General features: G+C 39.4%; 4 protein-coding genes across 12 annotated transcripts; 1 reads left to right on the top strand and 3 right to left on the bottom strand.

Annotated features, from left to right (window-relative positions):
* The first annotated feature begins 84,301 nt into the window (after positions 1 to 84,301).
* Positions 84,302 to 87,039, top strand: FZD8 (frizzled class receptor 8). Its single transcript, XM_065731499.1, has one exon. It carries the CDS (start codon positions 84,392 to 84,394, stop codon positions 86,405 to 86,407), a length of 2,016 nt encoding a protein of 671 aa, XP_065587571.1. The 5' UTR covers positions 84,302 to 84,391; the 3' UTR covers positions 86,408 to 87,039.
* Positions 87,040 to 100,125: 13,086 nt separating this feature from the next.
* GJD4 (gap junction protein delta 4) lies at positions 100,126 to 106,316 on the bottom strand. 2 transcript variants are annotated; one of them, XM_065731581.1, is made up of 3 exons: positions 106,187 to 106,316; positions 102,492 to 103,471; positions 100,126 to 100,773 (listed from the first exon to the last, which is right to left on the bottom strand). In XM_065731581.1, the coding sequence occupies exons 1-3, from the start codon at positions 106,248 to 106,250 to the stop codon at positions 100,771 to 100,773; spliced, it is 1,047 nt and encodes a 348-aa protein (XP_065587653.1). In that variant the 5' UTR covers positions 106,251 to 106,316; the 3' UTR covers positions 100,126 to 100,770. The 2 variants fall into 2 exon arrangements, with proteins under 2 accessions (XP_065587653.1, XP_065587654.1); XM_065731582.1 differs by lacking the exon at positions 100,126 to 100,773 and having other exon boundaries at positions 102,265 to 103,471.
* Positions 106,317 to 108,143: 1,827 nt separating this feature from the next.
* CCNY (cyclin Y) lies at positions 108,144 to 230,818 on the bottom strand. 5 transcript variants are annotated; one of them, XM_065731491.1, is made up of 11 exons: positions 230,412 to 230,818; positions 164,438 to 164,512; positions 158,469 to 158,503; positions 147,621 to 147,721; positions 144,359 to 144,394; positions 140,105 to 140,162; positions 139,889 to 140,008; positions 129,142 to 129,308; positions 125,941 to 126,103; positions 119,908 to 119,966; positions 108,144 to 108,253 (listed from the first exon to the last, which is right to left on the bottom strand). In XM_065731491.1, the coding sequence occupies exons 1-11, from the start codon at positions 230,563 to 230,565 to the stop codon at positions 108,187 to 108,189; spliced, it is 1,035 nt and encodes a 344-aa protein (XP_065587563.1). In that variant the 5' UTR covers positions 230,566 to 230,818; the 3' UTR covers positions 108,144 to 108,186. The 5 variants fall into 5 exon arrangements, with proteins under 5 accessions (XP_065587563.1, XP_065587560.1, XP_065587562.1 ...); XM_065731488.1 differs by lacking the exon at positions 108,144 to 108,253 and adding an exon at positions 117,317 to 119,722; XM_065731490.1 differs by lacking the exons at positions 108,144 to 108,253; positions 230,412 to 230,818 and adding exons at positions 117,317 to 119,722; positions 181,729 to 181,748.
* Positions 230,819 to 251,022: 20,204 nt separating this feature from the next.
* CREM (cAMP responsive element modulator) lies at positions 251,023 to 283,241 on the bottom strand. Of its 4 annotated transcripts, none has more exons than XM_065731494.1 (8): positions 283,133 to 283,241; positions 277,922 to 278,030; positions 277,230 to 277,353; positions 268,171 to 268,262; positions 267,892 to 268,028; positions 262,091 to 262,279; positions 254,929 to 255,085; positions 251,023 to 252,157 (listed from the first exon to the last, which is right to left on the bottom strand). In XM_065731494.1, the coding sequence occupies exons 2-8, from the start codon at positions 277,960 to 277,962 to the stop codon at positions 252,013 to 252,015; spliced, it is 885 nt and encodes a 294-aa protein (XP_065587566.1). In that variant the 5' UTR covers positions 277,963 to 278,030; positions 283,133 to 283,241; the 3' UTR covers positions 251,023 to 252,012. The 4 variants fall into 4 exon arrangements, with proteins under 4 accessions (XP_065587566.1, XP_065587569.1, XP_065587570.1 ...); XM_065731498.1 differs by having other exon boundaries at positions 252,071 to 252,559; positions 283,133 to 283,192; XM_065731497.1 differs by lacking the exons at positions 262,091 to 262,279; positions 267,892 to 268,028; positions 268,171 to 268,262; ... (1 more) ...; positions 277,922 to 278,030; positions 283,133 to 283,241 and adding an exon at positions 258,733 to 259,037.
* Positions 283,242 to 288,358: the final 5,117 nt, after the last annotated feature.

The following is a 288,358-nucleotide window of genomic DNA, read 5'->3' as shown; positions in this document are numbered from 1 at the left end:
TTGTATTTTTAGGCTATATATAATAGGCAGCAATCTTTGGAAGCCAACACACACTTCCCCAGTGAACTGCAGGATACACATAAATAATCAGGGCTGGAGAGAGGTCATCACATGGCTTATACTGGGGTTACAACAGCACTGTGTAAACCGATTGTTCACAAAGCCCTAAGCAATGCAAACCAGGCTAAACACAACATGACTGACTGTGCTGAAAGCTAAGAAGAATTAATCATAGGGATGCACCAACCTTGAACTTTATTGTCCAACAAATTGTATTAAGAATCAATGTGTAGTGAAAGAAGTTAAACAGTTGAGCTCAAAGGAATAAGAGTATGAATATGAACTAAGGAGTATTTAATAAAGTCCAAGGATCACCTTGGATATCAGGAATCAAAAATTAAAAGCTTGGTCCCAAGTTCTCCTTATTACTACAGTAGAGACACTATTAATGGTATATGCTTACTTACTAATCAGGATTCCTGAAATTATTTCCAAAAAAAAAGAAAAAGGAATATATTGATAGGATTTAATCAAAAGCTACTTTTAGAAAGCTCGATTTTTGTATCTGAAAATAGAATTGTTTTAATTTCTACGTGCTTGGTTTCTGTTTCATGATCATGCCGCAGTCTCATTTGCTTTGCTGAGCCAGGATCTCTATGTAGATTTACCTGCACTATCTCCTGTGCCTAGGGACTCCCATGCTGCAAGCCAGATTGTCTTTGCCCAAAAATAGAAGATATCTTCTGGAAGACACAGGTACTTCCACAAAGAACAAACCCCTCACAGCAGCCCATAGATCATCACAGAGCACAAGCCATGCCAAGAGTCATTGCTCATCAAGAAAGGTAGCAGAGGGAAAAGCAGGAAAATCATGAGATTTTACACAACTTTCGATGGAATTATTGTATACTTTAAGCATAGATTTCCAATGTTAATGAGGATGTTTCGCTCCATGATTTCCAGATAGCTGCCTAAATATGTTAGAAAATCCCTCAGGGACAATTGAAAAATGCAGTAACTCCACAACAGGACTGTAACTAAACAGGCTGAGTTTTCAGTCTCACTCCAATCTGTCCACAAATTCTGTTTCCTATCTGAAATTTCTTCTGTATGTTCCATATCAAGGAAATATATCTGTTTGTTTTTCTTTTCTCTCAAAAGTTTCTCATAAACCAAATAAGACATCTTGCTTTGAATTCTGAAGGCTTTTTAAATTAATACTACACACTTAATCTTGTTTTAGCTTGATTTTTTGTTTGGATTTTTTAATTCTGGTCTAGGAATTATATTTGATCGGATGCAGAAGTTGTACAATGAAACTGATTAACAGAAGCTTGCTGTCATAGGAATGTCACAAAACTTAGTTAACCAAAGTTTGTAAAAAGCATTTCAAAATCTTAAATAAAAGCTGTTTCATTTTAAGTAAAAAATAGTTATTATGAAGAACTCCTGATTAAACATTGCATAGATTAAACTATAAAACAGAGGATCTAGGAAAATCTTAGCTAGATGAAGCTCCTTTAACAGAATTAGAGGGGTTGAATACCATGTGCTGGAGTGTGATTTCATCTACCTGAACTGCACTTACGAGAGCTGTTACTCCTGATTTACACCAACATAAACAAGACCAGAATCAAAGCCATGCAGGAGCCCTAAGGGTATGCTTAGAATGGGAAGAAAAGGAAAGAACTCCATGCTAGACAAACTCACCAGCCCAGGGGAATTCCTGGTTTGAACTGCTTGCTGTATGACAATCACCAGTCCTCTGGCAAAACTGTAGCATGGTAAGTATGAATGCTTACATTCATGAATAAGAACATTTCCACAGTGGATATATGAATTCAGTCTTTGGAAAGGGATTGGTATCCAGTCATGTTCAGAAAAATGATCTGGTAAAAATAAATGTTCCTTTCTCATAGATCAGATTCATTTCCTGTATGCCTGAAACAATATTTTATCAACAAAAGAGGGATTTTTATTAGTTAGCTGCAAGCTGATTGTTCTTTTGAGACCAATCTGAAGCACAAGGTGAACCTCTTCTTACATCACCAGCAATGGTGTTGGTGAAACTCCATTTGCAAGCTACCCAGGAGCTGCAGAACTTGCAATGGAATCACAGCACACCCAAGTGTGAGGAACATGACGGGACTTTGAGATGCGCTTGCAGCTCTTGAATAAAAATTCAGTCTGCATGTGTCAAATGGAAAGGTCAGTCAGGAACAGACATGTATACCTGTCTTCTTCTAGGATGACTTCAAAGGATACTCAATGCCATGCAGGAGAGAAGTTGTTGAGGAGCTTTATAGAACAGTAAATCCAAATGGGGAATGACTGCCAGGTGGCTTAAAGCCCACAGAAACCTAGCTGCTTCCTGAAAATACTCTTGTTTTATGACACAGTTGCTGTCTTGAATTTAATTCTCTCATTCCATGTGAGTGTTCATCACCTGTATTAACTGCTTGCTTCATATCACAACATTGCCTAGAGAGAAATGGAGTCCCTGTGCAGTTAATCTGCCACATGATCCAGAACTCCATTTTGGGGCTGAGATTTCAGTGCATGCTTCGAACATACCCAAAATCACTCATCCAAAATGCACATCAGAAATCTGTGGTGAAGCCAAATATTACAGCCAGATCAGCAAAGATCTGTTAAAGTATACTTATTACAGGGTTATCATTCTTCTCCAAAGACTCCCCAAAAAGTCAGGCTGTATTTCAGATGCCTGACAAAATACTGTATCCTAAAGAGGACACAATACCGCCTTCTACAGTACAGTAGTTCCCTCAATATCTGTATATAGCATAGAAAAGTATTTCCTAGCCTATTGACTGCAGCATTGGATTGGATCCCTGAAATTAACATACAAATGCCTGATAAAGGGTCTCTTCTCTTACTTGAAGATCATGTTAGTCCTTTTTGCCAAGAACTCATCCCACGAGTTGATTGTCAGCTTAGCATCAGTCAGAATCTCCCTTAGAATGATGTCTCCAGAATGATGTTCCTGGGACAATCTCTCCTCCAGTACACTAGATTTCTATTCTTTCTTCCCAAATAACGTTTGAGATCTGTCAGTATAATTTCTTTTCCTTAGTTGGTGTTTTCCCAGTCCTAGAGCAAAAATTGTTATGTAAATTACTAAGTAAATGGTGAGTAGATTCAGTTACCACTTGACATAAATTCATTAGCCCGCTTTTTTGCCAATATTGACAAATACAGTTTTTTCTCTTGTGCCACTTCCCTATCATTTATAATTGTACCTTCTCCTATATTAATAGACCAGTAGCATTCTTTAGGATTCTTCTTTTTTAAAAAATGCCAAACTTTCTTATAGTCTGTGACAGTACTAGTCGTGGATTTTTCATTTTCTGATTTTTGCATCCCTCATTAATTTCCTATGTCTTTAAACATCTGTTTTGTACTCAATGATAACAGCTTCTTCATTAGTAAATACTTTTCTATTTATGAATTTATATGACAACTTTTGTTCTCATTTCTACATCATGGAGATTTTTGCTTTTCTTTTTTAACACACAGACTTCTTTCTAAATAGTAGAAATGAGTTTTGGAGGATGTAATAGAGTTTTCTTAAATCCTGCCGTTCTCTTCTACATTGGCTCGCTAGTAGCCCTTTTTACAAATGAAGAACATTTGTAAGTACATATCACAGTGCACACAATTCCACTCAGTTAACACGTATATATCTAACTGCAGTAGTAAAATGTTCTTTTATGATATCTCATTTTATTTTCCTATATTAAAAAACAAACAAAAAAATTTATAAAAAAGTAGTCAGTATGGACAGTACTATGGTTTTGGTTTTTTTTTTAGGACAGTAAATGTCAACTAAATTCTTTATTGTGTTTTTCCTGATAAGACCTCACCCAATAAATACCTAAAATCTCTCGATTTTACTTGTCAATCATTTGAAAATATTTCCATCTTCTTTTACTTTTACATACAATCCTTGTTTGTTTGTTTGTTTGTTTTTTCCTTAACTGGCTCTTCCTTAGCTTTAACACTAAATTTTAACTCTCTCCATTATCACATAACACAGATATAGAAAACCTCTGAATCCTATTGCTGTTCTGCATCAGAGAATATGAGACAACATCACACAAAGATTCCTACCTGCTTGTTCAGTGCATTTCTGTTCATCATTCTCTCCTGCTTTGTATGCTGGTACCCTCTTCTCCTGCCTGTGGTGATTAGAGCTGAGTAATTTCATCCTAGTTTTCACAGTCTTTGATTTCTTAACAGCCAGATCCCTTCTTCATGGATCTGGAGTAGCACTGTCATAGTAAGCTCTCCAAGAGCTATAAATCTTCTCTGAAATGCCATACTTAATTTCTTTGTTCTTTATTTGCTAGATCTATTCACTTCTACATTTCAACCAAGGCAGTAGAAAGAAAGGGACAGTTTTGTATCATATTCCCTTCCAATTTGCCACTATCTTCATACTTTCCACCTTCAGCTCTTTGTTTCTAAAGTTCTGTTTTGCTCAAGCCAATCTGATGAACGAAAATAATCAGGGAAAGCCAGACATCTTCTTTACACATCTTGTGCACTGTTCACAATAATCTCTTTGTATCTAAGGTGTGATTGTGACTCTGATTACACTACCACAATTTGTTTAAATGGAGTTATTTCTGACATCATATAATTGACACTGCAGTCAGCTCCACAATTGCACAGCATAGTAGTCCACTTTAGCTAAAGTATATTTTTATTATTATTATTTTGTAAAAATAAGATGTTTACATTCTGACCTAGATAAGCATTTCTTTCCCCTCCCTCCTTACGACAACTATGAAAATGAGATTGTAAATCTCCTATGGAGAAGAGACTTGGACAAATCAATAATTTATGTTATGATTTTGAGAGATTTTCACCTTGAGGAAGTGCCAGCGCTATCGTAATTCTGTAGATCTTTGAAAATGTTTTCCATTACTAATCGAGAGAACCTTTCTTTTTTTCTTATTATTTATACAAGGCTCCTTTGATTTCCAGCGTGTGTCACTTCAGAATGAAAATGGTGTCTGCATTAATTAAAAACAAAGATGAGGACTCTTACTTTCCTCCCCCCTCATGTGAAATCCCACTAAAACACTGGCAGGCAACACTCAGCATGTAGCGCTCTACTTCCAACCATGAGCCCCTTTTATAGATTTCTGTCACTCCAACTGCTCCTGGCTAAAATCAGCGGTACTAACAGAAAACCAGTTTTCTGTTCTTCCCAGTGGTTGGGAAGAAAAATGAGCAGACAGTTAGCAGCAAAACAGGGGCTAGGTGCACATGGCAATTAAATAAGCCTTCTAGAGATCTCTGGCAGAGAGCACATCAGACATACAGCTCCTGCACAAGACCCTGGCAGTGTAAGGTTCATGCTGAGGCCTTTGGAGGAGAAAAACTTGTGAATTTATGCCCAATAACCTTCCTTTCGACCTTCAGAGCTCTCTCAAGCATAAACTGCCATGTCAATAGCTTAGTTCCCCAAATCTTTCATTGTTTCAAGAAATCTTCATTATGACTAGTAGCAGCATGTTCAAACCATTTGCTTGTTTCCCTCCACAGAGTCTTGTGAATGTGAAATAAGATTATCAGTAGTCACTCATTCTCACCTATTGCACTATAAGTAAGAATCACTTGAAGTATTAAACTGATTGCTGACTATTAGCATGTCTAGGTATGCCTAAATAATATACACAGATGACAGTACAACATATAAAATGGCATAATGGCTGGTAGAAGCTCCACATTTCTGTTTTGACCACCAAAACTGTAACATCACTGAGATCTGCCTGCAAGCAGCAGATGAATTTCATACCTCCTGGAAGATCCTGTATCTGACTGCAGTATGCCAACTGAGAATTATTCCCTCACATTTTCTTAGCAAAACAAATCTAAGATGTGCCAGATAGCTAAAGAATCTGGTATAACTGGTCAGTACGGAACATTAAAAAAAAAAAAAAAGGAAATGATATTCTTTGTCCTGAGATTTCCAGAGATACTACTGGCTTTCAAACCCTATGGACTCAGCCTTCATTTAAACCATGTATAATTGCTACAGACTTGGATGAAGTTACATGCTTTGTGCAGATAATTGCCTATTACTCCAAACACTTCTTCTAGTTCACTATTACCAACATGTGATAGAATCTACTTGATACTAGAAATATTCACCTACTTTTATCACACTCTGAAGAAACAAGCCAATGGTTTATTCAAAGTGGGAAAAAAAGTCATTTGATTTTCTTAAAACTTTCCAAATCTTGATATAGCTTTATGTTAGAATCTTACATCCCTAACAAATGCAGGCATCATATCAGGCAGGACACAAATCTAAAACAAAATCCAGAAATAAAAAATGTTATTAGAAGACAAAGCATTTTTATTTTTCATTTCACAGTTAGAAACAATGTAAGGAGTGGATGAACAGATAGAATCAGAAATAGCTTCATGGCTCCTGAAGAATTTAAGATCATTTAACCCCTATCTCGAGGTAAGAAAGAGTTAAAGATTAGCTTTATAATAGCATCAAAAAATTATCAAAACTCCCAGTATATACCAAGAGTTATACTAGGAAGGAAACTCTGTAAGCTCTAATTACTCATGAGCAGAAACTGGGAACTACAATGTTAATTTCTATTCTCATTTGATCCATCTCCTTTCTCATACTTGATTTTCCTTTCCTTTCTCCTCACCTCCCCTTGTGCCCACAAAGCAGTTGAGATATTCACATATTTTACACAGCACTCATGGCGGCAACTCCGTGGCTTGTACAAACAGGTAAATATGCAATATGATCTTAAAAAATGCATGTGAATAATACAAAAGCATTGACTTAATGAGAATTTTCATTTTGTCGCTTTATTTTATTAAGGGTCAGTTTATCTAACAAAAGGCATTTGAATGGATCACTTGTATGTTGAAACCTAAATAATTCATCTGGCTATATAAGGAGAATTATTGGAAATGAGTCAATGCACTGGAATTCTTCTACCACTGAATGGGACAGGGACTTCCATCTTAACAGTTGGTTTCCACCTCAACAGTCAGCAACCAGAAAATTTATAAGAATCTTTTCTGCATCCAGAAGATTGTCATAACTATTACTCATTTTGGTTTCTGGAACTGAAAGGGTGATACTTATACTTACAGACTGTAAAAACAGAAAAGTTTTCAAAATTTATCATGCTATTGTCATTCCTCATTATCGTAAAAGTGAATTTTTCTACACATACTTAAAACATGACAGAGATGGGCTTTCATTTGTGCAGTGGTGCACGACAAGTATTCATAGAGGAACATACATACATATTAGAAATGCTTATTCTTAAACCTCACATATTGCTACCTTCAGGTATTGCCTACAGTATCAATCACCAGTCTGTCTAGCAAGATGGACTAGCTGGGCAGTTATCTTAAAACTTCAGCACCCGCAGATGTCCATTTTCAGAAGCAGTACTCAATGAAAAATCTGATAGAAATTATACTTGCATGAAACTCTCCAAATAATTTTGTGTGGACACATTCTTAATAATTCCCAGCAATGCTGTTTGGTTTTTTTTTTTTTGGAAGCCATAAAACAAATCTTTCTTTAAGAAATAAAAAATCAGTTCATTTTTTCTAACACTTCTAACTCATAATTCAACTCTAGAAGTTTCACTGCTGTTTTTACAATGAATGCTTTACTTTTTTTTCACCTGGGTCACTTCCCAACCATGTGAATGTTCTATCTCACTTTTTGTCTTCAGCAGTTTGAAAACTTTAGAGAAATCATTAATATTAAGAAGAATGCAAAGGATGATAGTTTTCTCATCTTGCCTTTGTTTCATTTTTCCTCTGGGCCACTTAGGGATATTCAAGTTAGCAGAGACAGTGTTGCTCTTTAAAAAAACCTGCCGATTTAATATTTAGTTGGTTATGGATTCCGACTCAACAATCAGACTCAGGAATAAAAATAGTCTGAATCCCACTCAGTGCGATGCACAGATCCATAGACAGAAATCCAAAGTACTGCATAGCACAACATTTCCTGCTTGCTGAGATAGAGACAAGCAACTGTGATTCCCTATATATACACATACATTCTGAGCTGATGCCTGTCAAACGGGGCCCTGGTTAAGTGGCAAGCATAATATTGCTTCCATTCCCCAGAGGTAACTGTCCTCATTACAGAAGCGAATGAACCCCTAGGTGTATAATAGAATCTTCTTTAAAATATTCATCATATGACAGTTGATATTTCAGCCATGTTTGGCTGGAATGCTCAGTTTTGGGGAATTTAGGCCTCCATCATCAATTAACCCAGTACTTTGTTCACCATCTGATTTTTTTTAATAATAAATTTTTAAAACAATTATGACGTTACATTAGCACGTAACACTCCACTCCCACTCTTTGCTGAGAAGGATGTACAGATCAGGGTTTCCCTGCTGCAGCAATGTCCACTAAAACAACTTTCCACTTCCACTCAGCCAGAAAGCACCGATATCTCCAAGGTGAGTCACACTGCCCAGTGTGGTTCAGCTTCCATCACGCTTCTCAGAATTAGCACTGTGGGCTGTGAAAACCTGCCTCTGCCAGCAGACCTCAGGAAGACAATGAGCAGGGAAATAAAACAGGGACAGAATACTTCATTAGGAATCAGAACAAAGCGTCTATGAACAGGGAGAAAGGGATTGTCAGCCCAAACTTTTCCACTGTAAAATACTAAATTTTCCTTTTCTTTTTGCTTCTCTATTCTTATTTCTTTCTTAAAATGCTGCAGATTTTCCTTTCACTTACTCTCAGTATTTTGTCTCCATGTTTCTAATAATAGCCACAACTTTTGGGAGCTCCTATTCCACCTGCCTCTTTAGTCCCAGCTTTTGCAGTCCTTCCCAGATCTGGTTTCACAGAATCATAGTATCATTTGAGTTGGAGGGGACTCGTAAAGGCCACCTGGTCCAACTCCCCTGCAATGAAGAGAGGTACCTATGCTAGATCAGATGCTCAGATCGACCCTCATCCAGTCTGACCTGGGGTGTTCCTGGGGATGGGGCACCCACCACCTCTATGGGCATCCTGTGCCAGTGCATCACTACCCATACTATAAAAAACTTCCTCATATTCAATCCAAATTTCACTCTTTTAGTTTGAAACTATTTCCCCTTGTCTTGTCACAACAGATCCTGCTGCAGTCTGTCCCCTTCTTTCTTACAGCCCTCCTGTAGATGCTGACAGGCCACTCTCAGGTCTCCCCAGTGCCTTTTCCTCTTCAGGCTGCACAGCCCATCTCCCTCAGCCTGCTCTTGCAGGGAAGGTGTTCCATCCTTTGGATCACTTTTGTGGCCCTCCTCTGTTCCAACAGTTCCATGCCTCTCCGGTACCAAAGACTCCACATGTATAGCACATCAGGAAAGCACACAACCAACCTCCACCAGTGCCAAGGGAGTGGTGCAACCATCCTGAAGGGCAACACAGGAAGGTCATAAAGCACTTGCTCAACTTTGGCAAAACCTACTTGACATCAGGTAGGTCAACACAGCGCATCAGTGTAAAGCTGTTATTTCTAAGTGATTTCTCACAAGATTAGGACCACCTCTCCTTTCCCACATGCTATTCAAACACCAGTGGCAAAAATTTCATCCTTACTCTCATCAGGACTTGTTTGTCATCAGAATCACTCTTTAGTTTTAGTCATTAGCTTAAGTCTTAATCCACTGATCTCATTATGCTGCTCTAATTAAAATCATTTGCTGACGAATGTTGTCAGTAAAGTTACAGCTAGCTAAATTAACACTGACTTAGCCTTAGCTCGAATATCAGCTTACTACACAGTACTGATTGATGAGCATTTAAAAGCAGGAATTCCTTTCTTCAGGTCAAAGGCATAAAAGGAGAAGCTTGAGATGTGAATGCAATGCATCAACAAGTATTACCAAAGAAAGTTGAATACAGTCGTGTAGCAAGCAAGCAAAGTGCACCACTCCACAGCTTCCCTGCAAGATGGATAATCACAGCACAAATGTATTTGGCCCAAACAGCAGGAGTAGTTTTATGTCATGCTCTGAAACTGCACTTATAAGCAGCATATCTTGTTGTCTGGCTCTTATTTATTTATATAAATTCACTATTTCTAGACCATAAGTATTCCTACAGAGAAAAATTAATTGCAATATGCATCACCATATATGTCTAAATGATAGGGATGTTGGAATGTTTTACAGTGAAAACCCATCCAATTTTAATGAAGTTCAAAAGAAGAAATGTTTATTTATGGATTAAAGTACACAAAGATCTGCAGCTCATAGCTTCTGAAATACTGACAGCTTCTTCTTCTTTTTTTTTTTTTTTTTTTAAGAGAGAGAGAGAACATGCATGCAAGGGAAGAAAAGGCGTCGTATGTTGCGCTTAGCTGTGGTGAGTGGATCGATGCTCCCCAAAGACAGGCATAGCTCTGGGCCTTCTGACACTAGCTGAGAGCAATGATATACGACTGAAGTCTGAAAGCAAAGTTACCTCTCTGAAATGGCTGTCTCTGGTGAAAGGGTGGAGATGTGCTGATAGCCCATACAGCTGCAGGGGGATGTCTCGGCATGTCCTGAGACAGACTGCATATTTCTGTCTTTGGGTCTCAACTTTGCTGCTGTTCAAACTTGATGACATAATTTTAGCACTCCTAAAGTTATTCTGGAGAAAAAGAGATGGAATCCAAATTAAAAGAATACCCCAGAGGTATTTATTTTCTGATAAGTATTTTCTTTAGAGAAAAAAGTGTGATTGCATATCTAAAATAGACCCTTTACCAAAGGCCTACGTAAAAATAACTTTAGAGAAGATCTCAGAGTGGCATGTAAATGTAATAAAAAAAAAAGAAAAAAAAAAAAACCTGAAAGTAAAAGAAAAGCCCAGCTCTGGGACAGAAGTCCCAGAACCTTCTTTCCCACTTCAGGGATTTACAGCCACCACCACTGAATGACAGCTGCTGCAGGTGGTCCTCATATCACCTCACACCAACTTTCTGTGCACAGAAGTACTACTGGGGGGACACTGGCCTCACAAAAACATAGTATCAGCCTGCTTGGGTTCAGATACCGGAAAAGAAAATGTTGACAATGCCAGAAGACTGCAGCTGTCCATAACTTGAACTACTCCACATTATATGGCCCAGGTTTGCACAGGCTCCAGCAAGTTACCTAACACAAGAAATCTTGACTGGTTTAAAACAGAAAGAAGTTGTTCTGGGAGCTCTCTGTTCAGGCTGTCTGTCTGGTTAGTTCGTTTTGGGGAGGGGGAAAAAAAAAAAAAAAAAACGAAAAGAAAACATGACAGTCAGGTAGTGCTTACTGTTCCTGGAACACTGCTAACACCAACCTGCTGTCAGACCAACATCCAGAGACAATGAAAGGTGCACTCTGTTGGCTATAATATAGCCTGTCTGAACCCTCTCTGAGTTTAACCCATGCAGAATAGTAAGTCCAGAATTAGAGCCTAGCCAATACTGAATGGCCAGGAAAATAAATATAAAAAAGAAAATGAGGAAAAAATGCTTTTTGCTAGGCCAGCTAACAGCATGCTGCTGCAGTGCTCTGCCTGAGGCCATGCAGCCTCAGCTGCACCATCTGCCCTGGAAAGGTGCCAGAGAGGAAGGAGCAGCTGAGACAGTAACACCTCCAGGATCCGGTCCAGCCATGGCTGTTCTGGGCTGTGAATTCACCTAAACCCCCCTTCCCAGTCCCTATTTCTTGTTCACAGGCACCTACTTTAAATTGTTTTTATCATGTGTCCTCCTCTAGTCTGCTGTCTTAATGATTTATTTGCCCATGGGTTCTGAAATCATATGCCTTTCCAGTGCACTACCTACTCCCTGAATTCCCAAGGGATGGCACCCTGGGCAGCAGCACTACAAAATGCCACTCACTAGGCACCAAGAATAAAAAATAAAATGGGATTTCTGTAAGAAAAGAGCAGAATTACTCCAAAATATTTGACATCGATTACAAGAGATAGAAGTGCAATGTTTTTTTCCTGTGTTCAGCAGCAAAATTCCCATTGACATCAACACTGTAGGATATGTCCCTGTGAACTGAAACAAATCATCTGTATATGGATGCAGACAGGGAGAACTGTCCTCCAGCAAAACAATGTTTAATCTTTCAGTTCTGAGAAGCAGTAGTAAGGGAGTCTCTCCCTTCAATCTGTATCTTAGTGAAGTCACCCCCAAAGAGATGCAATATTCTGGATGTCACTCCTTTGTTTTCCTTTCCCTGACATCTTACCATGCTTCCCATTTTGTTTATACATTTCCTTTTGATACTTGACATTCAAAAGTGACTGATTTCATAAAAGGCCAAAATGCAAAGGTATTTATACTTTATGAGGGTAGACAAGGTAATATGAATGAGGAACAAAATCTGGCAGTCTTCCACAGGTAGGAATCTCCTGCTCAGGTTGTGGCAGCCATGGGCCCCTCAGAGTGAGCACTGAGTAGATACCACAGCCAAAATATATTGCTCCTCTCTCTGAGGTGTCAATGTCAGGAGGAGAGATGCTGACGTGGTAGGAGGTGACTAGCTGCATGGAAAACACACATTATCTGGAAACTGTCTTCATTTTAAAGAGATACTTTGGTAGAATCTACCAGTTTTCACCTGTACAAATGGAAATAAAAAATATATATATCAATGCAAATCATTGAGAAAGTCACCTTTTTTTTTTTTAAACCCACTTGCATACAAATAATTTTCTGTATTAGCCTTTTGGTACTTGACAACTGCTGATTTCCATTGGCCTCAGTGCTACATAGAGGCACACTGCCCTGCTCCTAGTTCCTCACATCACCAAGGTCAGGGGAGGACCTGCTCCTACTTGCTGAAAATGATACTGTTGTTTCAGAGCACAGAGCCGAATTTAATGATCAGAAAAGTATATATTAGGCAGGCAGGCAATTGCAAACTCTTCAGTGCTTGAGATTTTGAAAGAGATTTTTCCTATGGCAAATTTATGTGGAATATTTTTTGAAACATTCATGTATATATTTGAATCCATCTTTGGGCCTGGATGTGCAGCAGATAGATTACAAAATCTGACCTGCAACTGTTTTACTATCATTGCTGACTGCTGCCAAAGCCATCTCCTTTGATATCTCTGGCATAATCCCATCATCACTTCAGGGAATACAAAGCGATACCTGGCAGGCAAGGAAAGGGCGGAGGTGTTTGAAAATTACAGAAGTCATCAAATTTCATAGGCCAGAGAAGAATGTAAAGAGAGGTGAAGGAGGATGATAGAGCAGATCTGTCCTTCCCACCCACTGCAGTAAGTGGGTGTGTACACATCTCCCTGCATTTGCTTCAGCTCTCAGACCCAACTCATCAGCAGCTCCCTTCAGTTCATGGGGTGGCACATGCAACCGCATGTGGCCTCTGTCTACGAACACCAGATATACTCAAGGAGTTAGTTGTACAAAAGTAAGGAAAAGTCATCTCAAAAGTATCTGTATGGACAGAGTGCGTCAGAGGAGTGGTCACAGGATGCAGATCCAGCTATCAGTTTTTCCAGCTATCTGTTTTAAGCTCTTACCCAGCACTATCAGCAGCACTTACCACTACATGAGGTAAGCCATCTGATGCAGCCCATGTCCAGGGGGCATCCACCAATGTCATATCACCATCAGCTGGCACTGCTTTGCCTGTCCCCTCAAACAGAACAGTGAACCCAGCAGAGAGCACTGATTTCTGTCTCTTTAAGGATGAGGGCTAAGACACATTAGAAAGACCAAAAGGAGAGGTGATCTACATTGACTGTTTGGCATACATGGAGGGGCTTTCACCTTCTATAAATATATCCAGAGAGAGAAGGTTACCTGTTTCTCGGCACTTCTTGCTGTGTGCCATATTTATAGCCAACTTTATTTCCCACAAGTGTAAATGAGAATTTCCTGCCCATCCAAACAAGGACAGAAACACAGAGCTGTGCTGCATATTCACTGGAAAAACCTGTAGTGAGCAGTTCAAAGGCAGTAAGAATGAGGCCACCCAGCCCACAGCATGCATGCTTCCTTCTCCAATGGTCATACCAGATGTCCTTCTATGCATGGAAAAAACAGTGCCAAGGAACCTTTTAAGGCAGCAGTCTCTCTTACTGTTGCACTCATGAGCTTAATAAAGGTAGCAATCACAAATCAAGTGGAGGAGCTCTGGAAACAATCAAAAAAAGAAAGTTGGGAAGCAAATTACTGCATGGATAATAAACTGGGTTCCTATCTCCAAATTTTTAAGTATATAAGTATTTTGTATTTTGTAGCTATTTATAACAGCCAAGAAAGAAGAAGGAACTTTGGATAGAAGTTTATAACATTTGCTTTACATAAATTCATTAAAGAATCTGACTGTATTTGAAACTCCCAGTTTCACAGACTTGCATCCTTACTGTTGAGATTCATAGTCCCAGATCCTTTCAGAAAATTACCAACTAAAACAATGCTACTGCAGTTAGTGCAAGCAGTGTGATAGTCTATACACATTTAGATACAAGACAAAAAATATTTATTAATAAGTACCTGATTCTTTTTAACTTATCTAGTCATCTTAAATACATATCATCAGTGAACTACCCGTATTAAAGAATGAATAATACTACCCATGGCTCAAACAATAGTTTGTGGATTATAACAGGCACAGAAATTTGTAATCTAGGTTTCTGTGCGAGGAGATCATTGGGGTCAGCCAGACAGCATGAGCTTGCAAAGAATGCAACCATAGGGTCAGTAACAGTTCCCTTTCTTAAGAGGCCATATATATCCATGTATTACTTTAGGATTCACTGATTTTTAGGACCAACATTATCCTGCTTTTCGGACAAACTATTCTTTTCCCTAAAGGGAATAATCTGTAGGAATCAATTGGCACCTCTATAAGAGCTTCCTATTCACAGTCATGCTCCAAAGACTCATGCTAATTGGAAGAAAAAAATACGTCCTATAGTAACCTGTGATATATTCCAAATGCAATGAATACTTGATGTTTTTATGATTATGCTAATATCGTGACATTTGATGTGTTTATTTATGAAAAAAAAAAGTGCAATTAAATTCCCTGAAAGAAAAAAAAAAACAACAACAAAAATAGAAAAAAGAAAGGAAAAACAAAACGGGAAGAAACAAGTCAATCACTGAGACAGGAAGAGTGAAAACTGCTTCCACCGGCCTTGGAAACAAACGCTTGTTAGCTGCTGGCAAACAACTCGTTTGAACTAGATATTTCAGGAAACTTGTCAGTTTTATTCTGAAAGTAAAGAGCATTGATAGGCTGGCTTTCAATTTTTAGCAGAAGCACTGGTTTGACTTTCACCTGTTCCCTCTACCTTTGAAGTATATTAGCACATACCATAAAATGAATACTTCCATCACTGAAGGATTTTTTAAAAATCCGGTTCTACTTAGAAAGCTCCAAACCATGGGTAACCTTTTAATTTCATCCCTGCTCAAAATGCTTTTCCTGCTTGAGTTAGACTCCAAATTAAAACAGGAGAGGAGTAAGATTTATAAGTATCAGTATAAACAACTGTAATACTTGTCCCTTCCTGCAGACTGGGAAAAAAAAATAGATTAATAGGAAGAGCCAGAGAACTGAATGAGGCACTACTGGAACAGCTCAATGCTTGACAGGAAAGCAAAATGGATCCAATTGTGGAGTCAATAAGAAACACAGAAGAGCATCTCTGGGATGGATTCAGAGAATAAGATGATTAGAACCATACCTTGGGGAGTTAAAGGGAGAAAAGCTGTTCCTGTCATGAAGTACCTTAACATCAAAGTGTGGATGGGGAACTCCACAGAGCTTTCGCAGAATCTTAGAGACAGAAGCAGTGCTTTCTGATAAACAAATCACAAAACCAAACATATCTACATCAGAAGTTTCTAAAGTCCAACCAATATGTGACAGCATACTCTTGAGGAGAACCAGAAGGGGAACCAACTACATATTTTTGGTACAAATCTACAGGAAAGGTAAGAAATAGCAACAACTTGATTACAGCAGTGCTAAGAAAAAAGATCCATCCACTGTGCAAGATTCTCTGAGGGAGCAGCTCACGAAAAATGCTGCAGTAATTTAATAGCAATGCTGGAATAAAATTAAAAGAACATTCATAGCCTCAGGGACTGTTTAAATGGTGATGGATGGAAATCTCTTGTTAAATACTAGCCGCACTCTGAGTTTAATAAGTCTAAATCAATGTAGATATCAATGATGATATCAAGAAACAGCTTAATTCCTTACACAATAAATTGCCAAGGCAACAACAATAAACTGTGGAATGTTTCTAATACGTTTTTTGGTCCAGAAATCAAACTTATAGTCAATTATTAAAGAGTTAAATTCTAAAAATAAAGTTATATAGAGGAAGAAGATAGAAAAAAAAAAAAGATAGGACAACTTTGGCTTATTTTCTCTGAGATAATGTAAGATAACAGATTTATGTTAAAAAAAAAAACTGGGCTAGAATTCAAGGGAAGAAGTAAAAAGATTATTCAAAGTCAAAAGGAATGAATCAGCATAACAGAAAGACTGTGAAAATACAAGTCAGAATAATCCTTTTGGCATATTCGGAGACTCATACAAACTTTCTTCTGTTCCTTATGAAATGTGTACTCTATAAGTTTGTTAATTTTCTTAGCATTTGGCTTTATTTTCAAATACACTCACTTTGGGAATAATAACACGGAGCCACTTGTCCTACAGAAATAACTCCTTATAATTGGCATGGTAATTGATGGAACAGTTCTTTACCAGAAGCAACAATTAGGGGATACCCCTCCCACCTCTCATCCAAAGCAACACCCTTCCAAAGTCACTTTCCTTCCTACACTCTAACACTACAACCAAGGCTTTTTGGGTTAAACATCCTTCTCAGGAAATATTTGAACTTAGGACAGCCCATGCCCCATGTATTTCTTTTCTTGAGCTTAGACTCTAATAAATACTTTTTGCTTTTGCTGGCTGCAAAGCCTTTGAGAAAGTTTGCCCTTTGGCTAGTGATGGTCAAGGGAAAAAAGACCAGAGGGAGGTAATATTTCTCCCCAGAGCACTATGCTCTTGGAAAGGTATATTCCATCATTTAAGTCCAGGTACAAGCAACTGCTTACCTTCAAGCATGCACTTAGAAATTTACCCCAAAGTCCCAGCTTCTATTAAACATAGAAAAGTGGAAAATTCTAAACCTTGGATTAAGTTCACTTTCCCAACCAAGCTCTACTGGTGGAAAAAATATGGAACATAATGCAGCAAACTGCCAGTCCTTAGGCCCACCATGAACTGATGTGGGAATTAAAAACCCAAACTAGACTACAGAGGTTTTTTAGAAACCCAAACTCATTATAATTAAATGTAATTACAACCCCCATAGCTTTAGATCAAGGTTTGCTCAGAATGAAAGCAGCTTCTGCTAAATTAAATTATTTTTCTCTGTAGGTGGTGTGGTAAAAGTTGAACTAAATAAGGGAAATATATCAAAACACAAATCATGCTAACAGACTGATAGATACACATTTTTCTTAATACAATAGCATTGCAAGCAGCAATTAATGAGTTAGCTATAATTAATACAGCAAAGTCAAAGAACTAAAATTAAAAATAATCCCAATACTTCTCAAATTGTCTTTGAGCTTGGCTACCTTTGCTTTTCCACCACCAAAAGCCAGTCCTCTCATTTCAAAGAGCAGAATTCCATGAAAACTAATGACAGCTTGTGCTACCCAAAATTTCTAAACCTGATTCAGAATGCCACACCCTATTTCAAATTTAGAAATTACTTTTGACTATACTTATCAGAGTAGTTTGAATAAAATCACACATTAATTTTGTAAAGAACCAAGTAAGAATAACCCTGAAAAAAAAAAATGTCAATCTCACCTGATTCTAACCTACTGTCTTAACAGTAAGCACATATTTTGCCTCTGGTAACTTCCTGCTATGCCATACAAGTTCTCAACTAATAAGTTAGTGCTTCGACCAAAAAAGATCAAACCTTGGTTTCACAAAACACAGGGGGAGTTCTGACATTAATCTCAATCAGGTAAAAATTAGCCTCTGATGCAGAAATAAATGGGATGTGGTGACGTGAAATTATTTGTTGGACTTCTTATCAGCCATCTCTTTGAGTCATTTTATAAAAAATATATATAATTGTCCAATTTTATTGATATAATGATTAGTAGTTCTGCAAATGTTTTGTTTGGGGTTTGCATTTTTTCATCAAAGCATACTGCTCTGCCTTCATATGCTGTCAGCCTCTTCTGGATGTGATGGCTCAACACAGAGATGCCTCTGCTATATCAGGAAGAGAAGGAAATGCACTAAACCACAGAAACAAAAACAAAAAAAAACCTTAGATGCTAGTAACAGACATTTTGAGTTAAGTCAAGGAAGCTTTTTAATGGAGGGTATTGTAGCGAAATAGTTCAGTTTGACTAAATAGCATGCTCCAAAATTGAAGCTATCAAACATTCTTAAAAAAAAAAAGAAAGAAAAATTACTAAGAGTGATGCAGAGTGAAAATCACTAAGGACTTTCAGCTTCCATTCTCATTTTAAAGTGTATTGATTTTGAAGTTCTTTTAAAAGATCTGCCAAAGATGTGCTGCAGACCTTCAGCCGTGAGAGGGCAGTTGATAAAATGGAAGGTTCACTAACATGTAGACACCATTCATTAAAGAGTTCCTGAAATAATCCTGGATTTCAGTAGATCTCTCCCACCATGCAAGAATATTTAAGGAGCTCCAAATTGATTCAGGTTGTAAGATCATCTTGAACAGAATTTGCCATTGCTCTTCTTTTCTTAGACAGATATTACAGGTGGGGTTTAGTTGGTTGGTTTCCCCTTCCCTCACCAGTTGTTTTGTTGTTGTTGTTTTTCTGCATAGATGTTGTCTTCCATCTTTTTGTCAAGATTTAAATAATATCTGAGCAGTTTGGAATTCATTAGAGTACCACCAAAGCCAATAGACATTTCTTCGAGTTGCGCTGGTTTTGCTAAAAAGGCTTTCACACAGATTTACTGCTGGCTTTCACCTTAGTATTGTGATAGGAAGATCCCTTTATTAAGCTTGTTAGCCTTATAAAAAGCAACACAGCATACTGCTGCTGTTCTTTCAGCATGTGTAAATCTGCAATTACCATTCACATCCTTTGTATAAGAATATACTCAAATGACTTAAAAATATGTATTGCATAACCTGCATGGTCATTATAACAGTTTGAAATTAATGAACCTTACCTGCCATGAACTCTGAATAAATATAATTGTGAGGGTTGTGAATGAGAAACAACCTTTATACATGAGGAAGCAGGTGGGCATGCAGTTTAGTAAGAAGACAGAGCACCAGTTCTAGATATTGGACATTCATGGTATGAAAAAGCTCATTTAGAACCCCTTGCTTATTTAGCTGTTCAATTTAACAACAAAAAAAAAGAAAAATGCTGGTTTGCCTTTGTAGAGGGCAAGACTTCAGTTTTATTATTTATGATGTAAAAAAATCATTTAAAGAATTGAACAAGATTATGGATTGCTTTTGTTCATGAAAGTATTGGTCCAGACTGATGACTCTAGATGGCAACATCTCATATACAAAATAAAACATGAGAGATGGGCCTTTTTCTTCCAACAGTGTTTGAAAACAGAGGACAGGTAAACATGATTCTAGATTTTCTAATACTAGACCTTAGTCTCAGACCACCAGAAAGGATATCATCTGGGGTTAAATGAAATGTTAATTTACAGTACAAGAATACTTGTCCATTAAGGAAGAGGTAAGTCCACAAATCATCCCACCTCACAGATAAGAAGTAATAACATACTTCCTTACTAAAAGTAAAGCCAAACTAGAAATCAACCAGCCACACAGTGGATATTCTTCTGCTTGATGCTTCCATTTCCATTCAAATTTTGTGCCACTATTTTATTTCATATGATCATTAAGTGGCTGCTAGAATGACATTCCCTACTCATGTAGCCAATATTTGAATAGTCTGGATCCACTACATGTGAAAGGCTAAAAAACAGCCACATTCAGAAGCATAGAATGATTCAGGTTGGAAGGGACCTCTGGAGATCATCTGGTCCAACCCTCATCATCAGGCAGAGCCATCTACACCCAGTTGCCAGGACTGTGTCCCAGTGTCCTCTGAATAGCTCCAAGGAAGGAGACTTCACAACATCTATGGGCAGCCTGTATAAGTGCTCTGTCACAGCTGAAAAGTATTTTGTCACTTTCAGAAGAAGCCTCCTGTGTTTCACTTTGTGACTCTTGTCCTGTCTCTGGGCAACACGGAAAAAAAAACCTGACACCATCTTCTTCATACCCTTCCTTTAGGTATTTATATACATTAATAAGACCCTCCCTAAACTTCCTATTCTCTAGGCTAAAACAATCTCAGCTCTTTAAGCCTGTCCTCATTAGTGAGGCTAGATCACCTCTCCATCGTCTTCATGGCTCATTGTTGGACTCTTTTCAGTGTGTGCCAGTGTCTCCTGGCTGGAGATCCCAGAACTGGTCTCCAGACCTGGCCTCAGCAGCACTGAAGAGAAAGGTAACATCCCTTGACTTGCTGGCAGTAGGTCACCTAATGCAGCCTGGGCTACTTCTGTCCTTCTTTGCCACAAGAACACGCGGCTGGCTCATGTACAGCTTGGTTACACCAGCATCCAGAGGTACCTCTTTGTAAAGCTGCTTTCCAGCTGATTGGCTCCCAGTTTATACTGGTGCATAGGGTTGCTTCTTCCCAGATGCAAGACTTTGAAACTTCCTTCTGCTGAATTGTATGAGGTTTTTTTCATTCCACATCTCCAGCCTGTTCAGGCCTCACTGGATAGCAGCTCCATCCTCTATGTACCGGAAGATAAATGTGAGCCTGAATTATAAAACCTGGGATAGTTTCCTAATGATTTGTTCCAGAACCTACAGCTACAAGGCCTCAGGTCTGGTCTTCATAGTAAATGAACAGGCTGCCCAGGGGAGTTTTGGAATCTCCTTCTCTGGAGATATTCAAGACCCATCTGGATGCCTGCCTGTGCAACCTGGTGTAGGGAACCTGCTTTGGCAGGGGGGTTGGACTCAATCTCTTGAGGTCCCTTCCAACCCCTATGATTCTATGAATTATCAGACCTCACTTTCCTGGGAGAAGCATGCAATATCCACTCTCACTATGTACATCCACTCAGTTCTGTGTTCACTTCAAGACAAGTGGTAGCTCCATTTCAGAGATAACTTTTTAACTGCGTAAATAACAATCCTCATTAGAATGCCAGCCTTAAGGCACTGAAGGTAGGAAGAATTGTGTTTTGCACTACCTGGTTAACAGTGATTGCTATTCCATCAAAATAAGTCTCAAAAGAACAGACTTCTTTCCCAAATGCTCCACCAGTTTTTAAAAGAAAACAAGAAATAATATTTGAAGAAGAAAAAAAAGTAGACTCATAGAAAAAGTGAGGAGTTTTTCCTGTGGAAAAAGATTAGCGTCACAAGGTTCAAGTATTCAAAAATATTAAGTTTAGTGCATGATTGAAATTCACCATAAAAGGAGTGGTGTTCAAGGGAATCAATGAAGATCCTTGCCAAAAAGTAACATTAAAAAGAAAAAGAAAGTCTTCATTTTAGCTAGAGAGAAAAAAAAAGCAGCTTAATACTATTCTGAGACTCATTAAATTCCATTAACTTTATTTTTTTTCCTCATTAAATGCTGTTAACTTAAAATGAAGTACTGAAGTATTTTTAAATTTACTGACTTCAGGAATGACTCCAAGATAGCAATGAGGGCAATGAAAGAACCAGACCCTAACATTTGCCTGTATAAATACTCACACCTTTCCATAGTAACTTTTTTAATGCATGACTACATTTTAGTGGAAGAGATCCTGCAGACTGCATATTCCTCAGTCATCACCACTGCCTCTTTGTAAAGCATGCGTTTAATGTGAGTGTGATATAAACCAATTTCTCATGTTTGCCTGAGTACTGAAGGCAGAGTTTTTGGACGACAGTAGTGTGAATGACTACAACACTGAAGTCTGCAAATAGGGTTCTGAAAATAGAAAGACTGAATACTCAAAGGGGAGTGGAAATTTACTATGCCTTAAGGAGAAGGTTTTATGAGGTCTATAGAAGACGCAGTATCAAGGTAAACAAAATTCATCCCAAATTTATTTAACAAGGCTGGACTGATATGATACTCATACAATTTATTTCACAGTTCTTAATCATTAAATACATTTTAGATAATCATCTGATACTCACTTCACATCCAATAACATTTTTATTGAAGCTAACATAATTTGCACATCTTAAGAACTTTGTTGACAATGTTCCCTTAGGAACAAAATTATCTGCAAAGAAATGCCGTGAGTTGTGTGTTTTGTGGGTTAGACAGTGTTGTAAATACACATGAAGAGAACACATCATTATGAAATAATTCTGAAGCCTTACATGCTCCTTGCTTTAATATGCATAGTAAATACTTTGCCCATTTCTTTGGTGAAGAGCACTGATTTATTTATTCTGGAGAGGTTAAGGGAGGAACTACACTAACTATAAGATAGTGTTTTACATTTATCTTGTTCTTTTCTGTTTTGAGAAACAATCATTTCAGACCAGACTGTTGTTCTGCTCCCCTAGGATTTTTCTCCTGACTTCAAGGAAGCTCTTCCCATTAAAATTACATTGGCCCTAATCCTGGAAGCTGATCTGTGTCAATGGACATACACAATATCCCATTGAACTCAGTGGAGCTCAATAGTAACATGAAGTTTTTGTGGATTTAATATGAAAACCAAAGTAAAATTCAAAGGTTTGCCAAGCTGATGTCTGAACTTATACCTATAGTGATTAGCTGATTAATGTGTAGCTTCAGGTCACACTAGCCTACCTTCCTGCTGAGATGTGAAAAGGACCCAATGAGAACAATAAAAAACTTTTAAATTCTCATGGATAATTTTCTGAACTGGAACTGTATTAATTTGAAATGAGCAACTTCTTTCTAAAGAGGCTTCAAAACAGTCTTACAAAAGTAGGCATTTCTATTCCCTTTCCCAAAATTATCCAATTTTGAGTCATGCAAAAATAAAGCACTCTTTCTTTAACGCTGAGCCTGAACATTCTCATTTTGAGCCTTAGGAAATAGACATTTCTTGTGAATAACTTCATTAGTTAGAACTGTACTGAAGATGAATTGACCATAGGAAACCATAACATTGATTCTTGACAAAATTCTACCCCAGATTTAAAGGTTTCTTAAGAAGAAATCTAATAAATATGTAGCCACAAAAAAAAAAAAAAAGTCAAAGTCTTTCAAAGACTTAAGCTCCTGTAATTTTTCTGACTTGCTCAAGGAAAGTGAGTCAAGAGGAAAATTCCAATAAAACTGTATGTAAGCCAAAGGTTTGTTTATGTTTGTATGGATTAACATTTACACATTTCCTGTTACTAGACTTCCTATTAGTGATGTTTAACTTTAACCACATATCCCACGTTAAGGAATAACTCTTAAAGTCAATTTCCTGATTAGGCTAAGAAGGGTTAAAGGTTAATTTTGCAGCCACATGGTTAAGCTACCAACAGCCTTGTTTTAACATATAAAGTTACTACAAATATTAGCTAAAGGAGGCGGCACGCTCTGGTGATTACACAAAAGTGCTGGGACAAAATAAGCCCAGAGGCTTATTCACTCAAAGTGAAATTTACTCTCTTCACGTACACACACAAAGTATACATTGTTGTAGACATCTCTCAAACACAGTAAAAACCAGCCTGGCAACTACAAACACGAACATCCTTTTATATGTGGCTTTGTGATCACTGCCAGATTCCAACTCTCACCTAAGAAACTTCTGTAAGTCCTATTAGACTTCCTTGTTCCAGATCTTCAAGAAGAAATGAGGTTTGACATTTGATTTACCGAGGACAGTCTTGATATTTGGTTACTTCATTCTAACTATTGTGCAAACTAAAATAGAAGGCTTACAAGTAACTAACTTAGGCTGTATGTCACAATCCTAACAGTGGAACTTAAGAGCTAACATTGCTACTATAGCCACAACACTGCTAGGATACATTCTCTGTTCCTGTCTCTCTCAAATTATCATTTACAGATGTATCAATGAGGTAGCATTTTACACTCACATAATGAAGACACCTTTATAAGACATAAGTCAATGAAGGCAGTCAATCATCACATTCACTCAGGATTTCCTGGCTGCTTATGAACAATAGCAAAGTATATTTTAAAAAATATGCATTTAAATATAGATAGAAAAGGAGACATCTGTTCCTTACATTTAGATTTAGTCCAAGTCCAGTCAGAAGGAACTGTCTCTATTTGCACACTTAGGCTATTTGCAAGACAATTTCTGTGAATCATTCAAGGTCATTTAGTATTCAGTCCCTACAAGCAAAGCACTGTCCAATTGTGAACTTAGTATTTGGAAGTCATTTTTCCAGCCACATGACTGGAAAATCTAGTCAGACAGTAAAAGTTCTGTTCTCTGACTAAATTCCCTAAACTTTGTAAACAGGCATAACATTTGTAAAACATCTTGAACTGTCACAACAAAATAATGAAATTAACTTAGAAATGGCAACTTCAGATAGAAAGGACAGTCCAATTACATTTAGCATGTTATAAGAAATCTTCATTCCTTTCTGCTGAGGGATATCTATGTGGCTAAAGGTGCAATTTCAAATTAAAAAAAATACTTTCTTTTCTAACACACAGTGGAACAGCAGAGAAGGAGGAAAGATATCAATCAAATGTATTGGCTGGATTTCTCTTGTCACATTCACACCACCTCATCACTTACAAATGCAGCTCGCCTGTCTGAATAGGAGCTGCCACGTTACTGACCTCCTTCTCACTTCTCCCCTGATTTAGTTTAGTTTGATGGTTCTTTTTTGTTTGGAGCTTTGACATTTTATCAGCTTATTTTGATTAGTTATCCCAAAACCTGAAATTCTAGGATCCTTACATTTTACACTATAAATGCTTTTGTAGGACATGTGATGTTTCAGCAGCACAAGCTCCTCTGATATAAATCTTCAGGTCTTAGTATTTGACCACCCTGCAGATTGGAAAAAAAGATTCTCTTTATTATAGAGCTGGAATACAGTGATGTTTATTTTCAACATCTCACTTTTCACAGTGCTTTTGCCCCCTTCTACTTGGTGGAGGGGATGCCTGTACAATTGCACCTTGAAAAATCACTGCATTTTTTTTCTTTGCTTTGCTTCCCTGCTACCTACAATATTTGCATACACATATGCGGCGCAAACGGAATTACTGGATAAATGATTCTCATAAAAAATATAATCTTTGACAACCAAATTCACTGATGCTCTGTCCCATGTTTCTAATATGTACCCCACAGAAAAGTTAGCCTCCACCATCCTAGAACCTATAGAAGGGATAAACATTTTCATCAAAAAATTGCCAGTTTGTGCTACTGCTCTTTTTAGCAAGGGAGAGTTTAGGGACAAAGTCAACTTCAATCATGTATAAATATTTCATAAGTCCCACTCTGTTGTACCAAAATTCCAGACAAACAGCCACTGTTCACTAGTGATGGGCGCTCTGATTAAATGGGCAGTGAGGTAGGCTATCTAAGTATCTCCTGTAAGCAGGCATATTGCATGCTTTTTACACTGATGGAAAAAGTTTGTCTTGTCCTTGCTTCAAATAACAGTGGAGCAACTAAACCATATAATCAGATCATGGGAGACTTGGCTAATATGTTCTCTTGAGACAAAATATGTTCATTTCCTGTTTTCAAAGAAAGTACCATAACCACAAAATTAAGGCTTACTCAAAATGCTCTAGTACAGCTTTGTGTTACATCACAGAGCAGTATATAAGCATCTACAGAATGCTCCTAGAGTAGATGTTAGTTTTGTATTTGGGGGTAAAGGGAGAAATCTGCCCTGTGGTTAGATATCAGTACTGACAATTTCCTAGAATACTGACTGTATTCCTCATTAATCACTGACTACAGGTGACAAGATAATACCACAGAAACTCCAAGGAAGTTACAACACATTTACAGTAGTAGAGCAGATAGCAAAACTTGGCTCCATATATCCAAACATAAATGGAAATTTTATCTGTTTAGTGCATGCTGTCTTTTATTGAAACTGAAACAGTGAAACAAAAGTCATCCTGAAGAAACCAAAAGAAACTTAAATGTGTATTTTTTTCTAAACATATGAATATTTTATGATCTATGGTTTCCATAGTGCTTATTTACTTTGTTCAATATTTCTGAGTTGTCAGAACAGGCATTAAACAGAGCAACAACGGAAAAATAGAAAACAGTAACAAGTGGAGTTCTTGCATTTTTCCTTCAGACACAGGCCTGTGACACACCCACTATCAATGCATTCCAGATAACATAGTAATTTTTTTGTTTGGACCAAACAAGCTGCAACTTCAACCCAGAAAGTATCTAATATTTAATTTGAAATTAATTCCAAGCATATTAAAATGTAGAAAAGCCTCAAGAAATAAAAGTCACAGAGAGTGAAGCCAAATTAGGTAAAGTTAGAAAAGAAAATGTGCCTTCAGTACATGAAGAGAGCATATAAACAGAAGGGGGAACAACTGTTTACACAAGTGGACACTGCTAGTACAATGGGGAACTGATATAAACTATGGACAGGAGATTTAGGTTAGATGTTACAAAGAAGTTTTTCACATGGGGGGTGATGATGCGCCGGAACAGGTCGCACAGAGATGCCCCATCCCTGGAGGCATTCAAGGCAATGCTGGAAGTGGCTCTGGGCCAGCCTAGTCTAGTGGTTGGCGAACTTGTCTATAGCAGAGGGGTTGAAACTCAGTATTCATGGTACTTTTCAACTCAGGTCATTCCATGATTATATGAAAATCAGTTGAACAGATTAGCAAGTATCTTACTAACATGTAGAGTGAGATATCAAGTCATTCATTTGTAAAAATAGTTTCAGAAAAGGCTAAAGTTGTCAGGGATTCTTAAAAACCCCATATTATTTCATCTAATTACTATATTTGCTTAATCATAATTAAATTTGCACTTGACATTTTGGTATTGGTTTTAAATGTAACATAATTTGCTGCTTCTTTTCAGGTCATGATGGAGTAGAAAACAGTGGAAACCCATTTGCTTGGGAGATACACAGTATTTTTGCCCATGTCTTTTCCAGATTCTGTTGTTTTCCAGTGAAAAAGAAACAAAGCTATAAATTATTTAATTGTCTCCCAAGACTCTACCTAACCTTCTACTTAAGTCCCACTCTCTGCTCTCAGAGAACCTCAAAAGTTAGGCAAACTAAAAGCTTTCTTTGTTATTCTGGCCTATGGTGCCAGAACTATGCCAAACAAAACTCAGAGCTCTTAGGGAATAGATTTCTTTCCATCCCCTCCTTTACAGCCAATAAAGACAAGCAAGTCAGTTTTCTCTCTCACTATCACTGACAGCAAAAAAAAAGAAATAATAAAAGCATCTACCTCATGCCATGATTTACATACAGTTTAGCTTCCCTAAAAACAAAATTAAAATACATTCTTCTGAGTCTCCCCCTTTGATTCCTCATCATTATTATTCATCTACATAAAGGCATTTACATTCCTATGGTATGAAGTGGTTTTACATGGAATTTTTGTAGTGCAACAATTCATAAGCTAAGCTAAAATACGTTATCTAAACTGCTGTGGTTTCAAAATTTACAAAAACGTGTTTCCCAGAACACTTCAACTTCCCTTTTTACTACAACTAAAATGTAAACTCATTAGGAAGACTAAGAATTTAATCAAATAATTAAACACTTAATATTTTATAGTTTTCTAAAGTCTTTAAAGTTCCTTCCAAACATTGTGATTCAGATTCTTCCACCATTCTTCACATAGACTGGGAAAATATAAGAAATAGTTCCAAGAGCAAATCATATTTAAGTCCTGAGAAAAATTAGGTCCTGATTCAACAATTTTTCAACAATTCTGTGAAACAATTTCCGCTGTACACATTCTGCAGAATGGGAAATAAAGAAATAGACTTTGAGGCACATCAACAAAAGAGCAGAAAGCCAGTTTGTCATTTAAGAAATATCTTTGACTTTAAGTACCTATCAGAGTTGAATAGCTCCAAAAACAAACAAACAAAAAAGAGGTCACGTTTATTATGGAAAGCATAGGAGCAAAATTCCACCTTGCATTTTATTTCCACAAATCCTCCTCTTGCTGTGTTACACATCAAGAAGATACACAATTAAGAGCTATTGCTTAGAATGGAATATTCCATGCTTATTACATATCAAATACTATAAGAAGGTAGATAATTGAATATCATTATAATACCCCCAAAATCTTAAACATTCCAAGTGTGCCATTGACATGACAAAAACTTCAGCAGGTATTCAAATTATGTACTTTTCAAAGGCACCATTTGTTAAACAAGGTAATCAGAAATTGTGGTTCAACATTAGAAGAAAAAACAACTACTGGATTTGATAAACCTGAGTCAATTTTTTTTAAAAATAGGCAAATAGCAGTGACTTTAAAGAAATTCAGAATATTTGGTATTTAATTAATGCTTAATAAAGTAAGGTGAAAATTAAAATATTCAGTTTCTTAATTCTGCACTGAAAGCATCAGTTCAGCTGTTGGAACCACGTCAAATCAAATTTTTGCTTGGTCTGAAAAAACCTGCATATATTCATGGCTTCCAGAGGCTAGTCATGAGTTTGAAATATTGGTCTTGACTACTTAGTCAAGACCAATTCTTTCCACAGGAAAGTAATTCTCAGAGGAAATTATTTGTCACGTTACTTCCAATCTGAAGATCTAAACACAATCTTTCCTCTAGCCTTTGGCACAACCCATAATAATTGGGCCATAGGAGAGAGCAACAAAAAAATGGATCCACAAGACGCATGCGAAACTGGCTCAGTCATTTGCTTTATCACCCTCCCTCCCATCAGGAATAATCAGTAGCTGATGTATTAAATGACATGTCACACTCATTCACTGATGGAAGAGCAAGACAGAATGACATATTCTGCTGATCATTTACAGCTATCCATTGCTATAGGGCATTAACGTGTAATACACAACCCTGTTTGAATTTCAGATGAGCAGATGGCCAGATGGATTAGCCTGTAAAATTAATATTCCAGACCATACACTATGGACTTTGTGCGGGTACTGACTACTTCAAAATCTATAAGTCAGTTAATGCATTTTATTCTTCAGGCCTTGCCTGTTATTTTCCACTCCAGTGCTGAAGCTTGCAACTGCAAGAAGCAATTCTGGAATTTCTCTGTATTTTGGTGCCACAGTTTCCCTGACTATTTATTTCACAATGCCAGAAGCAATTGCTTCTAGCACCCACTTGGAAAAGACAAAATTTATTTCTCACTTCCATGTAAATATTTGCACATCTGTTGTGCAACAATATGCAAAGTGCATGGCAGCTAAGGATATAAGATGTCTACTTTTGGCAATGGGTTTCAAAAGTACATTTGAAATTATTCCCTACACTTCAGCTCAGCTTCTACTTCAGTTCCTTTCAGAATTCTTCTCACAGCTTCCCCTAAATAACTTGTATGTGGATATACAACTGGCAGAAGTCATTTGTGCTTCCTGAACTGACAAGAACAGGAATGCAGATGCAGTGAAACAGGAAGGAGCGACCCACCTACTTGCATTTGTTGTGACTGCAGAGTGCAGTAAGCAACCACAGCCTTACTGACAAGTTCCAGATATTAATAAATTGCAAAGTTGTCACATTCCTGCACCTTTCTGATAAGCTTACCTCAGCTGCAATCAGTCTGCCTTGGCCTCTGACCCACTGCAGATGAATACAACACAGGTCTTGAGGGAAACTGCTATATTTTAGTCACCAGCTTAATTACTATTGATTATCTACTTGCCTCTATGGTAATTTCCCTTTGACAGGAGCATTTCTGCCTGACTGCTCCTTCTGGGACTTGGGCTTTCTGTTCTTTTTTTTTTTTCCAGATTGGTTCCAAATCTATTTTGATTTTTGTTTTGGGCAAAGCAAGGGAGGTAACAGAAGGGAAAATCTGAACTCTAAGTGTAATGAAACTTTGTAAAAATAACAATAAGTCCCAGGGTGATGACAAAAATGATGAGAAAAAATAATTGAAAATGAATAATATAGGTGACAGTAGAATACTCTTACACATTTATAACCTTGCTAGATAACGTGAGGAGTGAATGGATTTCTACAGTTAAATTACAATGTAGTGGAGAGCTGAGTTCAGCTCTGCAGCTGATTCATAGATAGATGACCCAGTTGAGCAGCTCAATAACAATGAAGTCGGGCCTCCAAGCAGCAGATGAAGCTTTTGTTTTATTTGTTTGACAGTAAATATCTGGCCTGTTGCTAAGCAGCCATGTTCAGAAACAAAGGCGTTTCCACTGTACAGCAGGTAAATCTTTCACTGCAATTACCAAATGGAAATGAGAACAGAAATGATAATTTCAAAACAACTGAACACATTTGCTTCCCATAGATGTTCTTCTAAGCACAAAAAAAAATCAATTTCAGATCTCTTGATAGCAGTGTGAGAAGATTTCATATATATTAAAAAATGCTGATTTTGATAATAACATGCAGACAGTCTTAGAAACGGAGACCAAAGTTTTCAAACTTCTTTCAGCTGTAAAATCCATACTTAAGGGCATTAGATAATCAAAGCCTCTCTCAGAGACAATGATCATTTACAAACATTCCCAAATTTGATGGAATTGGCTCAAGCCCTAGCAGCATTCCACTCCTCTGGAACTGAAATACAAATAACAGAGCATCAGAGACTGAAAGGCTTTTGCAAGTGTTTTCATAATTTTATATATATTCTGTCAAGCCTCATTTTACACCATTGCTGGCACAAAGACAACTACATACTGCCCAGTCCTCAGGTCACAACCTGTGCATGACACTTACCTTCACACAATTCATTTTCATGCAGAAATCTTTAGCTTTAACAACTCTTATTCCAGGAAAAAAAAAAAAAAAAGGAAATACCAAAGTTACTCTTGCATATCACAACTGTTCAGCTTTACACAGGTACTTCACTGAGAAAGTTAGCACTCAGCTCCACTGTGCAAACAGAAAGGGCCAAACTCCACTCCTGGTTACCCTGGGGTATTCCACCAGGAACAGGGAATCTGCATATGAATAACCTCCAGAAGAAATTTGTTTTCAGATACCTGAGCCTGAAAACTAAAAAATGCTGGTGTGAATACTGTCATCGTATATTTTCTTTCAGCAAAGGGCTTGGGCTATGTTGTTGCTGTTGGTTTTTTACCCTCAGAGTTGATCCACAGGGCATTGTCATTATGTCACTGTCTCACCTTTCAGTTGACAGACAGACTTCCTGCTGCAGAGACATTATTATTTAACCGGATCCAGTCATCCTGCCACTGATTTGTTTTACTTTTGTTCCTGGCAAAGAGCAGCAGCTCTAGGTAAGGCTACTTTTCTCATCTGACTAAATCCTTCTAAACACTTTAGTAAATTAACCCCATGTAGTTCACTTAGCAAACAGGATCTCCTGAAAGGATTTATAAAATGAAATTACCTAGAATTTTCAGGCAGCCCTTGTTTTCCTTTCATTTTGTCCATGACAAGCTTAAGAAAAGACTGAGGAAGACAAATGTGATTGTTTAATTCCTCATCAAATAGGAGCTGTAAGCACAACATAGAAGAATGAGAGCAAAAAAGAGAGGTTTTCAGCAAGCAGTATAGAGGACAACATGCCAATTCTGATTCAGAGGTTTGTAATAGAGGTATCATCAATTTCTGATGCAATAATCTGATTTTAAGTACATCGATCTTTCTAGTTACAGTTACCCTTTAGCAATTGAAATCCCTCTCAAAATTCACACCTTCTATTTGACCACAACTAAATTCTCATCATAAATTAAGTTTAAGCTGTTTGTATATATACACATCTTTACAATATATCCTGTTCTGTAAACTACTGCAGAATGAAAAGTAATAGGTTTCCTGAAAAGATCAGTCTGAAATTTTGTCATCTCAATAAGGCCAGACCAGAATATTATAATAGTTCTTTGAATTAATCTATGAATCTATCAAGAAAACACATTCAGCATGACTGTTCAATAGAATATTCTCCCTCCCACTTTGCCACAGTTTGGAAACTTCATCAGATGGTAAAAGAGCTTTAAAATATTAGGTTGTAGATGGCATTGATAAAACCCTTCCTTGAGGATCCAATCCCACCTTATGTAGCAGACAATGAAAAGATTCTGGTTAACTCAGACAAGCCTTGAATTCAATTTAGAGTGCCCAGCTACTCACCACCTAAATACCTATTGTCTGCTTTCTAACTACAATTAGCAGCACAGTTTGCTTAGTGGTGTGTGCACCCCAAATTAAAGATTCTCTTAACAGTACAGTGAGGCAGATGTACCCCAGAGATATGAAGCAATCTCAGTACAATGAAATCACAGAATGATTAAGTTGGCTCCACAGGATATCACTACATTCAAGCACCTCATCCTTTAGTGTGGTACATGACAATACCACAGCACTACCATGGCTGTTCACCAACAAAATGAGTCCATTCTAGCTGAACTGCAGTTTTTTTGTTTTTTATCATCATTCACATGTTTTCAGTTGCAAGCAAGTTAACATGACTGATTCTTATGAATACTTACCAAAAACACTTCCACAGATGCTGAATATTCCTGCATAGATGTTTTAAATGGTGCTTGATTTAATTCCTCTAATCAATGGAGGAGTAAATTATTTCATCAAGGAGATAGAATAATAGTGTTTGTACTCAAGCAATTAAGAGCAAGCAACCAGATAAAATAACTTGTGAACAAGCCATAGGTTAAAATGCACGGTTTTGTTTTGTTGTTTTGTTGTTTTGTTGTTTTGTTTTTTTTTTTTAAGAAAACATGGCATAATTGAGATAATTATTCACATAATCAAGACCTACTAGAAGACAGTAGGTGAACATCACAAAGTGCTGATAAACTGAAAATAATAGCTCTACATTTTTGCACTGACCATATTCAGGTTAGGGGACTGGAGACCTGAAAACTGATTTTTGCACAGGAAACAGAAACCTGGAAAAATAATTGCACTAGGATTCTCTGTGTGGAGAATATGAGTATGTGGAATATATATATTTTCTTCTTGCCTCTTTGCTCCCCATGTGCTCCAAGAATCACCAAGACAACAGTACACCTTCCTAAGTCTTCATTAGTGCAGGATTAAAAAAGGACTTGTGACCTAAACAGCAGCACTGTGGTGTAGAGCTATTAGGTATCTGAGCACAAGGGAGGAATCCACGGATCAGTACAGTCAGGGATATGCTTCATATGGGGAAAATGAGATGCCTTCTGATTGTTAAGAAGTTAAGCAAGAAGTGAGAGAACATCTTTAGGCTCCTCAAATAAGATTCAAATACACAGAAGTAACAGGCATGGATGACAAACGTATGTCTATCCTACATACAGCCTGAAAATATACAAAGCAGTACTAAGGCCAGTGTGAGTACCAAGAACAATCTTGTTCCAGAGCACAGAATTTTTTGCAAGTTAATCTGGGCAGTGTAATCAACAACCTCCACAAAGCACCAACTACCATAGATACTTTAACACTCACTCTTCTATAGTCCACTCCCACGGAGAAAACTAAAAATATTACCCGGTATACTAATGGCAGCAAGAACTCTGTCCTGAGTAATTAACATTTTTCAAGCTGAATTAGAACATTAATGTCAAAGGAGAATTAGCAGAAACCACCTATTTGCACAGAAAGCAAAAAGGAAGTACAAGCAGATAGGAGCAAGTAGGTCTATAATACAACTCTGCTGTGAGGGAGCCAAACAGTGTGGGGCAGATGGCTAGGTATGATTGGGAAAAAAAGTGTTTCATAGAAAATTTTGAGATTTATTGGCCTATGTTGCCCCTCCACCAGTTTCTTCCAAATAAAATTCTTCAACAGAATGACCAATAGTGCAAACAAAGCCATTAAGAATAATCTCTCTAATGTTCCATGTTGTGTTAGTTACTTAGGCTCCCCAGCCATACTCTGCACGCTGTCCCAGATCTCCCATAATCCATTTGGTGTGGACAAAGAATTTGCTGCCTGTCCTTTCATACCACTGTAAATAATTCTTTCAGCCCCTGCTCTGACCAACTCAGAGCTCAACATAGCACTTTGGCACACATAGGATATGGCAAATCCAGGCCAGTAATGCATAGTACTAAAATGAGTACGAGCTCCCAGCCAAAACTAGTGAGTGGGTAAAACTGTGCTTAGGAATCCAACCAGCAGCTGACACTCCCTTAACCACACAATTAAATACTGGGTAGAGATATCCAAAGAAATTCAGATAGCTCCCTCCAGTAACTCTGCTCCAGACACACCAACAAATCCATATAGCTGTTCTTTTTCACTTAAAATATTCTGCGTCAGTGCATTTAATGCTCTAAATACTTGAGGTTAATAGCCCTAATTTCAAACCATAGACAGTACAGGATCAATTTCCTAATTACATCTATTAAACTCAGCTTCCACTTTGCAAAAGAAAAAAAATAATGAGCTGAGGACAGCTGTAGTAACACAGCTACCACACAGTCATTTATCTATAATGAAGTCAGGACACTCAAATAAGAGGTTTTCAGCAAGATTTTTTTTAATTATAAACACCAGTTCCCTTCACTTATAGCCTACCAACCATGGTAAAAAAAAAATATATATATTCTTTAAGCCAAGAATGTTCTGAAGGAAGACAAAACCACAAACTGCCAACACAGAGGCTTAGACGTCTTTCTAATAATAATTTCATAACAGCAACCTATCAGGATACACCAGTTCACATTCCTCCTTCTCCCCCAAAAATGTCTTCCCCATGATGGGATTTCTTTGGGAGATCACTGTTAGAGAAAAGAAACTGCTCTCTGCAAGGAGATGCTTATTCCAGGCACCAAGAACTAATCTGGAAAGCTTGCAAAGACATTTTTAAATGAATGGTAGTTTAGGATTTTTTAATCTCATCTTTTATACAGAACTTTCCTGTCATATCACAATATTTTATCTGTTATGAAAATAATCCAGCTCTTTCCTCCATTCTGCGGACCCACCAGGGGACCCATGTAAGACAGGTAAATGAAAAGGAAAAATTCTAATTAAGCTCATTGAAATCCAGATTTTGAGCTTAGACAGAACAAGATTGAGAATGACTGAAGTACACCCCAAACTTAAAGTAAAACTTTGGACTGTTGAAAAAAGAAAAAAAATCCTGTCTTCCTTTAAAAAGAATCTATAGTCACATATATTATTATTCAATGAATATCCCTTCTTCATTTCAGGTCTCTACAGCTGTTAGTACGGATAAGTAGTATTATTTTATGGTCAGAAGTTGAACAGTGGTTGAAAGGAATAAAAGTAGCACAAATGAAAATCAACTTAAAAAAAACTTAATTTCCACGCTTTGACTCACCCACTTAGCCCCACAAGGTAAGATGCTTAGCAGGGTTAGTTTTAGTGATCCACTCTCAAAACTAAAAATACAACTTTCCATTGAATTTAAATGTTCCTATATTCTTCTGTATATTTCTTTTACTATGTTTAGGAGGGCAAATTGAAAAAGTTATATCTCACTTAGACACAGATTCACCTCACTGACTTCAGGAACTTCTCTGGGGTGCCTAATTAAGAGATCGAATCAACAAAGGGTCCCTACATAAGTCAGTGCCAAAAGAGAGGCAACTTGAAAGGATAATTCAGCGTTGCTGCTGTCTAAAATTGCCTCTTCTTGTGGGCTATAGAACAGGGCTTCTAATCTCAGCTGGGTAAAACAATTAGTTGAATTGAAGCTCCCTAAGGTTCTTTCAGTAAAAGAATTTTCCTTCTCTTTCTTCATCCTCAAAAACCATTTCTACTCACAAATCCAAGACATGCATGGGATGGCAGCTCCTACGTTCCACTTCGCCCTTCAGTCTTCTGGCAATCTATTAAAAAAACCATCCTTATTGGCTTCACAGCTATAACCATTACTGCCACCTTACTCTGTGTTCAATATTCCCGGTAGACTTTTCTAGCTTGAACTTCAAATTCACCCCTTTTCTTAGTCACTGCAACCCTCCAGTAGGAGCTTCAATAATCTAAAATGGAAAAAAATGAACTGACCACAATGACATGGCTCTGCACCCCAAACCTACAATGCTTTGAACACAGATGGGTAAAATAAATTAGCCCCGAATGATTCTCCGCATTCATGACCCAAAATCAGTATACTCTGAAGCCCTGAGGTCATTCAGGAAGCACAACTCTCACAAATGCATTCTACTCCCAAAGTAAGCTAGTGAATTCAAAAAGAATACTAAGAAACAGAAATAAGTATCATGTGCAAGTATGGATATACCTTCCTCTCAAGATGTATTTAAAACACAAGCAAGGGACCCAACCTTGCAGAATCTTCTTGAACTCAGACAAGTCCAGTAGTTTTTCAATAAACTAAGTAAAACAATATTTGTGTTAATGATATGCCAACAATGTAAGGGTCATTTAAGGATAGTAAATGAGAATTTTAAGCTTCCTAAGGTTTGGATAGGGGTAATGAAAGATGAATATTTCCCCACACTTTGTTCATTGACAGAATAATCTTTTTTTTCCCCTAGAGCTGTTTTTTTAAGGAAATGATTTCTCATCCTTTCATACTGTGCTCTACAACGTATGAAAAACAAAACAAAAAAAAACTCAAGATGCTTCAGTTTGGTTTTACAGCCAAAATTCAGGTCTATATAGTCTGCAAAGCCGCAGTGACTGAAAAATGTATGAAATTATGATGCAAGGACAAAGGAAGAGGAAACTGAAAACCCTACAGAAATAGAGATTGTGTTGCCCAGTGTCCTTCAGCCAAGATTTTCAAGAATAACTAACAAGTTTGGCTGTTAAGATACCTAAGTACCTTTTTGGGAATTCACTTTCAAAAAGTGTGAGTGTCCTTCCTCTGAAAATCAGACACCTTAAAACTGTACATAGTTGGGAAGTCAATAATGGAAGCATGGAAACTTTCTCTAAAGTTAACATTGCTTTTTTAAACACTTAACTACAATGTTCAAAAACACACTAGGAAATAATAATGAAATTGTTAAGGCATCAGATTACCTGCTATACAGTTACAGTACAGCAATATTCCCCTTGAGATATTCAGGTAGCTCATGAAGAAAACTAGGAAAGAGAATACATTATCTGACACATGTAGAGTTTAAAAATAGGCAAAAATAATGCCTCCAGACATTTTTACTTTGCTATGCAAAGACTGATACTTCTGAACTATGCTTTTATGTTTACTAGACAGTGAATTTACCATATTAGTGATTTTCAATAACAAAAAAATTAGGAGTGTTTTTATAGCAATTAGTAGGGTTTCCTTCAAATGCAGATGCTCTCATGCAGTTATAGAAATCATATACATGAAGCCCATGGAAATTAATAGATCTCATCTGCATTTGTTATAAGAATTATTGTACTGATCGGGACAAATGAGACTAGAGAGGTGACTTCAATGAAGTAGGTGCTCAATTGTCTTTGTAACATTAGGACCTTACCTATGATGTGTAATCTTTACTTGCAGTCAAAGATTCAGTTAGCCTAATACAAACAATTACTACAATCCATGTGAAAATACACCTCAACACATAAGGTTATGATCTGCTACAGGATACCATTACTTAGCTTCCAGTTTCACAGGGAATTCATAAATCCCCAGCAAATTGCAAGACACAAGCAGCTGCATGCAAGATGAAGTCTTCTCCCTCCAGCAGTTTTACAAAAGTTTTCCATGATATATGTTCACTACATGAAGCTAAGTGCCCACCAATCAAACTGCTATGAATGCCTCCAAACTAGTTATCTCCTTAGAAGATGAAGTGTGTTGTTTATATAACTTATTAAAGATGGCATCCTTGCATTCCTTTTTCAGATAAAAAGTGTGAGGGCACTGCTTTATCACTTTAACTATGTGTTTCTTTGAACATATTTGTGCTTTAAAGTAAACACCAATGCTATTTTTTATGACTACTAAAATCAAAACACATCTTTCCAAGCTAATCTGTACAATGGTTGGGAAAAGCCTTTGATTCAGTAACGTAATTATAAACAGGCACTTAAGTCAGACATACTAAAAGAGCATCAGTCATTTAAAATCAAATTAACAGTTTGATTAATCAAACACCAGACTGTCAAGTCAGATAACATACCTGGTGGCTTTGTTCAGTAACCAAAGAGGGTTCACTATAAGCACCACAGACTTCATCAGCAAAATAAAATTTACTCAAGCAGAAAATTTTGGTTTACTTTAAACAAAATAAACTCTGTACCATTACAAAAAAAAATTCTCAATAAGCCAACTTCACTTTCATTTATGTACTCACATGGGAGGAAAAAAAGACTTCACAGATGTATTTCCTGTCTCTTTGAGGCCCACTTAGGCAGGAAAGCGCACTGGGATTTAGGAAGACATATATTAGGAGAATCAGGTCATGCCTAAGATTCATACCAAAGTGGCAGAAAATTAGTTTATTGACTTACTTAAAACATAATCGCCAGCTTCAAAAACAAGTGTAAGAGTCCAGCACACAGTAGGTCATGCACTACATGCATTTTCACTCTTAAATCCTCCTCCCTTCTATTACTTTCTGTTCTAAGCTTATGGCACAGATCCTGAAGATCAGCCAACTTCACAAAAATTTTTAAAGACCCTTAGCATTAAGCAATATCTTTAACACAAAAACTTTGCAAGTAACTCATTCAGCCTCATCACCCTGTACTTCTCTGAGCAACAATTAATATACCTGAATTACCTTGAGATAAAACTAGGAACAGCGAGATTATAGTACTTGTTCAGTCTGAGAATGTCTACATAGAAGCAAGGGATCATGCCTAACACTATTCTAACCATTAAACCATCCTTGAGAAAATATCATTGTTGTCAGAATATTAAAATCACAAAATGGAAAAGTCCACGTTATGTAGCTACAACCCCAGAGTAGAAAAATGCACCAGCTATAATCTATCTTACAATCTATCTATTCTATCTAAAACAGCCACATATCTTCAGAACCATCATGGAAGACCTCAGCCCTATATCACAAAATGTGGTATTTCTCTGTGCCAGTGGCATCAACCAAACTCAAAGTGTGATTAAAGAACTGAAGTATCCTCATCTCTGTTCCAATGCAACAGCAGCTCACAGCAGCACACCTGTCACTAGGTGTCTCCAGGTATGTTACATGTTATTTGTGAAGAAAAAACAATGCTAGCCAAGAAGCAAAGAAAGCAGATATTAACAGTTCAATTGACCACAAAGGTCAAAAATAAGAACTTCAGGAGACAAAATCCTTGTCCTTCTGCGGTACCTAAATGCTTCTGCTGATGGTTAGAGGCAGTCAGGCAAAGAATCTGCTTCCTCCAGATTAAAAGTTTTCAACTTGTGTCCTTCATAAAATAGCCTGAAAATATCAGTGAAAGAGAAGCAAGAGAGAGATTCTCACTGTATTGGTCTACCCACTATTATTAGACACTGGAAGATTGCACCTGTGACAAGCATTTGCAGTTGTGAAGCAGCATCAAGGAGCAGATGTATGCTTCTGGGGATAGGCCTATTTTCAAACGAATAATTCTAAATGCATATCCTTTGCAGTGTCTGATCTGGAGCCCATTTCCAACATGGCAAGGAAGGATAAAATGGAAGTATGCCAAGAATACCAACATAAAACCTCTAAATTCATAGCAGACAAAATGAATGGGAATAGGGACCAATTCAAGATTAAACAGAAGCAAAGGAAAAAACTTGAAGAAACAAAACCCACCATCTCGTACACTAAAGATCCTTCTGTCATGATTCAATATGCAGTCTGCATAATATCTCTGGATGCATAACTAAAGAAAAATCAAAAATGCTTTTTGTAAATGGTGTTTTGAAAAACTGATAATTTTTTGGCTTCATTCCACCACTGTTTTTGATACTCACTCGTTTATGATTACAACTCAAACTTTTAATGTCTCTATATTTTCAGCCTAAAACATTCATTATTTGCTAGTTGCTTTCCAAATGGCACTTCGTCCAGGGAGGAGCCTGCCTATGGAACTATTTATGAGGCAGAAGAGTCTAATTTAACTTTGTCTGCTTTAATTTTCAATGCTGTCCATTGATATTATATGACAATTGACTTTGAGAAACAAAGAGGTACAGAAAAATAATAGGGCAGTGGAATATTCCACAACACATTACAAAAAAAACCCTCTAAAATTTCAAAAAATACCAAAAAAAAATCAATGTGAGAAAAAAGAAACAAGCCACTGCTTAAATGCATTAAGAGTGAAACAAAGATCATGGGTTATAGGAAAGCTAAAGTCTTATGGTAAAAGCATTTGTCTTGCTTACACTGGCAGAAATACAGAAGATTTTGAAGAAAACGTATATGCTTTTTGCCAATTTATTACAGTAGTCCTGCGAGAAAGAATTTCCAACACAGGTCAAAATCCAGTGATATATGAACCATAATGTCTTCTGAGGTTTGGAGCAAGTATGTACTGAAAATTATGGCTGCTTATCTAATCTCTGAAGCTTCCTTTCTTTTCCCTTCATAGTCTTTTTCTTTCCCTCCTCAGCCTCAACACAATTTACTACTAGTCATCATACAAGCCCTCCTAAATGTTTTTACAATATCATGAGTAAATTCTACCAAAGCCTTTTTTCTCCTTCTAACCACAAATATTAGTTGGGTGCCTGTTTCAGATATCAAACATCAAGAAAAAATAAGGGTGTATCTTGAGTGAGGCTTTTGACACTGTCTCCCACAACATTCCTGTAATGAAGCTTAGAAAGCATGCAATAGACAAGCAGACAGCTATCCCATGAGGTGACTGAGAACTGGATGACTGGCAGAGATTAGAGGCACAGAATCTTGTTGGTTGCCTGTAGTTAGCATTCCCCAAGACCCAGAGCTGGGTCCAGTCCTGTTCAACATCTTCATCAATGACCTGGATGAAAGGATAGAGTCCACTCTCAGCAAGTTTTGTGATGATACAAAGCTGGGAAGAGAGGCTGACAAATTTTTTTCAACAGTGCCCAGCAACAGAACAAGGAGAAATAGGCACAAACTGGAACACAGGAACTTCCATATGATCATGAGGAAACTTTATTTTGGGAGTGACAGAGCACTGGAACAGGCTGCCCAGAGAGGCTGTGGAATCTCCTCTGGAGATATTCAAAACCCTCTTGGATGCTTTGTTGTGTAATCAATCAACTGCTGGGAACCTACTTTCGCAGAGGGTTAGACTCTATGATCTCCAGAGATCCCTTCCAAGCTTTACAATTCTGTTAAGACAGTGAACTTTTGCAGAAGGATATCCCAGCTGAAATATACACTAAAATTTCATTTGCTCTAATCTGGCACACTAAAATGTATATTCCTCACTGTTCACAAGAATTTGTTAGAGTCTGGACCATTTCCTTCATAAATCTTAGGGGTGCAATAAAGAGAAATCTTTCACAGAATGTCACTGTGAATCTAATTCCATTAACAACTTTATTTCAACGGAAACTGTGGCCCCTCCAGATATGCGCTGCTGAGATTGCAGGATTTTCTTTTCCCCTTTGCATTACTTTTAAATACAGGCTCATACAACTGTGCAGAATAACAACACTCAAAGGAAAAAAAAACTGTTATAGAAGGAGTTGTAATCAGCAAAATTGCAGAAAAATGGGAGTAACTGGATTATTTTAATAGCTTTTTCATATTGGTATTTCCAGTATGTTTAGAACAAACATTTATGGAAATTAGATCAAGACTTTCTCAGACTTCCTGCTTCCTCTGCAACATTTTCTCTTTTTTGGCCTGAGTACTGCAGAGCAGATTTAGCTCCATATTCATTTTCCACCTTTAGATCGTGCTATCCAAAGGGCATTTGAAGGAGAACTGCAACAAATCAGTTCAAGCTAGTAGTATCTAACTGCATGGAGAGAGAATCTCTACCCACAGCAAATAAACTGGGCTGGGCCACCCTTCACGTTTTTTAATCATAGTAGGTACTTCTCATGCAATAATCACAGAACAGTTTGGCCATCTGCATGAGAAGCTACTCTGTTTTAGCATTGTTTTAGACATCTTAAATATAAATATCAATAAATACTGATAGCAAAAAGTTCCCTTATTTGACATATCTTGCTTCTGTCCAAGCACTAGCCAGTACAAAACCAGAGACTGAAAACACTTTAGCTATTGGTTCAAGTTCAGTGTATTAGCCCTCTTTTTTCTCACCACAGCATGAACAGCTACAGTTAAAGTAGCACTTCACCATGCATCCTTGAAGTCAAGTCTTAATTCACTTGCCCACTCCCGTCATGGCTTTCCCTGACTGTGGTCTTGAGGAAGGTGACCTGACAGCATCACATTCAGACTTCTTATCATCTATAGTCACAAAAGGACAATAATCCAGGGCCACATCTACTTTCCTAACAGCAGATAATCGGGAAAGAGGGTGTATCCTTTAAACAAATAAATTAATTATTACATTACCGGCAGAACTCTAAATTTAACTTACACTACTAAAAGTAACATCACCAGTCATTTAAATGCAGTTTCCAGTAAACACCTGCAATTTGAAAAGTGAAAATGCATTTCATGAAGACTACAGAACATCTCATTAAAAAGAAAAAAATAAGTTGCTTTCATATCAGTTTAAAATATTGTGATATTGCAACATCTGAAGACTCTGAACAAACAGGGCTTCTTCTGCTAGGTACTTCAGTGAAGTATGCTACAGAAAATTGCTACAAAGAGTACTCAACTTAAAAAAGATAAGGAGAGCAAGAACTATATACTTGTTTCCAGACTATCAATGCAAAACTGATACCAGGCTGCACTAGAAAGGTGTAAGTAAAACACCCATTGTAATACTACAATGCAATGAAAAGCACAGTAATAATCACAGGGTAGCAAAGGGAAGATGAGCACAAATACAGCAGCTATGATACAGAAACAAAGGAAAAATCTGCTTACATTTGGAAACCCACCGTTAGGCAGAGATCTCCAGCAAAAGACCCTTGCCTCTACTACCAACTCTTAAATGAGATCTGGAAAAGGGTGGATCCTGGCTCCACCCCTTCCAGTCACTCAGGTGCATTGCATGCAACTGAGCTCCCCTGGGCTGGCCCTGCCTTATGAGGTGTTCAATCATTGGTTCAAGGCATGACTTAGCATTTCCTATCTACATATCTTCCATTGCTAAATCACAGTCACAATTTCTCTTTGTTACTCCAAATCCTTTTTGAATGTTTGAACATACGTAATACTTCTGAGAAGTACTGTATATAAACTGGATCTTCATATTTTTGGACAGCACAACATTCCTTGAAATTATTCCAAACCTGAGTAACATTTTTAAAATTAACTCCAGTCACAGCTTCATTCATCCTCATTCATGACCCAGCCCTGGAAGGGGCTAGAGATCAAAAACACCCAGGCTCACATGAGTTCTTACATAAGAGTGCCCATACTGGGTCAGTCCAAAAGTCCATCTAGCTGGATATCCTGCCTCTGACAGTGGCCAGTAGCAAATGCCTGAGGAAAAGTATCAACAAGGCAAGCATGCACCAATCCTTCCCTCAGTAATGCTTCCAACATTCTGTGGTTTCAGGGCTTCCTCTGAGCCAGAGGCTCTGAGTTTTGTAATGCTAGATTCAAATTCCCAGCCCTTTACTTTGTGTAAAAACAGGAGAAAGAAATGTTTTGCAGTTAATTAATTCATGTGATAAGCAAGATATGCTTTTTTAGCCTCAACACAATTTAAGTGCTCCTGCTGAAAACTTACATTTGTTTAGGCAGATTTCCATGTCACACATCTAGACACGAATACCATCGATCTTCTCATTTCATTTGCTGTTTGAAGTTGCAAAGAATCCACAGTTTGTCCATAACAGATGCCAAAAGCCTAGAAACTTATTACACACTGCTCACAGTGTGGGTTCAGATACATTATCAGCATAAAAAGAAAAAGGCAAATTAGGCCACAGTAGGAGAACACATTTTTAATATTGCAGTCTGCAGCTTGAATTTCTAATTTAATGCTGCCGTTTCCCAGAGTTGTGCTGTATCATTCTCTGTTGCTGAATCGAAGAGATGACAGTGAGCTAAATTTTTACAAGTGACTGGGCAATGCGTGTAGTCAGTCAACATGATGAATTCCAGAGGAACCTTCAGGACCAAAGGGAATGAAACATTTTCAAAGAGTTCTTTAGGTATTCGTACTGAAGGAAATTAGGTATGAATCTGTTCCATGTATCAAACCCAGGGAAAAGGGAGATTTTAGTGCATTGTTCCAAAAGAACAGAAAGTAGAAACACTCAGTATCTGTAAGCAAAAACCATGTAATTTCTACTGTGTGCGGTCCTGTTGGTTACATACACGCACCACACACAGTCCTTACCAAGAGGATTATCTGTGCCATTATGGCTTCTCTCTGGGGCTGATGGAGGATTACTTTATGTACCATATCCACTGTTTATTCCAGATATAACAGAATTCTTGAAAGTATATATCAAAGAATTGCAAAGAAATACAGTCAGCAAGGAAAAATATATTGTAAAACTTGTAGTTTCATGATACCTCTTTCCAAGTCATCTGGGGCAACTATGTTTTGCTTTCTTTAAGGAGAATCTCCTTAAAGGATTAGTAACTGATATTAAAGGAAACCTCAGAGACAAAGAAATTTTAAGCCATATTTTTCTTATGAAATCATACATTTTTCCATTTAGGAAGCAAAAGCACAAGACAGCTGATATGTATGATCAGTTTTGGCCTGGACAGATGGAAGCAGAAAGGAAAAAGCCCAGCACTTGCTGACATGGGAGCTACACAGATGTTCGATTCCAATAGTTCCAGTACTCAGATTTTGCAATACTATTCAGAGGAGACACACTTACCAGAATTTGCCTGGTAAAATTACTGAAAAGTTCCCACACTGAGTGTTTACTTTGCTAATATTCAGAGGATGTACATGTGTGTGCCACAAGACCAATCACCAATGGGGTATCATGTCTGCTCTGGCTGCTAGTGAAGAAGTGGTAGGCACATTAGAAAATAATTCAGAATTATAATTGAGCTTGTGATTATTCAGCCAGCATTTCATTTAAGATGCTTACAGCAGGTCATTTTAAGTTGTCCAAAATAAGCAGTCTGCTATCATTAGATATTTCCCTCATGCAAACAAAAGAATTCACATTACATGAAGCTTTCAAAAAGCACTACATAATAGTCAATGTTAATGTCAGCAAATTGTTATCAAAAATGGCAAAAAAGTAGCTGCTCTTTATGATGGATATTCAGTATGTTTGGGCTTCTGCATTTCTCGGCTTGTTCTGTGAATGAAGGTTTGAGACCTTTCAGTCTCCATTATAATCCAAACTATTGTGTTACTTGAGCAAACAAATGAAACACAGCAATTAACTGGGAAGATAGTATCTGTGATTCTTGCTATCCTGAAGTGGAATTAAGTTAGCAGTGGCACTCATTTATTGAACATACTGTTACTGTTAGATATTTATTCAGCAACACTGCAGGAATTTTAAACTTAATTTACATGGCCAGTTTTTAAAAGGAGAATGAATAGTGCATGTGTCTTTAGTGTCTGAGATACGTTGAGTTTGCTGGACTGAATCACCAAGCAACCTTTAATTGTCATTTTGATAGTTATTTGTTTGGGAAAATATATAAGTATAAATGATTTTAAATGATAGGAATTGTTTAAAAATTAAAAAAAAAAACATTTGTCCCTTACACACAGGAAGAAAACAGAAACTGTTCTTGGAAATACAAGCTGCATGAAGAAAACATTCAGTTGTTTCAGTTTCACTTTTCGTTTTGACTGTTCTGAAGCAGGATGCCTCCAGACTCATGTTATGTTCCTTATTCCTGCACTTGAAAAAGCAATGAATGCTTTTCTGTTTCATCCACAACTTCAATGTTTATACACCATTTTCATATCAGTTGTTATCTTGCAGACATTCAGGCTATTTTTTCATCAGGCTAAAATATCCTATTCTGATCAGTAGCTAACGTGTTTTCACTTTTTGAAATTAAATATTACCAGTTATTTCTTTTTGCCTTCCAGTGGATGCAAACTTTGAATTTGTTTTGATTCCTCCAGCCTGACAAGTAGTAACATCTTGAAATACACTATGTGCCATGTTAAGGATTTATTCAAACATCACTTCCCCTTTCCTGATTTTTGACTCATCACTAACAGGAAAGCTTTCTAAAAAATACTAAATATGCTATTTCTTACTGGAAAAATTGCAAGCTTTATCTTCTTCTGATACAGAGACATTCCAAAGCCACAGAGACAACCTCTACATGTATAATATATCACAAACCATGAATTAAAGATTGCTGATGAATAAAGTTCATAAGTATCTTTCATATGATAAGCAATATTGTTCCTTCTATAAATTGAACTGATTGCTTTTAATTGGGATTTTGCTACATAATACTAGGATTTCTTCATTTTTATATGAATTATTACTAATTATTACTTCGTTGTGTTTATATTTTGAGTATGTTTGCAAGGAAGATCAAGCTAAATTCAGTTTCAATTGAGTTATTTTACAAGGTAGCAACTAGAATCTCAAGAAAACTAAAAGAAACAGAAGATTTGCCTATAACTAAAGCATTAATTGCTTTGCAGCACTTAAGCACATGTTTACTTTAAGCATGTAAGTAGTCGCACTGAAGTCATGGGGCCTACTGTGCATTCAAAATCCCTCATCTATCATGCTGCAGGCTTGGGGCCAGAATTTTTAACAACTCGCAGGAGACACCCCAAAAGTAGTGGGAAAGCCTGGGCACATGTCACAAACCTGTCTTAGGAACTGAGGCTTGATTAAATTAAGGAAAGCTTGTTTCCAGCTTGACCAAGTATTCCAGTAGTTGAGGCCACGATTACTTGTGCTTGTTTGAGAAAAAAAAAAAAAAAGTATGTACATCAGATCCAGCTTTACTGAACAGAAAAGAGAAAAAGAAGTACCAACTATGAATATAATTATTTTGAAATCTACATCTGCCCTTCCAGTAAGTACTGTACATTTAAGCTCTGCAAACATCTTTACAATCCTTGCTGTCATCTCTGCTCCTCTATTTCTTTCTCTTTTCTGTTGTCCCTCATGTACACAGCTGCACATCAGCTGAGCCAGCAACCATTCCCTCTGAAACTTCTTATCCCACAGGTCCAAGTTCCTGTCTGGCTTCTCCACAACCTTGGACACTTGTCTCATGTTATTTCTGCCATTACTGCATAAAAAGAGTTCACTGTTCTCTCCCTTTAGCCTAAATGAAAAGTGATTATTGCTGGTGAAGAACAGCTGAGCAGATGCTACCTTTAATAAACAGAAAATAAAATGCTGCACAGAAACTGCCCTAAGGGCTGTCATAGCATCAGTGTAAACCAACCATCATAAATGGGTCTGTGATCACTTCACAAATAGAGGTGGCAGCCATTACTGCCAACAGGAGTTGTCTGCTCCTGTGTTGCATGATCACACCTCTTTCAAGTCATCATGGCCACCATTTTCTGTGACAATGGACCTGTTCCTGCATCACTCTCTTGTATGAGTCAGGAGTTTGCCATCTGGTTTTACAGCTCCCATTAGTAGCACCGTAACAGTGCATCCGGGGAACTTTGCTTTCATTTTATGAAGTCTGACATCTGCCCAGATGCAGCTCCCCTGTAAGGTGCAGTAAGCACTGGTCAGTGGGGCCAAAATCATCGTGTGAGTTGCAGCACTACATCTGGTGGCATCTTTTTGCTACCATGTGCAGAACTTTACAAAGCCTATCCCCAGTCTGCACTCTTGCATACACACACGGAGCTGTGCCAGCATTCTCCACCAAAAGAATGTTAACTTCTAGGAATTTATCACTTCTGCAGAAAGCTCGTTGGATAAAGGGAATTAAAGCTGTTCTTTAAAATGACGCACATTCATATTATATGTAGCAAACATCACACTGAAAACGCAATAAAAAAAAAGAAAATAACAAAAGCATTCCAAGCAGCCAGCAGCTGTCAAGCATCAAAGATTTCATTTCAGCATTATGTCAAAAAATCACGATGCTTTAAGGCTCGTCAAAGCAGGAGTACATCTCCAAAACAGATGTCTTGATTCTCAAGGCTGCTGGATGGCTGGATTATAAAAAACTTACAAAAAAAAAATCTTTTTTTTTTTTTTCAAAAAGCACTAAACTCACACACCTAACATTCTTAGGAAAGAAAAAGGATTTATATAAGCAGAACAGCACAGTTACCCTCACTTTTAGATTTGCTTCTAATTTGTCATCTGTATCCACTAGACTTAGCACTCCCTTTCTCAGCTCCTTAGGCTCTTACAGAGTGTCTTGGTGTGTTCTCTTGGTTCACATTCCAATGGCTCTCCAGTTTTAAACAGTCACTGCTTTCAGTGATATTTTTTCCCATTTGTCTTTGTGTAGATCATGCTTTTATTAAAATATCTATTAATAGACTGCAACAATTTACCAAGTTAAGAATTAAAAAATCACATATAGTTAACAAGGAAGGAAAAAGGAAAGAAAATCAAAGGAAAAAGGAAGGAAAAAAAGAAAAGGGAAGGAATTGTGATCTAAGTTACATTAGCAAGCATGATACTGCATGGATTCTACTAAACAACTTTACTTAAATTTTGGAAAAAATGTTCTTCAAAGGTCATTGAGATTTCAGTTTCACTGGCTTTACTTTCATCTCAGCATCACTTGAAATGACACAAAATTAAATAATAAAGTAGTTAAATATATGAAAGATGTATTAATTGCATAAAGATGTATAAAACTAGATTTATGAACCAAATTATATCAAGCTAGTCCCATTAACTTCGAGGTTGTAGGGGAAATAGCCATTTACATGAGCTATAGCAGCAACAGATATCTAGAGTCTTGGGAAGACTTGGACAACTTTTTATTTGATAGATTTGCACATAAAATATTAAATCTGAGATGTCCTATGGAAAATTTTGAGACCAGATAAGGAATAAATAATTAGCTTATAGACAGAAAAGATATCGGAATATATCAATCTGAATAAAAGTCTGAACACCTTCTGCTGTGCAGATTCAACCCACAGAACACTAACAGTTAACTGAGGTTCTTAAGTATTCTTAAACAAGAATCTCAACGTTCATTTATCCTTCACAGGATTTTCTCACTTCAATAGAAAGAACAGATGCTCCACACATAATTCAACCTGTGCTTGATAGCCCACCTCAAAACTAGCATTGACAAGCCACTCAGATGGCTCACTCAGAGAGAAAGAACTTGGGAAGAGATTTCTCAACTCTTCCAAACTGTACAGCAACCTCTGAAAAAAGGGATAGGAATGGAGATACTGTCACAGATTATGAATGAGGAAAATCATATTAAAACAGCTTAAAATAAATTGGAAGAGTAAGAATAAAACAGCAGTGTGGACAGGCAAATAACAAGTTTCTAGGAAGTGGTAAAATTGTCACTATTGTATGTAAGAACAAAAGTAGGTTAAGTGGTGTTCGGTATATTTGAAGAGTATCCATCAGTTCTGTACCCATAAAGGTCTGTTCACCTTTCTGGGACTCATGGGAAATTTTGGACTAGTCAAATTGTTTCTCTCCAACTCTATGAACTACAGCTTACTGAGAAATTCACAATGCTTGAACAGGTGTTTGGACTAGGTGACTGCCAAAGAAAAATTTTAATAGTTCCTTTTAATAGTGTAGACTTTGCTAATGATGGTGCTAATAATAGTGTAGACTTTGGTAATGATGGTCCTGAAGGGGGGTTGTGGTGAGGAGGGGGTAGGCCTCTTCTCCCTGATAAGTAATGACAGGACGAGAGGGAATGGCCACAAGTTGCGCCAGGGAAGATTTAGATTAGACCTCAGGAAGCATTTCTTTTCTGAAAGAGTGGTCAGGCACTGGAATGGCCTGCCTAGGGAGGTGGTTGAGGCACCATCCCTAGCGCTGTTCAAGAAGCGTTTAGATGAGGTGCTTAAGGACTTAATTTAGTAGTTGGGTAGAGATAGTGATAGGAGGATGGTTGGACTAGATGATCTTTTAGGTCCTTTCCAACCTTATGAACTTATGAACTTATGAACTTATGACTATGCTGAAAAATAGTATTTTGTAGCTGAGAACACTCTCTATCAAATAGTGTTATTGTGCTCTTTGTATCTGCTGTAATTTCCATGGAAATAAACAGACATTACTTTTGGAGCAATCCACGTACATTTTCCTTTTAATGCTGATCCCATTATGTAACAGCTCTTAGAATGAGTCCCTAGAATCATGTAGGTTAGGAAAAATTTCAGTCTGTAGGATTTCAAAGGCTATCTGAGTCCAAGCTTCCTGCAGCATAATTTCACTAATCCTACATCACCGCTGACAGATAAGTATCTTGTTGAGTCTTGCATATTCCAGTGATACTGGTTACAAAACAGCCCTTGGCAGACTATGCTATTGCATAATTGCTCCTAAAAAGGACCTGAGTTGACTTTGTAGAGTTTGAAACTTGGCAAATACCTCAAACTCTTTTATAAAGTCAAAGAAATTTATTGAAATTTCGGATCCATCTTTCTTAAAACTGAAATTCACCAGATATGAAAAGGTTAGGCTTCCTTACCTTGATACTTAGTATTATGAATACACTGAAGATTTTTACTGTGCTCTATGAACATCTCCAAATACCTTTCTTTCTGAAAGCAGACCATTTTTTTGCTTATTTCTACTTCAGTCCTCCCTTCATATCCCATCCACACAAAGAGCAGTTTCAGTGATTGAATCCATAACCTGACAATGAATTCAAAACTAGGAAGGAGAAATTTGTCTATTGATATTTCTCACCAGCAAATTGCAAGGTTTTCTGATTCATTCTTCAAATATGAGTTTTCTCCTTCCTGCTGAAATTTATGGCTGTTCGTTCTTGTTGTTTTCTTATTAAGCAGCTGAAGTAATTAGTGACAGTAATCCACAGATATCCTTTGAATGCTCACAGACATAATCAGGTCTATTTCATTACATATATTTAGATTTCAGCATGCAGTGACAGCATCTATAGCATTTCATTAGCCTGGTGCATATGATTTAATTTTCTACTATCACAGCAATAAACACTCCTCAGACTAGAAAAGGACAGTGCTATCAACAGCAACTTTCATACTACATGCACTCACTCAGATTAAATGACAGTGATGACTGGTTGACATTACTCATATTCTCAGGGTCTGAAGAAGCTACTGCCCCCTAAAACCTGTCTTGCCAATATGAAACATATTGCAGTTTTACCCAAAGCTTCAGTAAGAGTTGTTTACATGACTGCTGGAAGCTGTTAATTAAAAATAGGAATGTTAAATTCCAGTGTTTGCTGATTTATTTATTTTTTTTACCCTCTGGAAGAATGAAAAGGCCCAATGAAGTCTCAGCTGCTATTTGTAATTTATAGACAGTGACAGTGAATAAATGTTTCAGAGTGTTTTGTTGATGCTTCCGTCAGCATCAGTGCGAATGAGCAATGGGTAGAGATACAAACAAAAAAATACTCACCCCAAGCCAACATTTTTTCTGCCCTTGAATACAGGGGAAAAGCTACCTACACAATATGCAAGGAAGCTTTTACATTTACAGGAGGCGATAGCCTTTGCTGTGTTTCATAATAATCTGAGCTGTCAGTCTTTAATGTTGAGATCAGGTCTGAAACATACAGTAGATTAGCAAAAAAATTTAAAGGCATTTATCATAATAAACATCATACATACCTCCAAAATCCTGCAAAGTATTTCAATGCCAGAACATTTGGAAATACAATTATTCAATGAAAAATAAAAGAGTTGAAATTATGCCATACTCCATTCCAAAGAGAAAGTTCAAAGCATTGTTTCATTGACTGGGGGGGACAGGGGAAATTATCCCTCATACAATCAAATCCTTGGTCAAGGGTCTTACTGTCTAAGTTAAAAAGCAGCACAGAGATTGCATGCAGAAAGCTACATTAGTACATAACCTGAGCTGGAGGAATTACCTATGTGTTGGTAAAATGGATAGAGCCTAGAAGACTTGCCACTGATAATACATGTAGCTGTTGTAGTGAACAGTCAGCACAACACAACTGAAGTCTCCAGTTTTTCAGTTTAAACTATTATTCCTGGCAGTTGACAAAAATAAATCTTTGCTCATAAGTGCTTTTTGCATACTATTTTTTACTCATGAGCAATTAAGAAGTTATTTTTTATTTGATAGTGTTGAATTTCTCTTTGCTGTTTGTCTATTTAATGTAGAGTGGTATTGTACTAATGGTGCAGGTCTTGCATAACAAGATGCAGATAACAGTGTCAATAGCTTTTAAGGGAAAGAGAAGCAGAAATTAAAAAAAAAAATTGAGTTCTTATGAAGATTTTACAAGATATTTAACAATTTCCCAAAAATGTAGTGGGACCAACATATTTTTGCAAAATATATTTTTAAGGCCTTCTCAATCTTTCTCTGAGTAACAAAATGAAAAGATATGAGATAAGCGTTACCTGAAATCTGACCCAGTTCTCTATTACACTGTTAGTAGAACTACTGACTAGTAGTTCCAGTGTCTAATGACTAGTTCCCAAGTCATGATGTGTTTTCACACACATCAAGCATGTTCTTGCTCTAGTAAAATCAATAAACCTTCACGGCAAGTAACAGAACTACATCCTATACCACCATGCTTCAACATACCTATCTGCAAACACACATCTATCTAAACAATTCAAGTGAGACTTCATTTCCCTCTGTCAACTGCAGATCACAGAGGAAGCTACAAAGACAGCAAAGACAGATGATGAAAACCTGATCAATTGCTATCACTTCAATTTAGATAAAAAATCACTCACTTTTCTGCTCTGCTTGGTGCCCAGAAGAGATTAGATTAAAACTAAATCAGGGGGGAAAAAATCTAAACAACACCTAAAGAAAACCTTTTCTAGCTTTTCTAAGTGTCTTCTGTTAATTCTACCACCTAAAGTTTGGCTACCAGCAATGGATAAAACAAATTCCATGAGGATTATGAAGGTTAACAGTACTGCTGAGCACTCAGAGAAAATCAGCATGAAATCTACCTGTTTGCTAAGGTTGTCCTTCTCTATAGTAGATTTTAGACCATATTAGAGATATTTGCAGAACGTGATTGTGTCAAGCACTACAGATTCTTGTATCTTCATTACTCATTATTATATACAGCAGTATTGTGTGTGATTCCAAGAGGCTCTGGTGTTAATAACTTTTTGTAGAATCACTACAGAAAGTTGCTAACATATGTCTTTCACATTCTGATGTTTTTCAGTTTAGTGAGTTATCTACTTTATCTCAGTGGAGATTAAGCACTGAGATTAGGCAGGAACAGAAACTGATGCTTTAATTTGTACTGGAATAACTGATTTGTGAAATACTTCATTAAGAACATGAATCTAGCTTGTTACAAAAAGAATGCTCAGATGCAAATAGCATGTCTTAGCTGCACCACACATCAAGGCACCCACCACAGACTGGAACCACCCATACTGCCTACGAGTGACCAACAATTTTGAAGTGTAAATCTCATCACAGGACTGAGTATATTCCTCTTACACAGCTGGGCATAAGTTCATAAGTTCATAAGTTCATAAGTTCATAAGGTTGGAAAGGACCTATAAGATCATCTAGTCCAACCATCCTCCTATCACTATCTCTACCCAACTACTAAATTAAGTCCTTTAGCACCTCATCTAAACGCTTCTTGAACAGCGCTAGGGATGGTGCCTCAACCACCTCCCTAGGCAGGCCATTCCAGTGCCTGACCACTCTTTCAGAAAAGAAATGCTTCCTGAGGTCTAATCTAAATCTTCCCTGGCGCAACTTGTGGCCATTCCCTCTTGTCCTGTCATTACTTATCAGGGAGAAGAGGCCTACCCCCTCCTCACCACAACCCCCCTTCAGGAAGTGGTAGAGTGCAATAAGGTCTCCTCTGAGCCTCCTCTTCTCCAGACTAAACAATCCCAGCTCCCTCAGCCGCTCCTCATAAGACTTGTGCTCCAGGCCCCTCACCAGTTTTGTTGCCCTTCTCTGAACACGCTCCAGGGCCTCAATGTCCTTCTTGTAGTGAGGGGCCCAAAACTGAACACTGTACTCGAGGTGCGGCCGTACCAGAGCTGAGTACAGGGGGATGATCACCTCCCTGCTCCTGCTGGCTACACTATTTCTAATACAGGCCAGGATGCTGTTGGCCTTCTTAGCCACCTGGGCACACTGCCGGCTCATGTTGAGCGGAGCATCAACCAACAAAAGCCATCCAGCATACCAAAGCCATCTTGGTATTTAAGGCTCATGCCCTGCACTAACAAAGCAGCACTAAGGAGTGCAGCAAGGATGGGGTTCAGACACTCAGAACAGGTGACACATCATCACCTTGTACTGCCGAGGAGCCCACAGGAGAGTAAATGGAGTAAAGGCCAGTCAGTATCAGGACCACCATTGCCACCTCTGGATAATATCAGTCATCCTTTGTGTTAAATTCTCTTCCCTAGCTACCAACAATCAGCACAGCCCAACATAAACAGAATTTTGCAGGGATCAGAAAAAACAATAATGTTTTAATCCTCATAAAATGTTTCTACTTTGAGATGTCTTGTCTTAGCCAAATTACCTCACCATACCTCATGTTGGCTCAAAGCTGATGGCAGTAATGAACCTGTGAGCCAGAAAAATAATTCTAGTGTTCTTCTGCCTCTACAGCTACCATAATACTGGTTTTCCTTCAGGGTCCTAACTCCTGGGTCAGTTGAATGTCCTGAAAACATGCAAAGAGAGACAGAGCATAGAGGTAGAGACACCCCACACAACAAGTGTATGTGCTGATCATGCACTAGCATATTTAGGAGAAAGAAAAATGAGGTAGAAAATTTGCACCAGACTATGCAAGAAAAACAGAGGCAGTCAACCTAAAAACCTGGAAGGCAGAAACAGCACACAAAGCTGAATTACAGAAGCCTTCACATCTCCCAGAAGCCACACATCTTCCAAGCAATTCAGAGGTACTAAAGCTGACCTGAGTGTTTAGGCAGGCCGTTTGTAGGCCTCTTACCTACTCTAAAGTTAGCTGGCTGACATGCATTACACTAGTATGAAGGGATTGAAGTCAACCAGCTACAAGTGTAGACAAGCCTCAGATTTCACAATTGCATAGACACTTGCAAAAGCACTGTTTGGTCATGTTTTGTTTAATATTCCCATACATAAATTAGTCAACTAGAACAAAAATACAGATAGAGTACAAGAAGTAACATTTCTCCAGTAAGGCAAGAAAAGAGGATGTGTGTGTTCAATGGTTACATCTTCACTTCATGTAGAAAACATGAGTTTAGGAAATTAATTTTTTTTTCCAATACATTATGTATATTAAACAAGATTTGACTTTTAAAAATGCATGGCAAGCATAGAAATGCATTCCATAAACTGCAGATACTAAGGGCTTTATTTTAGTTTTTGTACTGTTATTACTCCAACACTGATTCACAAAAGCATTGCAGAGGGCCACAGTGACTATGGACAAGTTAGGAAACAATGAAAAAAAAAAAAAAGAATGAAAGCACACATCAATATAAATACTCATTTGAAAATTAAATTACAAATTGTTATTTTGGAAAAATATGGTAACTCTACTGTCAAATATACATATTGATATACAATTACATCCTCGTTTCCATTCCAGAGAAATGCAGGAGAATTATCACTGGAAGAGTGAAAAAACACAAGAGCCAGTATTTTCCACAAAACAAATGCATGATTTCATGCAATCCAATAGGATACATGCAGTAGCCTATCTTCAAACTACATTTCCCCCCTTTTCTCTCCTTTCCATAGATACATTAGATGGGACTAAACTTAGCCAGACTTCAACACAACAAATAGCTCCCAAATTGATAAAGACCCAGAAGTTAATTACTGCTGAGATAACAACTGTCTGAGAAGAGGGAACTCAAGAAAAAGGGAGGAAAGAGGAAAGTCAGCTCAACAGCAGCCTTTCAGCTCTTCACAAAAGATCACATGCATGCAGTACAGGCTGCCTGACCGGACGCTGCAGGGCCTTGGCTTTTCAGCACTGTGAACATAACACCACAGCGTGACTTTGCACTACGAGGAACAACTACTACAAAACAACAGTCCCGCTTTGCTATGTGATTATATGTAACGTTCTGGGATTCATTTGGCTCCCATATAACTTTGCTATGATTTTACTGCTGTATTATTTTTCAGAGATTCTTGTTCCTAGATGCCCAGACTCAGGATTTGATTGATTACTGTGGTTTTGCTGGCTTGCCCACTAAGTTAATTTGAACAATTCATTTGTTAATATACTGAAACACATGTTCAAGATTACAAATTGTTTAACAAGCCTTGACAAACAAGTCCCTTGGTGGTCTTGAAGATTCTCAGAAGCAGATGGATGAGGCACAATTTTATAGATTCTCTTTCCTATTTGCGTAAAGCTGCTAAGGACTGGAATAAGCTTTAGTGCAAACAAGGGGCATTGTCAGACAATAAAGAGACAATTGCCTGTGTTAGCACAACAATTAATTTATTTGCAGAGAACCACTCCGTCTATTTGTTACCAGAAACGTGCTAATTATTCCTGCTAATTACATGCAAAACCTTCATTATCACCTATATGAGGAAGAGGACCCCTCAGGTTTCAGTGACAAATTAATTACTGTGTTTTCCTTCTGAATGTACTTCTAGACAGTCCTTGTTATCTAAAAAATAAATTGGCTAGCAGGAATCTTGTTTCTCAGATGCATTCTGCAAACTAAAAGCAAAGACAAATCTCCTATCACCATTGCTGTTTTTTCAGGCAGGTATATCCTGAAGCTCTTGAAACTACTCTATTAATTTACAAAGTCTTAAACCTAATAAAATATACTATGCACTGCTAATTTGCCCTACATAACTTCTTTCAGAGGTCTTTATGCATTTATAAAACAATTGATAAGATAGCAGGCAGTGAGCATTAAAAATGCAGTGAATAAACCCTATGGTAAACTACACAGTCAGTACAACAGACATAATTTCAGTGAATAAATGTAAACTAAAATTCATATTAAAACTCATAATTATTAAAGTTAAAAATAAATTAAAAAAAAAAAAAAAGTGGTTGCATTACCAGTCCTTCATTACCACTATTCTAAATCAAAACATACAACAGCTATTTCCAAGCCTTTCTAATGCATGTCATGGGCAGTAAAGTTCCTTGCAGGAAGAGCAAAGAGGAGTACAGGACCAAAGATGTGGTTTGGCAAGCAGACAATGTGGTCAGCAAAGGTGCCCACTGAAGCTAGTAGAGCTAGTAGAGCACTGAAGCTAGTAGATATGGTGAACTCTCAGCACACCAACAGATAAATAAACTAATAAAACTGTGAAAATGTTTCTAGCTCTCTTAAATCTTGCTTAGGTAAGTTAGGCACATTTCAGCCATTCCTACATGAGGCTTTGCCAGCAGCTTGCCTCTGTATCCACTGTCCATCCTGCCTGTAGGTACTCCAGGCCTACTCAATTTCTGACTGGCAGAATACCAATATGCTGATTATCCCGAGTATCAGCAGCATCCATTAATGGGCTCGTAAACATCATAGTAGAACTCCAGGATGTGAACTTAACATTGCAACTCTAGCAGCAACAACAACACTACATTGTACAATAGCTAAATCTATAGATGTGCAGTCTTGATGACAGTGCTGGGTTGGACCAGACTAGCTCAGATAGGGCTACTGAAAGGCCAGAAATAGTTTCATAGTGAATTGGGTGATGATTAGCTTCCACACAAAGTCGATTCCAACAGCCACCCCACCAGATGAAATAAAGCAGCAGTGGAGGAGTCAGTTCGGAATGTGGATGTCCACAAGGCACAACCTCAGGCCATTAGCACTTCGGAGATTAATCATCTCACTGAACATTCCTTTACTATTATCAGGGTATCATTTGTCACACATTTAAACAGAAGATACTTATTTTCATCTTTACTTGTATTTATAGTCCATTCCTCAGAGATTCATATTTACTTTGCATATTTAGAGACTAATACAAGTCCCTAACTCACCCATGATATCTCCCATGCATACTTGTCTCTCTTTTTGAGTAACTGCTAGTGCTCTCTGCAATGTTCTCCACAGGAAGTAAGAAATCTTCAATAACAACACCAAAGCAACTTCATTATTCTCATTTCAGTCTACCTTCATCCTCTCCTTTCACTTCAGTCCTTCAAAAACCTCAGCAATAGTAAAGATAATTGCACATTCAGCTTTCATATGCTGTGCTGAATACAGTTTCACTGCATTTTCCATCTGTGCATCTTGTCTTACCTCTTGTGTCAGAGGGTAAGTTTGCCAAAAGCAAGAACCACCTTTTTGGTGTATTTATGTAGTAGTTAGCAGTGGAGGTTATAGTTCATGTCTTAAACACTACTACACTATAATTAATAATAATAACAATAGTAGTTGTAATAGGAGGAAGAGGAAGCACAGTGCAAGTTTTCCAAACCAGAAATGTAGGGAAAGATTCAATATTAGGAGGCCAACATTACTTTTATCATTAAAAAAATAAAATATTTACAGATGTATATGTCAGACCAGCAAAGAAAACATGCCAACTGGCAATAGCCACAGCTTCATGCAGTTATTTATTTCCATTTTCAGTCTGTAGTCGTAACTGAGGTTTTGGCATATTGTCTGCTCTAGATCAACACCCACCACCATTCCAATTAAAAAAAAGAAAGAAAGAAAGAAACATATGGATGACAAGGAACAGCGCTGAATTTGAGTGCTTGAGTGCAGTAGCATTGTGTTTATTTTTAAATCAGAGATATGCACACAGAATGTAGAAGGTGAATGGCTTTATTTCCCCAAAACAGTAACACTGATAAAGGTATGACTAAAGCTCTAACCCTGATTACAAGCACAGCAGCTACTTTACTTTGTTGGTGTGATGTTAGTCCAATTCAGGAGGATAATAAAAATACAAGTTTTACATCTGAAAACTTCTCACCTCCAAATCCTTTCCAGTCCACTACCAGTTTTACTGTAACAAAGCACTGAAATGTTTGCTTTGCATTAGCAAAAAATCCTAACCATGAAATTTAGAATAACACTCTTCTTTTGGCAAGTATATAATCCTGTACAACTGAAAACTTGAATAAGCATTGCTGCTAGGTCTCTAACAAGTGGCCTCCAACCCATTCCACACAAAAGTAGTTCAGGTCCAGAAAATGTAAAATTAACCTATTGTCAATCTCTTGAAAACTGATCTCAACAAATATGTTTTTACTAACAGAATGCAAAAGTGGGTCATTACTTGTTTATGACAGAGATCCTTTCTCCCCCATTTATTGCAGCCAAGTTTTTCATTTGATTCTTCTGTCTGTTTCTCACCAGCAAGTACAGCAATATTTGACCGACTTGAAAGATGGCTAGCAGCAGAGAAAATGTGGCAACAAGAACAGGAGGATTCTATATTTGAAACTGATGTAGGAGGACCAGTCTGAAAAACTGAGATGCATAAAGACAGCTGTATGCCATCAAAACTGCTGAGAGCTAGAAGCGAAAGGGAAGATGGAAAAGCAAGTGATTTCAGTCTATTTTTCCTATGACACTGAAAGGAGAAATAAGACATTGTTTTCACAGTAAAACATTTGAGTAATACAATTATGAGTTTGCCTAGAAGGAAAACCATTTCAACATCTTCTAATTTGCCTGGAGTGAATAATGAGGATATATTTTTGACCTGTCTAATACCACAAAATATGAATGTTTAGGATCATCCAAATTAGCTGAGAAGATGCTAAAGCAGAAGGGAACTTTCCCACAGAGACAAGAAAGTGTGGGTCAGCGCTGGATTAGCTGACACTCAGACTTCATCTTGTGTTCCAGTGTCTTAATCATTTAAGTTGAAACTATCAGCATGTAAAAATAGCAAGAGAAAAAATGATATACGCTGTCACAGCTGGAGATGTCCACCATGTGACAAAGAATGACTCAGTAATATCTCTTGCTTCCTTCCTATGTATGAGTTTTTTAGAGATTACCTCCTCCTTCCTTATTTCTTCCAGTCTATTAAGATAAGAATTTGAGTAGTCAGAATTATAACAGTTCAGTGATAAGGGCAATAGTTCAAATGTAGGAGCCTAGGGACTTTTACACATTACAATTGCAGAGACTGCAGGTCCACTCTTCCTACAATACTGGCATCAGCTCAACAAGTTCTCTAAGCAAAGATGCCAGTACTGAAGTTGGAAATAACTGGCCTAATTCACAATCGCAGTACTACTAGAATGTATTTTCTGAAAATCTGTGTGCACTAAAGTAGCGAGTAATTTTAATTTCCTTTATACTTGGCAGGAAGAGGGAAATGGTTATTGGGTATGGGTTTTTCTCAACATTTCCCTTCAGGTTTTCACATGCTCCTGAATACACATTTCCTGGCTCAATATTGTGTTTGTTCACACCACAGTACTTTCACAGAGGCATTTACTTCCTGCTGCAAAGAAAAGGGAGGGGAGCTGTGTGTAGTTTAACACCATTTATCTTTTACAGAGAAGGTTTGATTTAGAAGAGAACCAGCCACAACTTGTAGGATACCTAGAGCCAAATAACTGATCTTACTATTTGATTATCACCATCATTAAGAAACAGCATCAGTGGCAATTGCATTCTTTCTTGTCATACTGGGACCTGGAAAGCATGTTTGTCTTGCACAGAAACATTGGGTTTCTGGAGCTGAAGGGCTCCCAGAGCTGTTAGTTTTCAAGTATTTTGTCTTGGACTGAGTGCCTTAACTCCTCCCTATTCTCTAGTACAGAGCTCAAATGGAGCCATCCTTCTGGAGCCTGTGCAGCCCACAACTTCCCTAGAGACCCCCACGCCCTTCCCCTCACACAAATGAGCGGCAAACTAACAGGGTGTGTAATTGAAATAAATTAGCTAGCAACTTATCCAGGTGGATGTCAAGGAAGAAGTGAGTCCAAAGAGGAATTTAAACCGAGAAAAAAATGTAGGAGTTTATGGTTCAATTCAAGAAAAAGTGCTTGCATAAGATGCTGTATGTAGGAAAACAAGAAAATGGTTTTGAATAAAATAGAAAGTAAGTTTCCAAGGCTTGCATTACTAATGGAATTGAGAGGAAGGATGAAAAATGTTAGTATTATCTCTGTCTCAGGAAGTCCCAAAGCCATGATTCAGAAGAAGGTAGGAGAGTACACCAAGAAAGGATCGGTACATGCTTGACATTTTCTTATACTCTCCCCCAGGCTGCTGTCAGAAACAGGATACCCGGCTAGACAGATGTTTAGTCTGATCCTGTATGACTGTTCTTACTTTGTGATAGTAAGACATAAATGTGGATAGAAAGAAAGTTATGTGCAACTCAGGGGATCATGTGAAACTTGAAGGTGATGCAGGCATAGCAGACAGTGAGGGGATTCAAAAGGAGGCGTGTCAGCTCTGGGCAAATTCCTGTCACTATGGACTATATCCTGAGAGAAGTTCATGCTGTCCAAAATACTTCTCATACATTTTTGAACTTGGCTTTAGGATATGAGGCACCTTTTCTAACCTCCTCTGGTCCCTCACCTAAATATTTCATTATTAAAAACAAAACAAAACAAAACAAAAACTATCTTTATGTGAACTAATAACTGTCATCATGCCATTGCCAATGTGGGCATTTTCTACTCTTCGTTTTCCAGGTCTTTGGAGGAAAACAAATCTTCCCACTGCCACTACTCCTTTTTATACACAAGTCAAAACATACTAAGTACAGCATCCATTATCCCTCCAGCAGGGGTTTGGATAGCAAAAGCAGATATGCAGAAGCATTTTGTAATGTAATAAGAATGTCATGAATTCAACCACAACTTCTAGGTTGTACGTAGATGCACCAAATCATCACAGACCAAACACAGCTGGAATAATGGGTTAGGAAAGGTTTTACTTCCTGTTTCCTGTATAGACTACAGTGAACTGGAGAGCAATAGTCACAAGAAATGTCATCTCAGCAGTGCCATCAGAAAGACTATTTTTCTTGCTCCTAGCAATTTTAATTCATTCTTTTATTACAGTCAGCCAGGCTTGCTAAAGAAACTGTATACTCAGAATGTTATACAACAGTTACAGCAAGTATCTGTACAGCAGTTTGTCTCCTATGACAAATTGCACATAGCATGCTGCATGCCAATACTCCATGTTCTCTTCTGGGTCATTGAATTGATTCTGGTTCATATTCCAGACAAACACATTTCATATGCAAAACCAGTAAAGGACTAGCACTATTTTCTTTTGCTAGTTCAGGCTACCTTCTGCTCTAGGAGATAGGTATTCTACCAGGCAACATGGATACAAACCCACTGAGATTTTTCTTGATGGCTATCTTGCCACTAAACATTATATAAAAGGGACCTGCACCATCCTCCTCCCAGCACTAGCAGCTGTCACTGCATTTTATGAGTAGATAAAGCTGTCCATGGATATTGTATGCCTGAGAACATTTCCCAGACCAGCTCTCTCAGGTAACTGATCCCAGTAATCTGATTTCTGTGGCCCAGCCAAGCCTAAGGAGCAGGGCAACAAGATCTGCCAAAACAGGGCTGTTTGGAGCCTCACTTGCAATAGCATACTAGGCACCGTGGAACAGTAAAGTTGCTGGTGGGGCTTAGGTTCCTCCAGAAACAAACTGCAGCAGAGGCTCTGACATACAGTCATTGTTTTATACTTAAACAGCCTAAAGTCTCATTTTAGGTTTATATTCAGGAGTGACTGGGCAGGAGGGGAGGAGGAGGTGACAAAAGATGACTTCAGTGATCCAGATCTCTCAGCAGTACAGTACTCTCTGGAAATTAACTCAACTCATTGACAAATTTCTTAAAAGGTGATATTTCAGTCATCTTTTAAATCTTAAAATCTGGTATTTTCTTATTTAGTCATCAAGGCAATAGGATATCTGCAGCAGTATTTCCTTAAAACTTTAAAATGCAGTTTAACTTTAATTGGCACCTACAAATTTTCTGCTCTGGGATTCTTACAGAAATGAGACTTGTGCATCTACACCGTGAAAAAGAGAAGTCCTTAAAGCAGCAAGAGTTGTTAGATTAGTGTAATCTGCTGTCTGACAGCAACACTTGTTACTCCTTGGTAAAAACATATGTGCGTATAAAGAGAGATGCAGTGATGGATATTCTGTTAATTTGAAAGAATATTAAGCATCTTCAATCTGCCTTTATATATTAGGGAGAGTTTACCATTTCTATCATAACATGCTTTCCAGCTGTAACAATTTGCTTTTATGGAAGACCACAGTTAATGCCTTACCTCCCCAAATAATATTTCAGTGACTAGAATTATTCAGGACACCTTCCACATCAATAGCCTACAGCACTTACCAGTGATACTGAGAGGCATATTTTCTGATGCTGTCAGACACCAGATGAGAAATCACTTCCTATGGAAATACATAATGTATATGAGGGAAGAGCCAGTTTCTGAGTGCAGAAGTACCATTTTCTCATTTTGTAGGGTAAGTCTGTCCTGCTTCCTTAAAAGAAGATGCAGTACAGGAAAATGCAACTTCAGGGAGATTTGGCATTTGTGGCATACAAAAACTCTTGCTCCCAAGACTCCACAGACCCTAATGGTTTCATTAGGAAAGAAAAAAGACACAGAAGAATGAAAAACAAGAAGGGTGACAATGATATTATCAGCAAAATGCCTTATGCTTCACTCAATTATTTTATATTCAAGGCACAAGTTCCCATTCATATATTTTGTTAAATCTGCTTAATTTATACCAGACTCCATTGCTTCTTTGTACTTCAAGGGAATAGAAATACATGAGACATTGTGGACAAAAACTGATATTTCTTGTGGGAATAAAATCCAAACAGAAGAAAGAGAGACAGTCTTAATCTTCCTTATTATTTGATAAGTAGCATCTTCTGAGTAAAGGTACAAGTCATTTGCAGTTCTGATCACTCCACCATGCTATTCCATACCAAAGTGTAGAAAATGTTTCAAATATTTAACAAATCAGGGGTAATTATATAGAATAATTGATTCCTTAATATAAAGCCTGAGGTACTTTATTCTTCAAACGTTACTTACTGCTGATGTGAATACCGCCAGAAGAGATAAATCTACAGACCCACTAATACAAAGAAAACAGTAAAAATTACTTCTAGTTTTGAGAAAAACACTAGGCTCTGGATACAGTTAATAATTAAAGTTCAATTACTTTCCCCCCCACTCCTCACCCCCCACCCCCCCAAAAAATAATAATAATAATAATGTTTTTTATGCCAAGTGTCTGTTTTTCTTAAGACAAGAAATGACTATCTATTTGAAGCAGTGCATACTAGAAATAAGAGTTACTCAAGGACAGTGTTTTATTGATAAAGCTTTTTCCTTTATAATTATATGTCATAACATCTCACAGGATTCACAAAATTCATACTTTTTCAAATGAATAAACAATTGGAATTTCTAAGAACTAAGAAAAAAAAAAAGTCAAGAGTTCAAGTAATTTTTGCATTTTAACCTGTAGGTGTGGGGCTTCTTAAAAACAGGAAAGGTCATTTGTTACCATAAGAGCTACCATTTTAAAACTATTATGACTATTTGCATACATTTACATGCACTGAAAGCACAGCCCTTCAGAACAAACAAGGTTCATTATGAAGACAAATATGCAGAGTATGACTGAGTGACAATGAACACAATGGCTGATCTGAACTTTATTGGTTTCTTCCATTCACTGGACATTTTTCTGACGGCGGAGAATCAGCTAAGGATGTCTTACATCTCTTTGGCCACTTTTATTTTCGATAAACCCTACGGCTGCCACTGTTAAGGTAAGACACTATATTAAGCAGTCTGTTCAGTCTACTGAAACATCAAATGTGGTCGCCTACTTGCAAAAAGCAACCTTAAATGAATCACTCGCAAGCAGTGGAATTGGTAGGAAAACTGGTTTAGCAAAAAGACATACTCGGTTCCCTTAAACAGTTTAACTTTACAGCATGTCTGCATGCATTCCTGCTGCCAGTGACAATAGTAACACTTCCTTTCAGCCTAATAGGTCCTGAGCCCCATCCTTTGTCTGCTGATTAACTGCTCTATTCATTGACCAGACCACTAATTGCATGCTCCTTATAGTTACCCTACATTACTGTAAGAATTAATGAGACACAATTACAGCTCCCAGAAATCTCAGGACCAGCCAACTGCAAAGCACTCCAACTGAATAAGAACTCCCCAAGAATAAAGAGAAAAATTCAGCCCATTGTTCACAGGAAGCAGAATGTTTTTTGTTAAAAAATTGTATTTATTTGAAGCTGTTTCATAATTAGGCCCTGGAGAAAAAAAAAAAAAAAAAGAGAGAGAGAGAGAGAGAGAACAGAGAAAGAACTTGGGAACCAGTATTCACTGAGAAATCACAGTGGTGGATGCAAAGAGATGCACAGATAGTTCAGATATGAGGAGAAAAACCGTAAGGAATGAAATGCATGAAAAATTAGTGCATGAATAAATATAAACATCTCTACCCAATCAGCTGTTTAAAAACTGCAAGCCCCACTGTATGGCCGTTACCATTACTGCTTATGACTAATATAGCTTAGATTTGGAACAAATTAAAATAAGCATGTGGCATGCATTCTACACACATATCTCTATTATGGGATGAAGAAAAAGAGATTTAATTTCCCATTGCTGGAGTTTAATATGTATTAGAAGTCAGTGTCATTAGCCATGAAAGTCAAAAGACAGAAAACACTGAGGTTTTGGAAAATCAGCTATACTGAAAACTTCACTCACATTTAATCTGTGCAATCAACGGCCACAGCTATTCAAAGCCTTAGTGACTACAATCACTACCTATTAGCCTGTAAGTAGTTCAAAAGCTATTATTCTCACTTGAACAATTTTCCAATACACAAGAGACAGGATTAAGTTAATGAAGTTAATATACAAAGTCAATATTCTTTGTCATGAAGTTGTCTTCTTCCACCGGTTCATCTTCAATATATTCTCAGCACATAAATTTAACTTAATTTATGTGTATAGTTTGACAAATCCACCAGTACTTAAAATAGAGCCTGAAATGCAGCACTACACCTTATAATCCCAGCAACCATTTTCCAGGGTACAATTTATAGCAGTCACTGAGACCCCAGACTAAGAATGTCATAGACTGGCACTGCTACATTCCAGAATCAACATCTTTGGACAGTGACAACATTTTTTGTGCGACTCTACAGGGATTCTCAATAATTGCACCTAACTGCAGTAATAGTTTAAATTCCTGGAAAATGGATGTTCTTCTGATGCTATCGCTCACTGATATCACAGCAGAACACTTTCCTGTATGAAGCAGACTGTTCCCACCACATGGTGCTAAATCCCAAGTAGGAAACAAGACACGAATATGGATCAGAGACCTTTGTGTTCATTGTATAATATGTCCAATATCCCTGCCATAGAACAGCAATCATTAACTGGGGGATCTTTTGTTAAATGGCCCCTGTGGCTGGACTGGTAACAGCAGGGATTATTTTGCAATTGCTGTATCTCAAAATATCTCTCTTTTATTATTATGATTACATCCAATACCATGGTTATGTCTCCACTTGCCACCCTCCAGACCAGATTCACCTAAGACAGAGACAGAAAGCCTACAAATTTATGCATTTCCAAGGACCTGAGGTGAAAATAACAATTTCTATTACCCTTAGATAATTCAACTCCATTGCAGAACTGCAGAGCTTATATATGCAGCTTTAGTTCTGGCAATGTTATTTGAAATGGGTTTTCAGCATCTCTTAAAGAACTCTTTGAGGAAAAAAGGGAAGCTTTGTCTCAAACAAAATATTACCAAGCTCATTCAAGCTATTTCTAACCCAAACTCAAAAATAGAACAAGTCCGTATTCCCACAGAGTATGATGCAAAATTACTTCTGCTAGTGCAAATAATGTCTTCTGGTGTCTAGTCCAGCTTTCATTTCTGATGTTACGAAATAACTTGAAGTAACAGCAAATATGCATGCAGTTGAGGCTAGATGTAGGTTCCAGTTAGGGTCTCTCTCTACATAGCAGAAAAGGGAGTTAGGCAGGCACTAAAACTCACTCTTGATCATCACTTCCAACTAAGGTAGAACACACTGATGAAAACTAAAGAGGCATGCAGGTACTGGAAAGGTTTCAAGACATAAACCAAGTTCGCTTACATGATTTCTACTGTCTTATTCCATTACCAGCTTCCTTAGAACTACCTGTGATTTATGGTGCTCCATATAGGATCAGCAAACAACCTTCATCTTTTTTCTTTTTCTGGAATGGATTCACCCAAGGAAGCTTCTCAATGTTGTACTTCTCATTCTTCAGTGTGTGTGCTGCAAATCACAAGTGTCACTAGTGTAGTTTCCTTCCTGCCCCTCCTTCCTGCATTGAGTCTACTTTCTTCCTGCACGTAGTTCAGTTAAACCATTAGCTATGCCCATCCTGTCTCCTAAGTGTTGTCACAAAACTATCTTCAAGACTAGAATCACCAACAGTACAGGATCTAATCCTGAATATTTTATTGCATTGCCAAGCATTACTCATGCAACTCGCAGCTGTAAGACAAACCTGCAGGTAGAAAATGAACAGGAGATAGAGATCAAGTACTTATAACTGCTCTAGAGGTCATTCTTCAGAGTGACACAGGCACAGGCCAGGACATATATAAACTATGTGTGTAGTGATAAACTTGCATATGAGTCCCTGCTGGTTGAGGCCTACAGCTGATTTACACTAGAAAGGTTAATATTGAAATTATACTAAGAAGAGAAGTCTTTCCAAGCAACTTATCCCTCAAGAGAAGTATAACGTACAGGTAAAATAACTTCTTACACAGCTTCTGTGCTGGGAGTTTTGCTGGCAGAGCAATGTCAGCAAAAAATTCATATCCATCCCTGACAGACCTTGATAATATTTTTAAAGTGCAAACCAAGTGTTAGTACTTCAGTTGTGACAGAAATAGTCATGAGCTGAACGGGTCACCTTCCATGACCTGAAAAGCCCTTTTTTCTAAGGATGTCAAACCTCATGATCATGTTTTCTACCAGCACTGATTAGCATCATACTAATACATTAAGGTACAAACACATATAAAGTTGGAAAACATATCACATCAGCTGACAAGCCAGTTTTATTAATCATTTCAATCTAAAAACTTTATTTATACCAGTTATTGCAGTGTGGCTACACTGAAGCACAAAAAGCAGCAAATGGAAAACATTAATGCTTCTATGTAAAAAAAAATCCTTTAATCCTAAGATTAGGCAAAAAAAAATTAAATCTATTCATCTTTAGACGTTGCAGTTGGTTGCATTTGGCATTCAGAAAAATTCAGATAATTCGAAGAAGAGGTTCTGTAGACTGAGTTCACGGGTACAACTGATCATGAAACAAGATCATTAAGTGCAAACACCTGGCTTTTCAATAGTACCATTAGGTAGAGAGTTAACAGTAGTGGTTTAGGAGAATCTAGATAGTTTTTAAATACAAGGTTCATAACTACATTTCTAGAACTAGCATATGGCATCCAGCAACAATCCCACAGCTAAACAGATTAGAAGAAACCATAACAATGCAGGCAGAATTGCAGAACATCCCTCAAGGCTCACCAGGATTGTACCTGTTCCTAATCTAGTTTACCATATTACTTTTCTTATCACCTCCCATTCTGTCGCTCCCTGAGCCTATAAGATATTTATGGAATATGTCTGAGTCTTGTACTGATAGAGCAAGAGATAAGGCCCTTTGAAAACACCCCTCATGGAAGTGTAGTGCAAGGGTCTACCTGGGGTGCCTCTCAGAACAAGAGATAATGCCCTGTGATGAGAATCAGCAGGAACTAAATAAATTATTACTAACTACCTGCAAATGCAAAACTCAGGGCCATTGATTAATGTGTATGTAATTAGTACTGGAATAGCAACCAGTACAAATCCATGAGCTACGAGAAACAATCAGTCATTAATTTCTTTAATAAATGTTCCTTTTGAGAATATAGAGAGGAGACAAGCTTCACCAGCAGCCTATGACAATTACTAACCTAAATCACTACTGCAAACTATATCCTGCTCCTAAAACTTTTTTTTTTTAACCATTTCGGGATCCTTGATAATCCACAAAAACAATTCATAGACAAAGCTGTGGCACTGAGAAAAACACTGCAATCACTCCCGAAACCAATTTATCTTCATAAATCAGCTTTATTCTTGCAAACAATTGTAGAAGGGAAACATTTTTGCAGAGAGGCAACCATGGCAAAAAGCACATGACCCCTTCTGTTCTTTCTACATCCTTTGCCCTTCTGGCACTTATTCTTCCATTCATGCATGATCCAAAAATCCTATAATCTTGGACACCAGTTCTTGCCCAGGCAATTTCCTCTTTTCTGTGTGGATCATTGCCATTGCCTGTGTACACTCAGCACTATATGCTCAGGCTTTCTGTGTTGAAGTCCATAAGCTACACAAACAAGACTACTGTCATCCCATGCTGGGGCTAGAAAGCACTCCCTACATTCTCACTTCCCTGGTACAACTTTACATACCTTTAAAAAAGGAGTATGTTAAGAAAAAGCAATTGTGTTGACAGAATCAGAATCCTCCCACCTCACTCATTCCCTCTTTTGTCACCCCTCTGAGGCCTGGAAGCTTCTCCTCACCATTCCAACTACAGCACACACTGACACTTGTCTAGCTCATCTCTTGGGCAGCAGCAGAAGTCAGGATAGGTAAGGTATTATTTTTTTTCCCAATCACATCCAACTAACAAGACAGGCAGGGAATTCTTGCCCAAGACCGCCATGCTCCCACACAATCAGTGCACAAGGATAGGCAGTCAGAGTGTCAGAGGAGGAAAATTTGGGTCATGATCACATAAAAAAAAGATACATTGCAGTTGGAAGCTGGTAGATTTTAAATAAGCTTTCTGTTACCTGTTTACATTCCTTTTCACTTTTGCTACACTTTTAGAAAAAAAAATGCATTACAGGAATTGTAAATCTAGAATGAGAAGAAAGCCTGAGGTCCTTCAGTTTCAGATGGTATATGCAATGAACTAGAGACTGGAGTAGTCAATTCATGCACAAAGGAGGATCGATTTATGGCGTGAATTACTATTACTATCTTCAGAAGAGCAACTGGTTGTCATTTCAGTGACAGAAGTATTAATGTTTCTCAGAATTAATTACTTGTGGCAAGTACTCCAACTCCACCCTTATTTTGACACCCAAATTGTCAAGTACAATTTGGCTGGTAAACAACTTCCATGTTGGGAATACGTTGATGAAAAAATAGACTTGATTGAGTGGACAAAATAGTCAAAACCTCTGTCAATTTGGAGCCTAAATAATTATTTTTATGGCATCTTTACAAGTTACATAGCTCTATCAATATGTAATCTTATACTTCATGCTTTCCAATGTGAAAGACAAGTGAGGTAGTAAAAGTTAAGTGTGCTAATGCCTTTATTAGGTACAAAAGTATATGACTGGAAAGAGCTGAAAAGGAAAAGACAGTCTAAAGAAATACAGAATAAGACTAGAAAGAAGTATACCCCATAAGCCTAATTCATGGAGAAGTTCAAGAGCGGGAAAGATATTTTGGCTCCTAAATGCTACTTAGGAACTTAAACTCCCATTCAGATCTGCAGGAAATTAGTCACCTTAACATCTCATTGGATCCAGGCTCAAGGATCACTGTAATGAATTATCAGAGTATATCCCTCTGTGGTGCCGATCTTGCTCTATTAAGCAACTAGAAAAATATAACGAAAACCTCCTGAGGCATCGGTGACTTCAAATAAAAATTGTCATTCTGCCATACATGCATTTAATGTCCTACACATAGGGCCATTTATTAAGTATTAGCATTAGAAGTTGTACTGAAGAAACACAGAGTATGGAGGAAGGGAAGTTGCAGGTAATAGTTTATCCTGAACCTACCTACACATTCAGAAATAAGAATCCTTTCTTATTTCCTCTGTAAAGCTGCCAGCCTTTCTTCACACACAGTTATCATACTTTATTTGTACTACCATAGAACCCACAAGCTCAGGTCATGCATGGATCAGCCCTACACAGATGTAAAGAAAAAAATATGCCTTCACACAGATGAAAGTCATCCCATGCAAATACCAGTCATAAGACAAATTTTTACAATTTTATTGGCTCAGAATAAATCTCATAATTATTCCCATTGTAGAAGTATAAAAATATTATTTGTATTAGCCAAATGAGTTTACAAAGGAGAAATAAGAAATGAAGCCTGAGGAAATTGTTACAGCATTACAGACAATACAGATAGGCAAAGCAGATACCTTCTTTGCATAGTTTTTGTTTTGTTTTGTTCTAATATACATAACTAAATAAAATATATTCCTTGTAAACAACACATGAAAAGCAAGGGAATTAGAACTATTCTAGCAATTATAATGTTGAAGAATTTTCTGTCCTAACACGTGAATATATCCATATATAGTTTATTTCCTACCAGTAGTTTACTCAGAAGCGTAAAGATAGTTTAATTCCATGACATACACAAAAATCATTATGAAGAAGCAACAGTGCAAATTTGTGTCCGCTGTGCAGCCTGATACTAGCATATAATGTTTATTATATTTTCGTGAAGATATTCTCAGCAATATATGTATTTACATCATTTTTCCTTCAAACTTGGATTTTATTTCAGTTACCTCACAACTTACCTTGCAAGTTTAAGAAATGTACCAAACCCTACTGTCTCTCAGCCTCCTTCAATTACATAGATGAATGGATTAAAGAAAAATTAAATGGTTTGTCTTATTGAAGTTAATGTCAAGATAAGCTATCTATATTGTATTTCTGTTAATTGAAATTATAATAACAAAAAATAAACAATAACAAAAATCAGAGCTTGTTTCACTTTTTTTTTTCTTCAGAACACACTCTCATAATTAAACTTCCCACTTCTCCAAGTAGCTGACTGTGTATTCTTGCACAGTGGGAGGTTTTCTCCACAGACATATTGACTTGGACAATAAAGAAAGCAGAAATCCCTAGAATCTATTGCTAAATTTAACCATGCTTACTGTTTATAAAATTTGCATATCTGTCTTTCAACATTTAAAAAAAAAATAGAAGTTGCAAATCAATGAACTTGAACAATGAAAAAATAAATAAAACAGAGAGAAATTATATTAAATTTGTAACTTCCATAGTTATGGATGTTGTATGAGAAAGAAAATCTGTGTAAAAAGTTGCAGTGCTGCCTTAATGAGATTTGAAAGAAAGGACCTTCTTCTTAACAAAGATGGCCTAAATGGTACTTTATTATACTGATGAAATGCCACTGAATTATAGAAAACATTTCCATCAACTTTTATCTCCTCGTTCAACCACAAAACAGGTAAAAACGGTCAATATGGTTTGAAGACAACACCCATCTTTTCCCCACAGCACTGAATTTCCCCATGAAACTTAAACAGACCAGTCATCACAAGTTTCTTATCATTAAAGACGGCAAAAAACAGTGATACTTTTTCACTGATTCTTTGTCACAATGCATCATCATCGCTAACCTATTAGCCATCAGCAACAAGTATTCATCTCTTCTTTTTTGATTTTTGACTCTCTTTTTAACAGCAACCAGAATGTCTGGGAGTCTTAGGAAATGAATTCAAAGGAATTAGTCTTTCTAATTCCTTTAAAACTAAGTCACTTAACCCAGATCGACCTTTCCACAAAAATTAGAAATTGGTACACAACTGTGCCAGGCTTTGCTTCATAAGATACTGTTTGCAAACATTCAGATATTTTTATTCTGCAAACTGCAAAGAAATCTAGGAAAATAATTTCAGTTATATAAAACATTTACCTAGAAGCAACCAACATACCATTTGCATTCTGGTCCAGTCTTACAACAAAATTACAAGAAAAAAAATGACTTCCAGTGAGGTGACCACAAGAAACTGAAGGCAATGGGAGTCAAAACATACAATTGTCCGAATATGAACTGCTGGGTAGGAAACCAAGCCATTAAACATTTCAGAATCAGGCATTAAAATTAATAAATTAAAGATGACTTTCCTCAGACTGTGTGTACATGGTCACCTCACGGGGCCATCACCGGGAAGACAAGCAGTCTTCTTAGAAGAACTGGCTCTACCTGAAGCTAATTAACAGATAGACTGACTGTAAATAAAAGCAGGAGGTGGTAAACTGAAAAGAATGGGAAGCTTGATGGGGCTCCCAACTGATGCTGTGTGTCAATAAATGTCAGTTAAAGCATAGATACTGCTTTTGTATTCTCTTAAGGAAATAATTATTCTGTAACACAGTCTAAGCTAATCTCCATGCTACATAATTGGGAAGATAGTTTTTGATGAGTTTTTTATGAACTCTACTTTAGTTAATTATGCATTCAAGAACGTTGCATTTATTTTGTTTTACATAGAGAATGAAACTGCTTATTATTTTCAACTTTATTACCCATAAAAGTACAAGATATTTCTTACTTCCCAGTCCAACCAGTGGCCCTTGGAAAAATACCAAGCATTTCAAAACCACTAGTGAGACAGCACAAACAGCTATATTTAACAAAGACATTGTTAAAACATTTTCAAAAGATTGACACACACGCATTGGCAGTGTTCTTTTAAGCACAGACAGGCCTTTTCAACTTACCTTCATCATTTCCTAAGTCTGTAGAAGTTGCATTACTTAACTCTTAGTTTTGGCATGAGATTCCACATGAGTTTTACCATCCCATTTTAATTCATTGTCTCTTTCACAATTGTTCCGCCAACAGTTACCTGTAAGACAGTTCTGGTAGTACTGAATATTGCAGAAATATTGATGTTTACTCTCCATTTTTTGCTCCATATCTCTAAAGTTAAGTCCCGCTATAAAATATTTCCTAATTCACTTTCATTTTAAAGACCAAGTTTTACAAACCTCTCCTCAAGCAAGCAGATACTTTAAAATGGCCATGATTGCTGACATCAGTATAGACTATTTTCATGAGAAATTTATGAGGGATGTAATCTTTTCCTTGAAGTTTCAATAGTTATTATCTACTACTTAAATGAAAGAAATTTAATGTTCTCCATCCAACTACTTGTTAACAAGTTTATCTCACACCCAATTACTTCCCACAGTAATTCCAGTTTCAAAAGATCAGACACATTTGGCAACTCTACCTGTCTCTCACTTCTTGACACTACAGTTAAGATTCAGATTAAGACATACTACTGATGTAGGAGAGTTTGCACTATTCTCAGTATTCTTGACATACATTTAGAGATTGGATTACAATCTTTTCTTTCACTTCACAGATTTCTAAATCACTTTTAAATAAACATATGTATATTTGTTGCATTTTTAGGAAAATGTGGAATTTCTTTTTTGTTGTCGTTATTTTTGTAATACATGAATTCTAATGTACTCACATTCCTCCCTTAAAAAACAATTACTTCAGGTGAAGATAATCAACCACATAACACTATGGTTCAAAAAGTATTTTGATTCCACACATAAACAAATGCAAAGAAGTACCAGTGCAGCTTACTCATTCACTAATGTGCTATCTCTTCTCCATCTTCTCTCTCAACACAGTTTTGGTAGCAGAAAGACAAATTTCTTTCTAAACATTACTCAAACCATTTCTTTCTTTCAAACTTGGTCTGGTCATTATCTCTTCTTAAGATTACTTGCTTACAATACTTCCAAAGGAAAATTACTAAACATCTACTGAAAATGTACTGTAATCAAATTCTGCTGACAGAAATTTGAAGGAAAATTTCTACACCTTGTAAGGAAAAGATATAAAATCTATTTTGGTCAATATAACTGTCAAGTAAACTGAAGTACACAGGAGTAACACTGGATTTAGCTATTACAGGTACTGCAGAAGCCTTACACTAACATTCTATCCACTGGCTTTGGAAGAACACACAAAAAGGTTTACAGTTGTATTTAGGGCACAGTCGTAGCAAATTCTTACTGCTACAAGAGGAAATGAAAGAAATGGAAGTTGAGAAAGCAAAAAATTCAGCACAAAGCTTGAGACGCCCCAAATCACAGCCTATTCATATGAAATTAGATTAGCTGATGTTTGTGTTACTTGTAACTGGCTTACACCTTTCCTGGATGATTAAGTTTTATTTCTGATAAATTTTACTACATTTCAGGTTACTGAAGAACAGAGTTAACCATTCATTCAAGTACTTCTCCTTACACAAGGGTGGCTATGCCAGTTCAAATCAAAGGTCTGTTTAGCTCAGTACTCTACTTCCAAACGTGGCCACCAATCAGAGCCAAGGATATAAAATGCAATCAAACAAATAAAACGCAGTATTTTCCCCAAATAACCCCCAGCCTTCAATTACCTTTTGCAGCATTCCTCAGGCTGATTTGATTTATTCATTCAGCTTCTCCTATCGGGTCTTATCTTTCAAGCACTTAGCCCATTCTCCCTCAAATCCACATGTTCTATTTGCATCCACAACACCCCAGAGTAAATCCACTTTGGGCACAGAACTGAGAATTGTATTGCAGTGATGCTGAGTTTTGTGGCTACTTACTATTCAGTGGACATAGCTATTCACATTTGCTTATTAAAAGCCCACCAAAATAAAACTAGCAAAATTAACACATCCCTTGAAAGAAACTTTGGGTGTGCACATATCACCAGTCAGCTGATTTCAGTGGGAATTAGCATTCTACACACTGAAAAATGCCACAATAGCAAGAATTATAGCAAGGTTGAACATAGCTGGAAAATCAGGCAGATGTCATGAGTGAAAAAACAGACACCTTAACAAAAGCAGGAAAAAACATCCATCTGCCTCCCTCGGTCCAACAAGTGAATTTTGATCCAAGAAAGTTAAATATAGAGCTGTTAGAAATTTTTCCACTGCATCTATTTTTGATGGGAAATAGGGCTTTCAGCTAAGCACTTTTTGGTCGGATTATTTATTTATTTATTTACTTTTAATGCCTCAAGTATGTGCTTCTGCAAATATACTTTTCCAAAAAGCCATACTTATAAACCAAAATATTTTGATTGAAAACCATATTAATTTGTGGATTACTTGCTCTAGTAGCAGATCTTCTCTATTACCTGGACTCACCATTTAAAATTCAACTCCAATAATGGGTCACTTTGAGAGATTTCCTACTTACTACACTCCCTTCAAAGAGCAAGGACCATGGTGCAGTGTCACAAATGGTAGGCACACTCAGCCTTACAGAACATGACCAGCAGGCTACCAGATTATAATATTAAAGGAGAACTATGGTAACATTTTTCAAATTGAGAAGTTCAGGTTTTCAGAGAAAGTTTTCCAGTCCTCTGAATTCTGTCAGAGCAGGTCATATTTTCCATGGAATATAAAGACAAACATTTAAAAAGCTTTTTTATTTTTTTATCAGAAGTTCATGCAGGAGTTTCGTAGATCAAAGAAGGTCTTATTCGTTAACCTGCAGACTCCAGCCTAACATCTGGATTTGTCAATACAAGAATCAGAAGCAATTTAAACAGAAGTGCAATGTTTCAAGTATTCCATAACAGGTTAGTGGAACTGTTCAAAGGCTAAGTAAAACTAAATAAAAGCAGTAAGGCTTCCTTAGATGGGATAACTTAGCGTGCAAGACACAGAATCATAGATTCATAGGTTCATATAATGGTTTACCTTGGAAAGGACCTTAAAGATCAACTAGTTTCAACCCTCCTGCTGTGGGCAGGGTTGTCCCTCACTAAGTCAGCTAGAGCAGACTGCCCAAGGCCCATCCAACCTGGCCTTGAATGCTTCCAGGGATGGGGCATCCACAACTTCTCTGAGCAGCCTATGTCAGTGCCTCACCGCCCTCTCAGGTGGGATAAATTAGTGGATGAGTCCAGAGTTACAAAGGGCTAACCAGCCTAGCAGCTTAGGTCAGCAAACAACAAAGAAAACTTCCACGAGTGCCCATGCTTAGTAGATAAGAAATCTTTAATTAAAAATAATAATACACCAGGATCATCAAAGTAGCAAGAAAACAAGATATTCCACTTATCAGTCCCTTTCAAAGGTCTCCAGTGATCTCCAGAAGGAATTAATTTTACAAGGTCTTGAGTACAATAAAGAATAAATTATCCCATTCTGGACGTTATCACTCCTTTTCTTGGGACTGCAACATCCACTGGAACAACCGACAACATCTCATCTAGAAAGCATCCCAGACAGACAAGCACACAACAAATACCACGAGGGACAAAGTTTATACTTGAATGTTAGGCTTAAAGGTCTGTTATCCATCTCCTTCCTTGTGGTTGTTTCCAGTCACACAACTCCCCCACTGTGACCCTGCCCCAAATGCACAACAAATGAACATATAAAAGAAATAAAATAAATCAATCAAGACCGCACCTTTTGTAACACAGTTGTGAGTCCACAAAAGACAACTGTGAAAAATCTACTACCAATACAGTACTATTTTCTTTTCCCCCATCACACACACAGGACTATTACTGCCATCATTAGCACCAACTAAGAATTAAGACAAGTCAAAGGAAGGAACTGGCAAAGAAACATCCATATTAAAAACTCAATGGGTAAAATGAAAGGAAGGACATTTTGCTATTACAGTGAAATTCCTCTCAACGCTTTGCTTTTCAATCACACCATTCTTTCACTAAAATAAAAACAGAAAAAGGTTTTTAAGAGTGAGTTTCTACTGAGACAGCACCTGAGTGTTCCATACAAGCAGTTCCAAGCACTGCTTATTGCTAATTCAATGCACAGAGTTAACATCTTTGGCTGCGTAATGTTATAAAGTGAAAAGTGCTAACACAACTTGTCATTCTTGAGGCCAATTTATTCATCAAAATTAACACAAGCCCAAGCCTGCTGTCTTTATTCATATTTGGAACAACCAGCCACTTTTGTATTGTCCCAGCAAAATTAGTACAGCGAAGGATTATTCAGGATGTAACCCTAGAGATAAAAATTTTGTTTAGAGTAAGTGAAACACAAAGAGCAGATATTCAAAATGGGTGATGAAAGATATGTTTGTTATTTTCATTTTAACTCCAGGGCAATGAGTAATTTCTGTAAGAATTTCTATGTATGATTTTTATCATTCAACGTTTTAAAGATGACTGTTGTGCATCCTCCATCAGAAGCTGGACTGGAAACAGTGAAACTTAAAAAAACTCCAATTCAAATATGGATGAGAAATGTTACCCCTTTCAGTTATGCTATTATGCACTTACAAGATGCAAAAGGTAGCACCAGAATATCTGAACAACTTTGTAGTGTTCAAGGATTTTAATAAACAAGTTCCTCTTCAAATCAGTTATATAAAGTTTGGGTTTTCCTTACAACTGGATTTTTCACCCATGCATTTTAACACTAAGAGCCTTTTGTCCAGTTCTTCCTTGTAAGCGCATGTCCTCATTCATTTTTCATTTAATTTACAGAATGAGGGAGGGCATACACATAAGCTACTGTCCCCATACAATTATACAGCATGAAAACTGGTGAGTCAGACTAGACTGCACTGCCTAACCTTGTCTCTGCAGCAACTCAGATTGCCCAGGCTAACTTGCTGGCAGATGGGGCATCCTTAGCTCCAAGCCTGATTTTCAAGTCTACTTCCACCAGGCTGGATCAGCTAGTACAGAGTAGTCCACAGGCTGGGCTAAATTTCCTGGCAGGAGTCACATGCTTGCTCACAATGTAGCAACTGAGCCATTCCAAAACTGATTTATGGAATAGGAGAAAGAACTTAGTACTCCCCAGCTTCTCCACTGTGATTGTTTCATATAACCTGTCAAATTCAATACTCAGAAATACTCAGAGTAACTTGCGTTATCAGCATCTGTTACTATGTAACCCAAACACAGATACCTTGAAGTTAGTAAGATAAAAAATAGAGGCCCCCTTCATTCCTCCAGTAGATTCTGACATTAAAAAACAGATATAGGCATGCCATACCATCTTAAGATGGTCATTCTTATTTGCAAGCCATTCACCTTGCATGGCTACAGCTCAGTCAGGTAAGCCAGATGGCAATGAATATTTATGAGAAAATTTGCAGGGGCTTATGCCCAAATTGGTAAAACTGAGGTTTCCAAAAATGAAGATTCATCAGAAGGGCTTCACACTGAAATGGGGCATGCGCCATTTCAGCATGTATGAGCATTAACTACATTCTGATGAAGCATAAGGAGAGAATCACATCACCACACAGATGTCACTGGCATGCTGGAAAACTTCAGTGCTCACACTGGGACAAGCTTTGACTTGTAAGAATGAACACTGCATATGTATATTCTCGTATTATCACCAGAGACCAAACTTCTTGCCAGCCTGGATCCACAGAACCTTACCTCAATTCAAGAGCACACTTACACACTAATGATCCAACAGTTGCTTGAAAGTAAGTGACTGGTCACCTGAGCAATCAGAGGAAGACAACACTACTCACTACATCCATACATACCTCGTGAGCAGACACTGAATTGCATGATACTTGTATTATTTATTCTCCACATATGGTTAAAATGAAAAAAAAATACTACTGCAGGAAAACTAAAAGTTGGCCATGTAATTTATAACATGCAAAACATCACACCATGAGGTATTGCAACCTGTAGCACAGGTAGAATATAAGTAAAATAATTGCAAACATTAATTGCTAAATAATAGGAAAAATGAAAATTAACACCATGGAGGGAAAAAAAAAATTGTCCTCAGAACATCTATTTTCATTAGTAATCCTCACAAATCATGTTTACTTGTATTCCTTCCTCCTCTATTGTTTCACCAAAGGGAAATGAGACATTATATGATTACAGACATTGCAGCCCAATCTGTGACATCATGGTGTGAGGGTATACAAGCAAACCTTTTGATACACCTTGACCTTATGTTGTCCTCATTCTAAACCACTGCTGCCACTAACTTCCTATGCTGATTCTGCTGCTCATGCTGCTTCTTGCTAAGCCAGTGCATCCAAAGCAGCCTCAGGAAGGAGTCTAATCAAGATCTACTCTTCTGTTCTGCAGAAAATCCTCTAGCTACAACCTGCAGCTTCACTGCTACGCTGTTGGAGCAATCCTCAGAACACAGCACTGATCAATCACTTTGTCATCCTCCTTTATGGTAAAGGGACAGCAAAGCAATCTTCCAGCAGCTTCTACTCCTCTGTTGCCTGCTCACTGCACCCTAGAAGGAGGAAACACAGCAGATTGTGCACAGTATTTTTTCTTTTTCCCTGAAGTCTCTCTCCTGTATGACCATCACGTTAGCAGGCTCATTCGCAAACAGATTTGACAACCCTGAAAAGATATAAACAAAACATTCTTCTTCTTGTCTACAAGGAGTTCTCAAGAATCACAGTAAAATACAGGCTGCCTCAGAAGCTGTGTCAATGCTATTTAATTCCTCTGCAAAAGGAAAAATACCTATCAAAATATGGGATATGTGTGTATACTTGTACTCTACAATCTCTACTTCTTTGTTTATTTGTTTTGTTTTGCAACTTTATATAGAACTGGATTTTTACCCATAATTTCTGCTTTGCTGACTTTCAGAAGTGCAAATCAATGCATTCTTTCCCATACTTGGACTGCTCACAACTCTACTCAGTTTGAGACCACACGTGACACATGGAAAAAAAGTTTGAACTGAAAAAAAAAAGTTTTAACTCTCATTTAGGTGGTACTTTTTAGGGGAAAAATGAACATAGCATGATGCCATGACTCCATCTTAAGCTACAGCACCTACCTGCAATGGTATTCTTTCCCCTGCTTGCCCTTTACTCTGTTCTCACAATATTCCACTTCCTCATTTCAAAGTGTTGTTCAACATGCTGCCCATGCAAAATCCTGAGTCTCACAGGTAACCACTGTTTGCAGAAAGTCTCTGGATGAAGCTTTGTGGCCTGTAATAGGAAGGAGATCAACCTAGACAGTCCTTTCGGAATGTAATCCATGAATTTGCTTAGGATCATAGAATAGCTGGGATTGGGAGGGACCTTAAATATCGTCCAGATCCAACCCCTGCATGGGCAGCTCTGCCTTCAGTCAAGGCTTCATTCTACCAAGATTACTTGAACAATTTCCACTGAGTAAGATTTCCCTTTCAAACAATTTTTTTATAAAAGCATCATTCACTGATTTATCCAATAGACAGTGGCCCACCACAACTTACTGGGGAAATTAAATAGCATTCTTTTCATTATGAACTAAAGGTCTGTATTTTTTTAATAAGCAAAGTGCCACTTAAAACATTTTACATGGTATTTTACATTCAAGTAAAAAATAAAAAATAAAATGAAGGGCCAATTTACCAACCCTTCAAACTAAAAAGCTCTGTAGTTTCCATTATCTGGTTTGATGTGATCCATACAATCAAATGAGCAAAGCCTTCGAAGCAGTCAAAAATTAGGCTTAGGGAAGCCAATGACAGGCAATAGCCAAAACACTTGAACTAAAGTGGCACTAACATTTGTGGCAACAAAGACTTGCCTAAACAGTAACTACTTGTCAAATCTACAGGTTTGCAGAGTTGAAGCATCTGTAACATTTTTGCCTTCATCTGCTGGCTTTCTATTTCTGCTTGACTTGATGACTGGACATTTGTTTGGAAACCACTACAAAGTGTTCTAAAGTAATCTGTATGGCTATAGCAAAGCACAGTTCTTCAGAAAAAGCAGCTGCTGTATTTTCTGGAAAAACACACAACCCATTTTTAAGAGTTGAGCTTTGGTTCCTTCATCTCAGTGCTTCCACTGACTTCAGTGAGGCCTCAGCACTGGAGGAACACACAACGGCTGTGATTCCACAGCTGTAAGCTATCCAGGCTGCTTTTCAGTCAACTAAAGCAGAACGCCCTCCCCACGGCTGCGCTGTTTTATATATCTGAAAGACAATTTGAGAAATCATCACGGTCTTGGCAAGGAAATTTGGATATGCCATCGTTATGAAGTTCCATAGTTCCACATGTTAATGAACAGCCTCAAGAAACTCAGCATCTTCATGCCGCATCTCTTCTCCCACTGTAAGAAAACAAGAGCATATATGAACGACAGCAAAAGTGAAGCCAAGCGCACTATTGAGAAACTTGGTATTCTCTTATTTCTGGGAGAGTTACAGTGTAATTCTAAACTGCAGCATTCGGCATGTCTCCTGAGCTTCCTTGCTGAAATATTGCGATGGAAATCGCACAGCATCTGTGTTGCTTTTGGAAAGCATCACTTCACATCTGCTGTCTCTAGTGCAGAGCTTAAGTTCAGCGTACAAAGGTACTTTGTAACAGGCAATAAGGAGCCTGACAGAGGCGATTTACAGGCTCGCCCGGCTCTCCTGAGCAGAACGGCTCACTGTTCCGTCTCTTTATGAGAAGCACGGCTCTCCGTGTCCCAAGCGGAGGACGGGTTTTCCATGGGCCGGGCGCTGCTCGGTGTCCTCGCACCTTACAACGGGGAACTGACCGTTCTGCGGGAGCGCTCTTTGGGAAACGGGCGCTGCTTTGGGAGAAGTTCTGACCAAATGTATGTATGCCATTGGTTTCGTAGCCCGCAACTGCGAAACACAGCGGCGCGCTGCCACGTCCTCAGCATTTCTGCATCACGTCCGAGCAAAACCGCTCCCTACAGGTGGGCTGGGGGCGGAGAGTTCTGCAAATGACCGCAACGATTACACACGGAACGCGTTTATCGCGTCGTTATTGCCCATTTCCTCCTCGCCGGGAGACCTGCGCGTCCATTTACATGGGGAGGAGAAAGGGGTCGCGGAGGTTCCCGTCTGCAGAGGCAGCGAACTTCGGGCTGCGCTTTCCCACCCGCCCCGCGCCTCCGGCCCCGGCGCGTTCCCGCGCTCGCAGTCATTACGGCCGCAGCTGGAGCTCCACGCGAAGCGCAACAGCGCCGCAATTAACAAACAAACGCCCCGGCCCGGGCGGACGGCAACCCCGCGGGACGGCCCCGCCGCGCACCGGCCCTTAAGGTGGTCCGGCGGGGAGCGACGCGACGGGAAGGGGGGCGGGAGGGGGTGGGGGAAGGGAGGAGACCGGCGACGTCTCACCCCCCCTCCTCCCCCCCGAGTCCCAGCGGTGGGGGCCGGCTGCCCCGGGACCGTTCGCGCCGTGCGGGGACAATGCGGCGGCCGCAGGGCGGGATCCCGGCGGCCGTTCACCTGCCAGGACGCGACGGTGCCGCAGGAGCGGAGCCAGAGCACGCACCTCCGCGGCGTGGCAGCGAAGGGGAGGCAGCGCGCGTGTGTTCGAAACTCCGCGTTTCAGCCCAAGCCGTCCCACTGCTGCGTGCGTTTCTCCCTATCACCCCTCTCCCCCCCCCCCTCCCGTCCAGAGCAGCAACGCTGCCCTTCCGCCGAGCCGCGCACAGAGAACTCGCGGGCGCTGAGCCCGGCCCGGGGCACGTGCGGAGAGCGGAGGTCTGAGGGCGGCCACAGCCGCACAGCCCCGTGCCGCAGAACCTTGGCTCCACCGGGAACTCCCGTGAAGCGAAGCGCTTCTCAGGGGGACAGCCTGCAAAAAAAGCACAACGTCCCCACGGCGGAAGGGCCGAGCAGGGCACGCCGCGCTGGGGCCCACCGGCCGCTCCACCTTAAGGCGTGCCGGGGTCGGCTCCGAGCTCACCGCCCAGAGCGGCGCGATTGGCGGCCGGGGCGCTGGGGGCGGGGCCCGGCGGCGCTCGCTATAAATATTCATGAGAGCGCGGCGGCCGGACTGGCGCTGCCGGGGCCGAGGAGTGAGAAGTTGCGCCGAGGCGCTGCCGCGCTCTCCCCGGGGCTCAGGTGGCGAACGCGGCCAGAACGGGAGCGGAGCGAGCGGCGGCCCCGCCCTGCCCGGCCCCGGCTGGCGGCAATCAGCGGAACGCAGCGCTCGTGCGGGCGGCGGGACGAGCCGCTCCGGCCGCGGCTGCCGCGGCCGATCGAGGCGGTGGGAGCGCGGGGCGCAGCGCCTCGTCCCGGAGCCGCCTCGGCCATATTGACCGCGCCGCGCGGGGACCGGGAGCGAAACTTCTCTTGGCAGCCGTGAGAGCCCTCCCGCAGCCCGGAGACATGCGAGGCCGGCTGAGCGGCCTCCCCTGAGCGGAGCACCCTTCTCCCCCACCCCCCTCCTCTCCGCCGGGCGCGGGGCCGCCCCTCACCTGCCGGGGCCGCGGCGCGGGACGGGAGGAGGGGAGGCGGCCGTGCCCGCCGGCGCCCAGCATGGAGTGGAGCTACCTGTTGGCCGTCACCCCGCTGCTCGCCGCCCTGGCCCTGCTGCAGCGTGCAGGCTGTGCCGCCGCCTCGGCCGCCGCCGCCGCGTCGTCGTCCTCGTCGTCTTCGTCGGCCAAGGAGCTGTCGTGCCAGGAGATCACCGTGCCGCTCTGCAAGGGCATCGGCTACAACTACACCTACATGCCCAACCAGTTCAACCACGACACGCAGGACGAGGCCGGGCTGGAGGTGCACCAGTTCTGGCCGCTGGTGGAGATCCAGTGCTCCAGCGACCTGCGCTTCTTCCTGTGCAGCATGTACACCCCCATCTGCCTGGAGGACTACAAGAAGCCGCTGCCGCCCTGCCGCAGCGTCTGCGAGCGGGCCAAGGCGGGCTGCGCGCCGCTCATGCGCCAGTACGGCTTCGCCTGGCCCGACAGGATGCGCTGCGACCGGCTGCCGGAGCAGGGCAGCCCCGACACGCTGTGCATGGACTACAACCGCACCGACCTCACCACGGCCGCGCCGCCGCCCGCCAAGCCCCCCCCGCGCGGCTCCCGGCCCGGCGGCCCCGCCAGGGTGCCCCCCCCTCCCGCCGCCGCCGTCCCACCCCCCGCGGCCGAAGCCCCGCGCCCGCCGCCGCCGCCCTGCGAGCCGGGCTGCCAGTGCCGCGCTCCCATGGTGTCGGTGTCCAGCGAGCGGCACCCGCTGTACAACCGCGTGAAGACGGGGCAGATCGCCAACTGCGCGCTGCCCTGCCACAACCCCTACTTCAGCCCCGACGAGCGCGCCTTCACCGCCTTCTGGATCGGCCTGTGGTCCGTGCTCTGCTTCCTCTCCACCTTCGCCACCGTGTCCACCTTCCTCATCGACATGGAGCGCTTCAAGTACCCCGAGCGGCCCATCATCTTCCTGGCCGCCTGCTACCTCTTCGTCTCGCTGGGCTACCTGGTGCGCCTGGTGGCCGGCCACGAGAAGGTGGCGTGCAGCGGCGGCGCGGGCGCGGGCGGCGCGGGGCCCGGCGCGGCGGGGGCGGGCGGCGGCGCGGGAGCGGCGGGGGGGCGCGGGGCGGCGGGCGGCGCGGCGGAGCTACAGCCCGAGCTGGCGGTGGCCGAGCACGTGCGCTACGAGAGCACGGGGCCGGCGCTGTGCACCGTGGTCTTCCTGCTCGTCTACTTCTTCGGCATGGCCAGCTCCATCTGGTGGGTCATCCTGTCCCTCACGTGGTTCCTGGCGGCCGGCATGAAGTGGGGCAACGAGGCCATCGCCGGCTACGCGCAGTACTTCCACCTGGCCGCCTGGCTGCTCCCCAGCGTCAAGTCCATCGCCGTGCTGGCGCTCAGCTCCGTGGACGGGGACCCGGTGGCCGGCATCTGCTACGTGGGCAACCAGAGCCTGGAGAACCTGCGGGGCTTCGTGCTGGCTCCGCTGCTCATCTACCTGGCCATCGGCTCCATGTTCCTGCTCGCCGGCTTCGTCTCGCTCTTCCGCATCCGCAGCGTCATCAAGCAGCAGGGCGGCCCCACCAAGACCCACAAGCTGGAGAAGCTGATGATACGTCTGGGCCTCTTCACCGTGCTCTACACCGTGCCGGCCGCCAGCGTGGTCGCCTGCCTCTTTTACGAGCAGCACAACCGGCCCCGCTGGGAGGCCACGCACAACTGCCCTTGCCTGCGCGACCAGCAGCCCGACCAAGCCCGCCGCCCTGACTACGCCGTCTTCATGCTTAAGTACTTCATGTGCCTGGTGGTGGGCATCACCTCCGGCGTCTGGGTCTGGTCGGGCAAGACCCTCGAGTCCTGGAGGGCCCTGTGCACCCGCTGCTGCTGGGCCAGCAAAGGTGCTGCCGTGGCAGGGGGCACGGGAGCAGGAGTGGGCGGGCAGGCCGCCATCGCTGCTGCTGGAGGACTCGGGGCTGGTGGAGGCGGCTCCTTGTACAGCGATGTCAGCACTGGCCTGACGTGGAGGTCTGGCACTGCCAGCTCCGTCTCCTACCCCAAGCAGATGCCTCTGTCTCAAGTGTGAGGAGGGGGGAAAGAGGCCATAGGTTAGGGAATGAGGGACACTGGCCTGCCTGAAATGCCCCCTCGCTGTTTGGTGCCATTAATGAACCACTAATGGTCCTTATTAGCCACAGCTTGTATAGAACAATGCAGCTGGCAGAGGCCCCAGGCTCCGGCCCCCTCCTCCTTCCCCTCCATTCATATGCAGGGAGCATGTACTTCAAGGAGCCAGCATATTATTTTGCTGGCAGAGGAGGGCAGGGGCTCACCCGTGTCTTGCAGAGGGCGAGGCGGGAGCGGCTCCCGATTCACTCTGGACTAACAGCAGCTTCTGGGAAGGAGGGCCTTCCTCCCCCATCCAAAATGGGAGTCTGCTGGAACTACAGGTTTTTAGGATATCGGTGACCAGGCAAATGCCTTATAACAGACTGAATCAAAACATGTCTTAATTACACACCCCAGATAAATACGGGTTTCCTACATTAAAGGATGTATTTATATAATTATTTGTTACCTTGTACAGATGTGTAAAATATGTATATATCCAAAGCTATACAGTCTGTAAATTTTTTTTGTAAAAAAGTTTAGAGGCTACCCCTGTAAGAGCAAATATGAGTATTCTATTTTGTCAATAAAATGACTTTTGATAAATGACTTCTTCAGGCTTTTCCCCTACTCCTGCCCTGGTTATTGCAGCAGCTGTGTCTGTGGGTGGTTCTCACCAGTGAGGGTCTGAAGGAGGAGCTCCACTTCTGTCTGAGTAATAGGTGGCCAGCTAGGATAAGGTAGAGGAATATCTCAGCATAAGAAAAACAAGCGATTCTAAAAAGTATTTGCCAGAACTGGGGGGTATCTCACCACCGTTCCCTGGTATTGAACAGCGACAGTATCTTCAAGCCAAGCCTGTTTTAAAGTCCACTTCCATGGCTTGAGAAGCCTTTCAGAATGGGTGCTATTTTAAGAATGTGGATGCACCTCTCATATCTGTTGTCCGTGCTTCTGTCAACACTTTGCACACTTGTTTGTACAAAGTTTATGTTTTAAACTCATCCATCGCATGCTGCAGCGACCCGAGATTTGTTAGATCTATCTCTCCTTAACAGATCAAACTAGCATCTTAACCTTTCATACTTAACTTTTGTATATCAAATATGTCCCTTTCTCAAGAGAAAAGGCATTGTTCTTCTGTCAGGACTAAGCTAATTTATTTGAGCAGAAGGCTGTTGAATTAACAGAAGAATGCTTTGGCAATTGTTGAACTTTTTACCTGTCTGCCCAGTGGCTCAGAACATCATTCCTTTAAGAGGAGCTAAATGAATAGGGTTAATCTGTAGGGAACTTGGTTTCTTTTGAGTTTGGGAAAACTTTGATCTTTTCTCTTCACCAAACGTGATGTATAGTCTGAAGTTTCTTTCCCCGCTGCCTGGTTCCTCTTGTTGCAGACCAATTGGCCACCATGGAGCCTTAAAGTTCTTCAATTAAAGGGACATGGGACTTTTTTTTTTTTTTTTTTTACTTTATTTTAAGAGGAAGACTTGTAACAGTTAGTGAACACCAGAGGGAAAAGGGAGAACAGCCTTTTAAACAGCTTTTCCCTGCATTGTTAGCCAGACTGCAGGCAGCAAGGCATGGCTTGGAGCATTATAGAAAAGAGCTATGAATGCCCTACAGGTGGTCTGCTCACATAATCTCCCCAATTTAAAACATTTTCCTTTACAGGACAATTGCATTACAAAACTCCCTTCTCTTTTGCTCCTAATTGAACCAAAGAACAACTGCAAGATTTTCTTTAAAAATGGAGCGTCTTTAAAAAGGAAAAAAAAAAACACCTCTTAAATTCTAATTTCTTTTCTAAAATCGCTGAGAATGCAAAGACTAAAAACCACGTTATACATTTTTGTGTTCCAGATATTTTTTTTTACGCCTTCTGCTTATATTCTGTCAAATTAGCAATAATTTAAAAGCAATTGGTTAGGTTGTGTGTTAGCAGTGAAAAGATAGCCCCAGGTCCCTTATTAACCTGTCAGTCATGGTAAGAGATGGGCAGCTACCCTGCTAATGACACAGATATCAATCATTATTTGTGGGAAAAACCTTGTTCCATTGAGCACTGACTTGATTATTTGGTGTCCCTTTCAAAGTTCCCATGGCTTAATAGAGACTTCCACTTCTACAAAGTTACCAGGATCATGAAAAGGAAGAATTGAAAATGTCCATCTTTGACTCTAGGAGAGAAAACAACATTTTTAATTCCTTGTTTGTGAAGGATACTCCACTGGGATTTGTGCTTGCTGCACAATGTATGTGCTAATCAATCAGAATTCCACCTGTATTACTGACTTGCTTTACCCTAGTGTTTTCCTTTACGTGAGTTACACTGTATTGCTGGAACAACTCTTTTTAACAGTTGTTAAAACATTTGAATTGGTGTAGTCCCCTGCTGTCAGTGAAGCTATGGTTAAGGTTTTCTTCATGCTAGGGAATCCCACACATGTAGCTGGGAAGGGGAGCAGGAGCTATTTGGTGGGAGTTTGTTAGAAAAGTCTCTTGCAGACTGCTGGTACGTGCTGCTGGTGCTGAGATTAAAGCATTTCACAGAAACCAATAAGAAGTAGCCCCGTGGCTCAGCCTGCTCTGGAATCAGCAACGAAGTGGTGCAGGTAAACACAGCCAGGGAAGCAGTCCCAGAACTAGATTACCAAGATGCCTGAGTAACGCCAAGACTGACTGAACAATAACACAAAGGTTAAACGAAGATGAGAGAGAGAATTTAACTTGCCAAAAGCCCAAACACGGGGAAACAGTGCTAGAGAAATCGTTTACCAGTGCAGATTTCTGTGAATCGACATAAAATTTTGTCTGGGAGAGGAGTAAAGACAAAAATAAAAATAGCACTCAGATATACAAGATACACAAATCCACAGCTACACTGGACTTCACATTATCATGATAACTTTTATCAGACTTCAAAGATAATTTCACTATGAAGGTCCCCCAAAAATATGACGTGGTAGGAGTTACATGCTAATTTTCAAGGTCTGATGCTAAACCTGCCTTCTCCCTAGAGCTGCTGGAGAATTACTAACAATAGTCCCAACAGATGAGTGAGCCAAGTACTTGCTCACAGAGCAGGAGGGCTGCAGGCATCCCTGGTACTGGCTCACCCGTGGGCAGCAGCAGCACCCACACCAGCTCATGAGAGCCTCACAATCACTGGTGTGACTCCACGGCACAACCTGAACAGCAGCGTCTGAAAGGCTGGGTAGAAGGCAACTGAGAGCCTCCCACTGCTCATAGAAAGGTTTAACTGCTTCATTCAGCAGAATGACTAAGCCAGTAGAGAAACACGGTTTGGGATTTTTTTTTTCTTTATTAAGCAGCATACCTTTTGAGTGTTCCTTTTCTTTCCAGGACCCTTCCCCTGCTTTACATGTTCCTGCTTCAAAAGGAAATCCTATGGATTAGCCTCCTCCTGCTGTAATGACTGAATAATCCCGTGGCCTCCAAAGGAGCTAGCCCAGCTGCCTGTGGGCTTTTTAAAGAGGCAGAGCAGCCCAGGTGTGCTGCAGAGCACTTGGGAGGGACAACTCCCTTGGAGCTAACGTAAGTGGCCTGCATCCTGCTCCTAAACTTCCCTTGTTCTGGGAAGACTTTTCTGAAGCTTTGATAAGCAATTTTCATGAAAGGGAAAAGACTTTGGACAGGGAAATTCTTTTATATTGAACTAATGTGAAAGTGGCCAGGCATTCTGGGAAACATTTTATAGTTCCTGCAATAAAAGGAATACGAAGGCTGAGACTGGTGCACAAAGAGTCTTTTTTTTCCCCTTCTTTCCTACACCATATTTAAAAATTGAAATAGTGTGGTGCTCGCCCATTAGCAAGTTCTTCCAAGGTGCTGAACCAGTCCTAATAGGACTCACGGATGAGGGTAAGAAATGCGGGCCTAAAATTTAGGCAAGACACACTGGCCACTTGACGGGAAAAACTGAAACAGTGATGATGAACAGTCAAAAAACAAGAACATTGACAAAAAACCCACAAAAGTGATATGGTCTTGGGGTGAAGGCTCACCTAGAGCCAAGGAAAAGCTGTAAGAAAGCTCAGTGTGGTATAGACAAAGCAGCTTTTAGAATCACAACCAGCTTCCGAAGTGCTGGGCGCAGCACTAATGCAGCATGTCTTGCTCCTGCCCACATGTCCAGTGCCCTGCATATGCTGTTTCTCCAGGCACACACTTCTTCCACCATGGAATTACCCACCCCTGGCCCTGCAGGCAGCAAATGAGGAACAATCTCCCTCTGTTTCCCATTCTGGCCATGTTCTCTCTTTTTTTCACCCTGGATGGTACTGAAAAGACAGCACACCTCTTCCCAGACTTCAAGAGGCTGGGCAGCAAAGGTCACCATGAAAAAAAAAACAGAGTGAGCCTTAGGAAAGTAGGGAAAGTGCTGTAAAAATAATGGTCTGTGGGAGAAATATCAAACAGGGCAGAATCCGTGAATGTGGTTATGATTTCGTAGGCAGTGCTTAAGAGAACTGGATTGGCAGTGCTCAAATAGCTCGATTTATTTAACCGTCTGCAAATGGCCATTACTGGAATCAGGTATATGAATTTCACTAGTTCAGGAGGAGGGTTCACCCATCGTAAATGCTTGGTGGAGTGGAAATAACCGGTGTCTGGTATTAAAATGTGGAGCCATCATCAGAGGTAATTAAGGACAGTCAAATCACTTCAGAAACTGGTACCTGAGGTCAGGTGCCGAGCTGAGCTTTCTGAAGGCGGAGGTAATACCTTCTCACTCCCACAAGCCCTTTATCTGTGATCTCAAAGCACTCCACACTCATCAGTGAATTAACAGTCAAATTCCTTCTTGCGAGACAAAAATTGCAGCAATACTCAGGCTAATTAAGTGTACGTGTCAAGTCTAGAAGAAGAACCTGGATTTCCCGGCTCTTTCAGCCCTCTTTACAATCGCACCCTGACACGTTCGCCCTCCACGCCAGCGCCGTGCGGCAGCGCCCTCTGCCGGGCGGAGGCGGGAACGACAGCCGCTCTTCCTCACCCCCATCGCCCCATCCCTGCACAGCGATACCGTCCCTTTCTCTGCCCCAACAGGAGCCTGTGGCTGTTTTCACTATGTTTTATGGGATGCTTCACACACGCTTTTACGTGTTAGCTGTGTGTTCTTCCCTCTAAATTTTAGTCATTGCTAAAATACGCCTCCGATTGATTTTTTTTTTAACAGAAATTTCTTCATCTCAATTCTTATTTCTGCTTGATGTTATACACGAGAGAAATTTACAAGATGTCCTCAGTGTCCCATTGTCACGTCTTCTGGAATTGGAAATGGCTGTTTTGGTGCCGTGAGCTGGTGTGATCCAGGAGGTGCGTCAGACGTGGCATGCTCACCGCTGCCCCGGGGCTGAAATGGAAATGGCCTCATTTGATGCAAATCAGAAAACGCAGCAATTTGGCTTATGAAGCAAAATGCTTTCCTTGGCCGTCTGACCAAACGTAGGGTGGGAATAAAATGAAGTCTGGCTCTTTGGAAGGAGAGGGGTGCTTTGCCATCCAGCTCCAGGCCCTGCAGCTCTGCGCCGTGCTCCTGTACACTGCTGCCATCTGGAGCTGTGCTGCAGAGCCGGGCAGCAGCAGTGTGTTCCTGGGCACAACACACATTTACCACTGTGATTTTTAAGCTGAAATTGCATTCCCCCTCAGAAAAAAAAACCTCTAGGGGAGCAATATTTTGCCTGTAGTAATTAGGAAAACCACAGTTTTCCAGGATATAGAGTGGGGCGTAGGAATAGTCAGCCCAGGAAACCACAGAGGCCCACGAGGAGCTTCGCTGCTGCCATCCTCCAGCTCATTAGTGTACCAGAATTGTGTGTGTTGTTTTTAGCGGCTGAAGAGTTATTTATGGCTTCTATGTTCTCAAGCCAAAGTGAGTGAGGGGTGCAGCCAGGGCAAACGCATCAGAGCAATGCAAATCACTGACAAGGCATCATGAATGCAAGCTGAGCAGAATTTAAATACAATCCATGAATGAGAGGAAAGATTTGCATGAAGGAAAGAATCATTAGAATCTGATTTAACAAGCAGTGTATAAAATGGGCCTTTGCAGCTTAACATGAAGCAAAGCACATTCACGTTATACATTCTTAATGAAAAAAAAAAAAAAGCAAAATCACAAAACCCCTAATTTATTGGTAGGGGTTGGAATAGAAACGGTTTTCACAGAATACCTTTAGATCCCGATTCAGAAACTCGTGCTTGATTGCTTTCTTGAATAGAAGTGGATCATAAGCATGTAGGGTGGCAAGGACTATTTAAGTGCATGCCAAACTCCTACTGATTTCAGTGAGATTTTATTAGATGCTTAAAGTAAGAGCATGCTTAAATGTTGTTCTGAACAGGAGTGCTTTTCTGAATTAGGATTTAACTCATAAATTTACACTGCTTTCAAACACAGTTCCTTCTGGGAAAAATAGGAGATATAAGAATTGGGTATTAAAAATATAAGCATAAATATAATATATGTGTATAGAATTCTATACAAATACATATTTATGCATATCATAAAATAATTCAGTGGAGAATTACAAAGGACAGAGTTTTCTGTAAGATTCAAAAGCCAATAGAGAAATAATCCGTGGAAGCTGAAAGTGAGTAACATTCACAGAGCAATGTGCATAGATTCTGTACTGATTTAATCCTAGATGAATAATGGAAGATTTTTAATATAAGGTTTGATACAGATAATGTCAGACTCTTGGAAAAGGGATATATTATTCTACATTAAATGATATTATATTCTGCCTTTGAGAAAAAAAAAAAATTGCCTTTAAGAAAATCCTGATGGTTATCATTTCCAGACAGTGGCCACAAACACTAGGCAACAAACTTTAGATTAATGTCTCCTATAATGCAGTGTGTCTAAAAATACTTTTTAAAGCAATGAGTGAAGTGTCAGACTCTGATACGCTATATTTCCTCATAATAGCTGAGTATGTATTTCTGTCAATTCTGGTCAGTCTTTTAGTTTTTATTTAAGCATTAATTGAGTTATGGAATTATATCTCTTAGTATATTCCTGTAGAGCCACAGTGCTTTTTGTGCAATTGTGATTTCTCTCAAGAGAGGTATTAACATCAATACACACAAAAGTTACATAAACTCAGTCTGCCAATGTGTGTCAATATTGGCTGTACTTGTGACTGTTGGATTTTGTGTCAATTCTTCCTTTGGAATTGTATAAGTTTTCAGAATGCTGCAGTGGAGATGTGCAATATGCACTTTGGAAATCTATGATCAGTGGGGTTTTGTTTTGTTTTGTTTTGTTTTTTTGTTTTTATCTTCTCCTAAGTCTAACATGAAAATGTTTGACAAAGAATATTTCAGCTTAATAGCAATGCTATTCTCCTGACTTTGCTTTCTCTTTGGTTGAGCAAAAGCAGTATCCCACGTGGTGAATGGAAGCATTCCTCACAGTAGCACTCCTCTGGCTCTGCTCATTGCTTACACATTTCTTGATATTTTCATACTTCGAGTTTTTACTCCTTTATTCTTCCCCCCTGCTAGTTCCATGTTAGTGAAGGATGGAGTTCAGCTGAAGACTAATATAGCAATAGTGGGGGAGTATGGGCGCCTCGCTTACAGATAGGAATTGAAATGTAGGTGACTTATCTTGAGCTGAGCCTTGGTGTGAGACTCTGGCAATTTTTTTTCATCTGTCACAGCTCTGTTGTAACATTTCAGTATTTTCAGTGGTATATTTGCTAATTGCTGTTTCCCCAATTTTTTTGGCTGTGTCATGTCTTTGCATGAGCTAGTACAACTGCTAGTTTTGATTGCTCAATAGAGAGGTAGCTTCTCAGCCAGTGGCCTCTCTGACCCGCTCAGGAGCAGTCTTCACATTGTTTCTAGGGCCTTGGTATCCTTGATAGGATCTTTGATTGATAATCGTAATTTGTTTAACATTTGTTATTTTAGTGTCATCTTTTTTGGCTGTTTCTATATCTGTAATGATATCCATGATCTGTTGTTTTTGTTAGTTTATTTTTTTATTATTCTTTGAGGTATATTCGGTTATTTATTCTTTATTTTATACTTTAAAATTTATTTTGATGCAGCTTCATTTCCTGACAACCATTTAGGGAGGCTATTTTATTACTATTTGCTCCTTCGGTTTTCTTCACTTACCCAAACTGTAGGCTGGCTTAAAGTGCTTAAGCATATTTTTAAACCATGCAAGTTCCATCAGTTCCTCTAGAGAGCAGCAAATATGTTCAAATAAAATATTAACACGATTCAGCATAATGTTTCCTGAGACGCTATTAATTGAGCTAGCTAAGCACTGATAAAGAGCAAAGAGCAGTGAGGAATGGAGGTCCTGCACTCAAGTCTGGCCTTTTCAAGCACCTCCTGAGAGCTGTATTAGCACTTACTGTGGATGCAGTCCCTTATCCTAAATGTCCTGCTTGACCCTAACCCCTACACACCAGCACAGCGTGGCACAAGGCAAGAGGAAAGCAATGGGGGTGCAGCCTGGGTTGGGCATCAGATCTGTGGGCTATAAACTTTCCTGTCCTTACTCACACGGGACTGTGAGCCAGGAGGAAGCACTCCATTTCCAAAAACACCCACAAGCTGTCTGTTCCTCATGGCCGTCAGTAGGTGTCTGACAGATGGAGCTCTGTCTCCTGGTGTGCACAAGGGTTTAATGGAACTTGGCACCTCACAGCAAGCCACTGATACTTGTTTTTTATGAAAAATAGTCAAAGTAGTGAAAAGTCTTCCCAGCTGTAGACCTCTTCAGACTAATACCACCATGTGTTTGGCCCTAAATAATACATAAATCTTTAAAAGAAGGACAAAGCCCCCTTTGTTCCTTAAGATCAGTCTCCAAAGCAAGATTGACAGCTGCCTGCCTAAGCACTTGGACAGCTGACACAGATGTAACAGCAAAGTGAATTCAGTCTAATGGGAAAATCCATGAAAAAGTGTTTTCAAAATCCTCTCGTGCTTGCAGGGCTGTTTTTGGTAGGATTTTGTGATAGTAATGCTTCTTGGCCTGTGCTGGAGTTTGCACAGATGTCTTAAAGCAGCTTTTGCAAAGGTTTTTCTCACAGATATAAGCCTGGCCAATTGAGTCAACTTAAGTCATCTCAGATCTCCAGAAGGTCAGTAGCCACATCAGACCAACTCCCCCTTCCCATTCTCTGTGGACTGAAGTAAGTTTTGTCAACACAACCACCCCTCCTGGAGGCATTTGTTTCCAGTTATTGGGTACTGAGGTATAAAATCAGAGCCTCTTTCCCCAGAGTAACAGCCTGAGCTCTGTTAAATGCAAAATTCAAAGAGGCAGCACTGGATGAACAGAAAACAGTCAGTGTAAGCTAAGGCCAAGGCTACAGCAAAGGAAGATGCTAAAAACCCTCCTGGGAAATGGACTTAGTGTGGGTTGAAGCATGACTAGACAAAGTTAGAGGGGCCAGAAGAGCAGGACAGGGCAAATATGCATCTTCTCTTGCTTGTCTCAAGGGCACTCACCTCACCCCAGCATACTCACATAATGCAGGGAAAGAAGGGGTCAAGTCAGGCAACAAGGGGGAGGGCAGCAAAAGGGAATGCTCTGTATGCAGGTAAAAAACATATTCATCATCATTATTCCCCACTTCTTGGGTAACTGACCTCATTCATACCAGGAAGCTTCTTCAGTAACTGTATGGCACTGTCTGCCTTCTGCTGGTGGGCTGGATGCACAGTCAGATGTAACAGGCAGGCTGGTAAACAAGTTCTGTCTCACTTCTGGAAGCACAGTTGGCAAAAGAACGCGGAAATGGTGGAAGCTGTAGTGCAGGCTAGGTGGTAAAGGCTGTACCTTGCTGCTTTTTGAGTGATGGGCTGGCAACACGGCAGCCCCATGTGAGTGCAGCTGGGAGCACTGAGAAAACACAGCCTTCTGCTTCATGAAACCTCACCTGGTACTGAAGCAGAAGCAAGAAGCATAGCCTGATGCTGCCCACAGGTGTCTGAACAGGAGTGAGCAGCCCAAGAGCTTTGCAGAAACCAGACCTTTATCTTTAGTTCACAGGCACTTTGGGTCATGCCAGTCGAAAGCTTTTCAAGAGGTAAAATATATCGAGCCAAATTGTTTTTGAGACTGATCCTTTTATTTCTAAAAGGAATATTTCTATTTCAGGAATCTTATCCATGAATAAATCTACTATATCTTTCTTTCTTTGGGGGGAGGGAGGTGGAGGGAGATATACTGTCCTGAGGAGGAATGAAATATCAGCCACCAAGTTTAAATCAAATTGGTAACATTTTAAGAATTTCTGGTGAAGTAGAAGAGCCAACAAAGTACGAACTGTGATACTGTTGTTCTAAAGGCTGTCTTGTGGCTGTTATTGTGACTAGAGGTCATGAAATACATCACTCAGACACAGGTCATTTGTCTAGATTTTTGGATAAATTATTTCCTATTTATTCACATGATCACATGGTTTCTGTTGCAATAGACCATGAAAACTGAGACAGATTTCTCCTAAGTTGAAGGAGCTGTGTGTGTCACATAATTCAGTTCCAGGCTATGAAGCTGACAGTTGTTAACACCTCCATTTTCATTACAGAAAAAAAATAAAACCAAACACCAAAAAGCTGTGTTTAGACCATTTCTTAATTTAGTGTCATCTATTGAATGTCAAATAGTTTAATGCTCCAAAGGAGCATAAAATTTGCTACAGTTCAAATTCTGCTGTTTTCTCCAGTTAGAAGAAAGATCAAGATCTTTCCTAGATTGCGCATGGGAGCATATGTGAAAGTCTCTGGTGAAGCCATGTGAACAGGAATCTATCACTCCACCACATTTGGTAAATTGTGTTAGATATTCCATTTTTGTGTTTCAGTAAAATGCTTTAGAAAGAGGCTTGCTGAAGCAGGAGAAAATCATGGATTTTTTAGCCAATGCATTCTACCTCTGACTATTTTTTTCTAGCCTTTCAAGGATAGCACAGAGACTTAGGAAAAAGCAGATGCCAAAAATAAGGAGCTTATGACACTGTGTATGGTCTGCCAGTGCAGGAGGAGTGGGTGTCTCATTTGCGAGGACAAGGAAGGTATTGCTTAGCAAGCCTGAGTGGGCTCTAGAAACATCCTATCCTGTTGCTGTCATTTGTTTGTATTCATATTGCACACTAGCAGTAAGAAAAGGAGGAAAACCAGAGGAGAATGCAAAAAATCTTTCTACTAGCTCACAGTATTCTGTTTCTTTATGTTATGATTATTTCTTCACCAAAAGCAGAAATTTCAGTGAGAGAAAATCCCCAAATACGCACTGGTGTGTGGTGCTTAAAGTCTCGCAGTCTTTATGCATATAGGAAAGCTAGAAGTGGAGGGAATTCTGAGGGATTTCTGCCCCCCCACCCTCATCTTCTTTGGGGGCAGCATATATGAACTAAAGAAAGGCTCAGAGTCTGCCATCATCTTCACTCAGTAAATCATCTATCAAAGCTAACCCAGTACTCCATGTGCTAGCTGTAGAACCTGAATCAGAGGCATCTCTCCGTCTCCTGACATTTCTATGTTGTGAATGGCACAGGATCAGAAAGCATGCATTGGGTTAGCACTGTATGTGAACTCCCGTAATTAAATCATTGCTGTGGAGATCTGGAGGTCTGGAATATCCTGCTTGTCCAACCCAAATGGAAGAATCATGGAATCATAAAGGTTGGAGACGATGGCTAAAATCAAGTCCAACTGTTGATCCATCCCCACACCCTGCCCACAGAACTGTGCCCCTCAGTGCCATATCTCCATATCCCTTGAACACCTCCACAGATGGTGACCCCAGCACCTCGCTGGGCAGCCTGTGCCAATGCCTCATCATTTCTGAGAAGAAATTTTTCCTAATATCCAACCTGAACCTCCCCTGGCACAACATAAGGCCATTACCTCTTGTCCTATCAAAAGAGAACAGAAGCGGGAGAAGGAAAGGCCAAAGCTAGCAAGCAAGACTATATGAATGCAATCTAGCTACTGGGATGCTAGATAATACAAATTGTAAAGATATAATTCATTCTTACTGAACAGATTTCTGCCTCTCCAAATTTTCAAGAATTACCACAAACTAAGAGTTCATGGTATGACTTTGAATAGAAGCCATCAGATTTGCAGAATATTTTAGCAGCTCAATTACAGTGTAGGAGAACTGCAAAATGACTTCCCTATCAGCTGAACACAGGCTATTAAGAGCAGTACAAAAGACAGAAGTTAAAGAACAGCCTTTCAACTACTCAACTTTCCTAATTTTGGAGTTGCATTTTTTATCATCTTAAAATATTACAAGCAGTAATAATTTATCTGTTCTTCATTGTAACAATGACATTAAAATAAAATTATGTGCAATTAATATCCTCTCTAATGATCCCTGCTAGAAAGATAATCACCGCAATAACGATGTATCACAAAAGGGCAGATAATTTTAATAACTTGAAAGAATACACTAAGGATCTCTCTGCAGCATTAACTTCACATTTAATACCTATCATGGTCTGAACTGAGAGATTCATGGAGAGCAACTGCTGATAAAGGGAAATTATGCATTCCCCAGACACCTGCCTGCAGTGTACTTCACAAGGGAAGAGTCACAGCTTTCTACTGTGCTGCTGAGAGTAAACCGAAGTGACCCAACCAAGAGAGTGAAGAAAGAAAGTGATTATAGTTGATGGACACTTGGGGTTTGGCTTTTATTTTGGTATTAAAAATCATATTCCAAACTACAACAAAGAAAAAATTATTCAGAAAAAGTGTTTTATAACCTAACGTATTTAATATAATAAATAGAACAGATGCTTTGCTGTTGTTATTTCTTAATCACGCTGATACTGCCCAAACTCCCAGGGATGCTTGGTTTTGCTACATACAGAACACAGAAGGTGCAGTTTTCAGACATCCTGCTAGAGTACCAGGGTGCCTGCCCCATGGTTCTGGTGGCCCTTGCTGAATGCAAGCCAGAGCCTTCTGAGGGCAGTGGTAGGAGCGTGGTGTGGTCAGGCAGAAACGCCTCTTCTGGAGTAGCTGTCTTAACTTAAGAGTTATAAATACACACTGCAAACTTAACAAGCAGTTTTTGCAATATTTTTCTGAGTACAGAGTGTGTTCTGAAAGGACTCATAAGATCCAGTAACGTCTGAACACTAAATCTTTGCTTACATAGAATAAAATCTTGTTACTTTCTTGCTCTACAGCTATTGTTCCTTTACTCTCTTTCTATGACATCAAGTATTGTCAGAGTACCTTAACAACCAGTGATTCTGAAAATAAGGAGAATATAAGAAGAGGAGCGATCCTCTGTTTCTTCTTTCAAGGAGATCTGTAGTGCTTCCTCCTTCCCACTGCAGATACCTCCACCAGCAATGTCTTCTGATTTGCTTGAGCAAGAGAAGCTCAGAACAGTACAAACATCTCTGCACATCTTCCATTGCTCTTCCCTTGCTGGTAAATCCACCCAGTTTGTAAAACCATGCCTTTGTATTTCAATAAACAAAACTTGCAGAGAGTTATTAGGAGACTCAGAGACATTCCCTAAGGAGTGTTAGATGCCAGAAGCGTCTTTCCCTCTTGTACCATACGAATCCTGCAGTGTCAGTGCATAGGTACTTATGTCAGGAGTCGGAGGGTGCACGAGGCCCTGCAGCAGCCAGGTCTGCAGCTGAGCAGCACAAACACGGGCCACAGTCTCACAACCAGAAACCAACAACAGAATAAGGGAGATTTTCACTCATTTCACTTTCCATTCCAGACACAAAAAGGATCTTCTCAATTGGAAATGAGGCTCTAAAAGATGTCTAGCTAAGGGCACAAATAAGCAAACTGAGTCCAGCCACAGTGCATTTATTATTTAACGCATCCTATTTATATCTCACACTGAGGGATGTACGCAGGGCCTGAATCCACATTTGTTCCTTGCATTCCTCCTCACAGCTGAGGAGAGGCAGTGAATCACAAAAGGTCTCATTGTCGCAGTGTTTAGTTCTGGTGTGGGTAATCAGTGCAGACCCCGTTACAGAGGCTTTGGAGGATGAGGAATTTAAATATTTAATGGCTTTCTGCCTATGATAAATTTAATAATTGATGCCGCTTCTGTCCTGGAAATGACAAAACATACAGCAAGCACACATGATAAAAGAAACAAACACAGCTAATGAAGAGGAAAACATTGCTTAGAAAGTAGTAATTAAAGCCTTCTTTAGAACACTTCTAGAGATGCAAGCTACTTTACAAAAGTAAATTCTACCTCCAGAGAGTAGCTCTGTCCATCCAGTAAGCTTCCCAGTTTCTAAGGGGATGGAGAAGGCGAGGGTCATTACGTGCTGGTCTTTACTTTGTATGTGTGAGAAATGATAGAGTTGCGAGCCAGGCCGTCCCAAACACACAGGAGAGAACAGGACAAACATGAAAGCAGTTTTCTCTTGTTGTTGCAGCAAGGAACCAGTGGTTAAGTCATTACAGGCACTTGTTACATGGAGAAGTGAGGGTCAGATGGGGTCTCAGCTTCTTTTCTCTTTTCTAAGAGGAGTGGGAGCTGCTCCAGCTCCAGGCTGCCGACGCCAGCCTGTGCCATCCTGCAGAGCAGCCTGTGTAAAAGCTCTTCTGTCGGTGTGCTCCCTGAGCACGTGCTGCTCTGCACCCACCCCCACTGATATCCGCAGGTGTTTGCAGTCTTCAGCCCCCATGCACTTGCCAGGTATAAGGAAATTCAGCTCACACACTGCCTTGCTTCCCTGCTGGACCACACTTATGTAAATGCAAGAGGATTAACATCGAAGGAAAGCACAAAGCATGACAGCAATAAGTTTTCCAGTGATTCACCCCATTTAGACATGTTTTCCACTGATTAGAGCCTGTCAGTCACAGAGGATGAGTACTTGTGCGTAGATATTGCTGCTGTATCCTCTGGGATTGGAAATCATTTTCCCTAAGCCCAAGTCTGGGATAATCATATAATGGTAGAAATAGGTACATTCTGAAGGTGACTCATATTAACCCAAGGGATGCCTGGGACAGATCAGATGAATCATTCTCCCTGCTGAAACAGGGAGCCTAGAGTGACTATTTCAGATTAAGATGTAACACTTTGTAGGCATGTCATTAGTAGATCTAAAATCACAGGTAGTAAGTGGTGCCAGGGCATGGGCACTGGAGCTCAGCCCTGCACTGCCAAGCTACTGCTGCTGTCTTCCTGGGCAGCTCTGTAGCTCAGCACTCAACAGTGCAGCCACTTCATTTTGGAGTTCATGGATCTGAGTAACACAGTCATGGTCAGGCTGTGCCAGTTGACCTCAGGGCCAGAGAAAGTACTGCTGTGGTGCTGCTGAGTGCAGGTGTGATCTTCAATATAAAAAAAAATCTGTGAGATCCAGGCTTTCTTTGCAGATTAACTCTTTGTAATTAGACAATTATTTTTATTTGCACCTACTCTGACTGTCTTTTCTTAGAGTGGTCTTAGGGAGCTTATTTTGAGGAGATCGATTAACTTTCTGAGAATGGATACCATACAGCCATGCTTAGAAGTCACACCTTTCCTAAGTTCAATCTTTTGCAGTAGGTGAGAGCAAACAACTGCACAAATTAACTCCTAGAAAAACAGGTCAGTCACAGTCCACAGCTTTTTAGAGTCACTTACACCTGGAAAAGCATAAATATGTTGCAATATCCTTTACATTCTCATCTGAGTTTTTCTTCCTCCTCAGTTGAGATTTGTTTCTCCTTTCTGGTTAGCCATATACATCAAAGCAGCAAGTCTCTGCCCCATAGCCCTGTGACTTTCAGACACCCCTCAGGAGCACAGCAATCTGTCCTGCTGGCCCAAAGTGTAGGGTGCTCTCAGGGCTCTATACCCATTCAGACTTTTTTGATCTCAAGCAACTAGAACTGCTATAATTTGATTGGGCATCGGGATCTCTTAGCTCATCTGAAGGATAGTATCCTAAAAGCTTGCTCTGAACTACAGAGGAGGAACCTCCAAGGTGAGACTTGGTCTGAGGTCTCAAAGTCAGGGCAATATCTTTAATGAAGCCTTGCTGGAGCCCGGGTCTCACCTGCTGGCATGCAGTTCCTTGCTGGTCACCAGCACACAGGGGTTCTTCAATGCTATCTTGCTTAACAGCAAGATCTGCTGACATGCAGGGCTTATGGCTGTTGCTGTTAAGGGTAGTGCTGGCAGCTTGCTGAGACACATCTTCAGGATGAAGAGTAGCATCCTCTTCCTCTTCAGAGAGAAGTGAGCAGGAACCGTTGCTGGTCTGGCTGCCATTTGATACTGGACAATCTTGATTTTGGGGTGGGGAAGAGCTACCAGACTGAGCTGGGGGAATATTTAAAAGGCCCTCATTCTCCCCCCGGGGGTTGGCCAGCAGCTTGTTCCTTTGGTTTCTTGGTGTCATTTGCTGGAGAGCACAGACAAGGTCAGCAAGGCTGAGCAGAAAGGACAGGCTGGTGACACTCCAGATGAAAACCATCATAACGGATTTCTCAGTGGGCCGGGAGATGTAGCAATCAACTGTGCTTGTACAAGGTGGATGATAGCAGGAAAAGCGCTCGGGAACAAAAAATCCAAAAAGGAAATACTGTGCAGCTGCAAAAGCAGCCTCAATTAGTATCCTAAAAAAAAGATGAGCAGTGTATGCCCCAGAAAAATTGAGGACAGTTATGCTGTCCACATCACAATCCATTCTATTGACAAGATCACTCCTACGAAGTTCCTTGAGGTCTTTGGGATTTGATAAACCCTTATTCTCTCTGCAGCCATACACCAAACAGTGCTTTCTCACAATGTACATAGCTGCCTTGTGCAAAACATAAATGCTGAATGCAGTGTAAGGTAGCAAGATAGACACAGTCTGAATGAGCCAGAACCTGAAGTGAGATATGGGAGAGAACAAGTCATAGCAAACATTGGAGCATCCAGGCTGCAGGGTGTTGCAGACGAAGCGCTCCTGCTCGTCTTGATAGAGCGGGTAGCCTGCTAACACCACCACTGCCATTCGCAGCAGAACTACCAGCATTAGCCAGATCTTTCCTGGAAGAGAACAGAAGAAAAAGAGTAGAGCACTGAGAAGGAGAGAAGGTTGGTTGATGCTTTCTGTACACAGTGCATCTGAAGGGATTCCTCTGAAGTTAGTTTCATCTTTGAAAAACACATCCTTGTCTTTGTTTTGACTGGGACTGAAACTTGTGTGAATGTGTTAGCCAGCATATTCCATACCTTTCGCCTAGGCTTGACAGTGTAGGAGTCTGACATACAGTAAGCCGTGCAAACTGAAAATGCAGCCTAACAATCATACTTTAAACATGCCCAAATCTGGTAAAAAGAATTGAGTGAGTAATCCCATTTCTCTTGGTGTCATACTTCTGCACCCGGATTTTGTCCTATATTGATGTTGACCTGCTAGCACAGCATGAAACTCCTCTAGATACAAAAGAGTGTTCTGTGATATAGCATTTGTCCTTTATTTTGGCCATGAAGTCACACATAAAGCACACTGGAGCATCTAGACTGATATTTACTCATGAGCAAATTAACAGGTACTACTAGAAAATTTATTCAAAATGTACCACAGATGTACCTTTGTGTGTGCACATGTGTACCTCATCATTTCTCTCTAGTACTTCTCTGGTTGTCTCATCTGGACCACGCCTCCTCTCTTCCTGCACCTTGGTGTGCTGCATCTCTCTCCATCCTGACCAAAAGCTCCCTTCTGTCTTAACACGAAGTAAAGCCTTACAGGTCTGGTATTACCACACTCTTTTATTTGTCTTTTCCTGAATTACTTCAAATGGCTGTTTTAGGTAGGGAGAGATCAAAATCTAACGTTACTGCATCACACTAACAATACTGAAAAATCAGGAACTGTAACCCTGTACGTCATATCTTTAGAGTGAGACTTTGTTGGTCATGGGAGTTTCTTGGAGGACTTTTGAATGGGACAGGTTTTTGATGAAGGCTTTTGGTAAAGTTACACAAATAGTTTATTTTTTTAAAAAACGAAGTCCTTTTCCTGAGCTGGATTGGGAAGCCTGAAAATCATCTGTTATATGGTCAAAAATTAAAAATAGATGCTTTGTGAAAACACAAAAATACACAGAAAAAGTGAAGTTTAGCACTTGAATTTCTCCAGTTTCCCTTTGAGCACTGTCACTGCTTCAGTATGTGGTTGTGAAAAATTCTTTTAATTTAACAATCCTCTGCTTCAGTTTCATGTATTTTTAAAACACATCAAAAGTAAAAAAGAAAGAAGAAAAAATCCACTTAGGAACAACAACAATAAAAACCACACACACACACACACACACACTAAACAAACAGAAGAGTGCGATGAGTTGAATTCTGTACTTTAAGGAACATCTAAGAATCTGATTGTAACCACAGATGCACAAACAGCAATATTGAGAGACTACATAGAAGCATGCTGTATGCAGTTAACAGTTGAGAAATGCACTGAATATCTTAAGTCATGAATAGTGATTGTACATCTCATACGCAGAAAATCTGTGACACAGTACCAATGCGTATTCTCAAAGTCTTTTTAAAAGTCCAGATCTCAAAGCCTGCTGCTCCAGGCAAAATAATATACTACCTAAATGGATGGAGGCCTTCCCATTTCATCTTTAATCACCTGAACCTTAGCGGTGGTTTTGCTGTATTTTCAGCTCCTTGTATTTTGATGGGCAAGCTGTGCTGTTGCCCTCTTTTTGACACTGTTGGTCAATTGAAACCACCAGCTGTATAGAATCAGTCACCTTTAGTAAGCAATACCTCATAATGAAGTTGCATCTTTTCCCTGTGAGGACCTCAAAGTGTTTGAAGCACATTTGTTAATTAAGCTCAAGATACTACATGCTATTTCCCTATCCATTTTTAATTAGAACATGTACAGTGGGGACTGATGCTTAAAAAAAAATATCAGTGACTACTTAGGAAGCAGTTTAGTATGACACACATTTTAGAGAGCACCCTCCATGCATCACTTTCCCCAGTGGCTCATTGCCCTTGCAGTACCCAGCCCCTGCCCACAGTGAATGAAAGAACTTTAAAAACCTGGAAAGAATTTATCTGACTCACACTTAGCTTCAAGCAGCCCATGGAAGAGGAAGAGTGTCTTATTTAAGTAAGAAGAAAAGAAGCACCCAGCCCACTGTTTGCTGACAAAAAAAAAAAAAACAAAAAACAAAAAAAACCTGTGCCTGTTTGTTTGTTTTCTGTTTGTTTTTAATGCATATGATCTTAACTCATTTATAAAAATGAAGAAGAAGAAGCATTACCATGGTAATTAACCACAACCAAATGTCTTTCTGTAAAAGAGAGGCTTTTTTCCTTCTTTAAATGTTTTGATTTATCACTATATGCAGCTGCATATACTCTATTATTGGCTGTATGCGATCTAAATTAATGATTATTTTTATGTGTTTTCACCACAGTCTGTACAACATTCCCTACAGCTGGTGTGAACCTTGGGTATCAAAAGCCAAATATGAAAACTATGCCAGAATTCTTTCCTAAAAGTCAGAAAATATCCATCAGAGAGAAAGCAGAAAACAATTTAAGAAGAAAGAAATAAAACAAGAAAAGAAATAGTGACCAATTTTAAGTCACCTATCTAAATAATAACTTATTTTTTAAAGGTTCAAAGTGAATGACCAGTGTCAATGACCAGTTGTCCAATCAAGTGGACATTTGCATAGCTTCAGGCTAGGAGCAGCTAAAGAAAGAGCAGAGCAGTTTTAAAGTACTCACCTATAATTGTCACATTATAGTTGAGAGTGACAACCAAAAATCCCAGTGAGTCCCAGTGCTCCATGTTGGATCAGATTCACAGCACTGCTGGCTCCTAATGGCTCAACTGGTTTGGCATTTTCCAAGTAGGATGGACCTAGACAAGGAGTAAAGAAAAAAAGAAATATTTGGTAAAGTGTCAAAGACGAAAACAAGAAACCCAGCCCCAACAATGTTACTGGTGCTGGATTACTTTGAATGAGACTGATAGTTCTGGATATGGGAACAAATATTCCAAGGGTTTAAGTTTCCCTTGGAAAAGCTCTGGCTGCTCAGATCCTGCTGCTCTTACCTCTTTCATGGATCTTCTGTCCAGACAACTGCAAGCAGACAAACAACGACAGGAGGGATCTTTGCCATTGTAGACTATTCTTAACCTCCTGGGGCATACCAGCCTCCTGGCATTGCTGAGATGTTTCAGTGGTGAAAGGCAGGGAGTGGGGAAAGGGAAGAAAAGCGTGGACCAGGAAATAAATGAGGCCCATCTCCCCAAAGAAGTATAGCTGGACTAAGGGACAGAAAGGGTACACAGAAGAACAAGCACCCCTGTATTTGAAAGACACTTCCTGTTTAGCAGCCACTCAGTGGAAGCTGTAAATCCTCAAAGCAACTTTATTTCTAAAATGTAGCCTCCCTGACAGGACATCGTGGCCTTGTCAATCACTGCTGTGCCAAAAATTCTGCTGCTGAGCTCCCAGCAGGGGTGTCAAGAAATGGGGGAAGCTTTTACTAAACACAGGGTGGGGGCTGGTTTGTATCAGTTCTTTCTGCCAGAGGCAGTTGGTTATTGGGGCATCAGCAATGGCAGGGCTGGGGGCTCACAGACCGAATGCCTGGCAATGGCCAAAGTCATGCAGGATGTCCCACGGGTCCCTCCAGAAAACTGCCTGTGGAAGAACACACAAGCCCCTCCTTCCTCACCACCACACCCCACTTGTCTTGAGAGCATAACCTGCTACTCCTTTCCACCCATTGCTCAGTGCCCGTGGGATGTTTTGTGTCACACTGTCCTTTGTAACTCATGCTATAATAAACATAATATGGACACTTGTTATCAGGAAATCTCATCAGTAAGCAGTAAAACAGCAGAAAGAAAAAAAAAAAAAAAGGCTTTCTGTGCGATACAACAAGGGAGAAAAGTGATATCATGACAGAGAGCTCAAGACATGCCGCTTCGCACTGCAGCCCTGCACGTATCCTTTTGCAAATGAAGGGTGGCTGATTCTCCTTTGTGAGGAGCTTACAGCCAGCCATAAAAGATAAATTATCATTTAATAAAGCAGAATGTAACTGCACAAAGACAATATCTCCCCAGCTCTACAATATCTCCCAAGAAATGTAGTGCCACAGCAGAGCACGCTGAGCATCTCTTCTGTCGAGAACCTCATTCTCTGCAGACACTAAAAGTGGATTTTGAAAGGATGGCACTTAAAAACACTGTGCAACTCTTTATTCATTGATTGAGTAAAGAGATTTTCAACTACTGCAGTAAATATCTTACTTTCAGAACTGTTCTTTGTAAAATTTTTGCTGTAAAAACACTCCTATTACTGAATTGTATTTATGGTGTGTGATGCTTGTTTTAGCTTCATTTCTCCCTCACACCTTTGTTTTTGTTTTTGTTTTCTTTTCTGGGATGTCTGTATATGTGAGAGGTATGGAAAGGAAGGAAAACTGGATGAAGAGAACAGAGAAGGGAAAAGGTGCAAATGGCCGAGAGGAAAAATGTGTTGTGATATGAAGGTATTCTTGTTAAACATCCTTTGTCAAAATCAGTTATCAAAAATAGTCAGGAATGTCAAGATGGTGGCAGGGTATGAATGCTCAGCAGCTGCATTCACACAATAGGCTATAAATTGTCTCTGTCGACATTGCGGGTTAAAATACCCTTGGTTGTCACTGCTGTGAGAGACCTCTGCCATTCGTGTAAGAGGATAACTGTTGGGGATTTACTGCTGCCTTCAGGGCCGCCCCAGACAGCATATCTGGTCCCACAGCAGGGTGTGCTGAGGCAAGGTGGCCCATTTTCTGGATGAAAAAAAAAAAAAGAAACCAACATCACCTTCCACATTCACTGTGCAGCCTTACTTAGGACTAGATTTACGTCAGAAAGCCTAAATTCTATTTTAGCTTTTCCAGACAACTTTAGCTTTTCTATTTTAGCTTTTCCAGACAATTCATATCTGACTTCAGTCCAGCAGTTCTCCTGATTTTGGCATGTTCTCTTTCCCGTCCTTTTCCACAATATCTTTCACAGTTGCTAACCGGGCATGTGGTTTCATAAACGGGATAGGGATTTTTGTGGTAGTCTCCAGGTGACCGCATGTTAAGGTTTTGGGTTTTTAAGTGGTTTCTGTGTCTGCTGCAGACTGTGCTGTCCACTGGTTTTGCTTTGGGGGTTAGCGGAAGTTTCTAGGCAGGAGAGCAGAAGGAGACTTGGGGCAGGTTGGTCTGAGGAAGGCAGGGAACATTACCACAGCCGAAGTCAGGGTATAGCCCTCAGAGACACTGCTATGACAGAAACTGCCTCTGAAGCACCCATGTGCCAGTAGCCATTGCTACTGAGGACTCAGGGCTGAAAAAGCACCAGCACGCCCTGTGTGCACCCATCCTACATCTCCTCCTGGCTGGAGAATCTGAGCAAGGCCACTTGTTCTCCCTTGGGAGATGTTCTCTATGGCTCACAGAAACTGTGGGCCTCATCTGGGTCTGGTTGGGGTGCATCAGCCAGGGCCAGCAGCAGAAACAACTGCTCCAGGTCTGCTCCAACACAGCTAGACACCTCAAAAATAATCACGTTTTCTACGTAGCTGTGGCAGTCTTCCTACCAGCAGAGGGACACTGGCTCCACAGGACCACAGATGGGCTGGTGCCATCTTGCACACCAGGGAACGGGCACATCCAGACGTGCTCCTGCTATTACTAGGCTGAAATAAAGTTCAGCTCTAGTTAACCGTAGTTAAATAGGACACACAGAAAAGCCAGACATGGCTTTGAGTAAAGCTAAGCTTCCAAATGTAGAGGTATCTTATCATGGCTGATTTTAGAAGGGGGTCTTTAAAAGCCACTGGAAAGCTTTCATATTCAGAGGCCAACAGTGAAACCTAAGAAGATGCAATTAAACCTATTTAAAAATCCACAACTGCTGTCTACGTTTCTAAATCCTTATCACAGATGAACGGGGGCTAGAATCTGCAAACATTTGTTTGACTCCAATGACTCCATCACTGTGAGTGACCTGCTGGAACATTCTGAGCTACTGGAGCTGCATTCCACCGTGGATCTGTCTCTGGTCCTCTGGGTTATATGTTACAAAAGCCCAGAAAAGTCACTTTGCGCAGTCATTGGCTCAGACATTCAGAGGTAATGCAAAGTCTGCCTTGAATTACTTCAGGACTTCCCATTCCAGGAGCAAATCAGTTACCTGAAGGCCACCGGCCTCCACCACACACCCAAGCCCCCAAAGCTAGCAGCAGCCCTCCAGTATTCCCAAGTCCCAGTCACCACTGTCTCACCCAATCAACACCTATGCTAATGACATACAGCCGTACTGCAGTGAGAGTTACTACAGGAGACCCTACAGAGCACCTGCCAACAGAATCACAGACTCCCTGTGACAATTTAATTAATGTCAAGGCAAAAATAGGTCAATGATGCCGCTTCCCTAATATGGAAGGGGAGCTGTCATTTCTGGGTCTGTGGCAGATTTTTATTTAAGAAAGAGAAACATTAGATGCATACCTAATATTTTAAAGTCTAATTTTAAAATCTATCATTTTTTTCTAGTTAACCAAAGTGATCTACTAGAGACTAGTCTCACAGTAAACCTCTTCAGAGAGTGAGATGCAAATTCAAGGAAAAAATAGCCCATTCAGAAAGGACACTAAACAGCATTAAAATAAAAGCCTAGGTAACCTTATTTTTTAAGTTAAAGAAACAAAGCAGAAAGGTGAGAGAAAGAGAAATTAGTCACGAAGGACAACAGCAGAAAAGCAGCGGGAAGAGCTGCCCAGAATAAATGCTTCCTCTGCACCTCCGAGTACCACCTGGAGATTCCCCATCAGCAGCTCTCAATAAAACAGATGCCATAGCTGAGCAAACACCGAGCAAACAAGAACACTGCAACTCAGGTATTAGCACCATGGAGCCTACATGCACTGAGGCAATGGAGAGGAGAATGTTTTTCATCATGAACAATTCAATGGGAGCTTAAACTAGGTGCTCCTGCTCCCACTGCTGGCCTCAAACCCAACAATCTCACTGGGCTTTGTTCAGAAGGTGTTTTAGGAAACTCTTCCTCCGCTGTCTGCTTTCCACTCCCAGAAGGAGATATGTGTATACATACTTAGACATATATAAATTCAGAGCACATGCAGCTGAAACAGTCCAGTACAGTCAGAACAGGAATTCAGCTCTTTCTTAGCTGCTCAGATGCTGGACTTGAATATAAATTCCACACCTCTTGGATACTCACACCTGATGCCTGCAGTGCCTTGCATGCCTCTTCTTCCTCTTCTCAGTTAGTGAATGTTACTGACTGCATACTGTCAATGACTTTGATTACTCTAACTCTTACTTTGCCTCAAGCAGATCCCCTTATAAATATTTGAATGTTCAGAAAGGTCATCTTCCTTAAAGAGGACAACAACAAACAGAAAAAGTGTCTCTCCTTCATGTTTTCATTCAGAAAAGTCAACATTACTCAACCAAGAACTCACACACTTCAAGACCAATCTGAAGGGAAATTTAGTAATGGGAAGTATATTCCCACTCAGAAGCTCAGGGCCAATTTCTTCAAAAGTGTTTAATTTTACTAATTAGTAAAAGCACAAAGTGAGTCCATGGGACTTTTGAAAGCACATTATTAATATCTGCTGAACTCCTGTTAAAATAGGTAGCTGCACTAGTAAATGACATTATTACTGACATTTGCTCTGCTGCAACACACAAAAATCTAGTATATAAAAAAAATACCTGGAGTATTTCATTTTTTAAATTTTCCGCATGGTATTTGACATCAAATTTTACACTTACATTTTTGCATAGTGCAAATTTGAAGGTTTGGAAAGTTCTGTGATCTCCCATTTCATGCTCAAGCTAGTGATGACATGCTTAATTGGTGCCCAGCTCAGGCAGCTCCAAAACTTTGCCTGCTTGTCCTTGGGAGAAAGGACATTTCCAATCAGATGGGCCTTTAGGTATTGCTTTGCTTCACCTTGATAATAGCGCCATGAACATGTTGTTTTTTTCTGTTACTACCTACTCCTCCCCTGTACCTGTGGAGATTGCTGAGCAGAAATCCAGTATGGTGTGTTGATATTGCACAAATTGTTAAAGTAGCTGTGGAAGAGATTTCTTAATGTGACGATGGCAAGTATCTCTATGACTGGCTATACTTTTAATTCAGTGTTTATGTAGTAGCCTTTCTTAGCATGAACACTGCAGGTCACAAATAGATCACAGCTTTCAGCAGTCTGAGCAGAAGTGGTTACTGTGTTGGTTCTGGATATCAGTAAATAAATCCATCATATCAGATGTAACATACAGACAGCCACCATGAAATTAAAATCAGAGCTCTTTACACTTTCTCGTACCTCATGGCTGATAATTTTAGGAAACAAAACCCATATTGTTGTCTGTGAACACTAACAACACTTGCTCTTTTCCTAGGGACAGATGAATGGAGGTACATGGTCACCAACAGCAGGCACAGAAACCCAGTGTCAGCACCATGTGAAAAAGGATAAACAAGCATAAAAGTGAAAGAGGAGAGTTGAAGAGAAAAACCATGTTTTCCCCTCTATTTCACACGTAACTCAAAGGAATCACTGCAAGCAGCACTGAGCAGGGGTGTCTGCATGTGAAGAAATGTCATCTCCAAATTTAATCCATTTCTGTGCAGAAATCAAAAGGTTCATACTCTTAAATCCCAACTATGCCATAAAAGTATGATTTTAAATAACCAAAAAGCTCTATCTTGTACATAATAAACCTTTACCAAATAAGTTGGGTTCTTCTGCCTAAAACAACTGTATACTTTTATCACTTTGTTTCACAGCATGAGCCTTTGATATTCAGTTATGTTTTAAAAATAATGAAGAAATAATCTAGCACTTCTCTTAGTTGGAAAATAATAGATTCCTTGCATCACTTATAAGGATGGACATGTTACCTCTGCACACTTAGCACTTACAGGACAGCACTAGAAAGAGTTTTTGAACCTGGTCTTGATTTCACTGACTTCATCTGACCTTAATCGATGACCTGCTAATAGCCTGTTGTTTAAAGTCGTCGCATAGAAAGTGGTTTAAACAAACTCTATCTAGTCCAACCACCACAATATTGGGAAACAGCAAATTGTCGGTTCAGAAGGTGAAGCTGTCCTCCCCAAAGCTCTGCTTCACAATACACATCTATCTGCCGTTTCCATGGTTCCTGCTTTGTTTTCTCCCAAAGAGCCTTGTTAATAATCATTGCTAATAAACTCTGAACACTCTGGGCAAGACAGGAGGAACTCTCCTGTTAAATTGTAATAGTATTCATATTTAATGTGTTATATCAATCAGGATTTTCATTTTGAAGAGAAAGACATCGCATCAGTGTGATGGCTTCATCCTTGGTAAAATTAATAGGAGTACAATATCTGACTCTCATTTAAACTCTTGCCATAATCCCAAAACAGCAACATGGATCCTAAGTGACTTATTTTGCTGTTTAAGAGAGCAAGAGACAACAGGTGAGACCTGCCTACCCCGAGGCAGACTGAAGCAATAAGGAGGTTCGTCAGTAAGGGAACGCTGTAAGTGGGAGGGAAGGTTGATGTGAGGTCCTACTTCAGGTGGGGGAGATGAAACGTAGCCCACCCCTCTGCCTCAGGGCAGTGTCCAGTCCATGGGGTACATGTGCCCAGTGCCTTCGTGCTGGTAGCACTGATAAAACAGAACTGCAAAGAGCATCCTTCCACCTGCTCTGCGCTGATAGGTACTTCGCCATTTCAGCCTAATGAGGATCTACAAAATTGCTGCAACTTACTGTGTTCCTGACAGGTTTAGTCTCGAAGACTTAAGAGTTTTTCACTTTCTGTTTAGCAGCTTTGCTCCATTTAGTGCAATATGGCAGAACCCCCCAAGTCCCACATTTTGTGGTGTCTGGGAAGAGCGATCTGCAAGAATTCCTGTCCTGAACTGCCAGAAGTTCGGGGCAGGGAACAGCAACATTCACTTTGAGTAACGTGTGCCTTCACTGTCGTCTGACTCATCAGTTAGAAGTTCCAGCTCCTCTAGTGCTGGTGAAGAAGCCATGGGCCCGCTTGGGCCCTGGGCCACAGGTGACAGGCCTGTCCCAAACAGGACACTGCTGGCCTCATGCTGCTCCAAGTCAAGGCCCAACATCATTGTACATGCTGCTCAAGTACATGCAGATGAATAAGCTGAAGAAAATCCACTGGCTAACAAACCTGCTTTCAACTCAGATGTGCAAAAAAAGGTTTCATAATTCCTTCTGTATTATCCACATTTGGTTAGCAGCAATCTGGCAGTAAGATGGGCTGTGCTGCTAGTGTGGACACAACTGCTGGAGGGCAGGCCAAGCCTGTGCGAAAGCATCACAACCCCATCCACAGGTCTCTGGGCACATCAAGAACTGCCACTGTGGGGAACAGCAGGGCGTCCATAACACTATCGATAGACAAACAACTCTGTGGTGTGGGCCCGCAAAACACTCTGTGGTGTTTCCCTACTCTCAGCAAGCTGAAGACCCACACAAATGCTCTAGGGAGCAAACAACAGGTTCAAATGACACTTCAAATAATGCTTTTCTATTGCCAGACATATAAAAACTCCTTATCTAACGCAGTTAATACCAAAAATAGCTGCTCACACACAGTAAAATTGCCAAGGAGAATTCAGTTTACATCTGAAAATTACGAAGTCGGAAATGGAAAAACTGCAGATTGCACGTCAACACTGACACTGAAGTAAACACTGCAATTCTAATGCAGGATATTCAACATTTTTAGGTATTGCTCAGTACAGTGCAATCTTCCTCTTCCAAGGATTTCTGACAGTACAATCTGCACATCCTGTGCACTTTAAAGGAAACAGTTTTGCCCCTCAATCTGCTTGCCCAAGAAATCTATCATCATCAAGCTATTCCAAGTATCATTAACATCTTTAGCTATTAACATTGCAGGAGATGCAAATAAATTTGCCCTCCTGTATTTCCTTATTTTAAACTACCCACACAGCTAATTCTGCCTCCTAACATTTCCAGCACTCCAATTTTCAGCTTTTTGACCTCTCTGGTTTCTACAGAAGAATGCTCAATGAGCCTGGAAGGCATGAAACACCAGTGTAAGGTCACAGGATCATCAGTATCATTTAAATAGAAGGCAACAGCGATATCACAGCTGCCAGTTCCCAACATACTGTTTGCATACAGAATAATTTGTACTAATATTTAAAATAAAGGGGCACAAAGAGAAGAATTAGCTCTAAACTCAAAGCGTGCAGCAGAATCTCTTACACAAAGGAGATCTCTTATTCTAATGCCTAGCTGAGGAAAGCATGCAATGTCACCTACATCTTCATCCACCTTTGGAGCAGGTGCTTCACTGCCAACTCCAAGGGGGGAAAGTGAAAAGACTTCTACCCACAAAACTGTATTGCTTTAGTTACCACAGCACTCCAAAAATAGATGTTCTAGAACTGTGTCATGAAAGTACACTGATGAAGCCAGAAAGTTCAACAAGTACAATTTTTGACATTTTGTTGTTATTTGTTGCTCTCAGTCTGTGGAAACCATCAACATCTTCACAGAAGACTCTGCCCAGTGCCTCGAGTGAGCTTTACAAAGGCACTGGAGAACTCATATGGAAAACTTAAGTACATTGTCATTGTACAAGCAGCATGCTTAGCGTATCATAACCAGTGTATCCCCAACTAAAAAGCCATTTAAAGCTGCCCCAATAATGCTGAAGCACATTACACATGATGTAACAGGCACACACAAAAAAATCCACCTTGCTTTACAAAAAATTCTATCAGTCCAATCATTTGAAAGAAAACCAAGAGGAACAGCCTATTCACACTGCTCTGCCACTTACCTTTGCTTAATAGTGCCTTCCTGGGCATTCTTTTTTCAATTGGGAATTGCCTGATGACCTAAGCCCGAACAAGAGAAGTAAAGGGAAGTGTTGCTTTCTTGGCTTTACTTTTCAAACTGTGTTTCTGGGATTTACCAGTCACTTCTTGGAGGTTCTTAAGACTGAGAAAAGCAGGTTCATATACAACAAAACCATCATTACCACCAGTGGCCTTTATTCTCAATCTTACTTCCTCTTAAAAAGCACTTTCTCGTACCAGCAGTTGTTACGTATCTTCTAACAGTACCTGTAGTCCACAGCAAATCCAACTCTCACCAGTTCTGTGGTTTCCTCAAGATGCAGTTCAGCTGATGAGGAAAGCAAAGAGCAGAAAGGTACTCACTGCATACTTTATGCGTAGCTACTAACATTTCTTTCTAGATGTAGGTCACAGTCACACAGATAAGTGTTCAAATGTGAATTGTTTTCTGAGAATGTGTTAGAGATACTGAATGGGCACTCCACTCCAGAGGTACGTACATGTTTTCAACAACTACAGATTCAAGTTAAAATAAAAACGATGAGCAGATTACAGAAGTGCGTTTGAAACAGTAGTGAGAAAGGTCTAAACTCCAGGCTGAGTAAATTCTTTAAATATACCACAGAGAAGCAGAGCAGCACACGAGCCTGCAGCGGATGTGCAGCCCTCCAATTAGTAATTTAAACATGTCATTAGAAAATGCAGTGCTCGTTATCAGCAAAGGATGGCTGTAGATCATTTGCTGCTTCAGCTGTTAAGGCTTTGTTTTTTTCTGTTCTGTCATTTCAATTCCTCAGTCCCCTCCCACAGATTGCTATTTTTACATATAGCTAACACTCCCAGACGTCACTTTATCATCAGCCACCAATGCACTGCCACCCTTTTCTGATGAGACTTTTGCTCCTTCTGATTATTATTTGTATCTAAGGTTTCCAGCATTAACAAAACCGGGAAACAGAGAAAGAGGTGTTAAAAAAACAAAGCCTGAACTAAGACTTCAGAAACACATAAACAGCTCTCCCATCAGGCATTGGCTTTATGTGATAAACTCAGCTAACTATGATAAGGTAACTGAATCTTTTTCTCTTTCCCACAAAAAAGCTAAAAAGAAAATTAAAAAAATACAGCTATTGAAAAGGACCCCCATTGCCTTGCTATTAGATTTTTCGTTTTTAGTAATAGAAAATGTGCATCGTTCAAAAGATTGGTAGGGCTTATCAAAGGGGAAAATGTTTTTTGCCATTTTTCTTTTTTCCACACTTTATCACACGATTTCAACATTCTCTGTCCCAAAAGCGTCCATCAGAATGAAGTATAAAGCTGACAAGGAAAGAAAGGAAAGAAAGAAAGAAAAATATAAACAAGTGTTCAGATGGAGAGAGGAATTAGGGAGACATCTCAGAGCTGCAGAGGGATGCGTGAATAAAAACTCTTACAAGAAACCTTTTTCAAGTATTTATCCAATTATCAATGCATAAGCAACAAGCCCAATGCCCCAGTGGCTCAACATAGGAAAATAATTCATAGGTTCATAGGTTCAATTCCTTCAGACGATGACACTCGAAGGGACAGGTTTATTACATCACCTACACCTTTTGGTTTCTGAGCCAGTGACCAAAGCAACAGTGAAAACCTTCATCCAGAAAACATTTACAGCAAATTCTGTTTCAGATTCTGAAATAAAAACCATAATTTACTTGTGCTGTTAATGAAAACACTGTCTGATTCTCCTCCCTTCTCAAACCCTGGATTACTCTCTAATCTTGCAACGGCATTTTTCCATACAGTAATGCTTAAAAAACTGCACTAAACACAACATAATCCTAAATAATAACTCATTTTTTAATGACATGGTATAGAATACCTTGCAAACAAAAGACACTTATTCAGATTTACTGACCAGTACTGTTGATTTTGGTTTTTTGTTTGATTTTTGTTTTTGCTTGTTTGTTTGTTTGTTTGTTTCTGGGGGGGGAACTTGGAACAAATCAGAATGAAACAGAAAGAATTATTTTATAACCATGAGGGAAAGAAATATCCATTGAAATGCTAAGGATTCATATGACAAAACTAAAACTAAAGAAAAAATCCACGCTTACAGCAGATTTTGTTTTTAATTCTTAGTGCAAGAAACATAACCAAGTTAATCACAGAATCAGGACTAATTAAGAATATGGAAAATTCTCCTATACAGAGGTAGAGTCCAGTGCACAAGGCTAAAACGATATTCAATAGTCTAAACAAGACCGAGCCAGATTTTACGGAATCCACTTTTTAAAGTATCAGACTGTATGTACATACATACAATAAATAGACTATACAATCTTTAAAGTAGTTTAATAAACTTCACAAAAATTATAGAAGATGCATTGAGATCTTTACAGAATCCAAAGTTCATATCTCTATCTCCCAGAAATGGGTAAAACCAATATTTCTGATATCAAGTTAAATGGAAAATAGTTTAGCAAAGTGTTGATAAATCAAATTATTTTACATATTTTAAAGCCTAAATTTATGCTTAGAAAGGATGAATTTCAAATGCTTTGAAAACGTTCCTTTTGATACCATCTGTAAAGAGGTTTCAAATGCTCCGATTGGCATTTGCATTGTTATACTTTCCTTACATTCCACGTTCAAGGGAAAAATGGACTTGGAGACTCACAGTTCCGATGCGTTGGCACAACAATGATGAGAATTAGGTATTTTCAAGGCCCAAAGGACATCAGGAGAACTTTTGGACAAAACCTTCATGTCACAAACCACGCAAATCACATTAGAAAGTTAACAGAAACTGCTTGGTATCTTCATCTACTTCAATCCTGCCAGTGCCTCTCCATCTGGAGGCATCCAATCTGCAGTGCACTAAAGTGAAACGTGCATCTCTGGGCCCCTAGCTTTGCTACAAGCCCATAGGGCTTAATAAAAACAAATACGGAATTTTTATGTTTTACCACAGTAGTGCATACATTGGGGATGTCTGTTGCCACTCATTTCAGTGACAACTGCAACAAGAGGATTTCAGGGAACTGAGAATTTTCAACCATATCTTTCTAAACTGTGCAAAAAAATATTAAAGAAAAAAAAAAGGAGAACTAATCACCCTTGGGTATTATGAAGCGAATATGCATATATTGACAAATTATTTTCAACAAAAGCCTCTCACAAATCCCAAGGGGACAACAGCCATGGTAGGAAGGAACTACAGCAACAGAACAGCTTAAGAAGTGGAGTTGAAAATTATGTTCATGGTTTGGTTATTTTAATTTCTTTAAGTGTCTATGCAAAAAAATATAAGGGTTTGGATTTTAGCTTCAAACCGATTCTACTTGTGACAAGTATCTTGTTAGAATTTGTACTCTGCTCTTCTATAGGCCTTCTCAGTGGAACTTTTTTTTTATTGTTTTTTATTTTATACAAACTTTGATTTAAAGTAAACATATAAAAATTGAGAATATTGCTTGCAACAATGGACCTGGAGGTGAAGGAATGAACTAGTCAGGCCATACAAAACAAATCTGCCTCTAAATGAACTCTGCTAAACTCCTAATGCTATGAGAATCTGCAAAAAGGATCACAAGATCTGTTGCAAATTTCAGAGATTTGGCCCAAGTCTTATAACTATCATCATCTGAATATTTTAATAACTGTATCTTTATAGTAAGGAAAAATAACTGAATCCAAGAACTCAGGAAGGCACACGCACGCAAGTATACTATAAATAAAACACATCATGAAATTACAAACCATCTTCTGATCCCTGTACACACTTTTGGTTCAGCACTATGGTCAAGTTCTCTCTTTTGAAATACAATAGAAGGCATAAGAGAAATACAACATATGCATAACAATTATGAAGAATAATGCTAGTAACAGCTTACAGAGAAAAGTGCAGTGAAAAAAAAAACAAAACCAACACTTTTTATTCAGGGGTTTGTGCTACTGTAAATACAGACTTTGTATTTGCTGCTGTGCAAGCGGAAGAATTTTTCCTAGGAAGCAGCAATGAGGAATGGAAAATTAAAGATTAAGATATCTAGAGAAACCTTTAAGATGGAACTCTCCCAGTGTCACTCCTCTAGTGCACAGTCATCTGACTACATGGTTCATTTGCATGCTGTCATTTCTCTTCAGAAGTACAGCACATTGAAAAATGGCACAGTTCTGAAATAGTTTTTCTGCCTCTACTTCATTTTTTGTTTCTTCTTCCAAGCACCCGATTTGGTGTTTCCTCATAGAAAGGATAAAGCTGTTAGTGAAAGTGAGGAAAAAAAAAAACTGTCGCCCATCTTGTCTCCCAAACACTGGTTTCTCCACTTCAGCTCCAGCTAGGTACTTTACTCGTGTGCTACACAATGGGGAGGCACTGTAAAGGCAGCTTGACAGATTTAAAAAAAAAAATAATCAGAAGTCTTTTTCTCTCCCCTCCCACCCCCCCTCAACCCACCCCCCAAAAACTGGATGGATGAAACAATATGTCCATAGGAATATTCCAGTCTCCTCTGTTAGGAGATAATAGCAGGAGACCATCTAACCACAGTCAGATTGTCAGCACTGACTGACCGTTTCTTTGCAGATTTCCTGAAGTCCTTGTATTTATCTTCACACAAGCGGGAAATGGCCTGTAACATGAAAGAAGGGAGACATCTCAATTGCATTGGCCACAGCCATACAAGCAGAAGAGAACTAAATGAAGATTTCTACAAGTAGACAAAATTACAAATCAGCACTTAATTAAATCACACATGAAGAACTCGTCCCCTAATCTTCTTTGTTTCATTAACCTTATGGTAATCAACACATTGCCACTGCACTGCCAGCCATACTCACTTCTGAAGCAAGAATATTCCAAGCCTTCACTGCCTAACTGTGGTGAACCTAGTTACAGCAGCTGACAACAAGTAATATAACACAGATCATCTCACTAACGACAAATTATAGAAATGTTCATAGAAATTAAATTTGGAGAGTTCAGAAGATGACTTTCTTTCCTTTCCTACAAAGTCTTGTAGTAACTATTTCCTCTAGCAATGAGCACCCTGTCAGAGGACTTGCCCTGCTTTGCTAATAGGGCTGACGTTTGCCTCCAACATCTTCTGAAGAACATGCAGGAGATGGTGATTTGTATGTGAGCAGCTGTCTTACAAGCTGTCACTCAGATTCAAATAATTTTATTTGCATTAAAAATACACAGAAATGTTGCAAGATTGACTTTTGAAGAAAGAGACAAAGATTACTCAAACGTTGAGGTATACTAAAACACACTGAGGCTAATGTTTTCTGTTCCTATTACTTCTAGCCAAGGTTAAAACAGACCTTCATTATGTACCTCTTATACCTCAACTCTGTAAGCATTCACGTGGTTGGGACAGACTATGGTGTGCATCAGTGAGGATGTAAACTCTGGCATTTAAACATGCAGAGCTGCAGAGAAAGGTCATTCCAAAAAGTGCTCAAGGTCGACTCAGAAAATGAGATGAAGTAGAACAGTAATTTTATTTACTCAGGAATGCTCTAAAGTGGTGTCTTAAGATTAGATGTTTAACAAAAAGTACTGCACAAATGAAAACCATACAAGTGTCTGATTATAAAAGAAGGCAATATAAATAAACAGTCTGACTCCACCGTGCATCATTCTCTTTCTTAATCTCTGCTTCCACAGGACAATAAGTTGCGGGAGTCCTAAACAGTCCTAAAATCTCAACTGTCCTGCAAAGATCAGTGGCAGAAATGGTAGAAGAACGCAGCTCCTGCCACTGAGAGCAAACTCACCTAGTACTATGGATGTTAGCCACAAAACATGACTAAATTAAATTTAAAAAATGAACAAACAAACTAAAACCACCAAGAAACCAGCTGCTACTTTGCAGATGGAAACTGAATTTCCTTCTGCTACAACCATTCTTGAATAGTTTTATTTCTTGGTGCACACGGAGAGAACAGAGTAAAATAACACAACTATTCTTGTTGCTTTGTAGACCCTAACTTAATTCACTTAAAATTGCTCAATAATATTTTATTTAATTTAACCAGGAACTCAATCCACTGGGAATGTTTATGCAATTCAATTAGATTTAAAATCCAACGGATGAAAACAATTAAATCATGGAATAGTGTGTTGGGACGTGGCATGTGCTGAGCTGGAGGTCAGCTTCCTTTGGTTGCTGAACAGAATCACAGACTTGTAGGGGCTGCAAGGGACCTCCAGAGGTCATGTAGTCCAACCGCCCTACAAAGCAGCTCCCTAGCCCAGGTTGCACAGGTAGGTGTCCAGGCAGTCCTTGAATGTCTCCAGAGAAGGAGACTCCACCACCTCTCTGTGCAGCTGTGCCAGTGCTCCGTCACTGCACTGTGACAAAGTTCCCACGCACATTTATGTGAACTTCCTATGCTTCAGTTTGTGGGCATTTCCCCTTTTATTATCACCACACACTGCTGAGAAGAGTCCGGCCTCATCCCTTTGCCTCCTGCTCCTTAAGATATTCATAGACATTGATCAGATCCCCTCTGAGTCTTCTCCTTTCAAGGCTGAACAGCCCCAGGTCTCTCAGCCTTTCCCCATGAGAGGTGTTCCACACCCCTTATCATCTTTGTGGCCCTCTGCTGGCCTCTTTCCAAGGGAATAGATATTCTCATGTCTATTCTTCTAGGCATTAAATATAGAAGGTAATCACTACAAAAATCACTACAAAACTGTGTGTTCAATAGGAAAATATTTCTGTCCTGGCACACTGTCAGACAAAACGACATTTGCTTGGAATTGATACTCAATATTTGGCAGCTCCAGTCCCTGGTGATTATTCATATAGATGTAAAACACTGACCGTGGTTTAATGCAATCCTGTACCTACTGGTGCCAACTCATTTGCAAATAATTTACAAAATTGACATTTGAAGCCTATTTGAAAATTCACTAAGCCTTTGAAAAGTTACTAAAGTGTCTTGTAACATATGGGAAATCAAGACAAAAGCAGAAAATTGTAATTACTTTGTCAGTTAAGACAAATCCATATAGATTACAGCATCTCTCTCTCATCTGATCTACTTATTACTTTTAACACCAGAGGAAACTAATTTCTGCCTGTTGGAAGGTATCTTTTCTCCCGTGAAATTAAAACAAAGCATTAAAAACAGTAACAGCAATCAATTATGCAAAATTTTGTTGGCACTTGACTGCAGTCAGCTGCAATCAGCAACAAATAGGCATATATATTTTTTTTTTCCATTATATATATGTACACATAGAACTCTTTTTTTTTTTTTTTTAACAAGGTACTTTACATGGCTCTAGAGGAAATTTTCATCATTGGTAAGGAGGGGGATGAGGAGAAGGGATGGGGGAGGACAGCAGCAGCGCCTAAATTTTGGCTGCATGCATACCATTGTGCAGACCTGGCTACAGATTCACCACTGGAAATGCACTCAGCCTTCAGTGCTGCAACACTCTCTAAAACAGCCAAACCAGAGAGAATGTAGGGAGAGACAGAAATAAGTCTGCATGGATTATGCAAAAAAGCAGATGACCAGAACTGAAAGCTTCGATGATGGGGCTTCTCTCGAATGTATGGAGAACAGAAAGAAGAATCATTAGGTTACTACTGACAATAAATAAATAAAGAAAAATCACAGGAGTTTTGCTTTTTAGTTACGAAGTTCTGAGCATGCAGGACACACAGGTCTGCCATCAATCACTGCAACAGTGGGAAGCTGGAGGGTACAACTTCTCAGCTTGTACCTTCACAACTTTGTCTCCTCTTTTTAGTCTGTTTGATCTATGGAATAGTACCTCTTTAGGGTCAAGAAAATACACTATACAGTAGTTAAAAGAGTTCTTCCTCAAGCACTATCCTAGTATTAAAAAGGAGAGATAACACACAGTCCATTCAATTGAGAGTGCACTAACAGATGCTCTTACAAAATCTAGCCCAGAAATGAGTGAAGTGCCATGATCACAAGCAGAAATAGGATAGGTATGTTTTGTGGACTTATCAAAAGAGCAGAATCTGACTCACATCCAGCTCAGTACGTGGGAGAAAAAACAGGTGCAAAAGTAGGAAATTACAAAATAGTGGATTATGGTTGGATATCTGACAATCTTCTCAGAATAAAAATCTCCTGTGTTAGAAACTAATTTTGCAGGAGAAGAAAAGGAAGCCTTGACATTTGACACAATTAGAAGGAATGAGAAAACAGTACAAAACGTGCTGTTCTGAACAAGGAGCACTGGCAGGTAGGCTGGATGATTTAATGAAAAGTTATTTGCTGTTTTTAACTTGCATGATTTCATATGATGGGGAAAAAATAAAAAAGAGGGTCATGAAAATGTCTCCTGACTGCTAGGTGGACTGGTACAACAAATTCAGCATGCTTTAGGCCACATTACTTTCACTTAATCATTGAAAAGACAAAGCTGCTTCTTTGTATCAGTTGTGGAAACGTTAAACAAGGAAAAACATCCCCTGCAAAAGCTCCATAAAGAACTATGGCTTTTAAGAAGTGTTAGAACCTCTCTTAGCATATCAAATCTGCTGGGTCTTGTCCAGCATTTCCATTTGACAAGGAGCAGTGATCACTAACCTTGTCCTTGGGATTTTTTTGTCTTATTTTTTATTTTATTATTTTATTTTATTTTATTTTATTTTATTTTATTTTATTTTATTTTATTTTATTTTATTTTATTTTATTTTATTTTATTTTATTTTATTTTATTTTATTTTATTTTATTATTTTGGTACCTGGTACATCAACTTCTTGGTATTTGCAAAAACAGCAATGCAGATTCTGCCATGAAAGCTCTAGTACTCCTCCTTCAGATACTGAACATGACTGTAAAATGCAATCATACCAACTGCCAGTAAGCAAGTTGTTTGAAATCTCCAAACTAAGCAAAGTCTTTTCAATTTACCAGGCATGGCAAATCTTTCCACTGAATGTGTACATTTGCTATCAGTCTGTTGTCTTTAATCACAGACTGCAGCTTTACTCTCAGTTTCAGAAATAGAGAAATCTGGGCTGAAAAGTGCATGACAGACCTTGAGAAGTGTTGCAAATGCATTTTGATAACTCCTGGCAAGCTATACTGAGCTGTGCTCAAGGAAATAGGCTATACATTATGCTGTCAACTATTTTCAAGGGTATACGAAAGACATCCAAGTATCACCAGGGAACAAGGCAGTTCCCTCATGTTCCTTTCCTTCTGGCCATAGAAGAGAGGCAAGGAGCTGGCAGACCAGGTGCAGTCTCACAGCAGAGACTCTTCCTCTTCCCTGGAGCCATCTCCTTTAGCTAGCAAGATTACTTCAAAGCTGCCCTGTGCTTGCAGCACAAACCACCCCAATTTGGGATAGTTTTTAATAGTGTGAACCCAATTCAAAAATATCCCATTAGATCTTGTAAAATATGCACTGTCTTTAGTTAGTCCAGAATAACCACCAGTATTCTCTGTGTATTTACTGCTATTTTCTTTTCTTCTGAGGTTTTCGGAGCTATCTCCCCTTAAATTCACTTGTACCTCATCAACAGGTTTGGGAAATGGATATTAAATTCTCTTCAGAAAGTAATATACACAATTTTAAGTATATCTTATGTTGATAATTATCAAGACCTAACATCTAATAACTTAGTAAACCACTTCTTTTGATGCTGATCACAATGATTTTTCGTATTTTATTATTCTGATTCTTTAATACAAGTAAAATCTGATATTAATTTTGTGAGATGCAAATATGCAAGTCTTCCCATATGTCATTTCCCTTCAACAAAAACTGCTTTAGAGGAGCACTGTGAGTTTCAAAACATCCAATGCTGATGTTCATCCATAGCCATACAACCTATAGTGCAAAGCTGTTACCTAATTAAAGACATCTACTGATAAAGGCAGTTAGCAGCTAATGGCAGGTTTCAAAATTTGGAAAGAAAAGTGTACTTATTCATGCAGTAACACACATTTTTGAAAAGCTTAATCTAGAATGCTCAAGAAATAAGTCTTGTTAAGTATCCATAATTGCCTGATGATTTTAAATTCCTCCAGTGTCTGTAGGAAGTCACAATGTCTTGAATTTACAGGTACATCTGACATAGTGCTCTATGCACATGGTGTGTTCAGGTCTCATTATTCACCAAGCAGTGATGCGTGCTCATTTGTCTCCTCACTGAGAATAACACTGCTGAGATAGCAGAGTTGGATTCCCGTGAAATACAGCAGTAACAGGTAACAGGCACACAGACCACTGATTTTTAGCAAAACTTTTTAACATTCTGTCCTGCACAGTCAGTCTTAAGAACAAAGAGAATCAAACTGTGAGTAGAGTTATCATAAAAACTGAGGGTACTTTCACAAGGCCAATATAGACAATTAGAATGGAGAGAAATGGAAAGCAAGACAAGATATGAAGTAAATTGGGCCAGAAGGGTGTTTCCATACCCACAAATAGCTAAAGCACAAGGAAAAAAAATCATTTATGGATATTGGGCACATTCTAACATTACACGGGAATATTTGTGAAGAGATGGATAGAGAAAGGAGAAATGCTGCCAAAATTCCAAATGACCAGATATATAGTCAGCTGTGGGCAACAGAAAAATAAATCGCCTTACCTCAAGTTTATATGCCCTATCCCTGCTGAGGGGCTCCAAAGGAAAACTCAGGTTATTTGCTTCTGCCAAGGAGCGCAAATCAAAATAATACTTGGCATAAACACTGGAAGGAACATTAATATTGAACTGCAACAGCTCCAGAAACTGGCGTTCCAGCTCATTCCTGTAGAAAGATGATAAATGTGAAAATGTTTTTCAGACCGTGCATCCTGAATGTAATTTACTTTAAATTGCAAATGGTACTAACCAAGTTCATTTCATATTCTTGAAAGATGCAATTATTCATGCCTAAAGTTTGAACTCGTCTACCAAGTTCTATGAGCATACATGCTTCAGGGAGGAATATTTAAGTTGCTGCACTTTGCAGCTGCTACTGCTGTGCCAATCACAGATTCACCAAGGTTGGAAAAGACCTACATGGTCATCCACTACAACCATCCACCTACCACCAATAGTTCTCACTAAACCACATCCCTCAACACAACGTCTAAATGTGCCTTGAACACCTCCAGTGTCGGTGACTCCACCACCTCCCTGGGCAGCCCATTCCAGACCTGACCACTTGTCCGGTAACGTAGTATTTCCTAACATCCAGCCTGAATCTCCCCTGGCACAACTTGCAATTCCCTCTTGTACTATCACAAGTTACACGAGAGAGGAGGCTGACCCCCAGCTCACTACAACCTCTCTTCATTCAGGTAGTTAGAGAATGTGATAAGGTCTCCCCTGAGCCTCCTCTTCTCCAGACTGAACAATCCCAGCTCCCTCAGCTGCTCCTCATAAGGCCAAACCCAAAACCCAAACCCAAACTTTTGCCAGCAGAAGAGACCCTTTAGTTTAGCTAATACAAGCTAGGAAAAGGGTAAAGCTAGAAAACATATAGTTCATGTAGTTTCTGCAGTACCTCCACTAGGTGGATCTGCACACACAGCTATACAAATACAAAAAAGACATGCCCTAAATTTGTCAGACACCCCTGAGAGATGTTGTAAATTACCTTAATATACAAATGACTGGATAACTTGTTTATTCTCTTTTGGCTTTTATAATAGATCACTTAAAACTAGACACGGGAAATTTGATTTCTTCAGCATAACATTTGTCTGGGCTTATGAGCACAGCAATTCTTCCTCCAAGACTTGCAAGAAAAATTCACCTTGTCAATCAGCACCTCAAAAAATGTGCTTTTCAAAAGAAAGGATTGTAGCAGAAGGCCTGCTTGAGCTCCTTGAAAACTGTGTAGTATCAATACACTATTAACCACACCAGTACAATAAAAAGCACATAGGTAAATAAATAATTAAACAAAAACAAAAAACTAGAACAAATTTAAAGCTTTTGTAAACTGTATGGTAACTAAACGTCCTACTGTATGTACAGTGTTGGATATTTGATATACTTAAACCAGTGATTTCAAGGTACAGGAAACAAAAAACAAGTGGCAAATTTTGCTGAAGAGTACGGACTGCATAGGTTTGTTACCAGCAGGTATTGACTGACTATGGTATTGCACTCAAGTTACATGTTGACTGCAGTGTATGTGCACAAGGAAAGTGCAGGAATTTGTCAAAGGAAGAGGAAGGTTCTGAGGATATAAGAAGAAAGAACAGCAGTTTTCAACACTGAATTATTTTTCTTTTTCCTACTTCCTAAAGAGGGCCATTACACATTACAATAATGACAGCTACTCACAGTATCAAAGTGTCTTATCTGTAAGTGTATGAGCATGCTCCATTTTAAGCAGTCAGCTGTCTCCCAGCTTTGAACCTTCTCCTTACAGATCATTTCCAGACTAGCTATAAAGTACTTTCTCAGTAGCATAGACTTTGAGCAGATGTAGCAGAAATGCTTCATCTTCACTGCACTGAGATTGCAAACTGAGATTTGAAAACCACACTGGCTCTATAAACATTTTTCTTGTTCACTTCCTCCCTCCTTTCTCTTCTCTTAATAGTGTGTGGCCACAACATAATAAATGTGAATATAAATAAATGTAAATAGTATTTAGCCACAGTAAACTCTTTTCGCTGACTACAGTTATGATATAACTGAGTCAAAGTAGAAACAGGTCTATATATTTTTATTAGAAACACCTCTCCCTGTTTAAAAGAGCTTAGAAACCCAGAGATACTGTACTAAAAACATCTCTTAAATCATTCTACCATCAGTAGTTCTTATGAAAATGGGAGTGTTGCTGTAGATTCAGACTATGCACCGAATGCACTAGTCTCTGTGGGCTGTTCAGGAAGCTGACCCCCACCAGCATAATCCCAGCACCATGCTGCCAGCTTCTGCCATTCTGGTGGCACTCTCACATGCACATTAACTCAAATAAGGGCAACTGTGAGCTAGTGCATGGTGCGTGACTCAACCCTGAATGTTATGATACTCAGGCACTTTAGCACATACATGTAATACCTACCAACCAACCAACAGAGAACACTCAACTATTTAATGGGATAAATATTCATTTAAGTATTTGTAAATATTAAGATCTTAATTGTGTTTATTCTAATCACAGTTCCTTTTATTACTGTTGCAATACACTCATAGAATGACTGGGAAGTACCTAGCCACATTCTGTAACTCTGTGCCACTACAATACATTTCTTAAGAACACCATAATGTAAAAAAAATGGAAAAGTTATCAAAATGAATTTTCTCTTTGCAAGTTAAAATATATGTATCTTTGAATCTTGCAAGCAAATTCAGCAGGATATGGAAAAAAGAGTATTTGAATAATGGCAGAAATACGAGTGATCATTTAAGGGCTGAGTAATGGCAGCTGTAAGTGGGTGGCTGTCTACAAGTTTTTAGAATCAGAACAAATCTCATTCTTGTCTTACACACTGTTCTGCTGTCCATGCAGAGAACTAGCATTACTGTAAAGGCTGCTGAACTGAAGACAAGCAGGCTCATCTGACTTTTTTTTTTTGTGTGTGTGTGTGTTTCAAGTCATAGGTTTCAATACTCTGCAAGTTCAGTATGTGTGAACATCCAGCAGTAAAATACAGTTTAACAACAACACAATTCATGTTTTCTACATAAGCAACTCTCCAACAGACCTCATGCCACATATATCAGCATCCACCACATTTAGATACTACGCAGGCACTCAAGCTTTATATATTTTATGAGATAACTTCCCCTCCCTCCCTCATATACATGGATCATGGACAAAGACAAGCACACTGGACTCACATGTCTTCGACTGTGATATCTTTCAGGATCTGGCAGTAATCCACATTCCACACTGCTTGGTCGTCCCAAACCTTGGATGCCAGCAGAATAGCACCCAGCACAATTCGCTTCCAGTTGGCTGGACAAATATCTATCTCTGCATAAGTTAGAAGTCTTTCAAGATATACCTGTGGAAACACATTAAAATCCAGACCTTTTCAGTTCTACTTAATATAAAAAATAGATTAAGTATTCTAATAAACCCATTAAAGCAATTTCAAAGCAGTAATCTGGTCTCAAGAAAGTTCTTTTATAAAACCTGAAGTTTAACATATATGTTTAGGCCAAGCTCAAGACTGGATATGATAAATACATGTTTTAGTTGACTTCTGCTTTCTGACCATAATACCAGAAACAAAACTGTTCTTTTTCTATTTGTAACTGTTGCTAACATATTTGTATGTTCTAATGAATTCAAATGACAGTTTAAATAAATTATTAAAATATTAACATAAACAAATGCTAATTACTAACATGGAAGGCAAGCAACTTATAGTTATTAGCTATCATACAAACAACCATGGCTCTAATTTCCAGACAGTTATCAGACATATGATCATGTCATGCAAGTCCCCCCTAGCAAACCAGTGCAAAATGTCACTATCCAGACTGGCAAGAGCATCCAAGGCCATAGAAATAAACAAATGGTCACTCCAACACAAGGATTCAAGACAGAAACTCAGAAAAATGTGTGTGAGTGGGTGAGTCTCACTGGAGACTCAAAAGACTCACTTCTCCAAGGAGTACTCCAGAAACACATATAAAAACCATAGAAACACAGAGCTCAGTAAAAAGGCAGTGCTTGCATCTCAGCAGAGCATGACTACCTCATGGTTCTGTTCCAAAGGCTGCCTTTTGCTTCTTAGGCAGCCTGTGTAAGCCCCTTACTACTAATACAAACATACTTGCTCAACTCAGCAAGCAAAACTACTCCTTGAATTATGAGCTAACAATTCCTGGAATTGTCCCAGGTGAGTGGAAGGCTATTTTAAAAGCAATACACACTACTAACATGGGGAGCTTCGTAAGTAGGAAGTGTTGCAGTATCATGCCACTCAAATTAGGGCAATGGAAATTAACTTCATTTGCTTCACAGTAACGTTGAACATGACCCCTTACTGTAAACACAACCTCCTTAAATTTCACCTTTCCACACACTGGATTTCAAATGAGTACTCCACTGAGACACTCATCTATGTATATATATATATAAAGAGAACAAAGAGCAGGAAGAATTCAGAAAGCAGTACTCTTTCTCACATACAGCTCTGGCTAAAAAAGAGAGGAAGAAAACAAAGGCACCAAAAAAATAAGAACAGGGGTTCCGTTGTGCACCCAAATTCAAAGGTATTCAGAGAACACACACCTTAAGCAGATGAACTTATCCATAAGTAAAAGGGGAACATAAACATGCTGTTACCTTCCCACCAGCACATAATTGAGAGATCAGCTTTAAAAATGGAACAGCTTATTAAGACAGTACTCTTATATCACCTGACATTTGAACATATTCTAGCAGCATGGTGAGGGATATGAATAATAGCTCTAGTCCTTGATGATAACTTGTGCTTAATTCCAGAAACACTTTTGCTGAAATGAGGCTCTACATCATCTTCTGATAAAACTGAAGGTGATAAATACTTCACCAGGAGAAAGGCACTTTGATTGCCTTCCAGCTCCTGAAAATGCCTTAAAAGAGCATTTTGTTTTGTACCGTCGCTCTGGCCTCCCTGCCTTAGTCTGGAGCTTTAAGTGTGTATTGAAGAAGACAGAAAAAGAACAAAGCTCATCTTGCAGCAAACATTTGCAGAAGTTTTCTGAAGTCCTCAGCTAGTGTGAGAATTCAGTGTAAGGTAGGATTAGTCACTAATTATGCCTATGATATCCTAGTAGTTAAGTTCTTCAACTTGCAGTCAAATCCCTCAGGTACAGCCACTGTCCTCCTTACAGCCCTCTCTAGCTGGAGCTTGTAGGGAAGCAGATGGCTCTGCAGACAGCAAACCTCAGGCTAAGGAAAGGCCAGAACATACCTGAGCTTCTGCCTTACTGAGGCAGGGTACCTCCATGAAAGCAGTAGAGGCACAGACAAGCTCTCTCTTCTACACACACAAGAAAGCTCACTGTGACAAAGGGAACTGACAACCCTTGTTTGTATCTCAGAGCACTTCAATAAACGTGGTCCAGGCCACAGGAGCAGTGTGAACACTATGATTTTGACCTTGACAGGTAAAAAGGAGAAAGAAGGGGTAAAGTCTGCCACGTGCTCAGCAGCCTACATTATTTCAGGACTGCTGCTTCTGGCTGCTGCGAAGATGTGCTGAATCAGTACAGACTTTTGGAGAATGGCCAGGTGGCTCTCAGCCCATTTGAAGAAGGCTGGTGGGCAATCACTCTGCTGCTCATCCCAAACAAACACGTGACTGGTGGGACAGCAGCACGTGCTGTGCTGGCAGAAGAGAGCCTTTCCATGTGCAGGCAAGCACACTCCAAGTACAAAAAAATATACATATCTCTGGAAAGGTTGTTCCTGTAATGCTAAGTGTGACATATGGAAATGCCACTTGCATTCACCTTAGTTATACAATTATACAAAGTCTATATATTAACATCTGATACACAGGGGCTCGTCTTCTTAAATATGGGTCCTGAATCACAGACTTGGGATTCTGTTTACTTCACAGCTCAGTATGTATTTGTGTGTTGTGATGAATTTCACTCACTCAATTTTCAAAAGCGAAACACTTCCTAAATCTTCTTTAGGAGTAGCTGCTATAAGGTCACACAGGAAAGTCGTATTTTAAAAGCCCACTGTGGAAAAGAATATTGTAAGTCCTGTCTCAGGATGGAGGTAGAAATGTATGTAAACACTGAAATATTAAAAAGCTCAGAGGTCAATGTAAGAAATTTCTACTAAAAAAGTTGAAAAGCCTCATCTCATCTCTGGATTATTTCAGCAAGTATTTCTTTAGAGAAACAGAACTCACAAAAAATATAGATTTCAGAATCAAGAAGAAACATGTTTTAAAAAATTCCATGATTTGCCTCCACCCTCTTTTAACAGTTGGATCCACGCTTAGCAATGCATCTAAACCTTAAAACAGATTGAAGCTGCTCCTTTTCTGTATAACTCATCTTTTGCAGTGCTTCTTCTCAAAGCGAGCTTTTGTGAGCAATACTTCCCTGAGCACTGCTAAATATCAGAAAGCTGAATTCCAAAAAGACAGCAGATTAATTCTGCCTTAATTCAACCTCTAGTTCACGTCAAATAGTTTAATAGCTTCCAAGAGCCGTCTTCACAACACCTGTCATCATTCACTAAGTTCTGTGACTGCAGGTTTTCAGATTTTTACAGAGCGATAACAACACTATTTAAATAAATGATTAAGTTTACTGATGTGACACAAAGAGAAACTCTCATTGGTTCCAGTCAACTAACATACTGTTCTAATTTTCTTAGCTCACAAAGAACAAGTATAAACAACACCAACACTAAGAGCTTCAGTACTCATTTTTCACATATTTAATTTCACATTTGAAATTAAAGCACAGTTCTGAGCTGGAAAATACCGACGGGCATTGGCCCACCAAGACATTTCCATTAAAAACTCAGTAGCCAAGAGTAAGATGCCTCCATCATTAATGTACCATGTTTGGAATGAACCACATGTTCTACGCAACTGTGAGCCTCTAACAGCTTTTCATGGTCAGCACTTGTACCTCACTGGAGACACTGTAATAACTAGTGCACATTTCAGAAGACAACCTGCACAAAGTTAAGACTTCAGAAAAGCACTCTTTAATTCTTATTTTTCAGCTTCCCGCAGATTTCCACCAAAATTTTGCAATGACTGATCTTCAAACTTGGAATATCAGCAAATTATCAGTTAATCATGAGTGAAATCAATTCGACAAGTTGCACTTGTTAAGAATTAATTTATCTGAATTAATGAGAATTTATTTCTCCTAATTAAATAATCTGCAGGTATAGATTGGCTTGGAGTTTGGAGAGGTTCATTAGCTTAGATGCAGCACCACAGACACATAATTAAATGGCTTCCAGAACCATTTCAGGTCCAAAAGAGGTATAGATCTGATTTCCTTCAGCATATACCTTGAGCTAATCTGCTGGACCTGAAATTACTCCATGATGAGCTAGTCTAGATGTCTTTGATCTTAATTCCCAAGATCTGGACATCCAATAGCATGGTAGAGAATTTAGCCATATGTTATTAACAGTAGGCCTGGAGACTTTTTCTCCAGAAACAGAACTGCAAATGGCACAAGGCTAACCAGACTGGCAAGTGCCCCCATGCTCCAGCACTGATATGGCTCCAGCAGGACCACTACTGAGCCACACCTAATCCCCAGGGTAATTATGTGCAGTTGGGTGAATCCATCCCCATCTTCTCCGCAGTAACAATCTCAGAATCCAATGCTGTTCGAGTTATGTGGGATGTTCCACCTCTCTGATTCTGGATACCAGGCAGCTGGTTACACAACATGCCAATTAACAGCATGTAAATTCATTTGAAGAAACTGAAAACTAAAGACAGCACTGAGGAGCTCAGTTTTAGGGTGAAGCAACATTTAACTTTTTTCCATCTCAGAGGACACTACAACATATTTTGTATATTATACTATATTCTCAATTAGGAAGAAAAGTTAAAATACTTGAGGAGGTCTACTTCTTTTTCTTTTCCATTGAGGATGATATATACCAAAAATTGAAGTGTCAAATAACTTCATTTCAACATTTTATAATCCAAAGCAACATACAAATTTTATTAAAATCTTAGTATAGGATTGTTTCCAAAGGTTTGTTTCTCTTTGTTACTTAATTTTGAAACTGCTTAATATCAACCTTCAATATCCCACTGAAATCTCTTATCATGCTGGAGTTGCAGTTTAAGGATCCCAAATCCTGTAATTATTTTTTTATTTTTTTACTTCTTTACACTTCATAAAACATTGGAACAGATTTTTTTCTTGTGGAGGTTGTGTGATTTCTATCTTCAGAGAAATTCAAAACTCAGCTGGGCAGTCCTTAAGCAACCTAACTCAGGTGGCCATGCTCAGAGTAGAGGCTGGACCAGATGTGACTTTGGGTGTTCCCTTGAACTTAAGCTGTTCTATGATTCTGTCTGTCTGAAGTACAGGAGTTTCCTGTGGTGCAACACAGAGGCCAGAAGTTGCACATTCCCTTCAAGTACAAGTCTTGGCAATCACCAAATAATGTCACTAATGTTTGTGGAAGAACTCAGAATTTAGAGGCAGTAGCAAGAGTACAGCATGACCTTTTCTCATACTGTTTTTGATCCACTTTATGTCAAACTCTATTATACCAATAAAACTGTAGTGGCTTTAACCCATACTCAATAGATTTACGCTGACAGACAGAAGACTATGCTTCTGGTATTTTAAGTTCCATAACTGAAAATCTACAAATTAAAATGCATTTGCAACGACCTCACAAGGTAACTCACATTATTAGCTGCAGAAGCACAGAATAACTAAATGAAGACAGTCTCCATCCCAAACATCATAAAGCAGTCAGAGAAAATACACAGCATTGTCTTTTTAATGAGGAAACTTCATAGTGCCACAGTGCCATGAAACTGAAAAGTAATCACAGAATCACAGAACTGTAGGGGTTGGAAGGGACCTCTGGAGATCATGGAGTCCAAACCCCCTACCAAAGCAGCTCCCTAGCCCAGGTTGCACAGGTAGGTGTCCAGGTGGGTCTTGAACATCTCCAGAGAAGGAGACTCCACCACCTCTCTGTGCAGCTGTGCCAGTGCTCCATCACTGCACTGTGACAAAGCTCCCACACACATCTGTGTGAATTTCCTATGCCTCAGTTTGTGGCCATTTCTCCTTGTATTATTGCAACACACTGCTGAGAAGAGTTCAGCCTCATCCCTTTGCCTCCCACTCCTTAGATATTTATAGACATGGATTAGATCCCCTCTAAGTCTTCTTTTCTCAAGGCTGAACAGCCTCAGGTCTCTCAGCCTTTCCTCATGAAGGAGATGTCCCATGCCCTTTACCACCTCTGTAGCCCTCCGCTGGACTCCTTCCAGGAGATCCTGTTTTTCTTGTACTGGGGAGAACAGAACACAGTACTCCAGGTGAGGCCTCACCAGGGCAGAGTAGAGGGGGAGGATCACTTCACTTGACCTGTTAGCCACACTCTTTTTAATGCCCCCCAGTACCTCATTGGCCTTCTTGGCCATCAGGGCACACTGCTGGCTCATGGCCAACCCATCATCCACCACGACACCGAGGTCCCTCTCCTCAGAGCTCCACTCCAGCAGCTCATCCCCTGACCTGTACCAGTGCACGCGATTATTCCTCCCTAGGTGCAAGACTCTGTGCTTGCTCTTGTTAAATCTCATATGGTTAATCTATATGAAAAAAATTGGTGGTGGGTCCCATATAGTCAAATTATAGTTCTAAATCCACTAAATTGCCATATGCTCTCTTCTACACAACTAGCTAGTTCCCCAGCAAGATACTACAGAAATAGCTGTGCTTCCAATTGCCCAGCTGGCCATTTAAGATGTTCTATAAAGGTCTGGCATCATCCATTTGGTAGAAAAGGACATCAGATCATAACTGTCCTTGCAATTTCCTCAAATTTTTATTTTTGAGACCAAATGTCGAAACACAATAATTAATGCAGTCATAAAACTGAAAATGCAAGTAACTGAAAAGTAGGACTGAAGATATTTATAGGAAACACTAATGGAATTGAGTGCAAGATCACACATCTCCAGGTTTGCCCTCTACTTTATTCATTTTAATTCAAACATTTGTAACACTCATTCTATTAGGCAAGATTAACTGTTCATACTTAATTTGGGATCAATATTCATTCTTTGAAATTAATGTCCTCTTCTGTTGTGGAATTAAAAAGTTGGTGAACAACAATAATGGATACACACAACTGCCCTCGTGTTTCTTACATGAGGTGGAGCTCAGCTTGGCCACTGTTACTGGAGGAGAATGAAAGCCTTTAAACTGAGCAGTAAAGAGTACTGTGTATTGTACTCTGAGGTCTGCAGAAGAACGTTCACCTTCCATTAGCTGTATATAAAGTGCAGTTAGGCCAGTCCATTTGAAAAGGACTTCCACTACAAATTAAATATCTCTAAAGCCTCCGGTAACATTTTTTTTCCCCTTAAAACCAGTAACTGATTCTTGCTTCAAGAAAATGAAAACATGCAAAAATGGTAATTTATCAGCACTTAAAAGCAAAAACATTCCAGGGAAAGGAAACAATTAAGGGCTTCCTCCTTCCCTCTAAATAAACAGAAAATTATCCTCAAATACTACAATTTTTTATCGCATAGTTTTACCCTATAAATTAAAAAATATTCTCTCTTCACATAGTTGCTGAAAACATGACTAAAGCATACAATAAGAACCAGGAACATCTGGCTGGATTAATTAAATCCCTGTTTATCATAAGGAGAATTTGCTCTTACATGCTTCAATTTTCAAATTTCCCAATATCAAATCCCTTCAGTCACAGTATGAACTCTGCAATATATTTCAAAACATTCTTCTCATAACTTTGCAGAAATAATTCAGATCACGTACTACATGAACTTAGATATCATCATATCTGAGCTGAGCCTATAGAGTCTTTGCCTATGCAAAATGTAACTTCGTTGAAATTATTATGCATACTGAAATTTCTCTGGTGACTCAGACTTGGCCTACTTGCACAAAACTCAGAAAGTCACATCAAGACAAAGCAGAAAGCTTGGACCATTCTTTTCAGGTCTTGTTAATAGAACTGTATTGTTTTCACAGAACAGAACAGCAAAGAACAAATATTCAGCTCCCTTGACACATGAATGCTGTACTGTTTTCAAGATGGTATGGATAGCATTACTATTCACATTTTTATTTCTTATTCAACTAATACACTAATATAAGTGTGCAACTTGCCACCTCTGCATTCAAGGAGATAGAAGAGATGACAGGCATTTCTCAGTTTTAGCAAAAATGGGAATATTCTGCATCAAGGGAGAAGCACTGGTTTGTTCCAGAAGTCAGGTCACACAGTCCAGTTCAGCTGTTCACTGGGACAAAACCTTTTTTTTCCAAAACAGAAATCAGCAACAGAAATAATTCTTAAACTAATATTATCCTTAAGGTATTATTTTATAAATAAATAATGTGAATTACTATTTAATTGTTTCAACCTGAGATTTTAATTTCTCACCTATCAATATGGGAAAGCTCCTGGCAGCTCTGGAGGCTGTGCGAAAATTAAATCTTTTGTTTAATTATAAATCGGTTTTGCTGTAACAGTGAGACTTTAATTGAAATATTTTAATTAAGTGCTTAAAGCAATATGATGCTGACTAGTAGCTTATCTAATAGTCTAGAGTATCACATTCATCCTGCTCTAGTGCTGCATACAGACTCCTATACAGCCAGCTCTAACTGCCACTTCTACCTAGCTAACAACATACAACAAGTGCATCCAACTACGCCTCCTTAGTCTATGATAATAGTTTGGGGTGCCTGAGTGGGAAAAAAAAAAAAAAAGGAGGTTAGGAATGCTCAAAAATAATTAGAATGAAATATAATAGCTGTAACATCTAGTTCAAAATGTATTGTAATTTCTACAGATATACCTCCTACCCTCTGGCAGCTCTTCCCCAAGGAATAAGTGGCAGACTGGGGTAACACATTGCTTTCCAATGCATAACTGGACTATGGCAAAACACAGACTTCAGCACTGAGTGCTGCTCCTGCCTTCTCCAGTCAGGATATCAAAACTGAAAACATTTGGAGGATTCATCGATAGCACTATCAACACTATTAATATATCAGAAATGATGTGGGGAAGAGGGGGTTGTCTGCCTTCTAACTAATTAATTTCTCCATTCGAACATTTAAAAAACAATATATCTGTCTCTGGGGCCCGTTCTGATGACACTAACAAACAAATGGGATCTAAAAAAACAGAACAGCAGCAGCAAAATTTCATACTTGCAAAATTCTCTAGCTTTCTGGAAAGAGGGGTCAGGAAGGTACTACTATCTCAAAAGTATGGGTAATATTAGCAGAACAGTAATGCTGATCACCTACACCAAATCACCTGCAAACGCCTGCATGGCCACTTTGAGAATCAGATTATAAGACAACATAGCTAATACCAGTGTTGGGCAAGAAAGGCAGGCCATCTAAAGTTTTGAGTGCTAACACCTACAGAAACTGCAGTGTAACAAAGGAGTTAAAAACATATGCATCTAACTGCAGATCATACCAAAAGCAGCACCTCACAAAGAAGCCACATGAGAAAGGAGAGGCAAGGAACTAGTTACAAATGAAAGATACTCAAATATGGGCACGGATAAAGATTTGTGGCAAAGAATTTTCCATGCACTGCAAAGACAGGAAGACATTGTTATTTAAAAAAAAAGGCCTCTTCCTTTCTACTAAAGAGTACCCTCATTGATCAAATAACAGATAATTACAACAAGGTTTCACTGTATTTGACAGTAGATTAATTAAATTATACAAGAACATACTGATTCACACATGTCTTGCCTCCAGCAGAAAATGCTCAGGAAGAAAAAGAAGGACAAGTACTTAGTGCAATTATGTAAAAGAGAGAGACAAAATGTCATGTCAGAAAACGAGTAATGGCTAGGTCAACTAACTCAGTAGAGTAATAACTTCAAAATGCAAGGGTGGAGCACTGTGGGGTGTTTCTTGCCCTATTTCCATCAAATTCCTGTTCTGTACTGGCTAGTGCAAATAATTTTGGCTGTCTAAAGGAGAAACTCCTGACAACCAATTTCTTGTCCCTGGCTTCTAAGATAAACAGAGAAAAGGAGTCTTGCTTTTAAAATCTGCCTTCTCCAATTTCCCCTTTTACTATCTACTGTGCACAGAAAAGCTGTTATGAGACTCCATGTTGTATTCGTAAAAAACACATTTCATTCTAGTATTTCTGACTCAAGTACAGAGCCAAAATAGTGCCTGAAAGCTGAAGAGATTTGACAGGATATAAATTTCAGGAAAATGAAAAAATTCTCAGCTGGTGGAGATCACTTTAGCTCCTTTAATCCACACAGCTATGCAGATCCACACCAGCTGAAAATCTGAGCCTTTTTTGTATTGTGCTATTTTTAAGGAGCTAAACTTTAGCCTTGAGCACAATTGTTCCACTCTATGATGCAGTCCTGAAATACAAGTATAGTGGAAGTCAAAAAGGAGCCATCACTAAAGTGTTTCAGTCATTGACCAAATCCTTCATCTGTACACCAATTCTTGTTAGTGCTATCAGATTACCTACAGCTGTCCCAACTCTTCTTTGGGAATTACAGCAATACACAATAAACCCCCCAAAGTGGAAGGATTTCAGCTTTTAACATTCCCTCCTGTCCTGACTGCTTATGCCACCTGTGCTTTCCATTAGTCACTCTGGTGGCCTGTAATGCTATAGCTCCATGAGGGACAAAGCCCCAGCTTTTGTGACACATGCTATCCAACCTTTTCTTTGATCAATTACTCTCCCTAAGAAAATAAACTGCAGTATCTCTTCCCATCAAGAAATTCCTTTGGTCTCCATGGTGAGAAAAAGATCCCCTGGCAACACCTACATCTATTAAATCACGCAAAGCAAGCTTTGGGAACAAAACTGAGTCTGTTAGATAGCTGATGTCATCTCGTAGACACTCACCAGGGTGACAATGGCACATTCAGCAGTCAGTTGAGCAGCACTGAACAACGTCCGAACAAAGCGGTAGATCTGTTTCTGCTCTGGATCGTGTTTGTCGTAATCTGGTGGCACTTCGGATTTCTAAGGAAGAAATACTTATGAATAGGTTACTGACACAAAATGAAGCAGACAGAAAAGCAGTTCACATGAACAGGAAAAAGAGGTCAATGAACTTACCGAAAGGGGATGAAGGTTTTCATCAAAAATATCTAAGAGCATTCTTCCATCTGTATCCCTAAAAAGTATTAAAACCAAAGTAGTGTCATTATCAGAACACAGCAACATGCAGCTCTCACAGATGCAAGTGTATCATTAAAGCTCCAACGCTCCCTGTGCTGTGAGGTACTCAGAAATGCTGCACAAATGTGACTTTGGACACTATCATAAGCTTCACATGTAATATGAAATCCATATTATAAAGTATGCAAAAATATTCAACTTTCAACACCTAAGATATAAAAAGGCTTTTATGCTCTCTGCCATGAGGCTTTTTGTCCCAGCCCAAGGATGTTCTACAGTAAACTTCTAACGTAATGAAATCAACTCATTCTTTTCTTAACTTCATCGCGTTGATCCTTGCCACATCTTTTAATTATTTTCTCCTCCTCCTCCTTTACTGTCAAGGCCACAAACATTTGCAAATATGCAACACTATTTTCACACTTACACTTTCTTTAATGTATATATACTTCACTTGTGTTTCTTCATTGATTTAATCACTATTTCTCTCAGATCTCTGTTGTTCAAGGTCAACATGAAAGTGGATGCAAATTCACCTCTAGCGTTCAGAAAGCAACTTAAAATTTCTGCTGTGCGTAACCCTAGCAGGAACTTCAACAACCTCAAAAGCAAGTGGTATAACAGTGCCAGTCAGAACTAGACACTTTCTGGACAGATGCATCCATGTGACTTCCTTAATACAATACCATCTTTATTTACTGTATCCTCTGGTTACAGAAGTCTAAAGAGACAAATCATTGAATATATTTTCTGTCTTTATTCACCAGCACATACCTCACAGAGATTTACAGATAAATTTATGTCTACAAAATGTACTTTTTGATGGATAACAGACTTAAACCTCAGCATCTGAAGACAGTTATTGTTTCTGTTATAAAGCCTACTCACACTGAATATCAGCACCGTTCTTTTAAAAAGGAGTAGTTAATTTAAAGCCAGCAAGCAGACTGGAATCAACGCTATGCTACGGTACACCACAGCCCTTCACAATGAGAAGACAGAAAGAAAAAACACGTCATTTCTTTGTGTGTAGCTGCTGCATGCTAAGAAGGCACACTGGATTGCCATACAAAAAGATCTATCACACACACAAAAAAATGATGGATAGAGTTTTGCATGTTATTCACTAAAAGAAATTCACTCTATCTTTTCAAAACAGAATTATCTATTAACAGATCCAAACATTTTTTTACTGCTAGTTTGTTGGGTCCTATTTTGCTTATTCATTTATTTAGCAAAATCAACAACGCTTTCCTTCCAAAAGCAAGCTATGTGTAGTTCCTGACCAGATGGAGGACAGTGTGACAAAAGCTGGAGAAAGCTGGTCAACGTAACAGTGACAGGAGACAGCAGGAAAAGCACAAAAGCTAACTGGAAAGTCACAAACAAAATGTGGAGAACATATGAAACATACATTTTCTCTGAAAACTTGCATTTGGGGTTGGTCATGGATTAGAATACTCGAAAATAATTGCTTTATGCTTAGCACAGAGGAGTAACAGATAACTGTTGTCTGAAAATACTTTTTCTGTGTCAAAGCAGGTGCTTGATTCGTTTTCTGACAAAATGAACTGTAACCCTACCTAAGGGCTGCAGCAGTTTCATGCTCCCCAGCCATAACGAACTCAAATCTACCACACATGTCAAAAACTTCCTTTGGCCTATAATGCCAGGAAACAGAACATATGTTTTACTGTTGTGTTTCAGCAGCACATACAAATGAATGCTGTTGTCATGCTGTTATCACATTGTTCCCTCCATTCCTAAATGAGAGACGACTGAAGACAGAACAGTTGTTTCACAACCTTCATTTCAGAGTCATTTCAGAGGAGAGGGAATTGGGTGTCCTGGTGGATGACAGGTTGGCCATGAGCCAGCAGGGTGTCCTGGTGGACAAGAAGGCCAATGAGGTACTGGGGGGCATTAAAAAGAGTGTGGCTAACAGGTCAAGTGAAGTGATCCTCCCCCTCTACTCTGCCCTGGTGAGGCCTCACCTGGAGTACTGTGTTCTGTTCTCCCCAGTACAAGAAAAACAGGATCTCCTGGAAGGAGTCCAGCGGAGGGCTACAGAGGTGGTAAAGGGCATGGGACATCTCCTTCATGAGGAAAGGCTGAGAGACCTGGGGCTGTTCAGCCTTGAGAAAAGAAGACTTAGAGGGGATCTAATCCATGTCTATAAATATCTAAGGAGTGGGAGGCAAAGGGACGAGGCTGAACTCTTCTCAGCAGTGTGTTGCAATAATACAAGGAGAAATGGCCACAAACTGAGGCATAGGAAATTCACACAGATGTGTGTGGGAGCTTTGTCACAGTGCAGTGACGGAGCACTGGCACAGCTGCACAGAGAGGTGGTGGAGTCTCCTTCTCTGGAGACGTTCAAGACCCACCTGGACACCTACCTGTGCAACCTGGGCTAGGGAGCTGCTTTGGCAGGGGGGTTGGACTCCATGATCACCAGAGGTCCCTTCCAACCCCTACAATTCTGTGACTCTGTGTTTAATTGATGTACAAACACCTGCTGCAGTGTCACAGTGTCACTGCTTACAACCTATCTATCCCATTGTACCTAGGAACTTCGGGTGAGAAGCAGCCACCAGTTCCTGCTGAATAAATTGCCCTTCCATCCCCAGAAGTGAAAACACAGATAGCAAGTTTTCAAAGAAAATAACAATCAGAACGTGTCTGTTTTCATGCCTTGGGCATGGGATACTTTCTTTATTCATGTCCACCTCTGACTGTCTTGGAGGTCAAACTTGTACCAGGTTCAGTGGTAAGACTACAAATGTGCATATTTTCCTGCAGTCAGAAATCACAAGGAAGTGAGCCTGACTTCCTTCACCTCTGGATTTCTTCCTGACTGACTGTGAGCTCTTACTGAAGTTTCACCCTCACATGCAGTCCCTAACGTTCCCCTGCTCTGCTGAGCTTTGTATTCATTTGGCACAGCATTTAACAGACCACTTATAATATTGTTCCCCAAAATTTTAGAACCTGATTAACTCTGGGATCTCTGTTAGTCAGTCAAGCATAGACAAAACTGATTAGCTGGCTGAACTAACCCAGAGATGTTGTAATGAAAGGGAATGAGGGAACCACAGATGGATAAACAAGTAAACCAAGCATGATCATTAACGCTTCATTTCCTAGGAAATTAGATTAAAAGGAAAAAAATATTTCTCTCCAACTTTTGCTTTACAGATTGCCATGTTTCAGTCCAAAGCACACTGAGATCTTGGAAAGTCTTCTAAGAGTTTTTAACAGGGATCAAGCCCTAAACCTTTCTGCCTTTGTGCACTTCTAAAGGTTTCTTCTGAGACCCCAGCCTCGTTTCAAATAGTGCAATGTGCTCCAGTGACCTGAAACAAGGTCCCAAATGACGCACCAGCTTAACTTAAAAATTAGGAGCAATTCCCTTTGCCCTAGTTGGACTTCTCACAGCCCTGAAGAATAACTTGTAAGTTGGTTTGTTAGATCGAGACCTAAGCCAAGTTCTCAGAGAATACATACTGAAAAGCCACATACACAGAAGTCACTGGAAACATGAATACAAATCTCTTAGGAAAAAAACAGAGAATATTATTTTATGATACAATGATATCATGACAACATAGAATTTAAGAAACAAAAGTGCAATTCAATGGCAACAGCGTTAATTCGTGTGCCAAGTTACCTTTTTGGAGAACCTGTTTTCTATTCAATTTTAACTTGACTGAGTAGAAATCTGAAACACGCTACACCAGAAGAGAAAAATCAGGAGCTGCTCTAATTCTGCAGCATCCTGAATTACACTCATTGACAGTGACACTCTTGTTGTATTTCAAAATCTATTAACATTAACTGATTGTAGACTTGCAGTTAATTTTACAAAAGGACAGTCTAAAAAGGTAAACCTGAAAGACATTATTAAGATTACCTCTAAACATAATTGCAATATATACTAACACAGAAGTGCCCAGGGCATAATACCAAATACTGAATCAGAGTTTTTAAATCCTAACTGGACTTGCAGATTTTAATGATGCATAATCCTCTAACCTTTATTCCTTTAGCAAAATTGGAGAACATGTTTCTCGTTTCTAACATGTGAACAGAAAAAACACCCAAAAACATTTTCAAAGAAACCAAAGCATAGATTTGAGTTTCAGAAGTCCATTTGTTTTGATTAGAGATCTTAAGTGCAAGTATACATACCTGTTTTTGATGTGGTAATATATTGCAAGAGCTACACTGTAAAGAAAAACATAGAGTTAATATTTCACACATTATTTGTGATGGTAACACACAAAATTAAAACTTAGCAGAATGTAGGACAAAAAGAAAGCTCAATGCCTCTTTTCTTCTGTTCATTATTAGATGCCAGGAAAAAAAAACCCCGTAAATAGATTTAGAATATTTGACCAGCACTCTCAAAGTGCCTCCTTTTCTCTATTAATGAAGCACCTTACAAAACACTCAGAATCCATTTACCAAGTCATGCACAACTTTGATTTAAAGCCCACCTCCACTAAAGTCAATGGTAAAACATTACTGATTTCCAAGGCTGAAGGAAAAGCAACACAGCATTGGGCATTCAGTCTTACTGTTTGATAAGGATGGGGCTTTGAGCAACCTGTCTAGTGAGAGGTGGTCCCTTCCAACCCAAACCATTCCACGATTCTACAATAATGCTGTAAGGCTAATTTGAAACATGTTAAACACCACTGCCTTATGTTTTATATCGACTTTATGTATAAATGTACTAAGTTCTGTCTCCTTCTATGTAGTTACTCACACAGGAGACTCAAATACTGGGCTCCTCAAATTACTTATTTCAACTCGTGAACAATGACTCCCTGAATAACTTACTGCATTATGCATTTCCCATACTCTCAGTCATACACCTAAGTATCTCTGCATATATTCTGCACAAAAACAAAGTATCCTTATATTGACAGAAAGCTAAGTTTTTATTTATTTATACAACTGACTGCATTCATGTTTGAGCCTGAAGAAAACTAAGACTTGGCTTTTCACAGTTATTTTCCATTTTCCAACTTGAGACTTGAGCTTTATTGTAGGATTATCTGCTTTACTACGGACACAGCTTCACTGAAAGTTAGAGCACAAAGATCAGCCTATCTAATTACTCTAGCAACACAAAATCCAGCAAAAACATAACACTGACTAACATCATACACTGATGCAAAATTGCCCTCTTTTCCTATTGAAAGCCTTTTTAAAGAATAACTGATTTTTTTTACATACATATATTTAAGAAATTAAATATTACTATGTACTCAAGGACAGTCAAAAGACATAGTCCTCACTGAATACAAAAATCAAATTTATGAATGAATTTGACTATCTGGCAAATTAATTAGTGCTAGAATCTAATTTTTAAATGATGCCCCCAGGAACAAACTTGCAGCTCCAGTTCATTTTATGAAAGTGGATGTAAGAACATACATGCAGAACTCTGCTTGCTGTCCATACTGTTGCTTTTGTAACAAAATGCCAAATTAAGTTTAGGAAAATATTTACTCTTCAGAAATCTATACCAGAATCTGAAGGTCTCTCAGAGCTGTAACAGATTAACTCAAACCCGAGTTTTATTTTGCTTTTCATGCACTGGTTCAGCTAGCATTCAGGGTGCCCTACCTAGCAGCTGATACAGCTTTCTAAGACCATACTTTGCCAGCCCATCCGTTCTGAAGACCTCCAGGTAACACACTGGTATATTAAACCCGCCAATGCATAAAATGACCCAAAACAAATAAAGGAGCCAGCCAAACTATATCTCTATAGATCTGCACATGTGCATAGTCACTCATTGGCAGCGACATCCAGGAAGGGCGCAGGAAATGAAGTTGTGCTACAAAGGCTGTAACCCTGCAGTCTCCCCATCCTTAATTCTGCCACTCATAGGGAGACGAGGATGAAAGAAACTCCTCCTCCTGAGGGCTCATATGCCAGAGTCCAGTTCCTCACCTCACATGACCCTTCCTTCAAACCCTCTGACCCTGTGCAGCTGCCAGCCCTTCTCATGCCAGTAGCCAGGGCCCATACCTCCCAGAGGCAGCTCCCCTGTCCCACACAGCTCTGCCCTGAAATGTCACCACCATACCCCCAGCTCGTTACCCACGGCTTAGCTTTCTGCCAGCCCTTTCACAGCCCTGCTGTGAGCACTGCATCTTGGCTGCTGCAGCCCCCTGGAGCCTCTTGTTTCCACTAAGAGCCTGAGTTCCTGCACTGAAAGAGACTCATAGATTCATAGGTTGGAAAGGACCTACAAGACCATCTAGTCCAACCATCCTCCTATCACTATCCCTACCCAACTACTAAATCAAATCCCTTAGCACCTCATCTAAACGCTTCTTGAACAGCGCTAGGGACGGTGCCTCACCCACCTCCCTAGGCAGGCCATTCCAGTGCCTGACCACTCTTCCAGCGAAAAAATGTTTCCTCAAATGTAACCTAAATCTTCCCCGGCGCAACTTGTGACCTGAAAGAACCTGAAGCTGCATCTCACTTCACTCCTGTGAAAGGCTGCACTTAAAACAATACATGTTCAAGGGATTTTAGAGCAAAGAACTATGAAATTCAAGGGAACATCAAAGCTCCCCAAAAGATTTTCCTCAATTATTTTTAAGTTACTAACTAAAGAAAAAACTTGAGGAAACGCAGGACTATTTCAGACAAATATCTGTACATAGTATCAGGCACAGACTGCAAATTTCTTCTTCCCTCATTTTCCTTTTATAGCACAGATTTTGACTTCATTAACATTTGCACTTAAGTATGTTAAGTTCTTAAGTACATTAAGAGTGTATCTGCAATCATGATAAGTAGCAGAAAATACCCAAATATTTGTTCTCACATTTTTCCTCTTACTGTACAATATGTGAAGATTAAAATACTATTAATATCATTTCTTCACTAAACAGACAAATACATCAGTGAAACCTGAAATGAACATCTGCAGTGTCCCCCAAGGATAAGTCCATGTGGATACCACATACAAAGCTCCCCACTGCTGTGCCCTTAAGTGCCAGTGTCTCAGTACTGAATATGAATTTGGTATCAATTAACTTCATTTCAAACAGAAAACTGGATGGTCTTAGAAAATTAGCATTTTCTCAGGAACAGAATAAAGCTCTTCAATCCAAAGCAAGTATCCAACTGAATGCTGAAGCACAAGGATTTCAGTTGCTAGAATTCAAGAATCTTAATTGTTGGTTTCTTGTGAGATATGCAGAACTAAAAGTTTGATTCCTCATGAACCTAAAATCAGAGTAATAACCTCATCCTATTCACTGCCTCTAAAGCAGGATATGACTAAACAAGTCTACTGCTTCAAAAACTGAATTCTATGAAAGTTGCCCAGTAAATTGTAAGAAATGTGTATACATATTCAGTATATAATGCAGGTTTCAAGTACACAACACACACACACACACACATATATCAAACCCACCATTTGATGGTATACTTGAGGTTTGGTTGACTGACTGTGCTGTCATCCAGGAAAATAGTGGAGCAGGAACTGTACTTTCTCCTCAGCTGTCCAGGAGGATGCTATGAAAAACACACAAAAGAACAATAGCAATTACGTAATAACAAAACATTTTTCTGAGGAGATGTAAGAACTTTGAGAAAATAAACTTTTTCAGTCTCTCACAATGACACACACAGTAATGTGATCATGTTTTGAAGGGTTCTAGAAGTTCAAAAATAATTACCACTGTAGAAATCACAACTCCTGCCTGAGCTTTGCCAATGCTTTCTCCTAGCCTCAGTCTCTCCCTCCTTCCTTCTTTTTCCCTCCTCCCCAAAACACCACAGAACTCTTTGTGCAGTTACTCAAATTAAACAGAAAGATTGATAAAGAAAATATGAACAAGTTCCATGTTCCTGTATTTATTACAAATGAACAAGTGGAAGAGTGAAGAAGATACCACATGAGCGATGAAGACTGGTTTAGAAACAGGTGCAAAACAATGCTCAGAGAAGAGAAATTTAAACAAAAACAAAACAAAAAATAAAAATGAAAGAAGATAAAGTAGTTTTTGAAGAACTCTTAAAAACTAAAAAATCAACAGGGAAGACTCATAAAAATTAGTTCACTAATAGATTGCTATGGATCAGAAGAAAAACATGCAAAAAAACCCCAACAACAACAAAAAACAACCCAACAACCCAAAGATAAGATCTCCTAATTGGGTAAATTCAAGAGATTTGAATCATACCTCTGCACTACTGTAAAAACACACTGGAAAGAACAGCCAAAAATGACATTTGACAACACTTATTTCAGAAGACTTTTTCAGCTGCTAAGAGCAGACAGCACTCCAGTCATCTTAAAAGAATCACCAACTAATAGCTTTCAGAGTAATTGATGCTGTTCAATTTTATTCTTACTTATTTTACTTAAACTAGTAAATAACTTGATCAAGAAGAGCTCCTGTCATGGAAGTGAGGGCAAGAGAAATTTTTCACTCAATTTAGAGCAGGATAGATTCAAAATTCAGCTGGCACATCCACACACAAATTTTAATTTGCCTTACAATTAATGTTTTGGTTGAGAGCCCAATGTCAGTATCTCCAGTGGAATGTACCAGCACAGAGTAACTCAGTGCCAAGGTTACGGTGCCATCTCAGTACTCCTTCCCTTGCCTAATCCCAAAACAGGTATTGTTAAAAACAGCAGCACTCAGTAACATTTTGTGTATTCACTAGGTTCAGAACAGACAGAACAGACTCTTCACAAACCCATATGCATCTGAATTATCCTCCTTTCTGTTTTACCCAACTATGAGCAAAAGAACATTCAAAGTCTTCTGACATTTGAAAAAAGAAAAAACAACATCATTTTCTGAAGCTGCTACAGTTCTAGCAATGTAATATTAAAATGATTTCAAAATTCACTATCAAAGTGAATTTTTCACTATCAGGGTGCCCAATCTGACCAGTACATTCATGGGCTGAACTACCTTTCTTGCTAATTAAAGTTTAATGAAAATAATGGAAGAGATTTTACCCCCTCAAAAAATCTCTAGGAGTTTGGAAAGGTACTTCATAAAACTTTGGAAGCTCACAACCCATCTGCCTTCCAAGGTTTGTGTGCAAAGCAAGGCCAACACAAACAGAAAATTTAGATGCTCTGGAAGTATGAATGCCAGCAAATATATTGCACTGATATACACAGGGAAAACTATTAGGGTTCTGGTGATTTATAGCTTTTATTCTACCACAGTTTTGTTCATATTTCTGGATTAGAATGTTCAGCACCTTCCAAAGAGATGATAAAAACTTAAAAAAAAAAAAACCTCTGAAAATGAAACTGTTCCACTGGTTGGGAAAAAAAAAGGAAAAAAAAAAAGAGAGTTATGGTCATAGCACTATAACAAAAAAACACTTGAAAAGTTCCAATTCTACATTTTAAGTGCAAATGCTTTTTATGGAAGTAGATACAATTTACAATAAATAGACTTGGCCCATCCAAAACAAGCATGAGAAAACCAGAAATGAACTCTACAGCAACATCACTATCACATTTAAATTTTCTTACACAAAGAGAACTTCAGCATTTGAGGCACACACATTACTTCTGAAACTACCACACCACAGACCTCTCCATGGTTCTCAGACCGCATCGGGCTTTGTTAGGCTTAGAACTTTTCACATCTCAAAAACATCTGTGGTGTTTCATGCCTCAGTACCCAACCATAACCACGTGGCAGTAAGGGGCACTTCTCCCAATCTGAAAAATGGTTCCAAGTGTAATCCTACTATCTTAGGTACGTTTTGCCATGTGAATAACTAACCTGTCAATAAAGCAGTGTTCCCAGATTCTACTCTGATGTCCAGATGCAACCATATGGTAAGCCAGAAAAGAGATTTCATGCCTTTTCCAAATTAATGGAGAGTGTATTCACAGTTTCATATTCTAGCTTGACTAAACTGGAAGAAATTTAAAGTCACAAGGACCAGCCAAATAGTCTCTTCTGAACTTACACAAAATGCTGCAGGTGAACTTTCTCCATTCTTGAAAAGAATCTCTCAGTATCCAGTTCTATCCTACACAGAAACCCCAATTCAGTATTCATTTCAATGGAGTAAGTCCACCCAAAATTGTACAGGAGCCTCACGTTTCAAATCCATCCAGGCTGACCAAAAAAGCCTTCTATTTATAAAAGTCATAGAGGCTGTAACAGATAGAAACCAGAAGAACCAAGACAGGAGTACAGAGCCTTTCAAGAAATGAGCCGACTTCTGTATTAGTTGATTCCTCTTTGGCTATCACACCATTAAGGCTGACAATTCCCATGGTAAACCTTCATATGGAACCATGACAGTGAGTACAGGACACATGTGGAGCCTTAATAATCTCTGCAAGTACAAATAATTACAAAGGCATCTCATTGACAGGGAGAGGGATTCTCATTTACATACTCTGTAACCTGCACAAGTAATGTTTTGTCCTCAAGTTGAAACTCAGATCATTTCAAATCAAATTCAGCAACACTTCTGACTCCCTCTTGCACAGAACAAAACAAGGATAGCATGGTAGGTAAAAATTGCTTGGAAAGCTGTACTGTGGTTACCCAAAGATCACTTCCAAATTGGAAGGCTGAAGTAAGGGAGAATCCACAGAGGTCTTGACTACTCAGTATCAAATAATGAATAGTAACTTTGATAACAGAATCAAAGCACTCTTTATTGAATTTACAGATGGCATTATATTGGAGAACAGAGTATGTATTAGAAAGCAAAATCATAATCCAGAACAATCCCATCAAACCTGGGAAGCAGCCTGCACAAAAATACAGCCCTGACATCTATAAAGAACAGATGTAAGGCTGTACACTTTAGAGAAGAACCATCTGTTTAAACATAAAATGGCAAACAACTGTTGAGGCTTTCATCAGAAAGGATGTGCAGATCACATGACAACAAATACATTCTTGTAAAAAAAAAAAAAGGAAACTATCATATGGGACTGATAAACAAAGCTACCATAAATACAACAGGATGGAGCACACCTTGCCTCTGCTCAGACGGAATATTATGTCCAGTTTTGACTACTATATTTCAAGAAAGACGAATTGATTTGATAATGAAGGATGACTCTAGAGGAAAAAAGAGAAAGCTCAACCAGAGGTTCAAACCGTTTGATTTAGAAGGAAAACTGTAAAGTTTTCTTAAAGAACAAAGCAACAATGCTTATTCTATGTCATCTTGAAGGGAGTTAAAGAGGGAACACTTTTCTCCATGACCACTGATAAAGGCATGAGAAAGAGCAGCCTTATACTGAAGTAGGGAAAATAAAGAACAGGAAGTAATGCCAAAAAGAGAATAATCCTTTTTAATGGCAGGAATAGCAGAGTTCCAGCTTGAGTTACTTGAGCAACAACAGAATCTTTACAAGTGCTGGAGATGGAGAAGAGGAAAAACGAATTATGGCCAGAACAGCTTGGATGTAGGACTGCTCTAAGACATGAAATCAGGCTGAACAGCCTCTTGAGATGAATTCTGGCCCAACTGTCTATCATATTGTGAGCTCTTTTGAGGGAAAGGATTCATAGGTCTTTAGTCCAGAAGCAGTTGTTGTTTTCTCCTTGCAGTCAAAGAAGTTCATTAAAAATGACATAGTAAGTCTTATGTTGTCACTGTAACCTTTATATATTGAAATATATATATTATATATTAATATCAAATATTATCAATATTAATGATTATATCAATATCAAATATATTAATATATTTCATTATATAATGAAATTTCTTTGTTTAAAGGAAAAGATGTACAATGAAAAAAAAAACTGCTTTCTAACTTGCTAAGTGTTTGCATGTACAACAGAAGAAGCTCTAAGAGATCAAGATCCAGTGCACTTCCATTAGTTAACAGGTGTCTAGCTCTTAAAAACACCAGCTTGGCATTCATGCAAAGCAAGTACTAAGGAAACATCAATTCTTAAAGCTTTTCCCAGTTTCATGCTGGTGCCTTCCAACTTTTCAAATCATGGTTTTGTTTGTTTAAGATGTTTGAACAATATGATTTACTTGAATCTTACATAAAATACATCTTGTCAGTAACTGAGTGGCTTGGTTTGCCTGATGTTTGACTTTTCTTTGCAAAAGGGCAGAGAAACTAAGTCAAAACCATACAAGCTGTGCCAAAATGTTTCTACAAACCTGCTATGACAGAAATCACAAAGGATTCCTAACTAATTCATGCTGAATATAAAACGAAAGGATGACCACCTCCCAGGATTCATTTTAAAATCATTGTGAAATGAAATTTACATTTGCAGAGGAAGGGGAAGCACTGCTATTTTTCTTTTTATTAACATGGTCAATTTCAGGGTACTCCTGGGTATAAATATCTAACGGAGAGGTGTGCATCGATCAAAGCCCTTACACACTCTGCCCTGACACTCAGCAGCATCTGTCACTTGGGCACAACACTCTTCTAATAAAGCTTTCCAGCTCTTACTCCAGAGCTGCCCTGAGCCAGTCAGCTTCTAGTTTGGCAGAGCAACTTCAGTCTTTTTCAGTTCTCTTTTCCACTCGTCCATCAAATATGAACAGCTTCTGTCTTTAATATTGGTATTGTTTCTTCTTCTATCAAAACAGGGGCCTTTGTTTAGAAGTTTTAGAAGGTGCTGTTAGAACGAATCACTACCATGGAAAACTGGAGGCCATCCTGCCCCTGTGTGCAGAGACATGCCCAACAGCTTCAAGGCAGCAGAGATGGGCCAAAATATAACTAGGCAGAACTGGCACATGAAGCCAGATTACAACAGCAAGCAAGACTGCTTCTGACCTGGAAAAGGGAGGCTCTGAACTTAGGGATGTTCTATTGCTTCAGGATATGATTTAGTAACGACAAAATCTTCCAGAGAAGCAACACAATTTTACAGGTCAACAAAGTGCCTCCAAATTCAAACAAGCCGTGCACTGCTCTGCAAAACTTCGCATTTACTTCCATCTTGCATATTTTTTTGCTACAAAACAACTATCTACAGTTAGTGGCTAGAGCGGGGTATATTTACCTGAACAAAAGTAAACCAAACCAATGTATGCTTTTACATCTCTGCCAACATCTACAATAAAAAAAGTAAAATAAAATCCAGACCATCCACTCTTACATAGTATCTATTGTATCTGAACAGTCTATGGCATGATTTAACCTTGTTCTCAGTTGATCAGCCTCATCAAGGTTTTGATAATGCTCAAAACTGATGCCTTTGGCTACATCCCTATTTGTAGTTTTCATTAACTCTCAAAGCTTGCCCTTACTTACGTCAAATACAGAAAGCTGTGTTAGGTTCCACTGAGTGCCAGGATGGCTCACCAACGTCTGCTAAACTCTTCTGCAGCACATGCAGACCTCAGTAAACCAAAGATAAAGCACCCTGAAGAGATTAAATATTTCTTTGAGCACTAAAAGGCTTGAAGGCTTACATTTACATATTGCTAGCATTGTGCAATTTGACCAGAAGGACTTTACCAGGCTCCCAGTGAAGAAACCACTACGCAGTCATCTTGTAAAAGAATTTTCCTGTACTGTCATTCCACCTTAAAAGTTATCTTTGCTTCTCCCCCTACAAATATGTCACCTCAAAGAACTTACTGCCTTGAGGCTGACAGAAGAAGTTAAAAAGCCTTCACCTTAGTGGACAGAAAAGAAAACAGCTGAAAGATAGTAGGAAAAAAAATAAAAAATAAAAGCATTTCAGTTCATCTAAGACAAACAGTACCTGAGGATTCTAGCTTATTGAGAGCCTGAAAAATGCATCCTGAACAGCATTTGTCAGGAATGGCACTGGTACAGTGAACGTGCCAGATGGACCAGACAGCCTATAAGGGTGCTTCTGGCCATGCTGATCTGTGATCTTCCCATGGAGAGGAGCAAAGACCAGATTAAGCAATCTGCAGGAGAGCTTCAAGAGCACCTGAGAAGCCTCTAATCTAGCTTCCAGTTTATCTTGTTCTTTTTGAGTAAGGAATGCTAATTAAGATACCTTAAAGAATTTGGCCAGCAATAATAAACTTTCTGAACAGCCAGCCTCAGGCAGTCCACATAATGAAAACTTCATCTCATATTTTATGTTGTGCTTTGCATTTTTCATGGATTAAAGTATCTTTCCAGACTGTGTCCCTCCCCTTTCAGCATGTACCATATTTACTCTCATAATCACAAGCCGCAAGTATTTGATTACCAGTTGTGGCATGGTAGTCTCACAATAAGGAAGCAGAACAGCCTCTGGATCCACTCTGACAGGAAAATTTGGGGGCTATACAGGAGTAAATAACCACACATCATTTCAAGCACGCAAAAAGGCTCACGGAAAGTGCTTGTGCCACAGAACATACACCACAGGGCCCTTCTGTTCTCTGCAAGCCCCACCAGCAGGTCTGCCTGTGGGAAGATGCTTCCCTGGCTGGGAATCACAGAGGACCACTCACAGGGACTGGTTTCTGGCACAAATGATACCCAGGAACTTCTCCCCAAGCTACCAAAAATCTTTGGTCTATACACAGACGTTCCCATATTTTCACTGCATATTACTGTTCATAAACACCAATTAGATTTTAAAAGCATATACCACCAAGGAGAAGAAAGTTCTTTTGGAAAAAAAAATAAAATAAAATCATTTTCATCCTGTCTGAATAGGAAGGATTCTAGCATATCTTTATGAAAAAGAAAACAGCTTTTTTCTTGCTCTGCACCTTTCCCCTGCAAAATAAATAAAATCACACAGTACAAAACAAAAAAAACAAAAAACAAAAAAAACAAACCTAAGTTCTGCAAGTAACAATAAACCATCCATCTTTCTCCACCCTCCCCCGCTAGAAGCACAACGCACATCTTCCTGTTTGCTCTCCTTGTCCAGGCACAGATACCGATGCAATCTCTTCTCACTACGAAAGGAAACACCCACGCCTCACTCTGCATCTCCATCCCCCTCAGCAGCCTGACTAAGCAGATTGAAAGAAAAAGACAAAAAAGACACCGAAGTAGCATTAAAGGCATAACAAAATACAACAACTGCCAGTTCGATGGGAAAATAATGTGCTGCAACTGTTTGGAAATTAAAACAGGCTGGAAGAAAGCAGACAGGTCACATCTGCTGTCGGCAGGTATCTCCCTCACTTTCAGCCCCTACGAAGATGAGCACTGCAGCTGTGCAAAGGCTTCAACACCATCCTAAAGCTGTCAACTCCCCGGGCTCTGGGGGAAAACAGAGAGATGACGGCTTACCCATGGCACCTGTCAGCCCTGCTTTCACTCCCTCCCCACCCAAAAAGAACAGCTGCCAGCTTCTTCCATCACACCTACTGACAAGGTGAAGCCGAGACTTGGAAACTGTCAACCCATGGCAAAGCACAGTAAATCTATGCAGGAGCCCACTGTTCATCTGAGGATAAAAGGGAACTACCCAGATAAGGAAAATATGCTATAAACAAGAGCAAGCAAGAAAGGAAAATGGCTTGGTCACAGTGAGAAAGTGCATTTTTAAATGAAAAACTAACAGGAAAATAAGAGCAAAATTAACTATTGGACAGCGATTTGTTGAAGCTTCCAGAAAGTAATTCCAGAGAATGTCACTAACTGTTACATACAATTAAAGATCAACTGTAATTTATTTGCCATTTCTCCCAGGTAACACTTTGAAAATGTATTCATCTGCTGCTATACAGTCCTAGGCAGGCAGTTAAAAAAGAAAAAGCACATTTTTAATGATACTTCTCTCACTACTCATATTGACTGTTTGGGAGATATTCAGCTTTTCCTGCAAAATAAGATACCGCACACAGGATAAAAAATTAAAATATCTGAAAAATATTCCTAATTATTTAACACAAAAAAGAGATTAAATATATACAGACCTACAAAAAAATGATGGTATTATGGAAAAAACACAAAGGAGAAGAGTGCTAAGTTATGGTGAGGAGTTCTTAAAGAAAACAACACTCCAAAACATATGTCCACCAGCTTGCATCCTGGGCAGAGCAGAGATGGGGACAGTGCATCAAAGGAAACAGATGAGCAGCAATAGCTCCTGTTAAAAATGCCCATAACACACAGAAAAAAGGTGAAAAAGAAATGGCCAACTAATAGAGCATACCGTAAATACTACCCATGATTTATCATATACATTTGCTCAGTGTAACTATTTCCTCACATTTCTTCAACCAAGACAGTGTAGGGAAACTAGAGTGGCTCCCTGCATCCTGCAAACCCAAACAGGGCTCCTGGCTACATACAGAAGGGCACAGCAATCACTTCAAAAATGTTCACCGGTTTGTACGTCAGCTTTAGCATGGGAAGTGCTGAATGAATACTTACAGGTGTGTTATAGTCCACCATATCTCAAAATATCTCACTTCAGTTGTTAACAACTTAAATATCACAGGCCACACTTGAAAATACGGGTTATCTTTGAATATAAATAACTTGCACAGACACATGCTCAAACTACAGGAAGGACTTCAGTTTCATAAGGCTGACGTTTTTTAACAGCTTTGTAATTCAGAAGAGGTATTCTGTATGTACAAAGAAGTCAGATTTTAGTAGTAAACCAGATAGAGAGAAGTTTATATCAATGCAAGCTTAGCTAACGCTTTAAATGCTACGTAAAAAAGAAAAATATGAAAAGGTATATTCCCTAGGGTACCAAATGCTGCTACACCCAGTCCCCAATAATGCAGCTCCTCAGTGACATGATCATTATTCCCCATTCTGCAACAAGCCCAGCATTGCCTATAAGTATTTGACATCAGAATTTGCAACAGTGTGCTCATAGCAGAATTTGTTAGTTATGCTTGTTCGATCTGCCCTAGAAATCCATCCTCAGTCCACCTAAAGCAGAACACACCTTCAGCATGGCATGAAAAGATTCTGGGACAGATAAAAATGTCATCCACACGGTGAGGTGACTTGTCACAGACACTCTGTTAATACCTTGAATTGCAGTGCCTGCATATGTCTATTTTTGCTTTCAAGAAGTTTGAGGCTAAAAAGCCTGCTGGAAATGACTGAACATACATTAAGTCTACAGCATATTAACTTTAAAATTTTGTCATGGTGCAATTATACAAACTACTCTCACATGCACTGTTAAGGAGTAGAAATGTTTTGAGAGGAATAGGGATGGGAAGCATAGATAGTATCTGCTGATACGGTGTGGCCAACCCTACAGATTGCATAAACTTCACAGTATTTCATGCCTTTCTCAAAATCTTGGGAAAATGTGAAAACCTCAGCATGCTTTTAAAGCTAGGCCATAGTTTCAGAAACACTAAATCAGCACAAACTTCTGTGCAGACACGAAACTATCCTGCTTTATCACCCCACTCAGATGCTCATTTCAGCCTCCATGCCACTCCAGTCTCCCTTTGTGTGTGTGCAAGCACTGATGTAAATCGCACTGAGGAACAAATACATTTTTGCTCGTAGTTATGCTGAATCTACTTGCACTCACACCCTAAACCAGGTTAGTCACAGCTGCACAAGCATTGGCACCAGCCTAAGAGGTGGGAAGAACTCACTCTTTCAGCAGTTGTACCAGCTTAAAAATGGTTCATGAAACTATGGATTATAATTCCAGATAGAGAAAATTTTGATAACTTCTCCCCATTTCACCCTGAAGATGAAAATTATTTGAGAAACAATTATTTCTTTCCTTCCTCCACTTCTCTGGGGCATGACTCTAGGTACTTCAGCAGAAAGCTCAATGTTTGGACCCGCTGTTTACATGTGCTTTTGTTGCACAAAGGGTGCTAAGAGGGGACCCTGTACCCAAAGCTGGCTATGGGAGATTCGCTCTCAGCTTCATTGGGAATTAAGTTCAAACAGAGGAGAACTGAACTGAAAAAATGCACAGGGTACGTAAGCGTACCAAAACCCCATGTTCACACTGAGCATATACCACATAACAAATACACATTTACATTGCATCAGCAATGGTTGGGCACTTCAAGATTTCTGTGGAAAAATGGAACACCACACATTCTCTGACAACAGCAAGCTTACATAAAAATGCAGTTCAAAATCATACCAATGTCTGAGGCTCTTCGTCCCAGCTAGCAGCTGCCTGTGTACGCTGGTTGTGAGCACAGCACTATTCTCAAAGCAACAGACCCATTTCACTAGCTCAGTAGCTGAGACCTATGCTTCTGGATCCTGATGCAGAACAGACTTCTGAAGCATCAGCATCCTCTCACCAATACAGAAATCATATGTGCAAACTCTTAGTTACTGTATAATATAGACAACAAGGAGAAAGCTGCGTAGCGAGGCATTTTCACTTACGTGGTTTATATAGAGACTCTTGCGTTTTTCTCTCACTGCAAAAACACAAAATATGATAGAAATATTACATGACTATTTTTCCTGATTAAGCTTCTTATATACCATTTATAATAAAAAAGAACAGGAGGCTATCTATGTATGACACTGTCATTGCTCTTGCACTAACCACGTATACTTATATATCAAATACAGAATAAACATGTATTTGTATGTTTAAAGGCATTTACGCTCACTAGTGTGGTGATGGATTACAATTCTCATCCATTTGGGCATTCACTAGGCATTGGTACACATGGGAAGGTTAACAGCAGTAAACTACAGACCAAGTCAGCAATGGATCAGCCATCTTCCACCAGAGATCTCTGCAGGTACTCTGCATCACGAGTGCCTTTGTGCAAGGTACTTTGCTGCACAGTGACCTACCCTATCTTGCAGGCACAAAAAGCACCCAAACAGCTACCTCATGGAGTTAGCAAATTCTCATTGAAGCTTACTGTGCACTAACTCCCATCAAAGTGCCTTGGAAAGATATATGCATTATATCCCACTGCCTTCTCTAATGGTAAGGTGCAAGCCTGAAGCTGTTACTCAGGTCAGATGTAACAATGAAAGCTGGTGAACAGAACTAGTCATCACAAGCAAGGGTTGCGAGTCAAGGCCAGAGTGATCAGCCAAAACACTCAGTAAACAGCAGCAACAAGGGAGACATGTATAGTCTTAAATATCAGGCAGATGTTTATTATAGCTGATGAAATATATTATATTTAAATTTTTCAGCACTTTCCCAATTAACTCATCCCATAGAGCCTGTGGAGCTCCCTTCCCATGAAAATACCAAAGCATTTAGGATACAAGTCTGGAGGCAACTAATACATAAATCAAACCGCAGGATTAAAGTAATAATGGTTTCATGCTGTAGATGATTAAATGCACTTTGGTGCACTATGATTTGAAAGCTATGCAACCCGATGCACTTAGCAAAATAAGAGCGTTTGCAATGGTGGGATAGCCTGTCCATTCCCTGTTGGATGAGAAGCCATTACTTGTGAATTATTTATTTATTTATTAAAAGCAAGCAATCTAACATAAACAAGGCTGTACGTGTGGATACTGTGAAATAATTGTTTAATGCAGACATAAAACAAAAATAAAGTAAGAAAATACTTTAAAAAATCCTTACATAATTTTCCTCCCAGGGAGCAGAAAGGAGAATCACACATGACAGATGTTAGCCATGTCACTTAGTACATGCTCAGATCCACAGTTATGGACATTGTATAGGAGACAGAATAAAACAGGAACAGCAGGAGAATTCATTTTGTCGAGCAAATAGTTAAACTGCTTGAAATGCTGCTAAAACACTGCACTACGCTTAAGTTCCATACAACCAACAAAAGACATAAGTAATCCAAAGGGAAACAACAAAGTAATAGTAAGTACTTCTCAGAAAAGAGGAAGTATTTGTCAAGCACTGCATATTGCAATATACAGGCAGTAAACAATTCTGATAAGTTGCTTGTAAGCCCAATAGAGCACATAAGTGAAAATTAACAGCTATTAACTGTGACGTTTCAAACACAGTTAAATATTTAACTGACAACAGTCACACTTCTTCCTCAAACAAAATTATCATGGACAAAATCCAACAAACACAAGTTTGCACATAAACTCCAAATCTCATTTTTAAACACCTTTTTTTCCCTGACTCAGGCCTTATCTTCTGTGCATTTTCCCTTGTACCCATTACACTATTCCACTGCCTGTAAAAGTACTATCATTTACCAAAGCAAGAATATCATTTACAGCTCTTTCTTATTGCTATTTCCTACCTCCAGAAAAACATACTACTGTATTTATACATATCCTTCACTTCTCCCTGTTCAAATACCACTTTGTGCCGCGCATTTTTCCAAGCACTATCTTGAACCTCTATACCTTATTTTTCCCATAAACAGAAATTCCATTAGCTTTCATTGTTCAGTGAGGGACTACGAGAAAGCAGCTGTGTCTTCATACTTCTGGACCATTCTACCACAGCCTAAGGCTCAGTTCTTTCCAGACATATGCCAATGGGAAATGTGGCATGGGAGAAACCCACTTTGTCACAACTTCTCTCTTTTGTGCCCATAAACTTCCCTTTAGACAAAGGACTGACAATTACAGCAGAAAGCTGTTTCTGCCAATCTTCCACTAGAACTGTGGTAAAGATGTAAGTCTCTGCTTTTTGGCTCCAGCGAGCCTGGAAATGTTTTGCAGTGCCCACGTGGCACACTGTGGTCTTCAGCAGACCACAGAATGTGGCTTTATAATTAACCATCACTTTGAAGCATGAACTCCTAACTGCAACTCTGGGCTTTTGACTTTCAGCGATGGGTTTTGGATGAAACGAAGCCGAACAGATTTATAGTCACAGTTTAAACAACTGAAAAGAAACTTGTGTTTTCTATCATCTTTAAAACTTGAAAATTGGAATGGAACTCTTCAAGCTGAGACTGATATTTGAGATGCCGCCAAGTGTTCTTAATTTTCCTCATTTCCCATTTCTGCAAGCACCTTCTATTATTGTTGAACTTTATTTCTAGAGTAGGGAAACATATTATCCTGAAATGAGTGAGGAAATACACATATGCATGTATGTGTGTGAATAAGCATGCATGCATTTTTCATTGGGCTGTAATATAAATGTCATTTGTAATTTGCATGGAAAACCTTAACGTTACCCATATCATCATAGAGGACAAAATCATTGAGGATTACATCTATGAAGATATCTCATATATATCTCAAATATCTCTATATTTTGTTTGCAGATCATTTCATTTTATCTTGTATAAGAAACAGGAAACTCATCTTAGTTAACAGTAAAAATAAAATGCATCCTAATTCACATCTATTCAAAATCAAATAAATCTGTTTTCAAAATGTGCTCTGTCTAAAGCCAATTGTTACATTCACTTTGCAAAAATTTGGCCAATAACCTCCACATGTAAAAGTTGGGAGGAGAGCTATAACACACTTGCAGGAAAGATCATTACCAGTACCCAGAAAGAGCAACAATTGCATTTTTGCTATTATAAAGAAGTTACACTATTGCAGCACAAAGGCTTGGAAACCCTAGCTTAACACAAGAAGGTGCTGAATAGTGCACAGCTTCTAGTCACCTAGCTAATCCTTTTACAGGCCAAGTTCATCAAATAAGCAAGAATTGGCATAAAGCACTCGAAGATAAAAGGGTGGCATCTTCTAATATCTCCCTATACAGGGAGAACCTCTCATCTAAGACTTAGCACCTAGAAAACTCCTGTAATGTTTCAGAAACATTTAGAAAAGCTATTTTGGTTATTCATCAAATTAATATGTATTGTGTCTTCAATTTTGCTCTATGGAGTCACTGAACTCTCAGGTAATTAAGAGTACATTGAAACTACTGGCTATGAGGGACAGTACAGATGCAGAGGCTTAGTGCAGCATTTAAGTCACAGAGAACAATGGGAAATTCAGACCATCTAACAACCAAAGATGCTAGGCCCTATTTCATTATATTTATTGTAGTTACCCTGTTGTTCTTCACTCACATGCTGCTCACAAACAGCTCAAAGAGCAGCTCCTGTGCTAAGAGCACAAGATCACCAATGATGCTGTAAGAGCAGTGTTACTAGAAAGCCAGACATGGGTTACTGGAAAGTCAAACGTGGAGCTTCCTGAAGCTGCCAAGTCACTCTCCCATATAGTTGTTGACTTGGCCCTTTCCCACTGTACAAGTACATCATGAACAATCAAGAGCCACAGACTGATCTTGGGCAAAACCTGAAGTCCTAAGATCTCTCAACTCTCTAAAATATAAATTGTAAACACCTTTATTTCTTCATGATGAAAATATTTAGGTTTGCCAACCCAATACTATATAATTATGGAGAGTGGTAGCTACATGCCCCAATTAGGTGCTTTCAGCACTGCCAGTGCAGCTTTCCCTTTCCAAGCTGACTTTTAAACCTAGGAGACGCCCTAGGCTGCACAGCAGGCTTTCAGAATACAATGTTACATACCTATTAAAAAAAGAAGAAAAAAACCTTATATTTTCCCCTTTACAAGCATACTAATGCATCTGGCATTAGGCAATATAACAGCATGATAACTCTTAGCAGCTCACTTATTGCCACAGCAGGCCCAGAGTACAGAGAAATGCTCATGACGGTGAGCTGCCCCACCAGTGTGGCAATACATCAGTAGATAAATGTTCACAAAATCTTACTTCTTTTGTACAAGCCTTTGGATTTTTACCACTAAGATCAAGGATAGCTGAACAGATTTTATATCCTTGTCTAAAAGTTTATATAAATTCACTGTTCTCACTCAAAAATACATAGAGTTCTTTACATTACTTACACTAGAATAAGGTTTCATACACCAATTCCAGCACAAGTGTAAACCATACGTGTCCAACCTACTGGTTTTATGGTTTTGTTGCCCTCGTTTTTTATTGTTTTAATAAAACAAAGACATATAAACAAAATGTTTTGTTATTTGTATCCATTAACTATATTCTACATGTTATACGCAGCCCAAGACAATTCCTCTTCAATCAGTGTGGCCTGGGGAAGACAAAAGGTTGGACACTCCTGGTGTGCACTGTCATTTAAAAATTTGTACAGTTAACTCTGTTCTGTAATAAATTAATCACCATTATGGCAATGAAGAATAATTATCAGGTGAGAGCAAAATTTAAGCTGTCGGAACTGAAATTTTCTTTTTTTCCAACAAGATGTAATGAGAAACATGTAGGTTCCACATTGAACTACACAGTCTCAAAACACTGTAAAAATAAACATCACTCTTGACAACATGCTGCACTATGGAAATATTATCACAGACATTCTACAGATTACCAAACCAGAACAGGATGGTACATCACATCAAAAAACACAGAACAAACACACACAGAATAAGCCACTGACAGAATGAGAGCTGAATTCAGAAGGTCAGTTTGAAGGGCAAAAGAAGTACTCAAGTAATCAACTCTTCAATCAGAACCTAAATGCATTCTCTTTGCACTAGTCGAGCTCAAAAATTAGCACAAAATATACAGCAAGTGAAAACTACACTTTTTTTGTTTTCAAGTGATGTGCTTGACACTGTAATTTACTATGTAAATCAAAAATGGCATTTACAGGAAACAGAAAGAAGGAGAAAGAATTCAGACAGTCAGAATTACAATGTAGAAAATCCTTTGAAAGTCTTGGTAGAAAATAATGCCTTTTGCATCAATTATTCTCATTTACTTCTAAAACAACATGTCATACATGTCCAACAGGGAATGAAAGTGCCAGAGTAAATGGCTTCTGTTCTGCTACGTCTATCAAGAAGCTTGCTTAACAGATGTAATTCCAGAGTGATCATCTTGTCAACAAATAAAAAAGCCAAAAAACTCCAAACAAATATATGATTATATCAAATCCATGAGAGAAGAAGACAATGTTTGAGTGGGAGGTGGGTTGTTTTGTTATTAAAATCTAGTACTGAACTCATTTACAGGGTCAGCTATATCAGAGGAAACTCTGGACTGTCTTCTTAGCTAATGTAAACTGGCATTTTTTCAGTAAAATACTAACAAATTGTATTTCTCAGAACCTTGGCCTTCTGTGCAGAGCTTTAGAAGATAAGAAAAACAAGCAAACAAACAAACAGCTCCACAGAAAATTTTGCATTAGGAAAAATATTTTCCATCATAATCATACTCAACTTTATCCATGACAAATTGAAACTCACAGTTTCAACATAACATGACCTTCTACTACTAAGTCTGACAAAATAGTAATTAATTTGGCTTCTTTTAACCCTAATACAATGACTGTGAAAGCCTCTTTTTCGGAGTGAGGGGAATTATTTATTAAGTATATATTGCATGCATTCTAATAAAGAGTTTAGAGGTAACTACAATAGTAAATACAGTAATAAGTTCAGTAACCTACCATCTGTTTGGGATTTACTGAGAAATATCGTACTGGCTCGTGGATGGTCTGATGGGTTGAACTCCATGTTCAAATCTGGAAAGAAACAAACAAAAAATAGCATGTTAAGCATTTAAGATTATCCAGCAGTATACACAGATTTTCTTTTTAATAAGACCAAGTTTATACACTTAAGCAGTTATTGTAAAATAAAATCAATTTTGAAGATCTTTTTTGGTTTTTTTTAAGCCCTTCCTCACACAAGTAGCTGTTTTGGCATGCAAATGGTTTTCATCAACACAGCTCTGGATTAGTCTTTGGTTCTAAGGGCTGTTTTGCTTTCTGATAAAAACAGATAAAGGAGCTTAAGAAGTCCATACATATAACAAGACAGGAATTATCCATTTTCTATTAGTTTCCTCCCCCATTCCCTGAAGCCACTACTAAGCAGAGGAACACAACTTGTTATACATACTTATTGAAGAATGAAGTATTCTAAAGTAAACATTCAGCCCTCCATAGATAAATAAGTTTCCATATTTAGATGTGATTAAATAAGCAGTTGTTGAAGCTGAAGGTAAACAAGTTACTTGCAGGCCAGACTCGTTTAAATGATCAAGAATACAAAAGTTGAACACTTTCTGATACTTCACATGAATGTAATTCTTCCTGGGATGGAAAAGTTATCAAAAACATTTACTGAGGATTTGAATCTATTGTAGCATTTGTGAATTTCCAGAAACAAAAAAATCCCTATTGAGTTTAAAATCCCTTCAATTTCCTTGTTCCCAAATTCCATGCTACTTTTAATTCCTTGAAACTCCTTATGTCTGCATCTACTTGAAAGTATGCTACTAAAAAGTGCACATGACTTTTTATCATTTTTCTTGCTCTCCGCACTTGACTACTACAATGTTAGCTCTCCTATATTCTCTTGATCTCTAGATAAACACTCCCTTCCACCTGATAGAGGCTTGTATGCAACACTACATATAAGCTTTGATAAGTTTGTCTTTGACTAACTCAGGCTTTCTGAATTTCTTGCTCCTCTCCATCTCTGAAAACTCAGAACCAATAATTAACCCTCAGGTCTTACAAAAATAGCAACAAAGGAAATATTTTTGCCCAAGGACCAAGTTCTCCCGCCTGCAACTTTCTCTCTTCCTTCACCATCCATCACCATGCTTCATTTTTTATTCCCCTTCTATTTACAAATTTACCCCGGCACTCGGGGCCGTGCTCACTGCCCTGTGCAGCCCGTCCATGCCCACCGCCCTCTGGTGCAGAACTTTCCCCTGACACAGCTCCATGCCATTCCCTTGGGCCCTGTCACTGTCACAGAGAGCAGAGCTCAGCATTGCCCCTCTGCTCCCCGTGAGGAGATGTAGGTCACCATGAGGGCTCTGCTCTGGGCTGAGCACACCCAGGGCCCTCAGCTGCCTCCTGGATGTCTTCTGCTTTAGACCCTTCATCACCTTTTATCTCTGCCCTGTTGAGCAGCCTGACATGCTGCTGGCATGGAGACCACTTTTGGGACAAATAACAGACCTCCTACTCAGTAGGAAGAAATCAGGAATACAAACGAACAACTCTTCAGTTAAAAAGGAGTCTTATTACTATTATCCAAGCCACAAAGGAAAAATGCAATAAAATTTCCAGAGAAAGTCATTTTGATTATCTGAGAAAGTACAATTCCTAGCCTAGAGGAGATTTTAGGTAGGTCACCTTACCACTGCAAGTTCTGATTAGAAAGGACTGTCAAATAGAATGAACATTTTCTTATTACTTTCTGCATCTTATTCAGACTCAGAGAAGAAGAAAAAATACCCTGTGTGATAGACAGTGCAAGTGAAGGCTGCTGTTCATTTCAGGGAAGTTTTTTCCATTAAGCTGAACTTGAGATGTAAATCATTAAGTAAAGAGTCATCTGTATATATCGGCATAATATCAGTATTTTAATTAGCAAAATACATTGCCATTTATTGTCCTCTTCATTTTCATCAAACAGCACAATACATTAGCATAAACAGAAAGTGCCTTAAAAAACAAAAAACACCGCAGACAGGTTTTCTGCAAAATCTTTTAAAGTACAGCAAGGCAATTTCAGCTAACAAAGCGGGACTGATAAAATGCAACTGAACTCAACTGTCAAAACACTGTCCCCAAAGCGACAAGCATTCCTTTCCTTCATGCCTAGAAAATTGTCTGCTTGGGGAGTAATAACAGCCTGGTAACAGGCTTACAGTCTGCTTGCGGGGCTGAAAAGAAAGGAAACCAACTGCCACATCTTGCAGTCAAGTCCTAACTATTTCAGATTCCTGTGTTGTAAAAGACTATTATGTGGAAGAAGTGGAACAATGGAGGACTTGAAGTCTTTCTAAAAAACATAAGCTGTTTTCCGGCAGGAGTTGAAAGGCTAGCAAGATACAAACTCAGCAGCTGCAAAGGCCAGACCATGGATTTGGAAGTGGCCTGTGTGAAGCAGCTGCCTGGGCTGCTTCCCACCCCACCTGCCCCAGACTAAATGGTCTAAACCCCTCAAAGTACACGTCCTCTTCTGTCCACGCTGCTTCTGCCATGCTCTCCCTCCAGTCAGCAGCCAAATGTGTCCTGTTTGTTTCTTTTTTTCACACTGTCATCACCAAAATGAGAAGTGAATGACATGGGTAGGTGAGCAGCGAAGCCTGCCAGGGCGGGTCACCCAACTCAAGGTGACCATAAGAAGACAAGAACTGCTAAGAGTCCCCACTCCCTGGGAGAAATAGCACAGCACTTACTCCCAGGTTTCTGCAGGCAGAAGAAAGCAGGCTGTGTGGTGTGTACCTGCAACCTCATCGCTCCCTGTTCCTCCCAGTAGAGCATGAGGTAAATCCAGGCACTCTACAGGCACTGATAGGACCACAACACTCCAAGCCACTGCAGCTGCCATATGGGGAAATTAAAATGAATACAGTTTCACAGAGCAGAAGAAAGATTTCAGTTTCTAGAGACCGAAATTTAGTGCACAGTTTGGAAATAAATGCCCTTTTCAATCTCGGAACAAATTCTTACATGTCTGCAATCAAAAATAAGGCTGTAAGAGAAAGATATCAAATGTTACACATTAATCTTAAGTTACTAGCTCCTCGCCTAAGGGTGTCAACCATCAAGGTTACCTCCATCCTACAGTCATACTGCTTTAGTGATACCAATTGTACTTCCTAGCATCTGAAAATTAAAACAGTCAGAATATGAATGCTTTATCCATTTTGTAATGGGACAGCTAATGTTAAAAAGAGATGTAAACTCACACAGGCAATATTCAGTTGTTAGAGAGGGAAGTGAAAGCCAGAATTTCAATTACTGAAATGTGTACAAAAATTTTATCCATTACCAGCAGTCTGCTTTATGACTCATCATACCCTTGCAAAGGACGGATTAAAAGTGGCTATTTTACTAGCAGTTACCCTGCATTCCAAATTGTATTCAGAAAAAAAAGGCACTGTCTCAAAGATAGTCCAAATCCAAAATCTTTCACTATTCATTTTCTTTCCAGGGAATACTGGTCTGTGATTAACAGACAAACTGCATAGTTACAGATCCTTTGGGTTCCGAGTTTCTGTGAGGCCTTACTACATTAAAAAATGAAATAACAAGTAACAATTGACACAACAATTTATAGAGCAATGCAGTGTCTTAAAATAATTTATTGTTATAATAGTTACCATTAATAATAAATACAAAGAATAATAAATTATTAATATTTATTATTTTAAAGTGATATCTAAGTACAGACATATGATATGAAAGTAGTGTAACATTGGCAAAGACCTTACCACTGATAACATCTATTCCTGAAACTTGCTTGAAGTAAAGCTAATTAAATCTGGAAAAATGTTAGTAATAAAAACACACTCTTTTCCCTTTAAACACCTGTTCAGTATACTGAAGTCACTGAAGATCACAATAACAAATTAACTGCATGCTTGGAACATTCCTGAAGCCTACTCAATTTTGCCTTCAGGGCACACCTCATCACTTTGTTCCAGTTACACTAAATGCAACAAATAAAATAAATAATAAAAAAAACCCTAAATCCACAAATAAAACAACAACTCCTGACTACCACTGAAGTAAAATAAGATAGTCCCTACTCTCATGCAAAACATAAATCCCTTTTACAGTATCATTTATAGTTCAGAACTCTCATCCAAGATTCCTGAAACTTTATGACTAGTCAAGCCTGGAGCATTATTCCACCTAACAATAATAGAGACTTCTAAAGTACACTATGCAGTGAAATGTTAAATAGATGGGAAATATATTCCGAGATTCTTCAAAGTTCAAAGGTCAATCTGGATTTTTTTAAATTTATTCTTACAGCTCTAAAGGACAATTAAGTTATGCAAAATACAGTTCCCATGCAGCAAACACCTGAACAGTGGGATGTGCCATGAAATTTCAGGTTTTTTGTGTTTTCAGGATCATAAACCAAAGATGAATGTCTATATATACACATATGCATACAGATGTACACATGCATGTATCCTTATCTACAACTGAAATTAAGATGTCTGCATATACACATATCTCTCTGAAGATACATGCTTATTTTATATATATATTAAAATGTCATTTACATGAAAATGTATACAAAATGTCTTAATGATATATATATACACATATATATATATATATTTAAGTAATGCCTAATTTTGGTGCACTTCAGCAAAGAGATCACATGCCTAAAAGCAATTTGTACAATATTTGAGTATTTGGGCAAGACAAAAGTTACAAATAAATGCAAATAAACTTAAGATTGCATTATCTTCCTCATTTAGTATCATGCCAAAATAATAAATTCTTGCTTTCTGATTTACCACATCAAATAAGTTCACAGTCTCTCCAAGAATAAAAGGTAGATTTTGACTATAACTCAATCTGAAGTTTGAGAGAATCACAAGAAGACTGCAATGAGATTCTCACTGGGCACTGTGAGAAACTTTGTCCCTGAAGCCACAGTAGCTGCATTCAAATATGGCCATAAAAAGAAGTGAACTGTAAAACAGTTCAGTTTTAGAATTGGACTAAAGCCCAGCCAAGATTTTTTATCTATACACAAGGTCTTAAAAAGCATTACTGAAACAACAAATACTGGATACAGCTTCAGTTTGCACATTTCAAAAGGATAAGGAAAAAATTCAGATGAGTGTAGAAAACAGCTTCAAGAATGACTGGTAGAAAATGTCTTAAAATAAAATCTTCACAGAGTTCAAGCTGTTGAGCTGATGAAAGAGGAAATCCAGGAATTTTCTGCAGCTCACAAGTACCTTCACAGGGGGAGAAGAGTAAACACTGGAAATTCTCTCCAATCCAGCACACAACAGAAGAAAAGCAGTGGAAAATGAATCAGAAAGACCTTAATTATGAATTTGGAAGAAAAAAGATTAATTAGGCACTGTAGCTTCACACCTAACAAACTCAACATATGTTGATGCTTTCCCTTTGTAGGACATTACTTCCAACATACATCTTTAGGCTCTAGCCTTGCATATGTACTTAGGCTTATTTAAGAATAGCTAGATGCAAGTTTCTCAACTATGATTTGTGTACATGCTGGTCAGACCAGATGATCCCAGGGGTCTCCAGCTTAAGTTAATCTTAAATGAAATGAGTGGTTAAATTACTAAGCACAAGATCTCAGCAAACATCAGAAAGCTTTCTAAAACTGCAGTTCTTACTTAGAAAGATTTACGTTTTAAGACTTGTTGTTAGAATACATTATACAAGTTAAAAAACAGAAAAGAATGGGATGACATTGTTTGTGGTAAAATTTTAGCAGAAAAATAACTTTTTATTCTTTTATTTTTCCAGCTCGGGAGTGCTCTGAGGTAGAAAAAGGCACTAGGAGAGGAGGAAGGATGGGTAGTGTAGCAACTAACCTCTGAGTAACACGCATCAAAGCTTCTGCTGTTACACAAACAGGAAAAACCAACACTGTTGCTGTATTGTAATAGTGCTTGTGGGCTGCTGGAACAGAGAGCAGGCCTGAAAATGTGTTTATTCTATCAGAAAAAGGTTATTTCCTTTCTTTTAAGCAATGAAAGTCAGGTATGTTTATACTGCCAACATTCTGATGCTAATGCAATGATGATCTAATATCTAAACTGAGCAAAACATTTGTTTTATACTTCAGTAGTTCTGAAAAAATCTGCAGAAATTACTTTCCTCCTTCTCTTTAAGATGGGGAGGTTATCAATGTCAACACACAAACACCGCTGCAGTTAAAGGAAAGACAATGTCACATTTTAATTTCAATCTACATTTCTTCTCCCAAGAACATTTGTTTGTTCATTAATTAAAGAAACTTCAGGTAAAGAAAAGAGCAGACCTGCCAGGGGCCAGAGAGGAACCTGCAGCTGAGCTGGGCCTACACAAATGAGTCAGCCTCCTTACCAGCTTTTCTACACAGACAACCTGACATTACAGATCAACTCCCTGGTCCAGCCACTGGTGGAAGGCAAAAAAGACACCGTAAAATGTTTATCAAGAACTTAAAGGACAACAGTGAGAGCAATGTTTGAATGAGCCCCACAAGTTTCAAGACAGCAAAGGGACTCTGGTGGTCTGCTCCCTTCTGTAACAGCCATTAGCCATTCAGATGTACAGTAATGCAAACGCCCCTTAAACAACCACAGCAAATAAAAAATAATTCCTTTAGAAGCAGGGAAGAGCTAAGTAAGTACCTCAGCTAAGAGGATTTCCCTCATCTGTCTCCTGTCAAATGAAGCAAAGAAACCCTAGAGATTAAAAAACAAGAGAAAGAAAGGAAACAACTCTAGAATTTAACTTCTTATGATTACTGGGCATTTTCATGGACACTTTTTGTTTTACAACATCATGATTTATGTTAAGGAGCCAGGACACATTTGGAAAACCACATAACTAAGCTAGTTCTAAAGCTTCCTTCCACTTGAGACTTCTGCGCGTTAATGTGGGGTATAGCTCTCAAACACTGAATGCACCAAGCACTGTGAATAAAATAACACGGGACACTTTCTGCTCACAAGTTTTCACAGCTTTTAAGGCAAAACAGGACTGCACTCTCTGATTTCACTGGGTACTAACAATAGCTGCATGAGCTTTTACACTAAAGCTTCAAAGATGTGAGGTCCACTACATAGAAGTTTCAGCTTATGTCACTCTAACATAATATGACTGCAGCAAAAACAGTCTGGCAAGACTTAGCAGGACACTTTTAGACTACTTTACACCTACTGTAAGCAGCTGAGCTACCTTTAAAGAAAATGCCTCTTCACTGTTGAATTCTTGTGAGAAAGAATGTTAATGATGACATCCCAGTACTCTGCCACAATGATTATGAGAAGAAAAGAAAGTTGAAAACTGGAAAGCTCTCAGGAGACAATTGGCTGGAAGAGTGAACTCCTTCTGATTTGGCTAGATTGCTGGAAAAACTTGGATATAATCTTTGCTACCCTGGAGACAGGATTCTCTGCCTATCACTCCCAGGAAACAACAGGCACATTTTTCAGCAAGTCCCAGTGACACCGTTACTCTGTTCCAGGTACTCCTATGATCTCAGACTTTGAGGGAAACACAGCTAGTTCTTAAACAAAAGGGGTGCCCTGTGGCAAATAATACTTGTTTCTGTATAGTTTCTCCTGACCAGTCAGTCAAGTTATGGCATAGAACGGTTCTCATGGACACAGCTGCACTTATTTTGTGTTCTAAAAGGAAAATCACATATATAAGTTTTGATAAAAAAAGGCCAAGGAAGGTTTTTTATCAAATAGTTTTAGTGTTGTATTATTTTTCAGCATTTGTGTTTCCTTTTGATACAGTCTCTCCCAACCAGATAATTCTCAAGAGCATGTTGCATCATCAGACAGTGGTGCATTTCTTTGTTAATGTCTCCTTACGTTTAGAATAGAAAAGATGCCAACTTTTACTGATGTAAGCTGCATATGCTCTCACTTCTGACTTTCCCATTTTGTGACAATACTGCTTTTTGGCATTTGTGAAGACAGCGTTCAAGTTCATCAATTCTACATCCCCTTTGAAAAACATTCCTGCATTAAATTCCACAGAACCCGCTACATGCGGCCGTATCAGGAGGTATCCCATTAAAAGCACACGCTGGTGTCTCTCCACACTGTGTAGACCCTTATGTAACATGGCAGACCATCACAACCTCTACTGCTCTGCCATGTGTTTCGGGTGGGTTTTATTGACACCCTAACTACTGCCTGCTTTTGTCAGTGTCACTCATGCACCATCTGAGGCCTGAGGCACACACAGCAACAAAATGAACCAAACTGCTGTCCTATTAACCTTAAACTGAAATCAATGCATTCATCTAATGCCCCAGTGACACTCAGCATTACAAATGATTTTTCCCTGATCTATTTTTTACATCATAAATACACCACATTAAAAAGGATTTGTTCTGTTCAATATATTAGATCCACATGTAGACCGGTCAAAATGTACACGGTTGTGAAAGTTTTCTTCTTAAAAAATATTATTTATAATAATAATTAAAAATATTTTTTCTCCTCTTAAATATTTCAGAAAAATTACATTATGGTACACTCTTACTAAAGAAAAGGTAATTATTTAAAATGATACATGGAAACCATTAACAGATATAAACACAGTATCATTACATATGTGAACAAACGACACCAGCTGCTGCCATATCAAATTATCTTACTTGCAGTTTCAAAATATTCAAGCAGTACTGCCATGTTCTCCACCAAAAAAAGATCAAGCCATGAATACCACAGGTAAGGATGACTATGATTTCAGCCAACTTCTCCATAAATTTAACACTGATTTTAGAAGGGAATTATTTGTCCCAGTCAAAAACACACGACCAGTCAGCAGAAGCATTGGGTTAATTTGTAGTAAAGTGAACCAATTTTACAAGAGGATACAGATACAGTACAGGAACAGAAAAGAGCATTATCACTATCATCACCACCGTCCTACAGTTGAGCTGGCACTGTAAGCTTTAATCTTAGATTCATTTGCAGCTTCGCATCAAGGTGTATTTGTTCCACCATTCCTAAAAGCATTCCTACTGCTATTAACAGTGTTAAGAAATGGAATGACTTTGAGGATGTGTTATATTCTACAAATTAGGCCCTAAGATTTTGAGCAGTATCTCAACTCTTCAAATGGAAAAAAACAATTCCGTAACAGTGATGCAATTTCTGCAGAGTCCTTACAGTTGATCAGCAGTACTGAGAGATCTTACCCTTCCTCATTCCCATACAGAAACAATTTTAATAAATTACCAGAGAGAATGCCATCTCTTCAGGACATCTTCTTTCATTTTGGCTTGCTATTGAGCTGTGATCTGAAGTTAAAGACTTTATCAAACAGCAGACAAGTAATCAGTGAAATATGAACAGAAAGAATCTACTCTGGTTCCTCAGAAAATTTAGTGCAAGTGTATTATAAAGCACTTGTAAGGTTATGTCTGTGATTTCAAGGGCAGCAGCAGCTTTTTTAATATGCAAAAAACGTAATTTGCAATCTTTTCTGAGAAACACCACAGGATGCTTGATAAACTACAATAGTAGGCTTTCAATTTTTCCCCTGAAGATTTATATTCACATGGCAACCAAATTACCCTGCTACCAAGACACAGCATTATCATTCGTACTACATGCAGTTTTACCACTTAAAACTGAAAAGCAACTGGCACTGAATTAAGAATCTCTCATCACTGAAATTCTATGTTTGTGGATGTATACAAATACCTATGAACACATACAGCTGTAACAGTAAGCTTTGGTGCAGTCCCTCAGCCCAAGAAGCTCAGCCTCCCTAAAGCCTTATGGCAAAACAGCTCACCCAAAACATATCTAACTTGAGATGCAGACAAGTAATTGTTGCCTGAACTCAAGCCACTTACAGCTTGTCAAAACTAAAGATCTCCAACCTCCAGATATGTCTCCTGTCCACTAAAAAAAAATGTTAATCTGACTCACATCCGCCTCCAGTAATACCTGGCAAAGAAAAAGGAGCAAGAAGATGGAGAAAGATGTGTTAAACTTTGACCAAATAAAAAGCAGATCTTTAATTAAAATCTTTTTAATTGATACTTGTTTTCAGAAGAGTCAGCACAGGATCATTAACTGCTGATCTTGGATAAGCAACCTATGACAACTCAGTATATTGTACGACTGTCAGTTCAGGAAAAAAACAGTATACTGATATTGTATTATTTGCTGTGAATTTATATTTATATAAATTTAAATTTATTTGCTGTCGTTCATCTGCACTTTGATTTACCTTATTACTCTGATATACAAATAGCTCTAGAAGTTTCATATATTTACTTTTAAACATAAATAATACAGAAATGTTTTGTACTTATCCCAAGGATCTACTTATTCCCCAAATTATATCGGCTTAATGCCTAGGATATTGGTTCTTGAGCAATAATTAGTTTCAGGTCTGGTATCTTGCAACTCAGTAACTCTAAACAGGAGCTCTGGGCAAGTGAAAGAAAGGATAAAGGCATCTTCCTGTTCGTTTTTCTCCTAGACACATGGATACAGGCACTGCATACAATATTCAAGTCTCAAAGCTGACCTGATTAGCTTCAAACCAGATAGCCAGAAGGACAGAAGAGCACAGTGACCTCAGGAACACAACCTTATCCAATCTTAATACCTTACTAGATACCTTAATTAGATCCTTAAGTCACAGCTATTCATCTAGTCACTTTACAGTCAGTAAAGCATTCATTTGTGGAAATGCATCTTTCTACTGGCTATTTGTCAAATTTAAAAACAAAAGACTGTGATAGAATGGATGGGTCAAAGTCTGAGCATGGTGACTCTTTCCTATTGACTGTATAACTGAACCACTGGTGACAAACTCAGTCTAAAACTAAAATTCAGTCACCTGAAGTAAAACCGAAAGAATCTTCTCTCAGTTACAAAATTTCTGCCGACAATGTCACACAGGATAGGCTGTAGCCTATCTGGACTCCTTCTTAGGAAAACTTGTGAAGCTATTAGCCTCAGACCAAATCCAGGATCTAGAGTATTAAGAGGCATTTTGACTTGAACTTTGTAGGTCCTTTCAACTGATCTATTTAATTTGAAGCCTCATCATCAAACAACTTGGTCTCTGATATTTCTCAGGTATGTCAGGAATGGAATATTTAAGACTCCCTATATACTTCCTGACACATTTATCAATAAAAGAAATGGGAACTAATTCAAAATACACATAAAATAAAGTGCTTCACAAACGTGACCACAGATTGTTATAGCCTGCTTCTAATAACTCACATCCGCACTTATTTTTAAGCAATAGCTTATTTCGAATGTTGGGAATTGTTCTATATACCAAGTCTACTAGAAAGATGTATGCAAATGTCAGGCTCCATGTAATGTAACAGTTTTGAACTAACATTATACATTAATGTCTGGCAAAGAAATATTAATTTAATTCACTGAGCTTATTATTTTTGAGCAATCTTTTGCCTCACGTATCTCAATAATTTCAAATGTTCGTTGCATATATCCACATAAGCACAGATCAGACTGTGTTCACCTCTCTGGTAGATACACAGAAATAACAACTGTCATTTGCTACCACTAACAGTTAACACTGCCTCATGTAATCTACAAGACTGCCTTCAGAGTTGCTACGACAAAAGAAAATACAAAAAAAAAAAACAACAAAAAAAAACCCCAGACAATATGTTAAAGCAGAAAAGATAATTCCTAATGCAGCATACTAATCAGAACGATTTCATATAGTCTCTTCCGAGACAATCTACTGAGGGAATCTACTGACAGGGAAGAACACACACATCATTAACAACATGTACTCCTATCAGGAATGCTTTTAGTCATGCCACAGACTAAAAGTTTAAGCAAGACGTGAAACTTTCTGTTCTGAAGGTCTGATTCGACAATAAAAATTAAATACAGTGAGTCATTCTACTCAGGACAGTAGTTCATCATTTCAAATCTGGTCAGAAGTTTTTCCACTGAAGCAGGCCAGACAGCTGACATCACAGAGAGGTTTAACAGGCAAGTGAGGTGCACAGAGAAAGTGGCTACCCCATCATGCTCTGACTTGAAAGGAAGGGAAGACGAAATAGTCACCTTTCAACAGCTGAGGACAGTTTGTTGCTTTTCAGTACATTTAAAAACATGAAATGAACATGGTTAAGACGTCTGCTGTGCTGTGCTCTATCATTTGCAGACTGACAAGCACCAGCTATGAAAAATGTAGTAATTACCAGTCAATACATTAGCAGACAAACGCAAAACACTGGTGCACGCAGAAACATAATTCTAACTTCTCCCATCAGCTCCAGTGAGAAACAGGACTGCAGGCCAGCCAGAACTTATTAGGTCTAACCTACACTGCTCCTGCATACACTGAAGTCCTGTTACGCTATAATCTGATACCAGAAGAATAAACAGCTTAAACTGAACCAAATAGGTCCTTTGTCTCTGAGAGCTACTGAAGCATTTGGGTTAACTGAACCTAAAGCAGGGAATTAACTAGACCAGCATGTAGTTCCTTAAGGAGGAAAGCTGTCACAGCCCAGTAGTTTACTATTAACCAACTTTTCTCCACTGCTACAGTGTCAACTTTTCAGTATCAGATTTATTGTAGCACACGGACTTTAATCCTCAGAGAGCACCAACCAGACACGCATTTGGTGGCTGATGTTCTGGAAAGGAAATAGAGGTATTACATGCCTTGTGCATGTACTACAGGAACTGAAATACAATGGATCAGAAGTGAAGCAAATTTTCAGTAAAGGGGTAATTATTCATTTGCTTTGACTGTGCTACAACTCTTGTTAACATTCAGGTCAGTGGATTGCAATGTCATCGTTTCTCCAGTCAGAATAATGCTCATTTCCCTTTTAATACTATGTACACAGCACATTGGCTAAGGATTTGGACTAATGCAGGAAGAACTGATCTTTAACCTTCTTTCTCTTACCAGTATATATCTAGATCAAAGGAACATCTTAAAAAAAAAAAAACAACAACAAAAAGACAACAACAAAGATTTTTAATTTAGATTTATCAAACTAGAGTTATCTTTTGATTAGAGAAAAACAGGGACTTCAGGTTTTGGAGTTTATAATATGAGTTGTTCTCCTTTCCATGCCTCTTTCAAAATGTACAGGGATTTGTAGGCCCTTGCTAACTGTGAAAAAACAAGATGGATTTCAGTTTTCAACTGGACTGCTTTGCTTACTATGGTTGCTATATTTTGCACCGTCCAGATGCTTCAGATATGTGAAATCATTACACTAAACACAAAACACAGAAATTGGAAGAGAAAGAGACAAGCAAGGCAGTAAAAGCACAGGGGGAAAAAAAGCTGCAACAGATAATAAAAGAGCATTTAAAATGCAAAACTCTACTCAAAAACATGTGGGGGGAGAACAAAACAAGGGATGGCATAGCAACAGCTAATGGGCTATTATCTAAGGGCTTTTGTTAACACTTTTGACTGATATTTTTAAAACACGTTATTCAACGCATAATTTGTAACACATTTATATAGCAAAGTGAAGTTTCAGAACAAGTTTGGCAGTAAGGAGGGTCTGATCCTGCCTCCACAGAAGTGCCTACACTACGCTACCTGACACACCAAAAGCACATCATTGCTCAGTGAGAGTCTGAGAAACCTTTCACATTTCACTAAATGCAAACCAAAACTGCCACTGCTTTTTAGGCACCCTAAGATCTTGCTGAAATTATTTTCTGTGAATATTTTTCAAATACCACCAAAAGAGAACATAGTTTTTGGATGCGCAGAAGCATTCAAGATGTACTGTAATTTTTAAGTTGTGGCCGCTGCCAGCAGAGAAAGATCACAAAAGACAAAGAGCAAAACCAAACAACAAAAATTCAAAATGTGGCATTCAAATGTTCCCTTACTGCATTACATTTCTTCAAAAATGTGAGAGGATAAAATATTGTATTATATTTTGCAGCTGGCCCCTGACCACATGCAAAAGGACAACAGAGATGTTTTTGTCTCCCCTTCACCTGCATCCTTGTTGTGCAGAATGATGACTTAAGTAAGCAGAGCTTCACCTGATGCCTGGATCCCATGTGGATCCCATCTATATTTCATCCTCACTACCCCACCAAAAAGAAAATTCCCACAACTTTTGCTGCAATGATGGTGCAAAACATGGCAGTTCCTGGTCTCCTTTATATAAGAATTAATTTCACTTTATTGTTTGTACTTTGTCCTACCGACTTAAAACACACACAGGATTTGATTATATAATCTGCAGATAAGTGGGAAGGTTCTGGAGTCCTGCCTAAAAACCTGCCACTTCTCCACGTTCAAGAGCTCAGCAGAATGTTTTTCCAAAGCATACGTGTATGTAGGTGAAATCACAACTGAGTTCTTTCATTCCAAATCACTGAAAACACTACAAAGAAATAAAAACAAAGCAGATCAGATATTAAGAATAATACTTTTTAGAAGTGCACAAAACATCTGTTTAATAACTTGAGCTTAGTCCTGATGTAAATAGGAACTGCTCCAAAGAAACGCATGGATTTACACCACTTTACGCTATCTGGTAACTTCAGCAGTTTCAGTGCAAATACCAGCAGATCAGTCACAGTAAAACACAGCCACCAGAAATGACATTGACGTCACTGCTGCTGGCAGACTTTTCTGAGGATCTGTGGGCTGGCTGAACCTTAGCCTTTCCTCAACAAATGCTCAAGCACGTAACACATCAGTAGTTACAGCAACAGCAGTGCTAGACAGGTCTTTGTGTTCCCTCTTTATCCATCAGTATTCAATGTGTCTTAAGGTCTCAAAGCAACTGGAAGTCTCCCAGGTATGAGTGAAGTAAGTCTGGTTCCATTTACCAGCTATTAGTTAAGATTTGCAAAGATACCAAAGGAAAAAAGTTTGAAAATTCACTCTTTTGCAACATGGACTCAGCTGAAAAAAGGAAGGCTCCAATTATTCTATTTGAAGACACACAGAGTTGCAGAAAATACAGAAAACAGAGGTAGTTCCATTCTTGACATATTTTTACAACACAAATAACTAGGCAAGGTGAATCTAGCTCAAAGGTATAAGACTTTGAAAAATCATCTTTGTTTTCTCTTTTTCAACCTTTAAAGCTTGATGCTGTCTCCAATCTGTCTGACTTCAAAGCAGAAAATCACTCAACCTCAGTACAAGTACATGCACAGCTTTCCGAGTTTTGGTTTTGTGTGCGTGTTCATATTTTTAAATTTTGATTATCTTTTTTCTTCTTCCTCTATCTTATACTTCTTTGAGATAGGCAGATGAAATGCCCATAACTGGACACCAAACTGCTCCTATATAAGTAAGGAGAAAGCAGGTAATCTGTTTCTGAAGCCCTTTCAAGATCTAATCACTTTTCACCAACATTGACAAGAGATGCCCAAAACTATTTTGCCCTACTGAATGTGGAAAGGAATTATGTTAATGGTTCTATATTTGGTTCAGAATACCAGGACAATTGAAGATCAACAACTTTTGAGAGTCTCATCTCTTAAAGATTTGCTAGTGCTGTGGTACCTTGGCTTTGTGTACATTATACTGTATTCCATGGCATCTGTGTGACAACAGCAACTGGCATTTCTGGTGTTGGCTTTTCTTCAGTATCATAAAGAGAAGGCTGGCATTACAGCCGAGGGAAAAGGCTGAGATTCCCAGAATTTACAATATACATTCGACTTAGCCACAAGCTAATTATGTGAATCTGCATAATTTCCTGGGCTTCCTAACCTTGCTGTACTGACTCATTTAAAATTCTAAACTTTTGAGAATTATCATTTCTTGCTATAAGAATGCCACATAGCACCTCAAGGTTCTGTAAGAGATCAGTCTGCACTAAAGCAATGTGAAGTAAAACATAAACATCCACACTTCGACAAAATGTTTGAAGGACTAATGAGAATGGCTTAAAACTTTGCTCTTCCTTTCTTTGTAAAGGAAACGAGTTCTGGTACTGAAAGTTACTATGGAAGGCAAGAGGAAGGCTTTGGGAGCATCTGAGATGGAGAAGAGATAAATATGAACACTTCCACAGAATAAAACTGGATCCTCCTTACAATTCAAGCCATAATCCAGATGAGAAAACTGAACTGAGGGTACACCATTTTGCCTAATCTGTGTGCATTTAAAACTGTTATGTAAGTAGCAGTGATGTCCTAAAATACTTTAAAAGTATAAACTGACACCTAACTACTCCGCTCTCGTGAAGCCTCACCTGCAGCAGTGTCCTGGGGCCCCCAACACAAGAACCATGTGGAGCTTTTGGAGTGGGTCCAGAGGAGGGCCATAAAGATGAGAAATGGTTGAGGGAGTTGGAACTGTTCAGCTCGGAGAAGGACCCAGGGAGACCTCATGGTGGCCTTCCAGTACTTAACAGGAGCTTATAACAGGAGAGAGGCTGGCTTTTTACACAGGCAGACAGTGACAGGACAAGAAAGAACAGTTTTAATGTTAGATGTTAGAAGGAAATAACTCAGAGGGTGTAAGACCCTGGTGCTGCTGCCCAGAGATGCTGTGAGTGTCCCATCCCTGAAGGAGTTCAGGCCAGGTTGGATGAGGCCCTGGGCAGCCTGAGCTGCTGAGTGGCAGCCTTGTAGGGGACAGGAACTGGATGATCCTTTCTAACCCAGGATGTTCTATGATATCACAAACCCATACATACAGTAGATGCTCCAGAAAGCCTGTGTAGATGAAGATCCAGGGCACCATATCCTGCAAGTCAGCACAGAGCTGAGAGGCTGGGGCAGTCAGAATGTAAAGCTCCACTCTGTGACAGGATAACAGTAAGTCTAAAACCAGGAAATCTTTCAGACATGCCAAGAAAGAAACAATACCACGGCCTACTGAGAAGCAGAAAGCACAGCAGATGTCCCAGGATTGCTGAGAACAGAAGTCTTATGCTCAGAAAGGTCACCATCAGCTCCACAGAAAAAAAAAGGATGAGCTCTGCAAGAGACAAACTATAGTTAAAAATGACCGCATTTCTGCGTGAATCCACCACTGGGTGAGCTTCCACTTTCTGTTTTGCTGACACTATGCAGAGCCACATTTAAAGTAACTGCATATGCAGCCCAAGTTGGCCTCCCATTTTTGAAACATGAGTTAAGAACACAACAGAAATCTGTTCTGTACTTCCCCGAAAATCTACCAGGATTACATCTTTTTGTTCTGATAAGCCACAAATGCATGTTTACATTTTTGTTCCAAGTTTGGGACACAAGTATCATAGGAATCATCATTTGACTCACAAAGGACATCCCTTCCAAGCCACTACTTTCTTCAGTTCTGATTCCAAGGTGGCCTTAATGATCAGGCAAAGAGAAGAAAAGTCGTTCTCAAAATCACTGTAAGAAACTTGGGCTGGAGAGTGGGTTGGTTGCTTTTTTTTCCCCAAGCAATATTTTTCTCATGGTTTTAAAATGTTAAAGAAAAACCTTTCTCTTTGCTTTCCCTCACAATTCACCAGACTTGAAAAATTTTATATCCATCCTAAAATAAATTAATATGTATTCAACTGTCATACAGTAAAACACATACAATCAGGTAAAAAACTGTTCCCTCCAAGCTACCACAGACAGCGTCCATTTAATATGCAACAGCATAAAGAAAAAAAAAACAAACAAAAAAACCAAGAGCTTGCAAAATATTTTTTTTATTAACCTCCCCTTCTTTTCTTTCAAGAAGATCAATTTGCCTTATTGGATTACTGAAAAAAAAATAACACCACCAACAGCCTTTTTAAAGTTAACTTCATATTTCCTGGAATGAAAAGAAGTATGTGAATGCAAGTTTTTGCCAGCTACATATAACCTGTGTAGCTTTATAAACTGCATAGCACTTTCAAAGAAGTTAGAAATGAATACATGAGCAAACAATGCACAGAAGCCTTATGAAAGCATCTAATACTGTCCATTTGTGTAAATGATAATTAACAGCAACCCAAGCTCCACAACTGCTCACTGTATTCACAGAATCTAATTCCCATTTCCAATTTTCTCATTTCATCTCTGACTTTCTCATTTCATCACTGTCAATCCCTAGTCTCAGCTATCTTCTGTTCATACTGAAAAGAACTCAGCAATAAAGGCACATGAAACAACAGACCACCGCACAGAGAACTCAATTCATGCAGTCAATTATTTCAAGCTTTCATTGTTTATAAGGAGACAAAAAGTTCACACCATTTACTGCTAAAAATTGATTAGACTTAAATTAAAAGAGAAACCTATATTACCACAGCTATTTGATTTCTACTCAGATCAAAAGAGGAGCTTTGATTGTGATCTTGCCTTGGGATACCTTCTCTCTAGTTTGCTTCGTTGACTCCTGCAAGCACTTGAATTCTCAACTCCACTGGTGAATTCTGATGTCCACACAGCTGCTACCCTCCATCTAAGGAATTGTTCTGCTCTCGAGGAGATGATTAGTTTCTTAATTAAAAGATATTCATACATACACATTATATTGGGAAGTAGAAAATTGTCACAGTATGGAAAAAATTAACTACTCTCAGTATGCTTTGGTATGTTGCCCTACTATGAGAATTTAGCTATTACTTGAGCCTCGCTAAACAAAGCAAAATCTGAAAAAGGATTATGTGATTAAACTCTTCAAAAGTAACCCCTTCTGCAACGGATATGATCATTTCCCCTTCTCCAAGTATAGATAATTCTGTCTAATTAGTGTTTGCCAGTGATCATGCATTGTAACACTGCTGCTTCAACTAAGTACATATTCTAACATTTTCCTCCTTTTCCATGCTCCATTCCACACAATCGTGCTCTGGTACTTCTTGCCACAATCCCTTCCTTCACAGTCTCTGAAGGTTGTTTCTGATCACATCTTCCAAGCTAATAAAACACCTGGAGAATCTCTAAACACTGCTTAGTCCATACAGACTAGAAAATCTTAGCCAGAAGATTCAATTCGTCATACAAAAATGGAATACACACATTTTGCAAGTCCCCAAGCCTCAACTTGAAAGGGGGGGGGGGGGAGGAAATAGTAAAGTAATCTAATGAACACGTGCAGGTCGGTAGATAATAAGTTTTCAAGATGGCCAGAAGGTACCAAACAACAGTAGGTGACTGTTTTTGGAACAAATTCAGCGTAGATGTTACACTACCAGCTGAATCCTGCAGATTGCTCCAGGAAATTCCACTCTGCTGCTATGGGCAAGTACTTGTGGCTCTGCAAAAGGGCTCTAGAACATGGCCTCACAAAGGTCTCCTGCAAAGAGACACAGGAAGGAAAGTCCCCGACCCTCCCAGAAATTCAAGGTAAGGCGCAGAGTACAGAATAACAGAAATAGAAATTAAATTAATGTTGCGGTCTTTTCCAGACAGAGTGGCAACATGCTCACGCACACAACACTGAGAAGTCAGGCAGTGTCAGTTACCCATACAAGTGACACAACAAAAAAAAAGACTATTTGTAGGCACATGAAACATGACAATCTTGTATTTCTAGCCTCTTTCCTTTCTAGTTAAACCATTTTTGCAGTCAAACATTTTTTTCCCCATATCATTCCTAGTCCATGGTGATCTCCAAGCTCTAGGAACTCTCAGGCTTACTTAATTGAAATGTTCAACAGAGAAAAGTCTAAGCAAGATTCTAAGCTGCTCTCATTCTGTGCTAGATGAAGGAAGTCTAGAAATACAGGTGCTAGCACAGCTCTAATGTCAGGGACTGTTGCTTGGTAACAACAGATTTTTTACTTGCAACCATCTGTGAATAAAATTATGCCACCAGAGTGCAACAAACTCACACTTTGCTCTTCCCAGTCAGAGGTGAAGCAGATCCCTATGCAAGGTGAAATGGAAGATGAATGGGAAGAAAAGTAAGGGGCAAAATGAAGATATTCCAATTACCATTTATCCTTTTTAAAAGCAAGAAATTGGAGTAGCCTGGGTTTTGCTTGTCCTAGGTTTAGGCCTCAGGGTGTTAAAGTTCTCCCTTGCATTTTCAACCAGTGCTTTAATAAAGTTGTAAGCAAATCAAGTAAGGTAAGTCGCTGGCCAAACATCCAACTAGTTTGTGTCAACATTAGCTTCCATAACATGCAAAAGGTGTTTTCATTAATAGAACAGACTGAAGAAATCAAATGTAATTCAAAACAGAATTACAGAATTAAACAGAAAAGTTTACTCTATGAACAACGCCAAGAAAACCGAATCTTTAGGTCTACAATACCAAAGGAAAACGTGACAAGAAGCAGTTCCACAATGGTTATTGCACATTCCTCCTTCAGGAATTCAAGGAATACATTTATACTTCTTTCTTGCTGTTCTTAGTGAACAGCTTCCTTTATCCAATCAGACATTTTTACACTTTCTGTGCATTTCTCTGAAATCCCTAATACCTTGCAAATAGAGCATGGCATACACTGTTTTAAATTTTAATTGTGTTAGTATGATTTGTAACACTATATACAATTAATTAACATAACACTAATTACAATTAGTGATTGTATTAGTGTTTTAAGTGTATATATTTCTCTTTTAATCAAGCACAACTACTTCTGCTGACACCTCAGAAAGTAAGCTTCCTATATCCTTATCTGAATAAGGATTAAGATACATCCCTATGTGAAATAGCTTCTAGTTTATTTACTAGTTCCTTCTAGGTTCTCGAGACATTCTTTGTAATGTAGCTTCAATGATCATAGCACTCTTCTTCAGAACAAGCCAAGAGATATGTACTTAAACATTTATGTCATTATCAACTACAAAATACATTTCACAAAATCAAAAATTCTGTCAACAGTTTTATGCTTCATTTTTACCTTTTTAGTGAAGTAGACATCTATTCAGAATAGGTACAGTGGAAAGCATATACATACATACAAATGTTTTTTTCCTTGACTTCTTGCAAAATACAGCCATGAAAAATGCTGTGGGATAACAGTAAGAAAATTTTAAACTTTCATTATTAGTACAGTGAAGCCACTGCTTTGGAAGTGAAATGCTTGAATAGCATCACACAATACCTTTAATTACGCCTGTTTTCAGTGTACGAACCCTGCTGCTTAGAACCTCATTTATTTTACTGCACCTTTGAAATTCTTCCTGTACTACAATCAGTACTGCACAATTAAACAGTAATCCCCTGCTAATTTTACTTTGCACCAAATGAACTGATATTCTACTATAATTCTGAGATATTGCAGCACTGGCCAGAGAACAGGCTGTTGTTTTTAATCTGTGGTAATCAACATCATCAATGACTATGCCAGGAGAGCAGCAAATAGGTCTATTTTTAAATCATAAAAACATATGTTGTGGCATTGTTGTTTCACAGAGAGATGTCGCCAATTATTAGTAAAATCAGTTAAGAATATCTGGATCTCTCTCTTCCCATCTTTACTACTTTGACCCACTTTCATTATTTTTTTCCCTGACCAAAACATCTTAAAATATTTAGGTGTTGGAGAAAGATGTTCTCTAGTGCTTGGGGTTTTTTAATGGGACTGGCATTAGATCTTGGAGTCAGTTCAGGAAGATTTTTCAATTTAAATGGCAAATCTTCTCGTTGAGCGATCTCTTTTTCATCTTGCTTTAATTCCCACAGGTCTATTAGCTCTGAGGAACAACAGTGCATGAAGTTAAAACAAACAAACAGTATGGGGAGGGCATTCTCCTTTGATTTTCACATGAATCATGCAAAGACAGCTCAAGAGGAAAATTACAACAAATGTCTGCAATGTACAGAAACAGCAGGGGGAACAAAGCCAATAGGGAACAACTCTAGCAAATGAAGGGGAAAATAAAAACTTATTTGTACCTCTCATCAAGCTCTTCACTATTAACTCATTTTTAACATCATATCAGTAAGGATAAGCTGCAATGACTTAAAGGTCAAATGAGAAAACACTGCCCATTCTCTTGATGCAATTAAAAGCTTTGCACCTGGCCACTCTGCACCAGGAGCAGTGCAAAGTTGAAATGACCACACAGGACAAGGTGATGGACTAACAATTCACTGACTCATCTTCCTGGTGCTGCCAAGTAACCCCACTGTATGGCTCACTACATTTAAAGATTGTCACGCCTCTTCTCAGTGCCAGGAAAAGCTTTCAGCATGCATTTGTGCTTTTAAAAAAATGCAGCTCTGAAATCCGGAATGTGAATATGAAGAAAGCAACATTTGACCAAATCTCTCTCTTCACCTCTCCGCCTTCTCTCCCATTTTCTCTGAAGCTCCAAAGGAAAAAAATATCACAGGCCCAAGAAAGCAGAACTTAAAGGTAACTGAGCCATTAAGGCAGCCAGCCACAGAGGAAGGAGGTGGCCCTGGAGGTCCATCTGCATTCCCTCCCTACCTTCTTTATTCCTGCTTTGACCGTTCCTTTTTATACCACACAGTAAATACCATAACACATCTGAATTAACTACTTCAATAATGAAAGATGTAAAAATGATTAAAGAAGCTTAATAAAGAAATAAGGTATGACAAAAAATGTGAAGAAAAAATAATGCAAAACAGCTTTCTAATCACAGAAACAGAACTGCAGGGGTTGGAAGGGACCTCTAGAGATCATGGAGTCCAACCCCCTGCCAGAGCAGCTCTCTAGCCCAGGTTGCACAGGTAGGTGTCCAGGTGGGTCTTGAATGTCTCCAGAGAAGGAGACTCCACCACCTCTCTGTGCAGCTGTGCCAGTGCTCCGTCACTGCATTGTGACAAAGTTGTTAAATATATTTGTGCAGAACTTCCTATGCCTCAGTGATAGACAGTCCTTTTCAAATATGCGTACACACATGCAAAACTACAACACCATTTCATTTTATTGCACTTAAGTTGTTAGTTTTTAATTAAAAAAAAAAAAACACACAAAAAAACCTCTGGCCACTGGGGGAGAATTTTATACTAAATAACAAATTCAGCACAACCATTCCAGTTTTATACAAATCTGACTGATTAGTGGGAAGACTGCAAAACGAGAAGTACATCAGAGAGAACAATCACAAGTCAGATTTCAGAAAAATAACAAATCAGGCACAGAAAAAGACACAGGGTCTCTTCTTCTACAGCAATCCTTCTGTAGAGGTGGAAGGTAAACCAACTTGAGAAGTTTATTTTACTTCATTACAGAACACCGGGCAGCCTGACACTTCACACAGTGAAGAACTCCACTCGTATGTATTCTTTGTAACTAATTAATAAAAAAAAGCAGCCAGCTGTCTTTGAAAGTAGTCTGGCTTTTCTGTCTCCTTTAGTTGCTACCCTTCTACACATAACTGTAAGGAAGGGAGCAACACTTCTTCCTTGAAGTCAAATGAGGAACAAATTCCTTAAATACAAAGGCTGCAATACAACTTTATAGATTAACCAGATAAACATTATCTCATTATTCTCCCTGCATTTTTTCTCTCCATGAAAGGATTAAACTTCAGCAACCTGACAAAAATATTTTTATTACAGCTCATTATTTATTTTTGTTATTACCATATAAGGCAATACATACCAGTAATAAACATCAGGAAAAAATTTAATACCTGAAGTTATTTTCCATAAAGTAGGAAAAACTGATTTTTTTTGGTACTCTGTAATGCCATAAATAAATGTTATTAATCAGACCCAGCCAAACCATACACATTTGTCAAAAAAGTGCAATAGAATATAAAGTTCTGTTCTAAAGCAAAGCACACTATTGAAAAACTGTTGTCATAAGGAAAACTAAGAATGTGAAACATGTAAAAGCAAATAATATGGGGACAACCTGGATCCTTTTTCATTTAGAAGCAGAAACACCTGCAGTAACATCTAAGATTTATCTCAGTGTACTCTTGATTCATACAAACAGTAAGCATGTACCAGTATACCACACCAATATTGATAAGCCTGGCCAGAAAGTTTTTGTCATTTTACAGAGCCCACAGGGGTCACTTCACAATTCCGTTTAATATCTCCTATTTTCACAAAGTTTCAAAATCAATTTATCCTCCTAAAGCACGTCAAAATAATTACATGGACACGTTTTCTATTTCAACTAAATAAATGCAGCACAGTTCAGGCAGATGGAATACTCTGAAGCTAATAACACAGTTATGAACACTATGCTAGAAATGTAAGCGTCACGCTTCAGGACATAAATTCTCCTTGACTTATCAGACTCTCTAGAGTGAAGATCATTCATCCACTTTGCTCTGAACCCTGAAGTACACAAGAGAATGCCCCAGAAAGGCTCCCGAGCTGACAGCTAACTGTTTGACATATCACAGTGCTTCTTAAACGCTTCACCAATGTGCCAACAAAAGCTGGAAAGGTCTTCACTTGGAGGTCTGCATTACTGCAGTCAAGATGTCTGTTTCACAACTGGGATGCTTTCAAGAAGGAATATTACACTCCAGTGTATAACTTTCAAACTGCCCGCTTTTTTACCAGAACAGGTTCAGCTCTAGAGGGATGACCAAGACTTCTGGACGCTCCTTGGCATTCTGCCTTTCCTTCCTTCCTACCTTTACCTACATCCTATCATAAGATCATAGAATCATCAAGGTTGGAAAAGACGTCCAAGATCATACAGTCCAACCGTCCACAAATCACCAATATTTCCCACTGAACCATGTCCCTCAGTACAACATCTAAATGTTTCCTGAACACCACCAGATTCAGCGGCTATCACCTGCCTGGGCAGCCCCTCCTATGGAAATTATTGTTTTATCTACTGGAAATATTAAGAAACCAAGAAACACTCTCACCTCAGAAGAGAGGAAAAATCCAACTGAACCAAACCCTGTCATTCTATGACTAGAGAATGGAAGCTCTACTTCTTGTCCATTGTAGCACAAATCAAGAAAGGGAATCTGGAATAAGAAACTGTTAATACACAGTTCACAGTTAACATGCAGTTTTCAAGAATTCAGGTGTTACTTTCATGCCACAGATAAGGAAACCTTCATAAACTACCTCTGACACTCCCTTCAAGTAGTGTTTGTATGCATATTCTGTCTTGAGGGTATCAGCTACACGAGGGTATCGGTACACAGCTCATAAGGGATACAAATCTGGTCATCTTCATTTATCAGGTCTTCATTAGCTTTATGAATTTATGAACCCCTTGAAGATAAATTTCTGAAAGCCTGTCAGCATTGCCTTGTCTATCACATGGGGTGGACACAACATTAAACATGCTCACCTTATCTTCAGACAGATGTGTGGCTCACTGAAGTTGGTGTCACAGATAAATGCTGAAGTTGACTTGCTTAAATTACCAAATTAGTATACGCACACACGTGTTGCTCTCAAGACTTCATGGGTTTATATTATAAACATCACTTATAAAAAATGCAAAATGAAATCTTTCCTAAAAGGCACTGACTCAAAATGAACTAACAAGAACAACTCGATTGAAGTAAAAAGAATTCATAAGATCCCCTCAGTGTTCTCTAGGCTGAGCAGTCCCAGGTCAGGCTTTCATTATGATTATTTTCATATGTGTTCAGGCATTCATAAATCTTCACAGACAAATCTGAGCATCTGGTTTGGCTCCTATCTTTTGACACACCAGAACTGTAGAGAACAGCAAAGATAACTTTGCTCATCAGCTGCTCCCTATTGATTATTTCCTCCCTAACAGCACATACATTCATTTTTCATTTGAGGACTCTGTATGGTAATGACTAGGTAGAGGATTGTAGTTACATATTTTAATGCTGCTCTTGAATTGTAACTAAACATAGTTGGACTTAGGGATCTCCTGTGTATTTCCAGTGGAGTGAGTCACATATGTTCCCAGCTCTACCTCTTCTCCTCCCTCAATCCCTCTGCTCCATCCTTCCTGGAAGCTCCTGTCCCCCTGTCTGCAAAGCAGGACACATGTAAAGGCTCCTTCCTATGAGGAGAGAAAAACAAAGTACAGACTGTAAGAAGAAACAACAGTTTCATACGATGGGTGGAAAGTAATTCCTCCATCTCCAAAGAGAGCTTCTTTGCTGCTGAAAAAAAACTTTAAAGAGGCAATCTTAGGTGCAATTTTACATGTCCAACATGTCTCAAGGTCTGACTAGAAGAGTGGCGGAATAATCAAGAGCTGCAACCATCAGTTGTCAGGAGAAACACTGCTAGCACAAATTGCTAGATAGTGCTAAGTACCCAGAACAATGAATTCTCATAAAGTACCTGAAAGTCTACGAGATACATCTGAATCCATGAGCACTCTGCACAACTTATCTTGGAGTAAGATTTGAATTGCAAAAGTAAGGCCTGGGCCTATACAGTGAACAGTGGGTGAAAAAAAAACGCTGAAAAGCTATCCACTGAGTGAACACAGGCACTGAATGAGGCAGGAAAATGTCTGTGGTTTCTGGAATTCATATAACAGGAGGTGAAGAGCAAGTACAAGATAAATTAGGTCTGAAAGGCAGCTTTAACTCCTGACATTTCCTATATTTCAAGTTTTTAATTTCTAAATGTTTATGTTTTTTGAATGCACCACTTACAACAATTCATACAGAGAATGTTCACTGCCCATCTGTTTTATAACATGTTCAAGAAATGTTACACTTTATTTGGTTCATAGAAAAAAATTAAACAGAAACTATACATCATAGTTGACCACTACTTACTTTCTAAACGTGGTCCCTCTTTTGGATTTTCTGATAAGCAGATTTTCATATTACCATTGCAAACTTAACCCTGAAAAACTCTTTATAGATGATTTCATGCTCGATTATCTATTTATTGTATTCAAAAGGAAAGAACTAGAATGTCTGCATTTTCGCAGGCATGCAATAAATGACAGTTCTCCAAAATGCCTGAACCACTCGTCTCTAAGTGATAAAACATCCTATGCCATTAAGTAACTACACAGATCCTTATTCTGAATAAACACCAAGTAAATCAAGTCTCAATTCCAGCTGAGATACACAAACCTTTGCCTACTGTAATTCTGTCTACAATGAACAACAGAACCCATGAAGCTGTCAGAACAGTTCAGCAATGTATATGCAAACCCATTAACGTGTGCTCCCTTTTATACACTGTATGTTTACCAGATAAATCAAGTAGCTAAGCTGTTGGTCCCACCTCCAGTTCTTGCTTCTGTAAGGAGCAGCACTTTCAGTTTTGTTCCTCTAAAAAACATGCTTGGTTACACAGAACATTAGAGCAACCTTGCATATGCCTACACCTCATCTCCAGGAGCCTTATGATTATGTCAGTGACCCATGCACTCAGAGCACAGGAGAGCCAGCTATGCTGCTAGTACTATGTCAAAGATTATGACAATACAGGAAAATTGTAATAACAAAAATATAGATAATACTTGGTGCTTGGAATCAAGTGCCAGAATTAGACATTAGTCTCTGACACAATGTTTTGTTATTTCTGATTTCACTAAGTGCTACACCATACACGGTAGTGCTGCTCTTGAAGACACCAGTCTTCTATCACTTGTTAACTAGCAGGTATTTAATAGAGAATATTAGACAAAAAACCTAAGTAAGTGGAAACAAACATCTGCATGAGGACCACTGCGCAAACAACAACTGTCTGCATCCATGCTAGTAATAAAGCAGGCACATGCATACACAGAAGCCCTGGATTTGGGCAACACAAACAGGGAGTGGTACAATCTACCTGCAGTTTTCATTCTCATTGTGCTGCTCAGACAGGCTGTCTTATGGACACTCTCATTAAAATTCAGTGAAGCTCAGTCCCCTTGGCAAAGTACCACTTGACACGCAGAGTATGCTACCTACCCTAAAAACCCAAGCATTATTTTTATAAAATAACAACAACAATAATGGGGTATTTCATATAGGCAATACATTCCTTATGGGATACGCTTTACAATTTTCTACATGTTCTTCACATATTTTAATTTTTATATAATTTTTGCATGTACAGATCATTTGTTAGCAGTTTTACTATACAAATCATGTTCCAGGTGGTCAACTACAACAAAACCGTTATCATCTATGAAAGACAGACATAAAGATGGAAAGAAGGGCAAAAAAAGGCCAAAAGAAACAACAGGGTATATTATGGTAAAAAACTAAGTGTGAGACTACACAGACTTTTACTGCCTAGCTTTATAGTTTGGAAATATCAGCTATTACCTTCTAAAAATTGACAAATACGGAAGTGACATCCTTGCTCATTTTTGTTGTCCACAAACAGGGCTTACTGACAATATAAGGCATCGGTTTCTTGGCTTGTACATAAATATGAGAGCATAATTCCATTTTCAGTTAACTTCCTATGGAAATCAGGCATATATAACTGTGTCAACACTCAGCCCTCTTTCCTGATATCTTTAGGGCCCACAGCCAACTTCAACCAATTTTAATAAAAAGCTGTGCTATCCATCTGCACATTCTGTGGAAGCTGGCAAGCAGATATAGGATAGGCAACATATAAAGGACTGCCCACTTCAAGGGGAGGTGGTGACCAGCACACTGTCATTTCCAGTCCAGAGGCAGCACTTGTGGATTTCTGTCCAATCAAAGAGACTGGGAGAAAGACAGGGCACAGCAGAGCAAGGAACAAGCATCTATTATGTTAAAAAGAGAGAACTCATTAGACTTGCTGGTCATGGAACATCATATATACATCTGCATGTAGCAGACTAAGTTGTGTCTTGGCAGTAAGATTGATTCAATTGTTTAATGGGACTAACCCATCTCTGATTAAAATAAACCTAAGTGCTCCTCACAATCTTTAACGTATGTCCCTTGGCACTAATATTTTTATGATGAAGGCTGAATTATGTTCAGATTGAATTAAAAAAAAAAAGAGAGAAACTGCATTAGGCCATTTAATACAACTGTTCATTTTGAACAGCAATTACATGTTTGTTCTCATATCCTGTAGGACACAAAGGTGATCTATCTTAAGAAAATCTCCAGATGCAATGAGAAAAAAAGACAACGGAGAACTTAACTAATGGCATCTGGTTTTCCTCTTTGTCAGCGACATTCCTCATGGCTGGTAACCACCATAAACTATTCCTGTTACCCTCATATGTGAATTCATATCACTAAATTACTTAAAGATCCCTGGCAGGAAAACTCAGCCACATGCACAGGCAAATACACTCTTACATAGTTGAGAAGAGGTAGTGTGGATCCCTTTTAGAATGCAACTAATTTCAAGCTTGCTTATGTAGTTTCTGGCAGCTTACACATAAACTCCACGTATTTCCTTTATAAAAGCATATCAGAATAAAAAAGAAATTTACTGTATGATCTTTAAAAAATAAAAACTAAGAAAAGAAAAAGTCAAATAAAAGCAACAAAGAGAGAAGTCTTGGAAAAGCAAACTACTTCCTCAGAATTTGATGGACTTTCCTTTTGTTTGAATTTTTCTTATTTGCATTCAGTTAACAGGCCATCAAAATAAAGTGCTGATTACTACTGTGTATGAAAAAAAGTGCACTAGCTGGTAAAAAAAACATGGAAAAGGAATGAGATTTCATTGGCATAAATGAATACTGAGTTGAATTGCTTTCACACAACTACAGTGTGGAGAAGACTGCTCAGGTAAGATGTCTACTCAGTAATGCTCACATTAGTTTTCCCCCCATTTCATTAGTGCCAAAGATTATCTTAGTCGTACTTGTTTCTTCATCAGTTGGGTAGGTACCATTAGGTACTGTTCAAAAAATGAACAGGATACATTTTCTGACAAACACAATAGGGGGGGTAAATACACTATGCAACCACCTCAACCTCAACCACAGCGAGGCCACAGAAATGTTCTCCCACCTATTCTCAATCTGATTCTGGTCAGTCTCAAAAAGGAGGACATTCAGATTGTGCATTGGTCCACAAATACAGGTAGAGGATAAAGAAGTTTGGGGGCAGAATGGGCACCCATACTCCTATTAACCTGTTCTACTTGGTGCTAATTTTCTTTCACTTACCAGGTGCCCTTTTTTTCTACAACAAACTCTTAACGTTACAGAATCACACATTGTGTGATGTGACGTCAATAACATGTAACATAACTCGTTCATTCTTCCCTTCTTTCCTGCATATCAGCTTCCTTCCCTGCAGACACAGAGCTCAATTTTTTTCTCCACCAGATATGTTTTTCGAAGTTTGTGTTATTCTTCCATGTTCCTCTTTTGCATTTACTTGTCTTGCCCCAGGGTTTTGGTTTTGTTTACTGTTTTCTCTCTTTTCTCTTCTTCAGCAAATAAAACTACTTCTATCTACTCCCCTAACTTCAACATTCAGCACTCATTAGTTATTTTTTCACCAGATTCCCATCATTCCTATGCTTTCTTTACCCTCTTCATCCAGAAATAGCTGTAAGTACTGAGCAAACAGAAAGCAGCTTCATTAGTGGCTGCACCATCTGAGCTACCTCTATATATCTTCATTATTCCAGCACCAAAACCCAAGTCTGAAATAAACTGGCAGGGCATGCTGAAAGGCTTCAGCACTGAGAAGAAGTACACCAATGGCCACAGCATACAAGAGGTGAAGTGGCAATGCCTGTACTGAAGGGGGAAGGCAGAGGGATAAGGAGCTGTATCTGTCCGAAGAACTCATGGCTGCTTTCATTAGGAAAGGCCATGTTATTTTCGTGTTTTCAACGTAAGAAATGCAGTTGCAAAAATAAAGGATTGCTACGTAGGGAAAGTATGTTAGAGCATAAAGGACCTTAAAGGAGAACCAGTGGCCTAACAAAACAGAATATCAATGGGGTTTGCATGAATGAGAACATGCATGAGGACAGAGAACATGCTATAATACTAAACTGCACTTAAATATCATTAATTTCCCCCTAGCCCCCCCCAACAAAAAATCACAACCCCCCACCTTGTTAGGCTCACATTCAATTTATCTTGCTAAATAAAGCCTAAATTATGAATTTAAATCACCACTGCCTCCTCCTTGCAGTTGATAAGAGAGATGAACCCAGCCACTAATGCTTCCTGCATTTATCAGAGAAATAAAACCAACTGACTCCATTTGAAGGATTATTAAACCACAAGCAAACAGTACACACAAGCAAAACTTTGAAATAAAATAAACAAAAAATGAAACAAACCCCAAACCTTACTATTCAATAAAAACCACTGTGTTCTTCTGGTGTATATATAGAATGGAAAATATTGTGAGTACATCTTAAAAATTGAGTTTAGAAGTTAAATAGTGTAGGGTTGAGAACGGGATTTGCTCGCCAGCCTTTCTAAGCATACTGTTGTCATATGTATATTTTCCGCAGCTTCTCCAATCCCTCTGCTCACTGCCTTTCAAATTCCTCCCAGACAGCTGGCAGCATCTCCAATTCTGTTCCCAGCAGGCCTTGCCTCCTCCCAGTCTCTGATTTCCCTAGCAAACTCCCGCAGCCTTCCCACACTGCCTGCACTCCTACCATATGTACTTAGCAAGACAGGAGAAGGCAGGCACCAAATCCAAGTGTGCATCAGATGCTCTGAGCTGTAACTCAAACAAAAGTGAATGAGGGGATTCAAACTACAAACATCTCAATGACAGTGACACAGTGACATTTCATCTACCAAATATGACTGTACTTTGTATAACATTCAATGCAATAAAATGTATATATGCTTCATAAATGTTGTCTGCTCTGAAAGTAATGTCTCCTATTTATTTCCATGGAAACGCATACAAAGAACACAATATCACTAGTTATATTTTATTTAGCTATTTTAGTTGCATTTTACATAACACTATATATGTTGTAGAATGATAGAATATCCTGTGTTGGAAGGGATCCATAAGGGTCATCTGAGTCCTACAATTTCATGGTGTGATGGCTGTGCACAGTTGTTCAGAATGTTGCTTTCTTTCACATCATTGATGCCACTGCTGAAATGCACCAGCCACCCACTGCCTCACTTTGCTGACATCCACTGTTTGGTCTCCATACACATTCAGCAAGTGTCAATTAATGTCAATGGGAGACATTTTTTCTGCATAGAGGACTCAATTCTACACCTTTACCCCATATAAACTTCCATGTCCGACACCATTGTGTCCAACTGACCCTCTGTTGCCATCTGTCACACAGCAGCAGAATGTATTGGAAAACTGAAAGGAAGGTTCATTCTCTACTGCCATACCACCAACATTCACCACTGATGTTGTGATCCAACATAATAAAACAGGAGGCATTACTTTCGGAGCAGCTGTTGTAATTCACACTTTCCAGCGGATGCAGACAAGTCTCAAAAATACTATAAACTGATAACTAAGATTTTATCACCAGTCTCTTCTGTTGGTGAGACCTTCACACACTGTCCAGGAACGCTTCCATTTGTTTTCCCCTCCTGCTACATATCTGAGCCTACGGATGTGAGCCACTGCACACCATCCATACGCTGCCCACTTACAGCACAACTTTAATCTGTTGGTAACCAGCACTAAGAGTTTCAAGGGAAAGTGAAAAAAAGAGGCAGCTCAGAGAGAGAGGGAGGAGAGAGCAGGAAGATGTAGTTTTTCATCTCCTTCGGCATTATTCAAGTTACAAGTGATATTAAACAGCAAAACACTAGGTCTTAATTTCCCTGTCCAAAGCTTTGTCAGTTTTCTGCTCATTGCTACCTGTTATCTTGGAGTCCTCTCAGTTTTCTTAGATCTAAGATGAAGCAATAGTATTTCTCAGTATTCTATATTCCAGATGCAGGTCTAAACACCAGTCTAAATTAACGGTGTTTATGCTTCCCTGAATGAGCAGATCTAAATGGTTTTCTGAGTGATAGCTACTTCTGCAGAACACCTATCCGCACTTCTAAGGCATCTATCACTGTAGGATTTTCTTTTGATGAAAAAGGTTTGTTCTATTTTGGTCTCCACAGACTTTTTCTCTAGCCCTGAGTACACACTGAACAGAAGGCGAAAAAGAAAGTAAATTGTCACAGAAACGTGGGTGTAGTAAAATCCTGCGAGTCCCTCCTGATGCTGCTGATTTCTCCTCTGCTTTGTGCACAAATGAGTGGTACAAACAAAACGGAATCACATGCATGCAGCAAATGCTCTGTGAACTCACCAGGGGCACATCTGAAAGGCATGTGCTCAACAACTAATGGCTTTGGGAAAGAAAACAGCGCAGAGGGCTTACACCTACAAGGATTCTGTTGTAACTGCGGGGCAGGTAAAACAGCCCAGAATTACAGCAGGTCTGAGTTCATTACAATGCTCTACAGTCTCTCCTGTTCTGTACTGCAAAGTGTATGCAAAATTAAAATGTATGCTTGGGCAGAATATTCTGCAGTATACTGTTATGCCAAAATCATCAGTCAAGAAAACAAATTAAGAAATACAAGTCATGGGGACAGGTATTTCGCCATCACTTCTGCATGCTAGCACATCCACGCTCAGAGAGGGAAATGAGCATCACACATGCTGCCCATGAGCTCATAAGTTGCAATGTGCGTGCTAAGGAAAAAAAGTACTTGCAGAAGCTTGTAAAACATCACTATAAAGACAGAAGAACAAAGACGTCAATGGGGTTTAAAGCTCTGCTGGGAACGGATCATAGTATCCCTTGTGAAATAACCACTGCCATATTTAAATACATCGTTCCAATTTCAGTGTATGCTTATACTGCACTGACACTCCTCTAAGAGACTAAACCAAGCCAGGATACCTTTACAAGAAACAGTAGCAGGCCTTTCTAATATTTGTTATTAAATTAGTAGTTAAGCTTTTATTAGATCTATATAGATGCTCCATAATTCTGTTACTAATTTTAAAAAAGAAAAAAGCACAAAGATTCTATAGCCTGACATGTTTGCTTTTTGAGATTACTGCAATATAATAAGGTCTATACAGAAGAGCTGGAAAGAAAAATGAATAAATAAATATTTTAAAAAAAAGCTTTACATCACAAAGAATTTCTGTTCTAAAACATTTTTGCTCTGTGAATCTCTCACGCTGCAGGCAAAGGGATGGGGAAATTTTGCATTATGTTGTGTAATATAGGCATATAAAGCCTAACTGGCTTCAAACTAGTAAGATTAGAAGATATGTACAAGCACATAAATGTCAACTGCATTTTGCACTAAACAGGGAAAAACAACATCAAAATGTTTAATTCTGTAAAACTACAAAGATCACAAAAGTAGCCATGAAATCTGCCCACCAACTCAGGCCAGTTCTTCATGGAAATTGGGCTCGATCTTCGTTGAGTCCCTTCCAACTCAAGATATTCTATGATTCTTTGACTGAACATTCATACCTCAGAGGGCTTAACTGTCACCCCTGTTTTTGGGTCACCAACAGCGCTAGAGAGTGAGTGACAGCTGTCCCACTGGTACACCTCTCAGCACAGACATGCAAGCCATCCCTGAGCCACGGGGAAAACTGGGAGCAAGACTGAAGTGACCCCAAGACCATGATAAACAGCTGACAGTTCCAGATCCCTCTGCTATTTTCTGCTAGAGATGCGTTTATTTCCTTTTTAATGGACTTGCAGAAGCCCAAGATCAGCTTTTCCTCTACATTCTTCCTCCTCATCTGCAGAAGGCTACACAAAAAGTAACTCCTGCTTATTCTGGGATTTCAGATAACTTCTCTTCAGTGGCACACAAACAGTGCTGCAGTGACAGTACACTGCTCACTGATGCCTTCCCAAACAAGTCTGCTCTGCTAGGCCCTACCTGAAAGGCTGCATTGGTGGAAAACTGCAATAAGGAGACACCAGCTGAGAGTCTTAGGGTGGTAAGGCACTGGAACAGGTTTGCCCAGATATGTGGTGATGTCCCATCCTTGGAGACATTCAAGTTCAGGCTGGACCAGGCTCTGAGCACCTGATCTAACTGCAGACGTCCCTGTTCATTGCAAGGGAGTTGGACTAGGTGACCTTTAAGAGTCTCTTTCAACTCAAGTGATTCTATGATTGTATGAATTGGATATCACAGAAGCTGAAGGCACAGTCAACCTGGATCCACAGCCAAGTGTATCCAGAACATATGCTGGCCCACAAATGAAGGAAACTAAAAGCATTTAACAGCTTACTGACAGATAAATTAAAAAGATAAACAGGTTATCATTGCCAAAGAAGGGAAAAGTAATGTCCTTCGGCTTTTCCCTGTCCCAAGGAATGTGCTTTCACTTGTTCCCTTTAACAGCATTAATTGCAGCAGACCTTCTGTAAGCCACTCTTACTTTGTTTCTGGAGTGAGTTAAAAATCCAGAAAGATTATTTAAGTACACTTAAAATTGCAGAAGAGCAAAGATGGCAGTAGTCTACTTTACAAAAATGAAAATCCAATGCTATAAGCTAGTATCTACAGCTGCAATAAGCTGTGCTACCGCTGTAGTTTGTCTTGAACACTGCCCTATGATATTAATAAACTGATCAAAAAGGATACCTGGTTCTGCAAGGATTTTTACCTTTTACCTTCCAGTAGCAATTTGCTGTATTTTGTTGTTGGGTTTTGTTTGGTTTTTTTATATTTAACCTTAAGTATCTTTGAAGTTCTACAGCTCTCTGCCACCTGCAGGCAACACAGCCTATTCTGCGAGACACTACAGCAAACAGGCATAAGATCTTTGTCAGATACACATAAAAAGTAGTTTTCCTCTACTTAAATGACTCAGAATAAGAAGAAAAGCATACATGAATACAGAAATAAGACAGATGAAATACATAAAATTCTCTTGATAGGTTTTTAAAGCAAAATATTGTGCCTTGCCCCACTGAAATTATAAAAAGGAACAAAACAAGCTGAACCACAACCTGCAATTTCACATCTTCTGCAAGGAGAGGAGCTACCAATAGCAAAAAATCTAACAAATTTATCCACAGAAAAATGGTGCCTATTTTTGGAGTAATATCTTCATAAAAAATTAAAGATTCTCTTCTCAAGGAAAGATGAAAATATTAGGGGAACTGGGAGGAGGGATCACATCCTAAGAACAGCATTACTAAAACCAGGGAGCAAAAGGTAGCAGTGAAACTTCTAAGGGAAAGCACGGCAAGGCAGCACAGAAAATGTTGTTGACCCACACACAGTACAGTTCAGTTGAAAACCTTTATTACTAAAACCTGAAAAAGGAACAACACATTTAACTTCCAGATAGGCCATTTCACCAGGGGAGCACAGGAACTGTTTTCTCTTAACATTCTAATAATGGAAAAACACTCAAGGGAAGAAAACTCATAGCAGAGCAGAAAGCAAAGATTTCAAAATGCCTTTGTGGCAACACGATGCTGAGCAACAGCACCCACACGGCTCTCTCCAGATGGCTCTGCTGAGCCCCACTCCACAAAGAAGGGACTTTCAGATGGGAACTGGCACCAAAAGGGAACCTGGGTGTTTTGTCTTATTCTGTCAGCAGAATCAGCTGTCAGATCGTGCAGCTCCTTCCTGAAGCAGGTCGCCTTTTGCAGCAGGGCCCAAGCACAGCCTCTCCAGAACGCAGACAAATGCATGCTGCTCCTCTAAGGAGCCCACATGGAAAGGGACACACATCTATCATCTGTAGCACCGAAGACCCCCAGGCAGAGACTTCTCAAGTATATCAACACCACTTCATTTTTCAAAAACCTCAGAAGGCACTGGCACAAATAACAAAACACACCCAAAACAGATGAGCAGGTTTTTGTTACTGTCAATTACAAAGAGACCTATAAAAAGGGCACTGTTTGCACACATTTTTCAAGTGTTAATAGGAAGTAGTTCTGGGAAGCCCACAGCAGGCACACCTCTCTCTGGAGACAAGCTGGAGACAAAAAAAAAAAGAACCCACAACAAATTCCATTACTGGAGGACGCACACCATCCCTTCCCCAGTGCAGCTGATAGAATAAACCAGCTCCACCAGAAAGCACACACCAGCTCTAATGCACTGCAGCCCATACACAATGATTTCAAGAGATGCGTGACACACTCATGACTGCTCAGCCCAGTTCTTTGTTCATTAATACCACTTTCATGACAAATGAAGGACAGAAGTAAATGTAAAACACAGCACTAAGGCTTGTCTTACAAAAACATTCTGAAACATGGGAGGCCACAAAACCCCACTGGTTTTTAATGAAAATTCAAACTATAATCTAGCTGAAATAGGTAAGACCTCAGCATCAGACATACATATGTGACTTAGTACTCCTGAAGGCCTTAGATAAATAAAGTGCAATATTCAAAGATTGAAATGGTCTGCTAGTGTCAAGGTCCAACATAAAGCAGCTATAAGAGGCTCTGGCTTTAGCACAGAGCAGAAAGGCCACTATGACAGGATGTATACATATCAACACTGTTGTGTACTATTGCATCAGAAAGATTTCCACTAACTGTAATGTCTTTCTCTATTCAGCCACTAACTATAGTATCAACCCTGAAGCATTAGGGAACACAACATGCTAGAAGGATCCTCCACTAAAAGAAATCGATTCACCTTCAAGCCCATACTTCAGTGCTGGAAAACAGTATCTCAAAATATAATATACAAAAGCAGACAAGTGTTCTTGCTGTACACATTAGCACTCAAATAATCCAGGTCTGAAGAAGGATGAAGCATGATGCTTGCTATAGAAGTAAATAACTGATTTCAGTGCTGAGACAAAAGCAAGTAACACACCATTTACCTGGTCACATTTTGCAGTGGACAAACTCACTTGATTCATTACCAAAACCAAGCTTCCATCGACACAAGTGTCTGTATTAAGTCTACATCTAACTTATCAATGAAAATAACAATAATATAATTTAAAATGTTACTAGACAAAGCCAGAGCTAGGTTTAGCACTGGGCTAAATCCAGTCAACCAACCTTAGAAGTCCATGTGACATTCAACTAAATCTTAAGGCCTTGCAGTAGTTGGCAGTGATTGAGGTGAAGAGATCCCTACTGACACAGAGTGTAATTCCATAACAATTTGTGTTACATAACCGCATCACAGAAACTGATCAATAATAAGAGCATGTTGCCGAAGTAGGGAGGAACTGTAAGAAATATTTTCCCCATACTTCAGAGAGCACACATAATATGCCACTGGATTCATCTTTGCAAGTTTAATCATAGAATGATAGAATGACCTGGGTTGAAAAGGACCTCAAAGATCATCTAGTTTCAACCCCCCTGCCATGGGCAGGGTGCCAACCAGTAGACCAGGCTGTCCAGAGCCACATCCAGCCTTGCCTTGAATGCCTCCAGGGATGGGGCATCCACAACCTCCCTGGGCAACCTGTTCCAGTGCAACACCACACTCTGTGGAAAACTTAAGTTAGGTATTAGGAGGAAATCTCCCATCTTAGTTTAAAACCATGTTAGAAAGATATTATTGTGCAAGTATTTCTACCAAATATACTATATAAACTAAATAAAAAAGATATATTGTGAAGGTGAATTATTCAACAAGAACCAGAGTGGAAGATTTATCAAGCTTGCAAAGTAAAAACACATTATATATCCACACTGTTAAATATTTTATTTAAAAAAATCCAGCAATAAAACAAGTCCATAATGAATCAACAGCTCAGCAAGCACACTTCCAGTGCAAATGCTGCATTCATATGCATCTGTCTTATGGAAGTAAAGACTTCTTCCCTGAACAGAAAAAGAACATTAAATGTCACCTAAGAACAAATAGGGGAGATAAGGCAAAGGCAGACAAATGCAAAATAAATAAGCCCAAAAAGAACAGCTTGTTTGCAACTGAAATATTGTCTTCCAGTCCCATAGTAAGTGCTGTACCATTAACAGCAGCCAATTATGTAGTAATTTTCAGGAGTTAATTTCCTCCTACACTGTACCCCCCAAAATATCTTGAGGGCAATTCCTACCTATATCAATTGTAGAAGATGTGTGGGAGAGTGTGAGAGAAGATGAAGGACATCCTTTAAAAATTTTTTTTTTTCCAATAATTTATTTAAAATTATGACAAGTACCACCCAAGGAAGATGAGCGTACAGTGCCTGAACCTCCTGACAGATGAAGAGTCCCCCCTACTTCAAGAAACAAGAAAAGTTTATTCGAATTGTTGCTGTGAATCTCATTAAACTGAAGTCTGCACATCCTAAAGAAGATAAAAGTTATATGCAGTCTCATAGTTCCTAGCCAGCCAAGAGAAGGATGGACATAACAAGCTTCTGGAATAAGGGCTTACGCAAACAAAGAAATAAACCAGCCAATACCACCCAGCAAGACCTAGAACAATGCCACACGTTAAATAGAAGGGTGGATATGGTGGATATATATTTAATCGCTGAGAACACATACAGAAATTTGTTCAGTTCTCAATGGAATTTATCATAGCTTTTGCCCTTCTTGGGGATCACTGCCTATCTGATCTATCTACCACAAAGGCAACTGTACTACAACATATCAGGGTCTAATATTTTCAGAAGAGAAACAAGAATTTTTCATGTACTTCCTTGTCCACAGGCTAAACAAGAGGAAAAATTCACAGCACACAACAGAGTGCATTCCTTATTCTTTTCATCTGCAGTGCAACAAGCAGTGACATTGAGAAATCACAACAAAGTGACCCAAGTTCAGGTGAAGCTGGCAAAGAAAGCCACAGAAAGCACCTGCAATTAATGTACGTGTTAAAAAACAGTAGAATTGGTCAAAAATTTATGCTGTATTAGGGACAGCACAGGATCACAGAGCAGGGCATTTATTTATGTATCATGATCTATTTTTAAGTAAAAAAATGTAGCTTTAAATTCTTTTTTTCTGAATGAAAAAAGGCATGGCTGGCATGGCCACCCTGACTAGAATATTGTCTCAATCTCAGCTTGGCCCTGTAAAACTCTATTTACAGAAAGCATAGCTGGGACAGATGTCAGGGATGTTTCCATCCCATGCCTCCATCACCTTGTTAACATGAAACCTCAGCACAATATTCACACCTAATGTAGTAAGCACTGCTTATTTTTTTCTTGAAGAAAACTAATCAATCTCAAAGCTCCAGCAAAGCCTAATGTAAGGCTGCAGGGATTATTAAAAGCAAGAATCTTTGAGTTAATCTATGCTGCTCATGATGGCAGCACTATATGCTACTATACCAAAGTCTGGTAGGGGAAAAAAAAAAACAATTCTCTCAAGCAACACGAAAACTAAAAAACAAAGCAACAAAAGAAGACCAACTTACACTGCATATGGGCCTTCCATTTTTTATCCCTTTGCCAGCTGCGTAATCTCCATGTAGCTCCACTTAACCATACAATCAGTTCTACCTAATCAGAAGGGCAGCTAAAAATAAACTCTCCCCCCCAGAACAGGGCAGAAACATCGTTTAAACACCACAAAGCTCCCTGTGGGGCAGTTTGCCAGGAAGCAGTCCCCAAGGCCTGGCTTTCTTCCCACATGTGTGAGTGCACGACACAAGAGGAAGAGTCCCAGTGCTGCTGAGCGCTGGTATACACATCCCAGCAGCATCCTCCCATGTCTGAGTACTCTGACTGCTGCTGGAAATGGAGTGACAGGAAGGACTAGCGATGGTGTTACGCACTCTTGAGAGGTTCTGCTGACCTTGTTTTATTTCTGGCAGCGTGCCTTACCAGGCCATTTGAAATGCTGCTGTTTACTGCCCAAACGGAGCCAACAGTTTCCACTGGCACAGAGGCACAACTCTCTGCTCGCAGCTGCACCTCCAGACACCATTGCCAGGAACTGCCTCCCAGCACCACACTGTGAGGGCTCAGACAGGGCACGAGACGAGGGTTTCCTGGCAGGGGAGCATTCCTCACCCTATAAACACTGCAGGGCCAGAGGGGCAAAGCTGTCTCCTCACCAGCCCTGCCAGCCCACAGCCAGCAGCGCTTTCACCCTTCTTTACAGCCATTTAGAAGCACTCTTTAGAAACTAATCTTCAGGTCCCTTTGCTTTCAGAGACAGCAATAAATGTGACCAGTTTCTTACTGCCAGGGCTCTCGTTGCTTTATGACATACCTGGTAGACATAATCCATCAATATGAAGTGCAGACTGTCATAAGCCATAGCGCAGACAAGCCTCATTATGACTAAATTAGGTACCAGTGCTATGTGACAACCTCCATTCTGTTACCTTCAGAGCAGCACACACAGTCAGGAGACAAAAATGCAATACAGGCAGCTCCTTCTGCACGAGTGGGGAAAGCAGTGCTTCAATGCACGGGCTGGATGAGGAAGATTAATGATTGCATTTGAAACTGATCAATTGCTTAACGGAATAAAAGGTTAGGAAATACAAACATAATTCACCACTCTGGTAATGGTTAGATTGAGCAGTCAGAGCTGGGAAGCAAGAAAGCATAGTGCCCAAGAACCACTGACAGTGTTATTCTGATGAGCACTTTCTTCAGAAAAAATGGGAGTGGAAATTGCCAGGGCATCTGTGTACACAGCAGATGTAATATAATGCATTTTAAAGCCATAATAAAATCTACATAGCAGCTGAAAGCTGTGATAAGTACATTTAGATAAAACTTACATTCAGCTCTGAGAATAATTAAGCTTTGAAAGCAATGTACCTACTGATGTAGTGATTCTTCAAAGCAAACTGAGGTTGAATGTCTCAATGAGTTTTAAGGGTAAACTGATTCAATTTTATTTTGCTACAACTGAAAAAAAAAGAAAGAAGGGGAACACATAAGGATACATGCTGGGATGTGGCTAGTACCAAATTAAAGCATTTTATATGGGCAAGATACTTGCCTGAACTCACTTGAAGATGGTATTTGCCCAAAATTATTCTCTGTCAAATGAATTGAACTTAAATATAATTTTCTACATTACAAATGTAACTGCAAACTGGAAAAGTATGTAGGGGTACAGCAGAGATATTTCCAGCCTCAGCCAATGGAGAAACTGAAAACATCAGAACTCGGCTAAACTGATCTATTTAACTCGGCCACATGGGTTCAAAATCCTATTCTTAAGGCAGGAATGTGGTAATTAAAAAAAAATAAATAAAGATTTCAAGTAGTTGATAGAAACAACAAACTAATGCTGTGCTTTATTTGGAGAAACAGGGCACATCCCATAATGTCAATACAAGACAAGAGCCACTGACTCCCGTGACATGTAACAACATGTTTAATAATGCAATGTCTGTCTGCAGGCTCGCTCAAAATCTTTGCAAACCAATTAGTGGCATGGTTCTGTTTCAGGAACGGAGTTAGCATTGCTCGTAAATTCTGCAGCTTTTCTTTTTTTCCCCCATGGTAAATTAACATCAAACTAATCTCCAAACCCAACGCGACTGTAATGCCAGTGCCTGCTCAGACCGATGGAAATGGCAAAAACTCTGCTCAATAACTGTAATGGTTCATAAAATTCTGCATCTTAATTAAAATAAGAAAACTGGAAATGGGTATGGAGTCGTGGTGAAAAATGAAGTTACAGCACATCTGTTATTAGCTGGAACATAACAGTTACAAAGCAACTGAGCAACTGGAGGCATCCTGTATTAGATGTACTCCAGCATACCAATTCATTCATCCATTCTAATGCACATTAAGAGAAACACAACACTAAATGTTGACCCTAAGAATGAAAGTATCTTTAGATTGTCTAGCCCATAACTGTAACTTACATGCAAACATTCCACAAATCAAGAAACTGCACAAATCCACATTATTCACTACAGAACACATTATGAATGCTTTTAAAGGATGTTTTCCTTTACAGGTTTTGCATGGTAATATTTATTTTCCTCTTCCCAAGCCCTGATAACACTTGCCCAAGGACAGTATGTAAGAAACATACTACAATGAAGAAGAAATAAGGAAAAAATGTCCCCTAACAGCAAGGAAAATGTGCAGTACATTTAAAGAAAAAAATATATAATTTTTTCCAAAATTGCAAACTCTCAAACTACCAAACACCTTCAGATGTGAGCTCTCTCTTCAGCTATCCACATATGACAGCTTTTAATAAACACTGAACATACAAGTCAATTTAGAAATCATTTCTTTAGTGTATTTTCTCATTTGTTTTTTCACTTAAGCAGAGAAGGAGAAAGGAAGTTGAGGAAGCACAGGTGCCATCTGATCTCTGATATGCTACCATGGTCATTGGTGACTGTAGGGCACGAGACTCCCAGTGCTCTGCAGCCACACATCCATAACAGCTTCTTGCTGCTGCTCTTACAGATTTTTCTGAACATATCAAAAATATTCTGAAGACAGCATTTACTCTAAGCACCACCACAGGCAGGAGGAACTGCTGTACTGGCATGTTTTCTTTCATCCTGGTTTGAAACCATGCTGAGATCCCATGATAACAAGTACACAGAAGGCAGTGTTTGTCACTGCTCCTAGCTGGATTTTGACATCTGTTTCACAGCTCTTGGAAAGACCACTGCCATTAATCTGTCATGAGAAAGGACAGCAGGAACAATTCCCAGGCTGCAGAGGGCATCAGGGAAATTTTCTAGCTGACTGTTCATTGAGGGAGAACTGGAACAGCCAAATTATGTCACTGTGAATGGACGGAAGATGCTGTAATTCTATTCTTCCTTTTGTCTTAATGGAGTTATTTACGTAGCAGTTCTGGAGGCAGACCACTTACCAAAGCCTTTAGCAGCCACCTGGCATAAAGAAACAGCACGCTGAGAACTGAAGGTAACATCCTGGTCCTGCTCAACAGAAGCAGTTTCCCTGACTTCGCCTTGCCATCTCTACACAAAGGAAGTTTGCATTCCAGCTCCTGTGGCTCATTTGTATTTAAACAGATCCTAACAACCAACCAAAAGGTTCATTATCAAATCTAGCTAAAAATAAGGCAACAATTAAAAACCTCATCTGAGATGGAACCTTAGATGATGTAAAAGCACAGCCTTCACAGTATTCATACATTTAAAACAAAATGAGAACAAAAAAAATTTTCCATTCAGTATCATTAAAACATAAAGAGCTGTCCCAAAGCTGAATACTTTCCTGAGACCAGGATCCTACATCAAAGAGTTATACACAACAATATAATAATAATATAGTTAATATAGTTAAACCTTTAATAACATGGCTTCTTTTACTTAAAAGATTAGTACTCAGACTTAAAAGAATGGGACTCAATTTATATGACAAGATTCCAAACAAGCTTCTCTCATACACAAGGAGAAGTGGCAATGCAAACAGATATAGGATCTGAGAACAGAAATTTGTGGAAAAGGAAGGAATGAAAACAGGAAGAGAATGAAGACCAAAAAAAAACCAGAAAACAAACAAACAACAAAGAAAATACACACACACACACAAAAAAAACTCCCTTGAATTAAACCATGGTAACTAATGGGAGATTTTAAAACCTAAGTGGGTTTCCTATTTTTTTTTGTAGGATATGAACATTGTGTACAGGTTGTATTTGCTACTGAGGAGTAAAAAGAAAGACCTCCTTAAAAAGCAGCATCATAACCCACCTTATGCAACTGTAAGCTACTAACCTCACATTTTAAGCATACAGAAGTAGATGTTAGAAACACAACTTGTAGTGAGAACAGTTTGTGCTCCGTAAGGATGCTGATGCTGGTGCTTGTAAGCACGAGCACAGAAACACAGTGGTCAGCCACTGGAAAGTAAGGAACATAGGAACCAGCTTCTCTGGATTGAGTCAGTAATCAAACAGCCGAATATCACTGAATATCATTGATCCATATGGTATGAGCTGTGTGGGTTGAATGCTACTTCATGTCTGAGATTCTGCTTTGAAGCTTGAAATAAAGTAAGCATAGTGGTTTCAGCTCACCACTAAAAGGCATTTAATTTCACGTGAGGCATCCGAGCTCCTGGGGGGCTGCAGAAGAAGTGTCTCTCTGAACAAGGCTGAGAAAAACAATAGCAGCAAAACTCCAACAGCGTTACAGAACAACTGAGAGTTGCAGAGAAGATCTCACTGTGCATTGGCTTCAGGACTACAGAAGAATCATTTCATTGTCTTCAAAATATTTATTATCTAGTTTCATAATTAATGTCATTTCAGAAACTGCATATGGTAAAGCAGCAGGAATTAAAAGTAAACACCAAAGCCTCTGTTAAAAGGAAAATGACTGTAACAAGCTATGAATACTTGCAAGTATCTTTGTGACTGTAGTTCCTAGAATTTTTTTCTTAACTGTTTTCATTCAAACTCAGATAGCACAACTAAAGCCAGACTTGGGTTTGTTCAGATTTCCTACTCCATATGGGGCAGGGACACTCTCACGTGTAGGGATTTACAGGAAACCTTCTTTTCCACACAAGAATTAGACACGAGCCAAGGAGATGATTCCTGTTTGAAAAGAAAAAGATGTTACAGAGACCTGAACTCATTATTCTCATGCTTCCTTCTTGGAAAACATACATCAGAGGAAAGCAAGCTTCCTTGCTTTTTAATTATCAATTTACAAATTGAGCTTAATCAGTTTTGATGAGGACTGATTAAAAAAGAAAGAACAGAGTCAACACTACACAAGACTCTACCTGAAAGAAGTTATGATGCTAACTGTTACTGAAAAGCAGTAACATTACCGAACATCAATCCTTCTGCATCATCTTGTAAACGTATACTGGAAACACAAGAAATGCATTTTCTTGAGAAACTGATTTCATACTTTCCAGCAAAGTTTAGCAAAAACACTGTAGGAGTCTAACAATCGTAGGCCTGCTTGATAAATGCTTGTAAATATAAATCAAGTCATACAAAGGTAAAGAAGTACCCCAGAATATGGTTGTGTTTGTGTGTTTATGGAAAGACGATTCAGAACTAAGCTGTTAATATTGAAATAGGTATTAGGCTTAGTGGACTGGATTTTGACAGCTTACTTTCTTTACATCTTGTGTAAAATTGCAACATAAAAAGTGCAAACAGGATTGAGAAGCCCTAACTGCTCAGTGGAAACCAACAGATGCTTCAAGTACAAGGCTCTTCCAGAAACTTCACACAGGAAATGAGGCAGACTCAAAGTGAGGTATACTGTAACAGTAATCTGAAAACCACTCATCCAGGAACTTTAACATAAACTCTGATACATGTGCAGCTTATAAACTCATCCTGAAATTGTTCGGCAGCTCCAGAACAGTCTGAGTGCCTGAATGACCATTTCCTTCATCACAGCCAGGCTCAAACACACACCATGGTATAAAATACTATATGCTTTTCTCCTCCACTTTCACTACAGAATAGCAACAACAGCAAAAACTGTAAGCCAAAGGGTGACAAGCCACCTCTTCCGCTGCACAGAAAACATGTCCAAACGCTTCCACTGATGCTGTGCTAGGTTGGGCCAGGATGGTCCTCAATGGGAAGCCAGCACTCTGGGAGATGATAATTTAAAGCAAAACCTCTCCAGATTGTTAGAAGTCTGTGTCAGGATGGTGATAATATCAGCTAAGAGATCCAGAGATCCTTATCTTCCCTCCTGTTTTCTTTAATTCATTTTTAAAATACATCACTATAAAAATCCAGGTTCAGAAGTCTCCATGGACATGAGAAAGACTAGAGATCAGGAAAGCCAGCCAACCATCAAGGTCCTCCTGCTACTCACAGCTCTAGCTGGCAATTTTACTTCTGCTCAGCACTTTGAAAACCCCTTGCTGCACATTTAGAGGACAAGATGAAAAAAAAAAAAGAAAAGAAAAAATCACACGCTAGGTACTGCTGCCTACTGCGTGTATTGCAAGGATGCAGACAACAGAAGCCAACCAGATAACAAAGAGTTAATGACCAATGTATTTTCCTCCTCTTTCCACCCAGATCTCTTCCCCGCCATTATCAGCACAGTTCCTTATTAGCGATCATTCATTTCACCAAAAGCCACGTGCTGGGAATACTGGCCCTCCTCCAGCAGCTGCTGGCATGGACTTAAATGCTGCATTTCAGCATCCTTCCTAAACTTTTCTTTCTCACACAGGACAAGTCCTCCTCATCCTTCTCCATCCACGATCCTCCACTCACGTCCTGAATCTCTTTTGCTACAGTGCTGCTTTTAGTACAAGCATCACCCCATTAGTAAATGGCTCTGGCTGATGAATTGTAATCTGATCAACTAATTTCTGTCAACTCAACGTAAAAGAGAAATAGTTATTAAAGAATGAAATAAAATCAGCACATGCAAAGTTTTAGCTTCCATGTATGGCATGTCAGGCCATCAACCTGTTTCTGCCTTATCCCAACAAAGGAAAAACCTGTTAATTCATTGCTAGCAATGAGCATTAACCACAGAACCAAAGGACGAAACAGAAGGTCAAGGAGGGATGGCTACTTCAGATGCAGAAATTCAAGCGGTGATCTTACAGATAAACACACATGCAAACAAGTTTTATTTATATTTTCTCCAACACGACCTAGTGTTGAAATTGTATACAAAAAACAGGAGAGGACAAACTAAAAACTGTGTGTAACTGTGAGACAGTCAGAGTTTGATCAACACTTGGCTTCATTTCAGTTCAAAAAATAAACTTCAACATAGGGAAGAGCAAACACACGGAAGGGTGCATGCAAAACAGTTGCACACTTGAACAAACACACTGCAGCAGGAAAACTCTCCAGACAAACACCTCCTTTTGACAAATGCATTCCCACTTACACGATGCTTTCCACTGTAAAGAGGCAATACATTCCAAATGTATGCACCGTGCCTCCAGTCACCTGCTGTAGCTTTATAATGTCGCCAAAAGTTCACCTGTAACATGTCTCCAAGGTTTGCATCAGCATTCAGTACATCCCTAAGAAAGAGGATCAGAAGAGGGTTTGCTCAAGCTGTTGGCTCACTTTGCTTGGGCATGCTTGATCAGCCAGGTGCAAACATGAAGTTTTTCTTTCCTGTCACAAAGCACTCAGCTGAGGGAAGCATGAAGTTAAAATTTAATAGTACTGTCCCTGTAGTAATGTAACAAATGCTATTTCTTACAAAAATTGATATAAAAAATAAAGCTAAAGTGCACAAAAATTGGGAGGGGGGTTATTTGGGGGATCAGCAGACAGAAAGGAGATATTTATCAAAAGCCTTTTTGCATTAAACTTCTTCAGAAAGAAGATAGGCATTTATACAACCAGAAAATAATTCTAAATAGACCTTCCCCAGCTATGTAAACAACAGCCATAAAGAGACTTGAATTGGGTCACTTTCCTCCAGCCCACAGGAAATGGATCCTAGCTTCGAGTTACTCATTCTTAAAAATCAAAATATTCTTGGCATCATTAGGCAATCAGCTTTGCAGAGATCTCCAGTGGTAACTTCTGCCCTCCAATTCTGTAGCACTCCTGTCTTCAGAATGTAGTGACTGGGGGAAAGTAACTTCAGCTGAAAGATGGCAGTGTACACATGCTCAGAATCACAATTCAGAGGTACTCCCAGTGGATCAGCTATATACTTCAATGCAATGGCAAAGATTTAGGGCAGGCTTTTTCTGTTTTTCGTTTCTGTTTTTTTGTTTTTATTGTTTGCTTGTTTATTTGTTCTTACTTCAATGACCTTTCAAACGGGAAAAAAGAAAATATTCCTGTGAACCCAATCAGTTCAGAGAATATTAAATGTACTTTATTCTGAGCACAACTAAATGAGTAAATACATATATCACAGCAATGTAATGTGACCTCAGGCTTCAGGCATGGAACCACATCTCAGTTTCACTGTGTACACAAACTACATCCAGTATTTCCCATTTCTCCACTCAGGTGCAGCACAACATTCCTGTATACAAGAACATCATACAGAGGAACTCAGGGCACACATAACTCCTGCATATCACATGGCCTTTACTACTACATACTCGTACAGGTTAAAAACCTGCAGGGACTTTGCCAGGTCCTCAGAACAGAGGAGCCAGAGGTAAACCACAGGCAGACATGCACTGTCCCATCAGGCCTGACAGAACCTGGTGGAGGCAAGTTATGCAGTCTTGATCTACACAAACCAGAGACCAAAAAAGAAAAAAAAAACAACCCACACAAACAAGATATAACCCTCTAACCTGAAGAACAAAAGTTTTAGGAAGATTAAGAAAAAGCATCATTAAATTCATTACTGTCAGGGAAGACAACACACTACACTTGTCTTGTGCAAGACACTCCATTCCTTTTCATCCGGGAGCTAAGTGCATGCCAGCATTTGTTTATTCACACTCTGCTAGGCAAGACTGTTGCTTTGTAACACAGAGCACTCCCTTTATGAATTATCCATTCACCTTCCCGAAAAGACATTGACAAGTATATAATTTATTTTTGTTTGATGTGAACTTTAGAACCTATATAGATTCCTTCTGATAACTAGTCAGTTAGATATGGTGAACCCAAGGGCAGATCCATTTCAAGTCTACTCCTAGCTGATTCCCAGAAGTGAAGAAGCAATACCTCAATATTCACAGTGGTAAAGAGGGAGTAAAACAACCTGTTTTTTCCCTACAACTACACAGTGACTTCAAAAATATACATAAAGGAGTTCCACTGCCAAGGAAGAAAAGCCTGCCCAGTTCTTCTCTCAGGGCATCCAGAGTTCCACTTTGCCAAGATCTTAAGTTCCACTTTGATCACTGATACTTGTAGGGGCTCAAAGACTCTTACACCTTCCAAGAAGCAAGACCAACATACACATGGAGTCCGGAAACTTGCCTTACTTCTATCCAGAAAACTTGGATGCTGGGAACTCCCCATGGAGCGGCAGTTGCTGTGTCCAGTGTTTCACTGGCCTCTTATTATACAGCCTGGAAATTTCTTACATTTCTGAAGTCCAGCCTCATATCAATTGCAGAAGAAACACTGAAGTTATAGTTTTGGATTGGTTCAATACAAAACCACTGACGCAATATTTTTAGAGTAAAATTTAAGAGTACAAAAATAAAATGAATTTACCCAAGATTTTGCCTACTATCGGCCCATTAGGCAGACAGAGATAAAACTCAGTCAGGCTCCAGCCTGCCACGGCCTGAAATGATATCAGCAATCAACTTTAGTCCACACATAAGTAGCTTTGAAAGGAGACACTGTGATGTGAGCCTGCAGATTAAGCAGGAAAACCCAAGCCCTTAAAAGGGATTATGGTGTTGAGATAAGTGAGTACAGGTTTCACCAGTTTATCTGCAAATGGCATCAGAATTTGGGACTTTCAGTAATCAGAAAATCTTTAAAATTCCGTAAATAAACTTTCTAAAGGAAAGTCATGTGTTAAATAATTCAGTTACTTGAACATTAAGTTTCTCCAGACCAGGAGCAAAGATTAGAGCTAGGCAAAACACCCAAAGATACTTCTCCAAAGGGATCAAGGTACCACAGAGACCAGGGTCAACCCTGAAGCTTTTCTGTTCTCAGCACTTTTGCACTCCCATTCTGACTTCAGTTCTGCTAGGATATGAACTATCTGCATTACAGCATCAAGCAAAGGGCTAAGACCAACTTATGAAAATAGTACAGGCTTGTGCTGTTCTCACTGATGCATTGTGCTGTATTCCTTAAAGGGAGATCTTGACTCCTCTGTTTGTGGGAGTCTATTTTGTGAACCACAAAGCACAGCAGAAAAATAATAAAAAACTATTTGAAAAAAATAAAAATAAAAATTGGCTCTCTTCACTCTGGTTTAATACTTGTTACAAATGACACACATACCCAGCCTCTCCTAACTGCATAGCCACAGTTCTCCATTCAAAACTGGTGATATACTGTAATTACTTACAATAATTCTTATCTGCAATTACTAAACTTATAAAATTCTTCCCTACTGTAGAAGTGTTAATTTACATCATTAGTGAATCATAGTCACTAACTATATAATAAAATTTTAAAAATATAAGCATTTGTTAGCTTGGATCACTTTCTCAATATAACACAAACACTGTTCCTCTCATTTTCTAGCATGCCTACACATCACGGTGATGGGTCCATCTTGTAAATATTAATCTACCTTAACTAAAACATCTAACAAACTACATGTAACAGAGAGGGAGAGAAAGAGAGAAGATAGGCTGTATTTGTTCAGAATCTCCATGAGACTTTTTTTTGACCTTTTGTACCACTTCACTCTGCTTTTCTTGGATCCTAGGGTTCTCAATATAATATTTTGCCGTGTATAAACAACTAGAAGTCTCAAGCTGTACTTATTAAAACCATGGAAAGTAAGACCTTAATCTGATAATACGACTGTAATGTAAGCATAAAACTCTCAGTTAGCAACATGTATATGCAAATAGGTATAGGAGAGGACTGGCATTGTTACTGGGATTACTCAGATTAATAAAATATAAGAACGAGCAGAATATAGCGTATCTTGATGTTATCAGCAAGTACTGAATTTACTCTGTACAGAAAGAAATTTTTCACATAGCAACAGAGGAAAGAGAAGAGCAGAAAATAGCCAAGAGGACTCTAAAAAAAACATCTGAAATGGGAAATGTTGGAAGTAAATTGGTGGGGTTTCAATTTTAACAAGAAGCTTCTGAAAATTTATTCATTTCAAAACCAGAATATTTAACTATTCAGAGGAAGGAGAAAACACAAACAATGAGACAGAATGCAGACCATTTTTCAGCACTCTACAGGGATTCCTATGCAGCTATCAGCAAGAGGAGAGAAAGTCCAACCAAAACAGAAAATAAGCACAGCTAATGAATAATAGAAAATCTCCTTGTAAGCATGAAAATTAGTGATGAATGTATGAAGAGTATCCCAATGGCAACACAAATACAACCGGAGTTACTTACAAATAGTTAGCAAACTTACAAATCGTTAATTCTATTAAATGAAAGAAGAACAACTTCATAGGGAAAGTGGTCACATACCTCGGTGAACAGATATGTTTAAAAGAATAAACACAAATCAGAATTAACAAAATTAACACTTGCCTGCAGTTCTTTAATTAGAGCAACATTCTTCCACCTCTTAATTACAAAGTTAAAACAGAAGAAAGGACATGGTAAACACTAAAAGAAGGCTCGCACTATCTGCCTGGATAAAGCCTCAATGCCAGCCACTGAGCAACTCCAGTAAAAAAAATAGCAACATCAAATCTGTTAGTGGACTCTGACTGATCACCAGTAATTAAGTACCATCACTTCCGAGCAGAAACACACTGTGTGCTGCACACTGCCCAACACGGCTGTTGCTGCTGAGCACACCAGAGGGAACAGTGGGTACTCTGTGTGCCGCACCGTAAGTTCAGTACCTCCAGTGTGAGCTTATTGGATCTTTTTCACTAACTGTAGACAAGAGAAGCTGGAAAACATTGTTTATAATGAATGTATAAAACTTTTACTATCAGGAAATGAAGAGAAAGGAATATCCAAGCTGGCTTCCCACCCCTATAATTCTATGATTCTGTGATTTCCGTGAAGATCTCACCGAAATCAGAGGAGCCAGAAGTAGGCAGCAGCCATAGTACAGGAGAGAGAATAACAACTACAACACTTGATATCTACTGAATTTCGTATCCAGACGTGGTCAAGTAGCATTAAGCAACACAGAGTCTTTGCCGCAGGAATGACAAGGGAGGTCTTTAAAACTATAAGTTATACTAAAATAGAGCATATTACACATCTCAGAATTTGAGCTGGGTAAGTGGTAGCTTCAAAAATAATCCTAAGGTAACATTTTTTAGGCGTTATGCTCCAACATACGCTCCACATTAAACTTCTAATCAAGATATACAAACAGGCATCTACAGAAATTACTTTTTTTATACTAACTCAATATTACTGGGATAAGAGAAGAGAGTAAAAGTATTTTCTCAATCAGCACTTTAGCTAAAATAAGTAAAAATAATGGTTTAAGAATGTCACCTATTGGCTACACTGAACTGAATATTTAAAACGATCTCTCTTGAAATGCTCTCTTTGAAAAGGTTCTTCTGTTCATTTGAAATGGAATGGAATTGAAACATGAATGCCACTGATGTACAAACAGGTGGCTGCAGTCTCAGATTGACACACTCTGTCCTCACTGAATAGCCACCATGCAGGTAATCACAACAGGAACTGGGGAGGGAAGAGATCCACCTTCCCCCAGCATTACTTTAAGGCACTGTCACATTTTATATACACATCCACGTTAATCCTGTGGCTAAAATCCTTGTCTCAACTTCAGTTTCTACTCTAAATTTTCCCTATCTTTTGAGCATGTAATTTTGGTAATTACTAAAGCTGTCTAAATAACCAAGTGCAAGACATGTTTTCTAGAAGAAAATACTTCCTTTTATCCTGTAGCAGGCATTCAGCTGCATAAAACCACTCTTTTCATTGTGCAAGCAATGCTCTCCAACACTCAGCAACAGAACTATATCTGATAACAAAAGTTCACGTTTCCATTTTCTTTTCTGCTTCACACACTCCTGTAGCTAAGGAACTCTGCTCCACTGAGACAGGACTTAAAACACATACTGCATTCCTGCACTCCCACCAAACAGTATTTATGTGCCATGTAAAACCCAATTCACGCTCCAACAAAATAAAAAAATACACAAAAACAATCTATAAAGATTATAATTTTGACCTGTATTTCCCTCACAAATTACGAGGAAAGGACTGAAGGATTGAAGTTAACTAATGACTTCTTTTGGAAAGCCTATGCCATCTCCATAGCTGGCTATGGAAAAGTTGACCCCATGCTCTTTTCTTTAAGGCCAAAAGCAAACCTCTGTCTGAAAGGGCAGGCAATTTTACCACATAAGCATTAACATCACATTTCACACTGGAAGTATAACTTGATTTGAGTGTCTCTGTGAAACTTCTTGGTGTATGAGGATCATCTTTCAGAACTAAGATTTTTTTTTACTTCAGAAAAACATTGAGCAAACAATAAAGAGCCTGAATAAAAATTTCTCACAGTATTCTTCTAGACCTTTGCCATAGTCTATGCCCAGCAAAATTAAGGTAGCAAAATATGTCTACTGCTCCTGGAGCAGCATGTTTCTGTAGGACTCCATGGCTTCTGCCTGGGAAATATAGGAGTACACTCAAGAACAGATCCATGGACAAACCTACTTCCTAGTATCAGAAGCAATACAAGTCTAATACAGAGGTTCATAAACAAGGGTTGTTGTTTTTTTGTTTTTTTTTTAAGGCTAATGCTATCTGCCCTTTAAAAATAATTTCACATCCAAACACAACTGTATTACATGTCCATTTCTTTACATGTTTCCAGGTATTTTTCAGTTGTGTGAGGCTATTCACCCAATACAGTGCACTACAGATGCTCCTGTGCACATTCCTGGAGCAGCCGCTGCCAGCCATCTGGCTTGTCCAAATGTAGGATCTGGACTGTAGGAATTCCCTGCTGTAGTCTGAGACAACGCTTTCAAACAAGTACGTAATGCACTTTCAGGAAGAAGGTACAATTCAGTAAACACTTATTTTGCTTTTATTTTTTTAAATCTTACATAGTAATCACGTGGTTTGCCTTTCTGCAAGTCCATCTTACATAGGGGATATTTTTGCATAATACAATGTAAGCAAATGCAGCCAACGCTCCACAGAAAGGAATGCAGGCAGTAGCAGTCCCCTAGTCTGCAAGCAGAGAGGGAGAGAGAAGAGCAGTTGGTAAGCTATCCTCTAAATACACACTTACAGTGAAAATATTTGAGAAGGAAAAATTCCACCCTTTGATAAAATCCACAGGGGGTTGAAAAGATGAGAAAGGATTTCCATAGCTGAAGGTTGTAACTACTTTCAAAGTAACTACAAATGAAGCTCTAAGTAGAGACATGGCTGAACATCCCCCAGAAAGATAGCAGCAAGTCAAACAGATGGTTTAATGCTAAATTTGTGTTCAGCAGAACAGCAAAGTTGCTGATGTTATTTTACTTACATCCCCACCAACCCTAACAAGGACACACCTTGCAAGGCCCATCAGGCACTTCTCAGCATGTGTCCTTCACACCTTACCTAAAAGCACACAAGAAAACTGTTTTCAGCCAGGAGCAGTGAAAATGAAAAAAAATTCTCTGTGAATCATGGACTAAGGATGAGATATCAGAAAGACACCCAGTTTCTGACTGCAACCATTATGTACACACATGCACACAGAGGCATGAAGAAATCAGCAGAATAAGACTTTGGCTGATATCAGCTCTGTTTGTTGCAAGCTCCTGGCAAAACCTCTGTGCCCAAAGGTTGCTACATTCATACAAAGCCGCTGATCTCATTTATAGAGAGGATTTAGTTGAGGGATTTCTCTATACAACAGATATACAACAGTAAATCACAGATTTTTAACAGTAAGTTAAAATAAATAAATAAATATTCGATGCCATAAATCTTACAGCAGTTATTTTACTACAAGAACGAAACTAACTATTTACTAGGCCTAAATTGGCCAAAAATCTGCATTGCTCTTCTTACAGTGATGAAGATCGATGCAGCACTCAGATCTGATGCTGAGCTGCCTCCATCCACCACTCCGGAAAACAGACTTTCTTAAATGTAGTTCTGCTGAGTTCATTTAAGTTCATTTGCATCAGATGAGCATTGGACTCTAAGTGAGTTTTAGAGCTGAGCAAAAGGTATTAAGCAAAACAACTTCAGGGATGCTGAAATTTCTCCTGCAGCCTGTTGGACCAACGAATAAAGCAGTATTTCCCTACCCACTCACCATACATCTTCAAATGTGTTTCAAGGGCTTTTAATCCTCTTACAAATATTACTTGTTGACATGGAGATTGCTTTGCTTCACAGATTTACTTTTAATGCTAGCTTGTAGCATCAAGATACTGCCTCTAAAAATAAAAGTCTTTTATCATTGGGAAATAAAAGAATTTCCATTAAGGAGAAAAGGACATATATTAGCTTAAAAATAAATCCTGCTCCCAAGATTCAGACACAGTACTAGCCAGCTTGTTTAATATCCCAATCTCCTTCAGCTTTCTTTCTAAATCTCATCAATCCTTTTTGTTTAATTCCAACTTTCTGGTAAACAGAGAGCTGAAGTCATCTCCTTACTGCTGCCTGAGCATGAAAACATGACTGAGACATTATTAATATATTAATAATCAAAAGCATGAATACATAGAGAATGTTGTTCATCACAATAACCTTCATTTCTGATTCTCCATTGTTCATTAGGCCACTATACAACCACAGAGATTATAATGATTTCTTTCAATCCAAGGAATGAAGTTAATGGAAATAATTAATGGTAACTACAATGTATTAGATATTTAAGATACACAGGTATGTGTCTGAGACTGAGGTCTACGTATTACTATAAACAGTGACTTATCCTTCCCATCCGTTTTCAGATCCATTAGGAAAATACACTTAAACACGAGGTTTTTTTAATGTTGTGAGAAAGTTATCATGACCCAGGCTTGAATAACAACTTCACCTGCTGGGATAAGAAAGCTTACATCTTGCAAAACAATAATCCCTGCTGCAGAAGGATAAACAAAGACAAAAGAGGAGAGAAGGAGCCAATGAAAATATAATGGGTGAACAAAGAAAGCAGATCCAGACAGTAAGATAAGCAGAGGTTACGCTATTTAGCCGTGACACAAAACTGCTTTCCTGAACCAAATCTGAGGTTCCTCTCCAAGCAGTAAGCAACTATTGTCAGGCTCTTATTTGAAAGATGCTGTAGAGATCTCTCCAGAGATCAAACAGGCCCCTGGGTCAAACTATTCCTCAGTATACAGCTAGATGTTACCAGCTCTCTAGAAGACATCAGCATACATACACATCTGTTATTTTCCACCACATATCCTAACAAAGTACCTGATTTACTTGAGGCAAGAGAACTGCAGCAAGCAGGAGAAAGTTAATAGAGCTATTTATAAATCAGATGCAATATCCTCTCACTCTCAACAAGTGCTTTGTGAGACAACTGATTGCTAAGCACCTTGCACGAGCAAGTTCCATGTTCTCAATTATTTTAACAAGCACTGTTCTAACAATTCCCTGTTTAGCAAAGAACTTATCAAAGAGCTTAACTGAATGATAAGAACAAGCTCAGGTGTTTTCATATCATTAAGGATATAAGGGCATAAGGAATAGACCTCCAATGTGCAGTTTACACGCCCTGCTGAAGCTTCTCAGTATTAGTGGCACACAGCTTCACCCCTGATGAAGAGTTTACATAAGATACATACACACACACACACGTTTTTATTTGATAGGTCACATCTAGCAACTTATTCCTGGTTTACATGCATCAAAACTATTTTGCCTACACGAAAAACAGAATTCAGGGTCCCCGTGTAAGAACTGGTAGTGGATCAAGCAGGTCAGCGCAGTCTCTCAAGATCTACGTACTTCCATTCATTTTTGTTGCACAAATGAGACACGTCAGCTTATACAGCTACAGCAGCATTCAGTAATGTGTGTAGAGACATGGGCCAATGAAGCTTATAGGGAAGAAGAGTGCCAGACAAAGGCTACAAGCAGGAGATAAACTTTGCCAGTTGTTCCTTGGCAGGACAGGGCCAGGCTGGACCTACAGCCACCCAGCACTGCAGCTCTTCCTGCTCCACTGCCCTGCATCCCAGTTAGAAGGGGCTGCTCACCAGCCCCACACATGGGAAGCACACCAAATTGCCTTCGAGCTCAGAACACGTGCATTCCCACACCCTGAATAGAAGGAAAAGCCTTTTACAGCAACATATCCTGCTTTTCAATTAGGCAATTCCGAATCAATCAGATCTGAGTCCCCAGATAGAAACCAAGGAGATTCCTCATTTACATGAGGAAAGAAATGCAAAAATATGTAGTTCAAGAAGATTTACATACAGCTGGACACGCTGAAGCGTGAGCAGAGTATCAATTACATAGTAATTATCAAGATTTTTCTTCCGTGAATTGCAAATCTTAAAACTAAGTCTATTTTTAGCTTTTGATTTAGAAAAAAAAGCAGTATATCAACTACTATTTGAAAAAAAAAAACCTACACAGCCTCATAAGTACATTTTAAACATTACAGCTCATGCACTGCAGTGTATCTGTAATGGCAAACTGCAAATCCAGGACACAAATTAATCATAAGGTGCACATTTCCAAGAGTCACGACGAAAACAGATCAAAAAAAGATGCTCAATGCTGCTTTAAGGACAAAGATATGGGGAGGAAATGCAGGCACCTTACCTATGTGTGAATAACTTGTGCTGAGCTGAGAGAATGGTTATTTTATCTGCCTGGCTGTAAAACATGCAGGACAGGTAGGAACTAGGAATGCTCAGCAAATGTTAAAATGGGGATCTAAAAAGTGGGGTTGAAATCAACACTGAAAGTCACAATGCCATCGTGGAATCATCACACAAACCCAACTCTAGAAAACACTGGCTCACTTCTCACAGCTCAAAAAGCACAGCAAAACAGGAGTCAGATGAAAAGCAATGAGATGGGAGGCAGGACCTTGGGTAAAAAATGCCATGAAACACTGGCAGGAGGCAAGCAGTGCAGACTGTGAGAGATGTACAAAGATGGGATGTGGGGAGGACAGAAAAATCAGATGACCCAGGTGAAGCTACAGAGATGGAGGAGGGTAATAATTGAACCCAAGTATTTTCCTCTTTCAGATCAAAGCTAGTTTCAGATTAAACCAGCAATGTGATAATAAAGAAAAGAATAACATCACAGGATCACAGTCACAGAACTGAAAGGTTGGATGGGACCTCTGCCATCTAGTCCAACGCCCCAACAAAGCAGGCTCCCTACTGTAGATTGCTACCTGACCCCAGTTGGTATTTCACAATGGCCAATTTCACTTCTTGAGCTTCCTGAAGCTTGTCAACTGCTCAGGGACACGCTCTGTGCTGGGTTACGTGACAGTCATCCTGCACCCAGTGAAAGAGTGTCCCACTGCTCCCCGGGCCTGCAGGGACAGCAAGACCCGAGGATGTGCAGCCTGCCCACAGCACACTGCACAGCAGCTCCATGGGCCAGTGGCTGAACCACAGCCTTCCTGCCTCCTTGGGCAGGCTTCTGCCAGGCAGGGTGCTGCACCTCGCTTCAACAGTCACAGTGCCTTAGCCTAAGCTGCTCTTAGCACACTACTTTTTTCTAGGGAGACAAATATACTGTTACCCACATGAACCCATTTTGAGGTAACCCACACAAAAACAAGAGGTAAAAAAACTACTCTCCTCCTTTTACTGCCCACATCCATACATAACGTCACTGCTGTTGAACTGCAAATCTGTATTCAAAAATTAAAGCAATCAGGAAAGAGGGGGGGGGGGGGGGGGAGTTAAAAAAGAAAAAGAACGAACCCACACAAACAGATATGCAAAAATTTAGTGCAGTTGTTCAATTTAAGCTCAGGTTCTCATGCTGTAACATAATCTTTCACTGTCAGGATTGCATACACTATGATTCAACTACTTGTTATAAAAATAACTGTTTGCTATATTTTTTTTAAGAAATGTGACTTGAGGTTGCGAGCTTACTTTTCAGAAAGCATTCACTTCCAGTTAAATGTAACTTGGCAATGTCCCTTTCACTTAAATACACATTTTGCCAAGGGGAAACAAGTTCCTAAACGTGGAATATACATCACTGCTTATATACAGAATTTAAATGACTTTAGTTTGTTTTCCTCCACACCACAACCAGTCATCTCTCTCACTGTGCACTGCTTTTATCACAGGTTGGACCCCCAGAACCATCTCAGTTGCAGGAATCCTGCTCTCACCTAAATGCTGGGAAAAGGCACACACAGCCCATTTCCTCCTGTGTCTGACAGAGGATAACTGAACCTTGTCAGTGCAGTACACCAGACACTTACCATCACAAAGGAATTATTCTAAAAGGAAAGACGACATTTAGCTGCAGGCAGCGTGATCTGAAAGCTTAAAATACAATCTCATATCCAAGCCATTCACCCTCTTTCCACCTTCACTGATTGAATAAAATGCACATGGATTTCTGTCGGGTACCAACAGTCACAATGAAAACTGTGGAGAATGATGTGCTGCTGAGAGCCGCAGGCACAGAGAGCAGTGAGGTTGGGTGGGCACAGAGCTTATGGCAGAGAGGTGCAAAGCATCTCAGCGCTCACTCCTTCAGCTGGATTTGTATCCTGACTGTTACTTTAACATCTGTCTGACTACTACTTACATCTAACAGCTACTATATAAAATGACATAGGAAGAAATATCAAAACATTAATCAGAGGAAAACTCTGTTATCTTCATTCCAGAATCCCTATTCAGGAAATATCCATTTCAAATGCAAATAAATCTATGATTGATTATTAATTAATATTCAGTACCATTAGAATTCCAAACTACTTATGCAGACAATCATGCCAAAAGGATAACTGCATTCCCTATCTTAATGGCAATAACAGCACAGAAGTTGAAATTAAATGAAGAGCAGCCTCAAAAAATTTATGAGCTTAGGGGTCCGAGAAGTTTAAGGTCCTGTGTACAGCTGTAGTTGAAAGTGTTAGGAACTAGAAATAAAATCCTGCATGATAGGATCTCGAACTGTTCTGCGCTTTCTTTTCTTCCTAAATGCAGAGCAAATACTGCACTGAATGGTCAGACAAAATGTTCTGCAATAGCTGATTACTCCTCCTGAATGTCATCGCTTTTGATTTCAGTTACATATAATGATACGCTTAATCAGTGAAACGAAAATCAGTCTGATCCAAAGATCTTGAAAATAAAAAAGAAAGCAGAACAGCTACTGAGATAGATTACAAACATCCTGATTCCTATCAGGTGCAGTATCTCCTGGACACACACAAGGCTGTGCTTCTACAGCAAGTACAACAAACAGCTGACAAGAAATTAGAATTTCTATGAGAATTATCTGCATGTTCTTGATCATAACACTTCTTTTTTTTCTAATCTGTATGTCACGTGCTATTCTAACAGAGCTCTTTGACAAGGAGGAAGTGGGGGCTGTCCAATCGGCACAGACCACAGCTCACTGAACCTAAACAGAACATATCGATGATAGCACGTACAGATGGCTTTGCTCAAACCACAAAAACAGATGGGATCTAAAACTCTGAACATCAGCCTAATGGTCAATGGCTCTAATTAATTTCAGATGCTGGAAGACCTTCTTCAAGGTCTTCACAACAACTTGAACCATTTTGTAGAGTATCACAGCTCAAAAAACACTTCAGAGATGTTGTTAGTGCTTGTACAGCTCCCAGACCACACCCAAAGCAGGGAAGCATGTCCTATTATGTTCAGCACCAATTACAACCCCCAGACATTGGATCTTCAAGAAGAGCAGAAAAGAAGACAAAGAAACTACAGTATAATTAAGTATAAAGTGGAACTATGCATGAAATTACAAGCACAGACACATAACTACCAGCAGTCATGTCACATGCACAGCCTCACATCACTTGTAACTTCCAAATTACCTTCTCCATAGGGAGCTCTCATATAAGCAAGAAAGTTAGTGCAGTATTTCAAAACACATTTGCTGATCCTGTATAATTTCTTTCTCATGCAGTATTGCTTTCAATATCTTAAACTAATGCATTATTTCCAGGAACAAAAGTAGTAATGAAGAAGAATTTGACAGGATGTCATAACACAAATAACAACACAGCAACAAAAAGGTATCCCTTCTCCGAATACTAATATGCAAGAATAAACTGCATCCCAGAAACAGTCTTAAGTATGCCAATAATTCACTCACTTTGTTCCAAAACCCCAAATAAGAATAGGATTTCTGTACCACCAACTTCACACCTTCATTCAGAAACAACACACCTTATTTATGACATTTTGGTGTTCCCTGGCTTTATCAGAAGTTGACTAGCCATTCAGGCTCATATTTGGGAATAACTTTTAGCTCCCACATTTGATGAAATACCAACATAGTAAAGAAAAGAAGCTTTTAAAATACAAACATATTAATTCCTGTGTCACTGAAAGTAAATGCTTTCAGTTCCAATCTGACATCTTTGGGATCTCAGCCACAGGTGTGTAGGAATCATTTCTGCAGACAAAGAAACAAACAGTTGCCTGGGATGCAACTTTTCTTATCTGAAGCTGTGTGTTTTTAAAGAAAAATATGAAGGAGCAATTCAAGGTTGACTCTTGCAGAGAGAATGACATCACAGAGATATGAGGGCAGATGTTCTTCCCCTCCAAGATGCACGGTTGAGATTTTCCCCTGTTCATGCTAAGGAGTACTCTGAGCTTAAGCTATTTCTCCCAGATAAAGCTCAAGGGCTGCTGATGCTCAGACTCAACTGGCTGGGGGAGTTCCAATGATATATGAACTCTACAAACTTGGCAACAAAAAGCTGAGCTAAATAAAACCATTTCTGGATTTTGGTCAACTTCTGCAAAAAGATTTTTAGCTTGGGAAATATGAAAATACCCCAACAGTTCCTTTCCTAGGCTATTTGCTTTTAAAGTTGGATTGTAAGGAGGCAAAACTGCTACAGAAGATACACAGGAAATGATAACTACTCCAGTGAAGACAGCCCCTCAGCATACTGCTAGACATAGTCTACCTAAATAATGGCTAAATTTTAGGTTTAGTAACATTTACAATCTCTTCATATACATTCCAGAGGGTTATGGCACATCATTACAAACTCTGCAGGATGAAGTAAAAAGACCACCCCATATGTCAGAATGCACATGGGCAAGAATTTAAAAAACTCCAGTTATCCAAGTTCAAAGGAAAATCAAAGAAGCTAAAGTAATCCAATTCATTCCTATGTAGCAAGTTCAGAGAAAGGCTATTTACTGCTTAAACTTCCAGTTTGTAAAATGTACTTCAGATTCTTGCAAAGCTGTTACACAAGGAAGGCACTTAGACTACGCCTGATCTGTAGCTGACCAACAAGACACAAACAGCTATAACAGTACCACGTACTCTCACTTCTTCACTTCCCAGCCTCCCACCATGCTGCAGGGAGCAGAGAGCAAGTAACATCTGCACTAAGATGTTCGATGAGTTCAGCAAACAGCATCTTAGGAATTCCAGAGATCAATGGTCTACACCTTACACGGGAGTCAAACTCACTGGATCTTGAGAAAGGCCTGAAGTGTCAGTAAATATACCCTTAAAGTGAGAAAAAAAACCAGTAAGTACATAAAATTAGGTAAAACAGTTATAACTGCAGAGTGGAGGGGTTCTTTTCCATGACTGGCACATGATGAGAAGGGCTGAGCAGGGCAGGATGACACTATCTCAGCCAGCAATGACAAATGACCTAGCAACACGAGCAGGAGGTTACAAAGAGGGGAAAAAAACATCATGGTCTTTTTTTTTTTGTGGGGGAGAGTGAACAAAGAGGTAGGGGAAGAGATTAACCATTAACAAACTTCTCTTCAAAAGGCTTAGGAGCTCTCTACCCAGTCTCTAAGTCAAGAGCAGCCTTTTGGCCACTGGAATTATGAGGTAGCAGCTTCACTTCATGTCATCTCACTGGTGATAAAAAATCTCCTTGGTCCTCTCCCCACAGCTCCTTATGCCCTGTTGGCTAATGGACAGAGTTAGGAATCTTGAGTTTACTGCCAGAATTTTCTTGAAGCAGCTTTCTAAACGTGAAGCACTGAAGAATGATGAAGTTCCCTCTTAGCAATAAATCACCAAAAAAAAAGACAGAAACCTCTGAACCGTATGTTACAATTTTCCTCCTGCACTGTCAAAAGAAAAGTCATCATCTGTTGGGTTTTTCTGTATGAAGAAAGCATCCCAGTAAGCACACTTATTAAAATCAGCTATGCATATGTGGAGTCATAAACAAGTCAGTTAACTTCTTAGACATTTCAGGACTAAGAAAAAAAATGACCCAAACCCCAAGAGAGAAATCCACCACTAACGTTCTCCAGAATAAGTCACTAGATACTTTTCAAACTCTTCCAACATTCCCTTGTCCTTCAGATATCACCTCACTGACAGTTGTAAAGTATTATGCAATGATGACAAGGAACCACTGACACACAGGTTGTACCTTGCTAAAACCCACCACAAGGCCACAGGATTTCTCCCAGCATTCCTCAAAACAACACCTGCTACTGGATTGGGAATTGTAGTTGAACCATACAAGGGGCAGTCTAAAGGCACGATCAGGAAGGCAAATTTGACAAATATTTCTTTATAAAGTGTTTAGCACTGGCAAACCCCAAGCAGTACCACTTCCACCAGTACCACCATTTCCAGTTCATTGTGAGCTCTGTCACCCTCCCCCTTTTCCTCTCTCTCTCTCACGCTGCCTGAAGCGAGGCTTTCAACAGTGAAAAACACCCATCTCTTAACAAGCTGGAAACAGCTCACAGGTGACTTAACAGATTTACCAGGTCTGCTCGAGCAGCTTGCTCCACCTGAAACAAAGGTTTCATGAATTTTCCTCAATGTGAGCATGAACCTTCCACACACGCCATGTTAACCCCAGACACTGCATGCCATGACTCCTCGGCTCCAAAAAGCTCACCTCCCAAAGGCAAGGCCTGCTGGAGAAAATCTCCACGCTTCCAGAGCCAGGGTAGCAGCTCTGCAACAAAGAATGCTCCAAAGAGCTGTTTTAAGCTCCACACCTCTAGTTGGCCTGTGTGTACTGACAGCTAGCGGCCTCCAGGCTCCTGAGCGACTGCACCTTTTGTGCCTCTATCCATAAAGAGAGGAAGATAAGAGCAAAGCATAAAAATGAAATGAAAATTGTGTGCTCTTGTCAGTAGGTAAGGATGGCTTCCCAGTGGAAATGTGGCATTTCACAAAGAATAGTCCTAGATATTACAATGAAAGAAAACACATAAATACTACAACAGGTAGCTTGTTAGACCAGGATGCAACTCAAGGACTGAAACACAGAATCACAAAATGTCTTGGGTTAGAAAGCTCGCCCTGTTCCAACCCCCTGCCATGGGCAGGGCTCCCACGCACCAGCTCAGGCTGCCCAGGGCCCCATCCAACCCGGCCTTGGGTACCCACAGGGATGGAGCACCCTCAGCTTCTCTGGGCAGCAGTGCCAGGGCCTCACTACTCCCTCAATGAAAAATTTCATGCCACAGCTTAAAGAAGAGAGACAGCAGACACGTTCCTTGATCCAACAAATGAAACAACCAGTAAAGACCGTTATTTTGCCATAATTACTAAGATACGAAAAGTTATCATCTCGACAAGCACATTCCATCAGGTGCACAGGCACTTACTATGTAGCCCTCTGCCCTTCTTCCCACCAAGACAAAACTGCATCAAGAACACAGAGCACAAACCCACACTATCTGACTGAAGCCTGCAGGAGCCGGTGGTGCCGAAGCGGAACCCCACGCTGCCAGGCAGAGACACACACTGCTGCACCAGACAGCCCTGTGCTGAAGAATTCATCATTCATGGATCAACAATTGGTTCTTTCATCTCTCTGGCTTCCTCAGACCATTATGTATTTTTTCCACCTCCAACCCCTATTACAGTCCCAGTTTTCAGTTGCGTGTAGCAAAGACACGTGAAAAACACGCAGAAATCAAAAGGATTTCTAGAATTAGAAGAAATATCTCAACCGGGGAGGGAATCCATCATCACTTGGCCATTGCCAAGAACTGACTGAACACTAAACTGTGATAAAATCGCAGCCACAGAAGCTATGAAAAAAATGTGAAGGCAAAGCAAGGCACTGCAGGCGCTCCTTCTGGCTGGAGGCCAAAGCAGTGCATGGAAACGAACCCCTGACATCACTGACCTCTCACTGAACAAAAGTTTTAGGGCTGCACACTTCAGCTAACCAAAAACCAAATCGCACGTATCAATTAAACCGCATCTTTAAAATCAAGCCGCGCTCCCATTAGCCAAAACAGCAGCACATTCCGTCATCCCTGAGCCAATGGGAACGCGGTGCTTCTGAGTATCGCTGCAGAGAAAAAGAGGGAGAAAGTAAGTCCCGGCGGCTCCGTACAGCCGTGCCCGTCCTTCCAGCCCCGACCCTGCAGGTGACCGCCGGGCAAGTGACGTGAGCTCCCTGCCAGCAGCGCTGCCGCGATTCGGCTGCGAGATGCTGGAGTCAGCCGGGCCTCTACGGCGCGTAGAGATAACAGAAATAAGGCGCAAAAAGAACGAGCCCAAATACCGCCGTCTCACGGCTCCGGGGCGGGCAGCAGCGCTGCGCCCCGCGGGGATGCGGAGGGGCCGCGCCCCGGGGAAGGGAAGGGACAGGGACAGTGGGAGAGGGAGGGAGAGACAGAGAGACAGACAGAGCTGCCGCCCGCCCTCACCGTCGATGTTCTCCCGGTCGCTGATGTGCTGCAGGTTGCAGCCGGTGTCCTCCCGGCTCAGGTCGGCCTCGGGGCGGTAGGACTCCAGCCGGGAGTGGGCATTCCGGCGCAGCTTGGGGCTGGAGGAGACGCAGCACGAGGTGGTGTTCCCCATCTTCCCGGCCCGGCCCGGCCCGGCGGGGAGGAGGCGAGGGGCGGCCGCTCAGCGGGGCCGGCGGGCGGCCATGGGCAGCGGAGCGGACGAGGGGGAGAGGCGGCGCCCTGCGGCTGCGCTCCCCGGCGGATCCCGGCGTTGGCTCATCCGCGGCGGCGGCCGTTCGCCGGCTGCGGCTAGAGCTACGGAGCGCGGCGCGGGCGGGCGGCACAGGGCCGGCCGAGGCTCAGCCCCATCGCCGGGGCCGCCGCGCTCCTCCTCCGCCCCCGCGCAGCCGCGGGCACCGCTGCACACGCGCGCGCACCCACGCGGCCGCCCCGCAGCCCCCGCGGCCGCAGCGACAGCAGCAGCCGCCCCGGGCGGCCTCCGCTAAGCGGTTCCGGTTCAGGGCGGGCGGTGCCGCCTCCGCGCCGGGCGGGCGGGCCGCTGCGGCTCAGAGCGACGGCCGCCGCTGCCCGCGGTGCTGAGCGGGGGGGCTGGGGGCACGGAGGTGTCCCCGCTGTGTAATGTGAGCACATCTCGTGGGTGCGGGAGGTCTGAGTCGCAGATCTAACGGTTATACTGATAACTTCCTAACAGAGAAGCGTTTGTGTGTTTATAATCAAAAACGTTCCAGCTTATCTCGTGATATCTGATGTTCTTGTAGGGTCTGCTCAAGGCAGATAATTACACACAAGGCCTTAGAATTTCCAGCTTTTTTTTTTTTTTTTCCAGATCGCACATTGCAAAGAGAAAACCCTGTTAGTTTTCAACTAGCTTCAGTGTCTCCTTGGTGTGAATGTAATCTAGCAGGGTGCAAACCAAAGCAGTAAGGAGATATTGTTTCTATGAACTCCGTAGAGCTCTGTCCCTAATTTTGCAGTAACTTTAAGAGGAACGTGGTGAGGCCCTCTCCGCCTGAGTAACACAACTATGCTCAGTCTCCTGTGTTAGCATCTTCGGAGGTTTGCATCCAAGCAGAAGGACATTCAGGATTTGCTGGTGCTTCAGAAGGACCATCGTGTACAGGGATGCATCATCCCACTAGCACATAGTTCACTGCTGCTGGCCGTGCCCTGCCCGCAGCCCGGGCCGTGCTGTATGCTCTGCTCACCTCACCAGAGCCGCTGAAATAAATCTCAAGTAGGCAGCAGCAGCAACCAGGGAACTTCAAACACAGTTCTGTCAGAATCAAATCTTAGAATCATGTTAGTGAGATGTCCAGTTTGCCACATCTTACTCGGGCTGGAGAGACTTCTGTGTGTTAATTGCCTGCCTCTTAACAAACTAGATAAGCTACACAGGACACATCACAAAGCAAGGCCTTGCTGAAGAACGTTCTGATGACAAAGGTGCTACTACACATATTAAGGATAAGGGCAAACAAAAGGAATGCTTTTTTGGTATTGTATGCAGCGGTACTGTTCAGTTTTCTAAGAGCTGAGACAAGTGGACAGATGAAAGACCTCAGGAAAGCATGTTTGGTTTTGATTTTTTTAATTAGAGCTATATGCAGTGTATAATGTGAATGAGAAATGTTGGTACAGTAATGTAAGAACAGTTTGCCATACATTTCTGACTTCCTTAGATGTCATGTGCCTCTAAGTAGGATGTTGTTTGTCTTTATTTGCCAGAAGACCATTCTGAAGTTTAAGATTATGCATTTGCCTGAATTCTTCCTTCTGAGGAACTTTATGCAGCAGCTGAGGAACACAATAAAGCATCTAAAACTCAGGCCAAGAGTGGTCATCACTGAGGTACCTGTGTTTACAAAGGACTAGCTCCTGCATAAAGATATTTTAAAATCTGTAGGATCCTCACCAAACAGAAAACAATGTACTTTTATAGGTTAAATATTAATGATGTGACTCATTAAATTTTGTTCTTGAAATCTTTGTACCTCATCAAAGACTGTACATGATTCAAACCAGCAGATGTAGATTACTGTTTTGCTTAGATACAGTTTCTATCTATTTGAGATACAAAGAAATGATAAATGTTATTTAGCACCAAACTACTTTCTGCTTGCAAACCGAATGATACAGGAAACACAGGTTCAAAAAATCCTTTAAAACAAACAGCTAGTGATAACTGGAGCTTTGACAGTCATTATCTTTCATACAAAGATGTTTGTCATGCAATACCTTTGCCACACTGCCACCTAATGTTTAATAGGAGTCCTACTAATAAATTAGGCATCCAAGTCTAAAATGCTGTTTTGCCAAATTTATCAAGAGTAAATTGTTGCATGGAATTTTTAATCAATAACTTTAAATGAGTGTGCCTATGGACAAACATTAAAAGTGATCTGTCTGGTCAACTGAATCATGACCTAAACTCTGTCAATTGTAATGCCTAAATTCATTTTGCCTGTAATACTAATATCCAAATCAACTGGAATGGCAGTGATGAACAGCCGAGGGATATTAATTATCAACTCTGTGATGATATTATTACTTATGTTCATTATTGCAATTCCAAATCCAGTGGCACCAAAACTTTCTTGATTCCGACCCAACCAAAGATGGCAAATTTTTTCACTGTGTTCCTCAAGAATATACATTCCCATATCATGTCTCAGTCTTCACTCAGATTTCCACCCCCTATGGAGTGGAGGGACTGGACCTGAGGTACATTTCCCCTTTGCTTAGCTGTTGATTCTTCTAGGAAGAAGGCAGTCTGCTCTATTGGAGGGAATAATCCAGTGCTTGCCAAAATTGTCCTTTCAGCCTCATCACAAGCTATCTGAAGCCCTTCCTATGTCTACTCCAACCGTTACGCTGTCAGCAGAGGCAGCTGGAGGTTTCAGAGGTACTTGGCAGAATGATCCTGCAGTGACTGTTCACAGCAAAGACAGCAAGATTCATGTAGTATATGGAACTACTGCTTAGTGTGACCCAGCTGAAAATATTCAGATAGCATATCATCTGATCTTAGCTCTTCGATGAATAGCGTGATTGTTTCTCAGAAGTAAGCAGTGGTTTTGAGTCAGAGAGAAATATGTAGAGTAAATCATGATTTCTTTTGAATACAAAGGTCAAAAATCAGGCTACCTGCCTCATGCATTTAACTTCAGTGCATAAAGTACAATATTAATCACCTGCCAGCCACTGAAGAGATACTGTTCTAAGCAGTAATTCAGAGTACAAAGTCAAGGTCCTGCCCTGAAGTACGTGAACAATAGAGGATCCCATCTGTTTTCATTTACTCCACAGAAAGAGGTGGGTGACTCAGGAATGAAGGTGATACAGAGGTGTCAGAATATTTCCCTAAACAACATAGCCCAGATATGTTGTTTCTCACCTGTTCTCTGGTGAACCACTGGCTTGGAATTACTGCAGAAATATGCAGTATTCCCCAATTAGGGAAAGACCGATCATTGTTTTGGTTGAAGCATTACCAAGACAGCTATACTAAAATATTTACACATACCTAACTGTTCATAATTTTTGTTATTTCTTCAGGGATGGAACAGGACCTGAACAGGGAAGCAGGCAGAAACCCACACATCATGCATGAGGGAAGATCTCCCATACAGCACAGAGCTGCAGTTTAGCAGATGAAGAAGCAGTAACCAAGCGAACTGTACCAGGGAAGCTTTTGCACTGTGGGGGAAGGCACAGGCGATTGGATTTAACCATCTGGGTGGAATTCGACTGGATTAACATTGGCACAGTTTTGCATACTCTTAATTCGTGACTGAATAGAGTAACTATATTGGAAAACTACTGGGGAAAACAACATTGCCTCTGATACTACTGTCACAGCAGAGAGAGCACAATCCCAAACAATCTCTCTCTGTTTTTCTCTCTTCATTGTCTCCCTGGCTAGTTTTTTTTGTGCCAGCTTGTGTCTTCCCACATCAGGATTGGCTGCCTTCCCTTGGTCTGAGATCCTGGCATGTAGAGCTATAATTACTCAATAATACTGCTTGATCACTGCTAGAAAGGGTGAGAGTGCCCCCTCCTGAACAATAAAACCTCTTGTATAGAAAAGTCTAACAAAACAAAACAAAATAATGTGTAAAAATGGGTAGTGCTGCCACAAAGCACTTTGCCAGTTGGAGAGTCTATAAGAAGTACGAATAAGAAGCTGTGTTTCACTCCTTTCTGCTTGTGAAAGATCCCATTCTATTCTATAAAGAAGTATCTGTTAACGTGTTCTGATTTCATACAGGTCTAGGCAAGTGTAACTCTTTTCATTTCAGCAAAGTTCCTCCTCATTTATGCCAAGAATAAGATCTGAACCTTACATATAAGACCAGAGTTTTGTGTGAGCATATTCAGACAGAACTGTTTTCTGTCAAGTTGATATTAAATATTAAAAAGGAAACAAACAACAAAACAAACAAACAAACCAAAAAAGACCCACAGACTCATCTGGCTCTCAATACATAGCAATTCTGTATTTCAGTCGTGGCAGCTTGCACTTAGAAACATCTGTGAAATGATGAGCTATTACATGCTAAGGGATTTAAGTATCCAGAAGTATAGCTCACTGGAAAAGGATGTGTCAGCGCATATATATGCTCAGGCTGAGCCCTTTATAGGAAGAAAAACATTGGGGAAGCTTTAGCCTACAGCTCTCTAGATCGGCCTTTTTAACTAAACGGAATGGAGAGCTGTGTTTGATGTTTCCCAGATAACTAGTGACAGGACGAGAGGGAATGGCCACAAGTTGCGCCGGGGAAGATTTAGATTAGACCTGAGGAAACATTTTTTCTCTGAAAGAGTGGTCAGGCACTGGAATGGCCTGCCTAGGGAGGTGGGTGAGGCACCATCCCTAGCGCTGTTCAAGAAGCGTTTAGATGAGATGCTGAGGGATTTGATTTAGTAGTTGGGTAGGGATAGTGATAGGGGGATGGTTGGACTAGATGGTCTTGTAGGTCCTTTCCAACCTAATGTATCTATGAACCTATGAATCTATGAAATTATTCAAATAGAAGTTAAAGGTTTCAGAGACAGGGAGCCAAGCTGAATATTGTGAACTAAACAGAGTCATCTCAAGAACTGCCCTTGTTTAATTTTAAAATCAAGAGGTGAAAAAAAAAAAAAAAAAAGAAGGAAATTCTCTCTATGAAAATTAAAGCTCTTGAAATGTCCAAGTTTTCAACAGATAATTGTCCAGGCATAAGCCTTTGTTGATTTTTAGCAGAGTACTACAATTGTGGATAGCTGTAGGAATACATTTAGAATTGTATAGGTTCTTAAGATCCATCTTCCTCAAGAAAAATCCCCTACATCTCCATGCATATGCCTGGAAAATACAGAAAATGGAAACATGGAGAGGAGAGCCATAAATTAATGCACTTAACAGAAGAGCAGCAGATGCATCACTTCGAGTGTGTACTTCATACATATTTTGCTCAACTTTCTCAAGCCCTGAGAAACTGTCTCACCCTTTCCTTTGAAAAATAATGTAAAATTGAAAACTGCTCAGCTAAATGGGGCAAGATTTTTCTTTTATTTTCTATTTGAGCAGTGAATTCCATCCACTCTCAATGAGTGTTGATATCAACGTCCTTTTGAGTAGAAAGCCTAGTCAACAGAAGTAGTAAGAAAATTCACTACTATATATGGTTTTCAAAGTGGTTAACTCCTCAGTGTAAAGGTACCAAAGAAGGTACCAAAACCAACAGAATTAAAACTGAGCCTCTCACATGAACATTCAAGAATTCTCCTCAAACACAGGAAAAGCCAGCATGCTCCTTAGAATCAGTTTCCACTTGCATGGATGCAAAGGGAAGAGAAGGCTGCCTCCTTTAGCCAGCTGAAGCTCGCTTTAGCTTTGTTTCTGCTGCTATTAGCAAGCTATTGGTGAGATACGTCGTAAGTGGTCTGAAGGGAAAGCTTAAAATGTGTTCTGCTGTAAATCCCTCTGCTTTTTCCTTTACTAAATTTTAAACTACGTAATCACAGAGATAGTAGCACCGTTTGCTTTATTTTTGAGAGTAACAACCCACTGATTTACACACATTCAGGGAACCCAAATTCATTTTTCTGCTCCTCTGTAGACTGTGTAAGAATTAAAAAAAAAAAAAAATCTCCATTCCTTCGATCCCTTTCAGTTTTCAAAGGTATTTCTAAGTCTACATTCTTGAAAATAACAAGTTGCTCATATATTATAGAAAAGGGGACCAAATAAATAAAATGATTGGGTTACTGTCCTCATAGATGCTATACCCTACTGTGTTATTCCTGATGTGCACACTAATATTGCTCGATGCAGACAGCGTCTCAATAAACATGAGAAACAAGCTCCTGTATGGTGTGGTGCATTCTGCCTCATGTAGTGTATTAACTCTGCTGTCATCATCACTCAGCAAGAAGATACATCAATTGATTGCAGAAATGCCAATGTGAGAATTTAAGATCATAGGTTAAAAAAAAAATAAAAAAGAAGTCATATTTTCTCTATAAATAGAGTCAGTATAAATCACCAGAGTCTGCACTATGGACTTGGAAAAATTAGTCACTGACCTACAAACACTTCCCACTGGATGTCTGTGAATCCATTTCACAGAGTGAAAAGCAGCAAGAGCTCAAGCAGACGAAGAAGCAGGACCGTATGGTAACATGAAGAACACACAGTCCTAGAAATGTGAAGATAAAACCAAGAAGTAACAAAACCACAGAAATACTATTGTTCAATTGTTCTAAATAGTGAAAGGTTGAAATGCAGCTCACAAGCCAGAAGGGTTTATCATCTTTCATTGCGTCTAGCAATCTGTAGAAATTTGCTGACTAATATTAGCAAGAACCCAGTCAGTTTGAATTATACTTCAAATTAATGAGAATGTAATGAATGAAGACAGTTTTATCTCAAATAAAAATCTACCTTACTGTCATTCCTTGCAAGTTAACGCTAGCCTTTTCAGCTGGAACTGTTCAGCTAATATTTTCCCTGAATGTCCTCGACTAGTAGAGCTCTATCCTTCATCAGGTATCACTAAGTTGTGCCACAGGACACTAAATGCATACATTAGAACAGGTATTTGCTCTGGCCCAGTTCACTGCACTGACAGGTGAAATTTTGTTGCTCGTATGAATGTGACACTGTACTAAACAAACTGACTAATGTGGCCAGAGGGCCAACAGCATCCTGGCTTGTATCAGAATAGTGTTGCCAGCATAAGCAGGGAAGTAATTGTCCCCTGCACTCAGTACTGGTGAGGCCACACCTTGAGTACTGTGTTCAGTTTTGGGCCCTTCACTGCAAGAAAGACATCGAGGCCCTGGAGCGTGTCCGGAGAAGGGCAATGAAAGTGTGAAGAGTGTGGATCACAGGCCTTTTGAGGAATGGCTGAGGGAGCTGGGATTGTTCAGTCTGGAGAAGAGGAGGCTCAAGGGGAGACCTTATTGCTCTCTAAAACTGCCTGAAGGGAGGTTGTAGCGAGCTGGGGGTCAGCCTGTTCTCTCATGTAACTAGTGATAGGACAAGAGGGAATGGCTTCAAGTTGCGCCAGGAGAGATTTAGAGTGGATGTTAGGAAATATTTCTTCACCAAAAGAGTGGTCAGGTGCTGGAATGGGCTGCCCAGGGAGGTGGTGGAGTCACCAACCCTGGATGTGTTCAAAGCACATTTAGACATTGTGTTGAAGAAAATGGATTAGTGAGAACTATTGGTGATAGGTGGACAATGGGACTGGATGACCTTGTAGTCTTTTCCAACCTTACTGATTCTATGATTGTAATTTAGTGATGAGTTTGTCCCTTTATTGTAAAGCTACGTAACTGGAAGAGATTTAGAAATACTACAATTTTACATTCCAGAAATGTTGAACTTACACACTGACAATTTGTTAAGTACGGATGAGGTACATGAAAACATACTATGAAATACAACTAAAAATTATACCTCTGATAGTATGCTTGGCTCAAAATGGAACAGACAGACCTTCTCAAAGTTATTCTTAGAAACAGAAAAGCATCTTGTGTAATACAGGACAGAATATCTGTATACAAGCATATGCACATTTTACTACAGAACTTCTTAAACAGCAAGATCTATTCACTACATTAAAAGCACGGTAAAAAAGGCTTCTATTGTTTCTGCAATGGGTGAGTTACATGAATTGAAGAATTTGGTACAAGATTACAAAGCAAAATTCTCTGGAATGATTTGACAGTTTGTATACTGACAGATGCCCCTTAGAACTTTCAAGTTGATTAAATGCAGTCTTTGAACTTCATATATTCAAATGATACAAGCTTACATACACAAATTATACAACTCAAGTCCATAACCTCAACATTTGTTATCTTTGTCCATAGTAATGTTACTAAGATTCATCTCAATATTTCAATATATTGGCATATCTGTAACGATTACAGAGTATTTTCTTTGTTAACTGGTTTCATAATTTTCCCTGTTGTTCAAACTGAGATGTTAAGAATTTGTAACTTGTACAGGACACAAAGCCAAGGTATGTGTTAATTCTGGTGGCTACTATTTCTAATCAAATATATGTTGGCCTGTGTTTAGGCTTATGGTTTGAACTTTGTTTATATGTCACACTGATGGAAAATGCTAACATTTTCTAATATTCATCCGGAGCATTACAGGCTGTTTCACTTTGACCCATACCACTAACCACACATTCTCCCACTGACAGTAGTATGTTTAAAAACAAAACCAAAAGAAACAAAAAAGCAAAGCCCTGAAGAACCGGACTCCCCAGAAGCACCCACCAACACCCAGTTATTGATCACACTGCAAGTCTCCTACATTTCTACAGGCTGAAGCAGTAAATGTATCGAGGGCCCTATGGAACACACCACTAAAAACCGAATCACAGAGTCAGTCAGTGAGGAGAATCCCAACAGCTCTACAGGCTTTGGTCAGACCTAAACTGAGCAGAATTAAGCTGGGCTATCCACTGCTTCCTCCTCATTAATTTCTGCTCGTTCTTAATGTGTCTATATGTCTTAAGAATATTCCTGCTGTTTTGCTTTTTTTGCTTTTTTTTTTTCAAGGATAACCTAAGAATGACAAGTGATCAGATTCTGGTGGCACAGAACCTAATCTGACTGTAGAACAAATGCACTCACACTTGGTCTGAGCAAACACAGACCCCATGTCTCTCTCGAACTCAGCGAGGCCTGAAACAGAGAAGCGCAACTTGGGTTACTGTTTTCCACATGATGCCCCTATAAAAGATGCAGGACAGTAGATTGCTGTTCTCAGCTGGAGCTCCTGTGCATAAAGATGTGCAGCCTTCACTAGCCATCGAGCTCAGCAGAACTCCAATGTGAGAAATCAGTTTGAAGGTTCAGATTCAAGATTATGCCTTGCTCTGTTTAGACGATCTCATCCATATACTGTCCATTTATGGATAACAGCAGTAATATATGACCTCCATAATGCACTTCCCACAAGTTGAATGCTGTTTACGATAGCAAAATCAGCCTCCAGTAAAAGGACGTCTTGTTCACCTCATTCTGTAATTTTTAGAGAGAGCAAAAGCCGTAAACCAGACAGTATCTCCATCACACCTACTGGTGCCTTCAGGTCAAAAGAGGCCAACAGAAGGTATCACAGGGAAGTTTGGTGTTATATCCATTCTGGGGTTTCATTCTCCCAGACTGTAAGTGAAAAGCTTTCACTGGCACTGTATGCTTACTTTGGGGCATTTTTTAATCTTAATAGAAGAGATAAAGCATTATTAGCCCATTACAAACCAAATATTCTGAGCCAGACACAGCAGGAGGTGGCTGCCTTTGTCACTAGCCATTTTCTTTCATATAACAGATAAAAGCATTGCCAAAGAAGGTTTTCAGTTGCTGATGGGTTGCAAGTACAGACTAATTTTGCCTGTGGGATTTTCTGAGAGGACACTATGTACCTATCTTTCTTAGGGATGAAGGCGCTCAGTTTCTCAAACCATTACATCATCATCACTTCCATTGCAATCTCAGTGAGTATCCCGGAGTCCTATATGCAATACGTATATTTTGGAACCCTATTATGTATTTCATTTAATTTATTTTATCAACATGTAACTCGTTTTCATGGAGAACTTCCATAGCAGTCTGTCTCAACAAGCTAATTTGTATTTCTGCATCCGTACTCACTGGCCATCACCAGTTAAAAGACTTTGCTACCATTCCTAATATTGCAAATCAATTTAATTCCAAACTGCTAGATCGTGTACATGAGCAGAATGGTAAGATGCAAAGGAACACATACAGAAATTGCAAGAGAATGAGATGAGCCCTGGGCTCCAGCCAGGAGTGCATAGGTCATGGAGAATTGCAGAAGCAGCATCCGTAACTCAGCTTAAGTGAAGAATTTCGTGTGTGTTACTGGAAAAACAGAACACATACATTTGAAGATTTAAAGGATAATAAAGAGGTTTCTGTCTGCACAGAGAAGTAATCACACGTCCTAAGGCTGCCAGCAGCAGTGGCAAGTGGGACTGCAAACAGGGACAAAAATAACTTCAAACACTTTCAGATCTGTACTGATTATTAATTCATGTTATTCATGTGGATAACACAACTTCTGACATTGTCATGTGGAACCCAAATAAACTATTTGGGTTAAACGAGAAAACTTTATAGCAGTGCACAATTTGAACATTGTGCGATGTTCCTTTTTAATCTTCCCTCACTAACAAAAAAATCCTGTTTTTTTTTTTATTTTTTATAGTGAGACCTTTTCACAGGCAACAGTAAATTGTTACACACCATTGCTGACAATGAGTTTATTGACAAAAATCTAACATTAGTTAAACCCTACCGATATTGTTGTGTGACTGCCCAAATCAACCTGAGCCTGCTGCCTGCCCAGCACTGCTCTGACACGCTGCTGCCTGCATTGCCTTACCAAAGCTCTTCCTCTCCACTTCTGTTTTCTTAAAACGCATTTGTCTTGGGAAAGGTCTGGAGTCGACCTTTGGATTGTGGAGCTTTGGTGCAGAATGCATCCCCACTAACTTTAGTTATTGGGAAGCTAGTCCTCTCCTCTCAGCTCTTTTGTGAACTACTTGTACGTTCAGTGCAAGGAAACAGAATTCACACAGGGCCAAGAACTCCAGCCTCTGAAAGTTATGGACAGCACTGCAGAAACACTCCTTGTTATTTCACTGAAACAGATTAATAGTTGGACTTCCCAAGTTTTCCATGCCTATACTTTGGTAATACCCAAGAGTCACCTGATCATGCATTAGCTGTGTTACCTCTATTTTAGGATATATTTTATTTTGCATTATGCTGGTGAAGATTCAGAGCCATCGTGCTTACAAAGAGATTTTATTCATTTAATAGCTTTGTTTCCTGATCAAGCATGTAATTTAAAACCATGCTAATGTTTTTACAACATTTCTCTATACTTTAATGTGTTACCTTGCTATCAGAAATTCCATTAAGTGTTTCACTTTACTGGGCATCCATCCAAGATCCTACTTGAGACATATTTTAAAAGTGGCTTGTATACTTAACCACTGAGCTGGTTTGTAAGCTCACTGACACATATTTTACTTCATCTATACACCATTTCTCTTGTTCAGTTACACAAATCATTATAAAGCACTCAAACACTATTTCATATATTAAAATTTTTTTAGTGATTCAGACAGTTAAAATTAAATCGATATCTCAACCAAAAATTAAGTTTATGTTGCCAGTTTCAGTGATCCCTGTCTCTGTCCTAAATACACCAAGTCTACGTACAGAGCATAATGAATGCATGCAAGCCCTACTTTTAATTTCTTAAAATTTCAGCACAAGTAACCATTTGAATGAGAATTTTTACATAGTCTGTTGAATATTGATTCTTTCAGACTCTTTACAGACTGTCTACATGGCTGAAACTTACCATTTAGAAAACATCCGTGGGGCTACAGGGGTGTAAGGTAAATAACTCCCAATGATGGTACTCCACAAGGGGATAGTATAGAGGATGGTATATTTTAAGTAGTTCTATATAAACAGTATACAGATAATACAAAGAGAAGATGGCTCACCTTTGTGATGACAAGGCTTGCAGGGGACTCCACGTGGCAGGGATCTCCAAGAAGAGATCCTTCCCTGGTGGTGGTCAGCCCTTAAATGGGGTTTGGGAGAGGTGGAACCAGGCTCCACCCCTTCCATTCACACAGGTACATCACCTCCACCTGTGCCCCCATGGCTGACTCGGTACTCACCTCAGGTGGCCAATCAGTGGTTCAGGCCGTGATTCAGCAGTTCCCATACAAGGGGTGGGTAAGGAAGTGCTCCAGCATGAAGTGTTCTGTGAATCCTCAGAGCATGCTCTTGTTATTTTATTTTGAGGATGCCCTTTGTGCTGAGAGAAAGCTTCTCCTATACCTTCAAATTCGGGCATGTGCCATTATTTTATACCTGGACACTTGGAAAAGCTCTGTGTGACCATTTCTGCAGCAGAGAAGCATGTAAGATGAAGCATGACAAACCTCACTGCCAAAGGTAGAAGCAGACCACCTTACTCAGGAAACTCAGACTTGCACATTAGCATCTAGAGCCACCTGGGTCATTAAATTGTACTACAACAGCCATCGCTCCAACAGAAGACTTTAAAAAAGAAACTAAAAGGATCTGATAGGAAGTGATGCCTCCAGAAATGAGAATAACTTGTGCAAAGTAGAAAGCAGAGGTTCCGTTGTCAACGACTTCTTAAGTAGAACTGGTAGGAGCATAGCACGTAAGACAGCTCTGACCAGACGCCTGCAGACACTGCTGAACATCCTTGTGTGATTCCTTCCTCCTCTCCCCTCCGACGTTTTGGAGTAGGACAGTGAGACCTCTGCTGTTAGAAGGAGTGAAGAGCACAGCGGTGTTAGTGAAAATCCATCTCTAATTCCAAGGGCACTAATGGTTGATGCAGGAGACCAAGGAGAAGGTGTAAGCTTTTTGAGAGTTAAAATGTTGGCTAAAGAAATGCAGCAGTTACTTTCAATCAAGAAAGGGAGGGCTTGGGAGCAGAGCAGCTTTGTGAAACTGCCTCATCTACTTCAACAGCAAAAGCTGATGCTAAGCATTGTTTGAGCACAGTGTTTCCAACCTAAAAAAATGCTTTAATCCAGGGAACAGACACACATCCAGATCTAATGCTGGCTAAATCAGCTATGCTGAAAGCAGCTGGGACAGCAAGTCAACTTCCTGGGCTTTGCAGGCATGTGGAACAGTGACAGTGGACATCAACCTCCTTCAGACTGCCTCAACTGCAACAAACTTTAAGGAGACTTTTCTGGGAGTTAACATTACTTTCGTGGCTGGAAATCACATGGTATTCACAGCCGCTTTAATTTGTCAAATTATTTAAATGAATCTCTTAATAACAACCATTCAGAAACCACATCATCTTTTCGTTTCATGCCCACTAACTTGCCATATCACACAGAAATGCATTTGCTGTTCCAGAGCTTGAGATCAAAACTCATGTACATGGCTAACTCTCTTTAATAAAGGTTAAAAAATAAAAATGAAAAAAATATAAAATAATTTAGAATCTCAGTTCAGGACTCTTAGGAGTGCTGGGAAAAACTTCACCACACAGTTCCCTTCTTTTAATCCCTCCTCTTTTCCTGTTTCCAGGATGATCTTTCCATTTGCCTGGATTAAACCGCACTAAACTTGGAGTAAAATTATCTCCTTTTACACTCACTCTATTATGTTTCAAAACACTCTTATTTCTCATTATTATCTCATTTTCCTGACTCAGAACCAGTGGCTGCTGTGCTTCAATAGCAATGCTGATTTTTATGTATTCAGATAGCATTCCATGATTATTAGACTGAATGCCATCAAGAATAAATAATTCTCATTCCAGCTTTCATTAAATGAGACTATCAGTCAGGAAGACTCTAGAAATGGAAAATCTGCCAATACAGTATTTTTAAACACTATGAGACTATTTAATTATTCTCCTGCGTTTGTGTTCTCAACCACAGAACACCTTTAACTGCTGTAGTAAACCTTCCTCTCACCCCACGCACATACACTGGGATACAAGAAACTTCTACTTCTGTGATACTTTTTGACCGCTTAATGCTTTACAAATGAAGTACGTGCAGATATACTCCCTCCACAAGGTGTCACCCTAGAACAGCTGGAGAAAAACCCAATGTCTTAACAGCTCTGACCCAAAAGGTCAGAAAACAACTGCACTGAGCATCTAACAGGGCAATCTACTAGACTTTCTCTATTTAAAGCTATTTCAGTACAGCACTGTAAAGATAATGCGTATTTTTTTCTTGTATTTCCAACCTTAATGATACTGTGATTTCAAAGCTAGTCTATCTGACTGACTTACTTGCCTGGCTGAAGTCTACCCAGTTGTCACAAACTGTTTAAATCCAGGACAGCAACCAGCAGGTATTTAATCATGGTAAATTCCTTGCTTCTTTACTAAGCCATCTGTAGTTGTCTGAAGAAGAGCTTTAGACACAAACCCTTTGCAGACCTAAATTGTTAATGTTTTTATTTAAAAAATTATTTGTCTACAAATACATTTGACTTTTAAACACCTATGTGGTATTCCACAGAATGTGAATACCTCCCCAAAACAGGAATGGTTGTCAGCAGTAACACTAATCACATTTAATTTTCTACAGTTCACCTGCTATCAGTGGATTAGTTCTCAGGGACTTAAAAGGAGGGAAAAATCCAATTAGATGCTGTTTATACCTAGCAAAGCTTACATTGTAGCTTTTCTTTCATTAACTCCATGAGTATCTCAAAAAAAATAAATAAAAATAAAATGAGGGACCTTTAGGAGGAAGAACTTGGAACATATGGAACAGATCAGTTCATGTGAGAGAAATCAGCTACAGCTCATAATTTACACTTGATTCTAGAACAGAAAATGGGAACAACGCAAACTGCTACTGATTCTTATCCTACGCTCCATACAACAGAACTCTGATCCCTGCACAGAGCACCTGTGTATTCCTACACAAAACAGAGCTAAGCAAAATAAGATTTAATGTGCAAACTGACAACACCTGTCTGCTCGTCTTACTCTGCAATACTGCAGCTTTCAAACACTTCACTCACTCTCGTGGGTTTTTTTGCCCTTCTCTCTGTTCCAATTTCATGTCAAGTCTGTTTCTAGTAGACAAGCCTCAGAAAAAAAGCTAAATGAGTCACGCCTCAAATGAGGGAAGCAGGAGAAAGTCTTCTTTGAAGTTCTCAAAGATTTTGGTTAACTACTTCTAACACGAGGGCTGCAGATCCAAGCTCGGGTCCTGATCCTTGAAGCAACTGACAGTGTCACTAGTGAAGAGGCAGGTGTAAAAGTTCAAGTATTTTCTTGTTTGCATGGCAGCTGACAAAACTCTGGAAGCTTTTTATATACAGCCAACATCTTTGAGAATTTGATTCTTCAGAACTCAAACATCAACCCAAACACGCCAGCATGCACTGAATTCAAGTGTTCACACTTCTCTCACTACTGCAAGCTTAAAACTTGACAAACATCTTGCTGAAATAAATAAATAAGCTTTACAATAATTACTGCAGTAGAAGTAGCCCTTGGGTAGAATAAGAGGTCTTAGTTTTCTATTATCTTTATTAGACATTTCCTTTCTCCATATGGGACTTGCATTAATTTACATTTGTATTAGGCAGAAACTTCTTCCTACCTCATGTTTTCCCAACAGACTGTTCTTGTTAAACAACTTTAGTGCAGCTTTTACCCGGTATGATTAAGCCATGTTTGAAAAAAATCAGATAAAATTATAAAAAGCAATTCCACTGAAAGCCTCATTCAAGACCGTTTGGTAGTTGTTCATTTGAAACAACAAAATAAAAACAATAGCTTGGCTGGTTACCAAGACCTCTGAACTAGGACATTTTTATAGCTGTTATTCCATTCACAAGACATATTAATCACAGCTGACTGCACTGATAGGACTATTAAAGGAGAGGAAAAACCTCAGCAGTTATCGTAACAAAGACACTTCCTCTTCTGGTTTTTCCATTCAAGTCATACATAATACAATGAAGTTATTTTTTCCCTCAGCCCAGTACTCAGCTCTCACGTTACTGTCTCTCTCCATGACTTTGTGTACACAGACAGCTGCTTTGTAGGAAGTTTCACAAACAAGGTGCAATAAGGAAGTTCAATCACAGAAATGAAAAAAAACAAAAACCCAGAAACTTAAGGAAATGGGTTAGAAAAGACTCACTGCATGCAGAAGAATAAAGTGATTTTTTCTACCTGGCATTGCCAGTCTGCATGAGATACTACCAAATGAATTGAAATTAATTAACTCATTTTCTTCAGCTTTTAAGTTAAGCACATATTCGAACTCACGTAACTTCTGCAGAAATAAATCATTGTTATGCCTCATCTAGAAAAGCCTCATAGTGTCTTAAAAATCCTCAACCAAATGGAGCCTGTTGCCCCAAAAGAACGTTTTTCGCGTGAGAATGTTGAGAACTAAACTGCAGCTATTTCTATCAGCTGCTTAACAGCTCAGCATCAGCATTCAGCACATTCTTCTCCTGTAGGTAACCAAGCACAAAGCCAGAAGTGCAACAGAGAAGAACTGCTGCAAAATGAGGCAACCCAGAACAGCTGCTGTTTTCTCTGAAGCGATACTTCATTCAGAAAATACATCACACTGGATTTAGCTATTACACCAATATCTGCAGGATCACCGTGCAGATCAGCAATTTTGTTTGAAAGCGGAGGGAAATCCACGGAGAACTAAGGGAGAGATGACAAAGCACGCAGTCCTGAGGCCTAAATCAGTGCAAGGAGAAAAACTGCAATTACACTTGCAAGCAGATCCTACAAAGCCCATGGGAACAAACAACTCAAAATAAATAAATAAGAGCTCTAAGCCCACCCCTACACACACAGAGTTCTGATTTTAATTCCAATTCTTCCAGCTCACAACAGCTCAGGCAAATCAAGAGAGCTTTGATACCCAGAGATTTCTAACTGTTCCATCCCTGGTTGGACGTGGAAGGAAATGGCTGTGACTCGAAGTTGTAGCATAAGAGGAAGCTGACTACTGCATTCCTCATCACCTACAAGTTAGTGGTTGAAGACACCCTTGAAGAGACCATTTCCTCTGAGCAACATGAAATTACATTTGAAACAATATCCATGTAGATTTGCCTCTACCTTCTTATAAAGTACAAGCAGATTCTCCAGCTGTCTCAATTTGTAAACTGTTGCATGGGCTCGGCAAGGGACAATAGTTTGGTACTACAGAGGTGTGCTTTCCTTACAGAAAAATGAATCAATCATTTGAGCCTTTCTAATTTTTACAGAATATATATATATATATGTATATATATATATATATATGTATATATATATACACACACATATATATAGTTATCTGCCTGATAATTTACAGCTTGGACAGTGCTCAAAATCTCTTGTAATAAAGTCAGGGCATGTCTCAGGACAAGGGGCAATGAGCACAAACCAGCTGCCCTGAGTGTTTCTGGAGTCCCCTCTCTGGAGATAACTCAAAACCCACTTGGGTGCTTTTCCGTGTAAGCTACTGCAGGGAACCCACTTAGCAGGGGGTTGGACTTGATGATCACCATAGGTCCATCCCAACCCCTATGATTCTGTAATAAGAATAATAGAGTGCCCAGAGGGCCTTTCTCCCACCCCACCAAGCACTTGAGTTGAGATTAGAATCTCATTCCTACAGAAATCACAGTGGCATGCAGAGCTCAGAGCTATGGTGTCATTAGGGAAGTAGGTTCTTCCCCTACTTGTCAAATAAGATGACATGGCCATCAAATAAGACAAGTCTGCACACATCTCCAGTTGCTATTTGTACATTCTTAGCAACCTCTTTTTTTTTTTCTTTTCTGAAAGTAAAAACAGCATCCAATTGTGGGAAATATCAGTAAAATCAATGAATCATACAGCAGGAGACAGAAGGTGGTTTCTGACCTTGCAGTCAAGGTGTTCTTGGAAAGGAGTCTCTCTTATTAACAGCCGTCAATCCTCTGTGGTGATGGATTCTGAGATAAGGAGGCAATTAAGCAATCTTGGGTATAGAGGAGACAGCAGAAAGTCAGACTTTGCTAGCTTGCTTTTTATTGCATCAGAATGGGTTATAATATTAAAAAACAATTCTGAATTAATACCAAAAATCTGGTGAGGAAAAGACTGCCACTCGTTGCATGCTATCTGGTTGTCACCGGAACAATACCAATTAAACTAAGATCTGAGGCACAGGACATCTGAAATATTAATTCGGGCAGCTCAACATAGACAGCACCCCACTTCAAAGACTGCATGAGGGCAAACTGTTATGAGAGTCCATATAAAAGAGTTTCATAATGAAATGGTTGGGCATTCGTGCTGTTGGTGGAGCCACTGTAGGCACGAGGGCTCCTGCATGCCTCCTCTGAGAAGTGCGAGAAGATGAAAAAGAGGCTGAAGCAAATTGAAAGCCTTTGCTGCTATTTTCCTCTGCTGCTCGGGAAGAGTAAGTTGGCAGTTTGAGAGCAAAGTCTTTCAATGAAAATAAGCGACCCATTTTCTTTGTTTCACTCCATGCCACACACAGCACTTCGCTTTAAACATTTGGAATATTTGAACAATTCAAAACTGTGTCTGATGCAGAAGTCGGCAGCAGTCACTGTACGCAAGGGATGGCCTGACTTCAGGTATACCATTTCTGAATCCAAAGTTAAATTTCAGGGAAAGACAAACCTAAAACTGATTTTTCACTTGGTTTTTGCTGAATAGACTTCTCTAAACGTTACTTACCTGGCAATTGTTGCCTCGACTGTAAGGTTATAGATACAACGTGGAAAATGAAAGCCTGTAACTGCACTCAGTTCAGCCCACTGAGAAAAGGGCAAAAGAATGAAGGTTTGTTTCTCGAAAAATCCAGACTAACATTATCAACGTTACTTCTCTCAAACAAGAAACAAAGTGTTCAAGTCCACCGGACTCATGCAAGCTTCACTATGCTGCTGTGCAAAGACAAAGTACTAAAGATATCTAATCTTCCGTTTTCTTTCTTCCTCTCAACCCTAAGTCTGGTACAACAGAGAACTGAAGAATTAAAATGAGAATAGAGGGCAAATGCTGGTACTCCTGTGAACCAGAGCAGCCATGGATATTGTGTTTCCTTACAAACTGAACTCACTCATAAGTGCTACCATGTTACCACTGCTCATTTCTCGACTCAAAACTGGATACACTGCTAAGTACTCTGCTTTTCCACTGTCAATTTGACAACAGATCCCTGGCATTTGTGCAGGCTTTCCTTTGCTCATTTGCAAGTTTATTTCTTTTATCACAAGATGCATCACGGCTCTCATTTACCAAACAAATATTCTCACTCACCAACAAACTTGTGCATTCTCATACTGAAATACATAAGTGTTTTGGTAACTCAGTCAACACCAATTATTTATCAGGCCAAACGACTTAAAATGAAAGAAGCATGCTCAAACCTTTTTTTCCTAGTTGCAGTCTAAATGAGCCAGGTTTTGTGCAGTGGACTTTTCCGAAACAGGATACTTTTCCCTGGTACAGATAAATAAATGAAATGGACTTTCCAGAATGACCTAACTCACACTGAGAACATTTCAGTTTAGCTCAGTTATTGGCAGAGCCAATAACTCAGCTCCCCCCCAAAAAAATTATTTCAGTAAAAAACACGTTAATTATTTTAGCTGAATTTGCAAAGAAATTACTGTAGACCACACAGATATGACGTAGATGCCCAAGTTTTCTTCCAGTTAGTTTCCAAATTCCTTGAGAGAGTCAGGAACAAGGCCTACCTGTAACAGAAAACAGATTCTAGTGATAAAGCCACAATAAAATATTTGTTGGACACTTCTGTTGAGGCTAGAGGCTGCAACATAGAGCCCTAACAGCCCATACTCATCCTATGCTCCATCTTTAACAGAAACATTGACCCTTCCACTGACTGTAGTGCTTAGGATGAGTTGACACAGCAAAACGGATACTTTACGTTTTATTTCATTTTGGTTCCAGACTTGAAGCAGAGCCCATGGGTCCAAAAGTCAGTTTGTTTCGTTCTTTAATCAACTGCTGTAGCTGCAAGAAAAGAGAGATACTTCCTCTCCTTACACAATGTCTCACTGAAGTACCTAATGGGATTTTCTAAAGGTTTTGAGAAAGTTATCCTGTTAATTTCAAGTAATTTGGGAAAGTGCCAGAAAACAAGATTTGAATTAAAATAAAAAATACCCTTCTGCACAACCCAAGCAGTATCAGGAAGGACTGGGTTAAATATAAATCAGTTTCAATTAAGTGAAAAAAATCTTAAGTGATTTTAGTGATGACAGAAATCCACCCCCCTGCTTCAATGCACGCACATCCCTATTTAAGCAGGAACTGAGCCCTGGAGATGGTGCTGCTAGTTCCAGCAGAGCTCCCAAACACTCTGTTCATAGACTGTACAAGCTAACAATCATTAGATTATTTGTGAAATAAAGAAAAATTCAGAAGCAATTGACAAAACGAACAGCTGGCACACCACATTTACCAAAACTGTAATCTGTCTTAAGCATAATTTTATTTAAAAAAAAATATTTCAGCCCTCACCTACAGATTATTCTGGAATCCCGTGAACAGCAGATAGCTACTCTTTATTGGAAAGTTTCCTTCCTTAAGTCACCTTTACATTCCCTTGGTAATTTGCAGAAAGTGTAAAAAGAACTACACCATCAGCATAGGTAACTGCCTACAGCTGTCCAGCTTGTAAATTATTCAGGATGCAAAGTTAAATTTTTATACATAGATTTCTAATAAACCAAATGTTTCACAGACTACAGAAAATATAAGTGAAGAGCAGCCATGTAACAGACGCTTTCAGATACTTGCAATATACTTAGCATCAAGTCAGGGAGTTTCCTTTCTCTACCTCCCCCTCCAGACTCTCACAGGTTTAAAAGCATCACCAATCACCAGATGTGTAAAGGAAATCAGACGGTACACAGATTAAACAACATCATTCTATTAAAAACTAGCTTTTAGCCATGGCACTCAGTGATAGCAATACAATGCTTTTTCTTTCCACAAAGCAACTAATATAAAAATATGTCATAAAATCATTTGTAGACCAGTATGCTTGTACATACACATAATCATAACATTCTTTTATAAACTCTTTCCTGAGATACCCTGGGTTTTTGATTTTTCTTGTATTACCAGATGCATCATCTTTACGATTCATTTAAAACAATGGTAAAATGTTTTGCATGTGCAAAGGTATGTAAATATATGGCAAATAAACAGCTCTTAGAAATTATGGGTTTTTTCACTTTGATTTTTTTTTTTTTTTTAAACCATTTGGCTCCTTGGGAGGTGGAAGGGTGGGACATAGAAAACCTGTAAGCAGAGCTATGAGTTGACAAAAAGCAGGAAAGCATTTCAGGAATGTAAGAAGTTGGAATATAATATAAATGACACAGAGAAAGCCATAATTCATGTTGGCCATGTATTGCCTTATAAAGCAACCAGTTCACAGTATAATAAATACTTTTACTAATCTGCTTTGGAAGAACAAATGTCTCTAAGGAGTTCAAGCTCCTCTAAAAGTTTCTGGTTCTGAACTTCTAGCACTGCAACGCGACTCTCCAGACATTTTATGTATTCTTTCTTCCGACGTCGACATTCTTTAGCAGCTTCCCTGCAAAAAGCAGAAGTAAAAAGTGCAAACAAAAAAGACATTTGCATGCTATTAGAAAGCTCAGCAGAGTAGGGAGACTATGACTGAATTCCAAATTTTGGAGTATCTCCCAAATCAGTCTGAAAACATTAAGCAAAATTGGGATTCCACAAGGGCCTCAAGTGTCTCTTTCTCAAGTTCATATGGCAATCTGTAGAATTGCTTCCTCTCATGCCTTGATTAAAGTTCATAATAAACAAGGTCCAAATGAAAGACAGTTATTCTGCTTTATGACAATAAAGATCTTTGAGGGCCTTGAGTTCCTCAATGAGAGTCTTGTTTTGGTTTTCAAGCACAGCCACACGATTTTCAAGACATTTGACATATTCTTTCTTCTTTCTGCGACATTCTCTGGCAGCTTCCCTGGAACCAATACAAGGCAAATGACTACAGGAACAGCCACAGTACGGCAAAGACTGGATAAATGAAATTACCTGCAATCCCTGTGGTTCCAAAACAACAACCACCACCACCAACTGTTGGATTGCACAGACAGAACAGCATGTAACAGCCATAAGCAAGAGTTAAAATGCAATTCAAAACAGTGAGAACAACTGGAAACAAATTCATCACCAACAAATACAATCATGGAGTTAACACACTGAACAACTGAGAAAAGCACAGTAAATGATGACATTGATCTGAACTGTAGGACACAAGACTGAAAGCAGCGCTTCCTTTTACAGTCATACTCCGTTCTGTGTGTTTCTCTGGACTATGACCTCCACATTCAAAGTCTTACATTCAAACCCAATGAATTGACTTCCAGAAAATACAAATTTAACACTACACTTCAGATGAAAAGCTAGATGCCACATTTAAAACTTGCAGTGGCTTTTGACCATAATGTAGCAATCTACAATAGAACTCCAAATAGTGACAGTAAGCTAGCATTTCTGAACTGCCTGCCTGGACACATCACAGTGACTTCTTGTTGTTGGCAATGGCAGCCCAGAGCCATTCTCACAGATCTGCTCAGAATTCTGTTATAACAAAGACTTCAGATGGTATTTTCAGAATGGGAACTACAGACCTCAGATAGTATTTTCAGAAGGATGTCTCAAAAAAAGCAGTCATTATGGAAGAAATTTTATATGCAATGGGATTCCCACTCCTTAAATGTTTTGGAACTCAAATTGCCAAACTGTGAGAACAGAACTTTGCAGTAAAGTTATTTTCAGAGGCAGAATGCCAACTAGTTTTAAAAAACACTGAGTGGAAAAACAAAGGAGAGCACAACAACACAGCAATCCCTGTGAGCAATTTTAAGTAAGAACAGGCATGAGAGCAAAGCAATACCATGAATTAAATCGTAAGGCAAGAGGCTATTCAATGTACTAGAGATCTGCACAGCAAACTGATTTTTCCTGAGGCGTTAATCTCATTTTCATTGATAGAAGTGGCTACGTGCTTAAAAAAAAAAAAAAAAGAGAAAGCCTCCTAAAGTAACAAGAATGTGCAGAGAAAGGCAGGTATAAAAAGGTAAGATAGTTGCAGCATATGGTTAATTCCATGCCAACTAATTTAAAAAATATACAGTCACTCCACACATTATTGTACATGACAGGAGCACTGTACAGTAACCTATGTGAGCAGACAGGTATATAGAAAATGTTACAATTATCATTTAGTTCTAGAATAAGTCTTCCTCACAGCATTATAAATAGACAGCTGCTAATGAGATTCCCAGATATTGTTCTTACCAGTCCTTTACTGGGATGCTGCAAGACAAGCATGATTGATGCTCGGCTCAACATGAGCCGGCAGTGTGCCCAGGTGGCCAAGAAGGCCAACAGCATCCTGGCCTGTATTAGAAATAGTGTAGCCAGCAGGAGCAGGGAGGTGATCATCCCCCTGTACTCAGCTCTGGTACGGCCGCACCTCGAGTACTGTGTTCAGTTTTGGGCCCCTCACTACAAGAAGGACATTGAGGCCCTGGAGCGTGTTCAGAGAAGGGCAACAAAACTGGTGAGGGGTCTGGAGCACAAGTCTTATGAGGAGCGGCTGAGGGAGCTGGGATTGTTCAGTCTGGAGAAGAGGAGGCTCAGAGGAGACCTTATTGCACTCTACCACTTCCTGAAGGGGGGTTGTGGTGAGGAGGGGGTGGGCCTCTTCTCCCTGATAAATAACGACAGGACGAGAGGGAATGGCCACAAGTTGCGCCGGGGAAGATTTTGATTGGACCTGAGGAAACATTTCTTTTCTGAAAGAGTGGTCAGGCACTGGAATGGCCTGCCTAGGGAGGTGGTTGAGGCACCATCCCTAGCGCTGTTCAAGAAGCGTTTAGATGAGGTGCTAAAGGATTTAATTTAGTAGTTGGGTTGAGATAGTGATAGGAGGATGGTTGGACTAGATGATCTTATAGGTCCTTTCCAACCTTATGAACTTATGAACTTATAAGCATGCCCATCCTGCTCATTTTCTTGTCAGTGGGAAAAAACATCTTTCAATGATAAGTATACATCTGCATCATTACAGAAATGACCACTAACAGACAATACCAATACTGATTTTATATATACCTTAACATTGATGAACTACAAATCCATGGGGATAAGGCCAATATTCATCAGTGCTGTAATTATGTGGAATGACTGACAGAGAATTTCTTGCCTTCCCCGTGATGTTAAGAAGAAAACTTCCTTAGAATGTGAGTTTATTTGTTTTGTTTTGTTTCTGTTATGTTTGGGTTTTCTCTTTCCCAACAGCAGCTATTAATGATGTGTCCTTACCTATTCTTCATGAGCCGCAGCTCTCTCTTGCGCGTTGCCTCTTCTGCCAGTTGCTGAGGACTATGCAGAGCCCCCGGTGAGGCTGCCATTACCACTCCCTGAGGTAAGTTAGTAGTGGGAGTCCGAAGCTGGTAGGATGGCATGTCTCCAGTGGCAGCTGTATTAAAGAATCATATGTAAAACTTTATGGCAAAAACATCTACGCAAAAGTCTCTCTGGAAAGAAGAGATTTCTTTTGATGAGTTACCCCTGATCCCTACCACACAAAGTATCTCACAGGCCTGTAATATCACAACTACATGCATTATCTTACTAGCTTTCATTTCTATACTCTAAAATGAGTCATGCAAACTGGTCTAGCATGTGGTCCCACCAGGCAGACAGAATGAAGCCTGTGAAAGCTTCCGCACAGCTCTCTGCAAACAACACAGGGAAAGCTGTTCGAGAAATGCTGTCAGAGCATCCACTCCAATTTCCTGTTGGTACGGTTACACAAAAAGATGGTCCTTCTGCAGCAGCCACTAAGAGTTACATGCTATGGCTGTCTTCTTAACAGCTGACACAGAAATCAGCTTTCTCCTCTTCTGTGACAGCACCAGCCCTACCAGCAATCTGGCAGCTCCTGGAAAACTGGTGAGAGCTGCTGCTGACAAAATGAAAAGGAACAAATGTGCATAGCGAACAGGAGCACATTCCTTGAGCAGGAGGACCACAAATGGGATGCTGAAGCACTAGCAGGCAAGAGAAAGGAGTGGCTGATACACAGGAAGAGGTGTAGCCGTGCAGTAAAGCAGAGAGCAAAAGTTCACCTCCTGAGCCTGCCCATTTTGAGCTTTCCCATGCTAAATGTAGCTCTGAAATCTGATCTGCAATTCAGAACTTATACCTTCCTGTTACAAGCACCTCATTTCTGTATTTCTAAAATACTTTGCTCCTACACTATGTATTTCAACTTTCAAGCACTGTAAGAGTCCTATGTGTCTGTTTTGTCTGTTATAGAACAAAAAATTCAAACAATGCATCCCCCCTAAAATTTTAAGCAAGTATTTGCCCATTCAACGCCCAAGTATTTCATATATTCAAATAACACAATGCTCACTTTTGTCATAAAAACAATTAAATATAAAATAAGATTTCAGTGTCAGCAAAAAAACCTGCAAAAATAAAATCACAGAATCACAGGATGGCTTGGGTTGGAGGACATTAAAGATAAAGTAGCTCCAACCTCCTGCTGTGAGCAGACAAAAACAGATTGGGGGAGGCTGTCAGGTGGAGCAGTAAAGAGACATCACTGAACATCAGGGGAAAAAAATGAACTAAACTCAAATCCTCAACTTAAAAATGTACATATCTATTTACTATTAATCTTTTAAAGTTTGTGCAGGTGGCTCGCTAGCTAAAAAGATCAAGCTGTGTTGAGTCACAGCCACGTCTCAAAACCCCCACCAGCTTCAGCAGTCTGCCCCCCCTCACAGCCCCGCAGGTCGCAGAGCTGCCAGCTCAGCTGCAGCACGGAGCTGATCCCTGGGGCTGGACAGGGAAAGAACGCAGTGGAGGACAGCCTTGGAGCAAGGCCCAGCAGCCTTGGTGCTCTCGTGTATCAGCAGATGACTTAACCCTTGGTTTGAGTCCTCCCCATCTGCCAGAAGCCCCAGCTATGTCAAGGAGACATAACTTCAGCTTGGTATTATTAAAAATGGAATTTTAGAGACTCTCAGCTCACTGGACACATTATGTGCATTTCATAAACAGCAAGAACTATGTTTTTCTATCTTCCTTCACTAGGGGAAAAAAAAAATAATTATCTTGGATCGCATTAAAAATCAAAGTGAAGCATTTTGTAGATCAGGTCATGGGGAAAGACCCATAACCCAGGTCACCTCCTCCTGGCAGCACCAGCTGCTTTGCTGCCCGTGCCTGATCTCCCTTCAGATGTTTCCTAACAGCACTTACTGCTGCTGCGAGGGGTACTCTGCAATAATGTACCTACTGCACGCTCAAGGAAGCGAGCCCCTATCTCAGCTGGGATCAGCAAGCACTCAGTAAGCAGCAACACAGCACATCAATAGTTAGACCAGCTTCCGAAGTGCCCAGCCCTGCCCCACAGCTGGCTCACCTATGAATCTACAAGTGTGGCACTACAGAGTAATTATTTCTAATTCTGCAAAATTGTTTGTAATAGCTCTAAATATTACAATAACGTACTGTTTCTCTTGAAATAGACATTAGTAAAGATGAAACAGACTTTAAAAAGGAAGAATAAAATACCCTTAAAAAATTCATATTGTTTAATTCTCTTAATATATAGATGTACAACACAGAAGGGTACTTTCCACTTCAGCACCTGAGACAAAAATCCCACACATCTTGGTCCAGGTTGACACACTGTAAAATCAGTGTTCATTTCTAGTGAAACTTCATGGAGATTTAAAGGCATTGCTACGTATCAGATGTAGGGCTGCGCACATTAACAGACCTGGAAATGGTGCATTTCCCTAGCACACTGACACACATCATCCTTTCCTTTTTTTTTTCCACTTTAAAAATGCAAGGGGAAAAAAAAAGTCTTTGAAAACCTACAGCTTTGAGTTGAGACATAGAAAAATAAAGTTATTAGAAGGAAAACAAACAAAAATGACATGTAGGAGGACACAACTACCTTTGTAAGTTAAACTCTGAGCAGTTGAAAAATTACAGAAGCCATAAAATAATAAAAATATAATGGTAATAAATCAAACAGTTTGTAATAGCAAGCTCTTGGAAAAAATAACTTTCTGAACACTAGAGAGCATCCCTGGACTGGAGTTCTTACAGTGGCTTCCCAGGAGAAAAAAACATGATATATGCTATGCATTAGTGTATCTATGCTCCTTCCTCTGAGTCATAATGACGGGACTGAATTATCAAAGGGCTTTAAACTTCACCACTAAACTGGCTAAGCAAGGCATGAATCACTATTCCTTTGAGCATAAGAACACAAAACATGGACTTGGGGAAGATAAGTATCTTCGAGTTGATGAAAAAATACATGCTAGCAACGAGCAGCACGTAGGTACCGGCTGCAAACTGGTTAACATTACAGCTCGGCCGGAGGCGATTGACGAAGCAGAAAGGAACTGACTAAATCACAGCATGACTTGGGGCTGACGTCAATGTGTATCTTGTTTGGAGTTTAACTTTTCCAGTTCCCTACTGCAACACGATTCCAGGAAACCTAATGACGTCAGCCTTTTGAACTCAATTAGCGGAGGAACAGACCATTTCAGCAGTGGAGGAGAAAACACGCAGGAGCTGCAATACTTAAAAGTGCTGCTTTCCAATCTGCTTATATTCACTATTTCTCTTTATAAGGAAAGCATAAGGGTTTATTTACACGACTCTAACAAGGTACGCCTTTCTCTTCTAGCTATGTTTAAGCTTATTCTAGCTACTGAGTCGACAGGTTTTATTGCTAAACAAAAAGGCAGTGTCATTTCCACAAAACAAAATATAGCCACTATCTCCATACTGAAGGATTTCAAAGAGTGGTGGATTTTTTTCAACAAAATTCTCCATCAAACATTAAGGATTAGTTACCTGGATCAATCTGTGCAACAACTCACACTCTAGTTTCTTCCCCCCTACTGAAACTGTTAAAATGACACTGAGAACCAATACTGACCAGACAGAGCCAGAACCCATCTGTGCCAGTTGTGAAACATTAGAGAGTTACAGCAACAAGTTCAAAAGAAGAATGTCACAAACACCAACTAAGCACTGCTTAAACAGCCACAATATGCAGTAAAATAGTAACAAAAAATTTACCTGTTTCATCTCCTGTAACAGCCATGCTCAGCCTCTGCACGCACAGTTCTGCTCCTCTCCTAGAGCTCAGCATGAACTGTTCCAAACTAGCAAGCATGTGCAGGATTACAAGCAAGAGCACTGACATCACAGTGACCTCACTTGCCTACCACTGTCATTAATATGCTCTGTCACTGGAACAGCTCACTGAAACTGCAGCCCAAACAACTGCAGTTTTCCAGTAAACGGTTTTTTTTTTCCCCTTTCGTATTTCTGTAAGCCCAGCTTTGTTCTCCCCCCTTCAATTATACATAAAGCTACAGAAAGCACTCACCACAGAGCTGGCTGTAAAACAAGACAAAGATTCACAGCACCGACTGACAGAAATTAAAAGTGACTCCAGAACTCATAAATGATTCAGAAGGATTAAATCACAATTGGACAGAAAACAGTGCAATTTTAAAGGGACACGTGTGATTGTTTTGGTTTGAGCTGCTCCACCAGAAGGCAGAGCCCAGGCGTTTAAGGCAGATCGCTTCACAAGCTGTATGCAAATGAAAGGCTGCAGCTTCTTGACAGGGAAGGGGAGGGGGAGACCACAGCCCACTGCTTTCATTTCCATTAAAAGCTTCAGAAGAGACTGAAGGAAGCTCCGGGGATTTCAGACGCAGAACAGTGACCCGGAGTAAGGGCAACCCCGCCACCTATCCCCTCCTTTTTCAAAAGGAAGTGCCACAGAACTGGCTGGCTTATGAAAAGAAATAAAGAAATGAACAAACATCTCAGCTTTATGAAAGCTACTGCATCAAACCAGCAAGCCAGGCACTTTTCTGTACACAGAGCATAGCAAACTTCTGAAGCTTTGGTCTGTGATAAACAAATTTAGACTGTTAATTCATCAGCTGTGGAACCACGCCAAAGACAGCAAAAATGAAAGCAACAAAGGATTCTCCTCATCGTTCGAGGACCACTTCAGTGTCACGTGAACAGAACATCAGAGCTGAAGCACACAAGAAGTACCAGCCACAGATCTCTCAAAATATTTCACGTTACGGAAACACACCTCGATCCCAACAGAATACCATTCAATGCAACTTTCCAAAACTCATTTTCAATAATGATTACACACTTCATTTCCTTCAGCAAGCAGAAAAACCCTGGATCCATCTTCGGAAACCGTCAGAACATCGGAACTGCCCTGTTCTTCCAATGAACGTAAACTGGTAGCTAACAAAACGTCACCCGGTTGGACCACCTGGGGATCTCTGCCCTTTTACATACATCCTTCCATTTCATCACAAGTCCTCAGAAAAACGTCAAGCACAGGGTTTAAGGGATGTTATCCACTACCACATGAGTTTCATCAATAAATATTTAAGAAAAAACTGAAAACACAGAAAGATTCTGGAAAAGTAATTTTCTATGCCAGGAATGATATCTGTGGTTTGGTGGGAGATGTTTTTGCTTGTTTGTTTTTTGAAATAATAATATAAGTAAAAGGATCAGTAAGATTTGTGTCCCCTCTATGCAAAAAAATTACATGTATCTTAAATACACTTCATTTTACATAAATCCACACATACATACTCACATAGAAGTTGAAAGTTTACTAAGCAGAATGTTATTTTTCTATTATAATCTATGCTATCACAACCAACTGTCCATTAACAACAAATGTTCATAAACTAAATACCAACAGACTTTCTGACATCCCAAGCAATGTAACCCACAGAAAGGACCTGTAGTTCACTGTTTCACTCTACCCCGAGTAACTCAGGTTTGTAATATGTGCTTATCAGAACAAGCTCACTCTTAGCTTAAACATTCTCAGGTGTTTTCATACCTTTATTTTTTTTAATGTGATCAAAATCATTTTTCAGTACCAACAAACTGTATAACAATCTGAAACCTCTTACGTTGTGATATTTCTGATACTTCTCATACTTACTATTCCCTTTGATTTTTTTCCTTCATATTTTATGTAGCATTTTTCTTCAGTGTCAACAACTACAACTGATACCTCACTAAAGCATCTGTGTTTGGGCCAAATGAACTCCAGGAAACTCTAGAAAAATTCAACTTCTCTGAGCATGAACAGAAAACAAATCAATCCAACTGTAACTACCTAGAATCTTTCAGAAAGAGGACAGAGCAGGTATTCAGTAACCATCACTGAATCCGTTTTGAAAGGTTCCACTGCAGGACAGATACACTCAAAAAAATGTACCACTCCCAGAATGGGAAATTTGTACAGAGAAAAAACAAATTTGGGTCTTAAGGCTTTGCTAAGAACATATTCCTGGTAACACTTCAAGAAGGTATAATACTATCTGCACTGTAAAGGTTAACATTCCATTTCAGCATTTTTCATATTGCAGTCTTAAGTTTCCTTGAAATGCTTTTGAAAAGTGTTAGAAATACATTGCATTCCAGCAAATAACAAACCAGAGAAAACAGAAAAAATCAGGTTTGGTACCAATATTTAGTACTGTATCAACAAGTTAAAGTATTTACAAGATATTAGCCTATTTACAAGACATTAGTATTTACAAGATATTTACACCCCAAGCTTCCTTTATAGCAAAGAAAGAAAAGCAGACACTTAAAGATAAAACATACTCTAAACATAAACCAGCATAGCAGCACTTTTTAGGTCTCTATACAGAAGACCTTGTACCTGCTTCCAAAAAGTTTCCTCAAAATAACTCTAAATGCCAAATTTACTTTCCTTGGTATTGGTCAGAATCCAAGATAGACCTGGTTCTTTATCTCCTTCAGCACTTCTGAATGGATGGAAACAGTGAATGGAAAGAAAATCCTGAACAAACTACAGAAAGGTTTAAGAATACTCTGTATTCACATGTGTACATTTTACAGAACCTAAAAAGTATTCTTCAGTGAGAAAATTAGCTTCATGAGAGAACCTCCTTTTTAATAACAGGAATCAAAAAGTTGCAAGGAAATTCTGCCCAAAAAATAGCCTTACAATCTTCCAAGTAACTTCAGAACCTGTGCTGTATGAAGACTGAAGGGGCTGAAAAAAAACAAAATAGTTCTATGTATTAAATGAGATGCTGCCTCATCATCTCAGTTCAAACTGTAACACCACTTCAATTAAACATGTCACCTGAAGTCTGGACAAAGAAATTAAAAGCAGAGGGTAATTTTATCCTGTCATTTCTTCCTTGCAGCTTTTTTGATCCAAAGAAATGACTGCTTTCCCAAATAGAGAAATTCAGTCTCCCTGTAAGAATGTCTTCCATCTTGGTATATATAAACATTTTATTTCATAGTGCAATACTGTGGACACAAAATTAAAACCCTTCTAAGCAGAAATATTTTATATGAAAAAAAAAAGCAGCAGACTAATAAACCATACCTTGAACAACAAGTTGGCTTCCAGGAACAAAAAACTGTTGTGCACCATCAGATGACTGTGCTGTGTACTGCACAATGGTAGCACCTGGCTGAGGAGCTCCTGAATTTGTCACTGTTAACGTCTGCAGCCCCTGGGCACCATCAGAAGGTGGATTAGAAATCTGGATTGCACCACTTGGAGTTATAGCAACTAAACGTAAAAAGAAAAGGGCAGGTTAGGCAACAGAAAGATGTACAACATGCTAAAGTGCATTTTTTTTTTTGAAAATAAACATTGCTTACAGAGCAATTGTATTTAAAAAAAAAAAAAAATTAAAGAAACTATATAACCTTAATGCTGCTATCCACAAATACAGTGCCTGCTACATAGTACACACTATGTGTCTAATAGGAAAAAAACAACAAAAAAACAACAGAAGCCCATGTTTCCTCTGTATTTTCAGTAATATTAACGGTCCTAGAATAGCTTTAATACAAGGAAAAAAGGAAAAAGACTAGTAACTCCTAGCCACAAAGAACTGTCATTTTAAATACCAATATAAAAATATTATTTTAAAAAAATCTTCATCAAATTACAACATAAAACCAAGGTCACCTCGATAGAAGAACCACAATTCATCTCGCACTCACTGTCCCTCATTTCCCCAGTTTAAGTGCAAGCTTAGGCCAACAACATTTTTCCAGGTTGTATAAAGCTGTTCCAATTCTTACACAGAAAGAGAATGTGGTCAACAATAAGAAAAATACACTTTCCCCATAAAAATAATGCTGTGTAATCAGCAGTTTGCTCAACACTACTGAACAATCAGACAAACACAAAAATTCCCACCGTTTGCTACTTGCATGCTCCTCTTGAAATTAGCACTGTCCTTGGAAGAGCAGAAAAGTTCCTGAAGCTTTTAAGAATGAACCCAGTTCCCAAGAAACTCTCAACTTATTTGTCCCCAGCAGCTACTTAACTACCAACACTGTCACTGTATTTGAAGTGATGTGAGATGGCAGAAACTTTATGAACAACTATTGATTCAGGACAGCTAACACGTTTGATTTCATGGCCGTGTTCACAATGTTTGAGAGTGATATTCCTGAATGTTCAGCTCTGGGCATCTGATGTGTGATTTGTTAAATACCCAGACAAATTTTAGAGGTGGACAGTTGATACTAGATTATTTATCTTGATAACAGGAGATTACTAAACTGCTGTTAGTAAATTGTAGAATTGTAGCAATCTACTCAGATAATTTATTTAAAGGCATATGGCCAAATCTCAGCAGCTAAAATTATTTACTTTTGGGGAAGAACGGGGAATTCCACTCAGGCCAAAGAAGCTCTGAGCCTTATCCACAACAAGGTCAGCATGGCCTCCTGTCCTGCCCTTGGAGTGAGGAATTCATCACATTGAACTGGATGCACACTATATGCAGGTTCCATAAGGCGTAACAGAAAAAGAAAGAAATGAGGAAGATGATGCCTTTCTTTGCCCTCCAAAGCAGAAAATGCTCAATTTGGGGGTAGGATAGAGGAAAGAAATATAAGAGAAATGGACTACTGTCTCTCTGCTGCTCAAGATGTACACAGCAATCACAGGCTCTCAGTGGCATGCACACTTCCCAGCAGAATGTCACTGCCACCTACACCTCCCTGGGACATTTACTTGAACACTGAACTCACACAAGAGTTAGCACTGAAAGCAGTAAGCCTTTACCATCACAGCAGCATATCACATCAAATAAATTAATAAATATATAAAAATCAGTTCAAGTGTTGATTCAGTTAATGATCCAGTACTTTCTAAACAACAGTGAACATATTCTCCCTACAGGACTGATTCCCATCATTATGATCATGACACTCCTCCCACCCCATTAACTATCCTAACCTCAACCATTACTCAGGTATTTCTTGTGTTGGACCTTTACTCAAAACTGTGGCTTCACAGAAGACTACAAATTTTCCCAGAGGTTCCCTGGTCTTGTACATGATGCAGGTGGATGTAAATGGCAGCTTCTTCTCTAGCTAGAACTGAAGATGAAAAAAGCACATTTCTTTGAGTATGATTAATGCCTCTAATCTAAGAGGTTAGGTCTTTCCTTCACTTCCAAGACAGGGAAAAGAAACTAAAAACTGCTCTTTCCCAATACATTTCCTAATTCTTCAATTGTTAAAACCCCATCCTAAGACAGCAAAGAATCCAAACAGATGGCAAAAGAACTTGTTACTTCCATTTTCCCTGCATCTTTCCTCAAAGAACATCACAAATTGCACAAGGAGCCAAAAAGGAAAGGGGAGTGCAGTTGATTCTCACACACACAAGCCAACTATGCAAATAACTCTTGCATGTTTAGGCCACCACCACAGGTGAAGGAAACCTATTTTTTTCTGGTATTCAATGACCAACATGAAAGACTACATTCATTTTGGAGCCAAAACAGGCTCCATGATTTGTATACAAGATACCACTGTATGAAAAGGTATATATTTTCCTTACAGAATGATCAGCATCTCTGTTAATGGATGTAATGGGGAAAGATATTCTATCTAGCTGGTCATGCCTGTCAGCCCGTCTGCTTCCACAAGCCAAAGCCAAGAAGTTTTAAGGAAAATGGTATTTGGAAACCATGGCAACATAGCGTTTTGGCTGGTGTAAAGTAAGGAAAGAACAGCCATCACTGCTGAAAACAGAAACAATATATTTGGTTTTAAGATACATTTACTTCTCCAGCTGTTCCAAAAATAATCATCCCATATCACCAGACACCAACATACAGTCAAGACCATCTTTTCAGCTACTCTGCCTCTTCTATGCAGGAATATAGAGAACAATAGAGAAAAAAGAGAAACCAGTAGACTCAGTAATATATGGGGTTTTTTTTATAAGTTCATAAGTTCATAAGGTTGGAAAGGACCTATAAGATCATCTAGTCCAACCATCCTCCTATCACTATCTCAACCCAACTACTAAATTAAGTCCTTTAGCACCTCATCTAAACGCTTCTTGAACAGCGCTAGGGATGGTGCCTCAACCACCTCCCTAGGCAGGCCATTCCAGTGCCTGACCACTCTTTCAGAAAAGAAATGCTTCCTCAGGTCTAATCAAAATCTTCCCTGGCGCAACTTGTGGCCATTCCCTCTCGTCCTGTCATTACTTATCAGGGAGAAGAGGCCCACCCCCTCCTCACCACAACCCCCCTTCAGGAAGTGGTAGAGTGCAATAAGGTCTCCTCTGAGCCTCCTCTTCTCCAGACTGAACAATCCCAGCTCCCTGGCTGGGAAACCAGGCCACGGTACAGACTGCTATGGTGACACCACGAGACCAGTTATTCATTGACATGGACACCATAAAAAGCTTTATAAACTGCTGGCAGCATACACAGGAGAACCCACGCAACCAGTAGTGGCCAAGGAGAGAGTACTCAGACACAGTAATGATAAGCAGATAGAAAAACTGACAGGAAACAAAGGTAAAATAGATACACGTAGCAAGCTCCTGCCTCATACCCAGGCTGAAATCATCACAGGGGACGTTGCATTCTCACACAGTATCTCTGGGTTTAGCTGACAGGAGAATCATGGGCAGAATCATGGGCAGCCAACAGCACAGCTGCTCAGAAATGCTATGGATCTGTGCCTTTCAACAGTAAGAACCAGAAGTAAACTGCCACCATTTCCAAATTAGGACTGAATCTACTACAAGGAGATGATCAACCTTGATATCACTTGAATCAAACCTCAAATCTAAACTTTTCTGACAAGCAATATCTTTGAGGGCAATGAGTAGTATCCAAGAAGAGTTTGATGCAATTTTTCACATCAAATATCAAATTAATGAATTGGATATGAAAGCCATTTCTGAGAAGGCAAGGCTCTCAAAATGAATTCTTTCAAAATGATTTCTTTAAGCCAGAATCAGCAGGGCCAATGAAGACCGACATCCTGAAGCAATATCTTTTTACATCTGAGACCTTATTAAATAAATGCTTGTAGAGAAAGTTCTCATAAAAATACTGCAAATATTTTAGGTCACAAATAAAGTATGTTTGGTCCATGCTAACACCAGGCTTAAATTCAGGTAAGTGAGATTTAATTAATTTTTATGGATTCTGCTACCTCAAGCCCACTGTTGGTGATGCTCTCTGCTTTTTGATTTTTCAAAATTAAATGTTTGTTTGAACAAGAAAGAAAAAACTGAGAATTTCATCATTCCTTTATACACTTCCCCATGACTATGATTTACAGGTATGTTCAAAGTAAAACATCCTTTAATTTAATAAGTGAGAATGGCTTCCTGCAAGACACAGCTGGTTAAACCACAAGTCTGGTTTCCCAGAGGAATATTAAGAAATCCAAAGTCCTAATTTCTTACAAATCTGAAAGATTTAAAGGCTCACTAGAGCATATTGCAAACTCAGAGCACTGGGACAGGTTGTCCAGAAGGTTGTGGAGTCTCCTTCTATGGGGATCTTCAAGACCTGTCTGGATGCCTGCCTGCGTGACCTACGACAGGGAGCCTGCTTTAGCAGGGGGGTTGGACTCGATGACCTCTTTAAGTCCCTTCCAATCCCTGCAATTCTGTGTGTAATTCTGTGATTCTTACAGAGCTTTCTTTTTAGGCCTGGAAAACAGTGAATATTCTTCTAAAGCTAAACCAAAGCCAAACAAACAAAACACCATGGTCACCCAAAAAAAAAAAACCAACAAAAAATTCATTTGATTGAGGACAGTTGCAGATTCTGGACTGGATCATTTAGCATGATGAGAAATTCAAGGGAAAGAGCACTTCAGGTGCTAACAAAGTCCAAGCAACATTATTTTCTATGCAGAAGGGTACTATATTCAAAGTCTGCTTTTGCAGATTTCATAATGATTTAAGTTGTACAAATTAAAAATAACTGAAGAAAGGCAACTAGCACGTGGCACAGAGGAAGCCGTTCTATCTTTTTTATATTCTGTTGTTATTGTTTTAGTAGATGTGCTCTGTTCTCAAAATAATTTTTCAGAAAACAACATGCCTTTTCCAATTTTCCTGTCATCATACAGGAGGAAAAATACCTGAATTTCAGCGCGCCTACACAAAGGAAGTTACAAACAAAAATAAAAAAGCCTAGAAGAGAAGCATTATCGAACAAATAATTTAAAAAAAAAAGAAGTTATTAGAAAGGTATATGTTAGATGATAAATGATTAAGCACAGGAAGGTATGGGGAGTGAGCTATGCCAGGTTTTCAACATGAACAAAGAAATGATAAAAGTAAAAATCTATAGAACCAATTGTGAAATGAACATGGAACTTGTTTTTGGATGAAGTACCAACTGTCAAAGACAACACTTTAGATTAATGCTTCATGCAGTTAAGACAGAGTTAAAACTTGTCAACTGGAGAGAAAGAAAAGATTTCATACTCCAATCCCACATTTTAAAAAACTTCCTCACTAACTGCCCTTTCATGAAGAACACTCATATATAGCAAATCACAGTACTAAGAACCTGCAGGGATTTATAACACTGCACATTCACACGTAATGCAGACCAATGCCAACATCTGGCACACCACCCAGGCCTCGCCTCCACATTCTTAATGCATAGCCAGAAGAACTAAGTTAAGCAATCAACAAACACTACAAGAAACAGACTAAATGTTTTTCATGCCCACATAAGGAAAAATGAAATATAAAAATCGGGATTAATTAGAAGTATAGAAGATCTCATTCTTCTCAGCAAAACATCTCTATTTCATTATGGAACTTTAAGAAAGAACTGTTCTTATTTTGTTCTGCAACAAAACACAGTATCTTTGCAAACATACTGAATTGCCCTGTGCTAGACTGATACAGGCTGCTTGGCATGGACAGTGGAGAAATTCCAGCTCCTTCTTCTTCCGACTTCTCTTCATCAATCCTCGGGATGGCAGGAGTATCTGAAGAGAGTTCATTCAAAATTTTTCTGAAAGAGAAAAAGAGATACTTTTATCTATTTGAAATTCCGTAACTATGAGAAATTAAATCACTGGCTTTTATCAGACAGTTTTGCTGTTACACATAAGCTGTCTTTAAAAACCAGAAAAAACAAAATCAAAAGTCCTTACCGGTATGAAGGCCTTCTTGAAAGTATTTCCCTACGTTTTAGAGTATCAGTTATCTCTTCTGATTCTGCAGAGTCGTCTGCAATCGATGCTACCTGTAATAGCAAAGTTTCTAAAATTCATAACTATATTAAAAAAAAAAAGGATATTAAAAAATAATCCTTCTGTGCTTGCATACAGCAAGTTTATATACTTTTTTTGAATTACAAACCACATGATGTTGGACTTCTCATTTTATAATACATCACCAGTTATGACATTAGCAACACATAAGCACTTAGGTGACAACTGTTTGGAATAAAACAAATAATAATCTACACTGCATTTTTTTTCTAGTGAAATCAGCAGAAAATATTAAATATAGAAGATCTCTTTAAATGTAATAATATTACAGAATTTGCTTGAAATCAAACACATTAAATACGGAATACTGCATTAATGCATCTTACATAATAGTAGACAATACAAAACCCTCTTCACAACCACAACAAATCTATTTTAAAAAGTAGTTTATTTAAACATACATTCATTAAATTACACTTATCAACACATTCATAAAATCAAATCCACTGTTAAGCAATACCGTGCAAGTTGTACAAACTTCTGACAAATTCATAACTGTCTCATTTTCTCAGAACTTTATTAGCATTATTTTCAAAGTTTCTTTTCTCCTAAGTTTACCTGAGCAGGGATTTAGGCCTGGAGCTGAAACACACTCTTTGCCAGCAAATACAGTACTATACAAAACAGAAAGCCATTATGGAACAAGAAAAGCACACTTGTTTATTGATACTTACAACTACTTGGAACTATTGGTGTATACAATCCAAAACTGAAGGAATACAGTAATGTTTGTGTAAAAATGGTCTTTCACATAAAGGCAGATAGATGGCAGTTTAAGATGCGGTGGCATTTTAAGCTAACACTGAAGAAGAGTGTCATTAAACAAGAGTTAAGCAACAAAAAGGCTCAAAGGTTTGACCTGGGTGCAGTGGAGACTTCCCTGCAGCAAAACAACCCACAACAACGTAACCAAACTCTGAAAGTAACACAGATGCCAGGCCTGAGCAGTTCAGACCTGAAAAAAGAACAGAAACAGGAGCACTCTGGTAAAAGGGTAAGGAAATCACAAGAAATATGAATCATTTTTATGTGGAAGAGGAGATTTTCTGCAATAAAATTCAGAAGTTCTAGTTTTCATGAGGGAATGAGAGAAATTTAATGTATGTTTGTTCAAATAGCAAGCAACCATGTTCATAAAGCTTTCACATGGAAACCACTGCCGTTTTTCCCAGCCATGAGACAGACTTCTCCAACTGCAGCACACAGCTCTGTGTTTGAACAAAAATAACTTTGAGCTCATGCCCAGCTGCCAAAACCTGATACACTGCAGGGGTAAAGCAAGAAGAAAAGTCAAATCTGAATTGTAAAGCTTCCTCCAATTAAAATAACAGCAGCAAAACAAAGAACACAATACAGGTAAGTATTTTTTTTCACACAAAAAGCAATGGCATAAACAAGAAAAAAAATTGTAAATGCCTTCCAGCTTAAAGCTGCAGGTATCTGAGAGTGGTCATAGAGGCTTTAACATCAGCCTTCAGTTTTCCTTTGGTTGGTTTCTAATTAGATTGTTATCATTTTCCAAGTCTCCCACTATCTGGCAGAGACAAGACGTAAATTAAAGCCAGACAATCTGGAGAAAGTGCCAGGTGGCAGGATAAAGTACTTAAGAAGATCACAGGAGAACCTAGCAACCTCTGTAATGGAGTCCTTCCCAAGGTGTTCTTTTCCCCCCCTCCCTTCTGGTAAGGGTCACTTATTCTCCATTAACATGCTCAAATGAAAACAAAGCAAAACTCTGGAACTAATCAATATCAAACAGGACACAGCTTTCTCATCTCTACTCCTCTGGGAAAGGCAAGGTCAAGTTGACACAATGGAACAAACAGTTGATTCCCATTCCCCTAAGAAGACACAACAGCAGTTGGCAAGAGATGCTGGAGAAATTCCTCCTTCTGAGCTCTGAAGAAAGTAAGCTATTTTTGTATGCATGTCCCAACTACACTGACTTGAAAGAAAAGCAATGACAGAAATTGGGAATGACTACAATGCACTTATTTGCTGAAGTTCACTCTGGCAAATTACAGTTAGAAAGAAATCCAGAAAAAAAGTTATTTTGCAAACTTCAACTTGACTTTATCCTTGACCAAACACAAGTCCTCTGCTGTCTACTGAGCCTTGTCAGTAGTGAACTAGAATTTCAAAACCTTACTATATCCCATCATCTACAGCTACAATTAAAATGCTGAATACCTGACAAAGGTTTCATTCTTGCTCTCTAATCTCTAAGGTAAATATACTTACGTATGACTTTTAGCCACTATACTTGAAAGATACTCTAGAGATTGCTTCTCAAGAAGTCCTACAATGTATACACTTTTTCTGTAATATGCTGCAATGACTTGTGGTAGAACAGTCCATGTGTAATTTAACTGGCCTCTCTTTGCAGACATTATCAATTTTACTCACAAGAAGGAATTCAGCTTTCATTCCATGATTGGCTTTTAAGAAAACTGGATCAAAGACATTCCTACCTACAAGATAAGCATGAATTGGAGGCCTGCCGAAACATTTTTAAACTAGTGCAAGATTGTATTCTCTCCACTCTTTTCCACTATTTAAAAGCTTTGAAAATACTTCCATCATTTTTCAGCGTCTGTTTTGAGCAGGTTTAAACATAAAAATTTATGATTATTATTATATTTATAAATTATTATTATTGCTTGCAGCTTTAGCAAAAATAAGGGCAGCCTCAAAATGAGCACTTACTTTTGCTCTTTACATCTACATACCCACAAAAAGCAATATCTCACGATCCAATAGAGCCTGCTAAAGCAACAAGCAGTCATTTCAAACTGTTTACTTCCATTACGTCCAGATGCTCCCAAAAATACAGTATAAAAGACACTAGCTCATTTTCATTAGAAATATGATGCTCACAGAATCGAGTGAAACAAAAAAAAAAAAACAACCTGCAAAATGCACTAAAACAGGTCACACTATTACACAAACTTTGTGTTGCACAAGCTCAGGCTCCAACACACAACTTCTTAAAAGATAAACAGGAAGCATTAAGGAATTGCTGCACAATGCCTGTAGTGCTGCTACCAGCTGACTGCCATCACGCTGTCCCCCACGTCCCTGGGGAACATCTGCCCAGCACTGGTAGCAGTGAATGCTCATGGGGTACAAATAGTGAGGGGCCAAACATTCATGAAAACACAAGAAGAAAAGAGCTGACCTGAACAGCACTTCTGTTGACTGAATGACTGAGGGCTGTGTGGTTCGAATGACACCCCAGTCTGACCAGAAGGCAAATGTTCTAGAGGTACTGCTGGAGATCCTCTTCCAGCACTTGATGCAGTTACAGAAACATACAAGTTTCAGTCACCATGTGTAAGTGACATGCCTGAAGATTTCATTAAAGGCTTTTAGAAGTGATACTAAAACAAGTTGGTTCTGATGTTGCATCTGAAACAGCTCAAGTGTGTGTTTCATCACACATGAAAATATACTAGTTTTAGCAGTAAGAAATGCATATCTTTCCAAACGATGTGGGATACTTAAACTGCCCCCTACTAAACTGAAAACCTTTCTAATTACTTTTTTCCTTTCCTCCAGAGATTTTATGTTTTCAATAAAAATCAGCCCTAAGCTACCATGGACTAAATCTGCTCTCACTAGCATGAAAGTTAGGAAGAACCTCAAGTAATGTAACCAAAAATACCAGTATTTATTGAAGCTGTATGTTGCAGTGACAATATACAGAGCAGATGTTCTTAGTCTCGCATCCAAAACTGATTTTGCTTTGTTAAGTTGAAACTTCACTTTTAACTTTTGGTTTTGAGACAGATGTCTCAAAGAGATGTGATAATTTTTCAGATAGGAAGAAAGTATTAAAGCAATACATGGAATTTCAAGTTGTTTTAGATTAATAAATCCTCTTTATATATTCCACAATATCAAGAAAAGTAGAGTTAGAGTACTTCAATATAACAACAAAAACAAATAACAGATGAATCTTAAACTGAGTACAGCTGAAGAAAATGGTGGCCTCGTTCTGTTTAGGAATACATGTGAGCCCTCTTCCTGATGACATTTCAGCATTGCCCAGCCCTCAGTTCTCCATCTTCAGTACTGAACTGAATGTGTTAAGTAGTAAAGAAATAGAGCAGACTAAGAAATAGCTCCAATTTATGCTACTACTGTTAAATCTATTAACAGAGATATAGAAATCAAAACGGAAAGCATCATAATTAATCTCAAGTCCTCTGTGATGAAATATCCTGAAACTCAAATAAAAAGGAAGAAAGTTACAACTTCCTAAAATTATACAATAGTTTTTTTTCCAAGTGAACCATATTAAGAATGCTAGTTTCTTCACTTACAAGAACAGAGTGTAAGTCATATCTAAGATTCTGCTGTTCTCCCCTTTCTTTCTCAGCCCCAAAATGTACCTGGTGTGAGTAGCAAAGGTAAGAATTGATAGAGTGAGAAAAAAAAACATGATTATTGCTAAGTATGTTAAAAAAACGTTTGTAATCATAGAATCATTCTATTAAAGAATTTTCTATTTTTCTGTATTCACACTGAAGGTAATCTCTTTTACTTTTTTCAATTCCAAACGTTAAAGAACATTTTACTCATGACTTTTAAGTTGCTTCTTGCCTAGAATGAATTCTTGCCTAGTATGCACTCCTCTCTTGAGACAATAGAAAGTCGTTGTCTACTGTTAAGACACACTACTATCAGAAAGACCAGATGTTGGGTCAAATGATCTTGAAAAACAAGGTTTCTAGGAAACAGAGACAGGATCTTGCCACTATTCACTATGTAATCATTCAATTGTTACAGTAAACCCATCAGACTTTCAGGAAATAAGATAATTGAGGAAATTTCTAACCCCTAAATGGAAACAATCACTCCTTAACTGGCATTAAATGGCAACGTGTAAATAGAACATACAGGTTTTCTTCCCACTTTATAAAACAAATATTATCATCAGTAATACATTTTTGAGATACAGAATAGTCTTGAATAGCTTGAAAACTTGAAGAGTATGATCTATTTTCTGCCTGGCACAGTTGACATCATCCCAAAACCAAGCTTCAAGGAAAGAGCATGGAGCAGTCTACACAGTTACAGAGCATGCTAACTTCTCAAAACATTATGAAGGCAATTCCACTAAACCATCCGCAGATCTCAAAGACAGCAGTAATGTGATACAATTTGCTAGTGTATCAGAAAGAACACACAGAGCACAGCACACACAAAGCAGTACAACATGAACAGTATATTAGATTCCCCGATCAGCAGACAATGGGTCAGGCATAATTAATCAGGAAGTACACCAGCACTCAAAACCAAGAAACACTGTATTCATTTAAAAGCTCCTTATTCAGTCTAACCACACACAGAGGGGAAAAAAAAACCAAAAAACTCAACTAATATTCTTAGGGTACAGTTTACAGTATCACAGCAGAAACTGTTTCGTTCCTATTACTTCAGGTAAGAGATTAAATGGGGAGTGGAGAGCACAGGAGGAAAGACAATGGTATCTCTAAACCTGGATTGAACAAAAAGTGATTTGTTTGTTCATTTATATCTGTTTCAAACATCTCTGTTTGATTTGATCACTGTTTGCTGAGTTTTCACAATTACATGAAGGTTAGACAGTGTTCACATTCATGCTACTGTAGTTTCTATAAGTTTCATTTTAAATCTGTGCTTGTTTTCTATTAGGTTTATTTTCAAGAACAATGACTTAAAAATTCAAACTGCATATTTTTCATCTCCTTTATAAATGTTAAAGACATTAAAATAATTTTGATTCACATTTTGTTTGGCATTATTTTTAAACTGAACACTCCTGTGTTGGCCAAAATACTTTTGCACTCTGAGGCTGAGTAAAACAGCCTTGGCAAAGGAAAAAACAAATCAACACACCACACTGCTTTCTGACATCAGTGATGAGCAATGCTACCTATGACACCATCCCCCAAGGGATGTCTAGCACAGGGACTGAAAACAATCCACAAGCAATTCAGCAAAGCAGGAGGTAAGGGGAGATGAACACATGAAGCACCTGAAACATATTACACCTCATAGACAGCAAAGAGACTTTAAATGTCGTAATATCATCTGGAGGTCCAACATCTGAGCTGTAGTACAGCAGTCAATCGCTTCAACAAACACCAACTATGTATTGTTACAGCAATATGGGTTCATACACCAAATGTTTGGAAAAAAGTGGACAACAGAGAAGCACAGTAAGCAAAAGCACGCCCAAAAAGCAAACACAAATTATCTTCACACTGAGGTTTGTACTCTATAAGAGAGGTTACTTATCAGTCCTCTGATTTCAAGATGCATGGTCACTGAACAGCTGTACTGTGCACATACACACTCCTGTCATTCAAGGTCAGATAACTTTTCCTACTACAGAGTTTACATTCACTGTCTACATTTCACACCTCAAACACAGCCAGTATGAAGCAGAACACACACAGCTCCATGTCATTTCTGCTGCAGCTATAGAAGCTAAATGCTACAAGGACTGCAGAAGTAAAGTGCTTCTGGAAAAAGAAAAGACAGAGCAAACCCATGGTGAATTCACCTAACAGAAAAACGAAGGGCTCATCACATAAGCACTCCCTAGCCTCTATGAGGAAAAGGTGAAGACAGGGAAGTTTTGGCTAATTGCAAAGCTAATGCCAGAAAGGAAACACCCAGCTGTGAAGAAGTCAAATGTCTGCTCTCAGCCATTCGGTGAGAGCGTACCCTTCAAGAAGGGCACAACAGTGACAACGTTACAGTTCTAACACTCTAATATCTACTTGAAGAATGCCCTGGACTTCCACTTGTCAGGCTGGTTTTAAAACCATATTCACAACTATGTGGCAAGCTTCAACAGTGCTACAGAGGAAGATATAACCCACAGTTCCATCCTGAGAGCCCACAAGAAGAGTGCCCTTGAAATGCTAAACCTGTAGTCCCAGCTTGCAATGGCTGTGATCTCCATGTATGAGAAAAGTCCTTCTAATCCCTCTGAAAGCAGTTCTCACATTGTAAATCCTGACCTGAGTCTGGTTCACAGCCAGCACTGTGAGGTCAACAGACAATATTTCAGATCAAGGCACAAGCACAGCTCTAATAATAGACAGAATATGACAAATGCAAGAAGTGATACAAAGAACCTATCAAGGATGCAAGATTAAAGAAAACAAACAAATAAACAGAACTGAAATTACTTTCCTAAAATATAAAACTTCTAAATGCATTCCTCTTCCCTTTTTATACTTAGTATAATTATGTAGATGAGCACAGGATAACATAAAGTACAATACAGCTTCTAGGAACACTGCAAATGGAAAATTAATTTCTCTTTAAATAACAATGTAACTGTTGCAAGATTAACCATCATCAATATTACAAGGATATTTTCTCTCAACCAACTTATTTTGTTTAAAAGCAGCCCTACATAAATCAGTAACTGCGTATATTAGACAGACTCCATGGAACCTATATCAAAATTAGTTGAGAAATTTTCCAGCTCACGCCTCTGTTCTTTACTGAAGGCATGTGTCAAACAGCTTTCAAAGGCGACCAGATTCCTGCACAACTGCAAGCTCAGCTCAGCTCTTCAGGCCTTCTGACCAAAATGAGGAACAAGCAGGTGTAAATTCTGGACTGCACTCCTGAGGCTTCAAACTGAAACACACCTCATACGCTCCATTTTGCTGCTAACTGACAAGAGATTCAGCAGTACTTCCAGATGTATTAGCTTTAACAGAAAGACATAAGCCCAGTGCCTGGTATGGCTGAACCTCACCCGTTACCACTATGCAGTACTCCAGCATTGAGATACTACCTGAGATGAGCTAATGAGTCGCACATAAAATCTACTGTTATACAAAATAGCTTAACTATCAAAGAAAGACAGAGTGAAGGGGTGAAATCAGAAGAGCAAAACAAATACAGGTTTTGACTTCACGCTCTATTCAAGGAAAAAAAAGACAGGATTCCCAATGATGCAGATATGAAAACCACAAACACACACCAGAGGTAACAAAATAAACAAGCATTCAAAAACATTTTGCAGCCTACTTGGTGTCTGAAGATCCAAAAAAGCCAGCTATATTCTCACTTGAAAATAAACCTATAACATAAGCTTCGTACCTAGCATACTATATACAAGGCACAAAATAACTGAGCCCTTCACTGGAACAGTATTACTAACTTCTAAATTCTGATGTGGAAGAAATTCTGTAAGATAGTTTTGATTGTTTCCTTTTAAATCAGTTCCTTCATTTCACAAAGGGTATCTGGAGGTTCTTTAAGAGGTCTACACATCCCAAAGTTATAAGGCTTAGCACTGTCAAGAATATTCTCAAGTGCTGAATCTTGCAGTGCTTATTTTTAATGATGGGAAGTTGTTGTGTCATCTTTATCTCTTAACTACCAAAGAAAAATCCAGACACAATTACTATGTAGAACACGTAAATTTTAGAAATCCAGACACTGACATCAGATGCACAGAGATGAAACAGAACAAGCATAAATTAAAATTATACTTGCAAGACAAAATTCATTCTATACAAAAACCTAGGAAAGAACTATGGCTATTTTTATTCATTTTCATTATACAACACATCTTCAAAAAATTACATTCCTGCTGTTTGATCTTGCAGCCACCTCAATTCTTTAGGACCCTAGAACCAGCTGCAAAATAAATGTAATCTTCTGAGAAAAGTGAAAAATATGCCTAATAATCATTTTAAGAAACACAGATTCTCAAAAGCATTACTTTCAAAAAAGACCTGATGTAATACTAGCCCCTTGTTAAATACAGCAGCTCTTGCTTTCAGTATATGCTTGCTGTTCTTCCTATCTAACGACAAGACTTACAGAACATGAGAAGTTCAAGTTGGAATTTTTCAAGTCAACAATAAAAAACAGTTCTGAATGTCACTTTATTGACAGCTTCCCATATTCCAACTTACCTGAGATACTGAGGAAATCTCACACTCGTCTGGTTGATTCCGATTCTGAACAGCATCTCTGTCTGGCACAGAATCCACTGCATTATCGTCTTGTTGCGATTCAACCATTTCCATGGTCATTCGTCTAAAATTAAGTACACACGTACATAACTATAGCCATATGCATACATAAATATTGCTGTATGGAGGGTATACAGGCATCTAGGTAGAAAAGAGCAATACCAGACTATATTTGGAGCAAAAAACTAACAGAAAACACATAATCTCTCTCAAAATTATTTGACTAATTTCTGCCAACTTAACCATACCAAAATCTTTATTCATATAGCCATGAACTCTCAAACACATCCTTTGGAAAGCTGCAAGGTTCCCAAAGCAGCCAGTACCACCTGCAGTAGGTGCTTCATGCCTCACACCTGCAGGCAGATGAAGCTTAAGTTGGCTCACAAGTGGCTATGTGCTGGCACAGCCTTTAAAAGGGCTCCTAGGAGAACGGACTTAGTCTGGGATTTGTACTTGAACCATCTGTAAAATAATTGGGGCTCAAGACCCTCAACCATTCTTCTTGTGCTTTTAAAAGGAGGGCAAGTTTCAAAGCTGAATGAATAACTCTCTGACCCTCACTTAAAACTACAAGTTTAAACTTAACAGGAAAGCTTCTAAATATGTCTGCCATATAGAAATGCAATTACCTCGCAGCTGGTTTTCCGTATTTCTTGGCACGCTTAATCATATTGGAAGAAATGCGTGTTTTAAAACAAGGTTCTCTTGGGCTTCCTCTCTCTACTACCACTCTCTGCACTGCAAGCGTAACATTGAACAAGTGATGTCACAACAAGCATTGCCATGGCAGCCGTGCGAGTTAGAAACAGAACCAAGACTTAGGGCAGACCACACACACATGCCCCATGGACATGCTCCCTACTACGTGTCGTGTCACAGAAAGAATTAAGACAATGAAAGGAAGAAGGGATGCAGCTATGATTTTAAGAAGCAGAAAATCTAGCTTCCTGAGTTCAGATCAGATGGGCTCGGTCACTGGGCAACCCAGCGGAACTCAAGCTCCAACTGTTTCAAACAGCTGGTAGCTACCCGAGTTTCCCCTATAAACGGACACAGGGCATAGACCAGGAAAGGGCTCTGTTAAGTGCCCAAAACCAAGGCTCCTCAATTGTCCCATAAGTTAAAAGTTAATGACATAATATTGAACTAAACAAACAACTCCTTATGTGACATGGAAGCATTCTTTTACCTGCATGGTAACCTGTGACCACAGGTCAGAAAGGAATACAGTTAAATGATAGAGAAGCACTCTTCTAACTTGAATCCCTCTCACAGTACTCTGCTGACCAGATTTAATGGACTGCTTTGCCAACAGCACCTTCAATTTCAGTACTTACACTTGTTGGGGTGCTTCAGTCAACAGAAATTACATACTCTAGGCCAATATCAATTCAGATAAAATTATTAACACAACATTTCATCTTTCAACATCATTGTCTTCTTAGTTATCACTGATTAATTCTATCCAATCTAATAAAATATAATTAAAAATCTACTAAAATTCAGACAACTTGGGGAAGAATATTTTCACCAAGTTTTCCACCATAATTTTCCATAATGAGATGTTTATCTTATTACATCATTCCATTTTTTAGATTACGCATTCAGTACAACAAAGAAAGAGCAGAAATGCTCCTCCTTAGTAAACTGAGAACATTCATACAGGCTGAAACACACAGGCTCTATCTGGCTCATCTAAGACTGCCTTCATAAGCTTCAGAACAGTCCACACACCAAGGAAGATTAAATAACACATGTGGGCTGGCACCACATTCACTGCAATCTCTTCCTATAGGCAGGAATACAGGCAGAATTAATTCACTTTATATGGGCCACAAAGTATTTTGTTATCCAAAACCATCTGCCACAGATAACCCATGGCTGGGGGGGTGGGGGGGAGGGGGGAAGATAAAACAAGGAACTAGACACACACAAAAAAGAACCAAACCAAAACAAAAAAAACAACCAAGTATTTTCATCTCATTGAAAACACTTCATAGTATTTTACTTGTCAAGAGCCAACCTTCATTTTCATTTTGTGACAACTAGATATTGTTTTCTCAGCGGTAATTTAATGGTCTTGCAATCAGTAGCGGATTATCAAAAATGTTTTATTTTACTACTTTGATTATCAGCATCTCCCTCCCAAAGCTCTTCCAGCTGCTGCAGTCCAGTAACTGTTGGCTAACAGTATGAAAACAGCATCAGCACAGCCAGAAGGAACTTACTCCTACTATTTCTCAAAGTATAGCACAGGGAACAGACTGCATTTTGTAGATTGTATACATTAAATTATGCTTGTCATTGTTTATCTATTTTAGAAATATGGCAAATGTAATTAAAACATGACAAATTTAAGAGTTTAAATGTATTTTCTATCTTCAAATGGGTATATTTATTCTGATCCCTAACAAAGACAATACCTTGTTTTAAATCATCAGCAAAGTGGAGCAAAATCTGAAAGTTTTTCGTAAGTTCATAAGGTTGGAAAGGACCTATAAGATCATCTAGTCCAACCATCCTCCTATCACTATCTCTACCCAACTACTTTTATTCTGCTTTAATTTAGGGTTTGTTATTGTTGTTTTAAAAACATTGAATTCATGACTATAGCAAAATAGTACTCCTGGATAAGCTAAAAATCACTTATTTTTGAAAATCTGCTAATTCTAATATGTTTGAAAACAGGGACTTGAGTAAAAATGCTGCAGAAATTCACCATCTCAAGTATAACTTCAGACTACAACATCAAAATAACAACAAACACTTCAGTAATTTTAAAGGATTTAGCTTGGCATAGAACTTCTAACGGAAGGATAACTGAAGGTGTACTGTAACAGGCTGTTAATACATCGTTCATTAAGCAAACACAACCACAGGGAATTACCAGACTTGAAGGCAAAGGTCATCTACAGACACTGCAGCCCCCAGTGGCACAGCCACATCACCCCCCATGGGCCTGCATGCAACCCAAGACCATGCTAAGGAATTTCTGAATTTCACAGTCCAATCCAGTATCACTGTCCTCAGCACACTCTCATAAGCTCCTAGATTTCTGCAACTTGAGCTGCATAGTTTTTATTTACTTCCTGCACTATTTATCATTTAACCATGAATACATTGAAGTGGGAGTGGATCATGATTATGTTTTACTAAACCAACAGTACTACAGACTGCTGTAAAAAAGTACTGACTTAACTCAGAAACCACAGCTTCACACATGGATCACACATAATCCCTTTGCATTGAAAAAGAATAAATCTGTTAGAATTTTCCTGAAGTTTCAGAGTAAAAGAAAAAACCTGTCAAGCACTTAAAATACTTTGAGTAGGCATATCAGAATTGGTTTACATCATATGTTTTAATTAATAAGTAAAGTCCATCCTATGTATAATACTGTAACCTTCTTCGTTTTACTTTTAAAGTAAAACTAAACAAATGATTTGTTTTAAAGGATATGGTCCTAGCCCTTATCTAAAACAATGTTTTCCTTCATTGTATGATTAACTGAATTACAGAATCACACAGAATCACAGAAGTTGGAAGGGACCTCAAGAGATCATGAAGTCCAGCCCCGCTGCTAAAGCAGGCTCCCTACAATAGGTCACACAGGTAGGCATCCAGAAAGGCCTTCAAGATCTCCATATAAGAAGACTCCACAACCTTCTGGGCAGCCTGTTCCAGTGCTTTGTCACTCTTACCATCAAGAAGTTCTTCCACATCTTAGTATGGATCTTCCTAAGTTCAAGTTTTAGGCCATCGCTCCTTGTTTTATTTCTATGCACCACAAACAAGCTTTAATCCTATAGTAGTCAGTAGTACACTGAATTCTTACACATTCTACCTTGGTTGTTTACCATCACTAAGGAGCAAATTTAAATATTATGCTGATTTTTAAAAAAAATAGTAAGACATATACCACCAACCTTCCCCTCACCATACACACATACTCCTAAAAAGAAAACCAAAATAGGCAAATGGAGCCGAGGGGCTAGAAAAGATGGCCTCCTATAATGTAAGCAAAGATGTCTGCCTTTCCTTACCAAGAAATCCTCAAGATCTGCCAGAAGTCTTAACTGTGAACTAGGTAGTTAACACCTGCTAACACATCCACGTGATTAGTATGTATTTACTGCAGTCACTGAGGCCAGTGTGCAGCAGCTAGGGGCAGGTAAGCACTGATTAAAGTGCAGACTTAACACAACAAAAGCTCCTTCTGCTGCTAACAGCAGCACCACCCACGGGACAACACTGACACAGGAGCTAAAGGAAAAGACAGAAAACTGAAAGTTATTTACCTCAAGGGGCGTGAACCTTTTAGCACTTTATGTCCACTGATAAAAAGGACAACATCTTATCAAGACATATTCTTCTGTAATAAAGATCACAAAAAAATCATTTTACTCCACACAAACACTGCTGCTTGTTTGACGTCACTGAATACTAATGAGGATTTAATGTCTGTTGGTGTAATTCAAACGTATGAGCCAATTGGTATAGAACTCTGCATGTATGACTTTTTAATTAAATTGCTCGAGACATTAGAAAAGTAACTTCTTTATTTTAAAGTTAAACTTCTTTATTTTTTACTGTTAAAATAAAGAAGCTACTTTAAAAAAAGAAAAAAGAAGTTACAAAGGAAATGACACAAGCCTAGAAAACGCATTTTGACCTTGCTCTAAGTATGTCTTCAAGGGCTTTTATTCACAGGGAAGTGACTGGAAAGTGAAGATGTGAACTTACATACACCTGTTTTGCATTTATTGGTGACCCCACAGCAAGTGCAGGAACACTCTGAGTGCTCTCGTTTCAGAAGAGCACTGTTTTTACATATTGAAGCCTGGAACCCAGATCTCTACCGTGCTTTGTGGGGGCTGCAGCTGGCACCAAGCGCTCACAGCACTCAGCTGAGTGCAACAAGCAATGGTGCAGCACACTAGATCCCAACTGTGTCAAGTTTCTGTTTAGCTTTTGATGCTGTTTCTTCTGTCTACTAATTACCAATGGGCTTTTCTTTTTTCTTCCACCTCCTTTTTTTCCCCAGGATCTTAACACAACTCTCAATGCAGAGCCCCAACCTCCTCACTACAAGACAGAGAGGCTCTGAAGAGCTGCCCGAAGAAGGGCATCAAAGCTGCGAGGGGTCTGGAGCACACGTGTTGTGAGGAGCTGCTCAGGGAACAGAGACTGTGTAGTACAGAGAAGAGGTGGCTCAGGGGAGACCTCACTGCTCTCTGCAACTGCAGGAAGTGCGGCTCAGCCTCTTCTCCCAGACAACAGCAACGGGAATGGCCTCAAGTTTTACCAGAGGGGGTTCATGTTGGATATTAGGAAAAACTGCTTCTCTGAAGGAGCGGTGATTAGCTGGCAGAGGCTGCCAGGGAGGTGCACTCAGGGACACGGCCATAGCGGCGGGCTGAGGGCTGGGCGAGATCATCTGAGTGCTCTTCTACAACCTTAACCGCCCTGTGACTGCTACGGCTGCAAGCCCCGCCACCTTAACAGTCAGACACAACAACGCAGAAGCAACAGATCATTTACGAGTCAGCACCAGTGGAATCACCCGACTGCTACGGGACACTCAGGCCGGCAGCCCACTCCCCACCAAACGTCCGGCTGTCCGGGTGTCCGTGTGCGAGCTGGGCAGAGCTGCGGTGCCGGGCGGACGACGCTTTCCGGGCGGAGCGCGCTCCCAGCGGGGACGCGCCGCCACCGCCCCCTCGTGCGCGCCCCCGGCGGCGCAGCGCCCCTCTCCCCCCGGTCCCTGCGCACCGCCCCGCCGCCTGCCCGCGGGGGGTCGGGCTGCGCGCACACGTGTCCCCGCCCCCTCCCACACTCACCCGCCGCCCCGTACGTGCTGCCCCCGTCACAGGGGGTGGGGGGGATAGGACCGGGCGGAGCCGCGCATCGCTCTCACGTCAGCGCTGATGCAGCCGCGCCGCCGCGGGGGCGCTGAGGAAATGGCGTCTGCGGCGACTCCCAGCCCCAAGGGCCGCGGAAGGAGGCGGAGCTGGCACACAGGCAGCGGAGCCGAATGGCCGCGGGGCTCCCAACCGCCACCAACCGCCACCAACCGCCGCCGCGCGCCCGCAGGCAGCGCCTCCGATTGGTCGAGGGGCGGGACGAGCTCTCTGCCGCGGGCGGGGCCTCGTGCCGCGCTCGGAGCGCCGCCATTCCGCGGGGCCGGCGGCAGAGTCGGGGCCGCTGGGCGGAGGCGATAGCGGGGAGTGGTGCTGGCCGCGCTCCGGCGATAAGGGCCGGTGGCCGCGGTGCCGGAGCCGCGGGGATCTGACACTGCTTCTCTCTGTACGCTTGCTGCTGTCTGGCGTCAGAAGGCATTAGGCTGGGGTGCAGCTTCTGTGAGGCGTCCGTACATCACAGTCATTGTGTATTCCAAAGTGACGTGTTCACCCATGGATTATTATGATTACTTTATTTCCTGTGAGAAGCTGCGTAACAGTATCTCGAGTGAGAAAGAAAAGCCCAGGCTGTTTTCACATGAGTCATTGTGACTGAAGAATTGGAGGACGTGTCTGTCGAAGCTGATGATGTGTCCATCCAGGTTAAACGTTTGGTCTTGTCCATAGAGTGAAAAAAATTAAATATTGATTTTTTTTTTTCAAACACAGGAAAAATAGAAACAAAAACACCTATCTCTGACTTCATGAAAAGTGAATTACGTTTATCTGTAAAGCCTTTGACCACTGAAGTTTGTTAATTTGCCTCCTAGAAGCTGTTTACCACAGCAATCAAAGTCACAATGCGGTGCACAGAATGTGTTTTTGCATCCCTGGCGCTGACGAGAGCTTTCAGTTTACATTCTCCATTTCTCTCCCTGAGATATTGAACAACACCCCCTTCCTGTTTTGAGTTCTGTTTCCTTCCTTCAGATTGTTGCGCGTATTTTTATGTGTCTTCTCAGAGTTGTTCTTCCCATGGTTAATATCCTCCTGCTATTGTAGCTAACCCGTAAGGCATGACTTAGGAACATTTATCAGAAGATCTGAAAAACCCTAATGAATACATGTCAGAGGGTAATAACATAATCAAATGAGCACATGAGTAAAAATACCATGAATACCTGTGCTGATGCCTGTGGAAGGAATCCTGTCTTTGCCTAGTGTTACCAAGAAGCCAAAAGTAGCCATTGAGAAGAAATTTCTAGAGAAGATGTTAAATAGAGGAAACCAAAACAACGAGTTGCTTATAGTGAATTTCCATGGAACTCTGTGAATTCGGAGAAAATATTCCGTTAGTTTTAAAGTAAGTCATCAGCAGCTTTGAAATGTTTAATAATTTATTGCTATTTGTAGTCTTGTTTTTTGTTTTTATTTTCCCTCCATAGTTTATGTTTTCTAAATAAGAAATTTTCAATTTAAGCTCCAGTCTGAGAAACATCTGGTCAGAGGACTGAGTGAGCTGCCAGAGGGATTTATCTTTGAGATTATTAACCGACTTCAGCTCTGGAATACTTGACACAGTTTGCTGAGGCCAGTAGCATTCTGACCAAGAGTAGGGGGTCTGGAGGAAGATAACAGTCAGGAAGCATTGCATTCATACTGTGTTCTGGTAGTATATTTATTAACTAAAGCCAGAACAGCTTCTGCTACAAAAATGAATCATTGCAACTAAAATCACTCTAAAATGTCTCTAACTGGGATCAATCCCTGACATTAACCAATTTAATTTCAAATACTAAGAACAAAATCAATATGTAAAAAAAGCACACAGGAAAGCCATGATTATTACCACAATTTAAATAAAATGGTTCTGAACATAGATTTGAAATCCTGGCACTTCACTGCCATCACACTGACTACCTGGGTTGTCTTTCTTCTCTAAACAAAAATGTCTGGCCTGATTCTGGCTTGTTAATTTAAGGAAACATCAGCAATTCAGTAAGAGTTACTGCTTTCTACTTTTTTTTAAGTAGTGTAACTGAGAGCAGTGATAGCCAAAGCAGCCCCAGTTGCTTTTGTCATCTCATTCCCACCACCTCAGTCATGCTGAGGCAACCTTGAATGTTATGTGGGAAGTAATCTGAGTTTGAAACCGTATATCAAGAAAAAAGAGTTGCTCTTGGCCTGGATGAATTCCTAAGTTGGTCCTCTGCACCATCATACAGAGAAGTACTACCTTGAATGAGGGGTTAATGTATGAGCAGGGAGCTGGAGTGACTTCAGTTGGCACTGACAAGAAAGGAATCATGATGTACTTAGCAAAGAATGTAAATACATCTCCAGTGCATGTGACATCAGTATGAACACCATCTGCGTAATACCAAACATCTGATTTCATATATCAGGTCTTCACATTCATCTTCCAAAGAGATTTTTTTTAAAGATGGAGTTTAAAAGTACTTGGTTCATTTTAATTATAATATTATGAGACACATGTAGTTTTCTTTGTAAAACTAGCTGTAGGTGTCCCTGCACATGGTAAATGGATGAACTAGATGATCTTCAAGATCTCTTCCAACCCAAACCATTCTATGGTTCCATAATTGTCAAAAATGCATTGCACCATGGATCTGTTAATGGACAGCTGGTTGTTCAAGAACTCTCCCTGTATTCTTTTTCTCTAAAAAAAGAGAAAGACAAATGCAGAACCTTCAGTGTGGTCACAGGGAAGTGCAGTCATAACACACAGCCATTGTTTTCACAACTTATTTTGCAAGCACGTAAACCAGAAATAACCAATGCCCTCAGGATGCAACAGAAACCTGGCCTGTTTGAAACAACAGATTAGGCAAGAGTTATACTGTAAAGATTATGAAATACAATGCACTGTAATGACAAAATATAAAATTAATAATTTATTTTCCTGTAATTTTTGTTTTTAAATAAATTGCTTTCAAGGAGTATATTATTTTGTACTCATAACTTGAATATAAATTCAAGTCTTCCTGCAGACAATGGAATTTAAAATTTACAGCAAATTGTACTATTGTAAGTCTTCTGAATAGTCTGCATAAGAGAACTACATAGAAAGTAGAGTTTACTGGCATCGAAGTATAGTCCCAAAAGTATTAAAAAAGGTCGGATAACTTTATGTGAATGTTCTGTACCATGGGAATGTGCATTCCACCCTTTACTGTTGTACAGTCATGTTTTGCAAAAGATTTATGCTGTAAAGCCAATGTAGTAACACAGGTGAAACTAATCTGGACACTGAGAATCCCCCTCAACAAGGGGTGATTGCCACGTGAATATTAGCCATTCAGATAACACAGTGAATTAGAAGCATAACAAGGTCTCATGTTCCTTAAAAGAATGTAATCAAAGTATGAAAAACTGAGAAAATCAACAGTCCACCTGTGGAGTAGATCTTTTAGCAGATATCAGCTGTTTTTGGTGGGGGAGCAATATTTTTTTGTTGTTACTGGTAGAAAATTGTATATGGCCATGAAGAATGAACAATGAAAGGCAGAAGCAGCTGAAAAAATGGATGTCAGCAGCCATGGCAGACGTGTCTGGGTAAGTAAAGAGTAGGAAGAGATGTAAGTGAAAAACGATTAACTTGAATTTTTGTCTGTATAACAGGAGATTATCGAGCCATTAGCTGTGTGGTTTATGTGACAGAGCTGTTGTATTTCTTTCATGACAAGAGTTGCTCAGCACTTATGCTCCCAATAGTACACATGCATGGCTAAAGCACTGTATTTTTCCTGGAGGAAAAATTACAATCTTGTCTTTTTTAACAAATGATGGCTCAACTATGATGTTTCTGCGATAACACTACTTTGCCAGATGGGTCAATTATGACCTTTTTTTGTTGTTGTTGTTTTAACATAACAGGGAGCTTCAGTCTTCATTAAAAATGTAAAAATGTGCTTTAGTGAACCAGTTGAGAGACAGGTTTCTAAATAATTTCTCAAAAAGGAAAACAACTGAGGAAATTAGCAGTGGACTTGAATCAATAGAATGATCTCTAGTTTAATTTAGAAAATAATGTCTTAGAAATGACACCAGATATTTCTTATTCACTATGTATCAGTGAAGACCAATATTACTTGCTCTTTCTTCTTTTTGACCTCAGGAAGCAGTTCTTTAAATTAAAGTTTGTCTCAAAGCTGAGTAGTATTCTCTAGAATTCGCCATCACTACGGATTGTGTAGTCACTGAGCTTAAATAGTTTTTGTCCCTCTCTGTCCGTATATATCCCACTCAGAGATGTCAAATAGCAATGTGCTGTTTTAAATTTTCAGTATTGTAGCAGAACCACTCGAGATTTAAATGGCAACTTTCTCAAAATAATGTGCCTTGCAAACAAAAAGAAGCAGATTTCTTCAACTCACAGCATCTGTTAAGCAATAGCAATACTTCTTTTCTGCATCACTGTGTTCACAAGCAACTCCCTGAGATTATAAATGTTGCTTGCATATGATTTTAGTGTGATATACACTTATAAAAAGTAGCCATACTGCTTAAAAAAATGAAAGTAGAAGGAAGAATTGCTATGCAAAGGCAGTTGCACGATTCCTGAATTGAAGAGGAAGGAGAGGAGTATACAGTTATACATGCCAGGTTGTTTGGTTCACTACTGGTTGCATAAACAAACATAAACAAATGTATTTCTTAATCATGAATGCATAGAGGTAATACAGTTTATGCTCCAACTTGTTTGACTTCCCTTCCGTTGCGTGCACTGCCCTCATGTGGCTGGTTGTTTTTTTTCATTATTTGAAGCTATTTTATGTATTAAATGTCCTCTAAGTGTAACTTTTTTTTTTTAATTCAGAGTTATTGCAGAATTTTATAACTCATAGATCTTTAGATACAAGTCCTACTTATGCTGTTTTACTTGTCAATAATGTGTTCCAGAATTTTAATACTGGTAATTTTACTGCAAAAGATGTGAAAAGGGAAATTACTGAAGGCTGCTCATACATACGTGTAACGTGTTTGTGTAAAAATAAGTTGATGCTCATTTTTAGTAATGAAGGAAAAAATAACATTTGTGATTTCTTTTATTACAAGCACTCTCAGGTCCTGGGAAAGGACAGAACAAATGTGGGATTTGAACTGACTCATTAGTGGTAAACTAATAAATGTTGTTTCTGGAAG

Source organism: Cyrtonyx montezumae, unplaced genomic scaffold (genome assembly GCF_038088225.1).
Source record: "Cyrtonyx montezumae isolate F1298 unplaced genomic scaffold, pur_monq_1.0 scaffold_14, whole genome shotgun sequence".
NCBI classification, from domain to species: Eukaryota; Metazoa; Chordata; class Aves; order Galliformes; family Odontophoridae; genus Cyrtonyx; species Cyrtonyx montezumae.
Note: the sequence above shows the minus strand (reverse complement) of the source record. Positions and strands in the feature narration are given on the sequence as shown.

Excerpts from the sequence above, each read along its gene's own strand:
- CCNY (XM_065731488.1), bottom strand. The coding sequence starts at position 230,565 with ATGGGGAACACCACCTCGTGCTGCGTCTCCTCCAGCCCCAAGCTGCGC. Across the intron at positions 144,395-147,620 it reads CTCAAGTATACCATCAAATG|TGTAGCTCTTGCAATATATT; the intron begins GTGGGTTTGATA and ends TTTTCTTTACAG. Across the intron at positions 119,723-119,907 it reads AGGAAATCTGCAAAGAAACG|CTGCCTTTACAGTGCCTCCC; the intron begins GTCAGTCAGTGC and ends AAATCTGTCAAG.
- GJD4 (XM_065731582.1), bottom strand. The coding sequence starts at position 106,250 with ATGGAGCACTGGGACTCACTGGGATTTTTGGTTGTCACTCTCAACTAT. Across the intron at positions 103,472-106,186 it reads CTATAATGTGACAATTATAG|GAAAGATCTGGCTAATGCTG; the intron begins GTGAGTACTTTA and ends GTTCTCTTCCAG.
- FZD8 (XM_065731499.1), top strand. The coding sequence starts at position 84,392 with ATGGAGTGGAGCTACCTGTTGGCCGTCACCCCGCTGCTCGCCGCCCTG.
- CREM (XM_065731494.1), bottom strand. The coding sequence starts at position 277,962 with ATGATTAAGCGTGCCAAGAAATACGGAAAACCAGCTGCGAG. Across the intron at positions 268,263-277,229 it reads AGATTTCCTCAGTATCTCAG|GTAGCATCGATTGCAGACGA; the intron begins GTAAGTTGGAAT and ends TTGCTATTACAG. Across the intron at positions 255,086-262,090 it reads AAGCCAACTTGTTGTTCAAG|CTGCCACTGGAGACATGCCA; the intron begins GTATGGTTTATT and ends TCTTTAATACAG.